The following is a 287,158-nucleotide window of genomic DNA, read 5'->3' on the forward strand; positions in this document are numbered from 1 at the left end:
ACATTGAAGATTATGGCTCATTTATTTTGTAGACTGTCCCTTAACTTGGGTGTGATTGATGTTTCTCTTGAATAGATTTAGGGTATGTACCTTTGGAAAATCATAAAAGTGTTATTTTCTTAAGTGGCACTGATTTCTGTTGGTCCCATTACTGGTGGTAAATTGGATCACTCCCAATGGTGTCTGCAAGGCTTCTCCACCATAAAGTTACTCTTTTCACCTTTGTAACTAATTGTTTTATAGCGAGGAACTTTGAAACCATGTAAAAAATTCCATATCTCATCAAAATTTCAATCATTAATTTATATTTTATATCAACATAGATTTATGTTTTTTTTCTTTTATTGAATTCCTACTTTATTCAATGCGTTATAATCTGTTACTGTCATTGTTTATTTGAATGCTCAAAGCCTTACCCAGCTCTGGCCAGTGAAGTCCTTTCAATCTGGACTATTTCTTTTTGGCATGTCCCTGTTATTTTCTGAGTACCTCCTTAATTTCTTGGAAAGTAGAAGGGCGAGAGAGACAGAGAGAAATATCGATGTGAGAAAGACACATCTATTGGTTGCCTCCTGCACTCACCGGAACCTGCAACCAAGGTACATGCCCTTGACAAGAGTCAAACCCGGGACCCTTCAGTCCATAGGCCAACACTCTATCCATTGAGCCGAACCAGCTAGGCCAAATTTTGGGACCAATTGGCTTTTGGGCCAAATTTTTTTGGGAAGGCTAATCTTTTTTTTTACTTTATAACTTCCCAGACTTCAGTCGTTCAAATCAGATAACCAGCTATACTGTCATGTACTTAATAATTTTCTTTCAAAGCATTTTGTCTCTCAATCATTTGGTTTATCCTAGGCAATAATATCTGAAATCATGGATCTGATGGGTTACTTCTGGTTTTACTGATAGTCATTACACTAAATAAAACATTAAAATGAGAAAAGCCTGTCCATTTACTCCCTAACATTACCTTAGGTACAACAAGTGGACATTGGCCACTCTCTGGGCAACACTTGCTTAGTAGATTCTGTACCTGCAGCCTCCTGCACTTTTTAGTGAAACTCCACTGATACATCTATGTTTCTCCCCAGTTAGGAGCTGTCCTTCCGAATACGGTGAAATCTCTCAGCAAGGCCTGGTGTGCCCAGAATGCCAGCTTAGCTTATGAGACAGCCTTTGTAGCGGTATCAATTAAGCTGCTTGAACGTGTGGTCCAGCTGGCTCCAGAAAGGGCAAGACAGGTGGCAGCCTCCATCACCGATATGATCAATGGGAATAGCGCCGTCCAGGAGTTCATCCGGGGCCAGGGAGGCTGGGTAAATACGTTGGGGCCCCCGGCTTTGCTAGCCATTTGCAACTAACATCCGGGATTCCGGATTATGATTCTTTCTGTAAGTTGGAAACCAAGTAGAAAAATGGCTCTGAAATGCCAGGATTGCTTTTTTTCCATGGAAAAGGGGAGCATTCAGAAGCTCAGCCTGTGGAGGTTGGACTCCAGAGTCATGCTGCCTAAAAAATTGACTGCTAAATATCTAAAGCAGATTTCCACTCCTTACACATCTATAAAGTATACGGATTGAGTTCTAATCTCAGCCTGGCTTCCCTTTGTTGGCTGGTGAGTGAGTGGTGTCTGCGGTGGTGATAAGTACACGAGGTGTCCTAAGCCCAGGCTCGGTCCTCGTTAGACCGTCTGCTCTCAGCACCTCCCTTCCCCGCCAGGGCCCACAGACGGCCCAGCAAGAGCTGCCTTCCCTGGTGGGACCTGCAGACCGCTCCGGAGTTCCTCAGGCAGTTCCTGACGAGCATCCCTCTGACTGTCCGCTATTCCTGTCCTTCTAGGAAAATCTGGAGAGCTGAAGAAGAGGCAGCGCTCTCTCCCGGCCCGAACACCCCTTCCTCTTCGACTGATCAGGTGACTGATTTCTGGCAATTAAAACGGAAACGACCAAATAAAAAACCATTTTTGGACAGAACTGAACTTAGTTGAATCATTTATTTTCTTTCTTTTTAAAAAAAAAAATAATGCAAATTTGCTCTTTTCTTTTTCTTTTAAAAAAAATATATTTTATTGATTTGATTTTATTGATTTTTTTACAGAGAGGAAGAGAGAGGGATAGATAGTTAGAAACATCGATGAGAGAGAAACATCGACCAGCTGCCTCTTGCACACCCCCTACCGCGGATGTACCCACAACCAAGGTACATGCCCTTGACCGGAACCGAACCTGGGACCTTTCAGTCCGCAGGCCGACGCTCTATCCATTGAGCGGATAATTTATTTTCTATTGATAAAGTTGGGAGCAGCTTTGAGAGGTCCACAGAGATTTTGCACTTTCTGATTTGCTGTGAGTTTTAATGAGGTTCTGTTGAAGCAAAGACCTCCAGCACAAAGCAGTGCCTTGCTGGCAGTGGGATGCCAGGGCAGGCATTCGCTGGAGTTATTTTGGGGAGGAGGGAGCACACAGCAAACTCTTCCTTCAGATTGAGCTCTGTCTTCGGTGAGAATCTTCTCTACTGATTTTGCAGCCATGAGAGACTGGGTTTGGGAAATCTTGTTACTTTAAGTGAAGATTTTCTTTTAAATTCACAGTCTCAGTTTCATGTTAATTTGATCCGAGCAGAATTATTTTATGCATTTTTCAAGGCTGGAAGGGAAACGAGAAGGTTGCCCTTCTATTAGAAAGGTCAAAGAAAGATGAAAGAGTTGCTGATTTTTTTCTGCCATAGAACGTGCAGGAAGCGCTGGCCCACATCAGGACAGGAGGGCCACCGGGCCTTAGAGGAAGCTAGCGGCATGCCGCAGTGACTTCAGAGGGGTCACATGCCGCTTGCAGACCTTACCTGGTGTCCAGGTCCCACACGGAGATTCTGCTCCTGTAAGGGGGCGGCGGCGGCGGGGGTCAGAGTCTGAGGTCCTACATTTTAACCAGCTCTCTGGGTGACTTGAAGTACAGTTCGAATTTGAGAACTGTCACTTTAATTATTATTATTATTATTTTAATATATTTTATTGATTTTTTACAGAGAGAAAGGGAGAGGGATAGAGAGCTAGAAACATCGATGAGAGAGAAACATCAACCAGCTGCCTCCTGCACACCCCCTACCAGGGATGTGCCCGCAACCAAGGTACATGCCCTTGGCCGGAATCGAACCTGGGACCTTTCAGTCCACAGACCAATGCTCTATCAACTGAGCCAAACCGGTTTTGGCAAGAGAACTGTCACTTTAGAGCTACAGTTGGCAAATTGAAGCCCACAGGCCCATCCAGCCTGCTGCTTTTTTTTTTTTTTAAATAAAGTTTTATTGGAATGTGGCCACACTCACTTGTTTACATATTATCTATGACTATTTTCCCATGGCTATGGCGGAGTTGAGTAGTTATGGCAGACACCCTATGGCCCCTGAAAGCTTAAAATATTTTCTCTTGGCCATTTACGTTTGCAGACCTCTGCTGTGAAGCTAAATGGACATTTATCATTGGGTAATTTAAACCCTGTTGCATCGTGATAATTCCTGGCAAACACAAGTGCAGCTAGAATAACTTCTCTCCCCCCCCCCCCCCCGAATTTAGTTTGAGCATGTTAGTTCTTACATAGTCTACACTTTCTCCAGACTTTTAGCAAATTAGAGCATTTTGTGACTCCGGAGAGGGTATGCATTCCCATGGCCCCAGCACAAGTGAGAGGAGGTAACTGGAAGCAAAGCATATGGTTTCTATGGTCTAGAGCTCAGAACAGCCCTTAATAAGCTCACAGATGAGCAGGCAGTCCTCAAGTACTTAGACTTCTTCTTCCAAAGCTGTGCAACCAGATTAGTTCAGGAAGAAAAACACTGCTGTATCTATTTTTAAAGAGGTGTTAATGTCTATGGCTAAAGTTTACAGAGTTAACCACATCCCTTCTCTTCAGCCAGCCAGCTATCTGTAGAGAAATAAAGACACAGTCCTGCGAATATATTCTGACTTTTTCAAAGTAGGCCATTTCCTCTATTCTTGGATAAATCACAATAGGTTAGTAAGCCAGAAATAAGATTTCATGTTTCTCTTTAGTAGAAATTAGCTTCCCCTCCTTCCAATTGAAGATACTTGGTGTATTCTTTTGTCCCTTATATTACTATAACCTCAGCATGGTAAGTTTTGTGGTATTTGACCTCTTAAACGAAGTCATTGTTTTCACTTTGACTAATGTCTGTGCACTTGAACCAGTTTGCAGCACGTGAAACTTCAGTGAAATGATATAGAACCAGAACAGACTGGTGGTTGCCAGGGGCAGCAGAGGGGGGTTTGGGGGCTATCGTGAACGGAGTCAAAAGGTACAAACTTCCAGTTACGACATGAAGCAGTTCTGGGGATCTAATGGACAGCATGGTGACTCCATTACATATTTGAAAGTTGCTAAGAGAGTAGATTTTTAAAGTTCTTACAAAAAAAAAAAAAATTGTAACTATGTAAGGTGATGGGTGTGTTAACTAACCTTATTGTGGTGATCATTTCACTATATATACATACATTATCAAATCATTTCATTGTATACCTTAAATTTACATAATTTTCTTCTTTCTGAAATCAATAAAAATGTATATTTTTAAATCAGCCCGGCCGGCATGGCTCCGGGGTTGAGCATCAACCTATGAACCAGGAGGTCAGGGTTCAATTTCTGAACCTGGCACATAGCCAGGTTGCGGGGTCGATCCCCACCGTGTAGAGTATGTAGGAGGTAGCTGATCAATGATTCTCTCTCATCGATGTTATTTCTATCTCTCTCTCCTTCTCCCCTCCTCTCTGAAGCCAATAAAAATATATTAAAAAAGAAAAGAAAGGAATGCATTCAGGTTGTCTGATTTTCACAATTTAATTTCACCATAGGTTGATCATGTGATATTGGGTAAGTAATCTAATTTCTTTGTGCCTTAGTTCCCACATTTAAAATAGAGATGATTTGGTAACTGATTCACAGGATTCTTGTGAGGGGTAAATGAGGGGTCAATTTTTCCAACAGCCGTATCCACAAACTCTCATTCTTTTTTTTCTTTTTTTAAAATATATTTTATTGATTTTTTACAGAGAGGAAGGGAGAGAGATAGAGAACTAGAAACGTTGATGAGAGAGAAACATCGACCAGCTGCCTCTTGCACACCCCCTACCGGGGATGTGACCACAACCAAGGTACATGCCCTTGACCAAATCGAACCTGGGACCTTTCAGTCCGCAGATGGACGCCCTACCACTGAGCCAAACCAGCTTCGGCAAACTCTCATTCTTTATTTCTGTATACCCTTCGTACTCCCATACTCTTCCTGCTTGCCATCCAGCTGGCTCAACACCTCCATCAGTTTTTCCTTCTCCCTCTCCCCAGCTCTACTCATCCAACAGGCCTTTCTCACATATTCCTTCCACTTTGTTCTGATTCTTCCTGTAAGAGTTTATTACCACCTGCCTAGGCTATTGGTAAAGCCTGCTAGTTAAGCTTTCATCAATCCTCATGTCTCAGGTTTGTCCCATTCCAGCCTGTCCTGTACACAGTCTGCCCCCAGACCAACCAAAGCTGTGGTTCCTTTGTCCATGATTTTATCCATTTTTAGATATGCTAGACCGTAATACATTTTGAAATTATACATGCCACTGAGGGAGATTATGAGACTTTCAAAACTTTTCCAGAAGGGAGCATTTATTAAAAAAAATAAAAAAATAAAAAAACCTTAACAAACAACAAGTGCTGGTGAGGATGTGGAGAAAAAGGAACCCTGATACACTGCTGGTGGGAATGCAGCCTGATACTATGGAAGTCAGTGTGGAGTCTCCTCAAAAAATTAAAAATGGAATTGCCAGTTGACCCAGTGATATCACATCTAGAAATATTTCCTAAGAAGCCTGAAACACCAGTCAGAAAGGACGTATGCACCCCTATGTTCCTAGCACCACAATGTAGCTAACATCTGGAAACAGCCCAGGGCCCATCAGTAGACAAATGGACAAAAAGCTGTGTTACATCTGCACCATGGAATTTCATGCAGCCATCAGAAAGAAGGATCTCTTACCCTTTGAGACAGCCTGGAGGGACCTGGAGAATATTATGCTAAGCAAATAAGTCAGTCCAAGAAAGACAAGTATCACATGATCTCACTCATATGTGGAAACTGATGAACAACATAGACCCAGAGAGAGAAACATGGAACAGACTGAGGAATCTCAGAGGGAAGTCGGAGGTGGGTGAGAAGAGATTAACCAAAGAACTTGTATGCATATATATGCATAACCCTGGACACAGACAATAGTGTGGTGAAAGCGTGGGAGAAGGGGGCGTGAGGGGTGAGGGGGCATGGCTAGATGAGGCCAATGGGGTGGGGGGCGGGAAACAGGACAAATGTAATATTCTCAACAATAAAGATTTTTTAAAAACCAAGAAACTTTTTCCCAAAGCATTGCTTTGATTGCCATTCTCTTAAAACCTTTCATCAGATCTTTTGATTAGATTAGATATGTTCGTTATCTTGACTGTGCTGATGGTTTCATGGGTATATATACACAAATCAACATTTAACAAATTGTATACTTTGAAATGTACGGGTTATTGTATGTCAGTAATACCTCAATAAAGTTGTTAAAAAATATCCTTCAGTAGTTTTTCACTACCCACCAAATAAAGCAGGACTTTTCGGCCCGGGTCAAATTTCCTTCGGGCTCTGGCCTCAACTGCCCTTTTAGGCTTCTCACTCTAGAGTCCTCCACATAACCAGTACTCCCCTGAAGCAGTCGCTCACCTTGCTCTCTGCCTCCCACTGTCCTCTGTGTCTTATATTGCTTTCTCTCAGGCTCTGCAGAAATCTTCTAAGACCCAACTCAACTGTCACTTCCGCTGCGAAGGTTACCCGGATCCTGAACAAGAAGTGCTCCTGGCCTTCTCAAAATTTTGTTTGTCCCATGTCCATGGCCTTCCCACGGATGATCTCAAATCACAGTTATTTGTGTACTTATCCTCCCTACTGGAATAAAGGTCCTCGAATGGAAATGATTTGTGGAACACTTCACTTCTGCAGCACCCCTCTTGCCATCCTTTTTTTTTTTTTTTTTTTTTTTTTTTTAATATATTTTATTGATTTTTTACAGAGAGGAAGGGAGAGAAATAGAGAGCTAGAAACGCTGATGAGAGAGAAACATCGACCGGCTGCCTCCTGCACACCCCCTACCGGGGATGTGCCCGCAACCAAGGTACATGCCTTTGACTAGAATCAAACCTGTGACCTTTCAGTCCGCAGACCGACGCTCTACCACTGAGCCAAACCGGTTTCGGCGCTCTTGCCATCCTCTTGCGTGTGTGTGGAACTCCTAATGAATGAATGAACATCAAACGAAAGAGGAGACTTCGCTGGATTCTAGTTTTAATAAGATGCCAACCAAGCCTCACCAAGTATCTCGAAACTCTATTTTTTTTCTTAAAGTAAATTGTTTCTATTGCAACTTACTGGTTGACCTTTGCCTCCTGAGGATTGTATTTGTGAAACCAAAGGCAGAGTGTGTCTCTGAGTCCCTGAGTGGTGTGTGTGGGAAACTCCGAAGTTGCCAGGAGCTGGAATGACACGCTTGGAGAGTCTCAGGAGGCTGCGGAGATGAAAAGCAGATTGGAAGATGGGCAGGGATCTACAGAATATCTGTGTTTTCCGATGATCTTAGGCTCTACAGAACCCCTCTACAGAACCGCTGCTGTGGAACCTAAGACCATCGGAAAACACAGATCTTTACATTATGATTCATTAACAGTAGCAAAATTACCGTTATGAAGCAGCAACGACAATAATGTTATGGTTGGGGGTCACCACCACATGAGGAGCTGGATTGAAGGGTCACGGCATTAAGAAGGTTGAGAACCACCGTCATTGAGAGAGAAGAAGGTTCTCAGACACCCACTGACTAGTTTATCTTGTCCTGATCTCCCCTGACATTCTCTTTGGTTAAAGTTTTGTTGTCATCCAACTCCCGGCCTCTGTGACACTGCTGTTTCCCCTCCGTGGCACCCTCTGCTCTCGTGGGCACAGGAGGCAGTGTCATGGGCACTCCTTTCTGTCATGGGCTTCCTGCTGAGCAGGCGCCAGAGCCACCGGAGGGAGCAGTCGCGTGTTCCTTCCTCACCCTTCGGCGGCTCATTCAGAACCTCGCTTCCCACCGGCGCTCACCCTGGACGGTCCCGACAAGGTGTCCACGCAGCTCTTCCTGCGTGGAATTGTTGTGCTCACTCAGGGCTTGTGCCACCCTGGTTTAAATGTTTCACTGTAAATTCTGGGAAAAAATGCCAAGCTGCTGCATGAATAGTTTCCCCTCCCTGTTCTTGATCTTCCCACAGACACAAATGAGTCAATAGAACGTTTATCCAGAAGCATCGTGCGTCTGTTGCCCTGCAGTACCTGCAAAAGGAAGTGTGTGAAAGTAAGCAGCAGCTTAGATGCGTTCAAGATAAAACACCTTTGTTCTCCTCTCCTTCACTCTGGTGTTTGCTCGCCTGAGTGGTCTGCTCAGGAAATGGCCTTTTAGCTAAGTGGGTTTTTGAGGTTTGGTTATTTCACGGTTTTCTATACTTTTTGGTTGTAGGGCTTGAGGAAAATAGTTTTTATTAGGTACCTTCTTGTTTATTCATAGCAAAGTTCTGGTTTTGATGGAAGGGAAGACATTCTGAGTGAACAGATTCTGAAACTGTTATCTCTTTTTTGACCAAATACAGAAAATCGTTTTCCTTTTTGGATTATGCTTTGCTACTCTGCAAATAAGCAAGTTACTTTGGAATATACTTATTTTTTATCAGTAATTAAGTCCACATCTTTGCTTTCTTAACTCTCTAAGCATGTTTTTTCACTTTTCCTTGCTGTTCACTCTTGTGTACCCACCCCTCGTGTAGTGCTCAGCATTTAGTGGTACTCAGTAAATTTATTGAACAAATTAATGGATTTTTGTGTGTGTTTTTCTAATTTAAAAAATTATGTAGTATTAAAAAGAATTTTTAAAAGCATTTTTAATCCCAACACCTACATAACAGATTTTTTTTTTTTTTTTTTACAACTTTTAGTCTTTATTTAAACATGTGCATAGTTTCATTTACTGTGAACTTTAAGTTTTGGCCTTTTAAAAATTGCCCTTTATTTCCAGGCTGGTGTGGCTCAGTGGTTGAGCATCAGCCCATAAACCAGGAGGGGCACAGTCAGGGCACATGCCCAGATTTTGGGCTTGATCCCCAGTAGGGAGTGTGCAGGAGGCAGCTGATCGATGATTCACTCTCATCATCAATATCTCTCCTTCTCCCTTCCTCTCTGAAATCAATAAAATATATATATATATATTTTTTAAAATTGCTCCATCCTATCTAATGAAGAGGGGATATGTAAATTGACCCTCACTCTGTCACACCATCACAAAGATGGCAGCACCCACAGTGGAGGTGGGGTTTCCATAACATAAGATGGCAGTGCCACAGCGGAAGTGGGATTTCTGTAACACAAGATGGCTGCATCCACAGTGGAGGCCAAATTCCCATAATGAGCCTTAGCGAGCAATCAGCAGGGACCTGAGGCGGGAGCGGAGGACCTGAGGATCTGGCCCCCGCCCAGCAGGGCTTGACTGGAGACCTCAGGCCACATCCCTCACCTGGCAGAGCTTGATGGGGGACCTAAGGCTGTACCCCAGGCCCGGCTCGCCTCAGACTCTGACAGGAGGAAGATTTTTCATATACATTTTACTAATTTTCTTTCATCTCTGCCACTTCTATTATAAAGGGCAAATAGCAATATTAAAATATGTCCTCTAATTAATTCCCTTTTAATGTGCATGAATTTTGTGCACTGAGCCACTAGTATTTTATATGTTTTAAAATAGCCAAACTAAACAATGCATTACTTAGAGCAGCAAGAAAGTCTCTTTTAATGCTAAAGGGGATAATTTGAGAAATACTACCCTAGTCTCAACAAGTACTGTTGAAGAATTATGGTCCATTTTAATTTATTGTGTGGGTTGGGATTAAAACTCTCTATGGGCGTCACATGATCTCTAAGCAGTATTCCTCAGTGACCATTCCTTTCCTTTGGCAAGGCTCAGCAAAGTGGATGGAGCCTAATAGCGTTCAGAATCACCATTTCCTATGGGGACTGTGAATAAGCTGCGAAACAAAAAGCATTGCTAATAACTAGAGGAAGTCCTGACAGCACATCTGTGAATTTCCTTCAGGGTTATTTCAGACTAATTTTTTAAAATATATTTTTATTGATCTCAGAGAGGGAGAGAGAGAAACGTCAATGGTGAGAGAGAATCATTGATCGACTGCCTCCTACACACCTCCTACTGGGGATCAACCCAGACATGTGCCCTTGGCTGGAATCAAACCCAGACCCTTTAATCCACAAGCCAACACTCTATCCACTGAGCCAAATCAGCAGAGCCCAGACTAATTTTGTTAACACATTTGTGGGACTTCTGTCCTCAGACAGGTGATATGCTGCTCTTGGGTTGCTCTCACGCTCAGTGGGATGCTCTTGAGTATAGTAGGTCTGTGCCCATTGAGGGGACGAGCTGCGACGTGGGAAGTTTCTTTAGAGCAGCCTGCCTGCCCGACGGGGTCACGTGCCACACAGAGAGCGTGGCTTCCTCAGGCAACGGCCTTTCTTCCCAAGGCATACGCCGCAGAATATAAATGTCTTTTCCCAGAAATAGTTCTCGGGCTTTTGGTTCTGGAAGCCAAGCTGTTGCGGGCAAGGTGGGTTGACTCGCTCTTTTCCTCTTCCTTCCCAGTTCCCTTCATTACATACGGGGGACGCTGTGACCAACCTCCTGGGCTCCTGGGCTCTCCATGGACCGACACTATCCCCAGAGCTCCACTGAGGCTCAGAGAGCCCTGGTGGCTCATGGGAGTCCTGAGATCCCAGCACTTCCCCAACGGGGGCCGCACTTCCCGGCCCCGGTGAGGCCCGGCCAGCAGGTCAGGAGCAGCTTACTGCGTGGGTTCGAGGGCTACATGGCAGGCCTCAGAGCTCTGAACAGAGACGTTTCTCCGTTAAGCAGGATTTGCCATCGATCACACTGACGAGAAACTTAAAAAACCTCTCAGCTCCAAACAGGGCCCGCCTCCCTCGCTGGGCCCAGCTCATTCAGGACGCGAAGACGCAGGTGTCAGCAGGGCCTCGGTGCTCCGGGGAGCGGGGAGGCAGCACCTCCCGGGGAACAGTGTTCACTCTGCCTTTTCCTCGGAGCGGAGAGAAGGCCCGTGCCACCGAGGCCGACGGGGCGGACCGGCCTCAGGGCTGAGCGTGAGGCTCTGGCGAGCGTCTTGTTTGTGAAAAAACTCGAGTTGCCGCCGGGTTCCCTCCTCGAGGAGGAAGGCGCTAGGGCCCGGGGGTGAGGCGATGGCTTTGTTGTGTGACCACAGAGGCGGGTTACGTACTAATTTCCTCTCCGGCTGGTGATGAAGTCAGTAAACCACAGCCTTCAACACGCTCCGCCGGGGCCGCACAGCGGCTTCCCGCCCGGCCCGGCCATGACTCCCGCCGGCCATGCCCTCCCCTGACCCAGCGGCGCCGGCTCTCCGCCTGCAGCATGGACCAGAGGGAGATCCTGCAGGGCTTCCTGGAGGAGGCCCGGAGCAAGAAAACTCACAAGGAGGAGTTTGCCAGCGAGTTTCTGGTGAGTCCGGGGGGACACCCTCGGGGGAGCCACACGGATCCTGCACTGGCTCGGGGGTCCTGCTCTCCCGGACCCCATGGCTCCGGGGGGTCAGTGGCCATCGGGCCTCGCAGGAGAGGAGGGAGGAAGGCAACCTGAGAGTCCGGCTTCTCTGCTGTTTTGTGTGTCTTTTCATTCTTCTCTCCAAAATACGGCTTTTCGTGTTTTCTTTGCTGGTTCTTGGAGTCTGGCTAGGAATCCCCAGCAGGCATGCCTCAGTCCAGGTGTGTAAACACCATATTAACGGGCCATCTGGCCTCCCCAGGTGTGTCTGTGGTGATGTGTGTTCCCAACGGGTAACGCTCATTAAGGCGAGAGAGACCCAGACGACCTTTCCATGGGACCCTTTTTTCTGGCCTTCCCGTGGGATTTCACAGAGACGCTTCTGGAGCCCCCAAACCACCTGCTGCCACGCTTTCTGATTTCTCAGACAGAAAAAGGATGAGGACATGTGTGCTTGCAATGACAGTGCTTCCTTAACCTTTTTCGTGGAGGGTGGACGGCCAGGATGGAGAGCAGAGACAGGGGAGGGCCGTGGAAGAATGGGCGAGAGGGGGCCCAGGCCCTGGGATTGGGGTCCCTCAGGAGCCCTGCCTCTCGGAGGAGCTTGGTTACTGGTGCCGTGGAGCCGGCAGGCCTCGCTCACCCGTAACCAGCGCCCAGAGGACACGGGGTTCCGGTGGCATTTGGAATGTGCCCAGCCGGGGTTGTGGAGCCCTCAGACCTTAGCTCTCCAGCGGTGCAGGAGCGGGGAAAACAAAACCTGAAATGAAATCGTGATTCTGTCTCCAACCCGAGGAGCAACTGTTTGACATGCCCCCCAAGCCCCTGCTTCCCAGCTTCTCCCTCGGGGAGAGAAATTCATGTCCTCCCTGTCCTCACGGGCTGCTGTGATGATCAAATATCAATAATAACCAAATGCGGCCATTCATCCAGTAATATTTATTGAGAACCTACTATGTCCCAGTTCTAGGCACTGAGGATGCAGCAGTGAACAAAGTAAAAATCTCTGCTTCGCGGAGCGAACATTCTGGCACAGACAGTAGATGTGAAAGTGCTCTGTGAAGTCTCTAGGGATCAGACATTATGATTGAATTGTAACCTATTAGAATAGAAATCCGCTGTCCGCTCTGCTGGGATGATATCCTGCTGGCGTGACATAAGTGTTCTAACTACCACCTGCCAGGCCGGCGGAGTCCCTCTGAGCAGGGAGGGAGGTCAGGGGCCCTGTGCCGGGGCCTGTGTGTCTGCTTCGGCCGGGACCCGCCTGGGCTGCGCTTCCTGAGCCAGGTTCTCCCAGTGCACAGAGGGCAAAAGTGAGCCGAGGGGGCAGTGCCGGCCTCTGCTTTACTTCGGTTGTGTTTTTAACCGATGATGGAGACTAGATCCCTGATCGTTTGCCTTTTCTCAGCTCAGTCCTTGTAAGCCCGTGCCAAACCAGGCAGTTGCTTCACCTCCGGTTTTCTCTGCCTCCAGCTTTGCCCCAACCTTCGATCAATTTTCCGTTCCACCCCCACGTGATCTTGTAATAATACAAATCTGGTCGTCTTCCCCTGCTTAGAAGCCTTTTATAGACAGGTGTGTGTGTTCTTCAGCTGTCTAAAACTGTAATGCCCGTTTAGAAAAGTACATGAAAGGTGTGTATTATAAAGCAGCCACCACGGCAGGTCAAGGACGAGGCCGTTGTCAGCCTCAGGAGACTTCTACTGTGCGTCCCTTTCCCCCAGGGCTCCTGTCCCCTCTCCCCCCACCTGCCCTGCCCTGGGAATAGTCACCACCCCGACTTTTACATTAATCACTTCCTTGCTTTTCTAGCTCCTGATTTAAGGACCTTGTTTGGGGTGATTAAGTGGAACCTCGCTGTTCACTGACTCACGTCCTCCGGTGGAAAAACCAAGTCTTGCTTTCAGCCCCACCTAAAGGTTCAGCTGAGATACCAGGGGAAGAGCTGAGGGTGGGGGTCCGGGAGTGAGAATGAGGCCAGACTGCTTGCTTGGACAAGGAAAATACTGCCATTAAATTGGGGGAGGGAGGGAGAGATATCCCACCTTAAGCCCTGAATGTATTCTTCCAGGATTTGGCGTGTCTGAGGTTTAAGGACTGAGTCTGTGACACAAGGTCCCCCTGGGTCCATGGCTTAGACTTCGTCCCTGCGACCCCTTTTCTGGCTGTCTCTGTCCAGAGCACGGAGCCCTGCTGTGGCCAGAAAAGCCAACACCGTGCTGCCCAGGTCTGGTACCCGGGACCAAGACCAAGTCCAGTAGCTTTTCTGTGGCTGAAACTGCCCCGGCCACTCCTGTGCGGTTCTCACACGGCCATTCAGACACTGCCCGGGAGCCCACGGGGCAAAGCGTGTGCCGGAAGCTGCGTGGCAGGGAGGTGTTCCCGCCTCGGTGGTGGCAATGTTTCCTAGACATTGGAGGAGTCTTAGTGGACAGACATTAAACAACGATTCCTCTATAAAATACTTAGTTATATCTTGTGAGTCCTGGTGGGGTGTCAAGGAAGCATTACATTCATTATCTTATTTACTACACTTACACACACACACACACACACACACACACACACACACACCAAAACCCCCCATGAGCTGATTATAATCTCTGAGTTACGGACATGGAGACTGAGGCTGGGAGAGGTTAAGTAATTGGTCTAAACCAGTGGTTGGCAAACTCAGTAGTCAACAGAGCCAAATAGCAACAGGACAACAATCAAATTTCTTTGGAGAGCTGAAAACTGACTTCTGCACATGGGCCACGAAGTTTCAATCGCACTGAACGTGCGCGCCCACACATGGTATTCTGTGGAAGAGCCACACTCAAGGGCCAAAGAGCCGCATGTGGCTCAAGAGCCGAAGTTTGCTGACCACTGGTCTAAGCTCACTCAGTGTTCAGCCATAGACATGACATTTAACCTGGAGCTGTCCTTCAGAGCCTGTGAAATTAGTATCTTGCTTCAACCGGTAACACTGAGTCCCTAAAAGGGCCTGCCTGTTAGTATAGTTTAGTTTAGTTTAGTATAGTTTCTACCCCAGTGTAACGTAGTTTCTCTATAGCAGACACTGCAGTGTGCCACTGCACTACTGACAATTTATTTTTTTTAAAAGCCCCATTGCCGCTATTCTTATAAAATAATATTATTGTAAGTTAAAAGAAAATAAGTTCACCATAGTATCAACTTTCCAACAAGTACAGTTTTGGGGTTTTTGTTTGTGTAGAAATTCTAGTTCTTATCCTTTTATATGATTGTATTTATGAGTATAAATGCAAATTTCTATTCTTATTTTCGCTTAACATTACACCAATATTACCATGTTGATTAAAATCTGCCTTAATGACCTCTCACACAGCAGGTCATTATGAAAAAATAATGAAAAAATAATCCTAATAATAGCTAATATTTTGTACCTGCTATGGAAACTTTCTAAATGCTTACATAGCAACTCATTTAACCCATTGAGGAAGGCATCGTTACTATTTCCACTGTATAGAGGAGGAACCGGAGGCACAGCAGGGTTAATTGACTCACTCAGGGTCGTAGAGCTGGCATGCGGTTGAACTGAGTTTTGAGTGCAGGCCATCTTGCTTTCCCGTCTGTACTTGTAACAACTTTGGAGTCGGATAAATTTGGTTTGAATTTCGGTTCCGCCTAGAGTCTTCTGTGTGACCTTGAACAAAGTCATAAAAAGTGAGAACAAATAATATTCACTTTGCAGAGCTGCTGAGAAGGTACTGGAATAAATATACAAAACGCCTGACACCTAGCAGGCACCCAAATAATTAAATTACATCTCTACTGTAGGACAGCAAAGCTGTTTCTAACTTTTCGTGGTTATTGACATACCTCAGTAGCTATGTTTGTCCACGTGGGTTTTCCTTCCTTTTGGATTTGAGGCGAGAGCCCCCAACGTGCTGTTACTAGATCGAAGAATATTAGCATCTAATTGGTTAAGTATTGCCAAATGTATTTCCAAAAGAGGTTTTTTAATTTGCAGTATCTGAATGTATCGTCTTCTCTACCACCTTGCTAGTTTTAATTTAATAACTATAAAAAATAATATACATTTTTTTTACTGCTTACCATATATGAGGCAATCTAAGTGGTTTACCACTAATAATCTCAATTGCTATCCGTCCAAGAGGAAAGTATCAGCTTCATTTTACCCATAAAATGGCAAAGCCGGGATTTGAAACCTTGTCTGATACTCTGAAGGGCTGAAAGCCTTCTGACTATGAGCCTGCGCTCTTAGTCCCCCACCCTCGTCCGCACTCTGTTGACTCAAGTTTATCCACTGGTCTTAACTTAAAAACTGCAGCATCTTGCCGAAACTGGTTTTGCTCAATGGATAGAGCGTCAACTAGAGGACTGAAGGGTCCCGGGTTCGATTCCAGTCAAGGGCATGTACCTTGGTTGCGGGCACATCCCCAGGAGGGGGTGTGCAAGAGGCAGCTGATGGATGACTCTCTCTCATTGATGTTTCTGGCTCTCTATCTCTCTCCCTTCCTCTCTGTACAAAAATCAATAAAATATATTAAAAAAAAACAAACACAACAAACTGCAGCATCTAACACGTATACAGAAACTTGCTTCCCACACACATCCACATCCACAACTTAGCAGCCGGAAATAACACGGGCAGCCACATCGGCACCGCTGAGACCAAGGAGTAGAACATCGTCACACCCCAGAAACCCAGGGCTGTCTTTCCAGATCCTCACCGGCCCGCTGCCTCCAGCCTGCAGGCACACGCTGTGCTGAGATTGTTCGTTCTGTGGTGTCGCACAAGACCCATTTTTATCTCACGAAACAATTAGACATGCATCTTACCGGTTTGTGGCCTTTATGTAAATGAAAACATGTTTCTTCTTATGCCTTTCTCCTCTCTCCTGCGTTATATTGATGAAATCCATCCTTGCACATAGCTGGGCCCCTCGGGGCCGGGTCAGTGTCGCCCTCCCTTCCTGCACAGTCCTGTCTGTCGGATTCAGAGGCCCCCGCGCCTCATTCCCTCCGCTCACACTCACGCTTTCTCGGTGCTATGGGCGCTCTGGAGAAATGATGCTGACCTTGACCTGCAGCTGAAAGGCACTGAGGACCTACCTCCAGGAGACAGCCCCGCCCTGGTTCCCGTCGCCCAGCTAGTACAGGGAGATTTACTGACGTTGTTTTGAGCATGAGAGAGATACAGAAAGCAATATTTTGGTAATATTATTTTGGCATAATCATGCCTACTGGATTTCAATGGGGAAGGGCAGAAAAATGGGAGGATGAGTTAAGAAACATCTACTAACAGTTCAACCTTGAAGGGAGTGGGCCTGAATTAAGGTATGTACAGTGGGCATAGGAAGGAAGGTTGATGCAAGATATTGCATGGAAAGAATCAGTTGAACTTGCAGACGAAATTAAAAGTGGGAATTGTGGGAAGGGGTGAACCAAAGTGACTCTCAGCTTCTAGAGTATGGCTACTTGGGATAAAGACAGTGCCACTGGCATTAACGGTGAGAACAACGATGATGAGTTACTCAAGTGGAATTGTCTAGGACATGGGTGGGATGGAAATTTAGTAATCTAATCCCAGTATATAAATTTGAGACATTCAATAGGGGTTGGAAGTATAATTCAATTTTGACCAGTTACATACAAATTTTAAAAACATTGCTATGCCTTCTATAAGAGTATATGATATTTCCGAGCATATGTATATGGTGAGAGAAGAGCGGAGAGTTGAGGACTTAACTTGGGAACTTCAGATAATTCACAATTAAAAAGATGAAAATGGCCGAGACCGGTTTGGCTCAATGGATAGAGCGTCGGCTTGGGGACTGAAGGGTCCCGGGTTCGATTCCGGTCAAGGGCATGTACTTTGGTTGTGGGCATATCCCCAGTAGGGGGTGTGCAAGAGGCAGCTGATCGATGACTCTCTCATCGATGTTTCTGACTCTCTATCTCTCTCCCTTCCTCTCTGTACAAAATCAATAAAATATATATTAAAAAGATGAAAATGGACAGAGAGCCAGTAAGAGTGAGAAATGGGAAGCGGAAGTCATTTAAGAAAGAGGAGAACAAAGTAATGTAGACTAATAAGGTCCGCAGGAGGAGGAAATTTCAAGAGGGAAGTTAAGAGGATGAAAACTGAGTGAGTGCTGAGGGATCTGACCATAGGAAGTAATTCGTGATTTTCATGTGACCAAGTATGAGTGGGCACATAATAACTATTTTCCGTAATTAAATCCAGCAAATGTTCATTAGCTGCCACAGACGTTTCCCCCCTCATCTTTCTCAGACTGAGCAAGGCTTCCCGAAGGTCAACCTCTATTAAATGTGGTTTTGTCACCAAACCAGTTCGGTGCTGGGGGCTGCCCCTGCCCCTGCAGAGGCTGGGACCTCCAGGCTCTTGACTCACAGAGGAAATAATTCAGAGCAAGTCCAAAGGAGAGTAAAAGCAAGTGTTACTCAGGGCAGGAAGAAGAGACGAGGTCTTAGGCTCCTGGAGACAGGCTCAGAGGTCGAGCTGCCTGCTGCCCCTCTGGCTGTCGGTGTCACAGAGACAAGCTAAAGCTCACTTCCACGTGGACGTCAGTTCTTGGGATTTTGTGCATTTCCAAGGGCGGGTCGTTTCTGAACTTCTGACTCAGTCCTCTGGTTGGGGGTGAGGGTGTGTGGGTGTCTCCTAAAGCGGCTCATTGCGGAAGCGGATCATGGCGTCAGTCCTCTTCAGCCCTCCTTCACCGAGTCCGTGTTCGTTATCGGATGGCAGAGTGGCCTTCGGGGTTGTTCTCCGGTCTGTTTTTCTTCCATCTTGGATTGATCAGGTTTTAGCCAGTTCTTGTTACTGGTGACTTCTGCGGCCAGGAGCTTCCTGCCATAAACTATCCCCTTTGATCATGCGTTGGGGTGGGGGCTGTGGGGAGAGGGCTTCCTCGTTCCACTTGTCTGGAGTTTTCCCTGACTCCTTTCCATCCCGCCTGTTCCTTTTGAGTGACAGGGTGTTAAACCTTGGTGCAGGATTGATTTATAAAAGGAGCTAAAGAAGCCAAAACCAGTTTGGCTCAGTGGATAGAGCGTCGGCCTGGGGACTGAAAGGTCCCAGGTTTGATTTCGGTCAAGGGCATGTACCAAGGGCATGTACCGGTAGGGGATGTGCAGGAGGCAGCTGGTCCATGTTTCTCTCTCATCGATGTCTCTAACTCTTTATCCCTCTCCCTTCCTCTCTGTAAAAAAATCAATAAAATATATTTTAAAAATAAAAGTAAAATAAAAAGGAGCTAAAGAAGAACCATCCTTTTCGCTGACCTGAAATTTGGGTCTGTAGTATAATATTGGCCAATGGGAATAATTTTAAGGAGTTACTTCCCTCTCTTACAGACTCTTATTCAGTCATATTATGCTAATTGCTGACTGGCCCAGACCAAATTCTAACAAAATATGGTACTATTTAAAGGTCATCATTTAGGCTTGAAGTTTGGATCATATATATAGATATAGATTGCTTTTGGGACTGAATCTTTGAAATTTAGCTAGGTCTAGAGAGATTTTTTCAGCGTAAGCTCCATTTCTACTCAAAATAGCCCTGTAGTAGCTGTAAAGAAAGTAAATTAAACTTATAATAACTGACCTTTTGGGTGGTGCCTAAAGTTGGTTTTCACAAGATGTCCCTTCGTTAAATACTCACCAGTTTCATCACGAAGGTTCAGCTATTTGTGGCTCAGCTGAAGTAAGTGTGATCATTTCACTTCTCCAAACGTTGCTGAGCTCCAACTGTATGCTCGGGGCTCTGCCACGGATGGAGTCAGCCCTCGCGATGCCAAAAGGGCCGAAATGGAATTTGGCTAGTGGAGAAGGAAAGTGCGGGGACTAGAAAAAATTATCAATATTTCTGCCTTCTAAGTTCTTACAGGCTGGGCTAATAACCAGATTGACAAAGACAGACTAACAGGAGAAAATCAAAGTGTAATACATGTGCATGAGGAATTCACATAGGCATTGGGACTTCCATGAAAATTCCAAAAACGTGAGGCAGCCTTGGGTATATATAAGGCATTTTCGGACAAACGAGAAAGCGGGGGGAACTGGGTATTAGATTTCAGAAGTGAGAACGGGCGACTCAGAAACCCTCTATTTATCACACTCCATTCAAATGAGGCGAAGGGGAACATCCTAAGATCTCCTTCCTGAAGCAGGTTTCTCTGTCTGAATCTCTTGGGCGGGAAAGGGAGGAGCGCCAACGTTTCTTTCTGAGTCTTGTTTCTTAAGAAACAGCTTCGAATTAATATCCCCAAAAGGCGGCCTCAGGGTGGGGAAACTGGTTCCTTCCAAAGCTCTCTGGCGACAGCTCCTCAGCTGTTTGCTCTGGGAAGATTTCATTGTTGGCATTTTATTACAGAAGCTGAAAAGACTCGCCATCAAGTACAAGACAGACAAAACCTATCCCTCAACGGTGGCTGAGAGGCCCAGGAACATAAAGAAGAACAGATACAAGGATATCTTGCCCTGTGAGTTTCATTTCTCCCAATAGGCTTGTACCTTCTCCCGGATTCAATTATCCCCGTCTCTTTTCACCCATTGCTTGGTGTCCTTAGTCCTGGACCATGGCTTTGTCAAGTTAGTTTGTACTATTTATGACCATCAAAGAACATCCATTCATTCATTCACTCACTCATTCACTCACTCATTCCTCAAACCACCATTCACAGTGTTAGACCCTGACTTACACACAGCCCTCTGATTAAGTCTCCTTACTGATCCTCTGGTTTTCTTTTGTGTTACAGATGATCATAGCCGAGTAGAGCTGTCCTTGACAACCTCTGATGAAGATTCCAATTACATCAATGCCAATTTCATTAAGGTACACTCCATATTCTCTAGGCTCCTAAAGAGGGAGGGGGCTGGGGTAGGAAGTATACTAGACAAGGACGAAGGGTGTTAATGGTAGTCACCGCATGTAATTTCTGTTCCCCTCTAGGGAGTTTATGGACCCCAGGCTTACATCGCCACTCAGGGACCTTTGCCCACCACTCTCCTGGATTTCTGGAGGATGATTTGGGAATACGGTGTCTTGGTAAAAGCAGAGTTATTTTTGTTACTATCTTTTCTCACGTTTAGGGACAGAAGGGATGAGGGCATCAGAATATGTTATTGAGGTTTCCTGTGTATTAAAATAGTGCTTTTTTGGGTCACACATTAGAATTTCGGGGCTCCGGTACCTTTTAGTCAAAATCACGATGTCACTCTTCAAGGAATTGAAAGTTCTCATCTTGACAGGCTCATTTGTTAGTGAGAATTTGCTGATTTGACTAGAGAAAAGGGAAGTGAGGACAGAAAGAAGGATGGGTAGGATCAACAGCTTGTCATTGAGCAAGATTTCTTTTTTGGATAAAAAAACAAAAACAAAAAACAAAACAGAAGCCCAGCCGGTGTGGCTCAGTGATTGAGTGCCAATCCATGAACCAAGAAGTCACCAGTTCAATTCCCGGTCAGAGCACAGGCCCAGATTGTGAGCTTGATCCCCAGTAGGGAGCTTGCAGAAGACAGCCGATAGATGATTCTCCCTTATCAATGTTTTTACTTCTCAATCTTTTGCCCTACTCTTCCTCTAAAAAAGCAATAAAAACATTTAAAAAATAACAGAAAAGCATAATGAACACTTCCTGGCCCTGGAACCCAAGCATTTAGCACTCTTTCTAACTATAGCAACAGTCAAATTTCTATCTATTTCCTCCCCCAGATCGTTGTTATGGCCTGCATGGAGATCGAAATGGGAAAGGTGAGTTCTTTCCGGTATCCCTAAAGGTAAAGGAAAGAAGACAAGGAACGGGGAACTGGTAGCAAAGCTTTCCTTGAGCTGCCAAACGAAATTATTCTCAAGGCTTTTTAAAATTTTATTCCGAAGGATCCCTTTTGTCCATTTCCCCAGTAGACTGTATTTTAATAAAACTGAGGTATGCTTTTATTTTTTATTTTTATTATTATTATTTTTTTAAAAAAATATATTTTATTGATTTTTTACAGAGAGGAAGGGAGAGAGATAGAGAGCTAGAAACGTCGATGAGAGAGAAACATCGACCAGTTGCCTCTTGCACACCCCCTACTGGGGATGTGCCCGCAACCAAGGTACATGCCCTTGACCGGAATCGAACCCGAGACCTTTCAGTCCGCAGACCGACGCTCTACCACTGAGCCAAACCGGTTTCGGCAAAACTGAGGTATGCTTTTAAAAGTAGCCATTCATCTTCCTATTTTATTAATCAGACATCTCTAACTGCCAGTCAGAGCTTCTAACCCCACGCTGTCCAGCATGGCATCCACTGGCCACACACTGCTACGGAGCTCTTGAAATATGACCAGTGTGACCGAGGAACACAATTATTTTTATTTTAATGGATTTCATTTTAAAAACTGATACTGAATTCAGTGGTTAGAAAATTTTAAGTATGTTTGGAACAACTTTGGTATGTGAATCTTTCCTAACTATAAATTTTGTGAAATCTAAATGGGAATAAGCTATTTCCAATGACAATTTAGCATATTCACTGAGATGTGCTATGAATATTAAAAATGCACTGGGTTTGGAAGACAGTTTAAAATGTCAAATATTTGCCCAAACCGGTTTGGCTCAGTGGATAGAGCGTCATTGGCCTGCGGACTGAAAGGTCCCAGGTTCGATTCCAGACAAGGGCATGTACCTTGGTTGCGGGCACATCCCCAGTGGGGGGTGTGCAGGAGGCAGCTGATCGATGTTTCTCTCTCATCGATGTTTCTAACACTATATCTCTCTCCCTTCCTCTCTGTAAAAAATCAATAAAATATATTTAAAAAAAATAAAAAATAAAATGTCAAATATTTAATGACTGTTGTATATTGATCTCATGTTGAAAATTTTTTGACACATTGGCTAAGTAAGATTATTATTAAAATTAATGTCACTTTTTTCATTTTTGAATGTGGCAATTTGAAATTTTGGAAAATTTAAAATTACATTATACTTCTATTGAGCAGCATTCTTCTAACCCATTGTTGCCATTATGAGTTGACACAATTCCAGCAAAACCATGGGACCTTGGTGTTTCAGTTCGCTTGTGCAACTCTTAGTAGTAGACATGACTTCTGTTAATCTTGCTGAAATACTGGAAATGTCAGATTCCCATTTCTACTTTTTCAGGCTTCTAAGAAGTCTGTAATTTAAACAGTCTTTAATGTTTGATTCCCCATCCTTGGAGATTCCAGACCACATAGTTGGGTTTGAAGGCCAAGGGGATTGGAAGTTCCTCAGGTGAAAGACACAGAGCTGGATTTGCTTCTGAATGAGGGAGCGGGCGTTGTTGCTCAGAAGAGACTAGAATGTGCAGAGGGAGGTCACTGTATTCTGCTTTGTGCTGCAGAAAAAGTGTGAGCGCTACTGGGCGGAGCCGGGAGACAGGCAGCTGCAGTTCGGCCCTTTCTGCGTCTCCTGTGTAAGTACCGCACCTGTTTCCGTGTGGCCGAGCCAGTGCTCCAAGCTCTGCTCTGCAGAGTGTAGTTTTTGAATCTTAGTCTTTGAAAAACCTACTATTTTAATTTACTTTTTAGGAAGCTGAAAATAGAAAATCTGATTACACGATCAGGACTCTGAAAGTCAAATTCAACAGTGTAAGTACCGGTATAGAAATTCAAAAGCCGACAGAGATTAGGCGAGGGGATGTATATGTGACTCGGGCTGGGCGTAAGACAAAGGGGAGTGATGAAGCCTCTGATATTTTGGGAAAATCTTCATATTAAAATGTAATCTGGTGTAACCTGGGCTCCCCAATCTGTTCCACACCGTGGCCACAAATAATAGTTTTTGTAGGGTGAGTGGAGGCTGCACAGTGAATAGAGCCTGCGAACCAATTTGAGAACTCAGGCCGCCCGGTCTTTCGAAGACAAAGGAATTTAGTATATCAGCATATCTGTGACCCAGTTGAGAACCTCTGGTTGGACTATCTTTGTGTCTACCTCTTTTGATTGGGCCAGATAGGGACAGGCCAATAGTAAGTCACCTGAAATTACTTAATTGTTCTTCGAAGGTATATGGCCACCAGGGTCTATAGAGAAGAAAGCAGCATAAATTACAGAAAATGTTGTGGAGCGAATGCGAGTGAATGACAACTGGAGTCCAGAACAAATTAAAATTTAGGGAGCCTTTATTAGCTGGCCGGCCGGCCAGCCAACCAGCAGGCAACTGCTCTGCCTTTCTCCACGCAGGGAGTCCAGAGAGCAGCAGTGACCCTTTGTGTGGGACCACTTTTAAGCCCATTAACCACATCCTGTTTTTTGCAGAGCAAGAAACCCAAGACAAAACAGTTTTTCCTAAGCAATGTCAGAGTCATGCCATTGACGACCATGTTATTCACAGGGTCATCCTGTTCCTCAGAAAGCTGACAGTGATCCAGGAAAGAAGGCCTACGTGCTGGGAAGGGGCCATGAGACTGTATCTCAAGGCCTGGCCTGGTGTCAGCACTGACAACTCTATCTGGGGCATAGACAACAGCCTCTCTTGGAAGCATGCTCAAAAATTCCCACTTTCCAACAAAAAGATAGATGCTACTTAGTAACTCAGAGTAAATCTTGTGGTGGAATGAGGTAGAATCTTAACCTTGAACTCTTCTTTTATTCTGGCTATTTTTTTTAGGAAACTCGAACTATCTACCAGTTTCATTACAAGAACTGGCCTGACCACGACGTGCCTGCCTCTATAGACCCTATCCTTGAGCTCATCTGGGACGTGCGGTGTCACCAGGAAGATGACAGGGTTCCCATATGCATCCACTGCAGGTCTGATGCTGTTGTGTGAGCCTCCTCCCCAGAGTCACCCACGCGTCCTGGTCTGGCCAGGACTCTTGCTCTAAGTGAAGGGAGGCTGACTTTGTTGGAAGGGAAGGTGGGGTGAGCACATAGGACGTAGGCTCCTGATCCTCGCTTCACTTTGTCCAGTTGACCAAAAAGGAATGAAGCAAAAGAAGAGAAAGGTCACAGCAGAAAAAAGAAAAAAAGAAAAACACACACACAAAAAACTGTAAAAAAGTCAACATGAGAATTAAATGAATACTTTTCTGATAAGTTGCTTGTGAACAGGACAGCCCTAGAGACTCTTGCTGTGAGCAGTTGCCCAGGACCCAGCCTGAAGTTCAGGGTGGCGTGTGGCAATTTGCAAACAGGTTTGGGAAATGGTAGCGTTTAGAAAGTTTTATTGCCTCCAGGTTTCTGACTTCCGCAAATCTGCTGGGGAAATTGTCCAGCTACTGTCAATGACCCTCTGTCTGCAACTACCAATGCTCCGACTGTGATCTTTTATTTCAGTGCCGGCTGTGGCAGAACTGGTGTTCTCTGTGCTATCGATTATACGTGGATGCTGCTAAAAGATGGGGTGAGTTTCTCTCGGCAGGCACCTTCCATTGGTTTACCCTTCTACTTTCAGACTTTGGAATTGTTTGAGTCTTCGAAACTCCTACCTCCACAATTCATCTTCTCTAGGATGCTGACGGGTAGACATGCTTTGTTGGATGCTCAAACTAGTTCCTACGTTGGTGGTTCTCAAAGTGTGGCCCCAGACAAGCAGCGTTCAGATCAGCATCACCCGGGAACTTGTTAGAGGTGCACAGTGGTAGGCCCCGGGTGGGATGGACTGAAGCTAAAGCTCTGGGTTGGGCCCAGTGACTCTCCAGGTGCTTCCTCTGCAATGGTGTGGTTGGAGGCCATTGCCCTGTGTGACAATCCCCTTCCTGTAGCCACACCGCTCCATTTACAATCAAACTTTGTGTCCCAACACACGTTTAATAAGAGATGGGAAGTTTAAGATAAGGGCCTTAGAACTATCTGCCAACTTCTTTTTTTTTTTTTTAAATATATTTTATCGAATTTTTACAGAGAGGAAGGGAGGGGGACAGAGAGCTAGAAACGTCGATGAGAGAGAAACATTGACCAGCTGCCTCTTGCATAGCCCCTATCGGGGATGTGCCCACAACCAATGTACATGCCCTTGACCGGAATCGAACCTGGGACTTTTCAGTCCTCAGACCGACGCTCTACCACTGAGCCAAACCGGTTTCGGCTGCCAACTTCTTTTATTTCATAAAACTCATACGTGCCCATCTACTGAGCCTTCTTCATTTTACCTCTAACTTTAGACATTTGATCACCACACGTGAAATCATTATGAAGACTTTCTTCAGTCTTTTCTAGGGCAAACAGCAGGCTGTCAATCATGATGCAAGTGATAAGAATCTTCATTAGTTTTAAAAATACTTCTATTTTCTGATATCATCCCATGTTTGGAGAGCAGATATCATGGAGGTATCAAGACATGAGTATCATGGATCAAGTATCAAGAAATGGCAATAATTTATTAACAAAGATAGAAACAAAGGAGTAAGATATTTTTTCCTTTTATTTATAGATAATCCCCTCGAACTTCAGTGTTTTCAATTTGATTCGGGAAATGCGAACACAGAGGCCTTCGTTAGTTCAAACTCAGGTATGGACTGCGGTGAATGGATCATAACACGTGTCTGGGTCTTACTCCACCTTTCTGTTTAATAGGAAGGCATCCAAAACCAGCTGACTTCTTAGCCATAACCAGATTTACTACCCTGTTTCCCCGAAAATAAGACAGTGTCTTATATTATTTTTTTTTCCCAAAGTTGCGCTAGGTCTTATTTTCAGGGCATGTCTTATCTTTCCACGTGCTAGGTCTTATTTTCGGGGAAACACAGTATTAAGCACATTAGTCCATTCCCATTTTCTCCAACTCTAAATATCCCAGTATTTTTTTCTGCAGACCCTTGCCCTTGGTCAAATTCCATTCATTCCTTGTATTTTAATTCCCAAAAAATATTGAGAAACCAATATAATATTTTTTACAAAAATATGTTAAAAAAAAAAACACCTAAAAATCTCAACAAGTTGTTTAATTCCTTAGAATGAAATTGTTGGGTCATATAAATTTGAAACTTTGTAGTAGTAATGTATGTCTGAAACCATAGAAAATCAGAGATTTCTACTTCAGTAGGTGGTAACAGAATCTTCAAGCATGCAGTCTGTGCTCATCTTAGGAAATAATGAAAAACGAAAGTAAAATCAACCATCATTCTATCACCTACGTAGCCACTGGCCCTATTTTTCTATAGTCTCTCCTGGTCCTTATTCTATGCATACTTTAAAAAAATAATTACAATCACACTGTATATATGATTATATATGTATCACAAAATTTGAACCCAGCCCACATTGCTCACACTCATTCACTCCATTAGTAATGCTCTTCCCCTTTGCTCCTCTCCATTCCACGTTCAAGTTCTCCCTCCCAGGTGAAACAGTCCCAGCCCGAATCTCTCACTTTCTACAATATTTCATTTCACCCATATTTACTCACCAATAATTTTACCCACATAGCTAAATGGTCTCCATTTTGAAGATACAGTTTATCATTCACCCCATTCATTCATCCATCACACATTTATTGATATTAGGTATCAGACACCCTTGCATAATTTCTTAGAATTACTTCTTACTGCTTAAATAGCAAAATCCTAATATATTTAAGCCAAATTAACTGACACATAGGTTTAGAAGTAAAACGATTGACAGTGCGATTCAGATATTTTCATCTAGAAGCTGTGAATTGAAGGGAAAAATGAAGAGCTATTATAATATAAACATTCTGTTTGGCCCACACAGGTTTTCCACTAATAGCTAGTGGAAAAAATAATTTTTTTCATGTGTTGACCTTAGATGTGTTCTATATTCAATCTGTGAAGGGGAAAGTTTATGTGAAATGAAAGCTTTGACTAGTTTAGGGCTGTCAGAGTTAAGAGAAGGCTGTTCCATGTCAATGTATACAATCAAGTTGTATAATATTAAATTATAATACTGAATCAATCAATAAAACCATACCCATTTCAGAAAAAGGCCAAATCAGACCTATTTCTGAGAGTTAGAAGATAGCGGAAATAATTTTAAATTAGTCTTCAGATTTTGGCTTTATCAATGACTAGTGGAACAAATATCTTACCAGCTGTACCTGCTTTTTCTGACACTACTCTAGCCAGGAAATAGCGCAGTAACCAAACAAGTGTTTCCTGTGTGATTTTTCTCTATTCTTAAGAAATGTAAAGAGTGTACCAATGGTCATGATGACTGATATAGACTGTTCATTGTGCTCCCGCTAAAATTATCTTTAGAAAAAGCTGTGCTTTATTTGGATAAGGTCGTGTAAAGAGTCGGGGGAAAACCCTGAATAGGCCCATTCAGATGAAAAGTAGATACAAAATCAAGTGTTTGAGCAGGTACAGAGGCAAAAAAGGAGTAGTAAAAACCTAATAACATTGTAATAGAAGGGAACTCATTTCTCTGTAATGAAATCATTTTATAACCATAAATTTTCAAACTCTATTCAGCAGTCTTCTTTGATGTCTTTGCTAAGTTTGATCTCCGTGCTCTAAACTGAAGTCAGAAGATCCGGGTTCTAACTCAAGTTCTGGAAATTACTTCTGAATGACCTTGGACAAATAATCTATAAACAGGATGACAGCCTAGCTTGCTTATAGGTCAATTATAAGGGTCAAATTAAATGTTACATATTAGAACCATCTATCTACCTACCAACCATAATCTGTCTACCTTTTTTAGAAAAGGTAAAGGTGGCTTGCACACACACAAAAGTGCATCCAAATTAAATAAAAATGTTAATACATGAGCAAGGAAAACAGAAATAGAGGGGTGAAGATGGAAGGAAAGGTAAGTAAGAAAAGGGGGTTAGAACACAGAAAACTTGCTGCAAGTTCCTTCCTTGTGCATTAATTAGAGGTAGATCAAATATTTAGCTGTTCCTAGCAGCATGAAAGTGCTCTGGTATCTACAACGGGCTATTCAAGCATAAGGCCCTGTCATTGAACTAATGTGAATGGTCTTTTCAGGGTTGCTAGCCCAGGATTTGATTGGTGTTCATATTTCTGAAATCAGGTTCTGTAACTCACCACGGTTTTTTTTGTGTGTTTTTTTGTTTGTTTGTTTGTTTTCCTTTGTTCCGGTTTGTGGCGCTCCCCAGGAACAGTATGAACTGGTCTACAAAGCCGTCATAGAACTATTTAAGAGGCATATGGAGGTCATCAGAGATAGATACTCTGGAACAGAGGTAAACTTCAAACGTGACATTTTGTAAATTAAAAAAAACACACACATTAGATTTGGTGAAGGGCCCTTAGATTAGTTACAGGACTTATCTTATTGCTTTTCATCACGACTAAACGGGAGTGTCCAAAGCGCATGCGCTGCACTGAGAATCTCCCATGGAGAAGACAAATAACTGAAGTATTTTAACTTAGAAAATTAGTCTTTTGGTGAACCTTTTGCATATAATTTTTAGCTAAATTTAGAAACAATAGGTGTGAAAGAGCCAGCTTCCCAGGTCTTAGACAGTTGTGTGTGAGTTAGAAATGAGTGACAGTTACAAAGTGAAACCAGAATTGAGTACTGATGTAATTTTTCAGGTTACGCTAGCCTCCTTTTTATTGCATGCAATTTTATTGCATGATCACAAGTTCTGATCATGTTTTAGAATATCCAATTTACTGACTAAAGGCCCACTCCCAACAACCCAACTGACTGGAGTCACAGCACTGTCACTGGGTTAAATTTGAATATTGCCTCCTTTCTCCAGCCAAAGGACCAGGAAAGGCATGGATGGCCCAGCAAGACATAAACTTTTAGACAATAACCACTCTACTCCAGCCAACACCAAATTTAAAAAAATGGTCTCCAACCCCATCCATGCGGGCAAAGGCTGAGTGCAGAGCCTGCGGTCCCCATCCCCACGAGACTGTAATGAAGGGCTGGGGTGGCGTTTGAAAGGTCAAGCAGAGAGCTAGGCCTCGCATCCGCAGTGGCCTGCGATGTGCTTCCCTGCAGTGCCGCTGCAGACCACACGGGGAGCTGAGCTTCCACCTGGCAGAGGTGCGGCTCCCCATGCCTCCCTACTGAGGGAAGGTCAGGAGAGACCTAATGGACAGACAGCCAGGACTGTCACCATCATCCGGCTAACAATGACATGGGAGCCTCTCCCATGATCTCTCCCCTTGAGTATCAGCAGGTGAAGTGCGGAGGCTGGTGGAGGTGGAATCCGCCTGATAGTAACAAGTCAGCAGCACCCCTCCTCCTGTCAGAATGGAGTGAAAACAAAGGAGCAGCTGAAAGAGAAGGTTAAACTAAGATCCAGATCAGATCTCAAACCAAGTGAACAAAAGATCCATAGATGGTAACACTGAGCTGGCAGAGATGTGAGAATTATCTGACAAAGATTTTTTTTTTCTTATTTTATTTTGACAAAGATTTTAAAGCAGCCTTGATAAAAATGCTTCAGTTAGCAACTACATACATGCTTAAAACAAATGACGAAAAAAAACAACAAAAAAACACAACAAATAAATAGAAAGGCTCAGCAAAGAAATATAAAGACTCGGAAAAAAGAAAAAAGAAAAAAAAAAACACCCAGAAAATATAAAGGAGAAATGAAATTTTAGAACTGAAAAATATAGTAATGAAACAAAATAGATTAGTAGATAGGCTCAATAAAAAATGTAGGGTACAGAAGAAAGAATGAATGAATTGGAAGATAGAACCATAGAAATTGTCCAACCTGGACAACAGAAATAGAATAAAAAAACAAAACACAGAACCTTAGGGAAGTAAGGAACTATAACAAAAAGCTTAGCATTTGTGTCATTGAAATCTAAGAAGCAGAGGAGAAAAAGGCAAAGCTATAAACGTACTGAAAGTTTCATAATAATTAAACCTCTGAATCTGAAGACAAAGATTATAGAAAGCAGCCAGAGGAAAATGATCTTAACTGTAGGAGGAAATAATTAGAATGACAATGGATTTGTCCTCAGTAACCATGGAGGCCAGAAGGAAGTAGCACAATATTTTTCTGGTTCTGAAAGAAAAGAATTCTCAACTCAGAATCCAAACCCAGTGAAAATCTCCTTCAGGAATGAAGGGGAAATCAAGACATTCTCAGGTGAAGAAAGACTAAGACATTTTGTCACCAGTAGATTTACCCTAAAAACATAGCAAAGGAAGTTTCTTAAACAGAAAGGAAATTATGAAAGAAGGAGGAACATGGTGAGCAAAACACACCGGTAAACGTAATAGGTGTTCCTTCTCTTAAGTTTTCTAGATTGTTTGATGATTGAAAACTATAACACTATCTGGTATGGTTTCAAATAAGATCAGTTCGTGATATCAGGGGTATGTTAAATTTTAACATATCCTTTTGAAAGTCACAGTTAAACCCATAACAGGTGGAGTCTTACAATTGCTGATGACTTAAAAAAAAATTTTTTTTTTTTACATTTCAATGTCTCTGAAATCAAGATAGAGTTTTCAATCAGTGGTGTCTTGGGTTCCATGAGCCACAGCAACAAAATTCTTAACGTGATAATTGCTGGGAAGAAAATAAGGGTTGAGAGTGGCGGGGCACGTGTGTGGGAGAGTGACTGCAGGTTGCGCAGTCAGGGACGGTTTCCGCCTTCAGCTGACATGTAAGTGGAAAATAATTACTTAGAAAGAGCCAGCCATGCAAAATCTGGAGCAAGAGTATTTCAGCCACAGAGGACAGAGGGTGTAAAGGCCTTGAATTGGAAACGAGTTCAGTATGCTTCGGGAATGGCGGAAACAAAGGCAGCTATGGGGTAGGTATGGAAACCTAATACGCACCTGTTAACATTCAGGGTTCAGATGGTGAGATTTCTGATGGTGTTCTTAGGATTAGAGCTGTTTCCAGAACATTGTAAAACTCCCCCACTTTAAAAGGCGATTACGTAACTAAATCCTTTCTACTTTCTATAACACCGTCAACCCTTTGTTCTGATCCTTTTGGTCTCAGTGTGCGAACACGCTCTCAGTGTGTGGACATGCTCTGGCTGGGTGCAATATTTTGAAAACTCATCTCACTCTCTTATGAATTGTTGTAAATCTTTGCATTTTTCTGAAAAACAACTTTTTAGCCTTGTGAATATAAACTATCGCACTTTCATTGCTTCACTAAAAAGCAACCTCTTCTTTTTCTTGAAGATGCAAGCGAAGTATCCGGTTCCTGAGCAAAATCCCGATCTGGAAGCAAACGCCTATTCTCCTAATTTACCAAGAAGGTGAGTATGATTTTACACATCCATGTGCTTATCGGTGTGATGCTGGGGAAAAGCTCTGGAGGAAGCCTTCTGGGGTTATGGGTCACCATGATTCCTCTGGGGTTATGGGTCATCATTATTTCCTCTGGGGTTATGGGTCATCATTACTTCCTCTGGGGTTATGGGTCATCATTACTTCCTCTGGGGTTATGGGTCGTCATGATTCCTCTGGGGTTATGGGTCCTCATGATTCCTCTGGGGTTATGGGTCATCATGATTCCTCTGGGGTTATGGGTCCTCATGATTCCTCTGGGGTTATGGGTCATCATGATTCCTCTGGGGTTATGGGTCCTCATGATTCCTCTGGGGTTATGGGTCGTCATGATTCCTCTGGGGTTATGGGTCATCATTACTTCCTCTGGGGTTATGGGTCATCATGATTCCTCTGGGGTTATGGGTCGTCATGATTCCTCTGGGGTTATGGGTCATCATGATTCCTCTGGGGTTATGGGTCATCATTACTTCCTCTGGGGTTATGGGTCACCATGATTCCTCTGGGGTTATGGGTCATCATGATTCCTCTGGGGTTATGGGTCACCATGATTCCTCTGGGGTTATGGGTCATCATTACTTCCTCTGGGGTTATGGGTCGTCATGATTCCTCTGGGGTTATGGGTCATCATGATTCCTCTGGGGTTATGGGTCATCATTACTTCCTCTGGGGTTATGGGTCGTCATGATTCCTCTGGGGTTATGGGTCGTCATGATTCCTCTGGGGTTATGGGTCACCATGATTCCTCTGGGGTTATGGGTCATCATTACTTCCTCTGGGGTTATGGGTCGTCATGATTCCTCTGGGGTTATGGGTCATCATGATTCCTCTGGGGTTACGGGTCATCATGATTCCTCTGGGGTTATGGGTCGTCATGATTCCTCTGGGGTTATGGGTCGTCATGATTCCTCTGGGGTTATGGGTCGTCATGATTCCTCTGGGGTTATGGGTCACCATGATTCCTCTGGGGTTATGGGTCATCATGATTCCTCTGGGGTTATGGGTCACCATGATTCCTCTGGGGTTATGGGTCACCATGATTCCTCTGGGGTTATGGGTCATCATTACTTCCTCTGGGGTTATGGGTCGTCATGATTCCTATGGGGTTATGGGTCATCATGATTCCTCTGGGGTTACGGGTCATCATGATTCCTCTGGGGTTATGGGTCGTCATGATTCCTCTGGGGTTATGGGTCGTCATGATTCCTCTGGGGTTATGGGTCGTCATGATTCCTCTGTTTCGGCAGCATGAGAGAAGCAAAAGCGATGAACCGCCCGAGCCAACAGAGGACTCCGGTGAGAAATGCAGAAGCCTCTTCCTTTGGGCCCAGGACTTGGGAAACCAGCGGACAGGGCAGGTTCGCCCTGCACCCTGCCAACCAGAACCGTTCGCTTGAGTTTCTGGAGCTGAATTACGGCTGTGACAGAAATGCTGGCGCAGCCATGACCTGGGAGACGGGGGCATTGCCAGCGGCGGGGGAGCCCCTGCAGAAGTGCCCGAGCCTGGACCTGAGCTGGGCCCTGCGGGGAGCGGGCCCCGGCTCCGAGCCTGCGGCGGCCGCAGGAAGGCCCTTCGGCGCCAAGGGGCCCATCACGCGGACCAAGTCCACCCCCTTCGAGCTGACCCAGCAGACGGACCCCGGCGAGCTGGGCGTCAAGGAAGACTTTCCCCGTCTGGCCTCCCTGCCCTGCAGCTCCCGCCTGCGGCCGGCCCGGAAGGCCCTGCACGTTTCCTCGGCGGAACTGAACCGCTCGCTGTCCCCGGACCCGGACCCCGGGCCCCGTGGGTGCCAGGCCCCGGGCGCCAGGGCCCTCCCCGCCCGCTCCCACGGGCCTTCGGCAGATGCTCCTCATTCCCCATCGTCTCCCAGAAGCGCCGGCTCGAAGATGTCTCTGGATTTCCCCGAGGAGCAAGCTAGAACCCTGTTACCTTCCACGTCGCTGCCCACAGCCTCTGCAGCCCCGTTTTCTTATTATGACCCGGATGATTCTCCGGCACCGAGCCTGCCAACCCATTTCCCCTCCACGCTGAACCGAGAGATAGCCGACGGTGGTGAGTTATTTTTAAAAGCTTACACGGCACCTTATTTTTTTTAAAAATTATTTATGGTTGGACGTATTATAGCGGTCTCCCTCTATCCCCCATGGGCCCCTTCTAGCCTGCCCCGGCCCCTGCCCTGGGGCTTCACCACTCAGCGTCTGTGTCCGTGGATGATGCATGTGTGCATACAGGTGGTCTGGCTGATCTCTCTCCATCCACCCACCCAAGCCCACCTCCCCTCTGAGATTCAGCAGCCTGCTTAGATGGCATTTTAGATTTCACTTTGTTTCTACAGAAGGTTTGGTTTCTCCTCACCCTCCCCTTTGTCCTTCTCTGCTTCCTTCTCCTTCTCAGAAATAAATGGCAGGAGTGTTTTGATGCTGTGATAAGCTGAAAATAGCAAAAACAAACACGTAACATTCCCTGATCCACCGTCTATGCCAGGGGTGGGAAGCCTCTTTTTCTGCCGAGGGCCATTTGGATATTTATAATATCGTTCGCCAGTCATACAAAACTATCAACTCAAAAATACACTTGGTCAAACGTTTAATTAACTCAGCCCTCATGCCTTGGCAGGGCCAGACCCAATACATTATTTCGCCAGCTTTACGTGGGCCAGACATTCCCCAGCCCTGATAGGAAGCCAACAGGAGTGCTTTTAAATAAGGCCGTTCTCATTCCTGGAAATGCATAGGAAAGGTCTGCAATTTCCCCTTAACACACAGAAGCAACTACCACAGGAATTTAAGAAAAGATTCGATCTATGGCACCACATGGTCACTCAGAGCTTTTACGGCCCGGCCATGTGGCTGTCCTGAGCGGAACAGAGAGCTCAGTGTTACAGTCTCCTGCTGGGGCTGGGGCAAAACGAGGACCTGACTCCCTCCTGCCCTTTTATAACAACTTAGTAGGTGAGAATATGTGTTCCATAGCCTGTGTGGGATTTTTAAAAAAATACATATTTTTATTGATTTCAGGGAGGAAGGGAGAAGGACACAGAGAGAGAAACATCAATGATGAGAGAGAATCATTGATCAGCTGCTTCCTGCACGCCCCACACTGGGAAACGAGAGCCAGGGACCCAGGAGTGTGCCCTGACCAGGAAGCTTTTGGTTCATAGGTCAGTGATCAACCACTGAGCCACACCAGCTGGGCTCCGTGTGGGATTTTAGTCATATGTACACCTTCACTTCCATACTTTATTTTATAACTCTATATTTTTGCATATGATGTACCTTGTTTTACTGGGTGGTTTGATATTAGAAGTAAAGACCCTGTTAGAGATGATTATAAATTTGAAAAAGAAAGCAAAGAGTAAATTTAACTCTCTTAGGTGAATCATCAGGAATTTATTAAAAATGTTTTACCTGAATAGTTAGTAAAAAGAGCTTTTACGCTATACATTATTGTATAGTGTCTTTATAGATGTGTTGACATGTAGCTTTGTTGCAAAAATACCTTTTCTAGATCTATTTCCTGCTTTGATTAGGTTATTTTTATATATTTTGACCTTGTTTTGTAATTTAAAGGAATTTTGTTTTTCTAGGCACCTATAATATGTTAAACTCTCTGAACATCAATGTTAAAAAGACAAATCCTTAGCTTCAGGGATTGTAAGAACATTGCATGTGTGCCCTCTGGTGGCAGTTTCTTATAATAGCATTACATCTTACTAAGAAGGGCCTAGCTGGTCCTCACATCCTGGCACCATGCCCTCAAGTCATCACAAGATGGCCACCACCAGATGGCTGGCAGCGGAGGGCAGTTGGGGGCAAGATCAGGCCAGCGGGGGAGCAGTTGGGCTTCAATCAGGCTGGCAGGGGAGTGATTAGGGGGCGATCAAGCTGACAGGCAGAAGCAGTGCAGGGCAATCAGGCAGGCAGGCAGACGAGCGATTAGGAGCCAGTTATCCCAGATTGTGAGAGGGCTGTCCCAGATTGGAAAGGGTGCAGGCCAAGCTGAGGGACACTGCCCCCCCCCACACACCTCAGTGCATGAATGTTGTGCACCGGGCCTCTAGTTTTTCTATAAAAATTCTGAATATTTCTACAGAAATATAGAAAACCCTGGTACAACATTGTTTTTTTTTAAAGATAAAAAGACATACATATTCTTCATGCTTGTAGAATGAATAAGAGATACTAAAATCTTTATGATTTCACCAAGTCTGTAACTGAATCTCTGGCATATCGAAATGCTTTTACGATGCTGTATTGTATATTCTATGTAAAACGAAAGGAAAGAGTTATGTAATACTATTTTGTTAAGGTAGATGATACTCAGTGACTCAGTCAAAATACTTTTGGGCTTTTAACAAATAATACATTTTTTTATTTTTATTTTTATTTTTAATAAAAATTGTCAATGATCTTTTTTATTTATTTAATATATTTTATTGATTTTTTACAGAGAGGAAGAGAGAGGGATAGAGAGTTAGAAACATCAATGAGAGAGAAACATTGATCAGCTGCCTCCTGCACACCCCCGCACTAGGGATGTGCCCACAACCAAGGTACATACATGCCCTTGACCGGGATCGAACCTGAGACCCTTGAGTCCGAAGGCCGACGCTCTATCCACCAAGCCAAACCAGTTTTGGCAGAATTCATACATTTTGAAGAAGCATAGAGCTTAAGATAATATTTTTTGCTTTTTCCTTGAGTGAACCGATACCAGCTTAAACATTGTGACGGCGCTTGATGGGATTTCCATCAAGTTAAAATGTAAGGATTTTCTTTGGATTTTCCTAATTAGAAATTTTAATTCTACTTCTGACATTTTGGATAGCAACTTCTCCAAGAATAGACGATGAAAGCCCCCCTCCACTTCCCGAGCGGACCCCTGAGTCTTTCATTGTGGTAGAGGAAGCTGGTGAGTACAGTTCAGTAAGTAACACAAAGCTCACGTCCTCTCAGTGCTGTGCGTGCTATTGCTGAGTAACATTTGCTGGCTAAGAGAAGTATAACTCTCCTCAGAACTGGACCATACTTCCTTCCTTCCAGGAGAAGTCCCGCTGCGTGTGCCCCAATCCTTATCTTCCGCTGTGATGTCAGACATTGGAACATCTCCAGAATGCAGTGGAACATCTGAATCCAGCAAACCTGATGACTCGGTGAGACTTAGACAAATCAAGGTCCATAACTTCTTTTCTCTGACTCATTTGGATTCAAAGGACTCTAGTCCTACTCCTAGTATTTTTAACACCTACCAGCCAATAAATAGTAAGTAGATACTACTTATAAAACAGTGTGCTAGAGGACATTGGGGATAAAAAGATGTATAAGATCCAATTATTGCCCTTAAGAAACTCAGTCTAGCAGTGGAGATATAGGGCGTGTATACAAGTAATGTTGTCTATCTATAATAATAAAAGCACATTATGCCAATTAGACCAGACGGCCGAACAACCCTCCGAAAGACTTTCCGACAACCTTCCAGATGAAGCCAGGGCTGCGAGGACCAAGACCCTTGCATGAATTTTGTGCACTGGGCTTCTAGTTTATTATAACAAGGCAAATAAGACCAGGGTCACAGGAAAGAGAAGAGAGGTGAAAATGTGGGATAGCTTTCAGGTCAGAAGCGGAAAATGAAAACACAGAGAAAGTGGAAACATTTGAGCTGATTCTTGAAGGATAGTTAAATCAAAAAAGTAAATGTTTCATATGTAGGTAGCTTGTTTTCAATAGTCATGTGGTTGACTGTACTGTGCTAGCTGTGATAACATATTATAGAGAGTAAATTTTTGAGTGACACATGTCCATATTATTGAATTAAACCTTTTGGAATAATGTTCCCTGCCTCTGGAAGAAAACTCTATGCTTTCAACAATCAGTTACGCATTTGTATATATTCTATGAACCAACTCTCTTACAATTTAAGAGATCAGAAAAGTAATTCACTACAACATTTAAAAATGCCTACAATCACAATGCTGGTAGGCAAATGCTCTGTACCTTTTTAATTATACTTTTAATTTACTAGTAATTGTTATTATTATTGTTAATAATACGCTACATGAAATAGTCTTTCAATTAACAATTCCCAGAGAAAAGAAAATTCGTTCCTTTTCCAATGTCATGAAGTAATTTCAATTTCAACAATTTACCCTCAATTAAATTTTCAGGAAATGTTCTGAGTAGGAAGGAAATAGGTCAAAAGAGAATCAATTTAGGACCAACTGTCGTGACATATAAAAATCGCTGAGTTGATGCCTTTTCATAATTCTGCACGCTTACAAATAACAAAAAATGGGGTCAACATTTCATAACTATCTTTATTTGTGTATGCAACATAACTTCAAAAATGCCATGCATTGCTTTGAGTTTGTAAATTTGTGTACATGTTCTTTGTTCACTTTTCTTTTCTTTTTTTTTTTCTTTTTTAGTGTGTGAAACTCCAGAGTTGCATATCAGGTAAACACATTCCTGTGGCTTTCGATGAGATTTTAGCCCTCAGCATCTGCACTGTGAGAATGGCTCACTGAGTTCAGAGTAATTCACCTCAGGAGATGGCGTGCTTTCCTTAACGGGTTCCCCTGTTTATTGATCTATTTCTGGGTTTCCCAGGCGAGTTTTGCTTTGTCAAGGGCCAGGTGAAGACAGGGTTTTAGGATTCTGCTCCCTACTATATAGCCCCTTAAAAAAACTATTTCAGGTAGAATCTCTTAAAACTGCAGTGGTTCCATTGTATAGGTTTTGCCATTGTTTGTAACGTGATTCTAAAAATTATTTGCGGCCATTTAGATCTTTAACTTGCCATTGCTTCTACAGCACTTTCCTGAGCTTTGCTTGTCTTAGACATTGAGTAACAATATCAACAGCTTCCATGTACTGAGCACTAAGGGGTACTTTACATGCCCTATACCAGATGGTAGTTGCCCTTAACCTATTTCTTCATATTAACATAGTATTCACTTATAGGATTCATACTATCGGTAAATAGATAGTATAACATAGAGGTTTTAAAAATGGGCTTTTGAGTCAGACAGACTTTAATTCCAATCCCCACAGTTCCAATAGCTATCAAAATGTATAACCTTGGCTAAATGATGTACTTTATCGATTCTTCTCATTTATAAAATGTGGGAAATAGAACTCCTTTCTCAGAGGATTTCCACAAGGACTAAGTGTGAGGATGCACATGAAGCTTTTAGCACAGTGGTTGTCAAATAAACTCTCATTAAATGTTACCTATTATACTTTTTATTTGATAATTATTACGTCAGCATCTCCCAGGCAAGCTCCGGGGCCTTTTATTCTGTTAGGAGGACATATGAGAAAGGGTACTGCTAGGAAGACAGATACCATGTAAGTTCATGTATATGCGATTCTAAAGGACAAAATAAATGAACAAAACTGAAACAGACTCATAGATGCAGAGAATAGACAGGTGGCGGCCAGAGGGGAGTGTAAAAATGAAGGGATCAAGAAGTGCAGATAGTCACAGGGATGTAAAGCATTGGCAATATAGCCAATGCAAAAATATTGTAATAAGTACAATATGTATGGTCCCACGTGGGTACTGGAAATATCGGGGAGAACACTTTGTAAAGTGTATGATTGTCTAACCACTATGCTGTAACTTAAAAGTAATATAATATTGAATGTAATAAAAATGATATATTGTGATAACAAAAGATTTGCAAATTTGCAAAAAGGGTTCAATTTGAGCAAATCTGGCAAAATCTTGAAAATTGTTGAACTGAGTTTATGGAGATTAACTGCCCTATTTTTCTACTTTGAAATATATTCAAAATTTTTTCTAAAAGAAAGAGTACTGCTTAATACTCACATTCAAATTAGGTAGACAAAATTAACACTCATTTCAAACTATTACACGGTCATCTGTGTGGCCCTGATTATCGTCACCAGGAATCCAGAAAAAAGGGAGCTATCACCGGAGTGGTTAGGAAAGATTTCACTGAGTGGAAGGAAGCAGTTTAAGAATATGGATAGAGCCGAAACCGGTTTGGCTCAATAGATAGAGCGTCGGCTTGGGGACTGAAGGGTCCCCGGTTCGATTCCGGTCAAGGGCATGTACCTTGGTTGCGGGCATATCCCCAGTAGGGGGTGTGCAAGAGGCAGCTGATCGATGTTTCTCTCTATCCCTCTCTCTTCCTCTCTGTACAAAATCAATAAAATATATATATATATATATATATATATATATATATATATATATATATATATATATATATATAAAAAGAATATGGATAGTGAGAAAGGAGGGAATTCCAGGAGCAGGGGCTGGGTCACAGTGACTCAAAGGCACAGATAAGCCTGCGTGCGGAGAAATGGTGAGCAGGTTAATTTAATTGCAATGGAAGCCCTGCTCTGGGGAATACGGGAAGTAAATTGGGATAGATGAAGCGGGGGGAGGTTTTAAGGAGCTCAGACGCCAGGCAGAGGCGATGTCTAGCGCGGTGAACCTGCGGAGCAGGTGTGTGGCTTCAGGGCGCTCCGTGAGAGGGAGACACTCAGTTCAATCCGGCTCCGGCTCTGGAAAAACATCTCTGTCCGCGAGCTCCGGGGTGATGGGTGGGAGGCCGCAGAGCTGGAAGAACAGGGATCCTGGACTACCCGGTCATGGTCCAGACCGTTTCTTATGTGGTTGCTGTAGGTTAATACTGAAGCATCGGGAAAGTTACACAAAGTCCCAAAGGGGTGTTGAGACTCCCGGGCGGATGCGTCTGCTCACTGCGCCCTGTTCCCGCACAGATGGGCCCGCAGACCGCGGTTCGCCGCCCCCGCCGCTCCCGGAGAGGACGCGGGAGTCCCTCTTCCTGGCCGACGAGGACGGTACGTGCAGCGCGGCCTCCCCCGAAGTTACGGAAACGGGACCGTTAAAAGGCTAACGGTACAGTGGGACCTAAATGAAAACGGTGCAAGGAGCGATGGAGATAAAAATGATACATTTCAGAAGCCCATACTGAATTGTAGAAATAGTGCATAAAAAAAAAAAAAAAAAAAAGCCAGGAATGACGGCATGTGCCTCTATGAGCTCTGCAACAAATTATTATTATTATTATTATTATTATTATTATTATTATTATTATTTTTCTTTTTTAGATATGGAGGCTGAATCCATAGAGGTCAGCTGTCCCAACACCGGGGAAAAGTCAACATCTTCCAAACACACACTGAAGACTGGCAGATGTTTCACGAGGAGCAAGGTAGAAAAGGTGGACGTTTGTGGAACGAACACACCAGAGACTTCTCTTTACTGGAGGTGCCCCTGAGCCCCCACCCCTTCTTTCCCGCCAGCTGCCAGCGTTAAGATGGAAGATTACATTAAATAGCTTCGCTAAAATTGTTGGTCTCCTGACAATTAAAATAAAAGGAAACCAAAAATTAAAAAAAAAAAATACAACTTAGTTTAAAGCCTGCCTAATAAAACCATCAACTGTTTTTATATACCGGAATGAGACAAACTGACTCCAAAGTTCAGGGGGCGCGGCGGGGTGAAAAGAGCAAGAACGGCTGGTAAACTGCAAAAATTTAAACTGAAGTTACAGCCGTGGAAGGAGGGTCGCTTACCAGACATTAAACCATTGCAAAGCCCCAGTTATTAAAATGGCATGATATTGGTGCATGAAAAAACACATACCTACACAGCAGATGGGAAGTCCAGAAATAGATTTAAATATGCATATGAATTTAGTATATGATTAAGGATGGATGTTTTAATAATTGTTGTTGGCTGAATGGGATAAGCACCTGAAAAACACACACAAAAAACTAGGATCCATACCTCACAGCTATACCAGGATATACTTTAGATGGATAAAAGATTTAAGTGTTGAGAGAGAGAGAGAGAGAGGAGAGAATAAAGAGAGAAACAAATGAACAACAACAAAAAACCCACAAAAAAGTACTAAAGAAACTTGGAAAGTTTACTTTACAACCTGGGAGTGGGGATGACTCAAAATTCAGGAGCCATAAGAAGAGAGATTTATAAATTCTATTTTATTTAAATAAAATAGAAAATTTCTTCATGGCAAAAATAAATAAATAAATAAATAAATAAATAAACTTAAAATCAAAAGACCAGGAACAAACTGGAAAAAAAAATATCTGCAACTGGCATCATAGTCAAGGAGTTATTTTTTTTAAACGTATTTTTATTGATTTCAGAAAGGAAGGGAGAGGGAGAGAGAGATGAGAGAGAACCATTGATCGGCTACCTCCTGCACAGCCCCCCCTGGCCTGTGCCCTTGACTGGAATCGAACCTGGGACCCTTTAGTCCACAGGCTGACTACCCACTGAGCCAAACCAGCCAGGGCTATTTTCACCGAGTTCAAAATGGAAAAATGGATTTGTGCACTTGGTTGGCTCTTTGTAAAGGAAATTAATCCTTTTCGCTGACATCTGTATTTCTACTTGATAAAAGTAGTTTGGATTTCACACCAAAATTTTACACTTTCCTTTTCTTCATTTTTGCAGAGTTTGAAAATTTTGCGGAACATGAAAAAGAGTAAGCCTCTTCATACTTCTTTTTTAGAATATGTAGACTACTTTCATGATTATTTAATTCTCCCTTATATAACCACTCTGTGAAAAGTTAACATCATTCCTAAACAGAAGCTTGGTTGGGTCCTAGGCGTCAGATTACCCCCAAACCTTGTACTGTGTGGGCTCCACAGTGATAATCTAATACTGAATGCGGAGTGAAGGGCTGGGGGGGAGGGAGGGAGGGTGTGGAATAAGAGAATGAAATGCTTGTCATTTCTACTCATCCTAAGGTGCTGTCACCCAAGTGTGTTATTTAAAATTCCCAGTGGTCTAACCTCAGATGTATTTTCTTTGAAAAGTCACAGCAAAGCATATTGTGAAACAGATGGGTTGATTTAATAAAGGAAGCAAAGTATTGACTCATTTCTATTTTTACCAACTAGTAGCAATAGTCTGTTGCTTACTACTTTCGATACAATGTAATGAAAACAAGCTCAAAGACTCCTGAAATTGTGGGAGTGTGATTATCTTAGAAATTCTTATGTATAACTATAAAGTATGTAAAACATGGCGATACAGTTGTTATGTATATCTATCTATTTATTGATTTCAGAGAGGAAGAGACAGAAATATCAACAATGAGAGAATCATTGACTGGCTGCCTCCTGCATGTCCCACACTATGGATTAAGCCTGTAACACAGGCATGTGCCCTGACCGGCAATTGAACTGTGACCTCCTGGTTCATAGATCAGTGCTTAACCACTGAGCCACACTGGCCGGGCAATGGTGATATAGTTTTACAAATTTGATCCATTTGGTTAGTCATCAAGGACCAAACTGCTGTTGGTGTTATAGGAAGGGACAAAGAACACTGAGGAAACTTGATGTAAGGTATTATCCAAATGAGAAAGTTGATAGCCAAATCTTACTCTTTTCTCCTGAGTTTTCACTCTATCTTTCCATAAACTTGCGCCTTCTGCTGTCATTGCCACCACACTTAATCTCCGAAATGAACTGATTTCTTACCTATGATGACTAAGTATAATGGAAAAGCATGATGGCTAAAGCCAGTCAAGAGAGAATTTAAGCATTTCAAGAGGAGGAAGTTATAGTATAAAACAGGAGAACTAAACAGCTAAAAGCAATGAGTGACTTGAATAGCCAAAGATTGATTTGATCAGCTTAGCTTATGAAATACACAGGTTTCTTTTTCTAAAAGAACATATCAGTCTGGCCGGTTCGGCTCAGTGGTTGAGTGTCAACTTATGAACCAGGAAGACTTGGTCCAATTCCCAGACAAGGCACATGTCTGGGTTGCAGGCTTGATCCCAGTGAGGGGACTTGACGGAGGCAGCTGATAGATGATTCTCTCTCATCATTGATGTTTCTGTCTCTACCAGTGCCTAGCCCAATGCTTAGCATATAGTAAGTATTCAATAAATATATTTTTAATTGAATCGGACTGAAATTTAGTACGTATGTTAGTGATTCATTCTCAAGAACCTCCAGGAATGTACCTTTCTAGAATCCTGGTATTAGGTATGTGTATATGAACATACACAATCCTAACACTGCATTCTGAAAATGTTGAAAACAAAGCAAAAGAAATTTAATAATTTCTTATCTTTTTTCACTGCTAGACAATGACCCCACAAAATGTGGGACGTTTTCCCTGGATTGTTTTCAAAAGTGGGCAGAAACTGATGCCTCAATAGTAAGGTTCTGGGAAGAGAAATACTACATATTTTAAGCCTACCAAGAAGTAGCTAAATGGCAAAATAGAGAAAATAGTGCTTTGGGGAGATTCTGGGCCTAACTAGAACCATCTGTAATGGGGTCAAGGAGACTGGAAAGTGAAGAAAGATATTCCAGGAGTAGAAGATAGTGTAAGAAAAATCGCAGACTTTGCCATGGATGATCTACTGAGGGGAACAAATGATTTAAAAGTGTACTAGGAGCCCTAGCTGGTTTGGCTCAGTGGATAGAGCGTCAGCCTGAGTACTGAAGGGTCTCAGGTTCGATTCCGGTCAAGGGCACATCCCTGGGTTGCGGGCTTGATCCCCAGTAGGGGGCATGAGGGAGGCAGCCAATCAATGATTCTCTTTCATCATTGATGTTTCTCTCGCGCTCTCTCTCTCTCTCCCTTCCTCTCTGAAATCAATAAAAATATATTTAAAAAAATAAAAGTGTATTATGAATAAGGGTGTGCATGGTGATGGGTGGTGAACACACAATAGAATATACAGATGGTGTAGTATAGAATTCACCCCTGAATCCTATACAACCTTATTAGCCAATGCCATCACAATAGATTCAATAAGAAGGTAAAAAGTTATCTCCAGTTTGTCTTTATTCTTTTCCTCACATTTTTCCTTTTCATTCTAGGTCTCTGTAATTCTTCCTCACCAAACAAGCCTGCAGACTCTGTTCAGTCAAGTAACTCCAGTTCCTTACTAAATTTTGGTATGTGTGTTATTTGCCAGAAGAGTTCATGTTTACCCAAATTATTCTTTTATAGTATAAGATATACAACTTTAAATAGGATTTGAGGTTGCATGTATAGGTCCCTATATTTATATTCTTTTCCATGCAATTTATCTTTTTATTTTTGACCCCAGCTACTGCTTAACATCTTGCATACCCTTATGTATTCTATTACATGAAATTGCCTAGCGTTTGCAGAAAGTAAAGGCAGGTAACCAAATGGTTCAGATGTAAGCAACACATCAGTTAGTATGTGTCAGGCTTGGTGCTGGGTGCCTTAATAAATATCTCACTGATGCTCTCAGCAGTTCTGCAAGGCCTACCCACAATTTGTAAGATGATGATGCAAATGAAAGGCTCAGGAACATCTTTGAGCTTACCATTGTCTGTTCTCCTTTTGTATTTCAAATGTTTCATTGCTCACTTTGAACTCCTAAAGCTGCTAAGTGTAAGAGTACCTTCAAAATATCCTCCATCGAAGAAAAAGGAAGTCATATATTGCTGAATTGATGAAGAATCAACTGTCATTACTCTTCATATATTTTGAAAGGACACAGAAAAAAACCATCATTGGTTGTGCAAAATTTTCGCATCCTCCTTCTTTGGGATAGATGAGGGAGCAGTGTTTGAGGGAGAGATATAAATGACTAGCTACATGCTTAGTTCTCCAGGATTATTACTTTATTTTTTCTAAGCTTTTCAAATATAAGCTCTCAATAAATGGAGGCTTTCTGGGCTGAAGCAGAAATATGAGTGGATTTAATACAATTTATATATATAAAAGCCTAAGCAACTTAAAGACCGAATGACTGGTTGGCCGGTTGCTATGACAAGCACTGACCACCACGGGGGTGGGGGTGGGGTGGGGTGGGGGGGGCAACGCTCAATGCAGGAGCTTCCCCCTGGTGGTCAGTGCACTCCCATAGCCAACCTCCTGAAGCCCCTCCCCCTGCAGGTCAACCTTCTACGGCCCCCGACTGGCCCAATTGCTGGCCAGGCTGAGGGACCCCACCTGTGCATGAATTTGTGCACTGGGCCTCTAGTAATCTTATAAAGCAACTATTGGCGGGGGGGGGGGGGGGGGGGGGGGGGGGGGGGGGGGCGCGTGTGGGTCCCTTAGCCCGGCCTGCGCCTCTCGCAATCTGGGACCCCTCAAAAAATGGTAATCATGTGAGGGGTTAGAGGTGTTAACTAATTTTAATGTGGTAATAATTTCACTATATGCGTTTCAAATCACCATGTTGTACACTTTAAACTTACATATAGAGTGGGGCAAAAGTAGGCTTACAGTTGTGAGTGAGCAAAACACAGAGCTTATTTTTGTATTATTTATTTATTTTGTATTATTATTTATTATTGTATTGTTTTCCATACAAACAGCTGTAAACCTACTTTTGTCCCACCCTGTTTTTATATATAAATAATATCTCAACAAAGCTAAAAAAAAAAAAAAAATACACTGAACTACCAAAGACCATTATACCAGGTTTCTTTATCTAATTACTACCATTATTAAATTTGCAAGTGTTCTACAAGTATAAAATGCTATTAGCATTCTATTATCATTTCAGCATTAACTTAATTACTGTAACACCTTTACAATCCATTACTAAATTGATCAAAGATGCTGCCTAACCTTTAAAAAAATCCACGTGTTTGAATCTATCAGAATGTACTCTAAAATCCATGTATTCATTTCTATATAAAAATCTTTTTTCAATTTTATTTTTAAAATTTGTACTTTTTCAATAACAAGTTTATGTACAATATTATAATAATTTCAGGTGTACAACATAGAGATTAGAAAAGTAATCACCTGGGCAAGTCCCATCTGACACCACACAGAGTAATTAAATTATTGACTATTTTCCCTTAGCCAGGATAAGTCCCATCTGACACCCTACAGAGTAATTACATTATTATGGACTCTATTCTATATCCCCATGACTACTTTTTACTGGCAATTTGTACGTATTAATCCTTTCCCCCTTTCACCCTCAGCTTTGTTTTTGTTCCCAGGTTTTGCAAATCGTTTTTCAAAACCCAAAGGACCAAGGAACCCACCATCAAGTTGGAATGTTTAACAGAACTGTGGACTACAGGCTGAGAAAAATTACCAGAACATCGCTCGTTAAACGAAGCGCTCTGTATGCGCAATGTCAACAGTGTAGATGTGTAATGTGGGAACAGCTCTTAAGAAAAGCAATGCACAAATAGTGTCAAAAGTTTTACATTTAATCTCATTTGCCTTGGGTTGGAAACAGGAGAGAAAGTTTGCCACTTCAGCTTCTGGAGAGAATGCCATAGGAGAAAGAGTGTGGGAATGGATTTTTTCATTTTTGAAAGTTATTTATATTTGACTTTACTTTTTACATAAATATAAACTTGAAAGGATTGGTAAGAATTGGATCTCAATTAAATGTCTACATTGCCAGAATTTACTATAAAAATGTTTTTTTAAAACCTTATCTTGTGAAATACAAAATTGCTGCTTATGATAATGACTGTCCCCTGGGAGTTATTTTTGCCTAAGTGGAGTATAACTTGAACATCTTCCCAAATGTTGTGGGAAACTAGAATAGTAAGAAGTTATATTTAAGAGAATAAAATATGTAAAAAAAATGACTGTAATCTTTTTATTTGTATATATCAACTAACCAGATGTTCAATTACATCCTTGATAAGTTTTAACCGGTTACCCAATCCCCAAATCTAGAATGATTAACAAAATAGCTATCTTTTGGTAGCATTTTCATTTCACAGGTTCTGTGTAAACATGTGCAACTTACAGCCAATCAGAAGCGCGACTAAAGTTTGTGGTGGTTTTTTTTTTTTCCTAAATGAATATGGATCTTACATATTTTAAGAATATCGTCTGATCTTTCCATTCTAATTTTATGTAACAACTACGTAATTATCACAAAGGATTCTCCAGAGTTCTCCGAAATGATTTAACTGCTTAAAACAAACAAACAAAAAAGTCTATGGCTTCCAGAAGCAGGAAATACGTAAAGAGCATCTGTCTGTCCGTATTTTCGGTGGGAAGCCCGGCCAGGGCGTGAGCTGGCTGAGACCCTGCCGCCTGTCCGCTTTGTACACAGCAGGTGCTCAACAAACTCCTTTCTGGATGCATCGCGGGAGCGTTCCGGGCACCGCTGGCATCGAACCACAGTCCTCTGACCCGAGTACTTCACCGGAACCGACTGTCCCCAAGTGACCTTCATCAAGGGCCACAGGCATTGAAAGGATCCCGGGTGAAAGCTGAGCGACTCTGACCTTGTCCGTGAACTTGTGCGCGGAGCCTCGGTGAGCGGCGGCGATCCGGGGAGCGCGCTCCGACAGGCGCACGGATGTAGGCAACCTTATGCTTACGATGTGGAAAAAACCTTTAAAAAAACATTTAAAACGTTTTCTTCCGTCCAGAATGCCCCCCTCTCTGCAGGAATGTCTCCCGGCGCCGCGGGGCGGTGGTGCGCGCGGGCGGGCGGCGCTCCGGCTCCCGCGGCCCCGGCCCCGGCCCCGCCACGCCAGGCGCGGGAACCATGGCAACGCCGGCGGGCGGGGTCCAAAGGTTCCCGAGCGGCAGCCCCGTTAGACTGGAAAAAGCAAAGCCGCCCTCACTTTATACCTACGACGTCCCCCCTTTCCTCTCCACCGCCTCGCCTGCCCCAGGAGAAAAGGCCGGAGGCTCCTTCGCCTCACAAAGGTCAGGCGAGGAACCTGCGATCTCAAAGTAACTATGGAGACCGCCTCGTCCGCGCCACACGACGGAGGAGGACGGGAAGACGACGATGGGAACGCGCCGCCAGTGGACTCGGGCAGCCGTGGACATTGTTTGGGCCGTTAGGGCGGTTGGCGGCCACTCTCCGCCCAGCGCCGGTTGCGTCGCAGCCCGGAGCGTGCCTCGGCGCACGCTCTCCTTCCGCTCGCCGCCCCCGCAGCCGGGGAGGCGGCTAGGGGCTGGGGGACTACCGCTCCCAGGAGGCCCCGCGCGGCGCGGCGCGGCGCGGCGCGGCGCGGGGGGCCGTACAATAGCGGAGAGGAGAGGAGAGGAGGCGGCTAGGGGCGCGCGGACTACCGCTCCCAGGAGGCTCCGCGCGGCGCGGGGGGCCGTACACTAGCGCTCGGGCGGAGAGGCCTGTGGAGAGAGGCGCGGCGGCCGCGGCGGCGGCGGCGGCGAGCGGCCGTTTCCGGCATGTTCAGCTCCGGCCCGGGCTCCGCCGAGCAGCGGAGGGCGGCGGAGGGACTCCAATGCCCAGCGGGCCGTGCGCGGGATGCGCTTGCGCGCTACGCGGACGGGGGGGCGGTCGGGCCATTTAAATGTGTGTTTGTGGGTGAAATGGCTGCGCAGGTCGGAGCGGTGCGCGTCGTACGGGCGGTGGCGGCGCCGGAGGAGCCGGACAAAGACGGCAAGGAGAAGCCCCACGCCGGGGCCTCGCCGCGGGGAGTGAAGCGGCAGCGCCGGGCGAGCAGCGGGGGGTCCCAGGAGAAGCGGGGGCGGCCGAGCCAGGACCCCGCTCTGGCCGCCTCTCACCGGCGGCGTCGTAGCCGCCAACATCCCGGGCCGCTGCCGCTGCCGCCGCCTCTGCCGCCGCCGCCGCCGCCGAATGCAGCCGCCGCGGCGCCGCCGTCCCTCCCGGGCCCCGTGGAGCCCCTGCTGCTGCCGCCGCCGCCGCCGCCCTCGCTGGCGCCCGCCGGGCCCGCCGTGGCCGCCGCGCTGCCGGCCCCCGGCACGTCGGCCCTGTTCACCTTCTCGCCGCTGACGGTGAGCGCGGCCGGGCCCCGGCACAAGGGCCACCGGGAGCGGCACCGGCACCACCACCGCCGCGGCGCGGACGGCGAGCCCGGCGCCTGCGGGCCGGCCGAGCTCAAGCACAAGGACAAGCAGGAGAACGGCGAGCGGGCCGCCGGGCTGCCGCTCCTCAAGGCCCCCAAGCGAGGTGAGCCCGGCTCCGGGTGCCCCTCTCTGCTCGTCCCTCCCTCCTCCCTCCCTCCCTCCCTCCGGGCGCAGCCATCCCGCCCCTCCGGCCGCCCCGCTCCCCGGCCCCCGGGCGGACCCCGGGCTCCGCACCCCGGGCCCCGCCTGACCTACTTGAGGCTTCGGGTTTCCAGGCCGAGCTGTCAGTGACCGGCCGCCCCCTCCCCGGTCCCCGCCCGCCCGGAGCCCGGACCGGCGTTTGTTTTCAAATCGCCAGGGTTTCCGCGCGATGCGGTCCTCGGCGTGGGATTTGTAGGTGGCGCATTAAAACACACACACAAAAACCCTGCCCTTCCAAAGTAAAAACCCTTTCTTCCCGGTCCCCTCGGTGGCTGCTTTAATGCCCACCCTCCCCTCCGCTCCACAGCCTTCCCTGGGGGGGTGTGTGGGGCTGGAAGGAGTTTGAATTCGTAGGGGCGGATCGCCCCAGATCCTGCAGGGTGAAATGGCCAACGCAGTTTACCTTCGTGCTGTTGTGTGTGTTTTTTTACAATCTGGAGGTAAAAATCAATTTTGATTTTCATGGTGGGTCTTAGTTCTCAGAAAAGGGCTGGGGAAGGCTGTCTCTCTCCTTCTTCGATCCTAGGAAGTAGGACCCAACCAGGCCCCTTACAAGTGGGCTGTGTAGTAGGAAGGAATGCATTAGAGGCGAGAATTCCGGTTGCATTTTTATTTTGTCTGGCACAACCCATTGATAATTCACTTCATTCCAATTACCCCGATGCAAAGTCAAGAATATTTGACACAGAGAATGTGGGGCTCCCTAATGAAGTGTGGGTCCGACAGGCGCAATCGGTGTCTTCCCATCTCCAAGGACCTGTAGCATTTGTTTATATTCCCGTAGAAGGAGGGGGGCTGTGTGGATTTTGATTATGACCTGAGTTTGTACTTTGTGTATGATTTTATGTCATTTGTCAGTTGCATCTTTAGAAGATTTGAAGATCCTGCGTGTTTCTCAGGCCTGGGCCTGTTAGGCTGTTGACATGTAATGAACCATCTTCGAATCTTAAGTCTTGTTGGATTCCTTCACAAACTTGGTCTTAGGCTAAAACTTAGGACTAAGACCCATCATTATTTATTTTGAATGCTCCTTCCAAAGAGCACAATTCATTGCAAATACTTGCCCGATGGTATTTGTTGAATTCAGTTAAATCTCTCTTCCTTTGGTGGTACTCCAGTCTCAATCTCAGGATTAGGATTTACGTCAGGCTGACCCGAGGGCCAGTTCCACCATCAATGTGCAATGATCTTGTTCTCTTTAGTTTTTACCTTTATTTCTCCTCTCATTTCATGGGTGTGTTTATGTTTTAACCATACAGAGCTAGAGGTAATTTTAGAGCTCACCCAACGCAGATTTATCTGGTAAAAGAGGAAAAAGCTGAGGCCCAAAGTAGTACCAAGAACAAATGTTTAAAAATTTTCAAACAAATCATTGAGCTACTAGGCCAGTGGTCGGCAAACTCATGAGTCCACAGAGCCAAATATCAACAGTAGAACGATGGACATTCCTTTGGAGAGCCACACTTTTAAACTTCTTCTAACGCCACTTCTTCCACATAGACTCGCCCAGGCCGTTGTGGTGCTTTGTGGAAGAGCCACACTCAAGGGGCCAGAGAGCCGCATGTGGCTCTCGAGCCGCGTTTGCCGGCCAGGGTGCTAGGCGTAGAACCCAGATGTCCTGAATCCCAGTACCAGCTTCTCTCCCCGCGGGAGGCTGCTCTCTCTGCCGTCCCTTCCCGCCTCTGCTTAGGAGAGGGCAGCAGCCAGGCCCAGGAAGAATTCCCGATGGCACCCTTATGGGGGCCAGTGGTCATTCCATGTAAACAATTCACAGCTGCTGCTCTGGAGATTGCTCAGGCCTCCTGTTCTCTAAAAAACAAAAGCAAACCTTTAACCCAGTGCTGTCCAACCAACAACTTCTCCGATGATGGCAATAGTCTGTGTCTGTGCTAACATGGCAGCCGTCAGTCATCTGTGGCCCTTGGAGCACGTCTTTTTTTTAATGCCTTTTTATTGATTTCAGAGAGGAAGGGGGGGGGGGAGAAACATCAATGATGCAGTCATTGATCAGCTGCCTCCTGCAGCCCCCTATTGGGGATGGAGCTCAACCTGTGGGAATCAAACCTTGACCTCCTGGTTCTTAGGTCAACTCTCAACCACTGAGCCACACTGGCCAGGCTGAGGCAAGTCTAAAAGACTTGTAATGTGGCTAGTGTGACTGAGGAACTGAATTTTAAATTTCGTTTAATTCTAATTAATTTATAATTAAGTAGTTCCTTTTGTACAGTGTAGCTTGAAGCAGTTGTAGTTTGCCAATACATAAAGAAGACAAGTGGGTTAAGATCAAGTCATTTAAACTTTTTTAAAATTTGAGATATAATTGCCCTGGTCGGGTGGCTCAGTCAGTTGGAGTATTATCCTGTATACAAAAGGTGGCAGGTTCCATTCCCTGTCAGAGCACACATGTAGGTTGCAGTTGGGAGAGAGTATGGGAGGCAACCTATCGATGTCTCTTAAACTGATGTCTCGCCGAGACCGGTTTGGCTCAATGGATAGAGCATCGGCTTGGGGACTGAAGGGACCCGGGTTCGATTCTGGTCAAGGGCATGTACTTTGGTTGCGGGCACATCCCCAGTAGGGCGTGTGCAAGAGGCAGCTGATCGATGACTCTCTCTCATCGATGTTTCTAACTCTCTATCTCTCTCCCTTCCTCTTTGTACAAAATCAATAAAATATATTAAAAACAAACAAACAAACAAAAAAAAACTGATGTCTCTCTCTCTCTCTCTTCCTCCCCTTCCTTCCACTCCCTTCCTCTCCTCCCTCACTAAAATCAATTTTAAAAAATCCCCGGGTGAAGATTAAAAAATAAATTGAGATATAACATTATAGTAGTTTCAGGTGAACACATAATATTTGATATTTGTATATATTGTGAAATGATCAGAATAAGTCTAGTTTAAATATTTTACATTTGAATGAGAATGTTATGGTGGGGAAAAGCTTCCTGGCTAAATACATTGTGGAAAAAACAAATATAGTTTCTGGATACATGACATGCACTGGCATTTTATATGTGTATATTTTCATACATACATATGAAAATAAGGAGAAACATTGATCCGTTGCCTCCCGCATGTGCCCCAACCTAGGCTGGAACCTGCATCTTGGGCATTGCCCGGACCAGGAATAGAACTGGCAACCTTTGGGTGCACAGGATGACAATCAACTGAGCTACACTCTTAGAACCCTACGTAAAGTGACCTTGTGTAATCCAGGCTCTGCCCTAGCGGGGTAGCTCCGAGGGTTAGAGCTTCCTCTGGTATGCCGAGGTTGCAGGTTCAGTCCCCGGTCAGGAACGTATACAAGGAGCAACCAGTCAATGCATAAATAAGTGGAACAACAAATCCTCTCTCTCTCCCCCTCCCTCCCTCCCTCCTTTTCTCTCTCTCCCTATTCTCTTTTCTTTCTTCTATTCTCCCCCACTTCCTCTCTCTAATAAATCAATAAGTAACCCAGGCTTTGCACGCACTTTGAAACCTTTTTTATTTTTGCTGAGCATCTTGTCACGGAGGCCTGCAGGAGGCATGCCTCTGAGCCCATCTCAGTTTAAATCTCGGTTCTGCCACTTACTGTGTGACCATGGCAGACTCCTTTAACCGCCATCAGCTTCACTTTTCCTGCCGTAGAGTAAGGCTGTGGTATTGCTTTTAGAAGGTTGTTATGTGGTTTAAATGGGGAAGCACTTAAACAGTGTCTGGCTGATATTAGAGGCACTGTTAAAACTGTCTTTTTTTTTTTTATCTTGCTTCATCCTTGAAGCAATTCTAAGATTAATAAGGAGAGTGGCTAGACCTTTGTTATTTAAAAAGCTATGACTTGGGGTTCGATTCCGGTCAAGGGTACGTACGTTGGTTGCAGACACATCCCCAGATGTTTCTCTCTCATCATGTTTCTAGCTCTCTATCCCTCTCTCTCCCTCTCTTTAAAAACTCAATAAAAATATATATATATTTTAAAAAGCTATGACTTCCTTTCTCTTATCCTCAGATAATTAGGAACTACTTTAATTGTTTTATTTTGAGGTAATTCAATAGTCACAGCATATTGCAAAAATAGTACAGACCAGTTCTTTTCTTCAATGGTTACATCTTACATAACTATTGCATATTATCAATACCAGGAAATTGACATTGTGTGTGTGTGTGTGTGTGTGTACTTCTGTGACATTTTATCACCTGTAGATTAATTCCACTACCACTGCAATCAAGATTCACAGCTATTCCAACACCATTAACACCCCCTCATGCTATCCATGTCTAGTCTTAGGCACTTCCTATGTCTCCTCACCTCCCCCGAACCCTAAAAACTATTAATCTATTCTTTGGCAACCATTTATTTAACTTTATAATTTCATGATTTTAAAAAATATATATATATTTTTTTATCGATCTCAGAGAGGGAGGGAGAGGGAGAGGAGTATCAATGATGAGGGAGAATCACTGACCTGCTGCCTCCTGCACACCCCACACTGAGATTAAGCCCACAACCCAGGCATGGGCCCTTGACTGGAATCAAACCCAGACCCTTCAGTCCTCAGGCTGATGCTCTATCCACTGAGCCAAACCGGTTAGGGCTATAATTTCATGATTTTGAGAATATTATATAATTGGAATAATAAAGTATGTCATTTTCTGAGATTTTTTTTCATTCAGCGTGGTGTTTTTGAGTTCCATTCAAATTACCGCATTTATTAGTAACTCACTCCTTTTCATTGCTGAGTAGTATTCTGTGGTTTGGATATACCACTGTTGAACTACTTAACCTCTTTAAAGACATTTGGTTTTCATTTTAGCTCTTATGAATAGAACTTCTTTGAACATTGATATTCAGGTTTATGTATGGATGTAATTTTCATTTCTCTGGGAATGCAATTGCTAGGTATTACGGTAAGAGTGTGTTTAGTTGTTTCTTTTTTTTTTTTCTGGGACAGACAGGACATTTTTTTAAATTATTATTTTATTATTATTATTATTTTTTAAGTTTCTCCTTAGTTGTTTTTTTAAAGACATTGCCAATCTATTTTCTAGACAGTCTGTTCCCTTTCACAGTCCCACCTGCAGTGCAAGAGAGATCCGCTTCCTCCACGTCCTTGCCAGTGTGTGTTATTGTCAGATTTTTACATTATCTGTTCTGATAGATGTATGGCTAGTGATATTTAACATAGTTGTGTCATTGTTTGCCGTCCATATATCCTCATTATTAAAATGTCTGTTTTTTGCCCGTTTTCTAATTGACTTGAGAATCCTTTATATATTACAGTTAATATATTCTTAATTTTTTTTTAAATATTTTAAATGTTTTTGGGGAGAACCGTGACATATGAAAGTCACATGAAGCTGATTCAGTGTCCAGAGTAGAGGTTCAGCGGAGCTCCACTCCACCGTTCAGATGGACGGTCCGCGGCACAGTGGGCACTGCAGCCGCGAGGAGAGCTGTGGGACAGATCCGAGGGCCTCAGAGCTTTTATCGGAAAAGTTTGCAGACCCCCAGGCCACTCGTCCCTGCACACCAGCCCGCAGTGCTCAGGCCCAGCTCCCGCGTAGTTCACCATGAATGCCGGGTGCTAGGCATTGGGAGTTAGCTGCTCATAAGTAGTTGAAGCAAAAGTTTAATCTGTAAGTACTAAGGTAAACTTGCTTTCTCTGTAAAATGGTACAGAAAATGATTTTTGAAGAGGTAAAGTGACATGCTTGAAATTTTCTAGTTAGAAAGTGGTAAACTGAATCTAGAAGATATTACATGTTAAGAGAGAGAAATCTTTTTTTAAATTTTATTCTTGTAAGGAACAGGCTTGAGTCTTGAGTTACCTGGGTCTTTTGAAATCTTAATTATTTTCCTCTCCCTTTTAACTGCATTCAAAGCATAGAACTGACTTCCTCCACAAAACCCGTCAAAGGAAGTGACGCTTCTTTCTAATTATTCTCGGTTAAATTTGTTATTGTAGTGACCTTTTTTAACAAAGGAAAGGGTGAGTGATTCCTGTAGCTCTCTTCTCCAATGCCATTAAGTGACAGGGTTGCTTTCATGTATTTCCAGTGAGTCAGCCTGCCTTTCTCACCGTTTTCATCTCTGCCCAGCTGTCCTAACCGCTCTCAGGGAGTGTCTCGAGGGCAGACTCCTAATTGAAATTTTCTATGATGTCAAAGAGCCGTTGGCAGGGATTTAAATCCAGAAACAGTTGATTGTCTTGGTGATGAGAGTGGGGAATTACTCGGGATTATAGAGAGAACGGAAGTAAACAGGTAATCTCATTTATCAGAGCAAAACTTCTGGCCTGTCCTTTTCCTTACTCAGAGAGAGGCAGAGAAGCCTGGAAGGCCATGGACATGTTTGTATTTTTGTATAACATAACATAACATAACATAACATAACATAACATAACATACATAATGCTATCGTTATGATCATGCAGAATTGTGTAGTGGGCACCCAGTAATATATTAGTTGAAGTAACGTTCTCTTTATTAGAGGTTCCTCCAAGCACCTCAAGTCCGTTCATTGTGATGAGGTTATTTTATTTTTTTATTTACTTTTTTTTTATGTGATGAGGTTATTTCAGTTGATCATCGATGGGAGTGCTGCAGAGAGGAGGAGGTGGAGGAGTCAGAGAGAGAACAGGATGGAATGTGTCAGAAGAGTTGGAGTTTTGGAGTCAGACAAGCAAGAGCTTGAATCTTGGTTGTCACATACTGACATGGTAACCTAATATAAATAACATATAATGTTTCAGGCTGTTTTCTTTTTATTTAAGTGTAGTTGGTCTGATTACATTCTTTCCTGGACCACAAACACTCTCCCAGAAAGGGAAAGATTTTTAGACATTGATTTTTTTTAAAAATTGAGATATAATTGACATATGACATTATGTAAGTTTAAGATGTACAACATATTTGTTTGATATAATTTATATTGCAGAGACACTGACTTTTAAATAACATTTTTAATTCATGGCAAGGCAACCTCGATATTCCCATCAAGCAGTGATGGCTAATTTAGTATAATAACCTTTAACAACTTCGTATGTGTGTGCCATTCTCAATTAGTCACCACCATAATAACTTAAAATTAATATTGTTTATTCATGGAAATTCATTAGCTAGTGTGATACAAGTTGTCTCAAATTTCTCTATAATCAAAGGTCAGCTTTCTCTATCTCAGCCTTAGCTTTAGATAAAAATCAAAATTTGAAAAACAGGATTAGTGAATTGATTGATTGAACGTCACATTTTAAACTTTTATGTTGAAATATGAGATTAAAACCAATTTAGGGCTTTTTTGTTTCCTTATGTGGTGGTTGTTTTGAGAAGGACCATGCTGAATTAATTGAATGGTTCTCATATAATGAGTTTTGGAATAAAACCCACAGAGACTGCCATGTTAGGAATGCCGTTGGTAATTTGATAGTAATATAGAAGACGTGTTACAATCAAGGCACCTCTTTGGTGTTAACTTCACTGTTGGATCTAGGTCACAATTCACCTTCTGCATACCAATACATCCTCTGAAGCTTAAAATACCAGGATCTGTTCAGAGATTTTTTTTTTTCTGTGAAATTGCTAAACATTTACAATGGGTAATTAGATAATTTTTAAAAATTGGTTTAACCTTTATATTTAATGGTATTAACATTTAATTGTTTGGGAGAATTGCCTAAATTACTGATTGGATATATAGGGAAAGTATTTATATTTATTTGGTAGGAAATATAAAAACCGTTACTAGGTGTTTTAATTGTTTTAATTAACTCTCAAAGACTTAGTTGTGTGTAGAATAAAAGATTACTTTTTCTGCCCAGGACATTGTAGCTCAGTGGTCAGAATGTCTGCCTGGGCACTGAGGGTTCGATTCCCCAGTCACGGGCACGCATCGATTGTAGGTTCATCCAGGGCCCCAGATGGGGCGTATGCGGGGAGGAAACCAATCAACGTGCCTCTCCCACTTTGATCTTTTCCTTTCTCTCTTCCTCCTTTCCTTCCTTCCACTCTCTCAAAAAATCAGTGGAAAAAATACCCTCAGGTGAGGATAAATGACCCTCCTTTGCTCTCCCCCAAAAAAGGAGTGCTTTTTCTCTGGCCAGTAAGACAGACATGCCTATTTTGCTAAATGATCTCAGTTTATGATAATTACAAGTGATGTTTGCAATTGGTTTTCTTTTTGTTGTTTAAATGCAAGTATTAAATAAAATGAAAATCATTTGGTATCTATCACATTAAAGTCTTTGATTTGCACTTAAACATTTTTTTTGAAGATTTTATAACCTGTGTATCTGGTTATTAGAATGATTTTGTACAGACTCCCGCAACTATCATATATTTACATATTTTATACCAAGGAAATCTTTTACTGTAAAATTTATTGAGCTTGTTCTTCCCACATATAGTGATAGGATTAGTGGGAGTAACTATCTCAACACTGTCAGAAATACTGTAGTTGGCTGGATAAATTCTATATAGGACATACCACACTGTGCTTGAAGGTTGGTCAGGACAATACCTGATATTTCATCCTAAAGAATTCTTTTTTTTCTTTTTTAATATATTTTATTGATTTTGTACAGAGGAAGGGAGAGGGATAGAGAGTTAGAAACATCGATTAGAGAGAGTCATAAATCAGCTGCCTCTTGCACACCCCCTACTGGGGATATGCCCGCAACCAAGGTACATGCCCTTGACTGGAATCGAACCCCGGACCCTTCAGTCCCCAAGCCGACCCTCTATCCATTGATCCAAACTGGTTTTGGAAAAAAAATACATTTTTTAATTATGAAAATAATACATGTTTTTGTAGAAAGTTGGAAAATAAATGTAAGTAAAAGAGAAGAAAGCTAGACTTTTATAATCCTACAGCCTAGATAACTACCATTAACACCTCTCCAGTTATTTTTCTGTGTTGTATGTATACAAAATACCTAGAGGTAAGTCAGACTTTTTCCTCTCTTTGGGTACTTGGCTTCTCCCTGGAATATTTTTCTCTCAAAAACATGCTTATCACCTCTTATTACTTAGGACTTAGTCTAAATGTTACCTCCCAAGGAGGGCTTCCCCAGCATCTAGCACAGCGGTTCTCAGCCTCCCTAATGCCGCAGCCCTTTAACCCAGCTCCTCCGGTGGTGGTGACCCCCAGCCATAAAGTTATTGTCGCTGCTGCTTCATCACTGTACTTGTGCTACCGTTATGAATCATAATGTAAATATCTGTTTTCCGATGGTCTTAGGGGACCCTGCTAGCGGTGGCTGGGTAGTATTTTATCGTATGTAAGTACCAGAGTTTAATCAGCATCTTATTATTAGATAATTAGGGATTTCCTAAATAACCTATAATAATCAAAGTATAATGTGCTAATTAGACTGGACATCCTTCCAGACGAAGCCGGGCTGTGCGGGGAGGCTGGTCCCGGGTCCCAGAGGGCAGCCGGCGCGGGCAGCGGGGGAGGAGGCCTGCTCTTGCACAGATTTCATGCACCGGCCTCTAGTGCTCTCTGATGTCTTTATGTGTCCAGTCATTTTCTTAGGTGATTTTTGCTTGGGAGTGGGATTTCTGGGTCTGAGAATTAGAAATATTTTCAAGGCTTTGGCACATAATAATTTTGGAGAGTGCCAAATTGCCCTTCATCAAAGTTGTACTAGTTGATACTTCCAGCAACCGCACATGAGAGTGCAAAAAATAAAAAAAAGTCTTTGCCAATTTTGTAGGCAAAATGGTGTCTTACAGCTCAATTTGTCTTTGTTTGATTCACCTATATGTATCATAGTAATGTGTAGACTGATAGCAAAATATGATGAGCTCCAATGTAGATTTTCCAGTAGTTACCATACTGCATAGCATTTGTGAAATCAGTAACTTCTCTATTTCCTTTTGTTTTTTGATTGCAGGTCATATTATATGCTGACCTTTGCATTATCTACTCTTTAGCATAATCTTCAAACCAGAATATTATTGTATTTTAAGATTTTTGTCTCATTTTATAAACATGTATGCATAATAATGACAAATTATTACATAGAAACTGAGAATAGGTTACTTAATTTGCTATAAAGTACCTTAAGAAGTTTGTATGTTGACACTAGACCTAGCAACTGACTTCTTTTTAATTATTGTGGCCAGAAACACCGGATGAAAACGGGAAAACCCAGAGAGCGGATGATTTTGTGTTGAAGAAAATAAAGAAGAAAAAGAAAAAGAAACACCGAGAAGACATGCGAGGAAGACGCCTTAAAATGTACAACAAGGAGGTCCAAACTGTGTGCGCCGGCCTGACGCGCATCAGCAAGGAGGCCCTTGCCCAGGGCCAGGCCAGCAGCACCCCGGGCGTGAGCACGGAGGCCTGCGGGTACCTGAAGGACGAGCAGCTGTGCCGGCTGAACGTGGGCATGCAGGAGTACCGGGTGCCCCAGGGCGTGCAGACTCCCTTCGCCACCCACCAGGAGCATTCGATCCGGAGAAGTTTCTTAAACACAGGTACTAAGTTCAGCAACTTTATCCACGAGGAGCACCAGTCCAACGGCGGTGCCCTCATCCTGCACGCTTACATGGACGAACTCTCATTTTTGTCTCCCGTGGAGATGGAGAGGTTTTCTGAGGAGTTTCTTGCTTTGACATTCAGTGAAAATGAGAAAAACGCTGCTTACTATGCTTTAGCGATAGTGCATGGGGCGGCTGCTTATCTCCCGGACTTCTTGGACTATTTTGCTTTTAATTTCCCCAACACTCCAGTGAAAATGGAAATTCTGGGCAAGAAAGATATCGAAACCACCACCATTTCCAATTTCCACACTCAGGTAAGGCCACCTCATTGTTCAATTACTTAGTAAGTACAGTTACCGTACCCGCTAACCCTCCCTTTGTTGTTAGCTCATACCAGCACACTTTGAATAAAAAAAACTCATGGTGGTAACTGGTTCAAATCGTTTATTTCTCATTGAGAAATCTTGATTACTGAAGTTCTTTGGGGTGTGGCATATGACTTGCTTGGTCTAAGAAATGCTTTACACATGATTACACGTCTTTGTGGAAAACCAGCTTGAGAACAAATCCATTCTCTCTCGGATTAGGTAGTGTTAGCATAGCTGGTGTGACTTAGAACCGGTAGGCTCAGGGTAACTCAGTAAACTTAATCTTTTGGGCCATAATGAAACATCTGAGGGCATTGACCTGCTTATTTGCCAGGTTCTTGCTTTTCTTTCAGTAACTTGTTGGCAGTCTGTTCCAGAAGCAGCTCCTCCATGTGACGGGGAAGTGGCCCTGGGAGACGGCCGTAGCCGTTCCTTCTGCCTGGCCCCGCGGTGGGGGCAGCTGGGCTGAAGTCAGCAGGGAAACTGTCCTTCTAACCAGTGCTTTTAAACGAAATGCTTTTTTCAATGAAGTTATGTTAGGGCACAAACTGAAGTTGATAATACGTTCTAGATTTTTTCTTGCTTGCTTTTCTCATAAGGATTGTGAACATGGATGGTCAGCTATAAGTTTGTGTTACAGATACAAATTCTACAGAAGTTTCACAGAGAACATTACTCTCTTAGAGAGCTATAATAATATAACCTGTTTTTTTCAGGTTATCTGATCATTGGCTGCCATTCTTTCCTTAGGAGTTTTTTTATGTAGGTAGACTCTTGCATCATAAGACTCTCGGCTGTCTGCATTACAGTGGTTTCAAGCCACTTGGATGTGAAATCTCCTCTAGTTGAATCTTGTAATGATTCTGACCATCCTTGCCTCTAAGGAGGGGAGTATCCAGTTTAGATCTCTGAGCTTCAGAATTTCTCTAATTGGAGTTCTCTCTGCAGTAGAGAGAGCAGGAGCAGCCAATGTGGAGAGGCCGCAAGATGGGGCTGCCACGATGTTGGAACGCCATGTGCAGTAAAGGGCTTCGCCTGGGAATTTGGCCTTGTTACCACCATCAGGTACCGCAGCGCTGACTTTGTAGTAGATTTTGTTTTTCTTTTTCCTTTTTTTTTTTTTTTAAAGGAGGATAGCCCCTTGAAAATTAAGGAATCCTATTTTTATCAATATTGCAGAAGGGACTGAAAATAGTTCTCCTAATGTAGTCCAGAGTCCCCATAAGTCCCTATTTACAAAGATCTTGCTGAGCGCAGAATCAATATGCTCTTGCACTTTTTTTGTTTAGAAAGCTGCAGCAAATTTTCTCTTCTGATTGATAGACCAGCAAGCATATCCGAGAAGCCGGAAACTTGGAGGGGGTGGGAGTCTTGGTTTTGTGATGATGACTTTCTAACTTTAATATTAGTTAGTCTTAGTGGATCAAGATGCTTAGAGCTGATAATCTCTAAAATATTCCCTGCTGATTTTTGTCTTCCAATTGATTTTTTCCAATGGAGCTGAAATTCCAATGACTGTACCAACAACTTACCTTGAGATTTACTTTCATATTTACAAAATAACCACTTTCTAAGAACATATCAGATTATTTAAAAATTTGATGTCACTAATTACTTTAACCACATAAGAATATTGAGGACTATTGAGTAAGTGTCATGCTCTGGTGATCCTTGGTGAGGGAACTTCATTTTATTTATGAATATTGAGTCATTGAGGAGAAGGATGAGGTGGTGTGGAAGTTGGTGTAATAGATTTACGGTAGTGGAATCATTGGCAGATGTTGGGATGGAAGCTAGCACAGTAATTGAGATTTATTTAGCACTTTGTGATTTATAGCAATGCTTTCACATTCATATCTGAATATTTTAAACACAACCCATGTGGTAGGTAAACAGTTTTACCTCTGTTTTCCATCAGAGAAACTGAGGGTTAGGGGTGTTTATTGTTATCCAAGGTTATGTAGCTAGTAAGTAGAAGTCAGGGAGCAGACTGCAGACTTAGGCCCCTTGAACAATATGTGCGTCATTTACCATTCTCCTTCCTTCAGCCACTGGAGAAGAGACTAGTGCTTTCATTTGTCTAACACTAGTCTGTGAAATGAAATATCTGTTTCACATAGTGTTCAGAGGCCATTCTAATATTTTTTAACAAATACCTTTAGATTGTTGGGAATTAAGTGAATACCTTAGGTATTTTGGACTTCTATGTTTTGTGAAGTTTTATCAAGTTCTGTTGAGCCAAAAATAAAGTGAAGTAAATTGTTTATTACCTTAGAGATACAATTACTAGAGATTATAATTTAAATATGTAGCCATAATAATTATTCATGAGTATATTTCAAGACACTTTGCTCAGCAAGTATTTATTGAGAACCTATCATGTACTGCACATTCTGTTCTTAAAAGGACTAACTGATGAGCTCAGTTTAGTGGAGAAGATGAATAAGCCAGCGGTTATAACGCAGTCTGACAAGTGAGAGCAGACACAGAGCTATGCACTGGGAAAACAGGTGTGAGAGAGGAGCTCAGTGTGTGGTGTTACCTAACTCAGGCTCGAGGTGATTAGAAAAGGCATTTTAAAGCACTTAATAGTGCTTGAGTGGAGCCTTGAAAGATTAGTACTTAGCTTAATAAGCGCATTAAAAGAATACTTCCTATGCAGACACTTAGATATTAAAGAATGTAGCACTTTCAGGAAGCTGCGAATAGTTTAATGTAGCAAGAATACATGCTGACTTAAGGGGTGGTGAGAGTTGAGACCAGAGAGATAGACAAAACCAAGATTGTGAAGAGCTTTACATGTGCTTAAAAAATTAGTATTATTTTCTTAGGGTAATGGTGAATCATTGGTGAATTCTAAGAGGGGCACGCTATCAAGTTATGTGTGCAAAGATTACACAGTAGGGTGGAGAATGAGACTGAAAGCAAGAAGATTGGTTAGGTTCCTGTGGTATCAGACAAATGACTCATGTCCAAACTGATATTGACACCAGAGAGGAAGAAATGAAATTTGAGCACTCATTAGAAGAAGGGATTTTTTGCACTTGGTGAGGGGGAAGTATAGAGTCTTAAGATGTGATTTTGACAATGGGCTGAAGGTGGTGCTGGCACAAAGTCAGTACAGGGTTGAAAGCTGTTTTGGGGTGGAAGGTATTGATGAGTTCTGTTTGAGGTGTTTTGTGTTGGAGGTACCTGTAAAGACTATGGTTAGACATGTCTACGAGATAGTTAAATATATGGATCTATGATTGGGAGACATGTCTAGGCTGGAGATGCAGAAGTTAAATCCATTAGCCTATAGGTGATCAGGGACAGCATTAGAATGGAAGAGATAAAGTGCAGAATGGAATCTTGTGATGCACCCACATGTGGTACGGGAAGAGATAAAGACAAAGAGGTAGAAGGAAGTTCAGATGACAAGTTTTCTAGCTTTTATGAATGATGGAGTGATTAAGTATCATATCCATACAAGGAATGAAGTAAGATAAGGTTGGGAAAATGTTAGGTTGCTCAATTGGGAATTAAATTGGAAACATTATCAAGACCAGCGCTTTGCAAGCCATAGCCATCTTAATATTTTAAGTTATGCTTTTTTTAAAGAAGCTTGCTATTTAAACTGTGCTTAATATATGAATTTGGCATCAACAGAGAGCTTGCTGGAAATGCAGACTTTCATTTAACCAGGTCTTCTGAATCAAAACCTACATTTTAACAAGATAACCCAGGTAGTTGACACACACACTAGAGTTTGAGAAACACTACTGTAAAACTCACCTCCACTAGCCAGGAAGTAAAATATAATTTGTTTGGGACTGAGAGGACTGGGCACCATTATCTTTGAGGGTGTGACAGTCAATTAGCATATTCCCTCCTTATTGGCTGTGGGCACCACCATCTTTAAGGGGGGAAAGTCAATTAGCATATTCTCTCTTTATTGGCTGTGGGCGACACCATCTTTGCAACAGTGAGAGGATCAATTAGCATATTCCCTCTTTATTAGATAGGATTATCATTATTTTACTTTAGATATTATGTCATGCAATTATCGTCATTAGAAAAACATTTTTAATGGTTTTAGACCTTGAGGTGTTCTGCAATAAGTATGCAATATTTGGCTCCCCTCCTTATAAAAACCCTATGGCCTCTGATAAACTGATTAGCATTTCGGATATTCTAGTCATCTCTTGGACTAACAGGATTTTAGAGTAGGTGGGGATCACTTCCAGGCCTTTGTTTTTTAGGTGAGGAGGATCCCATTTTGTCTGTGACCTTCCCCAAGGTTAAAAGAGGCCATTTTTCCAAGCAAGCTCCCGGATGCTACTGATGTTGCTGGTCCCCAAACCAGCAGGGCTGTAGGTCTTAAATTTTCTCATAAATCACCAACAAGTAACAAGAACACTGAAAATATAATGAAGTTAGAAGGGGAGCTGTTTTAGACATCACCGTTTGAGACTATTGGAGCCGTGTACAGTGAAGAAAGTTTGTGTATGAATATGCTAGGGGGAGGGGGTTAGTTTAAAAAGCGTTATCTGCTGTAATGGCATTATTTTCTCTTTACCTGGCAAATGTGTATTTTTAAGTTCTGCTTAAAAAAAAGTATTTCTGTAAAATTTATATAATATTGAAGTCTTATTGAGAGTCATAGCTCTTTAACTTTATTTAGAAATTCTTATAAAATGTTGCTTTTATTACTATAACGTCGTAATGTTTACTGTTCCTGAGAAAATGAACAAATGTTACTCATTTATTATGTGTTGTGGCAGGGCCCAAAATGAGCTTATAGGTGCCATGTTTGATTAACTGACATTGTATTGAATTGGGGGTACTAACTAAGAATAGAAGAGTGCTTTGTAGCTTGATGGTAACTGAGAAGCTCTTAAGGAACTATACATCAGTGCGTTATATAAGAGGAAAAAGTATTTAAGAAGTTTTATAAAGTAAAACAGCATAAAAATGGTATGTTTGGTTTTTCCTGGCATTCTAAGTATAGCTCATACTCCTTTGGCTCATACCACGTTTTCACTAATGTTTTAAATCGGGATACCTTTTAGTCACCGGCCACAAAGTTAGGAAGATTGCTGGGCAGCCTTTTCCTCCGTTTTTTAAACAATCAGCTTGAATAGGTTTCTTCATGAAACATGAATTCTGTTGAATAATTATTCTCCCCAACCTCTACACACAGGGTTTTCCACAGAGTGTATTTCTAGTTTAGTGTTAAGTTTTGTTTTTAATAATTTACTTTTTAGAGCAATTTTAGGTTCATAGCAAAATTGAGACGAAGGCACAGGCCTTTACCAAATACTATGTAGCTATTATAAGTATATTAAATTTTTTTAATGCATGCAAAGCTCGTTACTATTTTCTTCGAGCTATTTTCTTCCCTGGTATCTCAGTCCTCCCCTCCCCATTTCGCCTTCAGTTTGACTCAAGGCTAACTTTTCCCTGCTTGGCGTTATGTTCCATGTTCCCATGGCAACTTTAGTCTTTCTCTGTTCTTTGGTCTCTACTTGCCTTCTTCCAATCTCTAACTTGTTTCTTCCTTGATGGTGTCCAGTGCATACACTTTGGGAGGTGGTAGAACTCGGCTTGTTCTTTGCTTTTGAGTGCTGTTTTCAGGCCAAAACTTCTCAAACTTGCCAAATCCTAAGAATAATCTGGGGTTGTTAGTTTCACATACATATTAGAATCTCAGGTTCTTCTCTTGGAAATTCTGATACTCTTAATTGTTTTATTTTGGGACTGCTCTAGAGCAGGAGATAGTAATTCAGATGTTATTATGCAGCGCCTCCTTCAGTGCAGAGTATACCGGACACAAGTTGCAGGCTAACCCACTATACATCACAGACAGTGGCCAGGACAAAATAAGTTTCTTAAATAATAAGTCCAGAGGTGTTCCATGAGGCCACCCAGGATTCTGCTTTCTTCCTGCCATTCCCTTTGGTGTTGCCATATGCATGGTCGAACCTGGCCCTCCAGAGAGAGGAAGTGGAGAGCAGGTTGCTTACTTATTAAGACATGTTCTGGAAATTGCATATGTAACTTAGCTAACATTTCATTGGCCAGAACCTAGTCACAGGCCAAGGAGCCTTGCTCAGCTGTGTGCCCAGGAAGTCCTGTTACTGAAACCCAGAATGGTAGGTAAGAACGGTGGATCAGAAACTAGGGGGTAATTCATAATTTCCTTGTTTGGCATCAGGGCCACATAGGTGGTACCTGTTGACTTTCTGGCAATAAATGCCATCCATCTTCTAAGCTTTGCTGTTAATTATTTAAGTGTAGCACAAACATTAGCATTTAAACATTAATACTCATGTGACACACTCTAATCAGCTTTACTACTACCACTACTTATTTTTTAAAACCAGAGTTTAATAGCTGATTACTTCATTTCTAGTCTCAGCAAATATAAATATAACAATTTCCCCATTTCACGTTTACTTTCTCTTTTTAAATAGGAAAGGATACTTTATGTCACATATTATCTTAGGTATTTGCATTTTAAGCTGTCTTCAAGTTCAGTGCAGTTGAATTAAATGATATTTAAATTAGGAAAACGTGGAGTACTGTGATCTAAAAATATTAATGTAGATTAAAAATGTGTTGAGTTGCATAATCTCAAAGCTAGCAAACCGAGTAAATGGAAAATTGCTGTAGGCAGGGTGCCTCAGGGTTGGTGTTAGGTTACATGGACTTTAAGTTGTAATAGTCTTTAGAGCTTTCTCTCAGAAGATGCTGTCATCATGTATAGTTTGAAAGTCTTTTTAGGTAGAGAAACTTCTGGTAATTGGGAATGGGGGAGACTGATATTTCCAGAACTGGTATTGAAAATTCACTCCGCTTCAATCATTTTAGGGTGCTGGCTGAGACAGGTCAGACCAGTGCTTAGAAAAGGTGTTTTCCTCCCCTCCCTTCCTTATTCCTACATCCCATGAGCATTCTCTCTCCCAGGCTGCCGCCTCTGGCTTTTCATAGCATGATGATCATACCAACGAACAGAAGGTAACTCTGCAAATATCCGCAAGGTAATTGTGGCCTGGGCTGTTGCTGTGTGAAGATCACCCAAGGTGATCTTGGGGGAAAGATTTATAAGGAATTAAAAAAATAAACCTTTGCTATTTGAGAACAAGATCTAAGACCTTTTTTCTGTGTGTAAGGGTATGCATCCTCTGCCAGGGGTTTGACTGGCAGAGTACTGGCAGTGATGTTAAATTGTCTATGAAAAAAAAATAGTGGGTTGATTCTGAAAATGCTGCTAAATAACTAATAGTAAAGAATTGTATAAGAAATAGTAGATGGTCATTTATGCTTTCTATTAAGGCGAAATAGGTGACATTTAAAGAGGATATTCCAAGTAGGGCAGATTCAAGAGAAAAATCATTGCAGGTAGAAAGAACTTTGCGTAAGCTGGATTGAGAAAAAAGACGAGAAGGTGGAGGACCTTCTGTGGAAGTGATGGAAGATCGGGCTGTTCCGTCAGCCTGCTCTTGGGCCTGTGTGAGCGCTCTCCAGGTAGACAGTACAGAATGATTACAGAGGGTTAATCTGACCGTGGCCTGCCCTGCCACTTCCATTGTCTGTTTACTGGTTTCCCTAAATAAAGGCCACTTTGAAGTGTTTACAGAGTTTCAAATTATTATTCTCAGAGAAGTTTAAGTACATCGTGATGTCTTCAATACTTCCGTGAGATGTGTGTGGGTGCTTTTCTGGAACTGTTGACTTTGTCCAAGGTACTGACCTTTGAGTTCTTAGTGTGTAGAAGACATAGCAACATTGGAAACAGTGTCCTGTTCTAGCTCTTCACACAGATTATAGAGACCTTCAGTTCTTCTTCCCCTTTGGTTTGTCCCAGGCCAACAGGACGTACTGCCGTGGCACATACCGAGCAGGTCCCATGCGGCAGATAAGTCTTGTTGGAGCAGTCGATGAAGAAGTTGGTGATTATTTCCCAGAGTTCCTTGATATGTTAGAAGAGTCACCATTTCTGAAAGTGAGTGTTGATTCATATCATTAAAGTTCGAATCATTATGTAAGTGGATACTTTTCATTTAAAAGTATTAAGCTAATCTTGTCTGTTAAAATAAAATTTTACCCAGTATTTTGAATAGAAATGTTTACAAAATGATTGCTATAAAATATTTAACTTCAGTATTCTTTTGTATATAGAAATTACTATCTAACACATTTATTTCTTCATATAAATACACAAAGTAAAGCTTCTTAGAGTTTTCTTTTAGGTGGGGGGTTACCTGAAGACTATTAAAAAACGTTTTATGTGACTAATGCATTGATTCTAGATGACTTTGCCCTGGGGTACGCTGTCCAGCCTCCGGCTCCAGTGTCGGTCCCAGAGCGACGATGGGCCCATCATGTGGGTGAGGCCAGGGGAGCAGATGATCCCCACAGCAGACATGCCAAAGTCACCCTTCAAACGACGACGGTAAGCAAAAGCACTTTTTTTAATTGATAGCTTATAAAAATGATTGAGACTTGAGCACAGTTTGAACATCATCTGTCTAGATTATTGGAAGAGCTAGCTTAAGTAAATCTCATGCTCAGTCCCTTCATCTGGTCCACTCATTGCACAGTCATCAGACTGAGGCATCCTCTGTTTGCTTGTTTGTTTTTTGTTTGTTCCTTTGTTAATCCTCACCCTACTATTTGGGATGTAAATTTTCCTCCATGACTTCTACTAACATTCTTAACTGTTGATCTGATTGGACAAGTATGCGCCATTTTAATTTGCTTTTCTTTGAGTGGTTTGTACGTATTTTGTGATTTCCTTTTACTTTCCTTTACCCATATTTCTATTGGGGTGTATTCACTTGTAAGTTTTCCCTATACATTATGACTATTAACTTTTTTATGTTGTAAGTTTCTCTTTTAGTTTCAGATTTCTTTTATGTTTCAGCCCCTCCTCCCCTAGGAAATTTTTGTTTAGTATATATTGTCAAGTCTATATCTTTTCCTCCGAGGTTTCTCTCATAATGGCAAGCTTGCAAGGCCTGCTCTCATTCAGTGTTATAAAATATTCACCTAGGATGTGAGAGTTACAGGTATTTTGAGAGTCAAAAATGACTCAGAGTAAAGCAACATGTAGCCTTGAACTTTGAATTTTATTTCCTGTTACTAGACAACTAAATTTTATGTATTCAAACAGTACATTTGAGCCCAAGACATAGTTTCTATGCTATTATGGCATACCAAGAGAGAAAAGTAATCACATTAAACATTACAGTAGAGTGTGCTTGTTAAATGCTAATGATAAAAGTCATTGAAGCCTCTCAGCCCGCCTCTTATTTGAAATTTGGTATCTTAGTCGACCTTTTTTGCCTAATTACTATTAATACTTTGTCCTTCCCTTTCCTTCACAACCAAATCAACTGCAGATCAATGAATGAGATAAAAAATCTCCAGTACCTACCTCGGACCAGCGAACCCCGCGAGGTCCTCTTTGAAGACAGGACGAGAGCCCATGCCGATCACGTGGGCCAGGGGTTTGACTGGCAGAGCACCGCCGCTGTTGGTGTCCTGAAAGCTGTGCAGTTCGGCGAATGGTAAGGCCACGGAACTCCGCTGCAAAGCTGGTTTGTGTTGTCTAAGAAATGCAGACTCAGTTTAAAAGGCTGGGACCATTTTTTTTAATCGAGGTGAAACACATATAAAATTAAAGGTAAAATCTGCACCATTTCTAAGCGTACAGTTCAGTAGTGGTAGGTATATGGACATCGTTGGGAAAGAGAGCTCCAGAACTCTTCCATCTGGCAGAACTGAAACTCTATACCCACCAGCAATAGCTCCCTTTCCCCTCTCCCAGCTCCTGCTAACCATCGTTCTACTTCCTGTCTCTGTGGATGTGACTACTTTAAACGTCTCACATCAGTGGGAGCATACAGTAGCTGTCTTTTGTGACTAGTTTCTTTAGTATAATATCCTCAGAGATCATCCATATTGAACCAGGTGTCAATTTCCTTCCTTTTAAAGGATGAATAATATCCCATTATATGTATAGGCCACATGTTCACCATTCATCCATAGGTAGATACTTGGGTTGCCTCTTCTGTTTGGCTGCTCTGAACAAATATCCTTTGTCTCTGCTCTCAGTCTTTTGCGTATACCTAGAGGTGGAATTGCTGCATCATGTGATAATTCTATTTTTAATTTTTGTAGAAACCAACATACTGTGTTCATAATGGTTGCCCCCTTTTACAATTATTTGGGGCACAGTTTTAACAAAGCTTAGAAAATAGAATTCAACTCCAATTTAAAAACTTTTTTTACTTTGTTCATATTTATGTCAGGGCCTTGAATAATATTATAGAGTTTTATCTGAGTTTTATCTTTAAAATTAAAGATTATTCAGATTCCCCCTCCCCCCTTTAATACTTTGAAAACTGGAAGGTGTGATATTTGTGTAGTTGATGATGTTACAGGGTGGCATTGAGATGGTGGGTCACGTGGTAAAAGGATTACAAATGCAACCAGGTTAGACTAAAACTCCGCTTCTAGTCACTGTTGTTTTAGTTTAATAATAACTAATCTAATTTTCCTGTTTTAAAAATAGCCTTTTTAGTGTTTTAGTGTTTTTGTTCAAGTTGATTAAAGGGGCACATGTATATTTGTCCTGGGGAGCTGTCTGTCTATTTCTGTGCTGATGGCAGTCTTTCCCGGAACAGCAGCCCTGAAATCTGTCCTTGTTTCCATTGTGAGATGGTTGTTCCTAAAACCTCACTGTGTTGATCTTAGGAGTGACCAGCCTCGCATAACCAAAGATGTGATTTGTTTCCATGCTGAGGATTTCACTGATGTTGTACAGAGACTGCAGTTAGACCTTCACGAACCTCCAGTTTCCCAGGTAACAACTCCTGCCTTTTCATTACCCTTTGAGGGAGCTGTCGGAGAGAAGTGTCTTCACCCATTTTATTTTGCATTCTCTCTCACAGTGAGATCCATGGGGAGTGACTTTTATTACTGCTTAAGGCTGTGTGTGGAGGGTGCCAAAAACCATTGAAACAGCTTCCCAAACAGAAGGTTTGAGAATCACTGTAACTTGGGATGCCAGTTCTGGCCCTTCGCAGGCTCAGCTGCCAACCCCATGGCACCGGGGCCTCACTGCAGAAGGGAGAAGGACTGAAGGCGCGAATAAATGTCGCCCTACTGTGTGGCAGAGCACTGATTTTCAGCTGCACTTTGAAATACGAATTTAAATGCTTCCCTAGGCCCATGCTGCCTTTGACCTGCCCTTTGTTGCTAGAGAGGCAGTAACATATGAGGAAGAATGTTGGTCAGGCGTTATAAGAAATGTAAAAAAGCTGTGTATTGCTTAGCTTTCATTTGGCCCCTCTTTTTCCTGTGCTAATAATATTTTATTCGACTGAATTATTATGCACTTTTCCCCTCTCTTCAGTGTGTGCAGTGGGTGGATGAAGCCAAACTAAACCAAATGAGGCGGGAAGGCATTCGCTACGCCAGGATTCAGCTGTGCGACAATGACATCTACTTCATCCCCAGAAATGTCATCCATCAGTTCAAAACGGTGTCGGCGGTGTGCAGCCTGGCCTGGCACATTCGGCTTAAGCAGTACCACCCCGCCGTGGAAGCCACGCAGAACACAGAGAGCGGTGCCGGCATGGACCGCGATGTGACTGGAAAGCGAGAATTCGAAGTTGACTCCCAGTGCGTGAGGATAAAAACTGAACCCGAAGACACGTGTGCAGAGATGCAGCTTTTCACAACCGCTTCGTCTTCTGTCCCCCCGGCATCAGAACTGAGCCTGCAGCCAGCCCAGATGGCGCAGCCCGTCCCGGTGTTCAAGGCGGAGAGTAGACTGGACTCCGAGCAGCCACACAAGCTACAGGAACATCCAAGCACTCCTGTGTGATATGTACATATTCAAACACATTTTTTAACTTTTTTAAATTTTGATGTGAAGTTATAGTTTTATAACTGGCTTAAGTTAAGTTTTATTGGAGAAATCTTGCCTATAATTCTATAAAAAGAGAAATGACATTCCACAAATGTCAAGCATATCTTTTTTACACAGATTATGCAAAGTTAAGAGTTGTATCTTATCCCGTTAGTACAGTACGTAATAGTGGGTCTGCTGCTACTTTCCGTTTCAAGGTGTGAGGTAATAATTCAATCTCTTCTTCAAATCAAAAGAACTCTCTGGAATAACAGATTCTTTTTTGGTAAATTATTCACTTCCCTTAATTTTGTCTTGTCTCTTGCCATGGTTCTGTTTTTATGGTAGAAGATCAGATTTGTGGTTTAGTACTCCGTCTTTATGGCACAAATTCAATTTCTACAGTAGAACCGGCACAGGTTGCAGGAAAGAGTTCTTGCATCTTGTTCAGAAGCAAGTGAGTTACTCAGTTCCAACCATACAGAACAGGCGTAGTTCTGAGGGAAATTCGGTGGCTCTCTGGTTTACCAGGAGAGAAAGCACAGCACTTTCTGATCCAAACGGTCTTCTTTGTGTCTGTTATTTAAAGCCCAGTGGATATTTCAATTAAAAATATCTAAAGATGTAGAGTCCTTGGTCATTCGTTACCCATGGCTCACATACACGGTAACTGTGGAAAATACTTCGGGTCAAAGAGCTAACGTGGACTTGATACTCTACTGTTCTGCTTCTTGGCATCCTCACATTTTGTGTGGATCCTTTTGCTTCCTAAACTGATCATGAGTATCAAATGGAGGGAATGAGAGCAGTCTTCCTGATGAGGCTGCCATATTCTGTGCAGGAAAATTAGGAAAAACTCTTTCTGTCTCCGGCACCAACCTCTTCATGATAAAGACCTACTGTTGAGACACTTCAATTCGGTTTTAACAGTGAATACCAGAGCTTATTTGCTATGACTGTGTGTCCACTTTCCAATAAAGAATATGGCACCAGACTTCATCCTAGAGTTCCGGGTAGCCCAGTGCTTAGTGCCTGAGTGTTTAAATTTTCATTTTTTACACAGGCACAGTTCGTATAGCTGGGGTAGTCTTTCTGTTGTTTTAGAATGTTAATGTGATGCACATTTTACTTTCTCGTAATTAACAATACTATAGGCCTTCTGTTAATCAAAGGAAGAGTACTCCCCACACCGAAGACCAGATTCTTACATCTACCTGGTTATAGTGCAATTTGGAGATTTTTTTTCCTGGAGGGTGAGATTTGGAATATTTACATTAACATAGGCAAAAAAGATGCTGCTTTATTGTGTCTGTCACCACGAAAACATAGCTGCATCTTTTGAAATATCAAATATGAATTTTCTCTAAAATATTCTGAAATAGGTTAAATCTTATATAAATATTACTTTGTGCAATATTGTTGTGTAGTTAAATGCATATTAGCAGAGTATAGAGGTCACTGTGTAAACAGATAGAAAAGTAACCATCAGCAAATACTGCAGTGATTAGTTAGAATCTGTATTATTCCTTATATATATGTATATGTATGTATTCTCTGTTAAAAAGGATAAAGACAAATAGAGAAACATTTCAATGTAAACCATTTATGAATTGGAAGTGATGTTGGTTTTCGTTATCTCTGTAAATAAGGTAATTAGAATGGTATGAAAAGTAATGTGATTATTGCAGGGGTGTTTTTAAATCTTGGGTATAAATTCTAGTTTATCAAGACTAGTTTTTAAGGGACCTGCCTTCAAGGGTGTTTTTTTGTTACTCGGGGGTGGGGTTAATCACAAAGTATGTGGGTTTGGGTTCTTTCTTGCTTTTGTTTTTCTGTCCAGAAGAATTTCCTAGAGCTTTACGAGGCTGTGCAAAATAAAATTCTTCTCAGGCAACGTCGGTTTTTTAAAATAATCATGAAGAACAAGGTTGCTAAAGCAGAAACTTTTTATTTTCCTTCCTTGTCTTCCAAGATCTGACTTCCCCATCTCCCACTTGCCATCCAGCAGATGCCACCTGTCATCTAAGCTGGTCATTGCTAATAAACAAGGAGTCTGTCTCCTGACAGCCAGCACTGTGTTTAATCACTCAGGAACCAGCGGATCTGCAAAGACCTCCAATCAAAAGCAAATCCCCACTTCCTTTAACACATTCTACCCTCGCCTCCAATATAAACACATGAAAGGAGTATACAAGTGTTTAAAATCATGTACTAATAAACTCATTGTATGTTAGAATTGTAATAGGATGGAGAGAGAAACATTTAGCTAGTGATGTATCTGGAAACTGAATGTCCTATGTGAGTGAGTATTAGATTTTAATAGCATGCTTTCAAGACTGAGCAATATAAAAGCCCAAGTTTTGAGTTTCTTACTGCTTTCAAAGCTGTATACTACTTTAGTGATACCAATGATTGCAACTTTTCTAAATCATTAAATTATTTGGTTTGGTGGAGTGAGGCATGGAGCAAACTGGCGTCTTCTGATTTGTAAAGTATTGATGGCAGTGACGTTGTAACTGAGATTTAAGCTGATCTTCCTTTTTGGTATCTTATCCGTTGTGCCAGCGCTTTGAGATTACTTGCAGAATGTGGCTATACGTTTTAGTATTTTGTGGACCAGTGGCCGCCAGCCTTTCAGACCTCACAGACCACCAGTGGCCCGCAGACCACTGCTGTGGAGCACGTGTTTTTCAATGTGCTCATGGGAAGGACCCAGCGTGTGAGTATTGCTAACGTCTTACCTAGAACGATCGTATGGTATTCATGAATAAGGATAAAAGTCTTCCCCCTGCCCCAGGAGTCATTCTATAATTATACCAACATATGGTAGGAGTAGGATTAGGATTCAAAGAAGTATTCCAAAGTCATAAAGCAATAATACTGAAAACCTACATGAGTTTCCCCTTCAACATTTTATCTCTTTAAGAAGGAATTCCTAGGCTTGCTTGTGCGTTTATTAATTTGCTTATTCAGCACTTAACGGTTTGTTTCATTGGTATTCGTTATTTTTAAAGACTTTTGAGAGGTGCCCTTTCCCCTCAGAGAGGGTTGGAATATCAGATGATTAATATTACAAGCTCTTGTGGTAGGAAAAAAGAGCTTACGTAATGCGATTCTTTAACCGTTAGGAAAAGATGTCTCTAAGAGGCATAAAGTTCACACGTGCTTACTGCCTTCCCCTCTATACATATTGTCTCGAATGAAAGCTAATTTAGGAACAAGACTCCAAAATTCAAGAAAACCCTTAGTGAATATATTCTTGATCATTAATATTAGCCCATAATATATTTTCATCTGTATTTGCCATTAAAAATTGGTGTTTACGCCTTCAGGATAATTGACTTTGTGTCTTTCTAATCTGTTTTGTCATTGCTACAGGTTTTTTAAAAAAGAACCTTTCGCTAGTACTTCTGCTAAGTTTTATTTAAAACGACAGGCTGTAGCTGTGCTTAGTGGTCATGCAGGGAGTAGAGGAAGGGTACCGGAGGGGTTCTGCTTTAGCACATGAGGAATCATCCCCGTGCTAAAGCTCGTTGCTTTAAAAGCAAGTATCTCCGTAAATATTATGGCCTTCCATTCTCTTCATACATTTTTTAGGATCCACTTGTGCATGTAACTGAGACCACTGTCTCTCAATATAGCACTTTTCAATTCTCACTAAAGAAATACTTATGTACTACTTCTATCACATGTTGTAAATTTTCATGTAATGGTGTTTTTTTGTGACTAAACTCCATTTTGATTGGCAGCTAAGACTTTTTTCTTCTTCTTTTCCTGTGGCTTTAATTTATCTAAGGTCTTTGCATATAGATGAAATGTATAATTTGCCTGGCGGACTATTTGCGTTGTGTGGCCTTAGTTTGTTTATTGACATTAACAAGTGTTTTAAAATGGTTTTTAATGAATAGTCTTAAATCGAAATTTGTGTGAATAATCTTTTAGCACAGTGCTTTTTTTGTAGCTGTCTAAGTGTGTTAACTTGTTAAGCTATTTCTTTGTAAAATAGGACAATGGAATGCATAGAGGTTTTTGTTTCCCCCCCCCCCCTGTAAAGTATTTTTTTAATAAACAAAGTCTGATTTGTCCTTTACTGGTGTTTCATGATGAAATGAATAGCATGTGTGAATTCTACCTGGAACCTGTTTTTAAAGTATTTAATCCCCTTCGTCCATGTCCTCTATTCCTTCCTGATAATTTAGAAAAGGTCACAGGTATCTGGGGAAAATCCCATCCATACTGAGATACAACTAGTTTTGTGGAAGAAAAACTATGCTTGACATTGAGGCAGTTATGTCTCCTGCTGCTTAGTTTATCTCTACTCATGAGGACAGTCTTAAGTCTTTATTCTGCTGAGGTCATTATTCTTGAAAGTGCATGCATGCAGGGTTAAAGTGGTTTATATAGTTTTCAGGTGTCATTGATGTATTAAGTGACAACACAGTGGGGTTTTTCCTCACGTGTTTTTATTTGTGTGACTTTTTTAGTTGAGGGACCTATCAGCACGGACAGCTCTGGTCAGGAAAGGACGAGAAAGGGAACTGGTGTGCGCTGAATAACTGGTGGGCCAGACAGTATGGGGTGTCTCACTCTGATCCTCAGTCTCCATCACACAGGTAGAAGCAGGCTTGCCGGGTGACACACTGTGGAGGATTCGGTGGTGGAGCAGCTCAAAGGCAGGTCCGGGCTCAGTGCCCGGCCTCAGGAAGCACATACTCAGGAAGGATGATCTACCTCCTGACCCTCCCCACGTGGCCCACCTGCCAGCTCCTCCCAAACCTGACCTGCCTGATGCGGTTCTTCACAGGCCCCCCAACGCCTTTCTCCAGGGCTAAACCAAGCAGGAGAGTTTGCTGCTAACGTCATTCATGTCTTCAATATGTAGATACACGCACACAAAGACTTCCGCTTGTCATCTATCCAGTTTTCTTTTCTAAGCTGGCCATTTGTCACTGGAACCCAGCGGAGTGTAATGTTTACTCCAGCCCAGAGGGAAAAGCTGTCGAGAAGCAAAAGCAGAAAGGAACCCCCTGCCCACGCGCGGCTTAAAGCCTGTGACGCGGTTCCGCGGCCCCGCGGGGGGCACCTCTCCCTGCTCCACCTCCTCGTCCGTGCGATGGGGACAGGCTGCGGCGCCGGCGTCCCGCTTTTAACCGTTTGTCCGCGGCGTCTGGTCCCCTGGAAGACGCCCCTTTGCTGGCGCCCGGAAACGCCGGTGGCAGCCAGGACCGCGCTCCCGGGCTTTGCGGGCGGCTCCAGGCAGCCGCTGGGCTCAGCGCCCCGGGCCCCGGCCGCAGCGGCGCCCTCCCCAGGCCGGGCCAGGCCTTCCCGACGCCCCACGCCCGCAGCCCCGGGGAAGCGGCTCAAACCCTAAGGCCCGCCTCTCCCCGCAGGCCGCCGGCCCCGGGCCCGACCCGCCGGCGGCTGGGCTCCCGCCCTCCTCCCCCTCCCACCCCCCCCCCCGGACCCCCCTCCGCCCTCACCCCCTGCCTCTTCCGGAAAGCGCCGGTGCCCAGCCTCGCCCGCACCCGCGCCCGCCCCCTCCCCGGACCCCGCGCCCCGGCGCCGATCGCGGCAGGTGCGGGCCGCGCGGGCAGCGGGGCTCGGGAGGAGGGCGCTGGGTCCCGGAGCACCGCCGGCTGCAGGGCCGCCCGAGCCGGGCCGGGGCGGGGCCTCCTCCGCTCGGACCCGGAAAGCGGAAGCCGCCGCCGCACCGGCCGGAGCCACGGCCCCGCCCGCCGCTGAGTCACCGCCGCTCCCGGCGCCGGCCCGGCCCGGCCCCCGTCCTCCCCCGGGGCTCGGCCGCTCCGGGACCCTCCGGCGGGAGGACGCGGGCGGTGCTCCCGGAGCCGCGGGCGGAGCTCCCGGAGCCGCGGGCGGAGCTCCCGGAGGCTGTGCTCCCGGAGCCGCGGGCGGAGCTCCCGGAGGCTGTGCTCCCGGAGCCGCGGGCGGTGCTCCCGGAGCCGCGGACGGAGCTCCCGGAGCCGCGGGCGGAGCTCCGGGAGGCTGTGCTCCCGGAGGCTGTGCTCCCGGAGCCGCGGGCGGTGCGCCCGGCGCGGGCGGAAGCGGCCTCCGGTCTCCATGGTAACGGCCCGGCGTCGCCGCCTCCGGGGGAAGATGCGGCCCGCGGGGCCCGCCGCGCCCCCCGCCGCCTGGCCCGGCCCGGCCCACTGAGGACGGTCCCGCCGCCCGGCCCCTGCGGGCACCGGTGAGGGGCCCCGGGGAGGGGGCACCGGGCACCGGGGAGCGGGCACCGGGGAGGGGGCACCGGACACCGGGGAGCGGGCACCGGGGAGGGGCACCGGACACCGGGGAGCGGGCACCGGGCACCGGGGAGGGGGCACCGGGGGGGTGGGCACCGGGGAGGGGGCACGGGCACCGGGGAGGGGGCACCGGGGAGGAGGCACGGGGGGGGGCGGGCACCGGACACCGGGGAGCGGGCACCGGGCACCGGGGAGGGGGCACCGGGGAGGGGGCACGGGCACCGGGGGCTGCGGTTTGTTTAAACGTTTCCTGCAGGCAGCCCGGGGCCGAGGCTCCCAGAGGCGGAGCGAGCAGTGAGCACCCGCCCGGGATGGGGATGGGGATGGGGATGGGGATGGGGATGATGGGGATGGGGATGATGGAGATGGGGACGGGGATAATAGGGATGGGGATGATGGGGATGATGGGGATGATGGGGATGGGGATGATGGGGATGATGGGGATGAGGATGGGGATGATGGAGATGGGGATGGGGATGATGGGGATGAGGATGGGGATGATGGAGATGGGGATGGGGATGATGGGGATGAGGATGGGGATAATAGGGATGGGGAGGGGGATGGGGAGGGGGAGGGGAAAGGGAATGGGGGATGGGGACGGGGTCCCGCTCCGCTGGCCTCACCGCTTCCTCCGTCTCAGGGCCGCCCGTCCCAGCGGAGCCCATGGCCTCCAGCGAGCGGGATGCCATCTCCTGGTACCAGAGGAAGGTACGGCCGGGTGTGCTTCCTGCCCCCCAACCCGCCGTCCTCCCCCCCCCTCTCCGCCCCGTCCTCCCCGCATCCGCCCCGTCCTCCCCGCATCCGCCCCGTCCTCCCCGCATCCCCCTCCGCAGGCCGGGACCAGACAGCTATTGGCTCCGGGTCTCCCAACCGGTTCCCAGTCACCCCGCTCCGGGCTCATCCATCACTCCCAGAGACGAAACTGTTATCCGCACGCCATCAGCAATATTTTTAAAACATTAATCCTCGCCTGAGGATGCTTTTCCCCATTGTGTACAGAGAATGTGTTTATTGATTTCAAGGAGAGGATAGGAGAGAGAGAGATTGAAGCATCAGTGATGAGAGAGAATCACTGATCGGCTGCCTCCTGCACGCCCCCTGCTGGGCATCCAGCATGCAACCCAGGCCTGTGCCCCAGCCCCGCGGTCAAACTGGGACCTCCTGGTTCAGGGTGGACTCTCAACCACTGAGCCACACCAGCCAGGCTCCATTGTTGTTGTTCTTTTGTTTTTGTTTTTAAGAGAGAGAATATAAGGGAATGCGGAGATAGAAATAAACACCCGAGAGAGAGAGAGAGAGAGAGAGAGAGAGAGAGAGAGAGAGAGAGAGAGAGAGAGATCCAGAGATGAACTGGTTGCCTCCACATGTGCCTCCTGAACTGAGGTAGGTGCCCCTGATTGGAAATGAACCGGAGACCCTTCAGCCCACGCTGTAATCACTGGCCCACACCGGCAAGCGTGGTTACTGCCAACTAGTTATTTTTCTTTCTTTCTTTCTTTTTGATTAAGGTATCCCGTATGTGTCCCCCTCACTCATACCCTCACCCCCCGATGCACTGCCAGCTGTCTCACTGAGCTGTCTGTCCCTTTCATTCCGCTCTAGTTTTCCTGAAGACACGGGGCCATTCTCCAGGTGTCACACATAATAAATAATTTACTAAAAGCCGGAGCAGCGCCGGCGTTCCCCGCCTCTCATGTTGGCACGTAACAGTGTATGACTGTGAGGCTTGCCTCGTTTAAAGAGCCTGCTCTCCCGTTTCAGATTGGAGCGTACGACCAGCAGATATGGGAAAAGTCCATCGAGCAGACTCAGATTAAGGTACGGCGGTCTCTGGGGCCCTGGCTTTGCTTTCCTGTGCGAGTTGTGCTTCCTTTAACAGTCTGCCCTGGGCCATCGGTGTGGCCCTCTCTCCCCTCTGAAGTCTGTTCGGCAAGCGGGATGGGAACGACAGTTGGTTTTTGGCCTCAGTCTGGGGGCGAAGAGGGGGGAAGGGAAGGAAGCGGTTGGTCTGTGATGAGTCAGAAAACAAATGTCCATGTGAAATGGGGCGATGGCTCTCACTCCGCCCGCTGTGCTTTGGGCCCGTATCGGCCGGCTATGGACGGATGTTCAGCGTTTTCCAGAGAAGCTGAGAATGTGTTTTTTATATGAAATATCCGGACTTTCTAGAACCGTGGTCGGCAAACTGCGGCTCACGAGCCACTGTGGCTCTCCGGCCCCTTGCGGGTCTGTGTTGAAGAAGTGGCGTTAGAAGAAGTTTAAGTTTAAAAAATGTGGCTCTCCAGAGAAATGTCAACCATTGTGAAACTGTTGACATTTGGCTCTGTGGACTGATGAGTTTGCCGACCACTGTTCTAGAACATGCCCCCTCCCTCGTCTCCCCTCCCCTCTTTTTCCCTTCCCTCCCGCTCCTCTTTCACGTTCTCTTCCCCTTCGAGCCAAACAAGATCCACCTGTGGCCAGAATCGCTTTCCGATTACTGGCTTTGAGGAAACTTTTCTCCGGTGCTGTAGGCACTGAGCAGATTCCCGGGGTTGTTTCATGCTTCCTAAGCCACCAGAACTGCCGTGGGGCTCAGAGTGGCAGCTCATTAATTCATAACAGGGGCGGGGGCAGGACGCACGCTACCAGCCAAAGCCAGGCTGTGGGGTCCGCGGGGCTGGCGCTGGGGGGAGGGTACAGATGGGGGCATGGCTGTCTCTGGTGATGGACGGACGTTTAACCAGCGCTCCGAGGTGCCTTCTTGTGAAGGCCCATCAGCCAGAAGGTTGTTTGAACCACATGGTGCGTGGCCAACTCCACAATGTTGTCCCGTCCTCGACTGTTTTACATTAATGGGAGACGGGGTGAGGATAAGGTGACCAGATTTTAACATTGCTAAAGCGGGACACCATTGACGGTGTGTGTGTGTGTGTGTGTATGTGTGTATTCTTGATTAAAAATTTGGTCTATATGGAGCAACAAATTTTCATAGAATGCAAAAATAGTATTGTATTATATTTTTTTAAAAATTTTGACATAACTACAATTTACAAATATAATTTAAAAAATTATATATAGTATTTTATTCTTTGGCATATTTCTCATTTGAGTGAATTTTTTTTTTTAGTAGATTGCTGTCGTTGTTTAAAAGGCCATGAAATTTTTCACAAGAATTGGTTAAATTATATTTCACACACAAAATGGCCTTCAAAGTCTCAACACTTAATTGTGATTTTTCTGATGTCCACACTCTACCATTTAGAAAAAACGCATTCAGTCGCAGCGTTAGTTCCTGGTAAGGACAGCGCGTACTCCACAATTCTAACAACTGATCAGCAATTTGAACTTTGATAGGCAGTTCTCGACGATTATTTGTTATTATTAAAGTTTAACAGTATAAAATTAACAAAAATAATATGAAACTCATATCCCCCGCGGCCGCCGAAAGCGGTACATTCCCTTCCCGTCCTCCCGCCGCTCCCCAGCGTGTCCTGCGTTCTTTCCGAACATCGGGACTTTTTTAAACGCCGCGGGATGCGGGACAAATTGTTAAAGCGGGACGTCTGGCCGCCTTAAAGCAGATGTACGTGGTGATAGGTGGGTCCCCAATGTCCCTCAAGAAGATGGCATGTGGTCATGTGACTCGCGGCCCTTCCTGTGGGAGGAGACTCCCCCGCAGAGGTGAGGCCGGGAGAGGGATGGGAGCCCGTCCCTCCTCTGGTCTCTCCTGGTCACCGAGGAGCCGGAGGGCTCGGGCTGTGGCTCCGTCCTCACACCGATCCACATTTCCCACCACCAGAACTTCTGGATTCTACTTCTGATCGCTTTTGAGATCAGACCTCCCGCAGTCCATGCCTCTGACGGCCTGGTCCGGCCGCCTCCGCCGGGCCCCGCGGCCTCGGGGCGCTCCCCGCTCCCCGGTGCGGGCGTCTGAGCAGCGGGACCAGCAGCCGCGGGCCGGGACCCGGAGCCACGGCCTGGCCGCCCGCCGGCCGGTCCAGGTAAAACTCGGCGGCTCTGCTCTGGTGCCCGGAGTGGCCTTTCCAGCCTCAGTTCCCTCCGCCTCCGCTTCCCCTCGCCCTGTCCTCACTGAAGGGGCTTGTGTGATCCTGTTAATGCTTCCACACACAGCTGACTGTTTTCCCGTCTTAAAAACTGTTCTCTGCCTTCCCAGTGTCCCTTCCATAGACTCCATTCTCAGCCTGATGGCAATCTTCCCTTCTTGACATTCCTTTCGCTTGCGTCACGCTCCGTCGTCTTCCTTAGGCTCCTCCTGATTCCCCCGCTGGCCGCACACGCCCGTGTCCATCCTGGCGAATTCCTGTCCGTCCTCCGGGTCTCAGGCTGATCCTTCCCTTTGCAGACCCTCCTCGGACTTTTTATTTATTTATTAATTTTTTTAAATTGTTGTCATTCTTATGTTCACTGTTTTGTTTTTTTAAAATATATTTTATTGATTTTTTTACAGAGAGGAAGGCAGAGAGATAGAGAGCTAGAAACATCAATGAGAGAGAGAGAGACATCGATCAGCCGCCTCCTGCACACCCTTTACTGGGGATGTGCCCGCAACCAAGGTACATGCCTTTGACCGGAATCGAACCTGGGACCCTTCAGTCCCCAGGCCGACGCTCTATCCACTGAGCCACACCGGTTTCGGCCCCTCCTCGGACTTTTAAACCCGAGTTAGAACGTGCTCTGGAGTCTGGCCTGCCGTGTCACGGCTCCTGCTCATCGTGTGCCCTCCGTCCGCGGTGACTTCCTCTCTGTGCTGCTCTCGAGCAGTTTGGTCCTTTGATGGGAAGTTCAGACACAGAGGTCGAGATGTGTGGCAGGCTTTACTGAGCTTTTATTCCCCGTTAAAGAGAGTCCATTAGGGCAGTCACTCCCCCCTCCCCCTATGCTTTTGTCCCTCTGCTTAAAAGCAGGAACTACGTCGGTCAAATGTTGCAGTTGTGTTGGGGGTATTAACTTATAAATGAAAGGCTAGCTCTAGCTGGTTTGGCTCAGTGGATAGAGCGTCTGCTTGTGGACTGAAAGGTCCTGGGTTTGATTCTGGTCCAGGGCACATGCTGGGGTTGTGGGCTTGGATATTTGTTGATTGAATGAATGAATGAATGTGTTTCTGTTGCTAAGGGAGCGTTCCATAGTTTGGTATTTATCGCTGGTTAATGCTAATGTTCATTGTATGACAGAGGTGGAAAGCCCAGAAAGGACCATTTCCTTTAAGGAGCCTGAGGACTAAGCATCTCCAGTGAGAGGGAGTCGATACAGAGAAAAAGAACACACATTTACCTTTTGCATTTAAAAGGGCTTCTTTTCTTTACTCCTGCTTCTGTTCCGTCCTAGGGCTTCAAAAACAAACCAAAAAAGATGGGTCACATAAAGGCAGACCTGATCGACGTGGACTTAATCCGAGGTGAGTTCTGAATTGGGCTGGTTTCTCGCGTGTATTATTCTCTCACTGGAGCCCGATGCACAAAGATTCGTGCAAGAATGGCCTTCCTTCCCTGGCTGCCCGCTCCGCCTTCACTCCTGACCGCAGTGCCTTTCTGCCTTTGCCTGGCCCAGAGCCACGTCCTGCCTTCCCATGATGCCCAGAGGCCCTGAGCGGCTGGGGCAGCGTGTTACGCCCGTGTCATCGCCATGGTGACGACGCAGGCCTCCCGCCCTGCCCCCGGCCACTTGGCGCCTGTGGATGCCAATTAATCCGACATCTTTGGGTTAATTTGCATACTCACTCCTGATTGGCTGGTGGGTGTCGCGCAGGTACGGTCAGTTTGCATCTTTCTCTTTTATTAGTGTAGATACGGTGCTAAAGGTTACTTTTATTTATTTATTTATTTTTTAAAATATATTTTATTGATTTTGTACAGAGAGAAAGGGAGAGAGATAGAGAGTTAGAAACATCGATGAGAGAGAGTCATCGATCAGCTGCCTCTTGCACACCCCCTACTGGGGATGTGCCCGCAACCAAGGTATATGCCCTTGACCGGAATCGAACCCGGGTCCCTTCAGTCCCCAAGCCGACGCTCTATCCATTGAGCCAAACCGGTCTCGGCTAAAGGTTACTTTTAGCTATCGTCTCTATGTGATAATGCACTTGAATTTCCCAAAGTAATCTTCTTACCTCACCATTCGGGCATTAGCGTTGCCCCCACTTTAAGTTCTGTGTGGCCACACAAATTACACGGTTTTCCACACGAGTCAAGAGGGAGCGGTGAGCTGATAAGACAAACATGCAGCCTGTATAGCATTCGGGTGAGGCTGACTCATTTTGAGCTTGTGTCCTCATGACTGAGGCAGGAGGCCGTTATATCTGAGGCATGAGTTATTACGCCAGGGGGTTCTTTTTGCCAGGCTCCGTGCTGATTTTCTCAGGTGCTCGTGTTTGCTCGCACCCGTTCATGACAGAGCGTTACAAGTGGGCGTCCCTGCACAGCGTATGCAGACGTCTGATGTCTTGTTTTATTTCACATCTAAAGGCTCGACGTTTGCCAAAGCCAAGCCGGAGATCCCGTGGACGTCGCTGACGCGCAAGGGGCTGGTGCGCGTGGTGTTCTTCCCGCTGTTCAGCAGTTGGTGGATCCAGGTGACGTCCCCGAAGATCTTCCTGTGGCTGCTGCTGCTCTACCTCATGCAAGGTGACGGGGCTGGCTAGGCCGGGCCTTTCCTTCCGCCGCCTTCGCTGTCCGACGGCACTGGCCTCCCGCGCTCACACTGACCCTTGCACCCGGTGGCTGGGAGTGGAGAGAAATGCAGGGACCCAGGGACATACTGCGCCCGGGTGCATCTTAAAATTATTTGCTCAGCCGAGACCGGTGTGGCTCAGTGGATAGAGCGTCGGCCTGCGGACTGAAAGGTCCCGGGTTCGATTCCGGTCAAGGGCATGTACCTTGGTTGCGGGCACATCCCCAGTAGGGGGTGTGCAGGAGGCAGCTGATCGATGTTTCTCTCTCATCGATGCTTCTAGCTCTCTATCCCTCTCCCTTCCTCTCTGTAAAAAAAAAAAAAAAAAAATCAATAAAATATATTAAAAAAAAATTATTTGCTCAGACAGAGCCGACACCATAGTCTAACCCTCCTCTCTCCGCACCCGCTTCACAGCCAGGCCTCTCAGCCTCTCCTCTGCCCGGCGCTGACCGCTGGGTCCCCCCGGGGGCATCCCCAATGCTCTCCTCACCCCTCGGTGTTCTCAGGCCCCATTGCTCTGACCGTGGCGGGTGCGCCGACGGTCTCACATGCGTGTCTTCAGGTCCCTCTGCTGAACGGCAGACGCGGAGACGTAGTCGGCGCCTGGAACGCAGTCACAGGGGAACTGTTGTCTGTGTTGTAAGACCCCTGACGCTGTCCATGTTGAACCTCTCCGCAGTGCTCGCACTTGTGCTGTATGTGATGATGCCCATCGTGAACGTGAGCGAGGTCCTCGGACCGCTGTGCCTTATGCTGCTCCTGGGCACCGTGCACTGCCAGATCGTGTCCACGCAGATGGCGCGGCCGGCGGGGAGCGACGGGAGCCGGAGGCGGAGGTGAGCGGCGCCTGCACTGTGCCGGCTGTGTTCTGGGAGAGGCACCGTGGGTGCCGAAAACCTTGGATCAAAGCAATAAAACTTCTTCCCCTTTGCATATTATTTTTTGGCTAAAAAGGAAAAGAATGCTTTGCTTTTCGCCTTTCCCCCTGTTGCTTACAAAGCATTGTCATGAATTTTTAATCGCAGGCAGGGCTTTGTCATCCAGTACAGCTGCTTAAAAGGAAATAAATTCCTATACTATTTCTATATTATTCCGTATTAAAATATATCAGATAATGACTTTGAAAAAGCATTCTTCTGCAGAATTCAGTCTTAACCAAAATCTGGTGGAAATTCACTATGAACAAGGAACTTAATGCAATTGGGTTACTGCTACCAAACATATTTCACCTTGTCTTATTGTCTCAATACGCACAATAAGAGTGCTCTAAACCTCTGATGAAGATTGATTGTGCTTTTCTCCACGCTGACTGCATGTCGTGATTGGCTGGGGGCTCTGTGCGGCTCTGAGATCGAAAGGTCTCTGAGGCACATGCGCTGTTATTTTCCTCAGAGTACCTGCAGGTTTTTGTTCCCCTAAGCAGGTACCAAATAAGATTATTTCCACTTAGTGTAATGAATTTCAACCTATTTATTATTTTTTAGTATTATCTTCTTCTTCTGTTTTTGAGTATTATTTTTGAAGTATTTTCCCCCCCAAAAGAAGACTCCTCGAGAATTCAGGTCGGTTGCGGGGGGAGCGGACGCTGTGCTGTTTCTCGGGGTATCTATAGGACGCGTCCTCTAACTCCGAGGAGAGCAGTGCTAAGTGACCAGTGTGTTATTCTGGGCTCTCGGGCCAGACGTGCCACATGGGTAGTCTCCAGCATCCGAGTCCACAGGCATCGTGCCTTCTAGGGGTGCCCGGGAGGGCTGTGTCCCACAGGTGAGAGCTGTTCTGCAGTGTTTTGCTTTTTTAATATATATTTTATTGGTTTTCTACAGAGAGGAAGGGAGAGGCACAGAGAGCTAGAAACATCGATAAGAGAGAAACATCCATCAGCTGCCTCCTGTGCACCCCCCACTGGGGATGTGCCCACAACCAAGGCACATGCCCTTGATGGAATCGAACCCGGGATCCTTCAGTCCGAGGGCCGACACTCCATCCACTGAGCCACACCGGTCAGGGCTCCTGCAGTGTCTGCATAGCAGTCCTGCTTCTCTAAAGATCGGGCAGGATGATAGCACAGGCCTTTGTCTGGGGCCTCTCTGACGCCCGAAATATCGCTGCTAACCGATTCTCATTATAGAAACTCGTTCTCCTTCATTTCAGGGGGCAGCGTGAGCATCGTTTTTCTGGAGGGGCTGTTCGGGCAGAAACAGAGAAGGTCTTGACTAATCTGAGGTGTTGGAATGTTTGTGTGTTTTTTTATAGAAAATTACGAAAAACTGTGAATGGTGAGGGGAGCCGAGAAAATGGAAATCCCTCCTCTGACCAAGCCAGGGGGGTGGAGCCCGTGGCGCCCGGACCGCCCGCCCGCGGCCTTTGGGGGACTCTCTTCGGCAGCAGGTGAGACGCCCTCACGCTGGGACGCCCACGTGGCGCCGGCTCCACACGCGTGTCTGGTGGCGCGGGCTCCGAGGGCCCCCTGTGGGCACATGACCGTCCGTGTGGTTTCCGAGGCTCTGGCATGACTTCACCGCCTCTCCCCTCCCCTGCAAGCCGGTGACCCGCCATACACGTTCCCTCCTGCTGGGCCTCTGCTGACGGCCACACCGCACGGTCACGGACACACAGCCGTGCCCAACGGGCACCTGTCTTAAGCCAAGCGCAGCATCCGCAGGAGAGAAGGATCTGGAAAAGAGGAGGTGGTTCCCGCGTCTGAGCTGCCGCCGCCTGGGGGCGGGGGGGCTGCGGACGGAGGGGAGGGGTCCAGCATCCTCCCTCCGGAGCCCGCGGCTGGTCCTCACGCGTAGGGCTCAGAGCGAGGCTGGCTGGCTGCACAGCTGGGAGGGGGTGTGATTACTGTCTTTCTCCCCGTCGTCCCCGAGCCAGAAGTCCAAACATGAGGACGTCGGAATTTTCTAGCTTTTCAGAGTCAAGTCCCGAATTTACCGGGTTGCATGGACGATGCTCATTGCAGGATGCTCGTCAGTTATCTTTTTTCTCTTTTGAAAAAGCAGGACTAAGACAGTGAAACTGATATGTAACAAGGAGACGGAGACCAGCAGGGACCCCGGCTACCTGCATCCCATCATCAAGAAGCGGCCGGCGCGGCCGGACGCCAGGACGTGGGCGGCGGTGGAGAAAGCCCGGCTCTCGGACGGCGAGAGGGGCCGCAGGGTAAGGCCGGGGAGTGGGCCCCACATGGGAGAGGCTTCCGCTCCGGCCCCGCGGGAGGGCGGTCCGCCCATGGGCTTGTCCACTGCGCTTCGCAGCGAGCGACCGCAGAGGCCCGGGCGTGAGCCAGGCCTCCCGGCTCTGGGGGCTCTGGGCCGGGGCTGTGCCTGCACCTGCCGGGCCGGCGGGCGGGGCGGGCGGTGCCATCGCGGCTGCGGGTGGGGGCGGTCGGCGTCCAGAGGGGCAGGGCCTGTGGGGTGGGAACCCGGGCCCTAGGCTCAGGGCGAGGCGTTCTGCTCCGTGTCCGAGACGGACTGCGCTCTCTCTGGAAGACGTGTCCTCCCTCGGGGGGCGGTGACGTCTTTGAGCGGTTCCCGCAGCCGGCACCGCTCCAGGCTCTGCGCGCCACTTCCCGGCAGGTCTGGCACGGCGGATCCGAGCCCCGGGAACATGAGCCGGCCTGAGCTGGCCGGGCCGGGGTCAGGCTCCTCCCCGCCCCAGCCTCCTGACTTGGGCCGTTCAGTGTCAAGTTCAGTTCCAAGTTGAGTGTCAAGTTCAGCACTGTTCTGGGCGCGGCCCAGCGCTGCGGGGCTGCTGGGTGGCAGTGCCTGGCACCGGGCGTGTGCCCGCGGGCCGAGCTGGGAATGCTGTCCGCAGGGGGCCGGCCGGCGTGGGGGCTGCTGGGTGGCGGTGCCTGGCACCGGGCGTGTGCCCGCGGGCCGAGCTGGGACGCTGTCCGCAGGGGGCCGGCCGGGGTGGGGGCTGCTGGGTGGCGGTGCCTGGCACCGGGTCCTGGCTTTGCCGGGCGTGTGCCCGCGGGCCGAGCTGGGACGCTGTCCGCAGGGGGCTGGCCGGGGTGGGGGCTGCTGGGTGGCGGTGCCTGGCACCGGGTCCTGGCTCTGCCGGGCGTGTGCCCGCGGGCCGAGCTGGGACGCTGTCCGCAGGGGGCCGGCCGGCGTGGGGGCTGCTGGGTGGCAGCGATGACTGGCACCGGGTCCTGGCTCTGCCGGGCGTGTGCCCGCGGGCCGAGCTGGGAACGCTGTCCGCAGGGGGCCGGCCGGCGTGGGGGCTGCTGGGTGGCAGTGCCTGGCACCGGGCGTGTGCCCGCGGGCCGAGCTGGGACGCTGTCCGCAGGGGGCCGGCCGGGGTGGGGGCTGCTGGGTGGCAGTGCCTGGCACCGGGCGTGTGCCCGCGGGCCGAGCTGGGACGCTGTCCGCAGGGGGCCGGCCGGCGTGGGGGCTGCTGGGTGGCGGTGCCTGGCACCGGGCGTGTGCCCGCGGGCCGAGCTGGGACGCTGTCCGCAGGGGGCCGGCCTGCGCGCGGGGAGCGTGGGGCGCGGGTCGGAGGAGCCGTCCAGCGAGGAGGACGCGGAGGCGCGGACGCAGATGATGCTGCTGCGGCGCAGCGTGGAGGGCGCCTCCAGCGACAACGGCTGCGAGCGGGACCGGCGGGCGCTGCTCCCGCGGCGCCTCAGCTCGCAGGTACGCCCGTCCGCACGGGGGCGGGAGCCCGGCCAGCGCACGGCCGCGCGGCCTGACTCCCCTCCTTCCCGCCGGCCCGGCAGGTGACGAAGACCACCACCAAGTGGTGCCACTTCATGCGGGACTCCGACAGCCTGGTGGAGTCCGAGCTCGAGTCCACCGCCTTCAGCCAGGTGACGGCCGCGGCCGGGCGTGTCCGCGGGCGGCTGTCCCAGAGCCGCGTCTGTGCCTCCTGCCCTCCCGCCCCCACCCGTCCGCCCACAGCTTCTCACCCGCCCCCACCCGTCCGCCCACCAGCTTCTCACCCGCCCCCACCCGTCCACCCACAGCTTCTCACCCGCCCCCACCCGTCCACCCACCAGCTTCTCACCCGCCCCCACCCGTCCGCCCACAGCTTCTCACCCGCCCCACCCGTCCACCCCACAGCTTCTCACCCGCCCCCACCCGTCCACCCACCAGCTTCTCACCCGCCCCACCCGTCCACCCCACAGCTTCTCACCCGCCCCCACCCGTCCGCCCACCAGCTTCTCACCCGCCCCCACCCGTCCGCCCACCAGCTTCTCACCCGCCCCCAGCCGTCCGCCCACAGCTTCTCACCCGCCCCCAGCCGTCCGCCCACAGCTTCTCACCCGCCCCCACTCGCCCACCCACCAGCTTCTCACCCGCCCCCACCCCGTCCACCCACCAGCTTCTCACCCGCCCCCACCCGTCCGCCCACAGCTTCTCACCCACCCCCACCCGTCCCCCCACCAGCTTCTCACCCAGAGAGAGTGAACTCTTCACTCTGAACGGATCTTCTTGTTTATGTTCTCACTGTTTTGTTTCCAGAGGAGATTGATGGGGCTAGGCTAGTGAGTGAGATTATGCAGGTTTCAGTGTGCGTGTCTGACATGTGATGTGTGTACGCGCGGTGGGCTCACCACCCCCGTCACATCGTCTTCCGTCGCCGTGTATTTGGCCCCTTTACCCTGGAATGACCACCCCGTTTTGATCTGATCTTATACTATCACTGGAGGCCCAGTGCACGAAATTTGTGCAACGGGGAGGGGTCTCCCTCAGCCCAGCCTGCACTCTCTCTAATCTGGGACCCTTCTAGGGATATCTGACTGCAGTCGGACATCCCTCTTACAATCAAGGACTGCTGGCTCCCAACTGCTCACCTGCCTGCCTTCTTGATGGTCCCTAACCCCATCTGCCTGCCAGCCTGATCACCCCCTAACCACTCCCCTGCCAGCCTGATAGATGTCTAACGGCTCCCCTGCCAGCCTATTTGCCCCCAACTTCCCTCCTCTGCCGGCCTGGTCACCCCTAACTGCCCTCCCCTGCTAGCCTGATTGCCCACACCTGCCCTCCCTTGCAGGCCTGGTTCCTCCCAACTGCCCTCCCCTGCTGGCCATCTTGTGTCCACATGGGGGCAGCCTCCTGGGTGTTGTTGTGAGGGTCAGTCTGCACGTTACTCTTACCAGCTAGGGCAGGTGAAGCTCAGGGAGTGAGAAGCTTGCTCAGTCTGCACCTGCCAAGGGGAGTGTGAATCGGATGAGGACGGGCTGTTGGGAAAGGCCCCCGAGGGGTGGGAGCGGGCCGGGGGCCGCCTCGCGAAGGCTGGGGCGTGCAGTGCGTGTGTCCCCGCGACCTCAGACCCCTGACGGCTCGAACGTGAGAGGCCTCGCTCTGCTTTCCCCCAGGGCTCCCGGGCGGGCGGGAGCCGCGGCTCCTGCAGCCTCCGCGGGTCGCGCAGGGACTCGGAGAGCACCCGCCACGACTCGGAGACGGAGGACATGCTGTGGGACGACCTGCTGCACGGCCCCGAGTGCCGGTCGTCCGCCACCAGCGACAGCGAGGGCCCGGCGGCCGGCCCGCAGGCGGGGCCCAGGCGCGGCCCCCGGGAGGACGTGTTCCAGCAGGTGCTCCCGCCGCGGGCGTCTGACGGGCCGCCCGGGCGGCGCGGGGCTCTCCTCGTCCCCAATCAATCGATCAATCGGAGAGACGGCCGTTTCCCCCGCAGAACCACCTGTTCTGGCTCCAGAACTCCAGCCCCGCCTCGGACCGCGTCAGCGCCATCGTCTGGGAGGGGAACGAGTGCAAGAAGGCGGACATGTCGGTGCTGGAGATCAGCGGCATCATCATGAGCAGGGTGAGCGCGCCCGCCCGGCGCCCGGCAGCCGCTCCGCAGAGCTGTCCGGCCATGGACCCAGATGCGTGTGTTTCTGAGACACAGATGCGTGTGTGTTTTTTTGTAATATATATTTTTTTGATTTTTTAGAGAAAAAGGGGAGGGATAGAGAGTTAGAAACATGGATGAGAGAGAAATATCGATCAGCTGCCTCCTGCACACCCCCCAACGGGGATGTGCCCGCAACCACGGTCCACGCCCCTTGACGGGAATCGAACCCGGGACCTCTCAGTCCGCAGGCCGGCGCTCTATCCACTGAGCCACACCGGTTCCGGCGGGACGCGTGTGTCTTTGATTCCGGAGTCCGCCTCCAGGCGGCAGCGTCTGGCTCAGGCACATTCTGCCCCCTCCTCTCTGCGCCTGGCTCCCTCAGGCCCAAAGCCAGAGTCGGGCCGGCTGGCGCTCGCCGTCCGCTTCCCTTAGCCGCCAGGCTCGGCGCTGCCCCGGCTCCCGGCGGGGCTCCCGGCTCTGACGCGGCCCCCCCCCCAGGTGAACGCGCACCCGCAGGGCCTGGGCTACCAGATGCTGGGCGCCGCGGTGACGGCCGGCCTGGCCCTCTCCCCCTTCCTGCACCGCCTGGGCCGCGCCAAGAGCCTGGAGCAGCTGGCGGCCGTGTCGGCCGAGGAGGCGCTGACGCTGTTCTGCGGGGCCCCGCCCGTGCCCCCCGCGCTCCTGCTGGCCCTCATCAGCTTCGTGGAGCGGCTGTGCCTCACCTGGATGTTCTTCTTCATGATGTGCGTGGCCGAGCGGACCTACAAGCAGGTGGGTGCGCGGGCCCTCCGCGTCCACCCGTCCGTCCGTCCGCCCGCCCGCCCGCCCGCCCGCCCGTCCCCCGTGTGTCTTCCCACAGGCTAGCGCCGGGCTCTGACCCGCGAGTGTCCCGTCCGGTGCTGGTGCTTCACTGGCTCCTGCGTCTGTCACCCTGCTGAGCCCGGGTGTGCGTGTGAGTGTGAGTGTGTGTGTGTGTGAGTGTGTGTGTGTGAGTGTGAGTGTGTGTGAGTGTGAGTGTGTGTGTGTGTGTGTGAGAGTGTGTGTGTGTGAGTGTGAGTGTGTGTGTGAGAGTGTGTGTGTGTGTGTGTGAGTGTGAGTGTGAGTGTGTGTGTGAGTGTGTGTGTGTGAGTGTGCGTGTGAGTGTGTGTGTGTGTGAGTGTGAGAGTGTGTGTGAGTGTGTGTGTGTGCGCGTGTGTGAGTGTGTGTGTGTGTGTGCGTGTGTGTGAGTGTGAGTGTGTGTGTGAGTGTGTGTGTGTGTCTGTGTGTGTGTGTCTGTGTGTGTGTCTCTGTGTGTGTGTGTGTGTCTGTGTGTGTGTGAGTGTGTGAGTGTGTGTCTGTGTGTCTCTCTGTGTGTGTGTATCTCCGTGTGTGTGTGTGTCTGTGTGTGTGTGTCTGTGTGTGTGTGTGTATCTCCGTGTGTGTGTGTGTGTGTCTGTGTGTGTGTGTCTCTGTGTGTGTGTCTGTGTTTGTGTGAGTGTGTGTGTCTGTGTGTGTCTCTCTGTGTGTGTGTGTCTCCGTGTGTGTGTGTGTGTCTGTGTGTGTGTGTGTGTCTGTGTGTGTGTGTGTGTGTCTCTGTGTGTGTGTGTCTCCGTGTGTGTGTGTGTGTGTCTGTGTGTCTCTGTGTGTGTGTGTGGGGGGGGGTACATGGCTTCGCCCGGGAGCAGGTCCTGCAGACTGCCCAGCGCTGCGTCCCCCTGTGCCTTGGCTGGCGTCACCCGGGCACACGGAGCCGTCCTCACAGCAGAGGGTTCTGGGGGGAGGGCCGAGTGGGAGTGAGATGATTTGATGGAGTCGGGGTTGAGGACTTGTTGTATCGATGGCAGAAGCCACACACAGGGTTTGAGTGGCCTGTGGTGGGAGGCGGCCGCACTCGGCAGACACTCGGTGGAGCGGGCTCGGAGGGGGTCGGAGGCCTCGGGAGAAAGGCTCCCACGCCCTGACCGCCCCTGCGCCCCCAGAGATTCCTGTTTGCGAAGCTCTTCAGCCACATCACGTCCGCCCGGAAAGCTCGCAAATACGAAATCCCTCACTTCCGGCTGAAGAAGGTGGAGAACATCAAGATCTGGCTGTCGCTGCGCTCCTTCCTGAAGGCAAGCCTCCCCCGGGGGCGGCGGGGCCGGGGGATGGAGGCCGGGCGGGCGGACGGGCGGGCGGACGGGCGGGCGGACGGGCGGGCGGACGGGCAGACGGACAGGCGGGCGGACATGCGGGCGGACAGCCGGGCGGCCGGGCGGACATGCGGGCGGACAGCCGGGCGGCCGGGCTGGGACAGGTGGGCGGGCGGACGGGCGGGCGGACATGCGGGCGGACAGGCGGGCGGGCGGACATGCGGGCAGACAGCCGGGCGGCCGGGCCGGGACAGGTGGGCGGGCGGACGGGCGGGCGGACAGGTGGGCGGACGGGCGGGCGGACGGACGGGCAGATGGACAGGTGGGCGGGCGGACGGGCGGGCGGACAGGCGGGCGGACAGCCGGGCGGCCGGGCCGGGACAGCGCGGGCTGCAGCGGGGCGGGTGTGAGGGGCCGGGCTGGGAGATCTCACCGGGTTGGGGCTGGCGGGGGCCCTCAGGCCGGGCAGGTCAGCGAGGGGCGGGAAGGAAAGGGAAGTGTGAGCCCCGGGGCGGAGGGGCCGTCCCAGCGACGCTGTCCGCTCACGCCCTGCGAGGGAGCAGCCGGTCCGTCTCAGCCACAGCGGGAGGCGCTGCAGCCCGGGGTCAGGGCGCCTCACAAACGCCCGTTCTGACGCTGATGCCGAGAGGCCAAGGAGAGGGGAAGCGAGACAAGACGCACCGGACGGACGCAGCGAAGTTCGCGCTGCAGCCGCTGGTGACCCAGCATCGGCCCTCCCCCCGCAGAGGCGCGGCCCGCAGCGCTCGGTGGACGTGGTGGTGTCCTCCGTCTTCCTCCTCACGCTGTCCATCGCCTTCATTTGCTGTGCCCAGGTGAGCTCCCCGCGCTCTGGGCGCTTCCCTCGTTAGAGAGAGAGAGAGTGTGTGTGTGTGTGTGTACATATACACATATACATACACATACACATACACATATACATATACATACACATATACATACACATATACATATACATACACATACACATATACATACACACATATACATATACATACACACACACACACACACACACACACACACACTTAAATATATGTATATTAACATGTTTTAGTCGGCTGGTTTCCAGAGAGAGAAACATGGATTTGCTGTCCCGCTCCTTTCTGTCTTTGGTTGACTCCTGTTCGCGCCCCGGCCGGCATCAGCCCGCAGTCCCTGGTGTGGGCACGATGCTCTGACCAGCTGCCGGGGCCTCAGTGCATAGGCTTCTCACGTGTCTCAGTTTCCTTTGCTCTCATGAATACTTGTTAATTTTCCTAACTGTTGTCATGAGAGTAAGGGTAATTTTGAAGTCCTTTAAGACTCCAAGTTCACTCTAATTTTAGTTGGTAATTTTTTTTTTTTTGTTTAGTTGGTAATTTTTTTAAAAAATATATATTTTATTGATTTTTTTTTACAGAGAGGAAGGGAGAGAGAGAGCCAGAAACATCGATGAGAGAGAATCATCGATCAGCTGCCTCTTGCACACCCCCTACCGGGGATGTGCCCGCAACCAAGGTACATGCCCCCGACCGGAATCGAACCTGGGACCCTTCAGTCCGCAGACCAACGCTCTACCGCTGAGCCAAACCGGTTTCGGCTAGTTGGTAATTTTTGAGTGGTGATAAAGTTACTGCACCATGATGGTGGCAGAGTCAACAAGCATCTTAGAGGGCAGTGGGATTTGCTAAGAGGAGGGGAGTGGGGAAAGGGAGGAGAGGAGGGGGGAGGGAAAAGAGGGAAGGGAGAGAGGAGGGGAGGAGAGGAAAAAGAAAAGTGAGGGGGGAGGGCTCTGGGAGAGGGCCTCTGCATGGTGACTGTCTGATTTTCAGTGCAGTTGGTCTCGGAGCCTTCCTGCTCTGTATACTTCACAGGCGAATTCAGGGCTTTGGAAAACGGTTACCACATCATTGCGAGCGGGCACACTGGTGGTTCAAGAGGCTGGGGACGTGCTGGTTTTATTTTACTCGTTATGTTTCCCCCTTTGTTACCCCCGGACCCTTGTGTCTTTCCTGCAAAGGAAAAAGGCTAGTAAACGTAGAGGAAAACATACTGACTAATTACATAGATAATATCTAAGGAGTTAAACCTCTTCTGAGTGTTAAAATATCGCTATCTGGTACACATTTCTAAACAGCTGGATAAAGGAGTAAGTGTACATTTTGAGACAAATGGAAAACTTTATTATTATTTTTTTTTTGGTCCTTTGTGCAGGTTCTCCAAGGACACAAGACGTTCCTGAGCGAGGCGTACAACTGGGAGTTCCTGATCTGGGAGACGGCTCTGCTGCTGTTCCTGCTGCGCCTGGCCTCGCTGGGCTCCGAGACCAACAAGAAGTACAGCAACGTGTCAATACTGCTCACCGAGCAGGTGTGCTGCCCTGGCGGTGGCCCAGTGGTTAGAGACGGCACAGTGAGATTCGAGCAGAGATCCGGGGTGGCATTCAGGGTCTGTTACTGTCTAGCCACATGACCTCTTCACTGTGCGATTGTCTCCTTACACAATGAGGACAGTAGCTTCCCCACCTGCTCCAGGAATTGTTACAAGAATTAAGACCTAACGGATTGAAAATACTCTGTATACTATGAAGGTTTTTTTTACTGGTGGGACTGGAGCATACTGTTAATCTCATATTCTGCACCAAGTGTTAGATTTTAGGAGGATTTGTCATTTAAGTATCCTTTGTAATAAAAGGTAATATGCAGATAGACCGAATGGTGGAACAACCGGTCGTTATGACGCACACTGACCACCAGGGGGCAGGCACTCAATGCAGGAGCTGCCCCCGGGAGGTCAGTGCGCTCCCACAGGGGGAGCACTGCTCAGCCAGAAGCCGGGCTCACGGCTGGCGAGGGCAGCGGTGGTGGCAGGGAGAGGCCCCATCTCCATCACCACAGCGCTAAAGGCTAAGCCACCAGTCAGACACCCTCCGAGGGGTCCTGGCCTGCGAGAGGGCGCAGGCCGGGCTGAGGGGACCTCCCCCCCGGGCCGAGTGCACGAATTTCGTGTGTTGGGCCTCTAGTGTTTAATAAGCTTCTTGAATTTCTTCTGCATCAGCCATGCGATACATTCAGTGTTTGGAAAATACTTGCTCTTTAGTATGTGAGTAGCTACTGAGATTGAGAAACGCTTCTTATAAACACAGAGTAGTACTCACCATGTAAAATAATCGTATGCTTATCCATAAGTTTTAAGTGAAAGCGTTTGGTACCGTTAGTTCTTCGTTTTTACTTATTTTTTTGCCTTAGGATAGGATTATAATGGAGAATTCTTTCTATAAAGAAAAAAGTAGTGAAAGTTTTCATTGTTTTGATTTTTAAGTTGCTTTAGTACTTTTTTCTTCACCAGTTTCTCTTTGACAAACATGTCTGACTAGGGATGGGGGCTGGGACCCGTGACACATGTAGAAATAGCTGCTGGAATTTCAGAACGTATTTTACTTGGAAATAGGACCCTTAAAATCTGCCAGGTGCAATGCAGTATCTGGATCTTTTTCTATGACATTTACCATAATCTCTGTTCCTTCCCTTAGATTAATTTGTATCTTAAGATGGAGAAAAAGCCAGCCAAGAAGGAACAGCTTTGTCTGGTAAACAACGTGTTAAAGCTGTCCACCAAGCTGCTGAAGGTACGTAGGGCCCTGCCACACTCTCTCGCCGTTTAGATCGAGGCTCGCTTTACTTCGCAGAGACCCGGGGAGCGGCCGAGGCCAGGCCGGTGCCAGCTCGGCAGTTCCCGCCCCTGGCTGCGCAGGAAAGCGTGCCCATCAGAGTTCCACGATGGACGTCGTCACATCTCTTAAATGACGCTTAAAAAAACCAATCGCGTGCTGCCGGAATCCACCCGACAGCGTAGCTGAGGGAGAGGGGAGCCCCGGACACTGTTTTCCTCTCCCTCCGTCTGTCCGCCCCTCTGGCCCGCACCTCCTGCTCCAGCTCCCGGAGGCCAAGGAGAGGCGCCTGAGCAGCCGCCCCGCCTGAGCCCTCACACCGGCTGGCGACCCGGCCGCGGGGAAGCCACGGGCTCACTGGTTCTGTGTTTCCGCAGGAGCTGGACACGCCCTTTCGGCTCTACGGCCTGACCATGAACCCCTTAATCTTCAACATCACCCGCGTCGTCATCCTGTCCGCCGTCTCCGGCGTTATAAGCGACCTCCTGGGATTTAACATCCGGGTGAGTAGGACTGCCGTCTGTGGCCTCCGCCTTGTCTCAGAAACTGTAATAACTATCTTTGTTCTTCACTGTGTGTGTGTGTGTGTGTGTGTGTGTGTCTGGCAGAGAAATATCTTCTTTTCTTTTTTAATCCTCACCCAAGGATATTTTTCCTTTGATTTTTAGGGGGCGTGGACGGGAGGGTGGAGAGAAACATGGATGTGAGAGAGATACATCGATTGGTTGCCTACAACATGTGCCCTGACCCCGGCCGGGGATCAGGTTGTGCTCTTGACGGGGAACTGAGCCGTGACCCTTTGGTCCGGGAGCCGATGCTCTAACCATTGAGCAAACTGCCTGGGGCAAAATAAAGAAACTTCAAGAGTAAAGAAACGGACATTTGGATTGGTGGCCCACAGGCTGCTCAGCTTGGGTTTCCTCCTTTTACAAAAGCACAGAGTCCTGTGCTCTGGAATCGCACACAATATCGAGCTGGAATCTCACGTCGGATTCACAGCCGGGGCTGAGCCAGGGTCTGCGCTGGCCGAGGGCCCTGGACGGTCAGAATGAGTGAAACCCAGAGCCAGGAACCGTGGGTGCCGTTCTCCGTCCTGGACACGTTTCGTGTTTTTTCCCTGCGGTGGCCTGCGGTTGCGGCTGCCAGTTTTATTCTTCTTTTTAAAAAATATATTTTATTGATTTTTTACAGAGAGGAAGGGAGAGGGATAGACAGAAACATTGATGAGAGAGAAACGTCCATCAGCTGCCTCCTGCACACCCCCCACTGGGGATGTGCCCGCAACCAACGCACATGCCCTTGACCGGAATCGAACCTGGGACCCTTCAGTCCGCAGACCAATGCTCTATCGTATCCACTGAGCAACACTGGTTCTGGCACCAGTTTCCTCCTTGTCAAAGGGTTCTTGGCTCTTAGTCTGTAAGTGTTCTCCTAACCCCCACCTGTTTGTCCTGCTTACTGGTGGCCTTCCTTCCTCAGCTGTGGAAAATCAAATCCTAAGCTGGCCAGGCGCCGGCCTCGCTCCCCGTGCTGGCGACAGGGCCCATCGGGAAGGAGATGCCGGAGGAACCTGCGATGCCCCCACTCGCCTGCCCGAGGCCCTGCCGGGCCGGCCTCCGGGGGCTGGAGGAGCGGGGCCTTGCCAGCAGGGCTCCGGCAGCGGACGGAAGGAGGGGGACTGTGCGGGGACAGAGGACTCTCTGAGGCAGCACGTGTCCTGCAGGTTTCCTGCCGGGACGGTCATGTTTACTGGAGACGGGCTCTGGGTTACTGCTGGGGACCCGGAGTGGGACCCAAACACACTTTATTGGAAATGTGCACATTCAGGACTTCCTATAACGTGCACAGAAGCAGAGACTCCATTTCTCCAGCAGAGATCCAGCTATTTTAGGTTGAACTCAAATAAAAGGACTTTATTGGAAAAGGTCAGTTTCTAGGCTTCTTTTTGTTGTCATTGAAGGAAAAGCTAAACTATGGGTACGTTTTTAATTCGTTTATAAATCTGGGGTTAATTTGGTAGCGGTGTCATCCTTGGTGAGCGAGCCATGCGTGTGACATGCCACGGAGAGACTTACGTGTGTGCGTCCTCATGCACGCCCAGCACACGTGGTTTCCGTGTCCATCTGAGCCGACGCCTGCCCCAGGAGAAGGGAGCAGTGATCATGGTTTTTCTGCTGTGCGGTTCCCAGCACCCAGCCCGGTTCAGGGTCCTGCGTGTTCTCAGCCAATCGGAGCCTCTGGCGACTTAGATTCTCGGCGGTACCCCATGGGCACACAGGCCATGTGCACATGGTGGAAACTCTGGCCGCCTACATGTGGTTCTTAGTCATTGAGTTACCTGTTTTTTGTTTTAAAAAATATATATTTTATTGATTTTTTTACAGAGAGGGATAGAGTTAGAAAACATGGATGAGAGAGAAACATCCATCAGCTGCCTCCTGCACACCTCCTCCTGGGGATATGCCTGCAACCAAGGTACAAGCCCTTGACCGGAATCAAACCCAGGACCCTTCAGTCCACAGGCTGACGCTCTATCCACTGAGCCACACCGGTTAGGGCTCTGGGTCTGTTTCTGATCATCAGTTTATTTGGTTCATTAGATTCCATATCTGAGTGAGATCATGTGATACTTATCTTTCTCTGGCTTATTCCACTCAGTATAATGCTCTCCAGGTCCATCTATGCTGTTGCAAATGGTGAGTTATTTCCTTTCTATTACTGTATAGCATTGCATTGTGAAAATGTACCATGGTTGTTTTTTTATCCAATCATCTGCTGATGGGCACGCAGGCGATTTCCAAGTCTTCGCTACGGAGAATTGTGCCGCTGTGAACCTGGAATCCAGCAGGCTGCTGGGTGGTGTGCTGTCTTTGTTGTCCAGCAGGTGGCGGTATGGCACACCTTTATTTCCTTACCTGCGCTGTCCGGGCTGGTAGGTTCACAGAGGAATGGCCGCACTGGGCTACGGAAGGCTGTGTGTACCCTGGGGAGGCGGCTGTCCCCTCCGGGCCTCACTCACCTTGGCTGTGGGGCATGAGCACTGTGGTGGGGGATGTTTTTCTCACCTCGGTAAATGGAACAAAGTTTTCCTAGTTGTTCAAGCCGAAGGCTCTGGGTTTATTCCCGGCTCCTCTCCTCCTCCTCCTCCTCCTCCTCCTCCTCCTCCTCCTCCTCCTCCACGTCTAACCCACCGCCTCGCCCGTCAGGTCTACCCTCAGGCTGCAGGTGAGGCCTCCACTTCCCCCTGGGCCAGCCTGCCGGCCTCCCAGCCGGTTCTCCACAGCAACAGGAGTGGACGTAAGAACACGGGAACTCCAAAGCCTTCTCCTTCCTGGCTCCCCCGTGCGGCCGCCTAGCCACGCACTGTCACGCCTGCTCCCTTCCCAGGTCTCCTCCTCTTTCCCCTCCCCCCGCTCCTCCCCGCACCCCGTGACGGCTCCAGTGTGCTTTTCTAGGCCAGTGGCCTGCAAACTGCGGCTCTCGAGCCACCTGCGGCTCTTTGGCCCCTTGAGGGTGGCTCTTCCACAAAACACCACGGCCTGGGCGAGTCTATGTTGAAGAAGTGGCGTTAGGAGAAGTTTAAGTTTAAAAAATGTGGCTCTCAAAAGAAACGTCAATCGTTGTCCTGTTGATAGGTGGCTCTGTTGCCTAATGAGTTTGCCGACCGCAGTCCTAGGCCCTCCCCCGGATGCCTTCCGGCTGTGGGATCCTTCGCAGGGCCTGCTCTGGTGGCGCTAGTGAGGGCTCCTTTCCTGCTGCTCACAGGCTGACCGCCTGGTTTAGGTTCTGCCTCCCTGTTCAGCCTTCCACTCCAGGCAGGCGCTGTTTTTTCGAACACAGAACGGTGAGTACCCGCCCCCATCCCAGGTGCTCGATAAATGAAAACCAGACCCCGAGAAGCTGGCCTTCACGCAGTTGTTCCCCCTGCTGGGATGGGAGCGGGTCCCTCAGGTCGTGCTGACCCTCCGCGCCCCGTGTGGCTGCGGGGAAATAACTTTTCCCAGAACAACAGACGATAAAATTAAGTGAACCTCCTGTGGTTACGATGTGCAGCGATTCCTAGGATCGCGGGCTTTTGCTGTGATCCCCCACAGGGAGTGATGTCGCCTCCTCTTGACAGTTATGTCACGGAGAAATGAAGCCAAAATGTAAAGACAGAACCAGAATGGGCTATCACACCTTCAACTGGAATAGTAGGTTTGCCGGCCACGGATCTAAACGGATCACTTTGAAAAGCTGAATAACCAGATACTTGCCTAACGGGGTCTGGTTTTCTTGCCTTTCAGAGACACGCAGGAACGTTCTCGATCCCAGCTTCTCTCACACGGTGTAAGCGGATGGATTGCTCTCAGTCTTGGTTCATTGCATTTAGAGGTGAGTGGGCTTAAGCACTGTACAGTTAACCTCCCTTCCAGTTAGTGAAATGCGTTCTTGACATTTTTTAGATCTACACACTCACAATGGGCCGAATGGGTCTCACTTTCAAAGACAAAGCATGACTTGGGATTACAGAGAACTCATTTGAGGACTCAGACCACTCATTAGTTCTTGATTTTTTTAATATCTATATAAAAAATAACGAGCGATTTACAGGTCTCTCTCTCTAATCAGAACCTCCGGTGTATATATAAAGGGACTGTACAATATATAAACATTTACAACCAGCACATCCGTATCTCGCTTAGCATTCCGAGGCCACGTTGCTAAGTCAGGGTATGATCAATACAGCGACAGGTTACTTGGGAGAAAAGAGCCACATCAGACTGACGACATGTGACATCCGAGTCACGTCACAGTTGACAGTAAAAATAGGATTTTTCTCACTAATTGTGGGCTGGAGGGAAAATAGTTTCTGTGGCGCTAACTCTGCGCTGTCCGGCCAGGACAGGAGGCGGGACAGGAGGCGGGACCCGTCCCGGGAGAGAGTTTCACAGTCGGACGCCGAGAGGGAGGGGCCGGACACAACAAGGAGAGGAACCCAGTGACAGACGGTGTTCAGACACCCCGGCAGGGCTGGATTCTGAGGAGTTCCTCTAGTGCTAGCTGCTACTGAATGCTGCTTCAGGGCGGGAAAGCACGCTGCTGGTGCTTAGACACTGCCGCCACCGCCCACCCCCACCCTTCACTGGACCGAGGGTCCCACAGGCCGAGCGAGGTCTGGGCTCCCGTCTGGCCTTTATGGAGCCAGTGAGCGGGGATGCGGGAGGCCGGCCCGCCTGTCCCCTGTCCTCGCCTGCGAGGGGCCGGGGCCTGGCAGCTTCCGGGAGACCGCCTGCGGGACCGAGTCCCTCACCCAGTCTGAGTCTTGTTGTGACTCTGCAAACAGGGACTGACCACCCCTGACTCAGCGGGTACAACCCAAAGAGCCTGAAATGGAAACCTGGTCACCGGGAGCACAGGGCATCCCTGCAGGAGGGCCGGGTCCTGGGGCCGGGTGTGTGTGTGTGTGTGTGTGTGTGTGTGTGTGTGTATGGGTGTGTGTGTGTGAGTGTGTGTGCGTGTGTGTGTGTGTAGGCGTGTGTATGTGTGAGTGTGTGTGTGTGTGTGTGTGTGAGAGTGTGTGAGTGTGTGTGTGTAGGCGTGTGTATGTGTGAGTGTGTGTGTGTGTGTGAGTGCGGGATGATGCCCCTGGCTCGGGGCTTCCTCCTCGGGGACACGCTGTCGGAGGTGACACCTTCCCGGGGGAGTTAAGACAGAATCCGTGCGGCTCGGGACCTGCCTGCCTGTTTTCTCCCAGCAGGACGGTGGGCTGTGTTTGTGAACGGGGCCCGTCTGCGGCCAGGAGCAGTGCCCTCTCCTGCAGGGACACGGATGTTCTCTGTAAACATGCAACATGCTATGGAGAACGTGACTCCCAGCCAGACCCACGTCACGGCCGAGGCAATACTGAGCGAGGAGGCGGCGGCGGAGGAGGAGGAGGAGGAGGAGGAGGGGGAAGAGGAGGAGGAGGAGGAGGCGGCGGAGGCGGAGGAGGAGGGAGGAGGAGGAGGAGGAGGGAGGAGGAGGAGGAGGGAGGAGGAGGAGGAGGGGGGAGGAGGAGGAGGGGGGGAGGAGGAGGAGGGAGGAGGAGGAGGAGGGAGGGAGGAGGAGGAGGGAGGAGGAGGAGGAGGAGGAGGAGGAGGGGGGGGAGGAGGAGGAGGAGGGGGGAGGAGGAGGAGGGAGGAGGAGGAGGAGGGAGGAGGAGGGGGGGGGAGGAGGAGGGGGGGGGAGGAGGAGGAGGGAGGAGGAGGAGGAGGGAGGAGGAGGAGGGGGAGGGGGAGGAGGAGGGAGGAGGAGGAGGAGGGAGGAGGAGGAGGGGGAGGGGGAGGAGGAGGGAGGAGGAGGAGGAGGAGGAGGAGGAGGAGGAGAAGAAGGCGGCGGAGGAGGAGGAGGAGGAGGAGGAGGAGGCGGCGGCGGAGGCGGGGGGAGGCGGCCGAGGACTTGGCACAGACCTGCCGTGCGCTGTGACCACACTAACGGTCACGCACGCCGTCTGTGCCGCCGCACGAGGCAGCCGCCCGGGGCCCTTCACCGCCCGGGCAGCTGGAGAAGCCAGTGTGCGCGGGTGCGAGCGTGTCTGACAGGAGGACTTTGGGGGGACGCTCACAGCCGCCCCGCCGCGCCCGAGGCTCTGCCGGCCCCCGGCACCTTCCAGGGCCCCGGCGTGATGGGCGCCCGCCGGCCGGGGGAGCCCCGGGCGCCGTCCGCCTCCTTCCCGCCGGCGTCCTCGGCGCCCGGCCCCGGCGCCCTCTCCGCCGCCTCCCCCGGGGGCCCGCGGCCCTTTCCGCTCTCCGCGCCGGCCCCGGCGGACGGCAGCGGCTGCTCCTCCGGGGAGCGCGGCCGGCCCTTCCCGGGCTGGCTCTGCCTCGGGCCGCTGTCCCGGGCCGCGGCCCCCTCCGTCCGGGGCGGCTTCCGGGGGCTGGCGGAGCGCTCCCGGGGCCGCCTCGGCTCGCCTGGGGGAGGCCCGGGGCCCGTGTCCGCACGGCCCTCCGCGGGGCGGCCGGCGGGCTTCCGGGGGCTGGCGGAGCGGCCCCGGCGGGGGGCGCCGGCCTCCACCTGCAGGAGGTGCCTCCTGTCCCCGTGGCCGTGGCCGTGGCCGTGGCCGTGGCCGGCGGGCGGCTCCCTCCTGCTGGCGCCTTTTTGGGGGAGGGACTGATGGGACGCGCTCTTCCTTCCAGGCGCCGGGCCCGGGGCCTCGCCCGCCGTCTCCCGCGGCGGGGCTCTCACCGAGGACGCCCCCGTGGCCGTGGCCGTGGCCGTGGCCGTGGCCGGCTCTCCGGCCGCCGAGCGCGAGGGCAGGCCCGCCGGCGGCTGCTCGTCGTAGATGACGCGGGGAGATGGAGGGTGCGCGGCGTCCCGGTCGCCTGGGGAGGAGGGGGCACAGTTAGAGGTCGGACTTGTGAGCGAGGAGCAGCGAGCGTGGGCTCTGACAGCCATTCGGCGTGGACGAGCATACGACACACAGTCTACGTGGCTCCATAAGGCAGGCGAGCGGACAGCTGTGTTTGCACATCCCGGGCGGGGCGTCTACACAGACAGCAAACAGCGGCAGCCACTCGCCCAGCTACTGATGTGGGAAAGCCCCATGAAAACCTAAAAACCAGGACCCCCCTCGGACCCGGTGACGTGGCCTAACCGAGCTCTGACCGGTGGACGCGGCCTGAGGATTCGGACGCTCACACGGGAGCCGCCCTGTGGCCCTGGGCTCCGGTGAACATTTTCTCATTAAGCTGCCAGACTAACGCCAAAGGGAGACTGGAAAGCGCAGCAGGAGAATGAGATGTATTTCACAGCATCGTTTTTAAATGAAAAGGAAAGAAAAGACGGAAGTGATGGACAAGACATGCAGATTTACCAAGTCTGTTAAGGAAAGACCAAGAAAAGCCCTGAAAGCCTTAGTGCTGCTCAGGCTTCACGAAGGAGCACAGACCGGAGGGAGCCAGACCTGGGGAGGAAGAGAGAGCGCCTGGGACGGTGCACACAGCGGGTGCCGCCGAGGGCCCGGGCGCGGGGCTGCGGGCAGCGGGGAGGTGGCGCGGTCGGAGGGAGGATGGCGGCGAGAGGGGCTGCAGGTTTCCAGGCCAGTGCCTGCCCCGGGGGCTCGCTGCCATCTCAGGGCGCCTGGGGCCGAGGACCAGAGGGCTGGCACTGCGGAATGCCTGCCCCTAAAGAGACTTCGGACGCCTCTCCTGACATTAAGCCTCTCGCCTCCACAGCCTCGCTCTGCACGGGCACTTTCTGTGTTTCCGGGGAAGCTAGCTTCCCTGTGCTCCGTTCCAGCCCAGACCTGCTGGAGCCACCTGCTTGGTGATACTGTTTGTCACTAAGGAAAACCGTGCCATGTCGCCAGCTGCCGGTGGTTCTGGCTTCGCTGGGACTTAGCTGTGAACTGTCCCCTCCGCGGACATGCTCCTCCTGCTGACCCTCCCCTCCACCCCCCCAGCTCTGCAGCCGCAGGCGCCACTCACCGTGGTCAGGGATCAGGCCCGTGCCCGGCCTCAGGAGCAGGTGGACCTTGTTCCCGCCGGCCTGGATGAGCTCGATGGCGCGCGTGTGCGTGATGCCCTGGGTGGGCTCCCCGTTGATCTCCACGATCTGGTCCCCGACCTGCAGGGAGCGACACGGGAGCTGCGCACGCCGGCCCGGCACCCCCTCCGCCGACCGGGGAGACCCCCGCCCGCGCACAGCGCCGCCGCCCGCCATGAGGAGGGGCCGGGGGCAGCAGCAGGAGGAAAGCCTAGCTTTTCACGACCAGGAAGCAGGGGCTGGGCATCTTGAGATCAAGAACCCAATGAAATATTCATCGATTTAAACGGAAACTCACCTTGGAGAATACATTCATACGAAGACAGATTTAAACCCAATGACTGACCCCTATGGCATCGCTGTGGTGTGGAACCATTTCCCTAACACAGCGGCTGCCAGCCTTTCAGACCGCGGGCTGGCGACCGCTGCCCTAACAGACGAGGGGCTGGAACAAGATGCTCGGCCCCTCTGCTGCTTCTGAGAAACGCCTGTTCTTAGAAAAACACGGACAGGGCTAACTTTCGCAAAGGGCCTGGTCAGAGATGACGATGGTGGGGATTTTACTCCAGACCCGAAACTACACTTCAAGGCGAAAAGTAACTAAAGGTCGTTGGCTTCGAAACGAGGGAAAATGAGCGGAAGCAATTCCAACGATCTGCCTGAGCTCACTGAACACCCAGACTGCCCGCCGTCCGCGCAGGCCGGAGGGACCTGTGCACCCCTCGCACACAGCCTCAGACTGCCCTGTGAGACGGGCACGAGGTCAGTGCCACCTCCTGGGGCGCTGGGAGGACTTACAGGGACAGGACATGATTACAGACCAAGCACAAATGTGTGCTAGTGTGAAGTTATCTGTTTTCGGGCTTTCCCAAAAAGTCCCAAGGGCACCAGTGTGAATTAGAGTTTACTTTAAATTTTTACTTTGTGCTATCTACAGTTATCTATGGAGTGTTTTGTTGTCTACTTACGAAAAAAAAAAAAATGAAATCGAGGATATCAGAAACCAGATCAATAGGCTTCATACCTACAGTGGCAAAGAAATCTTTAAGAGCAAGATAATTGATTTTTCAAAAGCCCAGATTTTCCAGAGGAGAAACGCTTTCATGAGGAAACAGATGACACATGAGCACTAGATGTGTAATCCTGCCGGTCGCCAAGGAGAGAGAATTGGAGCCCAGTGTGTGATGCGTGCTCTGGGTACATCTCTGAAGTTATACCGTATTTTTCGGACCATAAGACGCACTTTTTTCCCCCAGAAGTGGGGGGAAAAGTCCCTGCGTCTTATGTTCCAAATATAGCCTACACATATACTTTAAAAAAAAGTTTTTTTACTTGCCCGGCTCTGTGTGGTCTCTGTGTGCTTGCCCGGCTCTAAAATGGTTCTAAATGCTGCTGTTTACAGGGTTGATTACATGTGTTTATGACTGTGATGTTGGGTTTTAATGCATATAAAATATTTTAGGACACTATTTGTTTCAGAATCTTTTTTTCTTCATTTCCCTTCTCTAAAAACTGGTGCGTCTTATGGTCCGGAGCATCTTATGGTCCGAAAAATACGGTAATTAAGTTAGGACTGAAGTTATAATTAAGTTCAAGCACGTTCTTTGGCTTAAATTCACTGTCCAAACCTGCGTAGTTCTTATGTTGTAGCCAACAAGTCAATTATAATAAATCTGTAACTGAACAGACTGGCCACCAGGTGTCCCTGTGGTTTAGCGGGAAGCTGAGCTGGGGGAGAGGAGGCAGCAGCTCAGCCTCAGGGGCCCAGCGAGGGGCCAGCGCAGAACGCGGCAGGGAGAGGGAGAGGCAGACATGGTGTGCAGCCTGGTGACTTTAAAGCTTCCTAGTGGGACGAGAGCACACTTGGCAAATAGAACAAATTCACGTTCAGGTTTGCATTACTGAAAATAAAACGGGTGGGAGAAGAAGAAGGGATAAAGAAAAACGTGGCTCTCTCAAAAAACACTGTTTTTAAGGCAACCTCACAGCTTTTAAAATGTCCACTAAAAGTATCACAAACTCACATCTGACAGTCGTTCACAGGATCATCTCAGAACACGCCAGGAGCTGACAGGCCCCCCACAGGCACCAGCAGACAGACCTGGCCCCTCTGAGGCCGCCATGCACCGTCTGCCGGGACCTCGCCTGGGAGACCCCCTCCGGCCGGGAGGCTCGCTCTGACACGGAGGCCGTGTGGCCTGGGGGGTGGCGGGTCCTGAGACTGACTTGGTCCCACGTTAAACATGGACATTATCCCTCAACTCCTACTCTTCTCAGCTTTGCCTGGAACCTGCTCTCCTCCTCGCTACGGGTCTAAGGACCAGCTGAGACTCAGACACTCTCCTCAGCTCTCCGTCTTCACAGGTTCCCATGCTACTGTGTGCCGACGGCTTTGTACGGCCAGGCCCTGCCCACCAGCAATGAGTCCCAGGAACCAATCTTAAACCGTAACGACGATTCTTAAATAGTGACGATCCTTTAATAGTAATGACGATTAGCTGCATTACCCGTCCATCCTATTCCTCCAGCAGATTCCCACGGAGCACCCACGGGGAGCACCCACGGGGACCACCCACGGGGAGCACTCACGGGGAGCACCCATGGGGAGCACCCACGGGGAGCACCCCGGGCACGAGGACGGGAGCACAACAGGAAGGGAAGCACGGGGAGGAGAAGGGGCGCCGGGGTCAGGGCGCCGGCAGGCACACGCCTCTCGGGGTCCAGGGACCCCCAGCAGCTGCCCCCCGGAGCCAGAGCGGAGGTCGGGGGCCACTCACGTGGATCCTGCCGTCCTTGAGGGCGGGCCCGTCCTCGGCCAGGCGCAGGATGAAGAGCCCCATGTTGTACTCCTTCCCCCCACGGAGGCTGAACCCGAAGCCGCGGGGGCCGCGCGCCAGCTCCACCGGGAGGCAGCCCGGGCCCTGCGGGGGGAGGGGGACAGGCTCAGGGCCCTGCGGGGGGAGGGGGACAGGCTCAGGGCGCTGTGGGGGGAGGGGGACAGGCTCAGGGCCCTGCGGGGGAAGAGGGGGACAGGCTCAGGGCGCTGTGGGGGGAGGGGGACAGGCTCAGGGCCCTGCGGGGGAAGAGGGGGACAGGCTCAGGGCGCTGTGGGGGGAGGGGGACAGGCTCAGGGCCCTGCCGGGGGAGGAGGGGGACAGGCTCAGGGCGCTGCTCACGGCGGGGGAGGGGGGGACGGGTCCAGCTCCCCTGGGAGGCAGCCTGGGCCCTGCGGGGGGAGGGGGACAGGCTCAGGGCGCTGCGGGGGGAGGGGGACAGGCTCAGGGCCCTGCGGGGGGAGGAGGGGGACAGGCTCAGGGCCCTGCGGGGGGAGGGGGACAGGGTCAGGGCCCTGCGGGGGGAGGGGGACAGGCTCAGGGCGCTGCGGGGGGAGGGGGACAGGCTCAGGGCCTTGCGGGGGGAGGAGGGGGACAGGCTCAGGGCCCTGCGGGGGGAGGAGGGGGACAGGCTCAGGGCCGCTGCTCACGGCGGGGGACGGGGCTGCCCTTGGCACCATGCACCGCGATGGCGCTCCGCGGCTGGTACACATGCAGCCGGGATCTGGGGGCTGCGTGTCTCCCCTGCCAGCCGGTCAGTCAGAGAACAGAACTTTGGGACACGCTCCCTTTAAGTCCATTTTAACTAATTTTCCTGAAGGAAGAGAAAGCCCACAGCTCCTCTGATGAGCTCAACCAGGGTTCAGATATCTCCGCCCGCTGGGCAGACCTTCCTGTCCCTCTCCCCTCTCCTGGAAGCACACGGAAGGCCAGCCTCACAGCAGGTCCGCAGAGTGACTGACTGGAACGAATTTATCTCATTTGCGCCCTAGCAGGTGTGGCCCAGTGGATAGAGTGCTGGCCTGCGGGCTGAAGAGTCCTGGGTTCGATTCCAGTCAAGGGCACATACTGTACCGAGGTTGTGGTCTCAGTCCCCAGCGTGGGGTGAGCAGGGGGCACCGACCAATGATTTCCTCTCATCACTGATGCTTCTTTCTCTCCCTCTCCCTTCTTCTCTGAAGTCAATAAAAAATATTAAAAATCTGATTTGCAATAAAAAACACACCCAGGGTGCACCGGGGCGTCTCACCTGGCTGTGCCGGCTGCCCACTGCGGCCGCCGGGTCCGGCTGCGGGAGGTGCTTGTCCGCCCAGGAGGGCCTGTAGGCGGCGTCCTTCCCGGTGTCACTGCGGGGAGAAGCCGGGCGCTGAGCTGAGCTCACCCAAAGCAGCTTCTCCCCTTCCCCAGAGCAGGCCCGGCCGCCCCCACAACGCCCCGCCGGGGGCCGGGCTCCAGCCGGACAGGGTGCTGGGCTCCAACCAACCAACCCAACCGCCCGCGGGGCCCTGGGCCGCCAGCTGCCGTCCACACGGCCGGGGCTCCGGGCCCCCGGGCAGCAGCCCCGGCCGGAGAGCGACCTCGCCCCAGCCAGACGGCTCTGCCGGTGCCAGCGCCGAGGGGCTGCACGCACTACCGTGTTTCCCCGAAAATAAGACAGCGCATGGAAAGATGAGACATGCCCTGAAAATAAGACCTAGCGCAACTTTGGGAGAAGAAATTAATATAAGACACTGTCTTATTTTCGGGGAAACGGTAGTAGCCGAGTGCTTAGGGCCGACGTTTCCAGCGAAGAGGAAATAAACAGGCAGGAGCACTGCTCTGCTCAGGTTGCCTAGGAGACAGCATCTCTGTGGGGCCGGGCTTCCCCCCCAAACCAGGGCCTCCGTCCCCACGTGTGGGTGTGGGGTGTGGGAGCGGTGGGGAGTCGGGCTGTGCCGGGGAGGGGGGCCAGGAAGGACCTAAAGGTGGAAGGTGCAGGTTCTCATGCTGACCTGGGCGCTGGCTCCTCCTCACCGCGGGACGGGGGGCGGGGGGCGGGGGCGGGGAACAGGGGGGGGGGGGAGGGCCAGGTGGGGGTGCTGAGGAGAGCAGCCTCACCTGTCGCCGGGCACCTGGTTGGCCTGGGCGGGGCCCAGGGGCCGGTGCTGCAGGGCCGGGCTCTGCCTGGCCGAGTTGGTTCCTGACGGCGGGCCATGGTGCTCTGTTCAGAGGAGGAAAAGCGGAGCTAAGCACGTGTACCCCGAAACATGGAGGGTTTAGAGGCTGTGATCTGAGTGCGTGACAGTGCACAGCGCCCTCTCCCGCCGCCGAGGCTGCAAGCCGCTGAGCAGCCGTCAGAGGACCGTGGCCGCCTGCCTGTCTGCTGGGTCACGTCCATGTCTGAGGGCAGGAGTCACTTCTTACCCACACCCCCCCCCCCCCATGGGGACCGTCCGCCCAGCAGGAGGTCCTGCTGGCGAGGACGGCTCCGGGAGCCGCCTCGTACCCGTTCCCCTGTGGGCTCCGGGCTCACCCCCCTCACACACTGAGGGGGACAGAGGCCCGCCCGCCCCACGCGCCTCCAGCCGCGTCCCTCACCGGAGCAGTGGTCTCGCCTGGCCCTGAAGCCCAGCACAGTCGCCCTAGAGGTGGCGAATGCTTAGAAACAGCAGGCAGGCCTTTCTGAGAGCGCAGAGGGAGGCGAGGAAAGGCCATGTTCCTGCATCGGGCAGCAGCGCCAGCCCCGCTGCCTGGAGGCAGCGTGGCTCCGAGCACAGCTCTGAGCAGACACAGCCACGGCCGCGCAGGCACCGGCACCGTCGGACCGGCTCTAGAGCGGAAACCCATGCTCTATCCCGCCCGGACGTCACACACAGGAGGTGCGAAGTGCCCGGGAGAGGGGCACAGCGGTGACTGGGGCCCTGACGCTGAGCAAGGCTGATCGGCTGCCCATCGCCCGGACTCACAGGGCGTGGAGGGCCCGGGGCCGGACAGGAGGTGGAAGCGTGCGGGGTGAGGCTGCAGGAAGAGAACGGACGGACCGGGGTGCAGGGTTGTAGGGGGAATGGACACGAAGACGCACTCAGATCACAGCCTCTAAACACGCAGGCCGGAGCCCGCCCTCTGCTGCTGCAGGCTCCTCCTCGGGGGCTTCATGCGGCCGGGAAATGAGCCGAGCACCATGCAGTTCGTCAACAGCAGCCGGTGCCACTCAAAATGGCTCCTAAGCAGGAATCCCTGACCAAAGGCAGCTTCAGAGCAAAGCGAGACACTGAGTGCGTTTCACGCCCCATTTGCCGGCCATTCCCGCCCACCCCCCTCCGCCCTCACAGGGCGCTGGGCCTGGCGCCCAGGCTCTGTGCCCGAGCTCCTCAGAGGGTTCCTCTCAGCAGACGCAAGACTTTCATTTAAAAGGACACACAGTCGGAGAAGCCTCCCGCTCTCCCCGCTGCCGGCTGCTTACTTCCCGGCACGCAAACGGCCGCCCTCACCAGCCGGGGCTGCTGGTGTCTTTATGGTAAACTCTTTAGCCCGTTAAATGGGAAAGGCTGCCCGGCCGGCGTGGCTCAGTGGCTGAGCGTCAACCTGTGAACCAGAAGTTCACGGTTCAGTTCCCGGACAGGGCACAGGCCTGGGTTGCGGGCTCGATCCCCGGTGTAGGGCGTGAAGGAGGCAGCCGATCCATGATTCTCACCGTGGATGTTTCCATCACTCGCTCCCTCTCCCTTCCCCTCTGAAATACCTATCTACATATACAAGCCAGATAGGCAGCGTCCCCTCAGGAGTTTGAACGACTGGGAATTAGATGGCTCGCTATGATGTGCACTGACCACCAGGGAGCAGCATGGAACAAAGGAAGGCCAGCAGCCGGCAGCAAAATGGAAAAGGCGAACCATGAGACTCCAGCTGCCCTTCAGAGCTCCCTACCTTCCTCGGCGATGACGGTCAGGGTGACAGTGACGCCGGCATCTTTGATGAGCTGGACGATGCTGTCGTGGGACAGGTCCACGATGGACTGCCCGTTCACCGCCGAGATGTGGTCTCCCACCTTCAGCTTCCCACAGCGGTCCGCGGGGCTTCCCTCTATGACGCGGCCGATTTTATGAGGAATAACTGTAAGAAAAACAATTACTTAAAATAGCTGTGAGGGTTAGATTTACCACAACAGCAAAACTTAGCACAACAGCAAAGAAAATGCTTGAAAAAAACACACAAAAACACAGCAAAAGAAAAGCATCACATGCGAGCCTCCCGTCCAACTGCAGCTATTTCTGTATCTATAACCTTCCCCTTCTCGCCCTTATACATTCTCTTTTTTTTTTTTTTTAAATATCTTTTTATTGCTTTCTGAGAGGGAGAGAGAGAATCATCGATCGGCTGCCTCCAGCGTGCCCCCCACTAGGGGGTTGAGCCCAAAATCTGGGCATGTGTCCTGACCAGGAATTGAACCGTGACCTCCTGGTTCACAGGTTGATGCTCAACCACTGAGCCATGCTGGCCAGGCCACACGCATTCGCCTCACGTAGCTGCAGCCGCAGCATCCCAGCCTCTCTGCTGTCTTCCGTTCTCCATGACCTTCCCCCAGTCTTTACACTGGCGTCCACAGCCCTGCCGAGACGCCCACCTCGCTGGCACTGGTGGGAACACTCGCCAACCTGCCGGCCCTGGTCTGCCGCTGGCCGGTCAGGCCGCACCACAGTCTCTCGTGGGGCATCGCTCCCCCGAGGGAGGGAGCTTGTAAATGAACGCAGTTCAGCCTCCCGGGGAGGACTCGGCAGGTCCGGGTTAGGAGCCCGAATGTGTGGAGTGACTGGCCCGCCAACGAGGTGCCGGGCCGCGCCCCGATCTCCCAGTCACCGGTGTGGAACCGCAGACACAACTGGTGTGAGAGGTGCCACTGGGAACTTCCCAAAAATAACCCACACTGAGCTGAGGACCGATCAGACCAGCCCAGGCCCGTGAAGAAGGGCCTCTGCGGACAGGCAGGCCCTGTGCTCTGATGCGAGCCCTCCTCTCACCAACCCTCTGCCCGGCAGGGCCCGGCGCTGGCTCCATGTCTGCGTGAGGCTCCTCGGCCCCCCACCCCCCCGTCCCCCGTCCCCGGGAGATGCGGGGGTTCTAGGAGGCGTCCGCCGAGTCCGTTAACGAGATGCGAGCGGAATGAGCAGTTCTGGTTTTGGACCCGACGGAAAGTCCCAAGGACTCGATGTGAGATGCGGTGCCAACCTCAGCCTGATTCACTATTCAAGCTGATAATTAATGAGCTGCAAACACTCATTTCCTGCCGCACATTAGCTGCTGCTTCAATCTTACATTCTAATGGAGCTTTCTTCCCCATCTCATTACTCAAGTATTAATAAACTTCTCAAAGTTTCTCTTAAAAAAAGATCAAGAGACAGTGACAAACAATTTCACAAATAATGCTGAGGACGGCGGCGGCAGCAGGCCTGGGCTGCGGCCTCTGGGCCGTAGCTCCTTTCCTCCCTGGACACAGGTGAGACCAGAAGCACCACCACCGCCCCCCGCACAGAGGAACCTGGAGCTCTGACGGGAAGGATGTGCCCAGACCAGAAGCCTCCAGCAGGGCCGAACCCACGGCCGCCGGCCGCAGAGCCCAACACGGATGCCACTCTCGTACAGAGACGGACGGCACCGACACCGCCAAAACTGCAAGAAACAACTCAAGTACAAAACAGCCCTGGCTGGTGTGGCTCAGTGGGTAGAGCATCAGCCTGTGGACTGAAGGGTCCCAGGTTCGGCTCCCGGTCAGGGCACAGGCCCGGTTGCAGTCTTGGTCCCCAGTGGGACATGCAGGAGGCAGCCGATCAGTGATTCTCATCGTTGATGTTTCTGTCTCTCCCTCCCTCTCCCTTCCTGTCTGAAATCAATAAAAATATTTTTAAAAAAAGTTAAACATTTTAAGTGTAAACAAATATAATACACACAAATAAGAATATATCTAATATGTAATATATTCAAGTGTAATATATGTTTTAAATAGAATCACTGTGAAAGTGTTAAGCATTTTAAGGAATGCAACTCATTTTACTGAATTCCTCCGTGTTGCTTGGCTTTATGGTGAAGATGGACGCCGCCCTGGTTTTTGTAGTTGGAGAAGAGGAATAGCTTTGATGGAGAGAGGCCGTGGCTGACCTGGAGGCTGGGTTACTTCGCGCTCTGAGGGTCAGAATACGACGATCTGAGATGGTCACTTGTGTTTGGAAATCCTGATTTCCAACGACAGAACACGAGAGGCCCCTAAAAGCCGCTTTCTTCCAGTTTCCTGAATCAGGCCACATAACCATCCTCCCACCACCACAGACAGTTCCAGTTCCAAGCGTTGCCATAGCAACTGCTTATGGAAAATGGAAAGGAGTAGCAGTGAGCAGTGGCTGACACGGGAGCCATAACTCATCGTGTCACCGGCTCCCTCCTCCGCACGCGGGCATTCACTTCCGCGAGGCTCCTGTACATTCCCGGGCTCCCGGAAGTGTCTGCTTTTGTCCCTGAGATCTCAGTGACCATCTCGTCTAAGAGGATCTCACGGCCCAAGAAATAAACGCACAAAGGCAAGAGGCATGTGTCATGCGGTCAGAGATGCTTTTTATCCGACTTAGGAAAATGAAGTTACCAGACAAACATGCTACGTAAAGAATCATTTGCCGGTTCTCTTACTCATTTGGATTTTCTAATTATATTTAGAGATAATTATTTCTTAGAAACACTAAAATGAGACAATTTTTTTTTTTTTTTTTTTTTTTTTTTTTTTAATTTGGTGAATCCTAACAGCCCTGAACATACTGGAGATAGTTCCTCTCTGGTAAGGCAGTGAATACACCCGTCCCTCCCAGAGGAGAATATTCCCATGTGCCAGTTCAGGATATCTAGGTTACTTTCCAAAGGTTCTGACTACATGTTTGCCTTTCAATGAAGCATACACAAGCAGGTCCCTTTAGAGGCAAAATACGGCAATTCCCGTTAAATAACACAAAGGGACAGTTGAAGACATATCTGGGCCAAGGTTTTTCTGTTAATCTGTTTTGCTTCCTCTCAGCTGCTTCTAGCACTGGATTCACTGCTGCATACATGATTTCTCCTAATTAAAACACCACCTGCGCCCCATATTAAAAGCCTAGGCACTGTCCTTTGACCAGGAGTCAGGTCCCGTCCCTGACATACTGCCACAGAATTCTTCTTGATGCAAACCAAGCCTCAGACCCTTCGTTCCTGCAAGCTGAGATGACACACAAAGTAGGAGGTCTGGCCCAGATCACCTCATCCTATATAATAAAAGGCTAATATGCAAATCGACCGAATGGCCAAATGACTGGTTGCTATAATGTGTACTGGCCACCAGGGGGCAGATGCTCAATGCAGGAGCTCAGCCAGCAGCCAGGCTCACGGCTGGCAAGTGCAGTGGCGGTAGCAGGAGCCTTTCCTGCCTCTGTGACAGCGCTAAGGATGTCTGACTGCTGCCTTAGGCCTACTCCTCACAAGGAGTGGGCGGGGAGTGGGCCTAAGCTGTCAGTTGGACATCCCCTGAGGGATCCTGGACTGAGACTCCCCCATCCAACCCCCGAGTGCATGAATTTCATGCACTGGGCCTCTAGTTGGAGAATAAAGAGAATTCTCATCACTCTTAAAGGGTGAACATCATCCCTGGCCAGTTTGCTGAGCCCCCGGGGGAGACTCAGGAAGCCGGACCCAGCGGCCGGTCGGTCAGGACAGCAGGCCCAGCAGCCCTCACCTCCGGGAGGCGGCTTGGTTTTGGAGGTGAGGATGACGAAGCCAAACCCTTCGTTCTCCTTCCGCTGCAGGACGACCTCGTAGGCCTCGGGGGGCGTGGGCCGGGCGAGGGCGTCCGCTCGGTTCAGGCGCGGGGACCCGTTCTGTGCCGAGAGGAGGGCTTGGGGGCTGTCGTCCTCCGGCTGCTTCTCTGCAACAGACACCATCGACACACATGGTCATTGTGAGAACGATAGCGTGTTTGTGCTAAGCTCGTCACAACACATTCAGTTCCTAATGACAGGACAGGAAAGCTGCCGCCAAGCTCCGGGCGTAATCTGCGGGCAGATGTGGGCAGCAGCTGTCTGTGGACTGAAATGCCCTGGATGTAAACAGCTGGGAAAATGCACAGCGGGACGTCACCGGAGAGGGATTTTCAAAGCTTCCATCAAATTTGATAGGAATACAGTCCTTGAAATGGTTAGATTTCCCGGGGTCTCCAGCAAATGGCCAGTTAACCTAGCAGTTACACCAGGTTGTTGTTTTTTTAAATAGGCAAATTTTGTGCCATAAATAGATACAAGCCATCATAACAACCACAACACACCACCACTGACAATACACAAGCACAGTATCTGTTTTGGCTCAAAATTGACACCATCCTGAGATAGCTTTTGAAGCTCAACCAAGTGCCACCAGCATCCAATCGTTAATGAAGAAAATCAAGGGTTTCGGGGCGTAATTCATGGTTAGAATGAGCGAGCTAAATGCCTCTGGTGGTACCACGTGGGCCTGCAACTTCCTCAGGGCGCTGCCTCAAGTGAGCCAGCATCCGCGTGGCCAGGCCTCCCCCCGCACCCACTGTGTTCTGTTCTGAGCCCTGGGCCACTCGGAGGCGACAGTGCGCCAGCATCCGTGTGCACCCCTCAACACCCCATCTTCCCGGGGTGGGCTTGCTTGGGACGCGGCCATCAAAACACAGGGCCTGGCTTCTGTGTTAGAGTAATGCAAATGCCTTAATCAATAGGAAAAAAAGGGGGGAATGCAAAGACCATCGAGTCAGCAGACACTGGACGTCCTCGCTGTGCCAGGCCGGCACTCCTAACTCAGTGGTCGGCAAATCGCAGCTCGAGAGCCACATGCGGCTCTTTGGCCTCTTGAGTGTGGCTCTTCCACAAAACACCACGGCCTGGGCGAGTCTATGTTGAAGAAGTGGTGTTAGGAGAAGTTTAAGTTTAAAAAATGTGGCTCTCCAAAGAAATGTCCATCGTTGTGCTGTTGCTATTTGGCTCTGTGGACTAAAAAGTTTGCCAACCACTGTCCTAACTGAAGGGGTACGTGCCCCCGCCTTCGGGGGGCTTACCGTCCGCGCGACGGGGTTGTCCTTTTAAAACTGTAAGTGGCCAGAATTGGCCTCTCAAAATTCCTATCTAACATACACAAAGCTGCTGATGAGAAAAATGGAAGAGAAATTTGTATCTGGGCGCACAGTCCAGACGGCGGGCTGTCATTAAACACCCGGGTCGATCCGGCCAGTTCTGTCCCAGCCTCTCTGGAAATAGCTGTAAACCCAGATCCTGACCGTATCTACATTACAGCGTGGTAAAGATTCAACGACAGAATCCACATGCCTGGGACACAGGAAGCTCTCAATAAACGTTCAATTACATTCTCCCTCAAGGGGAGGCGTCTGTCCTCTGAGCATGCAGGATTTCACTGGGACCCAAAGTCTTTGGATATTCAGTGAGTGGGATGCCTCAGTATGATCAGATAACTCTGTATTTGTTTTAAGAGGGCAGATTGAACCTGGTGAAATCACCAATATATTGATCTAATTTTATTATGGACACCCCCCCTCCCCATTTTTCTTTTTTGACAGTGTGATTATGATTTCTGAATCCTTCTGACCTTCCATGACCTTCCACAACGAGGCCCTGGGTCCCACCCAGTGGGTAGTCTCACACACATGTCACATGCCCCCTCCCGCCCCCCGGGGGGAAGTGGGCCGAGTCTCCGCTCCCTGTGACCATCGGCCGGCGGGCCCGTACCTCCGTAGAAGATCTTCCTCCGGACGGTCAGGAGCACGTGGCCGTTGCGAGCCGCCGTGGTCATGAGGTCCAGGACCTGCTTGTGGGACTTGCCCTTCACGGGGATGCCGTCGATGCACATGAGCTCGTCGGCGGCGCGCAGCCGGCCGTCCTTCTCGGCGGCGCCCAGCGGGATGATGGCCCCGATGTAGATCTGGCGAGACAGCGGGGCGGGGGTCTGGCTGTGCAGTCTGCCAGGGCCGGCCACGATCCCCAACCGCCTGGTGAAGGCTCCCGACCCAGTGCCAGGCCCAGCACCATGCAAACCCACAGGTGGCTGCGGCTCTATTTTGGAGGCGGTACCGCGGACAGCGGCCGGTCCCCGCAGCGGCCCTTTAAGTAACGGCACCACAGGGCCCCGGCTGGACCCTCCCCCCGGGCTGGGCACAAAGAAGGCAGAACGCACCGAGCTGGCAATAACGTTAACCGGTGCCACCATCGCCGCCATCACAACAACAAAACCAAGTCACTGCGCTCAAAAAGCCCCGTTCTGTGGGGTCGCTACAACAGACAGCAGTCTGTCGCCGTCAGGAAAATCTCTCGCACTGTCACAGCCGCTGGATAATTCCTACGCTGCTGCCATCCCCTGCGGCTGTCGGCCCAGGTTCAGTACGTCCGACAGAAGCATTTCTGGCTCCTGGGTCTCGAGCCAGTGGCTATTTTTAGGGGACAGAGTGGCTAAGGCGCAGCTGCCTCCAGGTGAGCAGGCCTAGGGCACCGCGCTGGCTGCAGTCCCAGAGGTCGGGGCCAGGACAGAGCTGCTGAAACCCGACATCGGAGAGAAAGGTTTCTTCCAGGTGGTTTGAGATAAAATTTTAAAATGTCTAAATGACCACTACGAGTACCAACACAACAGGAAGCAATTAAACAAAAAATGTTCCTCTCTCTTAAAAAAAAAAAAAAAATTATATATATATATATATATATATATATATATATATATATATATATTTTATTTTAGAGAGAGAGGGAGAGAAAGGAACATCAATGATGAGAGAAACATTGATTAGCTGCCTCCTGCACGCCCCCTACTGGGGATCAAGTCAGCAGCCTAGGCCTGCGCCCTGACCAGGAATCTAACTGGTACCTCTTGGCTCATGAGTCGGTGCTCAACCACTCAGCCACACCAGCCGGGCTCAAACAAAACCATATCATCAGAAATAATCAAGGTTCCTATGCCTGGCCTACACAGGGGAAACTATTAACTGTATTCGACAATACTCACCAGGATACATTTATAAGACAGAAATCAAATGTCCTATTCAGAAACAGAAGAAAGCCTGTCACTTGAAAAGATTATTGTTACTCACCTAACTTGCCAGCATCATCATGATTCAGTCTTTCTTGATATTAGACAAAAAACCCACTTCAAAAACTTTAAATTCTAAAGAAGCACATTACTTCTTTGTCATTCAAACTAAGGGCAGAACTTTAAAAAATGCTATCCACCACGTTTGTTCTTTCATTTTACCGGAGAATCGTGTATGAATAAAATTCTGGATTTTAAATGCTCTGCAAAACATAACCCTCATGCTTTCTGGACAGAAACATTAATTATTTTATATCTTTCTGGTTTCGTAGGTAACAAATGAAATGGCAAATTTCTGAGCATAAAAGTGTCAACCCATTAATAATGAGGTGAGCAATACGGATGAGGTGACACGATATTCATGGCTCAGGCCCAGTTTGCGGAACGCTCAGAAGACAGAGCGACTGTGGTAAAGAGGACTTTGAGTTACAGGTTTCTTAGAAAAGGGAAATGCCTTACGGTCTCTTTAATGAAGGCAAAAGGGAAGCACCAGGCACACGGAGAGATTAATTCCTGTCCAGCTGAGGGCCGGAAGATCCAGTTTCCACCGCCAGCGGTAGCTGCACAAGCTAAGGAGGGACCGACCACGAACTAATGGAAATGCTATTCTCATGTTAACGAAACTGACAGAAGACAAAATATTTAAAAATAAAACAAAACAGAAAACGGCAAAAAAAAAAAAAAATTAAATAAATAAAAATAAAAAACCCCGATTCTACAAAACTGCCACTGAACAGCGTTCCGGGCAGCCGTCCGGGGCACTCACAGCTTGGTCAGGGCCGTCTCCGCCCAGCACCCGGAAGCCGAACCCCGACTCCTGTTTCCGGAGAAACACATCCAGGTCTTTGGTGTTTGGCGCTAAGGAAAACCAGAAGATATTAAACACATAAATAAGTACTTTGGTTTATTTTAAAAGGATTAAAATGAAGTTAAGTTCAGTATTTTGGAGGGTAGTTTTATAGAGTTCAATAAACTGCAAAAATTTACCCAAGAGTAAAACACCACACACAAAAAAAATAATAATTCAATTGTAAATCTTTGCTCTGAGTTCCAAACAAAACTTTGTATCAAGTTTTACCCTTACACCTGGCGGTGTGGCTCAGTGGTTGAGCAGTGACCTATGAACCAGGAGGTTACGGTTTAATTCCCAGTCAGGACACATGTCCGGGTTGTGGGCTCGATCCCCAGTGGGGGGCATGGAGGAGGCAGCTGATCAATGATTCTTATTGTTGATATTTCTTTCTGTCTCTCCCTCTCCCTTACTCTCTGAAATCAATTAAAGCACACACACACACACACACACACACACACATATAAAGATTTACCCTCATGTTCATGTGCTCAGTGCTACACTACCATTAACTCCTCATGCCTTCAAATCAGCATTACAATATTCAATTCAAAATTACCCTAATTCAAGTTTGATATTTGATTGTGTAAATTGCCTAAATTAACACGTGGGCAAATCCTGGAAAGAGAGAGTCGGTAAAATGTCTTAGTTCTGCTCCTAACCTGATGCTTTGTTTCAGAAAAGCATTCCGCGTGGAGTGCTTGACTTAGCCTAATTTTGCAAAATGGAATATAATTTTAAAAGTAAGTGACGGCTAACGCCTATCATTGGCCCCATTTTCTCACTGGGGAAATGGAGGGCCCAGCCTCACAGGGAGGGAAATGGCAGAGGTTTGGACTCAGCTGTTTCCGTGGTCTGACTCTGAACCCCAAAGGGGGCAATCACCAGAGATTAAGTCCGGAGCAGCTGCTGCGTGGCTGCCATCTCATCTGTGCGAACGCATGGTGCCACGGAGGAGAGGGAAGCATCTGCACTTCCCTTCAGATGCAGGGCCCACGTGACCTGTTTACCCATCTCTGTGTTCCCGTTGCTTTGATGCTGGGTACACAGTAGGCACTGAATATGTGCTTTTGAAAAGAAGGAAAAAAAAGCAACGAAGAGAACGAATGAATGTTGACTGGGACTGGAAGAAGCCCTGAGCCATATTAGGATGGAATGAAGAAAGGACTTTTCAGGTGGTCTTAATAGAGGGTAGGCCCCAGTTTATAAAACAAATAATAATGAAATTGATTTAGTCGCCGGCTCCCCTGAGACACGCCACCAGCACTCACGTCTGTCCTCGTACAAGGTCTTGGACTTCAGGTAGACCTCCGAGGGGTCCAGCTTGGGGGAGCCGGCCCGCACGATGCAGGGCGGGAAGGGCAGAGGCTGCGGGGTGGGCTCGTTCACAGCCTCCAAGCTGCCCGCGTGCTCCTTTCTGTCCGCCCTCTGGAAGGGAAGGGGCTTCGCTTAGCGTTTAAACAGCCAGAGGGTGGAGGAGCCCATAACACGGGTGTCTGAGCCGGTGTGCCAGCTGAGGGTGGTGTGGAGGGGCAGGTCGAAGCCCGGCCTTCTGTGGCCCCCCGGGCGTTCCCTCTCGGGGCCGAGGGTTAAACCAGTGGTCGGCAAACTCACTAGTCAACAGAGCCAAATACCAACAGGACAACGATTGACATTTCTTTGGAGAGCCACATTTTAAAAACTTAAACTTCTTCAAAACAGACTCGCCCAGGCCGTGGCATTTTGTGGAAGAGCCACACTCAAGAGGCCAAAGAGCCACGGTTTGCAGCCCCCACGAGCCTGGGCGAGGCAGCACGTCTTCCCTCCAGGCTCAGGGCGGGGATGTGAGCATCCATGGCCCTCCGGGAGCTCCTCTCCGCCAGAGAGGGGCCCCGAGCAGCCTCTTCAGTGGCCACGCCGTCCTGCTGGACGTGTCCCTCCTCACACACACTCAGCCGGAGAGCACGCTCTCCTCCGCGGCCTTCTGACCCCCGCTTCCCCGAGTGCCTGACAGCCGGGCGGGGGCCCCACTTCTCTGTAGCAGGCACCCCGCGGGGGGGTGTCCTGGCAGAGGGGGGCAGCGTGCTGGGAAGGAGCGATTGAGGGCCGCTGTGTACTCACCGTTTTGGCAGTTTTCGTTGGTGAAGGAGGACCTTGAAAAAAACAAAAAACAAAAAACACAAGCTGCGTTTTAAAAACAGGAAAACATGTGTGACGAACCATTTGCGATGGCCTGGCTCTGTCCTGTCCTTACAGCCACACATCAGATGTCTAAACGCATAGAGAGGAGAGGGGATCCATCATGGACAGGAGGGAAACCATCAGGAACTCAAGAATCTGCTGCAAAGGATGCTGCTCACGGAAGCAGTCAGAGAGAACCTTCCGGAGCATGCCCCCGGGGGGCCAGCCGGAAGGACGGTAGCAGATAAGCACGTGTGGGCGGTGACCATGGCCGGCCGGCCGCACTCACCTCCTCGCAGGATGAGCAGCGGCACGTCGGCACCCACGGGGAACTGCTTCAGCACCTCCACCACCTGCAGGTGCGTGAGGCCGTGCACGTCCTGGCGGTAGATCTCCTTGATGACGTCGCCCTTCTGGAGGCCGGGGCACCACTGGCTGTCCAGGATCATCTTCACCTTCTGGCCGGCGGGGCTGTCCGCGATGGCGAACCCGAAGCCCTTGGGGCCCTTGACCAGCGGGACGGTCACGAGCTCGGGCTGGGAGGCGTCCGAGGAGGCCACGGACGCCCGCTGCTCGCCCGCGTCCGAGGGCCCGTTGAGACGGTCGCTGGCCGGGACCGGCCCCGGCTTCCCATTCTGGTCGGGAGCCGCCGCCCCCGGCTTCACGTCCTGGGCGTTCTCACCCTTGGCCAGCAACTGCCCGTTGAGAACGGGAGGGGCGGCCACCATGTCCGCGGCAGGGTCTTCGGGGTCGTCGGGGAGCGGGTACCCGCGGCACAGGGTGAGGCTCACGTACTGGTTGACGGGCACCAGCTGGAACATCTGGACCACGTCCGCGTGGGTGTGACCCAGGACGCTGCTGCCGTTGATGTCCACAATGACATCGCCTGGTGGAAGAGGATAATTTGGGAGATCCCGGACCCTGATTGGAAATAAGCCACCATCCATCACGAAAGGCAGTGTGATGGCGGCGGGAGCTGTCCACGTGCGGCCTGCATGGGGTGTGAACTAACAGAGGAGTAGAAAAGTCTAGTCAACAGTTTGAGAGGCAACCTCAGTGGGTCACTCAGCCCTTCTGGGAAAATGTGTTTGAGTCTCCCGCACGGTCTGTAACTAGTCCTGAATGTGCCCTTTGCCACAGACACGGTCAGCCTTAGAGAACTTTCTAGAAGTTAGGAAAGCTATTTCACACAAACTCATGCAGCTCTGCAGCAATGGCAATATCTGTGTCTATCGTCCTTCACGTGGCGGCTCAGCGTTATTCCCGACCAGTGAGGCCAAGGAAGCGAGCAGACCAGGCAGCCTGGGAGAGAACTCAGGACATAACCGTTTGTGGGCGTCACCATCCACATCGCAACGGATCCTTTTTCAGAACAGGTCTAGGTCAGTGTCAGGTAGCTCCAAAATGCCCCACACAGTGGAAGAAAACCAAAGCTTCACATACCATGTTTCCCCGAAAATAAGACATCCTCTGAAAATAAGACCTAGCGCAACTTTGGGAGAAAAAATTAACATAAGACACTCTTATTTTCGGGGAAACAGGGTAGTTCTCTGAGATGGCTCATACATCGTTAGCTTAGTCCAGCCAAGCGGTGATTAACCAGGGCTTCCTCATCCATTTGGCTACAGGAATTTAAAAGTGCTCGGTCTGGGGTGCTGCCCGGAGGCGGATGGCGATGGTGGAAACATCCAGAACACAAACATGCGTGTTTATTAACGTGCCCACCTGGAGCGATCTTCCCGTCCTGCGCGGCCGGGCCGTCTTTCAGCACGTTCTTCACCTGCAGGAACTCGTCCGGCCGGTCGCCGCCGATGATGGTGAAGCCGAAGCCCATGGCGCTCTTCCTCAGCGACGCCCGCACCAGGACGCCTTTCAGCTGGGCCGGGTCCCGCGTGAAGTGGGATTTCTCCGTGTCTGCGCCGAAAGGAGATATGGGTTTGAGGATAAAAAAAAAATCACTACCATGACCGTGAAGGCACCATTCAAGGTTGTCTGTATAATTTAAATATAACGAACCACGGAGAAGGAAAAATTGGAGGGACTTTTCATGTCGCAGAACAGTTAGAATGTAAATTCATAAACTGAATCACTGGAAAGTAAAACTTAGCATGTGTCCTTACTCTTTTCTGAGGTTCTTCCATGTTATTGGAAAGGTAAAAGCACCTACTTTTCCTCCTCCTTGTTTGTGCTTACTTCCTCTCCCCCCAAAGACTCCCTTAGCTGGAGCCAAAATGGGAGGGACAGCCCAGTTCTAAGCTCCTGAAGTCAGGGACCGCACTGCATCCACTCCCCTTGATAAGCTCCGCTGTGATCCCTTGAGGGCAAGACCTGTCTTACCCCTAATCACTCTCCTCCCCTGCCCGTCCCCAATCGTTTTTGAATACCTTACGCCTAGCAAAACACTGGGCATATGGTAGGTGCTTACCATATGGTTAAACTAAAAATATTTGGCTAAATCAAACACAAAACTTCAGGGAGGGGGACTGCTTCTGAGGAGCAGCTATGAGAAAGAATGTTTCTCTCATGGACAATGGAGGTGGGGAGAATCACACTCCATCACATAGTATGACCACAAGACCATTGATAGGGCTACCGAGGACAGAGGGAGAGAGGGAGGAGATGGGGAGGGGTGAATACAAGGAGAGAAATCTCTGGGCAGCGTTTTCAAAAATACCCATGGGCGAGGCTCCTCAAATCCTCAGGACCTATGGTTTAAAAACGTTCCCCCAATGATCCTAATATCAATATTATCAACACCATCCCATTTGAGAGGCAGATAATAGGGTGAATTTCTTTAGTATTTGTTCCTGTTAATGAAGAATCCTGAATGGGTACTGATACCAGACCTAAGCAATTAGCTTAGGGCTGTGGTCGGCAAACTGCAGCTCCGTGAGCCACATGCGGCTCTTTAGCCCCTTGAGGGTGACTCTTCCACAAAATACTACGGCCTGGACGAGTCTATTTTGAAGAAGTGGCGTTAGAAGAAGTTTAAGTTAAATAATTTGGCTCTCAAAAGAAATTTCCATCGTTGTACTGCTGACATTTGGCTCTGTTGACTAATGAGTTTGCAGACCACTGGCTTAGGAGACACAATGAGTGAGAGATCTGACACTGCCCTGGCCTTAAACTTTACGAAACAATTTGATCTTCAGATCAGAGCCTCAAACCCACAGCAAAGGGCTCATTCAGTCCTTTCTCCCAACCATCTCGCACTTCCTACGTAAGCAGCATGAGAACACTCTCCGGAGCCTCAAAACCTCTGCCGCTTCCTTAAGATCAGTCCTGTTCTCCCAGCAACAAGAATTGGACGTTCTCTGCTGAATCCGAGAGCCCCACCAGTGACAGCTCAGGCGCCTTCCGGTCGCTCGGTGTGTGACTTCCCCGGCTGGGAACGGCCTCTACCTGGCTTGGAGGGCCCCAGCTCCGCCTGCCCGGTCTGCTTCTTCCTCTTGGCTTCCTCCACGGGGTTCTCAAACTGCGTTTTCTGGTTCAGGTGGCTGCGATGGAGGGGAAAACGCGTTCAGGTGAAGATGGAGAGTCACATTATGGTAAACAGACTGCCAGACCGTCTGCCACCACGGCGTCAGGTCCATGGGTCCCTGTAGGCCCGGACACACGGAGCGGACAGGCCACGGCGGGAGGGCGTCTGTAAGGAAGGGAAGCGGAGAAGGGCCCGGCAGTCCAGGCTGCGGAGGCCGCCATTCGGCCTCTTCATCAGCGCACCCGAACGGCCAACGGCAGTTTCACACCGCACCAGTGTGAGCAGAGCTGTTTGGTAATGGGTTACTCAATTTTCCTAATAGCAGGAGGGTTTTAAGTTTCCCTCTCTCTCTCTCTCTCTCTCTCTCTCTCTCTCTCTCTCTCTCTCTCTCTCTCTCTCTCAATGGAGGAGTCTGGAGCGGTGCCGCTAACTACTCATCACTGGCAGTTTTCCTCCGGACTCAGCATCGGCGAGTGTGGCTCAGGCCAGCTTCCCTCCGGACTCAGCATCGGCGAGTGCGGCTCAGGCCCTCCCCTCGCACCCCCTCCCGGTAAAGAGCATGGAGTCTGCACTGCGGACGCCCCAACGCCGCCTTGTAACGGAGGAGGCACGTTTGGGAGAACAGGAACCGAGGGAACAGACTTACTCAACGTAGTACGTCCCGTACTGAGGGTCCTCTATCTTTTCCCAGCCGTAAGGAAGTTCTGTAAGAAAAAAAGGGAAGAAAAAAGAACTGGGTGAAATGCCAGGTTCAAAACCGATGGGGAAGGATCTGCCGAGGGAGTTTACATTTCTGGGAGACGGAACGCTGAGGGCTCACTTTCCAAGAGCAAACAGTTCGAGTCTGAGTGGCTCCAGGACCCTCGGTGACGCCTGAAACCATGGAGAGTACCCACCCTCTGCTTACTATCTGATGCAGAAAAGTGAAAAGGCGACATAAAACGCATCAGCTCTGCCGTGTTCTTATTGTTAGCCTGGGCTTAGAATTTGTATGACCTTCATTCGGTACTATCTTTTGCAAAAAATTTTTAAAGTCACATTTCCATTTTGTCTGGATTAAAAACCATGAAACACGGTCTCTAAACCCACTAAACTGACACTGTCAACTGCAAAAGTCCACGGTGCCCTCGACGAGACAGGAAGGCACTTGGGGTGGGGTATGTGAAAATCACATATGATCACATGTAGGATTGCCAATCTGTATCTAAAGTGGTAGAGAGACTTAATTTCCTTCCCCCGCCCCCCTCAGAGAAACATTATGCAAAATAAGTTCTAACACCTTCTTCCTGTACACCAAGAGGCAGTTTAACACCAACATTCTGGTGGCCGAGGACATCAGGGATGTACTGGAGAAGTAACTGAAGAAAGCTAAGTCTAAGGATAATGCGAGTGTGTGGCGATCAGAGGAATGAGAGAAAAGAAAAAGCGTGGGGTAGATGGACAGACAGCTATGTGAAAAAGCAAATACAGCAAGAGGTTCGTTGTAGCATCTCAGCGGTGGACACGTATGTATTCACTGTAAAGTTCTATCAATTTGTCTGTATGCTGGGAAGTTTTCATACTAATTTGTATACTGGCAAAATACACTGAGTGGCCAGATTATTATGATCTCTGAACGCATAATAATCTGGCCACTGTGTGTGTGTGTGTACTAGAGGCCTGGTGCATGAATTTGTGCATGGGTAGGATCCAGCCAGCCTGGCCAGGGGGAGGGGACATGGGGCATGGGCGGTTGGCTGGCCTGCCTGCTGGTTGAACTCCTGGTCGAGGGTACAATTTGCACATTTGCCTTTTATTATATAGGATAGACACTGAGTGTATATATACTCAGTGTATAGAAAAGGAAAGAGCCACAGGGATCGGAAACTGTATAAAGGGAACAGAGCAAGAGAAGAAGCAAATACAGCCGCAAGGATTTGGGCGCAGGTGACCATGCGGATGGTGTGGATGACCGAAGGAGGGACGGGTGACTTCGGGAGAAGAATGTTTAGTTTTAATACAGTTATTTGAAGTGCTTAGTAGGACAATACAAAAGAAAGTCAATAGGAAATACAAAAATAGCGTTTAGAACCGAGGACAATACGGGAGACGTAGATAAGCTACAGTTAAAGCTACGGAAGTAAATACGCTCTGCAGGGAAAACAGGAAGCGGCAGAGAACTGAACTGAACAATCAGTGGGCAGGAAGCAGGGGGAGGCCAGCAGGGGAGACATGGCCGAGAAGACCAATGCCACATTCACAGTCTGCACACAGTCGGGTCTATAGGCTCGTACCTGCCAGTGTACCTCTGGAGTGCTGATTTCACCATAAAAACTTACTGCTGAGAACCTTCTACACAAAGGGGGTGGGGGTTAATCATAAATATGATTTAAAAATCATTTCTTAATGTAGTAACAGGTGCCGGCGAGGTTGTGGAGAAAAAGCAACCCCCGTTCACTGCTGGTGGGCATGTCAACCGGGAAAACCACGATGGAAAACAGGATGGGGCTGCCTCAACCAATGAAGCGCACAGTTACCATGTGGCCCAGCAGCCCCTCTCCTGAGTATCTCCTTGAAAACTCGGAAAAGATTGATTTGAAAAGATAGAGGTGCCCCTATGTTCACTGCCGCCTTCCTCAGCGTGGCCAAGATCTGGAAACCACCAAAGTGCCCTCCGACAGGGGATTAAAGAAGATGCACACATACACAATGGAATGGAGCTTTGTATTTATAAATATCTTAGAATCAGCTTTTCAATTTCTTCAAAACAGGTCTTATTCTTCCACAGTCTATAGTAGAAAGGCATAGCAAACGATTTTGGTTGGGGCAAATTCTATACTTACTTGTAAGACTATGCCACTAAATACAGTCGATAATACACAAGGCAGAATCACTATCCAATAACAATAATAATTACCCAATGATTCTCAGAGGAATCATTTTAGCACTGAGCAGTAAACACTGTGTGTGGGGTGGGGCTTACATAAGACGTTCCTTGAGCTCCTAGCGCCACTCTAAATGGCCAGGGACTGGCCACAGGCACTATCCACCCTAGTGATACTCAATTAAATATATGTTTGAAGGCTCAACAGGCATGAGGAGGCCACCCTGGGGCTGAGCATGCACCTAACTTAGTAAAATATTTATTTAGAATTTTTAGAAGCTGGAATCTACCTCCGTCTTCACAGTCCTCGGGGGCCTTGGCCTTCTTACAGAGGCGAGGGTCCAGCCAGGTGGTCGTTTTGGTATTGTGGCTGTGGAATAAAGACCTCAGTTAGACACAGCAAAATACACAGATGGAGAAAAACATATCAGAAGCCAAGATTAAAAGGAACTAAAAGGTGGATGTTGTTAGAACAGTCATCTCCTGCAGGCTCTGTTTGCCTGCCGCTGACTCAGTAATCCGACTGCTCTCCGTCTGCGGCTTCAAAGCTGCCCCGAAGGGGAGGTGATGCCAGAGGCACTGATGTGAGGAGGGAGATGCCGAGGAGGGGATAAGCAGCAAGGACAGAAGAACAGGCGCCGTCTAAGCCACGGCCCCTGCTGGGCAGTGTCCGGCAAGAAAGGCCGCGTGAGAACCTGGTGCGCTGGCTGCCCAAGTCCCTTCCTCCTGCTCTTCAAAGCCCACGGCATTTCTCGAGTCTGTGATGTGCGGGCCCTGCCGGGGGCTGGGCATGTGGAGATACATGATCAGACGGAGCCTGGGGACTCACAGGGCTAGTTAACGTAACACAATGGAGAGCGAAACGAAAGGGAAAGCTCCATAGTGTTTGTTTCTGCAACACGGCAAGTAACAAGGATGGGGACAGTGAGGCCGGTGTGGCTCAGTGGTTGAGCACTGACCTGTGAACCAGGAGGTCAGGGTTCGATTCCCGGTCAGGGCACGGGCAGGGTGCCCAGTAGGGAGTGTGCAGGGGGCAGCTGATGGATGATTCTCTCTCCTCATTGATGTTTCTCTCTCTCTCCCTCTCTCTCTCCTCTCACTTCCTCTCTGAAAAAAAAAAAAAAATTAAATGAAGGGTATAATTAAACTCATCTCTACAAAACTAAGTTTTTATCATTATGGACCATATATTTAATAGAAAAAAAAGGTGGAACAAAAAGATCACCCGCCCCCTCCTTAAGAAGTAGTAGGCCTTCAGAGAGCAGTGTCCGCCCGGTTTCACTGCTGGTCACTGGGGTTACTCAGGCCGGGCCCCGTGCAGCAGGCTCTAAAGCTAAAACAAAAGAACCTCACTGCTGGGCAGACGCTGCTACAGGTTAAGTGTCTGCAATATGAGGACAGGAAAGAAAAAAAAAAACACCAAAGAAAACTGTATAGGAAGGCAACAAAATATAAATGACAGTGATTATCAAATAGTGTGGGAATGGCAATGAGAACAAGTTATCTTCTCTGGGCGTCTACATCCTGAGATCAGCTCGCTCATCTCGACACTGGCCGCTCCTAGGAAATGGAGCCAGTGGTTTCCGGAAATTAATCAGCCCTCCCAGGCCTTTTCTAGCCCCTGCGCTGCATACAGGGCAGGCGAGGCAGCCCCTCCCGGCCAGCGCCAGCCTGACTCTGGACTGTGGAAGAGACTCTGCTGTACGCCGAGTATGGACATTCTAAGTGGGGAAACTGGGATTCTTTCTGGAGAGTCTGTTACCCTTCCTGTCAGAGAGAATTTCCCCCAGAGACAACTGGCCAAAGCCATTTCAGTAAAATGAAAAGGATCAGGGCTCCACGGAGGCCTAGCAGCACACATATTGTTAAAAACAAATAACGGACATACCTCACACAACCAATAACTTTCAGAAAAACTTAACTTTGGTTTCAGTGATCCACAATGTGTGCTGCTAGGTTAGCAGGAGTGGGCACCCCCCCGGCATTTTGCCCACTGCTTCTCAGGGAAAGACATGCCCCTTGGGATAGCTAAAGACTGCAGGCCAGGACCACTTACTGACGGAGGCATGACTGAGCAGCAGCAGCCGCCACACAGACCGAGCTGCAGCGAGCAAGAGAGCTTAATCTCGAGCAAATAATACTCGGCTCTAGTGTGGATATTAACTCCTTAGGAGACGATGGTTTGCCAATATTTTCTATTTCTTTGGCTGCTATTTCACTCTGTTGATTGCTTCCACTGAACGCAGAGGCTTTTAAGTCTGATGTGGTCCCTTTTCTCTGTTTTATAGTCTCACCGTTGCCCGTGCTTTTGGTGTCAGACCCGAGAAGTCCTTGCCAAGTTCAGTGTCACAAAGCTTTTCTTCGAGAGGTTTAATAGTATCAGATCTTACATTTTAAAAATGTTCACCTACAAAGACATTTGGTGTATAAATTCCCCAGTCCCATAATTTACACACGGGCCCCTGTGTGCAGGGTGAGGTGCTGTCAGATTTGATGTCTCATAATCTGCTTCTAAAGATATTCTAGCGCCTTTTTGTGCCTCCACATCTTACTCAGGGGGGTAGTTCCCACGTCAGCATGAAAGTCTGAAGTCTAAATTACCCTCGAAAAACTCCTCCAATTGGCCACAGAGAGGAGTATGCCTGATTTTTTCTGTAATCCTGGTCATTAATGTTTATATAAATGTATAATGAAATCAATAACTTACCACACTTGGTAAAAAGAACACTGTGCACACTAAATCTATGTCTTTTAAACACTAGAATCTCACTTGGTACAGCAAGATGCTTATTATGTCTTAAGAATGTGGAATTGGGGACCGATTGAGGAAACACACTCACATCTCTCAGCCCTGATTCATGTCTGTGTGTGTTCTTCTGAGGGTAGTATCCAGCCCTCAGTATTTTAATTAGCATATTCTGTAACTTCACTACTTCGATATTCTACTTCTGGGTAAACTCGTTTAAAGATGAGAATTACAGCTGCATGAGACTATAAAAAACTTTAAATGAAGCCTCTAATAAATTATTTATATAATATCAGGTGTAAGCAATAGAAAACTTTAGGTTGACTAAACACATGTGGTACTCTATATCTCTGTAAATACAAGCATATTAATAGTGCTTTTTCATAAAATAGTTTTTTGTGGGGATTTATATTATACCAGTTCTTCTGAGGACCAGTAATTTCCCCCCTCCTCCTATACTATTTGACTCTATTGCCTAAAAACATCAAACATCTAGGACTGAAAATATTTAGCTCAGATAAGAAATATGTCTCCCTCATACGATAATTCCTGAAATGTGAGTTAAGTGGGACAATATACAAAAAAGTTAAACACCACCACCACCACCACCACCACCACCAGTGAAGCAGACCCGGCCTGTGTGGGTCAGTTGGTTGAGCATCATCCCATGTACCTGGTCACCTGTCCCATTCCTGGTCAGACACAGGCCCATGTTGTGGGCTCCATCCCCAGTAGGGAGTGTGCAGGAAGCAGCAGATCAATGTTTCTCTCTCTCTCTCTCTCTCTCTCCAATGAAAACATCTTTTTTATTAAAAAAAAAAGAAAGCCACATTGGGGCGGTGGGGGCTTGCCCAGGATGGGAATGGTTGGAAGGGATGTCAACTGGAGGTAAAACTTAAGACAATAATAATAAAAAAAGCAAACCAAACCTTCTTTACTCCTTACATTTTTCATTATTAGTGATAAATCTGTCTTTTATCCTCTTGTTTTTATAAACCAGCGGTCAAACACACTATTCCTTTATCTAAGTCAAATAAAAACAAAATACCATCTGGGGAAAAGGTCAGATTAAGAATCTACTATAACATGGAGGGAAAGTCTTTTTAAAGAGAGAACAGCGGCATGAGGCCTTGAGAGGGGAGGGTAAGCTCTTTCTCAGACAGCCTCCCGGTGGGGCAGGGAGAGGAGGCGCAGACAGCGACTTACTCGATGAAGTAGATCATCCCCGTGTCCGTGTAGGCCATCTCCCAGTTTTTGGGCAGCGGCTCCATGTTCTCATCCCTCATCAGGTAATTCCTGAAGTCCATGGAACTGTTGGTTTGGTGGTAGCTCGGGACGGTCTTCATCCAATCGGATGGCTCAGAGTGCCTCTCTCTGTTTTCTAGTCAGAAGAGAACAGGATGAAGAGCAGGTGAGTCACACTGTCTCCAGACAGCACTCTGCAGTTCTAACAAGATGCCAAATATCTATCACACATCTCCTTGTTTTCTGTGTCCACATTCTGCTGTGACTTTTGAAAAAACAAACAGAAACATACTTTTCTTTTTTCTCATTTGCTAAGTGACATTAGCCCCATACAGCACCTTGGGGGCTGGTCTGGGAAAGACACAAAAAACAACTCTGGAGTCAAGTCAGTTCCTACTGAACACAGATCAGTCAACGGGACACTATCAACAGCCCAGCAGCCTTTGTACAATCCTTTTACGTGTCAGGAGCTATTTTAAGCACTTCCATATATTAACTCATAATCCCCAGTCAGGCCTGAGAGTATGTCTTACTATTCCCATTTTATGGATGAGGAAACCGAGGCACAGCGAGGTTAGTTAATGCAAGTTACACAACTAATTGAGCAAAGCCAGGATTCCAACCCCAGTGGCCTATGCTCTGAGCTGCATCACCGAGCTGCCTTGTACAAGTCTTACGCAGGCCTTTCACAATGACACACGGTAGACCTCCTGTTGTTAAACAGAATTCTCTGTTGTTGACAGTGAAATCCTTTTCTTGTGCCAGAGTCCGTAAGGCAGGTAAAAACACTAAACTTGGGTTACTGTAGGGAGTGCACACTTCATGAACTTGAAACTCGTTTCTAGAACTTACAAGATAACCCAGCTGTAATAAGCCCGGACTGCAGTCAACACCTTAGCATCAGAGGCTCTTAGAGGCGGCCTTAGGCCTCAGTACACAGCCTTCCTTGTCCTTATGGGATTTTCACTCCACCCATCCTTCACCTAACCAAGCGCTATCATCCTTTAACCTACTGCTACCACCTCTCCCTGCTTCTCACCCCCACCCACCCCTAGCCATGTCCTCCTGGCCCTGGCCCCGCCTACCCAAGAACATGTACATCCCCACATGGGACAAGTTCACAGTCTCTAATGCCAGTCTTAAACATTAAAAATGTGAACAAACTTAGTTCTGTGGGTGAGCAAAGCTGACATCAACATCAGAAGGCTCTATGATAGGATGAGTTTCCTTACCAACCCCTAAAAAATGAGACGTGAATTCACCTACCCATTTTCAGACCTGTTTCCACCCAAATGTACTGGGGTAATGCATTAAACATCAAATGTATGAAGTGGCATACTTATGTGGGATGCCAGGACTATACAACAGGACTCACATTCTGGAGGGGAACGCAAACAATGAACGCACTGAAACAACAAACACAGCACAGGCAGCAAATGTGAGCCACTGATAAAGAAGACCTCAGGATGCTTTGGGGAAATGATCAAACTGGGTAACCGTGAAATACACCTTCCAGTGCCTACTCCATGCCGGCACTGTCTATGGTGTAAGGCACATGTGTCAAACACAAGGCCCGCGGGCCAAATCCGTCCCGCCAGGCCTTGCAATGTGGCCCGCACCGTGCTGTCATCACTGCACTCCGCTGCGTTTCCATCACAATGACAGTTTATGACTGTTCAGTAAACCATTCGGCCCGCGATTTAGGCTGGATTTTAGATTTTGGCCCCTTCTCTGATTGAGTTCGACACCCCTAGTGTAAGGCATACAGCAATGAACAAAACAAGCAACAACTCCATGCCTCACGCCGCTTTTTCTGTCACGTTGTGAATGGGAGTGTGATAAGGAAGAGTGTGAAAGGGGTCTGACGCGGTTCTGTGGTTTCCTACTCACACTCTCAATGAGAAGTGTCAGAGTCTCCTAAGCAATCGCCACATTTGGGGAGGAATTCAAGAGAGTAAGATCCTCCACCAGTAAGCTCCTGTTGCCTTTGTTGTTAGTGAAAAACAGGGGAGTCAAGTTCGGAAATTTCCTTGGAGTGATTCTGGATGTGAAGTCAAAGCACTGCTTGCAAACCTCTCGGATAATGTTGACTAGCACATCCCAAAACGCTGTGCTTCCTTTTGGTTGAAGGCTGCATCCTCAAACACGTACTTTTGTTCACAACCTGCAGGGCAGGACGTAGGCCAACAAGATTCCCTCACTCCAGCTTCAGAAGTGAGTCCTGCATCTTTTAAGCAGCGGGGCAGTGCTGTCTTACATGTCCGCTACTGACAGCTTATCACTGACTTATCGCAATGGCCACTGGGAGCAGCTTAACCAAAAGTATGAGAAGCCCATCACTCCCTCTGCCTGGGCTTTGCGGAAGCCCTTCCTGCTTCCAGGGCCGTGTCCCGGGAAAGCCGACCAGAGGGTCACTAGGAAACTGCTCATCCATGTACCAACCTGCAAGGCCAGTGCCGTTAACGGCTTCCTTGTCCTCGTCCTCCTCCTCCTCGGGGAGAGAGCTGTCCATCCGCTCCATCTTGCTGACGGAGGTGGTCCGCTTCCTTTGGGACTCGGTGTCAAACTCATTATCGAAGAGGACCTGGTCCACAGGGTCTGGCTGGAAAGGGCTGGGTTCCGCCGGAGGCTTGGGGGTCCCGTAGAAGTTTCCTAAGGGAACACAGCGACAGCAGCTGGAGACGCTAACGCTAAACAATAGGGCCCGGCGTAGGTCTCTGCCCTGTTATCTTACACGGAACTGTCTGCGCAGCCAACCACCCCGGGCCAGAAGGAGGCCAAGACACTGCCTGGAAGAGGAGGAGGTAGAAAGAGCAAAAATAACTAATGTCCGAAGTGCCCTTCACCATAGAGAGCCAGGGAGCGGACTTTGGGGCTATGGCTTATTTATCCCAACAGGGCTGGTTTGCGTGGGCCCTACCGTGGATTCAGATGCATTAACGCCCTCGTGTAGGACTCACTGGCATGGGAGCGGGGGGAAAGGAGAAGGAAACGAACTCAGATCACTTTGCTCTGATGTGCACCATGGCGAACTGTTCTGGTGAGAGGAGAAACTACGTGGGCAAAGGACGAGGCTACGAGCGAACCAGTCTGTGTGGAAACGTGGGCTGTTGATGCAAAAGTAATTTTCGAAAGTTTTCCTGAGATTCTAATTATATCATTTTATCTGACAATTTGTTGAGCAAACAGAGACATTATTAGCATATTTCAATATTGGCTTACTCTCGGGGAAGCAAGAGCTGCTTTAATATGTTAAGTCTTCGGGATCAGTCATTTTTGCAGTAAAAAATAAATGTTCCAGAATAGAATGAGAACAATGGAATCGCTCCTCCATCTGTCATGCCGCTCTCATTAGGCAGCCGCGCATAATGGGAAAATGCTCAATGGATCTACCTACGCGAACAGTTTGTGGCTCCTGCTGGTTCTGACCTTGCATCAATCACTATGCTAATGTTATGGGAAGATAAACCTGATTGTGGAGTAAAATATTCATGACCTTCTTTTATTTTATTTCTTAAATCACTTTTTTTTTTTTTCCTAATCAAATTCCTTGGCTCCTTAAGGAGGCAATTAAGATGCTCATTCCCTTAAGGTAAATTACTGGGGCTATCACGAATCACTTTTCCCGGGTGAAGAAAGCATGGGTTGTTGATCGGCACACTGGGGCAAGTCTACAAACAACACGGTTCACCTTAGGTGGGGCGTGCTTCGCAGGGGAAGCACGAAGGTGAATTCTTTGGAAATGTCACTTGAGGCGGGATTGCTATTCAAACGCTCAAGACAAAGCAGTGGTGCGGAACTATAAAGCCTTGCAATAACGGATCGCCTGCCTGACCTCACTCCTCCCTTACTTTCAAATCCATGTTGGAGATGGAGTCACTCCGTCACGGGGATGACACAAAGGAAACCTGGCATCAACACAAATCTCTGTCGCTGAAGGAGAGGAGGAACTGGCGGGAAAGCCAGCTCACACCCCCCTGGGGCGAAGGGCAGCGGATGCTCCACACGGAGCTGTGGGGGGGGGAGATGCGCTGGGAGCCCCTGCGTTGCGTCCAGCAATCCCACTCCCACGGGGCGTGCACGCACCACGTCACGGAAAAGCCCACTTTTTCCATGGATGGAGTTTTCCTAGAAACACATTGTAGTGTGTGTCCTTGGTAATTATTATTATTATTATTATTTTAGCTCTAGGAAGTTTAATTTTTTTTTCTAAGGTAAAAAATGAGAAAAATTCAGGATATTGTTGATTGTGATCCATAGACATTGCTAAGATTTTAGGACTCGATCATAAATTCTGGCAGTTCCCTTATTTTAAAAAAAAATTATTGGTATTAATAATAAGCATGCGTAGAGGTAAATTCAATCTATTTTTCTGGAGTCATTGTTAAATATGAAGATTGCAGATTACAGCAAGGTATACAGTTACAAATTTTGTGAACCCTGACTGTAGTTTTTAACGGAATTTTTTTTTCATCCTTTGAAGCTATATTGAGGCATTTCCGTTTTCTCTCTTTTCTGAAGGTGTTTTCATTTTTATAAAGGAAGCATGAGCTATTTCAAACATATATAAAACACGGACAATAGTACTACAGTAGTATTCAAAACCTCCTTATTTATTTACACATCCTCGGGTATGAGTTTGCCGGATTCTCTCGGATCTCTCCCTTCCCCCTTGGGGGACATACATGTCTGGTCACATACACGATTAAAGCCCCAACTTCCTGTCTCTGTCCTTCCCACTCTCTGCGAGTCATCCTGAAGTTAACATGTCATTTCCCTGCATGTGTGTGCACGAGGACATACATATAAGCACACGTAATGTATACATATTATGGTTCATAAAAGATTCACAAGCATCCTATGGCATTTCATGTCTTTTTTCTAGGGTATACTGCATACATGCTTTTGCAACTTTCTCGTTATACAATGATATTCCTAACTTATTCCTGGTGACACAGATCCTCGTTCACTTTAACTACTGTGGGACAGTCCATTTTTATGAACAAATTAAAAGGCATTTGGTTGATTCCCCTATTAGAAGAGAGTTGTTTCCATCCTCTCACAAACAGGGTTACAGGGACCATCCTGGAATTGTCTACACAGGCACGCAGACGGGGTTTCCCACGGGCATCGGAGGGGAACGGCTGCGCCAATCACGCGCGTCCCTGAGGTGACCCTGTGGCCGCGGAGCTCTCCGAAGGGAGGGCGGCATTTCACTCTCGGCGGCTGCGCGCGGGAGCTCCCATCCCCTCAATGATCAGACTGTGAAACTGTTGTCAACATGATGGGTGTGAAATGGTGTGTGATGGTTATTTCAATTTGCATTTCCTTTAATTGAGCACAACTGGCCACTTTGGCATAGTTCTAACATGCTCTTACACTCAACAGAAGAAAATCTCTTTGTGATCTAAGGGCAGAGAAGGACTTCTTAAGCAAAACTTCGAAAGTACAAATCATAAGGTAAAGAAGTGATGAATCTAGTAAACGGAAATTAAGGATTTCTGTTTAATGAAGCAACATGGGACAAGGTTATTAGGTGGAAGAATAGGAAAAAATATCTGTATCCAATAGGGGCCTAATATCTAAATAATATGTAAAATTTAAGGAATGTCTGCCACTGGAATGTGATTGAGATCCCATTAAAAAAAAAAAAAATAGACACGTCCTAGCTGGTTTGGCTCAGTGGATAGTGTGTCAGCCTGCGGACTGAAGAGTCCCGGGTTCGATTCCGATCAAGGGCACAGGCCAGGGTTGCAGGCTCGATCCCCGGGAGGGGGCGTGCAGGAGGCAGCCAGTCAATGATTCTCTTTCATCATTGATGTTTCTATCTCTCCCCTCTCCCTTCTTCTCTGAAATCAATAAAAATATATTTTTAAAATATAGACGAACAAATGAATAGACAATTTGCAGAAGTCCAAAAAACTAATGAGCATATGAAAACATGCTCAAACTCTGTGACTTCCAGAGAAACTGGAAAGTTTGAAGTTGATCTTAAGTCTGTACTTCCTGGAATCAAGTGGGTAGAGGAGAGAGAGGTGAACAGAAAACCAAATACTCTGTTTTGGTTGTTTTTCTCCCCCTTCTATATTCTCTTTTCTCCAAGCGATCCAACGTATAAACAGATTTTTTAAAGTCTACAGTATTTGAATTCTCAATCACAAATAGAAAGCAATCTACCAGCACTTGCTGAGCTCACATGATGAATGTGAATTACTATGAAATACACAAACTAGCTCATTTGAATAATTTTTGTATATTACTCATAATTGACTCCGTAATGTGATAAAGTGCTTTTTGTTTATTGTTTAATCCCATTTTAACTAGCAAATTTACAATTACCCTAATTAAAAGAAAATTTCCCCCAAACCGACAGATAAAACTTGTTTGTAACATGGTATTTTACTGATCAAATTCCCTCTGAAATAACTGCAGTCATTCAGCTAGTTGCCTGGGCTGCTGTTGTCATATGTGGGGACATACCATCATACGTTCCGCTTTCTAACAACGCTCCACTCTCTTCCAGCGCTTTGAACTGCTCCACAGAAATGAAGTTATAGTCCACCCCCGGCACTTCCCCATCTCTGGGGGCCCTGGTGGTGCCTACGGAAAAAAACAACAAGAAAAAAATAGGTTGGAAGTGCTTTTAAACTTACAAAATGTTGCAAATAACAGAATATACAGCCTATAGAGGACGCATGGAGAAACAGACCATTGAATATATTACACCTGGTAGAATAAGAATCAGAAAATCTGAGGCGAGTTAAGATTCCCAAGTGAACGCAGGACAATAAATAACGTAGGATGAGTCAATAAACTTAAATAAAAAACCTCCAGGAAGCCATAAGATTCAAAACTCCAACATTTTAGTGTCAGAGGAAGCTTAACTTTCTAAGACATAACAGTTAATTCTCCTTTTAAACCGCAGTTATCACCGCTTCACATACAATAACCCACCAATGACAGACCTCATTTTTAGATAGCTGACTTAGGTATTTCTTTCTTCCTTAAAGAAACGAGCATTCTACTTACTAGAGGCATAAAGGACAATTAAAAGAAAAGAAATTAAGGTCTTTTAATGAACTCTATTTTAAAAACTTAGACAAATATTCATTATGAAAATATTTTAGGTGAATAAAAAGGCTTAAGGCTTAATAAAGGTAGGTGTTTACACATTGCTTCTTAGCCATTATTCTCTTCAGGTAGTTTTTTAAAAAGTAAGCAGTAAGTAAGCTGTTCAATGAGATTCAGCAACAGGGCACTGAATTTTATCGGCTAAGGAATTCATGCTAAAGTACAGCTATCTTGAACAATAAGGGGGTTAGGAGTACCAACACCCTAACACAGGTGAAAAATTCATATAACTTGTGACTCCCCCAAAACTCAACTACTGTCATCCTTTGGTATCAATGGGGATTGCAGAAAATAGGGTCAGAGTTGATCTCTCAAAACCGATGGCAACATTCTAGCACCCCCCAAATCGATAACAATCCTGATTAAAAATATTAATACAGTTTAAGAGCCATCTTACATCCTCAATTATAAATGCCAGAATCAATAAAACACTTTGTTTTTAAATATATATATTTTTATTGATTTCAGAGAGGGAGGGAGAGGGGATAGAAACATCAATGATGAGAGAGAAATCATTGATCGGCTGCCTCCTGCCCGCCCCTTACCGGGAATCAAACCCACAGCCCAGACATGTGACCTGACTGGAAATTGAATTGTGACCTCCTGGGTCATAGATCGATGCTCAACCACTGAGCCACACCAGCTGGGCCTTAGTGTGTTGTTGTTGTTGTTTTTTTTTAAAAAGAAAAGCTAGCTTGACAGAAAGGGGTACAAGGGAGGGTTAGGCTACTGAATGGTGAAGAGAAGCAATTTTAAGAGAAAGCACACGTTCTAATTGAGAAAAGAGGCCACGCTGAGATGAACGAGCATCCTGCACAGCCCACGCGCCACTCAGCTGTGTTTGTATATTCTGTGTTTATTTGCTCCTTGATGACGCAAAACATGAACTTGTTCAGGAAAACGGAATACAAACCAGTCTGACCTCAATTAAATTGACATCATTCTCCTACCGACTCACCAATCACATAGGCACTCATTCGCATCACAGAAACAAGCGTGGCGGCAGAACAGGCAGTATCTTTCCCCACTCTGTGCTTTCTCACCTTTGAAAAAATAACCTTTTGAGGACTGATGTTTTGTCCATGTTAACGTAGTCAAACTTATCAATCCTTCCCTCTGGAGCTAATGCTTTTGGTGCCTTGAAGAAATCTTTCCCAAGACCCTTGGGAGAGGCCATGTTCTTTTTACAAAGCACCACAGCTTTGCCTGTCATGCCCGATCCTTCAATGCACTGAGATCACTTAATTAGGGACCTGGGAGAGGCAGTGAGTGGTCTACTTTCCTTTTTCACCAAATGGCTACTCAGCAGGATTTACTGAAACGACCGTTACTTCCCCTCTGCTCCACCATGGGGCTTCTGGCACAGACACTGACCCAGAAATGTCTGGCAGGACTGGGCACCCATCAGTGGGCTCTCGGGCGCATCCCACCTATCTCCTGACCACTCCCGCACCAGTATCACCATGGTGTGATTACGTTTTCATGGGAAACCTGGAGATGTAGAACAGGGCTACGGATTTTGGTTTTTAAGAAAAGGGGAGAGGGAGAAACACCCACTTGTTTTTGTTGTTTCACTATCCATGAGTTCTCTGGCTGCTCCGAATGTGTCCTGACCACAGACTGAGCCCACAATCATGGCATATTGGGACGATGCTCTAACCAACTGAGCTACCTGGCTAGGGCCAATCTTGTGTGTGTTTTTTTTCTATTCATAGCATCTTCCATCTAAATTCTGGAACCAAATACACAAGCTAAAATTGTTGGAATTTTTATGGAGTTAGATTGAATCTATTTATCAATTTGAGGAGAACTGATATCTTCGCCATATTGGGTCTTTAATCTACAAGCAAGAAATGTCTGCCAGCTGCCAAACCAGTTTTGCTCAGTGGACAGAGCGTCGGCCTGCAGACTGAAAGGTCCCAGGTTCGATTCCGGTCAAGGGCATGTACCTTGGTTGTGGGCACATCTCTAGTAGGGGGTGTGCAGGAGGCAGCTGATCGATGTTTCTCTCATCGATGTTTCTAACTCTCTATTCTTTTCCTTCCTCTCTGTAAAAAAATCAATAAAACATATTTAAAAAAAAAAAAAAAAAAAGCAAGCAAGCTCAGATGAATGGCCAGTGACTGATGCCTGATTTAAAGATACTCTTGGCTATGCGCTTCCAATCTGGTGAATATCAACGAGAGTCAGAGCCATTTCTTTTACGTCTTGAATATTTATGACCCAGCGAAGAGGAGATGAGCAGATAATGTAACCGCTGCTTTGTGTGCTTTACAATTTCACTGTAGGAGTGAAAAACTCAAATAGTAAATATGTGTCGTGGGTCCTTTCAAATTTCAGAATTATTTTTCTTTTGTGTTAACGGTCCCCCTTTTTAAGTTGACCTATTTGCAAATGTCACCATCAGGCAACTTAAAGGCGTTCCTAACGATCGTGTTATACGAGTTCATGATGATAATGAAGCAGCGGATGTGGCGTCCCGGTCTCTCTGAGCACCTGGAGCCCCCGGGAGACGCCACCCGCCCCACGGCGCCCGCCTGGAGCGTCACTGCTGCGATGGCGGTCACCTGCCGCAGTCGTTCCGGGTCCCAAGGTACTTGGTTCAGCTGCCACTTCTACCGCAATCAGCCCAAATTACCCTGTGATTAAACCGTGACGCCGCCTCTCGTCCTGAATGACAAGTACCCTGCTTCCCAGGGGCAGGCGGCTGGCACTGCGCTGAGCCGAGAACCCAGCCAAACCAAGCCTAACATCCCCCGTGGGCCTGGCTCTGGGGCCTCGGCCAGTGTGGGCTCTGCATCAGCCAGGGTCCGAGCAGCAGAGAGAATCAGCAGCACCTTCCCAGGCGGCTCCATGAGCTGCACACACACCGGTGACTTCCTCACTTCCTGGCGCGTCCGTGGGCACCCAGCTGGCTCCAGCATTTCTCAGCTTGGGGTTCATTTTATATACTTCCTGGTACGAGATGTTCCAAGCTCACCTTGCATCTCCCTTGCCCCACACCTGCAATAAGAATTTTCTCTGCCAAGATCTGGTACTGCTTAGTAAAGAGTCATGTTCAGAGGCCCGATGGGGCTGTGGGCACCTCCCTTAGCAAGTGGAAAGGTCCCGTGAGGATCTGAGAGGCTGCAGCTGTGTGGACGGTGCGGCTTAAAACTACATAAACTGCAGCTCCTTTCTAGGGCAAAACCTCACGCTGAGGAGACAGTGCAAAGCCAGGACAGAGGTCGATGACAAAGAAGATCCAGGGGAAAGTGGCAGAGGGCAGCGGGGGGACAAGCACTCACTTTATTAGCTTGTTCTAACAAGGATGACAGAGCTCCAGAGCTGGGAACCTAAACATGCCACCCTGAGACGTCCTGTGTAGGCAAAGCCCCAAGCTCCTTACAAGGGAATGACAATCAGATCATTTCAGAACAATGCTTCACAGCAAAAGACGGTCAGACAATGGACTAATATCATTAAGATAGACCAGGAAAGAAACAATGAGCCAACATTGAGTATCTGTCCAAACAAACTTGAAAGTATTAAAACCACAAGCAGACAGCTACGGTGGCCCAGTGGGCCCTTCCTAGCAAGTCTAGTGGAGAACAAGCTTTAGACATCACCGAAGAAACAGCAACAGGCCTGGCGGGTGTGGCTCAGTTGGTTGAGCATTGTCCTGCTGTCCTGTGCACCGAAAGGTTGCCGGCTCGATTCCCAGTCATGGCACATACCAGGGTTGTGGGCTCCATCCCCAGAAGGGGGTGTGCAAGAGGCAGCCCATGGATGTTTCCCTCTCACATCGATGTCTCTCTCACGTGGATGTTTCTCTCTCGGAGGCTCAGGAGGGATTACGTGAAGCAGCTAGGAAGATGCTAGAATCAGGATTTTGAACTCCGTCTTACCTAGCTCTTTGCTACTACATCATGCTATTTTTTTTTTCATGTTTAAATAATTTATTTAATGTTTGCTACTTGTGTGTTCATTTTAATACATAACACACATACCTGTCAGACATGAAAAATAGTGGTCTATTTAAGACGCTTTAATGATTGACAATATTTTTTTGAAATGTACTTTATGAATATAAATATTTCCAAAGCAAAGAGAGAAAATAATTGAATAAGTAGACACAATGAAATTCTGAGCAGAAGTAGGACTAATTTTTGTTCTTCAATAAATGAATACAACCACTGTAAAAATTGTTTTTGTTTTTAAGTCCAAGCAAGAAGGAGTGAGGTCTGAGGCAGCGCAGAGGGACAGATGCTTAAGAGGCATAATTGGAAAAGCCTGATAATGGGCTGGGCATTGTGTGAGATTAATAACAAGGAAAAGAAATGGAGAGCTTCAGGGCCATTACAAAAGCTGGCATCCACAGGAGTCAGACAGTGAAAAGGAACAGAGCTGACTGTCCTTTTATGCCTTCGCATTGTTTACTGCTTTTTATTCTTCACCAGACCAGCACTCACTAAAGCTAACGCTTAAGCACACATGATTTCTTGTTATGTGTTTTATCGAAAAACCCCAAACACCGTTACAACCACAATGAGGCCCTATGAAAACCATCGAGACCGGAGGAGAAACGCCAACGCCAATGCCAACATGCAAAACGGGCTGCCGAAAGGAAGGGGCGGGCTTTAAAATTAGCAAGGCCCCAGCAGCCAATACAAAAATGTCTCCGTGTACACGGCATTGGGAGCACAGACGTCTTTTTACTGCTCAGGCTGTAGAAATGGATTTATATGAATGCAATCTAGTTAGCAACATGTTCAGAGATGGTCTTCCATTCTTAAAACCTAGCGACTTTCCAAAAAGTCCCAACATAGATGCTTTGGGTTTTTCTACTCGGACAAACAAAACCCCTGAAAGTTCTCCCCAAAACTGTTTCTCCTTCTCCGACTTTGGTTGCATTTGAGGGCCCCCACCTTAGTCTTCACAATTTCATAGGAGATGCTCTCCTCGAATTATTTCTAGATGTTTGGCCAGTTACAAAAAGATCTGTTTCTCTTATTCTGTTTTCTGCTTACATGGAATGGTCCTCAAGTAGAGGTTATCTCTGATCACTTGCTGCAGCTTGTGGTCAATGGATCCTTTCTGGAACTGAAGACTCAGATAATGTCGCAAATCTTTGTTAATCACTTTGCCTACAAAAGAAAACAACAGAAGACAAAACACAGAACGGTTAGCTCTCCAGTTAAATATTGACTAAATACCCTTACGCAATAAACAGAAAAGCCTATATAATAAAGAGGTAATATGCAAATTGACCTTTGTGCCATCACCCAAGATTGCCGCCCCCATGTGGTAAAAAATGGCCACCACAAGATGACTGGCAGGGGAGGGTAGTTGTGGGTGATCAGGGCCAGCAGGAGAGGGCAGCTGGGGGCGACTGGGCCAGAAGGAGAGGGCAGCTGGGGGCGACTGGGCTGGAAAGGGAACAGTTAGGCATCAATCAGGCTGGCAGGGGAGTGGTTAGGGGGTGATCAGGCTTGGCAGGCAGGCGAGTAGTTAGGAGCCAGCAGTCCCTGACTGTGAGAGGGATGTCTGACTGCTGGTTTAGGCTTGATCCCTGTGTCAAGCAGTTGGACGACCCCCAAGGGATCCCAGATTGGAGAGGGTACAGGCTGGGCCGATGTACACTCCCCACCCCCCACCCCAGTGCACAAATTTTGTGCACTGAGCCTCTAGTGAACAATAAAAAGAAATAAGCATATTTTACTAAAGCCAAGATAACCAACACCAGATTATTAAAAGCACAATAATTAAAACATATACATCATTTTACAAGGTCAGGGAGGAGATGACACAGGTCAGAGAAGATAACAAGCTAAGTTCACTCAGTCCCATGGCTTTAAATACCACCTTTATGCTGATAACTTCCAAATGCTTATCACCTCTCCATTCAAATAAGTTCCTGCCACCCTCACCATCTTCCTGACCTTTGAAGAGGCCAAATGGTGCTGCCTCAGTGCCTTCTCTCACTAAATGTAACAGGCATTTTCTTTCCACTTACGTGACTCGGCGATACAATGTGAATAAAATAAGAGGGGAAGATCCTTTTCTTATTTGTGGGGGAAACGGGAGAGAAAAAGAGGAATATTATGGGGGTCTCCAAGAAGTAGTAAGTAGGAAGATGGAGGACTGAAGACATCTGATAGCAATGCATTTTTAGTGAGGGCTGAACTCAAAATGAAACCCAAAGCAATCCCCATCATTCCGTGGAAAGACCTCAGATAATTAGGAGAGAGCAATGTGAAGACAAAATAGATGATCTTACTGAATAATAAAGGACTGCTTACTTAAAATGTACTCTTCGTTTTATTTTTAAAATATATTTGTATTGATTGCAGTGAGGAAGGGAGAGGGAGAGAGAGATAGAAACATCAATAATGAGAGAGAATTGTTGATGGGCTGCCTCCTGCATGCCCCCATTGGGGAATTGAGCACATAGTCTGGGCGTGTGTCCTGATAGGGAATCGAACTGTGACCTCTTGGTTCATAGGTTGACCTTCAACCACTGAGCCACATTGGCTGGGCTAATCTTTGTTTTATTTGAACAGCATAGTTATGACAAGATTAAATAAATCAAAAGGTTACTACAGCTCAGTTCATTCTTTTCACCCATATGAGAGGTTGCTAATATAAGCAGGAAATCAGAGTCCTTCTGAAGTTAGAGATAATATTCAGATCCTTAACTGAATACATACTGTCCCTGTTTTGCCAAAAATAGATGCTAAGGAAGCCGGGAATTTTTATGATTAAAGAAAACCTGAAAGCCCTCGTCGGTTTGGCTCAGTGGATAGAGCATTGGCCTGTGGACTAAAGGGTCCTGGGATTGATTCTGGTCAAGGGCACATGCCTAGGGTTGCAGGCTTGATCCAGGAGGCAGCCAACCAATGATTCTCCCTCATCATTGATGTTTCTATCTCTCTCTCCATCTCTCTTCTTCTCTGAAATCAATAACAATAAGAAAAAAGAAAAGAAAAGAAGAGAAAAGAAAAGAAAAGAAAAGAAAAGAAAAGAAAAGAAAAGAAAAGAAAGAAAAAGAAAGGAAGCCTGAAAGATATCCACAGGGAGAACTGGGAGGAATGCCTAAGCCCACAGATTGCTACTGCCAGGCATTCTGGGGTCCCCTACACTGAAGTCCAATTCAGGTGGGAGCATATTATTTCATTTGTTATTTATATTATAGTGCTTGTTTGTTGCTGGGTAGAAGCAACCCCTAATTCATAATCAATACTGCACGGTCTCATTGCTTACTGAACAAAAACATATTCAATAATGGGTTCATCAAGTCAATTATAAAGGTTAACCAATTATATGGGTTGGCGTTCTTTAAGATTAATAATTAATAATAAACTACACCGGCTACAGCAATCAACATAGACTTCTTTGCCTCCGGAAACCAAAAGAAACCAAAAGAAGGGGACAGAATGTTATTATTGCCTCTTTGATACGATTCTAGGTAAAAATTTTAGGTGGAAATAACTTGTACAGGCAGATGACTGCAAGGACGCGAGGGCCAGCCAGCAGTCACCGCAGAGGAGTCTATGTTATCAAATGTACACGAAGTTCTGCCTTTTGTTTAGGGAGCATGTCACAGGAACTTGATATGTCAAGGGCATGAAACACATGTACTCGGGGTGAATGTAGCTGTTGTTAAACAAATAAGAAAGAAGGTCCCTCCCAGTAGCATTCCCGCCCAGGCAGCCTTTGCTCGAGGCGCTGAGCTCGTTCATTGACTTTAAGTGACTTATGAGTCAGGGTGATTTATGAACGTTATAAACAGATCTATGTACCTTAAAGTACAGCTCGGGTGGGGAGAGGCCTAAACTGAAATTTCAATCATATGAATAAATCCAGGTAAGCGAGTTTCGATACACAAATCTTTAGTCCAAAGAGTAGAAAGCCACACGTTCCGAATGTATGCTAGTTCACATCGGCTCCGGGTCTCTCTGAGGCATGGCTGAGTGGGGTCACCGATTACTGTCTAGATACACCCTGTGGCAGGCCGGCGTGGGTGTGGCCACAGAAGAAGCTGTCAATCACCCTAAACGCCAACATGCGTTGTCTTTCCATAAGGACAGTCTAGCAAGTGGTTGGCAAAGTCTCCTTAAGTCAAGATAGGACATGTCTTTAGCATTTTTCTAATCCAGTCATTACAAAATCCAATAAAAAAAAATAGAAAAATGAGGCCTGTTTGGCATGTCTTATTCTTATAAATTCACATTGATTCCTGGTGACCATCCCATTCTTTCCGAAGCACTTACAACACTGTATTTTTTTAAATAACCTCTTCAAATTTTGAGTACAGAGAAAGACAAAAAACATATGATTTCACTTATCCGTTGGATCTAAAGAACAAAATGACCAAAACTGAAACAGACTCATAGACTCAGAGAGCTAGCTGGTGGCTACCAGAGGGGCGGGGGGGTTGGAGGCCCGGATGAAAAAGGTGAAGGGATTAAAAGGTACAAATTGGCAGTTACAGAATACTCAAAGATATGTGTAGTACAGCACAGGGAATAGGTTGACAATATTGGAATAACTATATGTGGTGCCATAACTACAAATAATAACTATATGTAAATATAGCAAGGGGAAGGAACACCTTGTAAGGTATTTGATTGACTACCCACTGTGCTATACACCTAACACTAATGCAAAAACAATGTTGAAAGTCAATGGTAGTTGAAAAACAAACAAAGTTAGGGAAGTGGACTTGAGTTTTGACCACGTACTTCATGTCCTTTTGGAAACTGGGAATTTGCTTCTCTTCGTTCTCCTGGTACTTCCCACATTCTCCGTAGTTTCAAAGAATATTGACAATAACCCCGCGATCATATCTGAGATTCCCTTCAACGCCTGTGAGACCATTCAGTTGGGTCCTAAAAACTTAGATGCATTTAAAGTGAAGGATAACTCTTGCTCTCTCCTAATCTTCAAAAAAAATGAAATTTCTCCTCTTTGGGGTTATTTTCCTTTTTTACTGCTGGAAAAGTAGTTCTGCTAGTTCGAGATTATGGAAGCCAGTAAGAATGATACTGATCTAACCAATGCTGACTGCTTATTGCTAATTTCATCGATGCTATCCGAAATCGGCCTGCAATCAGCTGACATGAAGACCTGACGGTAAGCCCACTTTTCCTTCTTGCTGCTCTCACTCCAAACAACCTTGGAAGCTCTTGGTGCTCTCCGAAGTATCACAGCTCCTTGCAAGCTTCCTTTAGAAAAGAAAACCCTTCAATGATTATTTCTTAGTCTACTTAGCGCTGGAGAAATGTGATTAAGTCTCCTTCTACCTGCCAATCAGATGCATCTTTTTAAAAAAAATCTGAGCTGCTGAGAGCATTCTGTGCGCCCTTAAGGATTTCTTCACTTAATTTTCTTCCAGAAATCTCATCTTGGAAGCACACCTGTGGAATCTGTGAAATAAATCCTTTTTCCTCAAAGGCAAAGTATGGATAAAACCATGCCTCAGGTCTCTTCCTCACCCCGCCTGGAAGATGGCTTAGTGTTTTCCCCCAAATAAACTGTCCATTTAACTAGCTCCACACAGCCACGGTTACTAACTAGCCCTTTCCCGGGAGAGCAGTGTTTTATTCCTCCCTCCACCCCCTGAGCACCTCAGCAGTAAGAGAACGTTCCAGAAACAGTGAAAGTGATATGCGTAAACTGAACTCCAAACTGGCTCCTTGGCTTAAGGCAGGGGAGCCCCATCCATCCACCCATCCACCCCCATCTTTTGAGTTTCTTCTCAAGCATCCTATATAATAAAAGGCTAGTATGCAAATCAACTGAACGGCAGAACAACCAGTTGCTATGATGTACACTGACCACCAGGGGCGAGCTGCCCCCTGGTGGTCAGTGCGCTCCCACAGGGGAAGCCCGGCTCAGCCAAAAGCCGGGCTCACAGCTGGTGAGCACAGTGGCAGTGGGGGGAGCCTCTCCCATCTCTGAGGCCGTGCTAAGGATGTTCAACTGCTGGATATCCCCCAGGGGCCCCTTCCTTATTATTATTATTATTATTATTTCAATGAATTTACAATCAAAAGACTTGGGAGTACAGCACTCTTTGGTTTTAAATATATCCATTGCTAAAAGCCTGAGACTGTTAGTTTATTGCACGCAGAATTCAATATTAAATGCAGCACTGGAATTATTTCATTATATTCAAATTAAGAGAAAATAAAACCCACGATCATGCTGTACGCTTTACAAAAACGCTTCATGGTTTTCATTTGGGTAAGTAAAACAAGTGCTAGCCTTTCCGTGTAGGATACATTTGCAAGTAACAATGATTTCTCTAAAAAAAGCTCCGGTGTATGGTCAGGGATCTGAGTTACAGAGAAAAAGAGGAGGTGCTCCAGAGGAAAATGCTGCTGTGTGTGTGGATGTTCTACTTCTGAGCAACCCCACCTCCCCCACTCCCACCCCTCCAGGCTCCACCCCCGCTCTCTCCCTGTGGTTTCAGCTTTGTGTCTGGCCCTGACACCCCGCCGTGCTCTGTGCATGGAAATGCTGTCAGAGAAAAAGGCCGGCCTGGACCACCTCCCATGCCAGCCGGCCTCCCTCACTGCATCTCAGCCTGTGTACACACAGGAGCTGTGCTTTTTGTGCAGCTCTGTGTTGTCTAAACTACCTAGCACAGTGGTTGGCAAACCGCGGCTCGCGAGTCACATGCGGCTCTTTGGCCCCCAGAGTATGGCTCTTCCACAAAATCCCATGTGCGGGTGTGCATATACAGTGCGATTGAAACTTTGTGGCCCATGCATAGAAATCTGTTTTCGGCTCTCCAAAGAAATTTCAATCGTCGTCCCATTGATATCTGGCTCTGCTGACTAATGAGTTTGCCAACCACTGGCCTAGCACACGGCTGAATAAATACTTCTCTTAAAACACACCAGGTTGGCATTTTAAATAATGGGACTGCTATAATGGAGGAAGCTTTAACAGAATTCATCTTTAAAAAAAATACTTGCACTTTAATCCTCAAAGACACAAGCAGTCTTTCAATCAGCAGACCATTACAAGTAATGTTGTGACTATAACAATGTGGACAAATGCTTATGACATATGTTAAATGGAAAAAGGTCACAGAGTATGAGGGTGGCCCTAACTTACAGCATGTCTGAGGCTATGCAACTGAAAATGTGTAAGGAACTTGTGCAAAGCAAACTCCTTCTTAAATACTCAATAATACCTAAAATATTATTGCAGGGTACAATGGAGTGATTTTTAAAAACTTTTTTTTTCCCCTTTAAAAGCCTTTCTCTTCACGGTTTTTATGTTTTCAGATTTTCTACATTGAAAAATCTATTACTATAATGAGAAAAGAACTTTTATTTTGATTCAAAAAATATATTTGTATTGATTTCAGAGAGGAAGGGAGAGGGACAGAGAGACAGAAATATCAATGATGAGAGAGAATCATGGATAGGCTGCTTCCTGCATGCCCTCCACTGGGGATCAGGCCCACAACCCAGTTATGTGCCCTGACTGGGAATCTACCTGTGTCTGGTGGGGAAAGCCAGTTGGTCAAGGCTGGGAGGGCGGGGAGGCTGGGATGGGGGACAGTACACTCTGGGCAGAGCGGACAGGGCTTTACCTGTGACATTAACAGGTCAGAACACTACTCTGGAGTGAAGAAGTCACTAAACATTGGACACAACACAGCCCAGACCTGTGTTTTATTCGGGTGGAGCATCCTGGTGACAGTGTGGAGTCTGGACGCGGGAGAGCAGGCGGAGGGCGTTCAGACCGGCAGAGAATGGGTTTAGCCGCAAACCAATTACCGCTGGCGGGAGCAGCGGCAGGAGAGTCAGGCGGCAGAAAATCGGGTCGGCGAGGGCGACTCCGGGAACGTGCGCAGAGCAGGAGACATTAATCGAGACGCGAAGTGAAGGGGCACAGATTTGTAGAGCGCTCCAATTCCAACTTCAAATTATAGGAGTCCCCAGAGGAGAAGAGAATGAACTAAACAATCAATAAACAAGGAGTGGGGCTGCAGAGAACGGAAAGCGTTGGAGAGAAATGGGGCTGGAGACTGAAAGGCTCAGCATGTGTCAGGAGAAGGAAAACAGCATCACCAGGACCCACATCTAAATTCTTCTTCTTCTTTTGAGTCTCTAAGCTTCCCAAAAGAAAAAAATTATTCAGGGTCAAAATGAAGAGAGATTAAGATAACGCTACGGTGAGAGACGTGTGCTGGCTGTACTCCGTTTGCATGGCAATGAAGTCTTTCAGATTTTTGGTGGTAGTGGTGGGTTAAAAAATTTCTTTTTCATCTATCTACCTTTTCTTCAGAGAACACAGGAATAATCTAGAACTCTGCTACCGAAGCTAAAAGAAAACCTTATCATTATAGCTGCTGTAGGCAAATACTACACTATACTATGTCACTGAGGTGATAAGGAATAAACCGGTGACACGTGAGAAAGAAATGTGAGACAGAGGCAAGGAAACAAGACCAACAGGAAGTGGACACAAGCCACAGGCTATCTTGTTTTTAGTGGGGAAAGTCCAAAGTTACTGCTTCAGAGAGAACGAGAAACGGACGAAAAAAACCTTGGGTGAGGTTGTAAGTGGGTCCCAATCCTCAACAACCATTGGGTGATGTTGTATGTGGGTCACGCCCCTCAACTACCATTGGGTGAGATTAGAGGTAGGACCGGCCCCTCAACAACCATTGGGTGAGGTTGGAAGTGGGACCCGCCCCTCAAAAATCCTGTGTTACCTTTTCTCCTGGTAGGAGGTTTCAATGAGCTAATCAGACACACAAATATTTTCAGACGGCCGGAATCAGCCTCGAACAATGAGTAATAGTACGACCCCATGTTTTAAAAACAGTTATTTAAAGAACAGAGTGCGGAAACTGTGATCAAGGTCATTAGCCATACAACAATTAAACATAAGGAAGTGGACACTGACATAGGGAGAAAGGAACCGATTTTGAAGAATGTCAGGAGAGAGAACAAAACATGCTCCTCATACTTTTCTAGAAGAAACCAAAAGGGCAATGTTTATTTGAATGCCTGGTTACAGCTGGTGGATCAAATAGGCTGCCTCTCACCGGGGATCGAACCCACGATTGAACCTACCTGGTAGGTGCCCTGACCAGGAGTGGAAACTGGCAACCTTTTGGTGCAAGGGATGATGCCCAACCAACTGAGCCACACCAGCCAGGGCAGAAAAAAATATATTTTTTTAAATCATATATCTCTTCAGGACAAAATAGACACTACTGAGAGTGTCTATTACATCCTATGGAGAACTTCCATTTTACGTCACAGCATTAAGAGCTCGTGGTTTTAGTCCCATAAGCTCTCTTTGAAATGACCCACAGAAAATTCTTTACCTAAGAATGCCAACTCACAGATGTGGATGGAATGATAGAATTAGTAACCCCCGATGAAATACTTGATTTGGCCAGGGTGATTTTCCGAAAGGGCCAATCTGAGTACATCACACCTCTGCTTTCCACATAACCTTCCAATGGCTTCCAGCTGAACTCAGAATAGCATTCAAGTCTGTCCATTAGGGTTACAAGGCCTGCAACCTTCCTCAGCCGTCTGCAGCCTCGACTCCTTTGCAGCTAGCTCCCTCTCCATACTCCATGCCCACTCCATACTCACCTTTTCCCTGGGCGTTGTTATGTAATTTTTTTTTTTTTTTTAAATCTCCAGGACCCTCTTTCTCCAACGCCTGGCCTGGCTGTTTCTTACACACTCTTTACACCTGCACTCTTGTCTGTACATGGATGTCAGCTCTCAGACGCCTCCTGATCCTCCAGTCCCAAGTTAGCTGCCGGTCTTGGTGAATTCCTTGGGACCCTGTAATCCCCTTATCAAATATACACACCTCACCACTTTAACTGCCTAATTACTTGTCTGTTTCACTCCCTGGATTACCAGCTTTAGAAGAATAGGAATAACCGCAGCAAGAACTCAAGAGAGACTGAAGAAGTAATAGAACGCAACAGAACAACCGAAGGCCTTTGTTAAAGAGCACAGCCTTCTGAGTCCAATACTATTTTTTCTTTATAAACCGTATCTTCTACAATATTTTACTCCAAACACTTATTTTACTTCTAAGGACCTTCCGCATTACTCAAATGATCGACACTCTTCATTCATCTTCTCCAAACTTTGAACTGGTGGAGGTAAGTGAAGACGATAGCGAGAAAATACAGTTTTTAACAAAGTCTGCTGACTTTTAATCTCCACACGCAGTGTTCAAAAGGACATTTTACAACGCAATTATCCTAGACTCTTCAAAGTGTCAATGTCATGAAAAAGAAAGAAAAAGGGAAGAAGCTGAAAAGCAGGAAGATCGGACTAAATTAACAGATTGAAGAGTCAGGACAAGTAAAATAAATGTGACTCCTGTTTGGTTCTTAGACTTTTAAAAAGATAGAAAGAAATAAAACAAACAAACAAAAAGCACCCACAAATAATGTTACTCCAAAGGACATTTTTGGAACAACTGGGAAAATCTGAACATAGCCTGAATAGCAAATACTTTTGCTTTCATCCTTATAGTCATTGAGTGTGAAAATAAAGATAGTGTGGCTATGCGGGAACATCTCCTTATTCTCAGGATCTATCATGAAGTCATGAATATGTAATATGTGCAACTTATTTCCAAGTAGTTGACTTAAAAAAAATCACACATACACACACACACACACACACACACACAAACACTCACTCACACACACACACACACACACACACACACACACAGAGACCCGTGCTTGCAACAAGTGAAGCAAATTTAGCCTAAGTTAAAATTTGTCTAAACAAAAAGTATATCAATGCTTATTGACTCTCTCTTTGCATTTTGGTAGGTTTGAATTAAAAAAAAAAAAGTTGGGGACAAATAGCTAATATTTGCTGAGTGATTATTCCAGGCTGGACCTGTTCTAGGATATTTCTGTATTAACTCAACCCTCACAGTACCCCTGTGAGTCACAGGACAGGAAGAAATGTATTTTAAAACCTCTTAGGAAATACAATCTCATCAGCAAAATCACGTCCCTATGTTAATTTGTCAACATTTACTTGTTGGTTCAGTTCTACATCCCCAGCATCTAAAACAAAGACAGGTACACAGTAGGCACTCAAATGTTTGCTAAACTTCTACATGCTTATGAATCTTTTTTACACAGAAGAACTGGGAAATATAGAGTCTCACGGTACTCATTCCTATTGTGATCACTTTGTGCCATGTCACTTTTCATTTCTATTTAACAAAACAACATCAGATCCAAGAGTTAATATGCCTGAAGCATTCAAGTCTGAGCTGACCGTGTCTATATTTCAAACCGTAGAAATCAGCTCTCGTATCATGAAACGAGCATGAATTGATCACCTTCTGAAGCTATAGTGATTATGACAGGCGGATCTGTCACTCAAGTGACATCGCACGTGCGCAGAAAAGAATGTCAATCCGCAGACCTGAGACAGAGCCAAGGGAGGCCTGCTGGCAAGACTGGCCCGCGGCCGCCTCCGGGACCTGGACTGCAGGAGGGCTCCCGCCATCCCTATCCGAACGGCCCCGGGGCCTACACCGTCTGTGAAAACAATGCGGTCTGTGCTGAGCATCTGATTCCCCCTGGGAGCCTGGGACGCTGGCCCCTGCAGGCAGAGGGTGCCCTCAGGACCAGCCGCGTCAGCACCGGGCCCTGGGCTCTGACAGCTTCCCTGGTGGATGCCTCACGCCTGCCCTCCTAGCTCAGCGCCCGAGGAAGTGAGGGCCTGGCTCCCGCCCACTGGGTGCCCTGTGCCTTTTCCAGTCACCGGAATAAGCCTGAGCCCGAGGAGGACCATGTGCGGGGCCTGGGGCCTCCGAGGCGGCCGGCACCTGTCGGCGGACGTGGAGACCATCTGGAGACACAGATGTGCCGCACCGAGTTCATTACCGGGGATGAGGGACATCGCAGACACGGAGCGCATTTCCATGCCAACTCATAACAAAAGGAACGTTGGTAAAAGCCGCTAGGACTTTCACTGTGGACTGTGTGTTAGAACACTTCTATCCGGTGGTTAATCTGTCTAGGCGTCCCTCATGGGATAAGGAAGAAAAAGAGATAATTAATGATGAGAAATTCAATTATACTATAAGCTACGGATCACGTCTCAAACCTCCAAAGCAATGGAATTATTCTTAAGAAATTTCTGTTCCATTCCACCATCAAAAAGCTCCCAGCAACCCCCACAGACCCCCCTCTGGGACAGGTGTCTGGAGCCCAGAGGTTACGTCCTAAAGGCAAGTTCCCGAGGCATTTGCTTCTGTTTCGCAGACAGGGTGAGGGTGACGGCAGAAAGTGCCAGGGTCCCCCTTCACATCTCAAATGACGAGTAGCTCCTGATAATGGGGAAACGCACTGTTATTCATTCCTCAGAAGAAATAAAATTCGGGGACGGTACATATTCAAAAACTGATTAGCTGCTCTCTCCATCGTGTATTTCCATTTATAAATAAGCACTGAGAAGAACCCTAACATTCATATTTTAGAAAAGGCATATTTTGTGCAAAATATTAAATAACATTCTAAGTAAACATCATCACGTTTTAAGTTAAAATGGTTAGACTCTCTCTCCAGGCGATCCACAACCCTCATCGTTACCTATCTCAGGAAAATACATCTGGCCCAACAAGCTTCATAGCCATTTCACTCTGAAATACTCCCGCAAGCTACAGAGAGCCGGGGTGCTCTGCCGAAACTTTCAGTCCCTGTCTGCTCAGGGGCAGTTGAGAGATGGGAACGGGGATGGGGGTAGGCGACTTGCTATTATGATGGGCGAAATGCCTCCGTCTCTAACCCAACAGCCACGTCCAACAAACAGACGACGATGCTTCCGGGGTGCTTCAGGCAGACACCTTAGAGCACATGTGTCAAACACAAGGCCCGAGGGCCAAATCCGTCCCGCCAGGCCTTGCAATGTGGCCTGCACCGCGCTGTCATCACTGCACTCCGCTGCGTTTCCATCACAATGACAGTTTATGACTGTTCAGTAAACCATTCGGCCCGCGATTTAGGCTGGATTTTAGATTTTGGCCCCTTCTCTGATTGAGTTCGACACCCCTACCTTAGAGCAAACACGAGGCAAGGTTTCTTTCTCATGTTCACTGCCCCGCTTTCCCATGTAAAGCCGCTGCTCGTGTTAATAAGGAAGTCTGGGTGCTGGTTTATGAAGCCGTCCGCCAAGAGCCACCAAACAGAGGAAGCCAGCTGGGTTGAACGAGAGCCCAAAGTGTAAACTTCATTCACCACTTGGTCGGATTGAATTAAACCACCACCGGGTCTCTGCGCTTGGCGTTGGCTGTGCCAGAACCTAGCGAGGTGGAGCCGGAGACACAGAAGGGGAAGCGGTGGACGTAAGAGGTCCCTCGGATGCGACAGCAGAGTCCTTGCGGGCGAGGAGGAGCACTGAAGGGTCAGGAGGAAGGAGGTTAGAAGGATCCACATTCTGTCTCAGAGATCCGGCATTCTCCGCAGACAAACCTGACTGGAGTCCTGCTCCGTTGCAGACTCACTAGCCGGGTACGTGGGTTTCGTATCTCTGGCCCCTCACTTCCCCTGTCTGTCCATCCAGATAATGCCGGCTCTAGGGGGTTGTTTTAAGGAGTAAGTGAGTTAGTGAGGGAATCATGAAAAAGGTTTTAGTTAAAATTCTGACTGCCACAGAGGATGCATCCAAAAATACCAGCTCACTTTTGGAGGTCACAGACAAACAAGACCGACTTGCGTTACGTTGTGCAACTTCACTGCTTTTAAAAAAAATATTATTAAATTTACTGATTCTAGAGACAAAAAAAAAAAAAAAAAAAAAAAAATGAAGAGGAAGAGACAGAGAAGCATCCATTTGTTCCACTTATGTATGCATTCACTGGTCAATTCGTGTATGTGCCCTGACCGGGGATCGAACCTGCAACCTTGGCGTGTGAGGTACAAGACTCTAGCCAACTGAGCTACGAGGCCAGGGTTTTAACTGCTTTTCGGTGTAACACAGTTCTTAACTATGAATAATTTTAGACAAACAGCTAAGAGACTAAAATTTATTTCCTAGTCTTCACTTCCTCATTCCTTTTAGTCCAATCTGTACACATCAGGCCACGCTCCCTCCACCGGACAGGTTAGACTCCATTCCAGCCAACGTCCCGTCACACAACGGAACAGTCTCACAGTCACTCACATCAGCCAGGTATCACAAGAGGAGAAACATCAGTGGGAGTGCGTTGCAATGAGATCATAGTATTATTTGGCCCTTTTTTATTGAAGAAACGGTTTTCTCCCCCTGCTTTTATCGTGTCACCGTGACCTTCTCCCGAAGAGACGCTTGGATACAGAGGCTAAAGCCACCATCTGAAAAAGCCCTACTGTACCCACATCACATTTCCTGGTAAAGATGCATAATGTGCCTGAAAACACCAGGCAGGGCTGGCAATTAGGACACGGACCAAACACTGGATTTATTTACGACAGGAAAGCACATCTTTCTGACTCTTCAGAGTTTACATGGGGCCGTTGTTCTTGCCAGGGGCCGTGTCCCGGAGGGAGGTCCTCTGTTTGAATCTTGTCTCTGTGGTTTTTAGGAAGTTACAGGGGCACGAAGGCTTTGCCTCCCCGTCAAGGAGACCACTCCGGAGAGGACAGAATGAAAAGAACCGCCTGTAGAGATCTCAACCATAATGACCCGAGGCAGCCTTTTACTCCTCTTCCTCACAAACGTAACAAACAGTGTTTTGAGACGGAATAAGCAGCACAGAGAGCGTGCTGCGGATGGATGGCTTTGCAGAAAGAGCTTCTTGCCCTAATTTTCAAATCGAACACGCAAACATGTTTAGATAGTTAAGTGTTTGCTGCGGTAATGGAGTTAATTATGCTCTCTTCAAGGCCTGCAATTTACAATTAAAACCAAATAACGAGGGATCTTAACATTTCATTTCTAATCTATAATTCTCCGAACAGGAGATTAATGTGCTTAAACCTCTGCCAAGTACGACTTTAATTTAAATCTAACACTTGGCATATAGGAAAATGTTTATTTCTTTATGCTGTTCCCTTAGGCATCACAAATACATGTGAATCATTCTTTTTTCTTTCTTTAAAAAATATATATATTTTATTGATTTTTTTACAGAGAGGGATAGGGAGCTAGAAACGATGAGAGAGAAACATCAATTCAGCTGCCTCCTGCACACCCCCTACTGGGGATGTGCCCGCAACCAAGGTACATGCCCTTGACCAGAATCGAACCTGGGACCCTTCAGCCTGCAGGCCGACGCTCCATCCACTGAGCCAAACCGGTTTCGGCATGTGAATCATTCTTTACCCTAAGAATGATTGTTTTATTGATTTTAAATGTGGAAAAAATTTTTGGCGTTAAATATTTTTTAATTAAAATTACTGTCTTTCCTCCCCTAAAGTACTCAAGGACCTCCAAATTTAAAGGGAAATTAATAAGATTAAAGAGGAATTTTTAATTTTTTTTAATTTACCTCCCATCAACACAAGGTCAGGAAGGGGTTTCGGAGAGTGTAATGAAGATAATAATTTGCAATGATGTTACTGTAATTTTAAAAGTCAGCTCCAATTTGCTGCCCTCCTGGGAGCAATGCTCCTAAAAGGTGACTTTTTCCTCAATTAATTCAACTTCCATTGGGTCAAAACCACTTAAGTTATAGCTCAATATCAGCTTCATTAGACATCCTTCCTTATTAGTTTTCATAAATTTATTAATGAGACACTTAGTGCTACCCAGTAAGAAATCTTTCGGATTTCTGGTTCAGTCCTTTCATTGTACTGTGCAAAAAAACAAACAAAACACAAAAAACTGAGGGGTGCATGTATGTGCATATGCACACACACCCTCCCCCCCTCCGCACCCACCCTCCCAAACACACACGATGAAGGACAGGCCCAAGGATGCATAGGAGGTTAACACATTGACTTTTTTTTTTTTTACAGATTTATTTTCACTCTACTTTGTGTTACTACCTAATACAACGACCAATTCTCCTACTGAATGTTAAAGGCGTAAAACGAAAAGAAAACACTGAGAATGAAACAACAACGCACAAAACTACCCTAATTTGACTTCAAATAAGAGACCTTCGTATGTTAGCAAAAGGAAGACAGTGAGTGGGAAAGGCAGTGCCGCACTGGCTGTTGACATCATCTAAATGCCCAGCCGTGCGTTCATGGGAACACGTATGAGCGCCGTCCGCGCCAGGTAGGCCCGCGCTGGACGCGGAAGACTGGCTCTCATGTCCATGGCAACGGATGAAGCTGTGCTCCCTCGGAGCTCAGCAACGCGTGCCCAGCAGGCTGTATGCTGGAGCGTGGCTTCCCTTATCCTTCCATTTGACTTGGTTTGACTTTAATCAACATATTTTGGTCTTCCCTTTGTGGGTGTGTGTGTGCGGGTAAATATTAATATAAACGTTTGCCTGATGAATGCCATCATTCCGTGTAGCAATATGCCACATTTTTATGCGGTGATAGCTCCATTTTGATGCAGACAGGAGAATACAAACACACAACCTGTAATTACCTTGTGGAGGCAGAAAAGACACCTGCCATTTCATGAATCAAAAAATCTTCTAACTCATCACCTGGTGACATAAAAATCAGAAGTATCACGGCTACCACATGTGCACGGTAAATGCTAGAGCTCCGTCAGACCTATGCTTAAATTTGAAGCAGGTCTGCTGCTGTCTGCATCAGGGGAGACAACAGGCCAGATGATATAAAGCAAAACTGATTTCCCCCCTCCAAATGGGCACATTTGGTCCAGCTGCTTCAGCTGACAAGCTTCCAAGTAATCAACGTTTGGTGCTCTGCACTGACCACTCTGCTATTCAAGCAGAAAACAGAACGTGCAAAAAAACAAGCCCAAATGGAGATGTAATTTACGAGTTGGAGCAGGGTACTGGCATAAAAACAGACATATAGATCAATGGAACAGAACAGAGAGCCCAGAAATAAACTCACGTCTATATGGTCAATTAATATTTGACAAAGGAGGCAGGGACAATGGGGGAGAAAAGACAGTCCCTTCAATAAATGGTGCTGGAGAAATTGGACAAAGGCATGCAAAGGAAAGGAAACTAGACTGCCTTTTTACACCATAAACTAGAATGAATTCTAAACGGGTTAAAGACTTAAATGCAAGATTAGAAAACATAAAGCTTCTAGAAGGAAACACTGGCAGTAAAATCTCAGACATTTCCCTTAGTAATATTTTTTCCTGATATATCTCCTCGGGCCAAGGAAACAAAAGAAAAAAAAATAATAAACTAATGGGATGACATCAAACTAAAAGTGTTTGCACAGCAAAGGACACCGTCAACGAAATCAAAAGACAACTCTACTGAACGGAGTACGTGTTTGCTAGTGAAGTATCTGATAAAGGACTAATATCCAAAATTTAGAAAGAACTCATACAGCTCAATACCACAAAAACAAAAACCCAATTTCCCGTAGGGTGGATGGGTTGGGGAGGACCCCAAGGTAGGTGATGACCAGGGGAGGACAGGCTGAGGCCGGCATGCTGAGGGACTCAGGGTGTTCCCCCCACCACTCAGCAGGTAGGAGGCACTGGAGCGGCCCTGCGATGTACCCAGCCTCGGCCTCCAGGCCAGAGAGTCTGGTGACGCTGCGAGAGAGACACCGTCCAAGAGGGCATCGCGGTCCAAGTGTGTTTCTGGTCCGCGTGAAAGCGGAAGTTCTCGGCGGAAAGGGTGGATTCAAGCGTAAGACGGAGAGGACCACACACATATTCACACACGTGACATGTCCCGGGGTGGAGAATACGGCCCCGGGTGTCCAAGGAAACAGGTGAGTCCAGGCCTCGGTGCAGTTTGTTGTCCTCCTCTGTTGATCTTCCTAGCTTATTGTTCTTCTGTATCATGTTTAGAAACAGCTTATCAAGCCCTCATTGAGTTTCTGTTACCCAAGAAGCAGTTACAATCCCAGCGATCTGCAGGAGAGTGTGGTTTACGGATACTCGGTTTAAAAATAAAGCTGGATACTCGCACGTTTTATCTCCTGAGCAAAAATAGGACTCTACACAGTGATACGGAAACAGTGATACAGAAAATACTATTGGGAGGCGACCTGGAGGAGTTATTTTCAGAGTGGCAGGCTCATTCTCACGCCACAGAGGCTGGTAACCACGGCCCCATATACATGACAGTGATGACACACTGAAACTTTATCCTGACTCAGCTGAGAGCGTTCCTAACGAGAAGGCAAAAACAACCGTGAACTTGCTCATGTCAAGGTTGACAAATAGTGGGATTAGTAAATAATAGGTTTTGGGTTTTGTTTTGTTTTTAATGCCTGTGTGAATATAGGTTTGTGTGGTTTTTTTTGAAAAATTTTCTAGATCTCAAAATAGTAATTTGAGAACAAAAAATAAAATAAAACACTTATCAAAGAGTTAAGGTAACGGTGCAAACATCACAGCGAAGTCCTCACAGGGACCCTCCTGTCATGTCAGGGCTGCCAGAGTGCAGAAGGAATTGTTGGTAAATAATACCGTAATTTACTCATTTTGTGTCATTTCCTCCCACTCAGTTTTAGGAGGGGGAAAAAAAAAATCAAGAAAAAATACTCCCTCCACATCATTCATGCACCATTGTTCTCCTGCTCTGAAACAGCAACCGCAGCATCCAACAGAGGCTCCTGGATGTTTTTGTTTTTCTTAAAAACATCAATCGTTTTCACAGTGGGGAGGAGTGATGTGGGAACACAGATCGATACCGCCTCCGGTTTCCTCCGGCTCCAGCCCCGCATCAGGGAACCCCCGCTGCACGGACAGAATGTGACATGGGCCCCCTGGGAGGAACGAGGGGGACACTCAGAGGCTGGCCTGCGGCACCGGGGGAGGAGAGCCGGCCAGGGCTCACTCCCCCGCCTCCCCAGTGGTCCTCCAGCCCTGCCAGCGGCCACAGCTTGGCTGCCAGGAGCTGCGAGAACTGCTCCCAGCAGCTGGGGCCGACAAGGCGGAGCTGCGATGGCTCCCCAGTATTTATTCTGCCATGGCCTTGGCCGTGAGGAAGACGGCGGGAGCGGAGCGCTGCAGAGGGCCACCTGGGAAGGCACGTGGGCACTGGCGACAGGCTTGGCTACACACCTCACCAAAAAGGCAGACGTGTCCTCAGCGTGGACGCTCTCACCTTTCCCCAGGTGGGGAAGTGGGTTTTGATATGTAAGTCCCGTCTGGCACATGGGACCGGGGGAATGGAGATGGGAATGAGGAAATAATACGACCCGGGCCACCCAAGCTCCTTAATCTTAAGTTTTCGGTGAAGCTTCCTGGTGTTTGGGGTGTAAAGTAAACACGCTGCTTGGGCTCTGGGTCACTCTCTCCGGCAGAAGAGGGCAGCGGGCCACCCAGTCCCAGCTTTTTCCTTCTGTCTCTGTGTCTTGTCTCTTCCTTTTATCTCTCAATCCCCAGCCCCTCTACTGGGAGAACCGGATCATCTCTCTTTCTGTGCTGGACATGGAAAAGAGAGACCCGCCTGGAGCACGGGGGGGTGGGTGTGTGTGTGTGTGTGTGTGTGTGTGTGTGTGTGTGTGCAGCGATGCCTGGGCCAGCCCTGTGGCCAGTGAGGAGCCATGAGGAGAGGGCTCCCCCCGAAGACCTCCGTCCTCCCATCACTGCAGGCTCCGTCTCTTCCCCCTTCACCGCACGTCCCACGTCTACAGGCCACGTTTCCCTTCTCTCTTTAAAATCTGCACTTTTTCATAAATCAGCAGGGTCCGAGGAGACTTGCTTGGGAATTTAAATTCTAATGAACCTGGCGGCGACAGCGACTACCACGGGGGTTTGCTCTGCCTTCCTGTTCGCTTCCTCCCAGGACCTGCCTGCACGGCCATGAGAAGGAGACACGCCCGGCCCGGCCCGGCCTGGCCTGGCCCATGGCTCCTTTGGGGGGGCGGGGGGGGACTGGTGGCTCCCGAAGGGCCAGGCTTCTTACGAAGCGTGGCAGGGAGACACGGCCACAGCGCTTCCTTTCTACGGGGTGGCTACCCTGGGGAGGTCAGCAGGACGTCCTCCTCTTACAGGGGAAACCTGCCCTTTAGGACATAAATGTGGCCCCATATTCCAAAGAGAAAGCCAGTGGCTCAGTTAACGATTCCCAAACGCCTGCTGGGCGCTAAGCATTGTGGGTGCCGGGGGAATAAAAGCAAGCAGCGCGGGGACTGTATTTTGACACAGAAACGCAGGCTTTATCTGCTGAGATTTTTATGTAACTTCTGCAGATGAGACATCACCTGAGACACTGGTTGTTCTTGCTTGTTTTCTTTGTTTTGTTTTGTTTGAAAGCTAACTTTGAAGACATTGGGGTAGTCTGAGGAAAAGTAGTCAACAGGATGTTGAAGAATAACAGAAAAAGGCAAATTTTACAGTTGGCATGATTACAAGGCATCTTCCAGCTCCTCAGACTTCACAGGTCTCAACACCATGTAAAACAGAAGGATAAAAAGACTCGTGAAATGAGAAAACATAGGTAGGGTTGGCGACCGCATGAGCTAGGATGTGGCTTGATGAAAAGGCTCAGGTGCTGAGTTCATCTGATGCCACTCCAGTGCGCATGTGCTGTAGGGGTGTCGAACTCAATCAGAGAAGGGGCCAAAATCTAAAATCCAGCCTAAATCGCGGGCCGAATGGTTTACTGAACAGTCATAAACTGACAATGTTAACCAGAAATGTGAATTTAAAATGAGTGGAACAATCTTTTCCTTAACAGTGCTGTTAACCAACTCACATGCTATCAAGGATTTGGCCCGCGGGCCTTGTGTTTGACACGTGTGTGCTAGAGGCTTCCTCACGGGTAAAACAGGAACAGTAAGAGCAGTAAGAGCAGCTAGCTCTCAGGGGGTGTTTGGGAATGGAAGCATTTCATATACGAAAAACACTGCCGAATACTCAACAGGAAGCAGGTTGACAAGAGAAAATAAAATGTAACACCCCACATCCGCATACGGGTCAGAGACCTAGCACTCAGGAGAGGCTCAGCGAGAGAAAGGGGACTGAGGTCGGCAAGACATCCCATCAGGGATGAGGTGAGGGGCCGTGGGGTCTTCAAAAGGTCATTAAAGCGATAAGAAGAGATGATGATAACACTTTTAGGAAATAGAAGTCCGCTCTCCCCTGTGGACAGCTCAGAAGAAGTTATCTCTGACCATCTCTTAAGGCTAACCCTCTGATTCAAATTCTTCTGGGCAGTTAAGGGTCGGGGGAGGGCAAAAGTTTCTCTCCAGCCTGAAGCTACAATTGCCTTTAGCTCGAAGTCATCTGCGTGCCCCCTGAGCACACGTCCTGGGGTGGGCTTTCCTGGACCCCTCACACTGAAATCAGCACTGGCATGTGACAGGTTATAAATGGGTTTTGTTCCCTCAACACTCACTCCCGTTCAAACACAACAACATCAAGGGTCAAAGCAAATCTGAAAGAGCAGGAAAAGCAAAACATTGGAGTGACCTGGAATCATTATTAAAAAAAAAAAGACTATAAAATTTGGAGAGAACTTGTGGCTGCTTTGAGATTCATAAAAAAAGACAAGTTTTAATAATTGCCCCATTTAATTTATCTGCTTTGCTTTTTTAATACCCTAGCTAAAGGGTGTTCTTTTAAAAATATAAATATATTTTATTGATCTTTTTCACAGAGAGGAAGGGAGAGAGAGTGAGTTAGATATAGCTGGAAGTCTTTTTTTTCCCTTGTCCAGCTTCTAGAATTCCTGTTTAATTAAGAACATTCTCTAGAGGATGGTTTCTACTTAAATATAAAAGTCTCTTCCTCCCTTTCCACCAAAAAAAAAATTATATATATATATATATATATATATATATATATATATATGTATATATATATATATATATATATATATATATATATATATATATATATATATATATATATGGGAAACCTTCTTTAAATTGTACTTGGCTAAGAACCAACCCGCATTTTTTTTTATACCTGGCTCTTTTGACTCTCATATTTTGACTACACTGCAAAATATTGACATTCTAATTTTTAAAGTAATAGACTTTTCATAGAAATTTGAATATTAAAAAAAAGATGCTAGCTCTCACCTTCAACTTTTTATCCATCATAGGGACCAACGTCACTGTCAAAGAATAACGGAACCTCCCCTAGCTCATTTCCAGTGACGAGATACTTATTCCTTCTCTAGACCTTACCATCCCGTTCCCCAGAGTTTCTATTCATTTCATGCTGAGTCACGTATACTTTCATATTCTTGCTGAAATAGCCAAACTAAGTAAATATATAAAGAATAGTCATCAGACTTAGTAATGAAATTATAATGTCCTTAGTACCAAAAGATTATTCATTTCCTTCCTCATTCCCCTCCAATGACTATCTACTCTATGCCAAGTAACAAAAATACAAAGACAAGGAAAACACAGCTTCTGACCTTAAACCCATGGTAAAGAAATGAGTATGTAATGTATATGTGGATATATTTTAATATACAAATACACTGTATACAGACAGAAAATTACTATTCAGTGAAAATGCTATTCAAGATTAATTTTAAGGGATTCTAGTGCATAGAAATTAGTAACTGGGATCACTGAAAATTATAGAAGTTAATCAAGTTGAAGATTGAAAAAGATAGTTACAGTATTAGAAAATTAAAATTTAGCACTGTTTTCTTTAATCTACAATAGTTCAATCAATTAAGCTCTAGTCACATTGTTTTACTTAGGTAATATAATATTCGGGTCAGGCAATATATAATGCATTATATAAGAGAGCTAAAAAGTCTCAGGCAATAGATTGCTTATCTTGAACAGTAATCTGACCTAGATAAACATGAATTTTTTAAAAAGTGTGTCCAGCCAGCACATTTACTTGCTTATTAAGTAAGGGTCAACTTTTCTTTGGTAATCAGTACTATTCTTAGACTAAGCAAAAATGTAGAAAACTATAAACACTAAACTTTTAAACATCTTGAAAATATTTAAAAAAATGGAAATTGGGTCAAAGTGATTTTATTTATTTTTATTTTTTTAAATATATTTTATTGATTTTTTTACAGAGAGGAAGGGAGAGAGCTAGAAACGTTGATGAGAGAGAAACATCGACCAGCTGCCTCTTGCACACCCCCCACTGGGGATGTGCCCGCAACCAAGGTACATGCCCTTGACCGGAATCAAACCCGGGACCTTTCAGTCTGCAGACCGACGCTCTACCACTGAGCCAAACCGGTTTCGGCAAGGTCAAAGTGATTTTAAAAATAAGGAAACATTTCCCCAGTAAAATGCAATCATGATAACAGTAAGAAAGTAACAGACTAATAAACAAAACATAATATACAAGAAACAACTTATCAATGCTTATTCACTCAAGGCAGAGGTTTGCTCCTTCTGTGAAATTCTAAGATTTTGCAGACCCTTACTTGGGTTGGAGAGTAATTTCCTTACTGGTTTATTTATAGTGCTGACAGTCACACTTAACAAACACATGTAAAGATTTCTTAGTCAGTGAGCTACTTACTATTTATCCATCCACTCACTCAAAACTCAAACTCAAAACCATGCAACATTTTCTGGGGCAAAGGCACAGAATATTTCCATTTATACCGATGACAAACCTTACCCTTGGAAAAGACAAAACTCAGCAAAGTTTAAACTGAAGTAATAATGAATCTATCTATATAAAAGGCTAGGTGACTATCCCACCGGCCGGTACATATGATGCGCACTGACCACCAGGGGGAAGATGCTCAACGCAAGAGCTGCAGTGACTTGGCAGTGGCAGTTTGCAGGTGACGCACCCCAAAACCAGAGAGGAGGGACCCGATTCCTCTCGGGGCCACATGATTCCACCTTGGGCCTGGGTTATGTTGTTGCTGGGGCACTGTGGGCCTCGAATCTGGTTTACTGCCGAGCTGTGGTAATTAACTTCCTTTCAATGTGCACGAATCCATGCACCGGGCCGCTAAAGTATATTATCTATCTGAAAAGGTTTATTTATTGCTCAATATTAAAGTTGCAATATTTTAAAATCTCAAAAAGCATTAGAGAGCAAAATAGCAACAAATTAAAGCACAATTCCCTCATCAAACTATGAGGCTAAAATAAGTATTAGGTAAAAGAAAACAAATAAATTTAAAAGTTGACAAGTAACCTTAACTGCTGAGAGCCTCTAAACCACCAGTCAGCTGGAATAGTAAGGAAAACCTAGGAGTGTTACTGTATAGCACAACCATTTGTCAAAGACAAAGACCTCTATGAATCACAACAGGCCTAATGATGTCAGCTGTTTTGATTTATCGAATCATAATACGGCTCTGCTTTAATATGACAGTTAGCGGAGCCCTCTGTTGCATTGCTATATTTCCTGTGATGCATGGTTAAGATAATTTATTACAAGTGTTTGCTTATTACTTCTGTCTCTTCTGTTAGTCTGTAAGCTCCTGGAGATAACAGACTTCATATCCCTAATGACAAGCACACACGTTAGCCCTAAATGGTTCTTCAGTTTATCTGCTTGTTAAAATTAATGATGTTGCATACACAGGATGATCTTAATCAGGGTTAGTTCCTACTCAGCATATCTTGCCTTCACAGACTTACAAAGTGAGGAGTTCTAATATGCATCATAAGACAGCATTAAAAGAAAGATAGGGTGATGGGGCCCAGTGGCTGAGATTCCACCTAGGAACCAGGAGGTCCTCGTTGGGCTCCCGGTCAGGGCACAGGCCTGGGTTGCAGGCTTAATCCCCAGTGTGGAACATGCAGGAGGCAGCCGATCAATGATTCCCTCTCATCATTGATGTTTCTATCTCCCTCTTCCTCTTTGAAATCATTAAAAAAATAATAATGAAAATAAAAAAAGAAAGGTACAGTATCTTCAAAAGCTAAATCAAAACAGAACCCCATTCTTCGGAAATGTACAAGCTAAATAACCTTCTTGAATTCTAAAGCAGCATGAGGAGCTTGCTCTATTAACTACTGAATTTTTATGAGAGCCTGGCAAATGGGTTTTAAAGAGATTTAGACTTTTATGATTTCTTAGAACATGCATTTAGTATTGTTTCCAATCACTTAGCAGTTACACAGGCTCCAACTGATTTGCATCTTGAAGTGGAGCATCTGCCTGCAGACAGATACTCTAAGAGGTACTTGATAAGAATTAATGCCTAAGAAAATCTAGAAAAATTAAAGTACTAACAAAAAAACTATGAAGATGCTTTCCAATATAAATGTCTCTATTGTTTTTGTTTATTTGTTATTGTTTTCATTTTAATGTTCGGCCTTATTTTGAGAATATTCTTAAAACTAGCACAGCAGATCTGGAGTCCATCATTCTTTAAAATAACAAAAACAAGTATACAAACAAAACCTTGCTAGTTTAAACCGTTATTATGAAAAGCCCATGCATTTGTTTTAAGTATATTAAAGTACTCTATCAGCTCTCACTCAAGAGCCGTGGGCTGAGCCATCAAAATTCACAATGAACTCAAACAGAGTTGTTTGTGGACATGCTACTTGTGACAGGCATAAAATGTGAACAGTACTTATGAGTCCTTCCCCTGGGAATTGCTCTAACACTGGAAAATTATTTGAGTTGCTGCCAAGTTTTATATTTTAAGGAAAGATACCCGGATACATCATTTATTATGTATGAACTATTACTAGTTTAGAGATTGGGATTTTTACAAGCATTTCCATTTCATTAAAATAATCAAACGCGATCACCAATGAGACCAACTAAGCTCATGACCTCCTAGTATAATCTTCCCAAAATATTCAATCCAAAACGAATGATGAGAAAACAGACGAATCCAAAGTGAGGAACATTCTGCAAAACTGGCCTAGAACCTGAAGATGTCAATGCTAAGGAAGACCTTTTTCACTCCACCCCCAAGCTATTCTGATTTAAAGGAAATCAAAGATAATGACAACTGAACGCAATATGGGATCTCTGACCAGGTGGGCCAGCAATAAAGAATTTTATTGGGACCCTTGGGAAATTTTAAATTTGGACTCTCTGTTACATAAAGTGTTATATCCATATTAAATTTTAAAGTGTGATAATTATATTATGTAGTAGAAATCCTTATTCTTGGTAAATACACAATCAAGTATTTGGGGGGGTGGTATCATGAAATATTTAGGGAAGAAGATACACGTCTGCAATTTATTCTCAAATGGTCAGGGAGAAAAAGTGAGTCACATGCAGAGATAAAGCAAATGTGGCTAAATGTATTCAACTGATAAATTCAGATAGAGAGTACACGATTACTGGTAGTTCTCATCTTTAAAATTTTCAAAAATGTTCATAATAAAATGTTGGAGGGGAAATAATCAAATAAACACTCTAGAACTGAAAAAGAGAATAACTGAAAATTAGACCTTCATGGATTGGGTTCACAAGCGGGCTTGACAGAACGAGAAATTTGTTAAAGTGTTCAACAGTGTGGGTAGTGGCCACTCTACTGGACACTGCTGGGCTGGAGAGAAGGCAGGTAAAGGGACAACATCAGGAGAAGAGGCCCAGGACCTCCAGAGGGTTCATCAAACACTGAGAATAGCTCATTGTTACAAAAGACAGGAAACTGCGGGCCCGTGGACAGGGACCCGATCCCAAAGAGTTTCCCAGCCCGGCTGGAACACTGGAGGGCCTACTGCAGAGTCCTTGGAGGAGACCTGTTCTCCCTCAGCTGGTGGCCCCAGTGAGGAAGACAGAAGACAACGTTAAAGCGAGAGGAAGGAGGGGAAAATCAAGGAAGCTCTGTCTTCAGTCCAAGAGGCCAAGTAAGCTTTAAAATACAAATTTATGGGCAGAAAGATGTAAAATAATAGTTAGGCAAATGTTATCTCAAATAAGGCTAAGTGACTGACTGTGTTATCACTAGTACCAAAGAACTTTTAAACAGTCGACTCTAAGAATTGGACAGTGTGAGAGGCTAGCTTTGGAAATTAGTCTGAAGGGACTTCTGACAATGATGCTAAATACTTTCTGCATCCAACAACTCATCTAACAGAAGCCAACCATGAACGTCTCAGGAGCCAAAAGACATCTGTATTCTTTAACTGCCATCGAGTTCCTGGAATATCATGTAGCATTCTTCCAGGAAGTCTTACGGTCTAAGCAGGCTGACATATAACCCAGAGGATTAAGATTTTAACACAAAGTAACTAAAATGAAGACTAAAGATGAAAAGTTATAAAATAGTTCTTTTCTCTTAACTCATAAAATTATGAAGTTGGCACATAACTAGATATTCCAAACAATTAAATTTGTTAAAAAACATCATATTCTAAATCCAAAGTAAATGAATAAGAAAATTTCTGAAGTGATCAGAGTCAAGTTCAATGGAAATATAACCCTTATACCCTCTGGAGAAACATTATTTTTTAAGGAAACAAAATAGTATCCAAAATAGTATTTTAACTACAAGTCACAACTCTTCCAAACTGGTCCACTCAATAGATATTTCAGTAAATCAGTTCTTACAGTAAAGGTTTTCAAGACATTTTCCTCAATTTTAATTATTTATATCTCAAAACATTAAAAAAACATAAGGTATCTTTCAGAATCTTGTTCTTCATAATCCTAAGTAATATTCATACAAGAAGACAATAACTAAATTCAAATTTTAGACTACTCTAAATTAAATGCTTATCTCAATTCATATTATCATTCAGAGAGCAATTATTAGCTTGTACAGAGAGCAATTATTAGCTTGTACAATCACCAAAAGATAAGGAAATCTAGCTAGCAGGTATGTATTGCTTAAAGTATTAAATGTATCCCAGAGAACTGAGATTTGGTAAACAAAGATTTTGATTTTTCTCTATTGGTTTGTGTCATAAAAGTAGACATGCAGGCCAGTAGTCAGTGTTTTTTGTCTCTAATAGACAAAATGCAACTAAAAAAAATAAATAAAAATAAAAATCCTGGCAGAACTTTTTTGTCATCAAGAGAGAGAAAGAAAAGGAGAAATTGACCAGAGGCTGCTATGCAACTTTCTAGAGTAGGGGTGTCGAACTCAATCAGAGAAGGGGCCAAAATCTAAAATCCAGCCTAAATCGCGGGCCGAATGGTTTACTGAACAGTCATAAACTGTCATTGTGATGGAAAGGCAGCGGAGTGCAGTGATGACAGCGCGGTGCGGGCCACATTGCAAGGCCTGGCGGGATGGATTTGGCCCGCGGGCCTTGTGTTTGACACATGTGGTCTAGAGTATTAATATGAGGACATTAATATATACACTGAGTGGCCAGATTATTATGATCTAGAGGCCTGGTGCATGATTTCGTGCATGTGTGGGTGGGGTCCAGCCAGCCTGGCCAAGGTGAGGGGAACATGGGTGGTTGGCCAGCCTGCCTGCTGGCTGAACTCCTGGTCGAGGGGATAATTTGCATATTAGCCTTTTATTATATAGGAGGTTATATACTGAGTGGCCAGATTATTATGCGTTCAGAGATCATCATAATCTGACCACTCAGTGTAGCCTTAATATGTTAACAAGGTACAATATCTCCCTGGCTCGCACCTCTACGTACTCCAGCACTTGTCTGTCTTGAACACTGATCACACGCATCCTGCTCTGGAAAAGTCTCTAAAGGCTTTCCATCATCGCACCGCTCAGAATTAAACTCCTTCCTACGGCCTGCAAAGCTCTCTGTGACCAGGCCCCTGGCGACCTCTCCCCCTCTCCTGTCTATTCCTCTTCCACTCGGGCCTCCTCTCTGTCCTTGACCGTGCTGTCCCCTTGCAGTTCTTCCTACTCGAGTGCTCTCACAGGGGCTCCTTTCATGGCTGCCTCCTCCTCGTCCTTCAGGTCTCAGTCCAGGCGTCACCTCTTCTGGGGAGCTCTCTCTGGCTCCGGCTGAACAGCCCTGGCCGCACCCCATGCCTTCACCATCAATCAATGCCCACTTCACCTTCTCCTCCTTCTTCGATATTCTCTTACTGACGATTTAAGTGATCTTATTTTTGTACCTGTTTATTATCTAACCACCCCCCTCCGCAATCCCTTGAAGGGTAGAAACTCTTGATCATTGCGACATTCCCACACCAAGAACAGGCCCTAACTGGGTAGTCAATACATAGCAGCCATTTAGACAACACAGAGGAATCCATGAACAGTGCCATGTAGTCCTTGCTGAGGACGAGAAGCCAAGGTCAGAGGTCAGCACATGACCTTCACTTCCACACTTATCAGCATCCTTACTGGGTAAGGATCAGAAATGTCTGTTCCATCCATTATAGTCACACGGTTTCCGACTCAAATAGACCATCAGCATTAGCATGCTCACTCTGTGTGGGTCAAGTAGGTATTTCCACAAAACTATCAGCGCGATGAAAACATTCAAGGCATGTCTTCTCCTGAACTCTTGCTGGAAAAGCAAAGCAAAACAGTAATCCCATGAGGCATATTCACCAAAAGTGATGCATTAATCAGAACCCATGAAGGATACCAGCATTTTATGCTTTCCCAAATTAATATAATTTTGATACAAGTACAGGCATATAAAACTAGTCACCACTCTTAAAAGCAAGCACAGGTAAAACTTGTAATGTCTGTAAACCACCCAGCAAACACTAGCTTGAAACTTAAACCATAAAAAGAACTGTTTTTGTGTTTTGTTTTCTTTTTAGATAATGAAAACAAGAGCTTTCAGTAAAAGCACTTTCTTTTATAAGCATATTTTTAAGGTAGGGCCTAAAGGAATCAGAGCATCTTTTTTTATTAATGCCCTTTTAAAATTTTAAATCCATCTATACACAGAACAAAGCCATTGCTATCTATAAAATTCAGCGTTATCAAATTCTACTTTCTCTCCTGACTTACATTGATAATTTGAAACCAATTTCTGGGGCACAACCCCCATTAAATTCCTCAATTAGAGGACAAAAGGAAAGTATGTCCTGATTCCTACTCCGATTACAGTCTGGTCATCCGTAGTCATTTGAAACTGTCTTTAGCCCCCCCAAACAGGCTGCTGGGGTGAACTCTGGTCCCCCAAACTGGCACCCCTTTCCCAGTGTTAACCTCTTCTTTGCCAAACTCTGGGCTCCGGAGCAATGGAGATTTTTAAAAAGAAGGACTGAAGGATATAAAAGCACTACCACTCCACACAGAGAGAGAAACAGAAGGAGGATTTCTCAGCAACCTAATGCCACAGGGTTCCGGTTAAAAGGGCCACTCAGTCTACCTGCCTCCTTCACAAATAAAAAAGCAGAAGGCGTGTTAGGTGCCATGAGTGGGACCCACTCCTGTGGGAACCTATGGCTGAGCGATGGTCACAGGGTCCTGTTCCATCAGCCTGCTCAGCTCCTGGGACTCAGGCCTATGGCTTCTTTCATAGAGTCCATCCACCTTATATTTCATCTTCCACTCTTCCTGCTGCCTTCTATTTCCCCAGCATCATTGTCTCTCCCAAAGAGACCTGCTGTGTGTGTGTATATGTGTGTGTGTGTGTGTGTGTGTGTGTACAGAGCTCCTAAAACCCCTGGAACTTCCTGGATGAGAAGGTAATTTTTGTTATTCACATAACCTTTCAAACACATCTGAGTGTAGGATAATGAGATGAGTGTCCTGAGCCCTCAATGGCTCCAGGGTAGGGGCTGGCAACTATGTGACTAGAAGATTGGCACTTAAAAAAAAACAAAAATATATATATATATATATATATATATATATATATATATATACACACACACACACACACACACACATAATTGATTTAAGAGAGGAAGGGAGAGGGAGAGAGAGAGATAGAAACATCAATGATGAGAGAGAATCATAGATCAGCTGCCTCCTGCACGCCCATGACTGGGGATCGAGCCTGCAACCTGGGCATGTGCCCTTGACTGGAATCAAACCCGGGGCCCTTCAGTCCCCAGGCCGATGCTCTATCCACTGAGCCAAACCAGCTAGGGTGAAGGTTGGTGCTTTCAACTCTACATAGACCTCTAAGGCCTGAAGATCGAGTCTATGACCAATGGGTGTAATTAATCATGCTTACATAATGAAACTTTCACACACACACACACACACACACACACACACACACACACACACCACAAAACCACACCGAAACACCAAATGGCAGGTTTGGAGAGCTTCCAGGCTGGTGCAGACATCCATGTGCCAGGAGAGAGGTGCACCGAACCCTTCCAGATCCCGCCACATGCACCTCTTCATCTGGCTGCCCACGTGTGTCTTTATGTCTTTTATAATAAACTAATGAACAGAAAGTAAATTGTTTTCCTGAGTCCTGCTGCCTTGTTCAGAACTGGGCAACAACAACGGGAAAGGCTCACTCACGCTGGCATTGGCGAGCCTTGCTTTATTCTACGCTATGATGTCTCCAGCACTCCATCAGAGAGCATGACACTGGCTATTGGTTTGGATAGCAGGTTTTTTTTGTTTTTTTTTTTTTAACTAAAGTAGTCTTCATCCTATTAAAAAATAAAACTGAATATTGAGTTTTATCAAACTTTTCTGGCATCAGTTAAGATCATCATATAGTTTTTCAGACTTGACTTCACATCCACTCACTTTTTTTTTAATTCAGTGAATAAATTCCATCTGGTTATATAACATATTATTCTTTTAATATCCTGTTGAAACTGATTTGCTTGAAATTTCATATTGCCTTTTCCCATGACTGCACCGTGGCTATCATACTTTTTGTTACTTTGTCAAATTTGATACTGGGTCAAAATGAACTGCACAGCGTTCCGTACATATACAAGTATACTGGGAGTTTAATATAGAAAATTAATTATCTCAGAAAGTTTGGAAGAATCTGTTCAAAATAAAACCATTTGGTTTGGGTTCTCTTTTTGTTTGCGAGAATGGCTTGTAATTCTCATAGTTAAAGAAGAAACAGGAAAAGCTGTACGACTGTGCAGAGGTTGGTGCATTCGGCAAGTCTTTATGGAACATCCCTCTGTCCGCTAGGCACTGGTGTGCAGACCATCACGCCGTCCTCAGAGAGCCCGGCCTTGTTGGGGGAAAAGACACACAAGTCATCAGAAATGACCGTTAACAGTGTTAAGCAGGAAGAACGAGGGTAGAAAATGATGAGGACATGTGCACAGGGACCCACACCTGGTCTGTGGAGAACAAGGAGCCATTCCCCCACGGATGTGAGGTTTTTGAGTGGAAACCCTAAAGATAAATGGAGATTAACCTTCAAAACAAGGGTAACAGCATTCTAGGCAAACTAATTAGGATGAGCAAAGACCCTCATGTGAAAAAGGATGGTTAGACGAATGGGAAGATCAGGTGGTGGGAGCATGGGGCCAACGGGGAGGGGCCCCCGGCAGGAGAGGCAGGCGCAGGTCAGAGCGCCGGATGGCAGGCAAGTTCAATGTTGGCCTCTCTGTCCGGAGGACAATGGGAAGCTATGAAAGGAAATTTCAAACAGATGCATGGCCTATCAGATTCTTCTCCCTCTCCAGCAGATTTTCATCATCTCTATTTGCTAGGATTCTTTAGATTTCATCAAGATTTCCAAATATATTACCACAAAACTCTGCACAGCGGTCTCATAAGTTTTAAGACCTCTTTCCAACTTATCATACTCTTCATTTGTTTTTAAAAGCATTTCCCTCTTTCTTTTTTCCTTAATTAGATTGGCTAGATGTTTCTGAATTTTATTGGGATTTTTCATAAAGTCCATTCTGCGTGGAGGATGGGGACTGAGGAGATGCTGGTAAGAGGGTCTATGTTTCAATTATGCAGGATGAATGAGTCTGGGGACTAATGCACAGCATGGTGACTACAGTTAAAACTATACTGTAAACATGAAGCGTGCTAAGAGAATAAATCTTAAATGTTCTACACACACACACACACACAAAATGATAACCTGTGCGGTGACAGATATGCTAATTAGCTTGATTATGGTAATCATTTCATAATGTAAACATGCGTCAAAACCTCACATTGCATATCAGAAATAAATGTAATTTTTTACGTACTGAATATATGTAATTCAGTTTGACTTGTCAATTTTACCTCATTCAAGAAGGAAGAAAATGGCTAATGTCCACCGAGACCGGTTTGGCTCAATGGATAGAGCGTCGGCTTGGGAACTGAAGGGTCCTGGGTTCGATTCCGGTAAAGGGCATGTACCTTAGTTGTGGGCATATCCCCAGTAGGGGGTGTGCAGGAGGCAGCTGATCGATGACTTTCTCTCATCGATGTTTCTAACTCTCTATCTCTCTCCCTTCCTCTCTGAACAAAGTCAATAAAATATATTTTAAAAAAAAAAAAGAAAGAAAATGGCTAATGTCCATACTCCTATTTACCCACTATCTTTCTGTTCTCTCTTATCAACTTCCGTGTCGTTTTATCATTTCCTTTTTTAGCTTATTTTTTATTTCTACTTTGACCCAGAGTTTATTAGCCTTTCATGAAAAAGAGGCAGAGCCCAGAACTATGACGACTGTTCCAGACCACACGCCGATTCTCCCTCCGCCTCCCTCGTTCTCCTGCTGACTCATCTCTGCACCGGATCGCCAGTCCTGAGCCTCTCCGGTCACCTCTCAGGGCACGTCTTCAACCACACCCTCCATATCCCCTTTCTCATCGATGATAAGGATGGTGGCAGCGTCTACCATTAGCTGAGCATCTGCTACCTACGGCGTCGGAGCTCGGAGCAGGCCTCCCCGGACGTGCCACTGTGGCATGCGGGTTATTTTGAGCTGGAGGCAACCGGGACTCCGCGGGCCGGAGAGATTCCCTCTCTCCCTTAAAGAATTTAAATGAGGGGTCTTGGCCATAATGAGAGTTATCACTAGAAATAACTCTTTATGACCCATCTGTGGGGCAGGGCAAACTACTAATTACTGAGCATCTGCTCTTCCTGCAATGGCCTTCCTCTCCCCGCCCCCCCCTCCCCCCGAGGCACCTGACTCAGAAAGCCGTGTATTCCTCTTTGTAAGCTTCCGCCCCTGCCCGCCTCACGCACGTGGGGTCTCTGACTCCCTCATGTATGTGGGGCTCCCGTGCGTATGTATGTGGATAAGTTCAGTTATTTTCCCCTGTGAACCTGTTAACAGACTTTGACTTTGTTAACAGACCAGCCGAAAGAACCGAGGAAGGTCGAGTTTCTGCATCAGGCTGTTCAGAGAACTTGACGTGAATTCTTTAATCCTCATAGAAATCCTGCAGGAGAGACACTAATCCCTGTTTCATAATGAGGCAGCCGAGAGGAGAGGAGGGTTAGGTAACCCGCCCAGGTCACGTGGCTGCCGAGTGAAACAAAAGTGTGTGGGCTGGACATACTTGTCAGTCAGGCCCCGGGCCTAAACCCTGTTACCCCGGGTCAAAGGCAATCCCTCCTTATCGTCAGGAACCGAATGGGGGCGAGGACTGGGCTGAGCCCCCCACCAGGCAGAAGACCGACAGGAATCCACAGCAAGCAGAACGCTCCTCCCCAATAACCATCCACAGCCAACTTGGCTTATCCTGTTGTTATTAATCCATAATTCTGTTTGGACTTTGCTCTGTGTAAATGGTTTGCACAATTTCTGTTCTTACTTACTCACTGCGACACGGCTGTCCTAATAGAAGATTGGTTTGGGTGATTCTCCAGAGAGAGAGTAAGCCACAAGGAGTCCATCATTTTCTATGCGTCGTGTCTGTCTTCCCTACTGGCCGTGCCATGGACACGGGGCTGTGGGCTAACACTTCCCACGGGTGAAGCCGTGGAGAACACAGCGGTCAAGGGCACGAGCGCCTCTCCTGCTGGCGTGTGTATATTTAGCTCCTTAACAACTCGCCTCGCCAAAGACTACCGTTAAAAGTCTTAGCCATAAGGGCCTATCACGGCCAAGTCCCTGAAGAAGAAGACAGGCAGCAGCTAAATCAAACACAATGAAAGCTCCCCCACGCGGGCTCGGCCTTCACTGTGCTGATGGGCTAGCTCTCCGTTTCCTCTTCAGAAACACGCCCCGTTACCCAAAGCACGTGAAAGGCCTGGATCCACAGCCTACCCCGCCAGCAGCCTGCTGTCACAGTCTGTTTTCCCGAGTCAGAATATCTGCCTGTGTTCACGCTTTTAGAGCAGTTTGTGATTGCAAAATGAAGGATTGTGAAATGCGAGTTCAAAAAAGGTGTTTCTATGAAAACAAGGAATGTTTTGGGAAAACAGAAAACTCTTTGGAGAGTTAAATTAGAAAATTTGGAAAGAGAAATTGTCATTTAAAAAATGTAAACAAAACAAAAAACAAACATGTAAAAATCAAGAAGGTTCCATGCTCGGTTTGCTTTGCCAATGGCTCCGTTCTTGGCCTATTTTATGGAAATTGGGGTTGAGAACAGGAGAGAAGCATGATGGGCCATTAGGCAAGAGAGACGGCAGCAGTCCCCAGTCGGGGGACCCAAATCAATGAAAAGGACTGGACTTCACATCCTAAGATATTAATGTATGGGGATGGGAAAGTAGGTTTACAGCTGTGAGTATGCAGAACAGCTTATTGTTGTATTATTTATTATTATTAACCTATTTTCCCCAACTCCCGTATAATATGTGCTTTTAATTAAAAACAAGCTGTTTATAGAACATATATGTCAACCTCTGTCATTCTCTTCCGGAACTAGGATTTTTCAATTAGTCAACTGTTGGCTCCAATCCTATCCCACACATAGAGGCAAGCACCAGGCAAGGCCATGCTGGGTTGCCTTCCCACAAGGAAACTGTAACTTACCCCTAGACTGATGCTTACATACTTATCATGTATAACATAACATGCAGTGCATGGGCAGGGTCCTTAGGCCAAGCTACCCACTGGGGCCTTCTGGCTACCCCATGGGCATTACTTCATTCTGCACCACCCACTGGGTGGTCAGTGCTCGTCATAGAGACAATCTAACTCTCGAACTCACAAGGGGACACTTTGCATATCAGCCTTTTATATCCATAGAAGATCTTTTAATATATTTTATTGATTTTGTACAGAGAGGAAGGGAGAGAGATAGTTAGAAACATCGATGAGAGAGTCACCAATCAGCTGCCTCTTGCACACCCCCTATTGGGGATGTGCCCGCAACCAAGGTACATGCCCTTGACCGGAATCGAACCTGGGACCCTTCAGTCCCCAAGCCGACGCTCTATCCATTGAGCCAAACCGGTTTCGGCAATAGAAGATCTTTTATAACAGAACATCCAGTAGCCTACTTCCGAGGCCCGGACTGTTGCATGCAAGGCCGAGTGTATCTGTCTGCCTGCCATCTACTGATGGCGCTTTCACCTGTGCGACCATGAATAATCAAAGTGAGAATTCCTGCCGTATCACTCATGTCCTTAAATACAATGTCTTCACCAAATCTTTCTAATCTTGCATTTTCTTTTGTCCTGTTGTTCTCGTTTCTCCCTCATCTTACCTCAGCCTCCTCGCTGTTTGGTCCAGGCCATTTTGCTCAACACGCAGACCACCCTAGGGCTTGTTTAATCCTATTCAGAGAAAAGAAATATACACACCAACCACCGTGTTTGTGCCTCTCCTGTTGTTGCTATAAAAATATTACAAAAGCAGTTGCTTCTGAGAGACTGCCCCGATTCTTCGGGCTCTGGAAAGGGCTGTAGCGAAGTCTTTGAAATTAAAAAGAGAAAACGTCTCTGTTGTCAGCACAAACTACTGTGTTGCATTTCCACCACAGCTTTCCTTAACGGTATACACGAAGGGGTCAGCTCGTTAAAAAGTCACATTTTCGGGAACCATGGAGTTTCCGCGTGTGCACGCGCACAGAAACACGCCCCGGGATGCACGCCCCGGCCCCTGGCTAACAGGGATGCCCTGACGGCACCGTCACAGAGAGATCTCTCCGGAAGGCCATGCGTCCTCGGAACAGATTGCCGAATACAGCTCTGCAGAGAGGCAGGCGTTTGTTTCAAAAGCCCGAAGTGAATGAATGCCAAACGACTTCACTGCATCTCCATCCACACGCAGGATGCCCTGCAGCTGCGTACCCTGCCTGCCCAAAACAACTGCACTCCAGGCCTCGGAACTGAACTAACTGCCCTCCCTGCTGACTGTGCTCCCCTCTCCTCCCCTCCGGAAAAGGGAAGTTGGGGGCAGCAAGCAGCATTTGTCTTTGCAGCAAAAAAGAAGAATCAACAGTTTCCACCTGGACAGCTCAGGAAGGAAAAGTACTGATCTTCCCCACTTCAGGAGCAAAGAACACCCTTCCAGAGCAGAAGGAGGCCGTCGTTTCCACGTGCCTGTAACTGGGTGCTCCTATGAAATGGGATTCCCCAGCATCCCTGTTGAGAGCCAAGGAAGTAATCATGAAAAACCGTTATCCACCCATCCTCATTCTGCTTAACCAGTTGGGGGACTGGCAATGGGAGGCAGGTGGGCAGAGAGAAAAAAACTAATGTGCAGACACACTGCCATGGCAAGGAAGACAATTACTTCTGCTCAATGGCGATTTTCTCTCTATAAAATGTATGAAAATAGAGAAGAAAATGCTAGAGAAAAGAAGCCATCCACAACCCCATCGTACCAAGAAAACTATTAACGTCTGGGATCATTTTCTTCCGTTCATGCTACTTTCCCCAGGAGAATAGATTTGCACTGTCCAAATTCACCTCAGAAAAACAAACCAAAAAGGATACCTCCCAAACTGGGGCCTGTTTCTTTAAGAGGGACAAAAATCCCCCAAAATCTCAAGGTGAACATGGCTCCTGTGGTGATCTTCACGAAGGCCCTTTCAAGAACACTTGGCATCCAAAAGCAAGCCTTCTGAAGCATCATCGACGAAGAGCGACGTAACTGCATATGTGCAGATTTGTTCCAAAGATACTTAATACTGTGTACACTTTTAAAGACTGAAAAATCGACTGTGCTTTGACTGTTTTTTAGAAAAATGTCAAGTACCAAAAATAATTCCAGAACATGAAAACTACCTGAAGAGACCCAAAGCCAGACATGGGGAAAACAGTCATCTGTCGACCCTCAAAGCCATTTAAGGTTAAAGCCCCAAATAACACATGATCCTTAGAGAAAGTTGATCAGCTTATTCTATTGGTTGACATATTTCTAATAACAAAACTTAATAAAAACAGTCTCCCCTGATGCAAATGCTAGGGCAATTTTACTTAATTTTTCTTTCTTTTTTAAAAAAATCTTTTATTGATAGTTTACAGAGAGGAAGGGAGAAGGATAGAGAGTTAGAAACATCGATGAGAGAGAAACATCAATCAGCTGCCTCCTGCACACTCCCCTCTGGGGATGTGCCCGCAACCAAGGTACATGCCCTTGACCGGAATAGAACCTGGGACCCCTGAGTCCACAGGCCGACGCTCTATCCACTGAGCCAAACCAGTTAGGGCATCTTTTTTTTTTTTAATTAGCAAATTGAATGTTGATAGTAATATAAATATATATTTGCATATAATTTACCCAAAATTTCCAGGATGTTCTGAACCCCAAATGTTACCACAATGAAAAAACATAGATCCAGCCATTAAATCTTCTAAGAATTATCTTGTGGGATTTTTTTCTTAACGTTATATAACTTAAGGACTAAAGCCACACACACAGACACCAAATATAATACCACACTTACAAGGGGTTTATTTCCTGCCCCAACGTAAGACTGAACAAGGGACCTCATAACACACACATCACCTGCGGGGCCACTGTGAAGTCACCATCATCAATCATGACCGGCCCTTTTTTATCCAGTTTGGGTTAAGCACCTCTGTCATCACTGACATCCCACCATCTAGGCGTCTTCAAACTATGGCCCACGGGCCACATGCGGCCCGCAGAGGAATCTGATCCGTATATCACTCTCCTGCCATCTGACACTACGAAATGCTCTTTTGCTTTGAAGCAACTCATGTAACAATGAAAACATGCAGTTAGGTCATACTATGACAAATGGTCACATGGAAGGAAATGAGGGTCGCCGATATGAAAAAATACCGCTGTTATTCTGAGCAGGCAAGTCCTAGCTGCCCCAGGGCACTGATGTTAGTTTTCAGGAAGGACAGACGAATAGATTACAGGAGAATATGGAACTACCACCCTGTGTGGGTTATTTATCAAGTAAAATGCCTTTTTCTACCCGTTATGTAAAAGAATGCCTGACTGTTCTGCTCTTATAGCTGCAGGGACGCTGGTGATGAAGGGATGTTGTAGCATAACAGGCTGAGATCTCCCCGTGACTTCAACTCCCAGTAGAACTTGGGGAAAGAAAGGAACTTTAAAAAAAAAAAAAAAAGTGTTTTTACTGATTTTAGGGAGAGAGGGAGAGAGAGAGGGAGAGAGATAAACATCGATGTGAGAGAGAAACATCGATTGGCTGTATGGCAAGCCTGCAACCCGGGCACATGCCCTAACCGGGAATGCAACTGGCAACCTCCCGTACACAGGGCGGTACCCAACTGAGCCCCATCAGCCAGGGGCAAGAAAGGGTCCTTCCTAGAGTCATGTGACCCAATGCACAAAGGGAGTTCAAAAAAAGGGAGGTTCATTCTACTGTTAAGACCTAATCCTTCTTCTTAGATCTACCCTCAAGAAATATTTGAGAAAATTCATCAAATTGGCTATATACGCTCACAGAGAAAAATGAACAAAAACTCCAGGAAGACTCACAGCACAGGAAATCAAACGATCAAGGAACTCAAGCCTTCTCGGTGCACGACTGCCTTGAAAGACGCTTCTTGGCAGCCCCACGGAGAAAACTGTGAAAAGCATCGTGTCTCACCCTTCGCAAGTATCTGTCTACTGGAGTTATAGCGAATGCTACCCAAACGGGCGCAAAACATAGCCCTGTTACAGCCTGCTTTCATTTCTTCGTTTTTACTCATTTAAACCTCCACTCTCCATTTAGTGTTCCGACTGAAATGCAGCGTTTGCACGTTTTTAAAAGGAAAGGCTTAAGATGCTTTTTAAATTCCACTGTTTAACCATTTAAAACCAGTGTGAATCTACTGACTAGAGAATTGTTCTTTCATAATTAACAGAAATAATATAAGAGAAAGCAGTGTTTTCTGAGCGTAAGTGCTCTGCCTTAGATATATAAAAATAGTTCTCAAATTTATTTAGGTGATGGAGCACATCAAACATTTATGAAACATATATACATGTAATTAAAAAAAAGAATTAAATATATCACGTTGTGTATCTGGAGCTACCATAAGTAATTAATAGTAGGTATCAATTATTCAGTAGCAGTTTTAGAAGAAAAATTTAAAAATAGTTACTTCACAACAAAGATTTTTTTTTTTTAAAGATCAATTGCTTTTCTATAAAATGGAAAATAATTACTACCTTCCTCTAATTTAATACCATGTTACAAGGAAACTCAATTATCTTAGAGGTCATTTCTCATCCACTAGAATGTCTAATCAAAAAGACAGATACCAAGTGTTGGTGAGAAACTGGACTCCTCATTCACTGCTGCTGGGAATGCAAGATGGTGCAGCCACTGTGGAAAATGGTCCAGCAGCTTTTCAAATGGTTCAACGTAGAGTTACCATGTCACCCAGCAACTTGGACGCTATGTAAACACCCAAGAGAGCAGAAAACAGCCATGTAACGACTTGTATACAAATGCTCACAACAGCATTATGTACTATGAGGGGCCCGGTGCACGGTTCATACACTGGTGGGATCCCTCGGCCCGGCCTGCCAGGATCAGGCCTAAACTGGCTCTCTGACATACCCTGAGGGGTCCCGGATTACGAGAGAGCACAGGCTAGGCCAAGGGACCACACCAGTGCTCATGCACCAGGCCTCTAGTATGCATGTAAGATCTTTGGTTAATCTCTTCCCACCCGTCCTCCTCCCTTCCTTCTTCCCTCTGCGATTCATCAGCTGTTCTATGTTTACATGCCTGTGCATTGAGCATCTGTCCCTAGTGGTTATTGCATGTCATAGCTACCAGTCAGTTGATCGGTCAGCCGGTTGTTTAAGCTTTTAGATAGATAGATAGATAGATAGATAGATAGATAGATAGATAGATACATAGATAGATAGATAGATAGATGATAGATAGATAGATAGATAGGTAGATAGATAGATAGGTAGATAGATAGATAGGCAAAAAGTGAAAAACAGCTCTGGCCAGTGTGGCTCAGTTGCTTAGAGCACAGGGCACATAGCTAGGTTGCAGGTTTGATCCCCAGTTGGAGTAAGTACAGGAGGCAATCGATTGATGGATCTCTCTCACACTGATCACATCAATGTCTCTCTCTCTCTCCTCTCTTTCTCTCTCCCTCAGTCTCTTTCTCTCCCTCTCTCCCTCTCTCTGTCTCTAACAAACGAAGAACTAATACATGCTACAACCAGATGAACACTGAAAACAAGCTAAGTGAAAGAAGCCCAGACACAAAATGCCACTTATTGTATAAATTCATATGAACTGTCCAGAATAGGCAAATCCATAGAAGACAGAAATTATTTTAATAGCTGCTAGTAGCTGGGCAGAGAGAAGAAAGGGAGATGACTGCTAATGGGCATGGATTTACTTTGGGGTGATAACAATGCACAGGAATTACAGACTGGCGATAATTACACAGCTCTGAACATACCAAAATGACACACTATGGAATGGTACACTTTACTGTATGTGAATTATAGCTTGCATTAAAAAAAAAAAAAGAATAAATGAACACACGGAAAGTGCAGTGAGTGAAACTTAATGAGATATTAAATGAAGCCTGTTTTAAATATTTCATCAATCATGAAAACTTATGCTTTGATACGTCTAAGAAACTTGTTTTAATGATATAAGCATTTTAATTAAAAATAACATTTCAAAGGATAATAACTTTTACTCTATTTCGATGTATCCATTAAAACTTTATATTAAAAAAAAGACATAAAAATTGCAAATCAAAACAAAATCAAGTATAAGATTACACCCTTCCCATGATTCCCTAGGGTGGCTCATGGATCACGGGTACATCTTGAGCATCCTAAGTGATCCCAATGACAGACTCATTTACACAAGGTGGAGATGATAACATTTTGACACAGCGCCAAATTTCTAACAAGGAGTCAACAACTACTATTTTTCACTTTGCACCACAATAAATGCCCCAAACCTAGTGTTTATGCTCTTGCTATGTCTCAATTCTATTAATTCCCTTCTGGGGGGGAGAGGAGTCAATTTTCCAGGAACTCAGAACAACGGCATAGAATAGCTTAAAATCTTATTAATTCAAATTAATATTACCGGAGGACTGTATGAATTATCACTGCATTAAAGTAACAATGTGTAAATTATTAACATGCTAAAATAATCGTATTGCTCCTACCACACAATAATTCATTTTGATTCTAGCAAAACAGAGTGGGTTGCCAAGCCAAGAACCTGCCCACGTCTACCTCATTAGGTCAACAACTATTCACTCAGCAGTGATGTCCACAGCAATGGGAGGACTACAGAGATATTAAGGAATTTATTATATAATACGAGATGGAAGGGAGCAGGTAATAGAAACGGAGGACAGACTATAAATGTTGGGGATCTTCCCCTTGAACCTGCAAGTAATGAGGAAACCATGACATGACCTGAACCATCTACCGTGTTCCACCCAATCAGACATCGGGGGAGACCGGGTGGAGGCTAACACGACAGTCTCCATGAGGATGATGAAGAACCTAAGTTAAGGTCATGGCCGGGGAAGGACAGAGGAGGAGGCAGAATGGACAGGAACTGGGTGGGGCGGGCAGAGGAAGCAAAGACGTGCACAGGCTCTGAAGACACGCCCAGGGGTGAGCAGGCGTGTCAAACTCCCGGCCCGACATGCTTGGGTGAGAGGGTTACTCTGACTCGTTCCAGATGTGCATGCTGGACGATGATGTCATCGCTCTAGGTTCCCATGTCCCCGTAAGATGGAGATGGTAACAGAGCCCGGGTAGGCGGTCAGGAGGGCTCAATGAGAAAGGACTGTGTAAAAGCACTTAGCACCATGCCTGTCACAGGGATGACAAGGTCACAGCGGCCCAGCTGTCAGTGACGGGAAGCACAGGGACACCTGCACGTGGAGACGAAGGTGGAGATTTGTGAGCTCCTACCTCGCCTGGGGTCCCACCAGAGAGCGATGACCGGTACAACAGGATTCGTGCCAGTAAATGGAATGAACCGGAGTTCTAGAGGTTTCCAGCCGTGACAGGGCTTGAATAGCATGCGATGGGATTTGGACTGGGTAACAAATTGGTTCCGTCCAAAATACAGAGTGCAGAGCTCAAGTGTTATTTCATGCCCTTTGCTTTCTAGACTTGGAAACTAAGGCCCACAGGAGGAAGCAGCATCTCAAAAGCCACCCTCTCCCCAATGACGGACACGGCGTGAGCTCATTAGTAAGTTACCCGCTGTCAGTGTTCTTCATTTGCGCACAGAACCGTGTCCAGCCCTCTCCGCCCCCTGAAGATACCAGACAACTTGAAAGGGCTGACATAAACATTGAGAGGATTTCATATAATCTAGTAGTTATAATAAAGGTTTTGTAATAATCAGTAATCAGTGCCAATTAATAATCAGTAAATATGATTAAAACCATTCTTTAAAAATAAAAATAAATGAACTACAAAAGTTCATGGAACCCCAAGTGTTTTTCAGGCACTGCTTTTTTTTTTTTTTTTTTTTTTTTACTGATCATGGGGTAGACCTTAAATATGAAAAATTTATCTTTCCTGATCATTTTTAATTTATGCTTTTAGTCAACTAAATATATGTCCTGAAGTATGTTCATACAGAAATTCATTGGACCCTGTTTTCTTCATGTTGAGAAGGGACTGTAAGTGCAGGAACAACCGTTGTTACGAGAAGCTTCCTTTCTGTGCTCCCCGGGAGCCGCCCTGGCTCACAGAGACACTGTCTGAGGTAACGGAGACTCCAGAAGGCCCGTTAGCAAGGCTCAAAGGGACAAAAACGACTGCTACACTTTTCCTCTCCCTCTCTCCTTTCTTTCCTTCTCTAACTCACTCCGTTCCCTGCAGGCAGCCCTCCCTCAGGCCCACTTCCCACCCAGGCTCCACAGGGGGCTGCGCTCCACAAGGCAGGCAGCCCCGCATTCTGCACATGAAACATTTCCAACTCTAATCAGAAGCAAAGGTACAGGGGCAAAAATAAGACCCACCGACGAGCCGAAATTTTTGTAGACATCATAACCAGAACAATATTATAGACCAGTGGTCGGCAAACCTTGGCTCACGAGCCACATGCGGCTCTTTGGCCCCTTGAGGGTGGCTCTTCCACAAAACACCACGGCCTGGGCGAGTCTATTCTGAAGAAGTGGCATTAGAAGAAGTTTAAGTTTAAAAAATTTGTCTCTCAAAAAGAAATTTTAATCATTGTACTGTTGATATTTGGCTCTATTGACAAGTGAGTGTGCCCACCACTGTTAGAGACTAGAGGCGCGATGCACGAAATTCACGCAAGAGTAGGCGGGCACCAGCTTCCCTCTGGCACCTGGGACTGGGGCTTCCCTCCGGCCGCCTGCAGGCACCCAGGACCCATGCTTCCCTTGCAGTCCCGGTTTTGTCCAGAAGGTTGTCTGTGAGGACGTCTGGTCTAATTAGCATATTATGCTTTTATTATTATAGATTATGTGAGATGGCAAGGCCCTCAGAATCCCAGGTCTTAGTTAAAAAATAAATTATATATAAAGAAACCTGACTGCTCTAATGAAAGAATCTTTTCTGACCCAAAGTATTATAAGAACTTGCATCTTTAATTCTTGAATAAAACTACGTTTTTCAATTGAAGGCAGGTTATTAATACAGACGTAATGCACACCAAAGCTTATCTTTCGTGCAGCTTAATATAATCACATCCACACATTAAGAAATGCTTAATTATGCTTTTCTTTCATTTTCAGATAAGTTACATTAGCCTTGATTTCTTTGAAGTTTTAAGACAGTTCATTATTTCTCTAAGAAAATCCCATTTTGTGGTTTACAGGCTCTGTACGAACAGAGGAAGTAAAGTCCTGAACCAAAAGAAACGAATTGTGAAGAGCTAACATAGCACACAGAAATAATCCATGGGTATAAAATTTTCAATTTTTGGTCCTACAAGAGAAAATGCAATGGAAGATTATTTTAAGTACGGGAGAGGGGATTTCAGCCTAAGTAGGCCATGCTCAAGATTTTACCATCAACCAAAGAGGAAAGACTTTTAGGATGAGAAACCCTGCCCCTTCCCATGAAGACCAGGACAATATGGGTCAATAACTCTATACTTTGTAGGTAGGTGGTCACACCTCTAAAAATAGGCAAAGGAGCATTTCAGTGGAAAACTTAAAAATAATGAACATATTTGACCTGAAAGAATTCAAAGGACTGAACAAAACTGAAATAAAACAACAACAAAAAAATCTGTCTCATAACAAACAGAAGTGCTGGTATAAAGTTATTTGATTTATATATACCAAGTAGAATTCATTTTACTGAAATGACATCTCTTACTAAAACAAAGTGCCAAGACATGTGACGGCAATATTTAAGAATAAAGACTCTAATGGGTTAAGCCATTTTTTTGGGGGGGCGGGGAAGTGACCTTAGTCTGACTTACCCACAAAAAATTCAACTCTTCAGTAACAGATGGTAGACTAGACACTGCCAAGGTTTTAAGCTTAGAAAATGCTTTTAATTTTCCCCCCCCTCTCCCCATGCTGTGCTTACAGCTTTACATATGTCTCTGACTGCCAAAGGATTGTTAACTAATCGGCATGAGATTCATTTTGTTAGTACACAGCTGGGTGCTTTAGTCATACAACATCTGCTTCTAACATGTCTTCTGTCTTTCCTTCATGTACCTCCAGACAGTTTCTAAGAACGGTCACAGTAAAGCTTCTATGCAGCCTGTCAATCAATATCTGGGAGCTGAACTTAGTCATCACCGTTGTGTTTATTATTATAGCACTAAATTATCAGGGACTTCGGATGAACTGAAAACCGGCCAGTGGATCCAAGTTCCAGAAAATCTGGCATTAACATCGATTTGTAACACAATATTGTGGAACCCAAGAATGAAACTTGGTAAGAGTCATGCAATAATCAGATGTCGGTCTTCACATATACATCGCTAAGCTCTCTGGGCGAAGACCGAATAGAAAAGGAACTGAAGGTTTAAAATATGGATATTAAAATTTTCTTACATGCGTATTACTTTGAGAATTAGAAAAATTTAAAACTTTCTTTTGGAGTGTAACTGGTCACTAAATGTCAACGCATGGGAGTGGAGCCTCTTAAATAATGAGATTTTGAATTCCTTCAAAAGAGCATGCGTTCGGAGGGAATCCCTTCTGCAGAGTGAATCCTGAAATTTTAGGCTATTTCCTAATAGCTGTGGACTTGGAGAAAATAAATCAAATGTTAATCCTCTCAAATGTCATGAACTGTACCAGCAAATTCAGAGTGTTCTACTTAACTTACTTAAAGAGTAGAGAATGAAATGAAAATAAATCCCCTCGAAATAAAAAATCAGCTGGAGAGGCCGATCTGACCATGCGCGCTCTCTGATAAAATTAAAGACCCAGGAAGAGCTGGAATCACAGGCTCTTCCCCAAAGTGCAATGGCCACCCGTGCCCTGTCTCCACCGGCTCTGCATGGGAGAAAACACACGACCATTAGTACGGAAAGTGATGAGTAGCCTCACTAAAAAACCAAGAACTGCAAATGAAAACCATAAATATGCCGTTGTAATGGCCACGAGGGTCGGAAGAAATGGAAAATTCCAACAATGCCAATCCTGGAAGAAGATGTGGACTGGATTGGTGCGGCAGGAATTCTTCCTAGTCATGGCTACATTCCTTCCCTGTAATAAATATCACAAGTCTCTTCTCCCCGTTTCTGACTTGTCGCTTTCTTTCTGGTATCTCAGGATAAACACAAGTTCTCAATGCTGAGATAGCCACGTTTATTGTTGTTGTTCTTTTATGATAAACATAAAATCCTTCCCCACACAGGTCAGAAGGACATGCCTCTACGTTGAAAACTTTAGAATTCTGCCCTGCACCTTTAAGTGGAAGGGGCAGTAAAGAACGATGGTGAAGAACCCAGACGTGGGAGCCAGACCACCTGGCTTCGCATATGGCTCTGCTACTGCGACTCTGGACAAATTACTTGCTTTCTCTGTGCTTGCCTCAGTTTCCTCATGTAAAAATGGAGATAATAATAGCAGCTACCATCTGTACTAATAAAAGCCTTGGGGGTGACCAGGCCAGCAGGGAAGGGTAGTTGGGGGCAATCAATCAGGCCAGCAGAGGAGCAGTTAGGGGGCAATCAGGCAGGCAGGCGAGCGGTTAGAAGCCAGAGGCCCTGGGTTGGGAGAGGGATGTCTGATTGCAGGTTTAGGCCCGATCCCACAGGCCTACACCTGCAGTCAGACCTCCCCTGAGGGGTCCTGGGCTGAGGGACACGTCCCCGGTGCATGCATTTCATGCACCAGGCCTCTAGTTAAATATAAATGCGATGATCAAAGGAAGTCGACTTACGCAAAGTGCCGGAACAAAGGTCAAGCACATCACCAGTGCTGCGTGAGTCTCGCTGTTTTATTCAGTCTTTAATCTGCCGGAGCTTGATGGGGAACGGGGTGCAGGGGAGAGGATCCATTTCTTCCCATTTAGCTGACCAACGATCCCAGCAATGTGCTTTCCCTTTCCCCACTAACGCGCAGTCTTCCTCCGACATGTGTTAGGTTCCCATGAAGCTCTGTTTCTTGCCTCTATTCCGCCTCATTAGTCTACTTCTCCGTCTCCGTGCTGCCACCGCACCGTCAAATCACACATTATTGATGGTGATTATACTGGACAGCGTAGACTTCCACCCCCAACCTGCTCTTCCAGTCGTCGGAGGCTTTTATGGCCTGAAGCAGGAGCTGGCAAGCTGAGGCCTAATAGGTCCGACCCAGCCAGGCACCTGTGTTTGTAAATAAAACTGTGCTGGATCATAGCCACGAGCATGTGTCTGCATATGCTCTACGGCTGCTTGCACGGCAGCAGAGCTGAGTAGCTGCAGGAAGGACCATATGACCCACTGAGCAGAAAACACTTGCTCTTTGGCTCTTTGTCAGAAATTTTCGAACCCCTGGCCTAAAGCACGATCTATTTTCACAAATGTCCAGTGCTCAGGGTGGGGTAAGGGGAGGGGGAGGTGAAAAGTTCATTTTCCAATGGTTGGGAACAGAGTTCTAGATACATTCACCAAGTGAAATCCGTTAGGAAGGGCCCATCTCCTGGACCTTGACTCATTTTTGTCTGGTGAATCTAGGAATTACTGCGAGAGATGCATGAAAATCTCCCACGAAAATGATGGCCTCGTCAACATCTTCTTTATAGTTGGGAGTGAGGCTGTTAGGGTCATAGCAGCGGAGGAGTGTTAGAGCTTCCTTGTATTAGCATCAATACTTGGTCATTACTTAGTGACCTTCTCAGACGCTAATCTTTTGCCGTAAGAGATATTGGGTCTGAAATATGCTTCCCACGTAGGAAATGTTTGTTTGTATTTGCCCGTGTTGGCCCTTGTTTACTTTTTTTCTGTCCTTTCCCTTTTGTTGTTCTCTTGCAGGAAGGACAGAGCTGGAATTTGTTTGCCTTTGCAGTCTGACCTGTGTCTTCTAACTCAAGAGTACAGTCCATTAATACTAAATTTGGTTATTGATATCTGGATTTATTTTTACCATTTCATTTTGTGTATTGCCCTATCTTTTCCTCTTATTTGCCCTTTGGTTAAATTGCCTAGGTTGTTTTTTTTTTTCCTTTTTCATTTTGTTTTTTTTTTCTTTTATCATTTCATATCTTTTTCTTTCCTCATTTAGAAGATTTCCACTCTTTTGATTTAATTTTTAACATTCATATTTACTGAAATCCTGGTTTGTGTGTGTGGTTTTGTTGTTGTTGTTGTTGTTGTTGTTTTTTGTTGTGTTTTTTTTACCTCTTTTCACATAACGCAAGGCTCTTAAGCAGGTTTTAAACCTAACTATTCCCTTCCCACCTATATCACACTGTAGTCCATCATTTTACCTCACCCTGATATTATCAAGCTGTCCTAAACTCCAGAAATTAGATGTTTGTGTTTTTATATAATTAATGTAAGTGTATCCCCATATTTATAATTCTATATTATTATTCTCTTTCTTACATCCCAAACCCTCCTTCTGAGATCAGAAGTAAACCATTTAAAGTTATTTGGAGGGAGAGGGAGAGTCTTAGGTAAGCAGGTCAACCCTTTCTGTTTATCTGAAAATAAGTGCCTTCTGCCCTCACGTTTGAAAGACTCTCCGACTAGAAAAATTCAGCCCTCCACTGGCCCTCATTTTCATTCAGCACTTTGATGACTCCACTGTCTTCGGTTTTAAGATCTTTGTCTTTGTTCTGACTTCACTCGAGTCCATGCTCCCAGGTCTGCATTTCTTTGTATTTCTTGGGCTTTCAAAATGTGTTGATTGGAATCTTTTATTTTATTTTTTTTCCTGGGAAAAAATCCAGCCATTAAGCACTTCAAATGTCTTCTCTTCACCATCCTCCTTAACATCTTCTGAGACACATTCCGTATGTCTTTTATCTTTTTTATCACAGTTCCCACCCCCTGCCTGCGCTGCCTTCTCTGTGCCAGCTCCAGATCTACCTGCTGGCAATTTCTCTCTTCTGCTGTCTCATCTGCCATTTTGATCTTTTCATTGATTTTTGAAAAGATGTGTTTCGTTATTTTGCATTTCTACAATCCGCTGAAAAAACTGCCTGGTCAGTGATAGCCACTTGCTCCTCGCTCACGTTTCCATGTCTGCTTTGGTCCCTTTGGCGTTAAGATGCTCATTTCAGGAACTGCTTCTGCATCCCAGGAGCGGGGTCTTCGGTGTGCCGCTCCTGCCGGTTCTTACTGCAGATGGCTTGCCAGGACAGTCCTTTCTGACTGCGTGCTCCTGTGTTATGAAACTCTAGCAGCTTCTTGCTGCTTGCTTTAAGATGTTTCCTTCCAGGCAATCTGCAGGATGGCTCTGCCCGGGTCCATGTTAAGTTATAGTTCGGGATGTAGGCTCAGATCATGAAAACAATATTTATTTAAATCCCAAGTGTACACATGAGGGCGAGGGAGTGGCCATAAATTCTCAGGGGAGACTTTTATTTTATTTTTAAAGAGCTATGCCCTGACCAGTTTGGCTCAGTGGACAGAGCATTGGTCTGCGGACTGAAGGGTCCCAGATTCCATTCCGGTCAAGGGCATGTACATTGGTTGGGGGCACATCCCTAGTAGGGGGTGTGCAGGAGGCAGCTGATGGATGTTTCTCTCTCATCGATGTTTCTCTCTCACTGATATTTCTAACTCTCTATCATCTCTTCCTCTCTGAAATCAATAAAAATATATTTTAAAAATAAATAATAAAAGAAGAGCTAAGGCCAGAGAGAACATTTCTTTTGCCAACTTCTGCAGGGTGAGTACTTTCTACAAATCCCTGTACACTGGCTTATCTTGGGAAGCCCTTGTCTTACTCCCCAGCTTCTCTGAGCTCTGGCTGTAGGTCAGCCAGGTCTGTATATATCCCAGGGTCTCCAGTGCCTTCCAAGCCCTCTCACTTCCCCATGTCCCGCTCCTTCCCTTATGCAGACTTATCCATTCAGTAAAAATGACTTCCTGTTATAACAGAGAGTCCGGCAGTCACGTGGTCAGAAGAAGAAACCCAATGAGTGCTCTTTTGACTGCTCACCCTAACACCACAGCCACATTGAGTATTCAAACATTTCCTAGCTTAAAGGAACTGTGCGGAGGCTACTGTAGGAACGTCTATTCCACTAGGAAAATGCCTTCAGAGTAGGAACTTAATAAGTCAGTTCACTGGAGTGGTGATGGTGATGAAATCAAAGATTCCAATGTGGCATTGTTTCTGTCAGAACAATTAGGCAGATAACGGTCCTGTGTGGATACCATTTGGGAGCTATTTAAAAAACATGAGATGATTTACTTTAATAATGTTCTATTCAAATCAGAGCAATTCACTTTCTCGTCATACATCATGCATCAGGAGTTTTACCAAATTATGTACTAACTCAATTGTAATTATATCCCCAAATACCTCTTTTCATGTTTTAAAGAAATGTCACCGAGCCAAAATTCCATGTATTACTTTGTATTCTATTACTCAGCTACTTTCACCAAAAGTCTCGGTGGCAGGGGTCCTCAAACTTTTTAAAGTGGGGGCCAGATCACGGTCCCTCAGAGAGCTGGAGGGCCGGACTATATGAACTACTAATTCCTACTGTAACACCTCGGCTGCGCTCACTGCCCAAAAAACCTGGTGGCCGGATCAGACTCCTCTGCGGGCCGCATGTGGCCCGCGGGCCGTAGTTTGAAGACGCCTGGTTTACGGTATCAGAGGGCCTCGCTTGTGGACCACAAGTACCAGGACTCCACATCGGATCAGAGCTCTGCTAAGCACAGCGCCTCCATTTTAATATTCAAATATTTCAGTGCCTACTATGTGTCAGGCCCTGTACTAAGTACTACAAGAGCATAGAGAAGTATATAATTTCCAAAACCATCAAGTACTCCAACCCCTTCGCTGGTCCTGTACATGTTATAAAAAGAAAGCTACCACATGATCCAGGAATTCCACTTCTGGGCATTTATCCTAAGAAAGCAAAAAGATATAATCATCCCCATTTTCATTCTGGTGTTATTTGCAATAGCCAAGATATGGAACCAGCTTAAGTGTCCATCAATGAATGAATGGATAGAGAAAATGTGGCGTATATACAATGGAATACTATTCAGCCACAAAAAGAGAAGGAAATCTTACCATCTGCAACTACAATACATGGACAGACTCCAGAGGCATTGCGCTAAGTAAAGTAAGTCAGAGAAGGACAAATACTGTATCATTTTACTTGTATGTGGAATCTAAAAAAAAAAATAAATAAATAACAAAAACACCAAGCTTCTATATATAAGGAACAGACTGGTGGATTCGTGGCAGGCGTGGGAGAAATAAATGAAGGTCAAAAGATACCAGTTTCCCATTATAATATAAATAGGTCATGAAGATGCAATGTATGGTAACTATAGTTCACAGTATTGTTACTCAAATAATATTTGAAAGCTGCTAAGAGAGTAGATCTTAAAAGTTCCCAGCATAAGAAAAAAATTTTGTAACTATGTAAGGTGACAAATATTAACTAGGCTTCTTATATTGTGGTGATCACTTCACAAGTATATGAATATTGCATCGTTACCTTGTACACCTGAAACTAGTATAATGTGATACATTGATTACAACTCACGTTCTAGAATTATAATGTTAAAAAATTAGAAATTATACAAAGGAACTAAATGGAAACTCCAGAATGGAAAAATACATCAACAAGAATAAAAATAATCTCTGGATGGACTCACTGGTGCGAGTGGAAATGACAAAGGGTAGAATCAGTAAACTTGAGGGGGGGAGGGGAATGATAGAACTTAACCAATCTGAGCAACAGAGATAACAGACTGAACACATACAAACACAGCCTCAGGAACCTGTGACATTCCAATGAAAGAACCAACATTTGTATCAGAAAGAAAAGAGAAAAGGAAATAAGACTGAGAGAGTACTCCGAGAAATAATGGCTAAAAATGCCCCCAAACTGGCAAAACACACCAATATACACATTCGAGAAGCTGAGCAAACATCCAACAGGATAAATCCAAGGAAATCCATGGCAAGACACATCATAATTAAACTTCTGCAAACTAAAAACACAGGAAAAATCTAGAAAGCAGCCAGAGAAAAACTATATAGGAACACAAGCTTGTTCCTCATCTAAACCACGGAGGTCAGAAGGAAGTAACATCGTTTTTCAAGTACCGAAAGAACAGAATTGTCAACCATAAATTCTATATCCAGAGGAACTATCCTTCAGGAGTGAAGGTGGGTGGAGAGAAATTATCAAAGTAGAGCCCAGGTGGCTCAGTGGATGACCTATGAACCAGGAGGTCATGGTTCAATTCCTGGTCAGGGTATGGCCCTGGGTTGCAGGCTCAATCCCCAATGTGCGGTGTGCAGGAGGCAACCAATCAATGATTCTCTTTCATTGATGTTTCTATCTCTCTCCATCTTCCTTTCTCTCTGAAACCAATAAAAAAAAATTTTTTTAATTCACATCCATCAACTGAATTAAAAAAAAATGTATATTCTATTTGAAAAACTGCAGGAGGAAATATCCTAACTTCTTTCCATGTAACTTTTTAGGAATGCCATCTATGCTATTTTTTCTAAGTCTGATTTTTTTCCCCCCTGAAAGAATTGGAGTTATTAAAGTAAATGAAAACATGTTTAACCTATTAGAATTTTTACCAATAAAATTCGCAGTGAGTTTCCCAATCCACAGCCCTTGTTTTCAGTTTCTCTTTTCAGACCTTGTGTTTGCTGCAGTGTTGACCATAAAGCAGCAAAACAACCAATGGAGTGAACGTTGAATTCCTTAAGGCGGGGGCCCTGTCTCGTAGCCAAATGCTAACAGCACTGGGCTGTGCGAACAGAGTCCTTCGATGTCGGCGCTAGCAAGGGTCCACGGCTGGTGTCCGTCAGCCCCGGCTCAGATCCCATCGGCAGCGATTCCAGGAAGAGGCCTCTCGTCCTCGGGTTAGCACGCCAGGGTCTGGGACAGGCTGCTGCTCTCTGAGGCTGCCCATCCATCCCCACAGCTCTGCTAGAAGGTTCTCTCACCGTGTCTCTCTGTCATTGCCACCCACAGGCTCTAATTCCATCCCTCGGGACCACACAGCAGAAGCCTCAGCCTTCTTCCACCTCCCACGTGTCCAAGAGGAGAAGGTAGTCCCCAAGTCTCCCGTGGTCACGGTGGTAGGTCGAATACTGCTCCCCACCCCCACCAAGATGTCTCCATTCTTATCTTCAGAACCTAGGAGAATGTGACCTGGCGTGGCAAATGGGACCTGGCAGATGTGATTGAGATCTCCAGAGGGAGAGATTAGCCGGGATTATCCTGGTTGGCTCATTGTAATCACTAGAGTCCTCTTAAGAGGGAAGGAGGGGCGTCAGAGAGAGAGGAGATGTGGCCATGGAAGTAGAGGCTGGAGGGATGCACTTGGGAGATGAAGGAGGGACCATGAGCCTAGGAACGCAGGCAGTCGATAGAACAAGCATGTCAAACTCACAGCCCAGCTAATAAAATGGTGTGTAAGAAACGTTTTAATAAAAGTTTTGTAACCTAATTTTTACAATATCCTGTTATACTTAATTATTCATAATGAACTACAATGTTCACTAATGACTGATGACTAGTCATGTTGCATTCATTTCCCTTATGCACCAGTGCACCATTTCTCTCTACTAATACCAGCAGTGAATATTTGAGCAGCCAATGGTCATGCCATTAGTCTTTGGTGTGCGCAACAGGAAATATTTTGCTTTCGGGGAACAAGAAAAATATTGAATAGGCTTATTTGTGTTGTGCTTATTAATTTGTGTAGTTATTCAGTGTCTGGTAAGTTAATGTTAAAAATATATATTATTTTTTATAAAAATGTTCCATTATTTTATGTTAACGATGACTCATTTATTTCAGCCCTTTGTATTCAGCATGTCTCTACTGAAATAAACCTACCTTTCTATGAAAATGGAAGCTTTTGTTTTATTGCGGCCTAAATACACTTAAACCTTGTTTATTTGGCCCCTGTTAACCTTTGAGTTTGACGTGCTTGCTCTAGAAGCTGAAAAAGGCAAGAAATCAGGTCCTTCCCCAGAGCCCCGAAGAGAAGCACACAGCCTTGCACACCTGTTTAGACATCGGGCTTCCAGAACTGTGAGTAAGTGGGTTCTCTTATGCCACCAAATGTGTGGTCATTTGTTACAGCAGCAACAGGAAACTAATACACTCATTCTCTTTCCAAGCTGAAAGCCGGCTTCAACCACTCTTCCAACCACAGTTTCAAATCTCATCCTCGGAGTATTTCCAATCTGCCTTTCGTCTAAAATCCCACGTGTTTCCCTCCTCCTGCCCTGCCCCTCCTCGCTGGCCCAAAGCGTTAGATTTTCTCTCCGGCAATGATGTTTGAAGCCCACTCCCCTCAGTCCTCTTGCCCTTACCAAGCACATTCTCAGTAAATATTAAGTTGCAATGAAACAACTGTTCCGAACTCCCAATAGTTCTGATCTTCTAAAAGGTTAAGAGGCCTCCTTTCTCTTCTCCCAAACTGAGTTGTAAAAATATAATTTAACCTTTAGAATTCTCAAGTTCCCTCCTCCCCCGTCTGGAAGGATGTAAGAGAACAGAATGTAGATTAGATAGATGACTTCTCGATTGAGACTCGGTCACATGACTCCTTGATTCATAGGATGACTGAGGAAGTTGGAGATAAAAAGCTCCCTACATTATGGATACAACTAATGTGCCCTAAACTCTATATTTATTTTTAATCAACGTGCAAATGGTAGGATTTATTACAAAAGTCAATTAAACAAAAGTACAGCATTAGTTCAGCCAATTTTTTTCATAGTAGTGAAATGGTTATATAATAGCTTTATCTGACAACATTCATTTGTATCAACAAATGATATAGGAAAAAAAAGTACAAATGTACTGTAATAAACACAGTGCTTCTAGTATAATTCACTTCACAGTCTTAAAGGTTTTCCAACAGTTTATGGATGCTAAAATTTAGTGCATTGATCATATTTCAGAATTACATTAGGTATGAAACGATTCCCTGTCATACTTTCTCACTGTGCATTAAGGCAGCATTCGGCAAACTGCGGCTTGCGAGCCACATGCGGCTCTTTGGCGCCTTGAGTGTGGCTCTTCCACAAAATACCACATGCGGGCAGGCATGTACAGTGTGATTGAAACTTTGTGGCCCATGCGCAAAAAGTCTTGTTTTCAGCTCTCAAAAGAAATTTCAATCTTTGTACTGCTGGTATTTGGCTCTGCTGACTAATGAGTTTGACGACCATTGCATTAGGGCAAATAAGACTCCACTTACTCAAATATGTATTTGCTGAAGACCATTGAGCCCAACATTAAAAAGTGGGAAATTCAAGTGTGTACAAGGCATGGTCCCCAACTTCAACTTATTTTTACTCTTGTTCAAGCAGCTGGCATATTTATAAATAAAAGGAGGGGGAAAGGAGTAGCACAGGCAATATAACAAATGAGCAGCCCAGACAGTAATGTGCCGGAAAGAGTTCCAAAGAGGGAATCTAGACGGGAAGGGAGGTAGGGGGCTGGGTGACGGGATTGAGAAGAACAAATTGTCACAGGGAATGGAAAGCACAGAACAAGAAGTACAGTTGACAATACTGTAATAACCATGGGCGGTACCAGGTGGGGACTGGAAATACTGGGGATTGCCTTGTAATGAGATGACTGTCTAGCCACTATGCTGTACCCCTACCACCAACACAAAATAATACTGACTATAAATGGTAATTTTAAAGTAAAATGTAAAACACACACACATAAATAGAGGGCTCTATAGGCTTAGAATGGTCAGAGAAGTTGGCTTGAGTCGAGCTCAGAAAGAAATGGGGGAAAGATCTTACTAGGCCAGTGAAATAGCTATTATACGTAAAGGCAAGAAGGCCCAAGACATGTCCAACAAACAGGAAGCAGACAAATTAGACTTTTTTTTTTTTAAGAGGATTTTATGTAGGAAGTGGAAAAAGTTGGCAGGAGAGAAGGGTTGGGTACAAGTCACGGAGCCTAACGAATCACCCATCACGGAGCACCGAAACTTTCGGTGACACACACGAGACACCGAAACTTCTCCCATGCCGTGTAAATAAAGGCCCTGAATGGCAGACAAGTAAGTTCATGTTTTCTCTGGTAAACAGAGGGGCCTGCCGAGGGCTCCGGAGGAGAGAATGACTCCCATAAACCAGGACTGGCAGCAGTCTACACAAAAAAGAGAAACGCAAAAAACTGAAATTAAACGACCCCCGAATGGTGGTGGGAAAAGCCCAGATAAGAAACTGGATACGAAAATGAAAATGAATGGATGGGCATACACAAAGTATTGTATTATAAAGGACTGGCAAAGCTTGGTAATTGGCTTTCTCTTTTTCGTGACAAAGAGTCTAAAATTATCCTATGGTATGTAAGTCTGGGTGCGATGCAGACTCGTTTAGAAACCATTCACTGAACACCTCCTGTGCCATCACTGAGCGGGGTGTTGGGGATAAAATAACGAGCGTGACAATGAACTACCTCAGTGAGGCTTTGAGAAGAACAGGACACAGAGAAGCCAAGACCAGTGCTAACAGCGTGATCTCTGCTGTGGAGGAGAAAAGTAACGCTCACGGGAAAGCTCACAGCCTCAGACCGAGGTCAGGACGGGCAGGTGATTTTAGAAAGGAAATCAAATGGGGAAAGGAAATCAAAAGTAGAAAAATAATGCCCTGGCCTCTGTTGCTCAGTGGTTAGAGTGTCAGCACAAGCAAGGAAGGATTGCAGATTCTATGCCTGGCCCTTTGGGGTGCATGCAGGAGGCAACCAAGTGATGTGTCTCTCTTGCATGGATCTCTCTCTCTCTCTCTCTCTCTCTCTCTCTCTCTCTCTCTCTCTCTTTCTGTATGTCTCTGTCTCCCCTCCTCTCCTTTCCTCCCACTCTCTCTAAAAATCAATAGAAAAATATCCTCTGGTGAGGATTAACAACAACAAAAAGTAGTAAAGTGTAAGTATACATATTCATTAAGTCCCTTTCTTAAAGTACTCAGTTAAAATATAAGGGATTCAAATTAAGCTTTCGGAGACCAATAAATGTGAACCCTAATTTAAGAACTCTACAAATTTACTTCTGTGATAATCTGATTGGTTGAAACTCAAAATGTTTATATTACAAAATAAAATTGCATTCTCAGGAATTAACTAATCTATAAAGGGGCACTAGATAATTTTATGGGAGATGGAAATATTCTTAATTTTGATTGTGATAACGATTATATGACTATACATTCATCAAAACCAACAGGAGTATACACCTGAAAAGGGTGAGTTTTACTACATGTAAAATATCTTAATAAAGCTGACATTAAAAAAAAAATCACAGACTTAACTGCTAAATTCAATGGCCATTGTTCAAAGGTGATTCAATTATTACAAACAAAGTACATGCCAATATCACCTTTGCTATTTACAGTACTCCATACATGTTTTTGAATGGAACTCTGCATTTCACCCTCAATTCAAGAGACACAAGTCTAAATGCTCAGGTTCAGAATCCAACCCAAGGTCTCAGTTCATAGCCTATCATCATTTTAACAAATTTAAAAATCTAAATCCTATTCCTCTTTTAACCCAGGTCTCCCTCACACTCTCGCTCCTTCTGCACCTCAGGATCCGTTACCTTCGATACCTGGTACCCTCCTACCCTCCTGATCCACCCTCTCAGGACCAGTTCTGCCTCCTGGGAACTATGGCTCCCTTTATCAGGGTTTCCATTTGTCAAGTTCACGTCTTTAAACACTTGGGCAAATCATTTGGAAGCTGAGCCAGGTTTGGCTTTGGTGTTTGATTTGCTTGCTGACTTGAAATGTAAGACACTCACATTTTTCAAAAATGGAAATATTAACAGCTTGGTGGTGTAGCCAAGATTCCTTCTGCTTTTACACAAGGACCATCTGGCTCTTGGAAGGAGGGTGGGAACGGGGATGTGAGGAGGTATTATAAGTTCCAAAGACACACGTTGGAGGTGTTTATGGTGACGGTTTGTGGTGACCAAGGCAGTGACCCCGGCAAAATTTTAGGGGCAGAAGACAGAACACAACCCGTCACCAATAGATACCAGGCATCCCAAATGGCCATTTAACAACCTTGTGTGTATCATGGTCATTTACTAGCATGGCAGATATGGCAGCTTAGCAAATAATCCAAAATAATGGGCGACTTTCAGAACCCCTTTTTGGCTACAAGAATTCCTTTTTGGCTAAAAGGTCTGACGGAAGGAAGGAAGGAAGGAAGGAAGGAAGGAAGGAAGGAAGGAAGGAAGGAAGGAAGGAAGGAAGGAAGGAAGGAAGGAAGGAAGGAAACTGAAGATGTTGAGACCAGATCTAGTATAATGGAAAAGTATTATTAGCCCCAGAAGGAAGGAAGGAAGGAAGGAAGGAAGGAAGGAAGGAAGGAAGGAAGGAAGGAAGGAAGGAAGGAAGGAAGGAAACTGAAGATGTTGAGACCAGATCTAGTATAATGGAAAAGTATTATTAGCCCCAGAACCAGAAAGATAGAATGTAACAGTTACCAAGATTCACCAAAATGTTCACAGTTTTTTATGAAGTATCTCGTCTAGGAAGATCATAGCCAAAATAATTTAAAATAGAGAAAGAAAAAAGGTAGTAATTATTGTGATTGCCTCTGGGTAAATGATGAGTAATTTTTTTGTCCTGATTCTCTACTCCACATGTGTCAAACACAAGGCCCGAGGGCCAAATCCGTCCCGCCAGGCCTTGCAATGTGGCCTGCACCTCGCTGTCATCACTGCACTCCGCTGCGTTTCCATCACAATGACAGTTTATGACTGTTCAGTAAACCATTCGGCCCGCGATTTAGGCTGGATTTTAGATTTTGGCCCCTTCTCTGATTGAGTTCGACACCCCTACTCTACTCTGTGGAACTTTGGGATACAGAATGGCAGCAAACACCGGACTCATAACCAAAGCCCAGCTCCAGACCTCTTTGTAATAGAAGGAGAGGCTTGCCAACCCCACAACAGGCGGGTCACTCGGGGGAAATGAAGCCGACTTACATTTCAGTCCAACTCGCAAAGAATCTCCGAAGACAGGGCACTCCCTCAACTAATTCATTTTGGACAGCCAACACTGGCCCCAAAAGCAATCTGGTGAGAAGACAGATGGGGGGAGGGAGGATGTGACGGTCAGGGAGCGGGTGAGGAACCCAGATCCCGCCCTTGTACTGAGCAGAGTCAGCTCAGTCAGGCAGGATCAGTTTAAAGGGGTGACTGCAGGAAAAGTTCTTACAACTCTGCTTGAAATTCTGTTCTTTTGCGTCATATATTATAGGAGGTAAAGGGGGAAATATCCCTGAGTTGTTTAGCAGCGGCAATTCGTCAAGTCGGTTTGGTATAACTTAGTTCGATAGGCTAACGATATAGCTTTCCTGACACCTATGCATGGGAAATGCCAAGGAATGGGGGTGTCAATCAAGGAGGGGGGCGGGACTGCACAGGCAGGGGACAGTGTCCAGACACAGGAAAATAACAGCAAGACGTGAAAATGAGGATGGGAGGGGGGGGTGGTAAAAGGGAGGAGATACCAAGTGCTAATTCCACTTCCTCGTCTGACCTATGTCTAGACCTCAGCCAGATCTCTTCCCAATTTTAAGTCTCCTCCCCAACTGGTACTGACTACCACCAAACCAGCCCGGCTTCCAGGGCCAAGTGTGAACGCTTCAGGGATATTTCATAAGAATAAATCAAAGGTGTTAAAGAAAAAACTCCCATATGATAATCTTACACTTTATAAAACTACGTGCGGATTCGGTGTATGGGGACGATGCCACCTCTCTGCCTTACTAAACTGTGTTCCCAAAGGTTAAGTTTAAAAAGAAAAAGAAAAGAAAAAGACTCACAACTTGCTTAATGCAAATGGGTGAAGTCACTTTGTGTGTGTGTTGTGTCTGTCAAAAGGGCAGGTTTTAAAAAGTCAGCTCCTGGGCGAAACATATTCCCCGTGAGTTCAAATGGTCATTCCTGTGGGCTGCTTCTCCTTCGTTTTCTTTCTAATTCTTACTGGCGAGGAACTACGTCCCACTCATTTCTCTTGTTCTGGGTCAGACCCCGGGGAGTCAACTGCATTCCCCTTGAACCTTTCCTCCAAGGTCAAGGCCTTCAGTCGAAAGGATAGACCTTCCCTCCAGTCTAGAGAGCGTTGTATTGATTAATGTAAATGTGAACATTTTTCTCAGCGTTGGTGATAGAGCAATTCTATCACCACGGTGGAGTCTGAATTACTGGACTGAGAGCTATAAAATTAATAATGTATAGTAGCAAAGTCCAGAACTATTGAAGTTGCAAAGTACAGAAATAAAAATGGCAATCGAGTAATGCTAGAAAAATCCCGGAAGGAAATAAGTTTAGGACTCTATTGGTTCATTGCCTTGAAATCCTAATGATCAGGAGTCAATAAATGGTGGAGAAGTCTATTGTACAAGAAAGCATAAATGTAACATTCACATAATGAGTTTCATTTCTTAAAGACAAGCGTGTCTGATCTTCTTGTGCCCCTCACCTCTTTCACTTCCAAGCCCGCCACAGACTCACACGTTCACCTGGCTAGCCAACTCCATCAGGTAGCAATGAAAATGACATCGTCCCACTCCTTAGGAAATCAGGTTCAAAGCCAAGGAAACAACTCCGGCCCAAGTCCGCAGGCATTTATTTCATTTCCCCCTGATGCTGAGGTTGTTTTGTGGTGTGTGTGTGTGTGTGTGTGTGTGTGTGTGTTTACCTCGGTCGAATAAGCTCCTCTCTCTCTCTCTTTTGAACTTCAGCTTTTATTACATTTTTTAAAACAAACATACAGCAAGAGATGGAGAGTGATCTCAGGAACTGGAACAAAAGTCAAAGGCTACATTCCTTGAAAGGAAGGAAATGAATCACTGCCCTCTGTGCCGCGGCCTGGCGCAGACTCAGTGCATAGTAGGCATGCAGGGAACATTGGCTAATTAATTGCAAGGGGCCTTGCCAGCAAGAGGATTAGCGCTTGGACGAGTCCCAGGCTGCATTCCTGGACCAAACATCTGAACACGTCCTCGGTTCTACACTGTCGGGCTGTGAGTTCCAATGAGTCCTAAGTGCTGAGCTAACGTTGTAATCCAGTCCAATGCAACAGCAGCTCTGCACCCTCTGCGTTTTGCCTCCAAAGTGTGAGTCCAAAAGATGTTTAGCACATAAACCAGTTGGCAGCAACACTTGTGCCATTTCCAAAATTCACTCTGCTTCTTATTTGTGTTAAAAAAAAAAAATCAAGTTCGAGTCTCAGACAAATGATCACCTGTACGCTAATCCCAGACCCACTGATAATTAGTCCCGTGACCTTGAGCCTGCCACTTTTCTCCCTGCCTCAGTTTTCTCATCTGTAAAACGGGAGGAAATGGGCATGTGAAAGCCCTCCTTGGAGAAATGTATTCAATTTACTTTGAAATGCTTAACACATTGGGGGAGATGGATGGGTGAATAGAGAGGGAGTACTATGTAATAAAGCAAGTCGAGTAAAGAGTGAAGAAAATCAGCTAGATGCTAAATATGCCTCCCCCACAGAAAGCAAGCCTGAGCAGTCCTCCCGGGCTGCCATCTCTCCTGTTCCTAGAAATAGTACCCTCACCAAGTTCCTTGGAGCAAAAAAAACTAGGATTTACCCTGAATTCCTCTCCTTCCCTCATTGGTAATCTATCAGCACGTCTGCTAGATCCTCTTTCAAGTCACATCTCAAATCCGTCCACTTCACCTTGCTGCCACGACTCTGTACCTGCCCGATCCATCATCTTTCACCACCCTCTCCCCCTACTGCCCCCTCTCCCCCCAATCACAATGGCTTTGGGAAATGGATACCAGACAATCACCCTCCAAGCTTGCAATCCCCAGGGGCACAGAGAACAAAGGAAACCCAGGCCCCCTGACCCAGGCTCACAGACCCCCACGAGCCCCGTCTGCTTAGATCTCATCCCTGTCCCTCTCCATCCTCCGTGACGAGGTGCAGCCAAGCCGCCTTTCTGGTCCTGTCACACACAGCGACCTACGGTAAGGCCTCTGTGCTTGCCGTTCCCTTTGGCTGGGGGGTTAAAAACCCTGGGCCTGTCCAGCTGCTGTGGCTCAGTGGTTGAGCATCAACCTATGAACCAGAGATCATGGTTGAATTCCTGGTGAAGGACACATGCTTAGTAGGGGGCGTGCATAAGGCAGCCGATCAATGATTCTCTCTCATCATTGATGTATCCATCTCTCTCTCTCTCCCTCTAGCTTCCTCTCTGATATCAATAAAAATATATTTTTAAGAACAGCTTCTGGGAAAGAAAGGGGGGTGACCATATGGTCTGTGAGGACCCCACTGCAGGCATCTCAGTAAACTTAGAACAGCTCAGGGAGGTGGCAGCACTGCTCACATAAGCACAAGAGGAATTCATCTAGTCAGGGCCCAGAAATTAGAAAATGACCACAGAAGAGCCGTGAGCTTTTAACAACATCTGTACAGCTGCTTCTTCAACCACCACCAGTGCCAGCGATGGAGAAAAATAGCACCTCAGAAGGTGAAAAGTTTGCAAACTCGGGTGATGGGAAAAATGATCCATATTTCCACTCAGTATGCTTGTAACGGTATTTCTATATAGTTATTTATCGTAAGAGGTTACTGGATACAGTTAAAATGCTGATGAGATTCTCATGTGCATGATAACGCTTGGACAGTGGATTCGTATGCTACAATTAGACAGCGTTTATTCTTTCATTCAGTAAGAAATTATCCCAAGAGATTATCTGGTGGCCCTTCCAAAAGACCCATTTCCAATCGCTGTTCTTTCCAATGACTCTTTACAAGATCGTGTGTGTGTGTGTGTGTGTGTGTGTGTGTGTGTGTGTGTGTGTTTTGCTACGTGTAGTCTGACGGGAACCTCTGGAACAAGGCTATCAAATGAACAGTAAAACAGTATCCATCTGGGGACCAACCAAGCTTCTGGGAGACTTCCAAGTCCAGAAATAGAAAAACAATCCCATCCACAGGCGTGTTCCAGAGGTAAACAGGACAACGTCACAGACAGCAGGACCCTGTGCTCGGTTCTCACTGACCCCGGCCCCCGCCAGCCCACGCGGGGAAGCCCGCAGCCGCCCCGGCCGGCCGGCGGGGCCTGCAGGGTCGGTTTTCCGGGAAAGCAGAGCCGCGTGGGAGAGGCGATGGGGGCGCCCGGAGGAAACAAAGCGGGGAGGTGGGCAGAGGGCGAGCCGGGATCAAAGGCAGCGGAGGGGCCGGGGGAGCTGCCGCACAGACAGTGCAGGTCTGCGGCCTGCCCCTCCGCGGCCCCTGCGAGGCACAGGCGGGAGCCGCGGGAGCCAGAGCTGCCAGCTCCCCCGGGCCTGGCCCCGAGGCTGGGGCGCTGACACAGGAACAAGCCGCTCTGGGGGCCAGCAGCTGCCACCGTCTGGGCGGTGTTTACAGAGGAAAGACTGAGATAGGTGTACGTTTATGCAAATAAAAATACAGATCCGTGTTCGTAATAATCATCCCTCAGTAGAGATTTCAATCTTATTCTACCGTGGCATGTGTTGGGGGAGGGCTGCGGCTGTCCCCTCTGGAATTCCCTGTCTCACTTCTTTCTCTCTCACTACCCCCATGTCTAGCCCGGAACACCTGAGCCCAAGCTTGTAACCTGCCGCCTCCTCCCCATGAAAAAAGGCCCATCAGCATGGTCAGCACAGTGACACTCCGGAGTGATGGAAAGGTAGGTAACACAGAGGAACTCACAATTCCACCGAATTCCAGGAGCGGGGAGGACAGCAGGGCTGCTCTCCACCCCCTTTCCCCCCGCAGGGCCTGGAGCTGGAGGAAGATTCTAGAATGATGCTGGGCCTGGGGAGGAGGCTCTGCAGCCCCTCCCCCAGGGGCTCCGCTGTCATCCCGCTCAGCCGGACGTCCCACCTGAGTTTGCCCCGCTCACTCACACTTCACCTCCCTGGTTTTGGTGTGTGCGCGGTTCAGCGTGGCCCCTGCAACCTTCACTCTGGCTCCCGGGCCCCACAATCGGGGGTGCGTTTGGCAAATGCTACCAACTCCCCCCACAGCTGTGAGGACAGAGCCAAGGAAGCTGGGGAGACCAGGGCAGGAGCCAGCCGCTGCTCAGTGTTCCTGCCATACAGGGGCCCGTACATGCCAAGACACGCAAGAGCACGGGTGGCCATAAAATACGGCGGAATTAGGAAAGGATGCAAAGGCGAACTCGGACAAACAGTAGAATGGTGGTTGACTGTCAGGGGCAGGGGGGGGGGGGGGGGGGCGCAGATGAGGTGGGGGGGGCCGGTTGGTAAAAGGGTACAGACTTTCGGTTATAAGATGAGTAAGGCCTGTGGATGGAACTGCAAAACATGGGTCTACAGCTGTAAAAAAAAAAAAAAAAAAAAAAAAAAAGCTTTCTCTGGTGCAGAGCCACCTGACTCTGAACCTTGGCAATATCCTCAGGTTGTAACCATGTCAAGCACAGGAGAGCTGCACTTCTCCCGTCAGTTCAATGCCGGAGAGAGTCCTTGGTGTCAGATGAGGTCACCGGAACCAGACACTCAGCTCCACGCCCTCTCCGCGCTGAGCACGCCCTTTCGTGTGCACACCACCACGTTCCTTAATCGGACCCCTGCTCCGACAGGCGATGGCCAAAACCACGTTGCCATGGCAATGCCCTGTGCTCCTTTCTTTCATCATAATTTTTTAAATGTCTGTGTTGGACAACTAACTCGCCAAATTCCTGACAACTTACCCGTCTCGGGAAGGAGTACAGCCAACCTGAGAACATCACTGCAAAGCCTCTCATCGCGAGCTCCGAGTCCTAATTGGACATTCCTCCCGTTCTGTCTTAGCTCCAGTCCCCGGGAAAGAGTCCGACTGGCGCCACTCATCTTTTTAAGCCCCAGAAACTGCAAGTCGCTGGCCAGCCTAGGAAGTAAGTGTCTGCTTCGGTTGAGATGCCTGCAGGCTGCAGGGGAGGCCGAGATCAAGTGACATCAAACACAGGCGTCTCAGCAGCAGAGACGGCAGGTAGGACAGACACGCGCCAACCTAGTACAAAAGGTCACTACCGGTGTTAACAGTCCATCGGCCATGCTCCCTGCAAAAGGAGCAGCTCACAGAAATCAAGAAAGGGCTACCTAGCGTTTAAAATCCTGCATTTAATGAGATGGGTGTCTGGGAGGTTCAGCGGGCACTCAGCATCCTCCTCCTTCCGGCAGGCCTTCCAGAAAGGCAGACGCGGGGAAACTGAAAGCTGTTTTCTGCGCAGGCTCCTTTACCGCTAGCATTCAGGCTGCAAACCTGACGCCTCCGTTAGGGGGCGGGACTCAAAACCAGAGCCCCACGGGCCTGTCGAGTGAGCTGCTTTCAACTGAGCAAAGAAGGTCATGGCCATGGCCATGGCCCTGCCCCATGTCCAGCACCGAGGATGCTGAGGACAGTGGCGGCAATGGCAGGTTCAACATTCCGTTCAGGGGCCTCAAGAGGAAGCTGTCACAGCCGGGGCCAGACGCGACATTCCAAACGTCAACGGCTACGATGGCGACGGCAGCGACCGCCGCCATCGTCACGGCGGCCATCGCAGCCACAGTGGCATCTGCCTGCCGTGATCGCAGGGACGCCCTCCTCACTGCCACGTCCCCGGCCACGGCAGAGGTGGCAGCCCCCGTGGCGCGGCTGCAGGTGCTGTGTCCCGGAAGTCCTTCTCAGAGGCCTGGCCTGGAGCCCAGCCCTCCTCCCTCCGTCGCCCCCCTTTCTCCTCCAGCACTGAACCCCGGCCGATGCCGCGCAGGCTGCTGGGAGCAAGGCCTGTTACGTGTCTGCAGGCGGCTTGTTCTTTCCCAGACGCGCAGCAGGGCGCCACGCCCACCGTTCCACCCACAGCGTCACTTCTGTCTCCCACGGTTTGGTTTCGTATTTTTAATATATTTTATTGATTTTTTTTTTTACAGAGAGGAAAGGAGAAGGATAGAGAGCTAGAAACACCGATGAGAGAGAAACATCAATTCAGCTGCCTCCTGCACCCCCCCCCCGCTGGGGAGGTGCCCGCAACCAAGGCACGTGCCCTTGACCGGAATCGAACCCGGGACCTTTCAGTCCGTTCTATCCACTGGGCCAGACCGGTCCGGGCTCCACAGTTGCCTCCTCATCCCCTTTCTTCAGCGTGCCTCTCACAGGCGCGCCCCTTCTCCTCTGCGCCGCCGGCTCTCAGGGCCCTGAGACGTGGACGGTCCTGTAGGGGCACAGCCCTCCCTTCAGTCACTCAACCATCATCACAGCCAGACCAGCTCAGGGACCCGGAGCCAAAGTGCCCTCGATGGTCCCTCTGCCATGTCCCTGAGCAGGCCCCAGCCCTAAAGCTCGGCCCCCACCCTCCCTCTTCGTCATCTTCCCCTTCGTCATCTCCCCTCCCCCCCCCCCCCCCCCCCCGTCAGGGGGGATGGAGACGGGGGCGGGGGCGGGGCTAGGACAGCAACGGCAACCTCCACGTGGCAGCATCCCCTCACGAGGACCCCACGGAGACCGTTTCCGATGGGAAGGTTCGTTTCCAAAGCTGATCCCACTCACGAGAGCATTCGGCTCCTGGGCCGGCGCCCCCTTTCCCGAGTCTTCGCATCCTAACCTTGAGCTGCAGCGTTCCGGGAGGCTGAGGTCGCCCTGGGAGCCCGTGGCATGTAAGGATGCCCGCGCTTGTCCCGTGCCCCAGCTCCTGGGTCACCCTCCCCCCTGCCTCCAGGCACGCCATGCGCTGGTGGCCTCGCCAACCGAGTCAGCACGCCCCACGTAATCCCCAAAGCACGCAGATTTCACACAGAGACAGGCATGTTGAGCACGTCCTTTTCTCCCTCCCCCCACACTCCCCCCCCTCCCCCCCCCTCCCCGCCCCCCCAACTACTTCCTACAAAAATTCCTAGGCCCGAAACCAAACAATGGGAGGAACCTGCACTCCGGTCCAGCTCCGCCAGTTTCCTGCTGGGAGTCCCTGGCGGTCACCTCGTGACCACGCCCCCAGGTACCCATCTGTGACCAGGGGTGCTGGGCGGACGGCGATGGCTCCTCCCCGGGGGCCGGCCGATGGCTTCAAGCCCGGATGGAACACACAACAGCACACACACTCGAAGAACGAGAGCTCCACACCAGCTCCGCCGCCTCTTCCAAAGAGCCGCCGCCCCTCCCGTGCGGTCCTCGGGGCCTGGGACCGGAGATCCACTCCGACACGGGGACGTACTCCGGCCCGGCCCGGCCCCACAGGGTTGGCTTCAGCGAATGTGCTCCGACAGGGTCCGCACACTCAGAAAAGTCCTCATTCCAACGCATCAGAGCCTCCTGCCCCCAGGTGAGCAGGCCAGCCAGCAGCGTCCTGGGAGGGAAGCACAGAGCAAGCGGACAGGAAGCAGGAGAGCAGGATGACACCTCCAGGATCGAGGATACAGTCCCTCAAGGATGTGTCTCCTGAGGGGGCCTCGGCTTCTACCCACGCCGGGGGAAACACCGCCTTCCGAAGGCAGCGTGAAGGGATGCTCACACTGATGCTCGCCAATTCCCGGGAATAACTGATTTATTATGCAGTTTAGCTGTACCGAGGACACTGCCCGGCCATGCATTTTGTTCAGAGACAGAACCAAGCGCGGGAGCTTTCATTTAAGCACCTGCCCAGCGTTTCGCCGGGTTGGACACCCACCCGACGATTGAGAAGGGTGGGGGTTTTCACCTTCACAGAGAGAGAGGGAGTCGGGCAGGTTTGTCAGACACGGTGGAATAATGCTCACTGGCAAGCCAGGGAGGGCTGAGGCAGCTCCCGGTCCCGCCTGGGAGTCTGTGTGACCTTCTGTGCCATCTCCCCCAGCACGCCTCCGCTCTGTCACGCGTGAAAGGGAGGCGAGGAGGCCGCCCGTGGCGAACGGCACGGTACCCGTTTCTCTATAGGCAGCACGCAGGTCCTTGTAAGCCAAAGGAGGGGGTGCAGGACACCCCGGTACACGGCTGTTGCTTTGGTGGCGGCTGGTATGAGCATGACAAGGCCCCACGTTGGAATAGGACGAGAGCAAGGTTGTCAACTGACAGTTGCCACCAAAGAGGGTTTGAGGTGTCATTTTACTCATCAACAGCAGGATGTGAGAGTGAGCGTTAGTTAGCAAATCTAACCCCATTCAAAGGGAATTCAATTTTTCCGGCAAAAATCGAATACCGGCATCAGTGAACAGTATCCTTAGCTAAAGTGGGTAATGTTTTGACAGCGCGTTCTGTCGACAGACAGTGAGCTGGGTGAAAGCACAGTTCTGCGAGCAGAGGAAAGGAGGTTCGCATCATTGTAATGAATTTCACGGCGTAATTAGGCAGTCGGATCCTAGCAGGTGATTTCCCACAGAAACCCCAAGGGAACGTAACCCCATGTCAGCGTACCCAGGCCCTCCTGTGATTCTCACTGACACCTCACACCCGTCCCATGGATGGTCATTTTTATGTGTAACACGTGCGTTTACCAATAACCTACCAGCATTTCACACTCTCTGAGGGCCCAACTACCAGGCTCAACTGCAAAGCTGCTACTGCGCAAGCCATTCCCAAGCGGAAGACTGACATTACGATTGTTTTTATGGCTTCAAAGTTGAAGACGTTAAGTAGAATATAAAAATCCCTACATATAAAAGCCAAGCAACCGGAACGATGGAGCAACCAGAAAGACTGGTTCGCTATGACACACATAGCAGTGGCCAACCGGCCCAATTGGGCCCGCCCCCCTCCTGTGAGCACCCCCCCCAACCTTCTGTGGCCCCTCCCCTAGGCCAGTCCCACCCCCAATCGGACTCCCCATCCCTCCCTGTCACGGGCCGGCCGGATAGGTCCCCATCAGGGTGGGCAGCCAGCCCCACCCGCGCACGAATTCATGCACTGGGCCTCTGATGGTGTGAGAAGATATTCAGGGTACCCACCCCTCCCTTTCAGCCCTCCACCTCCACTCCAAGTACTTCTGTACCCCCGTGCAGGGCGGGCAGGGAAAAAAACTTAACGAAGGTGGCCAGACGTCACCCTGCAATGCTCGCCAAACAACTGCTTTGATGACTGCACAGATACATTACACCCTTAAGCAGTGTTTCTAAGTGAAGAGTCAGTGAAGTGCTTCCTTTATGTGTGACTTCTATGAGATCATGGGCAAAAGGGTATCATTAGGGAGCCAGCCCTTAGAAATAATACAATAATGATACAGTTTTTAAAAGGCCATTGTTTTAAAAGCAAAACAGCTCGAGAAGCGGCGACTTCAGAATTCCACTTTCAAAACGGTACACCTCAGGGCTGGGCAAAAGTAGGTTTACAGTTGTTCACATGGAAAAAGACATGGAGGTCGTTGTTATTACAACAGCTTCATTAAGGCAAAAGACCGTCACAATGCAACTGTACACCTACTGTTGCCTGCCCTTGTATTATAGGTTAAAAAACTGCGTTAACTGGGCTAATGATCATTTTCTCAATGCCAAGGATAATGAGATGGTCCTTCCAAGTAGCCCATCTACCTACGGAGAAGCGGCATTGATTTCGAGAACCATATTCAACACCAAAAAAAATTCAAAGAAAAACTACAAGCAGTCCTTTCAAATTGTGCGCATTGTCTTATGAACATCCCAATTTTTTTTTTTTTATTTTTTTTAAGAAACAGCATTTAGAGAAGAGCCACTTTTTAGAGTTTTTTATTGAATAAAAAACGATAATGTTGCTCTAGTTGGTTTGGCTCAGTGAACAGTAGACTGAAGGACCCCAGGTTCGATTACTGTCAAGAGCATATACCTCGGTTGCAGGCTTAATCCCTGGCCCTGGTCGGGGCAGGTGTGTGAGGCAGCTAAACGATGCTCTCTCACATCGATGTTTCTCTCTCTGTGTCTCTCTCTCCCTCCCTTCACTCTCTTTTTAAAAAAATCAATGGGAAAATATCCTCGGGTGAGGATTTAAGAATAACTGTTAACAACAACAAAGATAACATTTTAGGAAAATTGGTGTCTCGATTTTGGTCTCTAGCCAATATCAGGTTTGTAAAAAATAAAATAAAATAAATGATAGTTTTATGAAAACTGTGTACAGCTGTTGGTCTCAAAATAAGAGAGATTAAATGTTTTAAAACAGGCCAATTCCTCCAGCACTGTCTCCCAGCATCCCATCTTTTAAGGACCTACCCCGCCCCTCTCTCCCGGGGTTCCAGTCCGGTTATTAATCATTGTGCTTCCTATGCCAGCTGCAGAGGCGGACATGGGGCCAGGCCTGGCCAATCATGAAACCCCACTGCCCTCTCCACAACTGGTCCCAGAGATGGGCACTGGGCCAGGGACCCTGCATGAGGTTTGTCACTGGATTCCAGAAAGAAAGAAAAAAAATGAGAAGCATGACTTGGATTCAAAGTCACCTTCCCTGCTACCCTGAGACCAAACCGAGGAAGAAGCCAACCCAGAGGAAGAGAGAGTCCAGTGAACGGAGGGTGTGACTTGAGCTGTTCATGCCCCGTGCCCGCGCTGTCATGTATGTAAGCCAATAAATGCCTTCGTGGCCTACATTTCTTTCTACAGCGTTTCTGTCATTTGCTACAGAATCCTTGCAAGTACATAAACTGGATTGTGAGTGAGGAACTGTTTTCCTTTCCTGCTGAGATGCAAGCTACATATCACCAGATGCCTGTAGTAAACCGGATAGCCACATCCAAAGAGCAATGTATTGCCTGGACTACTCCATTAAAGTGGATTTTTAAAGTCATTTTATTAGAGGGGAAAAGCCAATTTCGTTTAATTCTATTTGAGTAAGTTAAAAACAAAGCATTTATGAACAAAGACTTCTTTTTTGCCTTCCTTTTGGAGTATTGTCTTTTAGTAAAACTACTTCTGTTAAATGTCCTCATGTGGAGTAAAATCCCCTATTTCCCAGGCACATGAAATTCCCATAGAGCAACGAGATACGGGGCAGCCTCTCACAAGCTTCCTCGAGCAAGAAAAATATTGTGTCTAAGAGTCTCTGCCAAACACACACACACACACACACACACACATACACACCAGCACAGAGCCCGAGAGGCCTGCGCGTTTTAATTCATAGATCAGGCACTGTACATATTGTAAACCCAAGACAAGAAGGGAATTCTCTTCATAGAGCAGGTCATAATTAAGCCCTGGCCATGTAGCTCAGTGGGTTACTCACCATTAGAGCATAGTCCTGCTATGCCCAGATTGTGGGCTCAAATCCACTCCCCCTCTCCCCCTTTTCCCCCCACCCCTAATGATATAGCTTTTTTATGTTCTCTTTATAAAGCAAAACATAACAAGAATCAACCAATGAATATATAAGTAAATGGAACAACAAATCAATGTTTCTCTCTCTTCCTCCCTCTTTCCCTCCCTCTCCCTCTCCCTCCTTTGCTATATGTCTAAAATCAATTTAAAATTTTAAAAGAACATATAGTGATTTACTAAATCAGAAGCAAAATTTCTTCACATTTCCCATTCTTTAATAGGTTTAGAAGCCCTAACCTCCATATAAATTATAGCAGACTCTAAAATATTATCTGTAGTGTAAAGTGTTCATGACACAAAGTATCCTATGATCTGTGCCCACTGTCTGTCTTTTCCCCCCTGCAAGTATTTCCATATGTCACAAGTCATAAAATTATGGTCCCCAAAATGTAGTCCATGCCCCTGGCCATACTGGTATGACTGAAAGGGGGGTGGGGGGAGCCCCTGGGAACCACTGTGACAGCTGCCTAGGGAGCACATGGCTGGCTAGGGGAGTGGAGATACTTACGCGCTCCCCTTTCCACTGCGAGTCAGTCAGCTGTGACCATCACAAAAGAGAAGGCAGGGTCAACGTGGGAACACACTTTCGGCTCGACTAGCAAATTGTGTTTTCCCATAAAGCCGGCTGGGTTTCCGAAGCCGCCCGAGAAAGCCTGTTAGCCTGCGGGGGCAGTGCTAATGGCGGCATTTCATCCACATTATGGGCTAAATGAAAATACTCCGAGCACTACACGTTGAGGAAGGTTGAAGGTGGAAACCGCCTTAAGCACCTTACCAATATTATTTACAGAAGAAAAAGCATTGCCAGCTCCAGCTTAAAAAGAAAAAGAAAAAAAGCTGAAAGGAGACACTTACAGAACTACTTACACATGTTAAATTATGAATATGGTCGATTAAAATGGCTTTCCCGCTCCTTTCCAATTATTCTATAATGTGGATTTTGTGCTTTTGTACAAAATGAAATTATATACACACAGCACTACTGCCATGGCCCATACTACAAACGCTTCCATGATGCAGGTTCTTCGCAGGCGTTTTTTCTCTCCTTCACTTCCTACTTACCACTGAGCTGCTCTTAATTCCTCTCCACCAAAATGTCCCCATCTTTCAAAGCCAGGCTGAGTCCAAAATCATCCACAATTTCCTCCCCAACCAGCCTAGTCAGAAAAGAAGGGCAGGTGGCAAGGACCATAGTAAAACGTAAAAGGAACTTCCAAAAATATACTATGCATGCTCAGATGCGAATGATTTCTTAGAATTAACAGGTGGTTTTAAAATAAACAAACAAACAAACTCAACAACAGATCTCTTTAAAGTAAGCAAACGATTTCATCCGGTTTTCAACAAAAATGGTACAATATAAACCCAATGTATACAATGCAGGTTATATCATGACAAACATTGTAAATAAAACACAATATATCTTAAGGGTAATTTAAATTTAAGGGCTTTTATAAAAAAGATAATCTTGTTTATTTATATTTGATGTAATGACTTGAGAACACCAAATCCTAAGATGCAACTACACACCGTTTTCAGAACAGAATAGCAGGCAACCAATTCCTTAGTCTAGCGTCCACCAAAATTCATAGGAAACTTTTTTTTCTAACTGATTTCAGAGAGAAGGACAGAGAGATAGGGAGAGAGAAACATGAACGACGAGAGGGAATCGTGGACCAGCTGTTTCCTGCATGCCCCTTCCTGGGGACCGAGCCCATAACCCGGGCACGTGCCCTGATGGGATTCCAACCATGACCTCCATGGGTCTAAGCTCAACCACTGAACCACAAGGGCAGGGCATACGAAGCTTGCCTAAAGTTTTATTTAAGAACTGGGACAAAGTGAAAAAAGATAAAATGGCCCCAGGTACTCCCTACCAGGGAATCATTAAGCTCTGACTAAATTGTGAGCTTCTTGAAGACAGACTATTTCTGACCCATATTTATATTTTATTTTTTTATATCGCCAGTGCTACCTCCCATGGTGGACACACCACTAAATGAGGAGGGAATGAATGTGTTCCAGTAATGATATAGCTTTTTCATGTTCTCTTTATAAAGCAAAATAAGCATTTTTTTAAAAAACATTCCGAATAATGCTTGCCCGGGGAGAAGAGAGCGATGGAGATGCCTCTAACTCCCAGGCCCTCACAGCACAGCCTCCGCTCCTGAGAATCCTCTCCTTAGCAACAGTGTTAAGTGAGGATATTCACGCTCTCCGCCGAGACATCCTACTGCAAGGACATTACTTCCCAGAATGTCAACCAGAAACAAAAGCGATCAATTAAGGAAAGGAGACACCGTTCCAGTCTTTGATACCAAACATTTATCCTTTCTCAAACCACTGGGAATTGACTTGGAAACTGGAAGTTTGAAATTGGCAGGTGATACGGAAACGGTTCATAAACATGGAATTCTACAACACTCTCTTCTCCCTCTCCCCCACAAGCACTGAGTGCCCACAGGACTTCCACAGCCCCGGGGGTTACACAGGAAAGCCACGCTATGAACGGATTCCCCTGAGATGACGCATGACTGCGGAAGCCAGATACCTGAACACAGGTAGATTTGGTTTACCATCAGTTCACATAAAGTAGAGGCCAGGGGGAGGGGTGGGGGAGTCACTGAAATTTGTCTATTGTAAGAAGAGGGGGTGGGGTTTTTGTTGTTGTTTTGTTTGTTTAGTTTTAGTTAATTCTCACCGGAGGATATTTTTTCCATTGATTTTTTTGAGAGAGAGTGGAAGGAAAGGAGGAGAGAGAGAGAGAGAGAGAGGGAGAGAGAGAGACATCAATTGGCAAGACACACACAGATTGGTTGCCTCCTGCCCACCAACCAGGGCTGTGATGGAGCCTGCGATGGAGGTACGCGCCCTCGATCAACATCAAATCCTTGAGTCCAAGGGCCAGGATTTATATTTGATTGCCCTCTTTTTGTAATGACTTGAGAACTTGTTTATATTTGATTGTCCTCTTTTTGTAATGACTTGAGAACACCAAATCCTAAGATGCAACTTAGGATTTGACCAATGAACCACACCAGGGAGGGCAAGGAGTTTCACAAGTTCCTCTCAGGGTCTTAGAGGAAAAACAGTTTATACAGGGTGTCGCCAAAAACAAACAAACAAACAAACAAAAAACGTAGCCAGTATGCACACGTGAACTGCCGGAAGCACAACTCAGAAAATGAAATACGTGTATTTTAATAAACACCGCCTTTATGATTATTCACAGTGTGTGTATACATTTTGGGGGAACACCCTATATTTTCCAAGGAACGCTGAGTGGTGTGTCAAGAAAATCAGTGTTAGCATTAAACGGAAAAGAGTGAAAACAACCTGAAGAGTGAAAGAGCCAAACGTGAGGCATCTGCTCTGCCGCAGGGGAGGAAGCCCAGAACTCAGGAGCCGCGCGTGTCCAGTGAATGGAGCCCAGAACTTGACCCTTGGGTTAGGAGACTAGCTTTAGATGCCCAAAATCTGGGACAGCGGGAAAGTTTCAAAGTTCAAGTTTACGCAGTTTGATGCTAGTTTTCCTCACAAGGGTGGCTCACCCAATCTCTAGTTTCTTTTCCTTAAAAAGGGGGGAAGGAGAAAAGTTTGGATTGCCAATCTGGAAGGCTAGCAATGAACTCTAATTTCTCTCACCCTTCTCTTCTTCAACCAGGACAACCATTACACAAAACTCACCGCAAGTCCCAAATGACCCACTCGGCAAAAGCAACGAAAACGCCCAAAAGTGAAAGGGGTAGAAATGGCTTAAAGGTAAACTTCGAAGTAAAATCAAAGAAACGAATCTCGGCCACAGGGCTGTATCAGGAAACGATTCCGTCAGAAGTTGAAAGTTCAGCTTCCTTTACTACGAGGACAGCACACAAAGTTCGAGTGATAACTTTTTGCGGGAAAATAAACCGCAGGGTTGTAGTTAAGAAACAGGTGGCTGAGGGGTTCACCAACGGGGGGACTAAGGATTCTCCTGGGAGCTGGAAAGTCCTGATGCTGGGCAGTTATAATAATACTGAAGAATCCAGCCAGAACTCCCCAGCTCTCACAGGAGAAGCCTCAAATTAGGAACCGTATTTTAAAGAGGGACTTTCAAAGCTCCTTAAAGAGTAGAACAAAGGAAAGTAAAAATCAAAGCCCCAAATCAAAGCTAGACAGTCACTGCCGGGAAGAACCTCCACTGAGTCACTGGGTGATGGTGAGGCTTCCTCTGGGCTCCTCTTAGCATCTCCTAGAACCTCGATGAACAGGAGCAGGCGGGAGGAATCAGTGCTCAGCAGCCTAACCCACAGCCCAGCTCACCCCCCTCCTCCCCACAGCCCAGCTCAACCCCCAACCACAGCCCAGCTCAGCCCCCCCCCCCCCCACCGCCCAGCTCATCCCCTCACAGCCCAGCTCACCCCCCACGGCCCAGCTCACCCCCCCACGGCCCAGCTCACCCCCCCACGGCCCAGCTCACCCCCCACGGCCAGCTCACCCCTCTACAGCCCAGCTCACTCCCCACCGCCCAGCTCACCCTCATGGCCCAGCTCATCCCCTCACAACCCAGCTCACCCCCCCACCGCCCAGCTCACCCCCCCACAGCCCAGCTCACCCCCCCACGGCCCAGCTCACACCCCACGGCCAGCTCACCCCTCTACAGCCCAGCTCACCCCCCCACCGCCCAGCTCACCCCCACCACGGCCCAGCTCACCCTCATGGCCCAGCTCACCCCACCCCCCACCGCCCAGCTCATCCCCTCCACCGCCCAGCTCACCCCCCACGGCCCAGCTCACTCCCCATGGCCCCCCCCTGGCCCAGCTCACCCCCCACAGCCCAGCTCACCCCCCACGGCCCAGCTCACCCCCCCACGGCCCAGCTCATCCCCCACGGCCCGGCTCACCCCCGACAGCCCAGCTCACCCTGCCATTGCCCAGCTCACCCCCCACGGACCAGCTCATCCTCATGGCCCAGCTCATCCCCCCCATGGCCCAGCTCACTCCCCCGCACGGCCCAGCTCACTCCCCCCACCGCCCAGCTCATCCCCTCCATGGCCCAGCTCACCCCCAATGGCCCAGCTCATGCGTCTACCATGGACTCTGTCCGAAGACAATACGAGATCATGCCCGCTGTTACTACACCTTACAGCAGGGTTACATGTACTCTGGCTTTGTGCTAGTTTCCAAAGGACATGCTATGAACATAGTTTAACGGAGAGTTACTAGCAGATGAGAGGCAGAGTGCTAAGTACACTGTCAATACTGATTAAAGTGAAAAATCCATTTCCCTCCAAAGTCGGATGAAAGGAAGAAAAACAAACAGGGCCCAGGCCAGATCCCTTCCTCAATGTGTTTCCCTGCTTTTCTCATTCACACCCAACAGTACGGAACCTCTGTCTTCTCTGGAGGTAACCTTTATTCGGTCTTTAACCACAGAGTTCTGTGAATAACTTCTTCGAGTCCTTAACTTCTGATATTTAAAGCCGTGCGCTTAACCGGCAAAAATCTTTCTATTTTACATTAAATGTTTAAGCAAAGTCGTTTAAGAAAGCCATTTAACATAATGCTTACTATGAGGCTGTTAAGAAATTAACAATACTATTTTTAAGAGGTTAAAAATTTGTCATTACAACTTGCCTAGAAACAAGACTATTAATCTTAGATGACACACTGTGGTACCCTTTAGAAACTCCTGACCAGGAATCGAACCCACAACCTTGGCACATCAGAAGGATGCTCTAACCAACCGAGCTACCCCGCCAGGCCAAGAGTAAAATGTCATATTGCTCTATCAATGTCAATGACATTCTGGGACATAGGATGTTTACTCCCCACAGATAATATTACTAAATACTCTCTAAGTTCGAATTCTTTTCTTAAATCTGGTATAAAGGTTGAGAAAAATGTATAATATGCAGACCAGACTAGTTTTAATGAAAGATCCGCTCCCCAGGCTATAAACTCCTTCCTTCACCAATCAACTCTGACAGCGTTTTTGAAAATAAGTTATACTCTCACCTGTGCCCCAACAAATCAGAGCCCAACACAGAGCCATGATGCCCACGGTCTCAGTTGTCCCTGACCCACTGGCACCTGAACCAGTCAGTGCTGGGCATATAGGATCGTCACATTCCAGACAGAACCTGACTATCCCCCAAGCCTTCCCTCTGCCCTCCACATAGGGCCTGGAAGGCTGGGTCAGGAATATACGGGAAAAGGTGTGTTTAAATCTCCCAAAGTTTTAAAGATGAACAGCAATAAAAATAAATAAATAAATAAATAAATAAATAAATAAATAAAGCTCACGCAAACGGATCCGCTTCAAATGAATACGCCGGAACAGACCGTGTGAAAAAGATCCCCGTGTAAGGTGGCAGGCACATGTGAGTGCGTCTGTGTATACATACACTCACGATATATGCACATATGTATCATGCACCATGAACCAGCCATTGCAGTCAAGCTCAAGGACTATTAAAGAAGCATTTCCCCAGCTTGCTGAGAAGGGGGTGTGGGGGCGGACACAGGGAAAATCACGTATTACATTTTTCTCCAGAATTTTCTGGCATTTTTGCGGAAAGGGATGGACTGCTTTTTCTAGTCACAATCAGGCAGCCCGTTCTGTTCCGATGCACGGTGCATGCAGCCGGACACATTCAGCAGAAACAGCCCGATGTTCAACAACGTTGTGGTCCTGATCCTCTCTCCTGCGAGCAGCTCAGAGAGCAGAGCCACCTCCTAGGGATGCTGAGCCGGACCGCTCGGGTCCATGGCAAATGCTAAGGGCTGGCGTCGGCGCTCGGATTGCACGGCTCCCGGCTCAGCCCGGCGGGGAAACTGACAAGACATGCCATGCAACGCAACGCTGTTTTGCAGCCGTTTTTTACCAGCCTAGAGACGCCAGGACAACTGGGGGGCCCTTTTTGCCCACCCCCTTCCATAAAATCCTGTAAAAAAAAACACCAACAGGGACACAAGATTTCACTCTGCCAGGCGCCTTAGGTCTTCCTGCTTGGAAGCCCGGGCTGGTCCACAGCAGATCGCTGCAGGCACACGCCGTGCTCGGGGGCACATCCTGCGCCGTTCGCCATGGGTGCCCGCACCCCGGGGCCGCCGGGGCGGGCAGAGCCGGGCGGTAACCTTGGCGCCAACTCCCTCCGCCGCCAGGACCCCTCTCCCTGCTCCAGAGACAACGCTACCGCCGCCGGGAGGACCTTTCCACAAGGGAGAACGGAGAAGCGCTGGTGTCCACGCGAGTCCAAAACTCTGCGGGGGGCGGCGGAGCTGCTGGGTGACAGCGCCCGCAGCAGCCCCGGCTGCAGCCCGGGATCCCGCCGCCCCTGCCCGGCGCCCGGAGGGCTGCGATCGATCGCGGGGACCTCGGGCGGCGGCGGGGGGGAGCCCCGCTCCCAGGCTGCACCCCCCCCCCCCGGCCCGCCCCTCCGCCGGGCACAGCGGACACTCACCCGGCTTCACGGTCTTGAGGCGGATGGGCTCGCGGAAGTGGCGGATGACGGCCAGGGTGTCCCGGTGGGTGAGCCCGCTGACGGGCGTGCCGTTCACCTCCAGCAGCACGTCCCCGGGCGCGGGCGGCCGGCCGGAGAGCACGCAGCAGGTGCCGGGCTCGGCGCGCGGCCGGCCGGGCGCGCCCAGGTGCGGGAACTCGCCGCGCTCCGCGCCGCCGCGCACCTCCACGCCCAGCTCGCCGGGCGGCCCGGCCCAGGACACCACGCACTCCTGCACCTTGCTCAGCCAGTGCTTCTTCTTCTTCAGCGTCTTCGACATCCCGGCCCCGCCGCACCATGGGGGCCCCCGGCCGGCGGCGGGCCCCCCGGCGGACACGGCCCCGGGCCCGGCCGCCCGCGCGCGCGCCCTCAGACGGCGGCGGGAGGAGGGGGCGCCCCCCGGCGGCTCCGGGGGGTGCCGGGCGGGGTCCCCGGCGCCCGCTGGTCTCCGCCGGCCCCGGGTCCGGTTCCGCGCCCGGCGGCGGCGGCGGCGGCGGCGGGAAAGGCGGGGGCTGAGGGGCGGCGGGCGGGAGGTCAGCGGGGAGGCGCCGGGGCAGCAGCCATCCGTCGGGGACGCGCACGATCCCCCCGAGACCGGTGCCTGGATCGCCGCTGCGGAGCCGGAGCGCGGAGACCGACGCCCGGCCGGGCTGCCAGGGAACTGCCGCTTTCAAACCCGCCGCAAGCGCCTCGCCGCCGGCCCTGCCCCCGCCGCCCGCCGCCCGGCCTCCCTCCCGCCCGCCCGCCCCGCCCCGCCCCGCCCGGCGCCCGGCGCGCTGCCGTCACCGGCCCGGCGCTCGGATTGGCTCCCGGCGGGCAGGGGGGCGGGCCCTCGCCGAGAGTGAGGCCCGCCGATTGGGTGGCTGGGGGAGGGGGCGGGGCTGGGATGACTGAAGTTGAGAGAGGGTGGGAAAAGAAGTTTGCAGAGGGGGGAGAGGGGGCGAAGGGAGGGGCAGGGGAGTGGAACCGGCTCCAGATTGCAGGGCCCGGAGGCCCTCGGGCAGCAGCTGGAGCCGGAGGAAACTCGGATCGGAGGAGAGATCCCAGTCCCCAGGGTGGAGGCGTGGCCGGCGAGCCGGGCGGAGCCGGGGCGGAGCCGGCAGGAGGGGCCCTGAGCCCCGCGGCTGCACTTTGGACCGGAGACTCCCGGCTGAGTCCAGGGCCAGAGGTGGCCGGGCCTCCAGAGGCGGCCTGTGGCAGCCGATCGCTTACACGGAGGCAGTGTTTCTTGCTAGTTCATTCATTCAGGGAAGGTTATGGGAAGTCCACTGAGGAGGCAGGGACCCTGGAGTCCCTTTGATAAAAGGGAGAGTCCGGGCACACTGCTTGCTGTGTGCCCTCGGGCAGTTAGAGCACCTCTCTTCCTTAGCTGAAAAATGGAGATCATTCTACCCCTCCACGTTGTTGGGGAAATAGCATGCGGTGCATGTAAAATATCTGCATGGTGCCTGGGAGGGGCTGGGATGCCTCTTAACCATTTGATGATGATGATGATGATGATGACGATGATAAGGATTACTTTATGGCAGAAATTGTGCCAGGCACTGGGGTTCAAAGGTAAGGAAAACCTGCTCTCAAGGTCACAGTCTAGTAGGAGGGACTGACAAGCAGCTGGGGCAGAGTGGAGCTAGAAGGTGGAGTAAAGACTAGCTAGTGACTGGCAGACCGGGGTGAGAGTCCTGGCATGCTACTGCCTCGCTGTTTGACCTTGGCCAGATCTCAGTTTCCAGCCTGCACATCTGCCAAGGAGGTGGACGGAGAACCAAAATGGACTAAAGGCGTCTTAAGGCCCTCCCAGCACTAAGTTTCCAGAAACTCTTCTGGAGCTTTCGTCTCTTCCCTGGTCTGACTCACACTCCGCTCTGGCTTTGAAAAACCCTGTCCTCCCCAGCCCCAATGCCATCTCTTCCAGGCAGGCTTTGCAGATTCCCCCCCCCCCCCCCCCTGCCATCAGGTGGAAAGGGTTTTCTCTGAACTATGATAGTCTGTATCCCCTTCGAACGTGACATGTAGGTAGCCTCCTGCCCCCCTTTAGAGGCTGGGGGAAGCCCTTCATTCATTGCACAGAATCTGCCCCCATCCGGGGCAGGCCGGGTCAAGCAAGCTGCCACGGCTGCAGTGATTGTGTTCACACCATTGTATAATATCAGTCAGGGCCTAGCAGGGAACAAATGGCACCTGACACAGATGTGGGCAGAGCAGGAAACCATGAGGGAATGCGGAACCTGGGGCCACACGCTCCCAGGTCTGTGGGAACAAGGGGAAAGGAACAGTCAGGAAAACTCCGCACAGAAAGGGCAGCCTTGACAGACGCCCGTGACCTTTTGTCCAGCAATGGAATTGCCCAAGGAGGAAGCTGGGAGATTTACACCACACTCATCTCCCTCCACCGGGTTCCGGCTGGTACAGCCTCATGGCCAAATCCGACCGGAAGCCAGAGGGCAGGACGGCCTTTTGATGCCGTTCACATCAGTCAGACACACACAGAAGAGAAAACTGCATCTGGAGATTTAAAAAAAGGAGGGGGGGGGGGGGGGGTTTAGCACTGTTACGTGGACTGCTCCGATTTACCCGGATCTGAGACAACGCTGGAGTATGTCTTTCTGAACTACTGCCTACACTGACGGATTCCGGGATGAAATCTGGATTATCTCCCCATCATCTATTTTTGCAGCAACTCTGAGAAAACACCTTTTCCTGCCCAGATCGTATCCTTGAGGATATCTGTGGCCACAAGGAATAGAATAGTCAACTAACAGAAGCTTAGAGTATGACGTTATTTACTACATCTTTAATATGCTAGGCAGATATCTATACTAATAAAAGCATAATATGCTAATTAGACCGGACACTCTTCCGGATGACCCTCCGGATGAAGCGGGGACTGTGAGGGAAGCCAGGGCCGGCAGCCGGGGGAGGGAAGGCCTACTCTTGCACGTATATCATGCACCGGGCCTCTAGTAAGCTATAAGCATTGCTAATCACCTTTGGAATTCTGTACGTATTAAACACACCCGTCTTTGTAAGCTTGGGCTCCGTTTTTTTAAATACGCTAGAAATCAGCTGTCCACCCCAGCGAATCGATTCTGGTAGGATACTGTTCCGGAAATAACTACGTAATTAAAGGAATCACATTACAAGCGCCTATCTCGGATACGGTGCCTAACCTAATAACATAACCTAATAGCTATGGCTGATGGTCTCCAGGGTTTCTCGGGGCTCCCTCTGGCCACCTAATCTATGGAGATACACAGATACATTTCCATATGCATACCCACGAGCTGGGTCCCAAGGCGGCTGCAAGGCTCCAAGGAACGTATCACAGAAATGACGGAAAACGGAAAGAGGGGAAGCGAGCATCTCCTCGGCTCATTTTCTACCCATAAATCAAGGAAACCTCTCCACCCAGGCCCCCAGCAAGACTGCCCCTCCAGCTCATTTGCCAGAACCGCCCAAATGCCCTTTCCTAAACCAAAGATGCAAAGGGTAGTAACTCTCATCCAGTTCCACCCTGAGCAGCAGGGGACCCCGCATCTCCTCCAGCACACCGCTCGCTACACACGACATGAAGAACACCAGGCGGGCTCGTAGCAGACGTGGAGGGGGAGGCTGGCTTTTATTTTTTTATTTATCTTTATTCTTTCAAATATATTTTATTGATTTTTTTTTTTTTTACAGAGAGGAAGGGAGAGAGATAGAGAGCCAGAAACATCGATGAGAGAGAGACATCGACCAGTTGCCTCCTGCACACCCCCTACTAGGGATGTGCCCGCAACCAAGGTACATGCCCTTCACCGGAATCGAACCTGGGATCCTTGAGTCCACAGGCTGACACTCTATCTACTGAGCCAAACCGGTTTCAGCGAGGTTGGCTTTTAGGTAAACCATCATCCACAGTGTCCTTCACAAATGCAAGGACTCAGCGTGGACTGGCTCTCCTCTGGGGAGGGGAGGGAGGCACAGGGTGGGAAGCTTGGTTTGTTTTATAATATTGTGCCCAGTGTTCCTAATGAGAGTTCAATAAATGCAAGTATAGATTTCCAATTCTTCTGAAACGACCCATGCTCAGTCACTCCGCTGGAAAACCAGCGTGGGGGCCTGGGATGATGATGCAGCTTGCGCACCCAGCAAGTTCGAGACCATCGCTCACATCGGAGTCTATACAAATAATGCCCTGTCATGGTGCATGGCTCTGTTACATTTCATTGACGTGTTGGATTCTCACGAGTTTCTTTTCATGGAAACCTGAACCTCTTGTAACTGCACATCAAACCTGCATCAATTCGATGAAGTCATTCTCAAGTATTAAGGTGGCAGGGGATGGGGGAGAAGCGGAGTGGACAGATAAAACAAATATTTGCCTCCCATGCAGAACACATCTCCAGTTTTTATTCCCACCGATTATTATAAAATCCCCTTGGATTAAAAAAAAAATCTTTCATTGGCTTAGAAAATATTCGGATTTGCCTGGACCATGGTGGAAATGATAGATGTAAAAATCGTCTAACATTAACAGCCTAACCAAATTCAGTATTAATGATCTCGGGTATCCTTACACTTTATTAGCATTTTTATTTGGCCTAGGTCTACAGGCTAATTCGTATGCTAATGCTAAGATAGTCTCAATTACCAAAGCAATAGCATGGAACATTTTATTTCAGTTAAACGAATTCGTTGTCTAAAATCTGGTTTACTTAGTTTCATGCATAAACGTGCTTTTTTTTCCCCCCCAGAAGTGCCCTTACCTGCAAATGATCAAGTGGCTCCAATCATCACAGAACAATAGAAACATTCAATATCAACTACAGCATCAACATTAGAGAAGAGGGCCAGCAGTCAGATGCCAGGTCTGGCTAACAAAGCAGGGCAAAGGGAATCCTGAATGGAACAGATCATACCAGAATACCCATCTTCTCATCTTTCAGCCCGAATGCAGCCTCCTACTCAAGACCAGCCTGATTCCCTCCTGCTGGGGGCCATCTCTTCCTTCTTCAGAACCAGCAGCATCCTGTCACCTGTGCGTTTTCCTTGTCAGTGAACCCCAAGAATCTTGAGAACATCGGTGCCTTCCCTCACCGCCCCCTCAATGCACCCACCACCACCCCACCGCCCACGCATCCCCCCTGTCCTGGGCTGGGCACTTTGTCTTTCGTATCGTTTGCACACATTTGTTCATTCATTCATTCATTCATTCAGATGAGAGAGAGAGAGAGAGAGAGAGAGAGAGAGAGAGAGAGAGAGAGAGAAAGAGAGAGAGAGAGAGAGCGAGAGAGAGAGAGCGTGCGAAAGAGAGAGAGAGAGAGGCCTAGTTAACAGCAGGCATTGTTTTAGGTGCTGGTTTACAGCAAGAACAGACTTACAAGGTCCCACCTTTCAGGCGGGAAAAGGAAGTATAGGGGAGAAAAAGATTTTCCCTCCACTCCACTATCAGGATCCCGGGCTGGGTCTGAAAACTAACTGACACATGAACAGGAGTAACACATACTAACTTATTTAACATATTTTCACTATGACACCAGAGCCGCTAGAAGGAAACGGAGACCTGAAGACATGGTTAAACCGAGTGTTTTCATGCTATTGATCAAGAGTTGGGAGTCGGGGAAAGAGATGAAGGCAGAGTCTGCGCTGAGTGTGAAACCTGGGGGATGCTGCCAGGCCTGTTTGCAGGATTATTCTCGATCTTCTTTCATGTTAGGGACATAGATGCTCCTTTTCCTTTGGGTGTAAGCAGGCACCTATCCCATGAGCAGGCGTCTTACGACCTGCTTCAGAGCAGAAGGGCATGGAGAAGGTCAGCAAGGCCTTCCGACACCTGCCATTTGCCCAAACGCCTTCAGCTTAAAATACTCAACATGCCAAGGTGCCCTCCTGGGGTATCGTGTCCCGAACCCCATCAACGATTATCACAAAAACAGGCACATGATCTAGAACATTTCCAGTCGCAATAGTGTCATAATGGAAAGAGAAGATGAGACAGCGCGAAGTGATGGGGAGGCAGGAGAGGCCTCCTGAGGTAGGGTCATAGACAAGGTCTGGCTAAGAAGGGGACGGTTTTGCTGAGACCTGATGTGAACACCGGAGGCCTGAGGCAGCCCTGTGACTGTGTCCGAGGAAGAGGAGGGTGCTCGTGGCTGGAGTGTGGCTGGGCAGGAGGGGGTGGTAGGAAGAAAGTCAGGGAGCTGGGCTGCAGGCCAGCTCACACCCAGCCTTTGTCGGGCCAAAGGAAAGGAATCCGAGTTTTAGCCGGTGCACAATGAGAGGTTTAAGGAGAGGAGTGGCGGAATCTGCTGTACATTCTAAGACTGATGGCTCTGATTGACAGGAGGAGAAGGAAGGGGGTGACAGCCGAAGCAGTGATCCCAGATGGAGACCAGGCAGAGGGAGGGCACCCCTGCCACGAGGGGCCAGGGACTGACGATGGTGGCACGGACTAGAGCAGAGAAAACTCGAAGATGAAACTTTGTCAAAGACACCCTGGAAATCAGAAATTATAGCTTTAATTTCCTAGGCTGATCACGGTTAAAGAAATACGTTACAATCGCATTTAATAAGGTGCTTTTGTGGAATGTAATTGCTTTGTTGAAATGTCCCTTCACAGTGAGATATGAAGGAAGAAGTTAGAAAAATAAAAAGTGGGGGAAATTCTTAATTAAGTTTAAATTTATACAGCTCTTCCTTTTGTTGTGTTTCGGAGATGAGCATCCAGAGAGACAGAATGTTAATTTCAAGGGTTTTGTTTAACCTCTTTAGGGAAGTCCCATCCAACCAAAACATCCAATGGCTTTACAGCTGGCGAAATAACACGGATCGCTCTTTTCACCTGCGGGTGATGTTGTTATAAGAAGTGAGATTTGCTTCTTGACTTATAAAGGAACTCACAGGCTTTGTTTTAAAAGAGCTCTACTGCCACGTAAAATCTTTCTGGTCCTTTGCTGGTTGGAAAACGTCAGGCCCTGGAGTCTGAGTTGCTCATTGAAGACAGAAAGCAAATGACCAGTGACTTTAGCAGATTCCAGCACAAAGCATGAGGTGAAGGTCCTGTTCTTCAATAGAAGGAAAATTCTGACCAACTTGGCGAAGCGTAGAGAAGTCTTTCTGAACCACACCTTCAAATTTCACAGTAAAAAGGATTGGAAACACACCCTAGAGGCTTAAAATAAACACACCCCATTCAAACACGGTACCTTGGCCTGTCTTATGCTTATCAAGAGTATCCAAATGAAGTCTGTGTTTTTCTTCATTCAAAAAACGTAGAGTGATCTTGTTGGATTTGGAGGTCTGGGAGGGAAGGAGCTGAATTTCAGTTCGGAAGCAGAGTGACCCTCTAGTTGATATGGGTTCTGATGAGGTGTTTCTGTGCTTAGCAGCTACCGTTCATCTTGGCATGTTTGAGAACACTCATCTACACCAATAAAAGAGAAAGATGCAAATTGACCATACTTTTGCGACACCCATCAGCCAATCAGGAGTATGCAAATTAACCCAATGAAGATGGTGGGTTAATTTGCATACACAGGCACCTAGCGGCTGGGGGCAGAACGACGCAGGCATTTCACACTGTACCAGCCGCTCTGGGCCTCTGGGCAGTGTGGGAAGGTGGAAAGGCGGCTCCCGCCAGAGCAAAGGCGATGCTGGCAGCCAGGGGAAGGAAGGCCATTCTGCACAGATCTTCGTGCATCGGGTCTCTCGTTTAATATAACAACTGTCTGCTAAGAGAGTCCATCTTAAAAGTTCTCATCACCAAGAAAAAAATGGGAACCGTGTTGATGTTAATCAGGTTTTCATAAGTTGCTTGAAGAAAAGCAACCTATGAATAATATTATGTTCAAGGAAGAGGAGGAGGCCGTGGAGTGGACAGGAGAGGGGCTGGGGGAAGGGGAAGGAGGAAGAGGAAGACATGGAAGAGAAACAAAAACTAATCAAGACCTCCACTCCTGGGTGCCCCACGTGGCCTCGCCCAGCGTCTCACACAGAGCAGGCTGAGTGCATAGAGCTCCCAACGCAGCTCTACCAGCCCCGGACCTCACCCAAGTCCCGATTTGATATTTTCCACTCTGACTAACCTTTCAAAACCAGACTCCTTGGGCAGGAGACACTCAGGTCCGAGAATTTTCTGGTCCTGGCAGGTAGCCTGTGCTGATGAGAAATTAAACTTCACTCAATGCTTCCTTTCTTTACATGAGATGAAGGGTAGATCAGCTCTGGCGAGAAGCACTCTCACACCAAGGCAGCCCAACGGAAGCTGGAGGTGGACAAGCTAGAGGTCAAGGGCACTTCAAGACTTCTGCACGGGCATCTAATGGTTTTAGATCAAAAATGAAAAGCTGTGCTTTCTGCGTAATGACGTTGTCATGAAAAGCTGGGTATGTTGTCACGAAAAGCTGAGAAAGAAGTTACGAGGACAAGACGCCCTTGGCAGAAACATCCATGTTAGTTTGGGGAGAGACCTGGGGTTCGGCTCATTTCTTGGGGTGGTTTTCGGAGAATGCACTAGTCCACGTTTATCGTGATCTAAGCGTTCATTTAGACCCCAAGAACGTGATGTAATAGTTTTATAGAATGTTAATAAAGCCATAGCCAAAGTATAAGCAGGCAGTAGAACTTGGGAAATTCTTAGGAATTCAGTTTTGAATGTATTCATGTCAAACTGGCTGATTTGGCAAAAACAAACAAACAAACAAACAAATGGACAATGGTCAGGTATCATGAGTAAGAGTTCTTCTAATTATAAAAATGTCTACCCCCCAAAATTGACAGAATTGAAGTTCAGAAACAATGAAGGCATCCTTTCTAGAACCTCATAACCTATCATGGCAGCGGAAGTACCGGGTGCTGAATGCGGGGAGGCGGAACAAGAGACATGCTTCTTCAGGGAGCCGGATGCCCGGCTCTGGGAGAGTGTGAAGCCTAGACCCCCCCCCCCCCCAACCTCATGCTCCCCATTTTAACCTGCACAGCAAGTGTGATGTCACTCCACCCCTCCCTCTCGGGGCAAAAACAAATACTGCAGAAGCACTGTGAGCTGTGGAAGCAGATTCCCCCCCCCCCTTTTTTTTTTCCTCCCTCCCTCTCTCTCTCTTCATTTTCAAGTGACTGCTTACATCCAGGCTGATAGGCATTCTCTCGATTCCCTTTGTGAATCTCAGCAAAATGCTTATGTAAGAGCATGGCCCTTCTCACAACAATTAGACTCCATCCTGGGACAAGTCACTAGTCATATCGAGAGCCCTAAACTAAGAAACCCCAAGATGCATTATTTTAAAAGGTCTTGAGTGTTCATTCGGATGATAAAGGGTGACATTGATACAGAAGCCAATCCAGATGGAGTCGCAGGCCGGCCAGTGTGGCTGGAGCGCAGAGGTCTAAGGAGCCAAGGTGGCGGGAAGGATTCTGGGAAGAATGCCGGAAGGCCTTGAATGTCAAGGAGACCGGACTATATTTAGTGAGCTCACGTGGGAAGCCCTAGCAGATCAGAAAGCAGGGGAATGACACAAGTGCTGCTTTTAGGTCACGGAGGACATGAGACATTGAAGAAGAAATTCATGGGGTTTTTTTTGTTTTTTTGTTTTTGTTTTTTTATTGCCTATACAGTGAAGAATGCCAGGAAAGCATTACAAGATATTCATAGTAGTTCAGTAATCATCTCTGATAGAATTACTAATGCTTCTTATCTTTTAAAAATATTTTTATTGATTTCAGAGAAGAGAGAGAGGAAAATAGATGGAAATATCAATGATGAGAGAGAATCATTGATCGGCTGCTGCCTGCACAGCCCCTCCTGGGGATCAAGCCCAGAATTGGGCCTGTGCCCTGACCGGGAATCAAACCGTGACCTCTTGGTTCATAGGCCAATGCTCAACCACTGAGCCACCCTGGCTGGGCACCAATGCTTTTTTGTCTTATTCATCTGTGTTGTCTGATGTGATTGGGAATGCATATGTGTTGCTTTGCATTCGAGGCCTAAATTATGTAAATTATTTTATAACGAACAGAATTTAAATGAATAGGAGAAAGAATTGTAAAATGAACCCCCCACACACACCTGCCACCCAGATTAAACAACGACCACGATGTTTCCATATGGGCTCTATCGCCCCCTCTTTTTCATTCCTTTCCCTTCCTTTCCCAGCATCTTGCCCTCGCTGGTTCCTGTGTCTTTCCGACCCGACCCGTTAGTCCCTGACAGCTCCCTGCTTCCCAGTGCAGCATGTGGTCCCCCCTCTGTTTCACCCCCCGCCGTGGGGCCTGGGGCCCGCCAATCCTTCAAGGCCCCCGTTTCCTTTCAGCGGGTTCTAAGTTGTTTTAAGAAACAAAGCTACCAGCTATTCGTGTCCCTCACCCACACCCTCTCCCCCCCCCCCTTTTTTTTTTTTAACAGAAGTGGGTGTGGCCACGCTGAGAGCCGTGGGGAATATAGGAAAAGCAGCACTAACTCTGTGAGGCTGGGCCACACTCTGAGGTGGATCTGCTTTGGGAGCAAAACCGACGTGTCAGCATTAAAAACCTGCCCTGGTTGGGAACCCTTCTCCTGAGTCACCTCCTGCAGTTAAGGAAGTGGCCTCATTGTGATCTTTGCAGTGGAACCTGCATGCCGGCTAGAACTCGGCGTCCCAGACACTAGCTAGTCCCTCCTGTCATCGCCATGAGCCTCAGCAGCAGGCCGGGTAGTACCCGATGCCTCTGCCTTCGCTGAGGGGAGTTTTCCTTCTCAGGTCCTGTTGTTCCATTCGAGAGGGGGGAGAAAAACCCTTTTGAACCCGTTAACCGCCACGTGTCCACAATGGAAACCGTCCCCACACACCACGGTATTTTTAATCTGATTTTAAAAGTCAATTCGCCACAAATATTATAGATACATTACAATTTGGGTGTTCTTGAATGTTTTCAGCTGAAAATTTTCATGAAAAATGCTCTTTTAAAAATATATATATATTTTATTGATTTTTTTTTTTTTTTTTACAGAGAGGAAGGGAGAGGGACAGAGAGTTAGAAACATCGATCAGCTGCCTCGTGCACGCCCCCCCCCCCCCCCACTGGGGATGTGCCTGCAACCAAGGTACATGCCCCTGACCAGAATCAAACCTGGAACCCTTCAGTCCGCAGACTGATGCTCTAGCCACTGAGCCAAACCAGCTAGGGCTAATTCTGATCTTCAAACTCTGCGATCACCCACCTCCTTTAGGGGTGGTGAAACGTGATTGGCAATTCAGAGAAGTATTTATTCTTTCTAGTAAAAATAAAAATAAAAATAAATGAATCTTCCCATCTCTGTTTCTCTGACTAGAAAAATCAGTATTTATGAGTTCCTACGAACTCCTTTCGCAGTCTAGCATGTAGGGGAGAGCGGTATTGGACGTCTCGTTGTTTACACCCTTAAAAATGATGTAGCTTCCCCGTTTTGCCAGCTCAGCCTTCTCAGTCCCCTGTGAGCTGCAGCGCGGATAGAATATCGTTTGCAGTGTGATTTTTGCAAACATAAAAGGAAATGACTGCGTGGCTCATAGACACCACTTACATCCCATTGTAGGCAAGAGAGCAGGAAGCGAACGCATAGTAGTTACAGATGTAAATGGTGCGCCTGTTGTTCCATAAAAACACTTGTTCCATTTACTCCGAGTCTGTGCAATTCGGCTCAGTTACTGTGAAGCAGAAAATATTATCAATTAGAGCCTCGGGTGAGCGAGTCCTGAATCATAGGACTCGGTGCCCTGGTGTGTTACGGCACCCAAGGCTACACCCTGCTCCCGCCCCAGCACACACATCCCTGCAGGACTGGGTGTGCTGACAGTCTGGATACACTGAAACGCAACAGAGAGCAACGCGGAAAAGGCTCCGGGTTAAGAAACCAAAGTTTCTCTCAAGGTGAGATCTGAAAACCCACAAGAGGAACCAGAGACAGATAGATGACCACAGCGCTTCCCCTATTGGCCAGGAAGACTAGTCGCTAAATCGGCAAAAGCCCTCCCGCCAGACGCAGCACGTCTAACATGGAACTTGTTTTCTTCTCCTTCCATCCAACTCCAGCTCTCGGTCCATGGCAAGGTCCCGGGCAAAGGCTGGAAACGGAGATCCTTTGAGCAGAGGCCCAGGTCCCTCCCACCTGCCTCGCAAGCCGTCAGCCATGTTCGCTTCTCACGTCCGTGGCTGCCCTGTCATCCAGGCCTCCGAGGAGTCCCCCTCGGGCCCTGAGAACAGCTCTCCGGCGGGTCCCTCCCGCACGCCATCTTCCCCTCCCATCCGCCATCGCCCTTTGTGAGTTCATCCACCTAAAGACCACTTCGCCTTCTTCCAGAGCAGCGGTTCCCAACCTTCCTAACGCCACGGCCCTTTCACACAGCTCCTCACGGGGTGGTGGTCCCCAGCCATAAGATTATATCCGTTGCTGCTTCGTAACTGTCATTTTGCTACTGTTAATGTATCATAATGTGAATATCTGTGGCTTCCGATGGTCTTAGGCTCAAGAGAAGCAGTTCTCAGCCTTGATAGATAGATCCCTGTGCTCTCCAGGCAGGCTGTCCTCCACTACACCCCCACCTCATCCCTCTGGACTAGCCCTTTGGGGTTCCCCCACCCCCAAACCTTCGTAACTGATCCCTCAGTAAAGAAACCCTCCTGGAACCAGCCCGATTGGAATCTGTTTCCTATCGACACCTGAAGTGACACCCCACTGCTGACCTGGCCATTAGGATTCTGGTCTGGAACTTGGGAGGGAGATTAGGGTTGGAGATGATATAGATGCTCACAGCCAGCGCCATCGGGAAGGATGAGTGGGATGGCTGACGGACGGGGCCTCGATGAGGAAAAGCGCATCAGAGGCTGACCCCGGTGACCTCCGTCTGCTCCGGGCAGCGAGCGATCGCGCACAGTGCCGTCAGGTGTGAACGTAATAACAATTCTCTTTATTCTGACCCTGATGCTCCGACATCCTCCCCGAAAGAGGTGAAAATGTAGTCATCCCGCCGAGGCCAGTCGGACAGGGGGGACGTGGCTTGGAAACAGACTCGGAGCTCACGATGCACCTCTCTCTGCAGAGGAATGCCACCTTTCAAACGGCTCCCTTTGGCTTTTAACAGGAAGTACAGGCACATGATTCAAAAATCTAATGGAAAACGTAAAACGCCCTACAGCGAGTTTCTTTCCCATTTCTGTCCCCATTCCCCTTGTTTCTGGCCCCAGTTTCTCCAGCACCATTTTTTATTAATTGCTTGTACACAGGGTGGTGTGAAGGTATACAAAACACAGTTTATTCTTGTTACTAATTATTGTATTATTTTCCCAAGTGAGCAACTGTAAACCTATTTTTACCCCACCCTGTATCCTTCCCATATTTTGTTTAATGTAAATACAAGCTGATATGACTCTATGCTCTTATTTTCCCCCCTCTCTTAACCAAAAGATATTACACTAAACGTGCTATACCTTCTTGTTGTTTTCCCTCAACAGGGAATCTTAGAGAATGTTCCCTCTTCCTCTAGAGTGCTTACGTGTTGTGGGGGGAGGGGGCATATTGTTTTGTTTTTGTTAATTCTCACCAGAGGATGTTTTTCACATTAATTTTTAAAGAGAGTAGAATGGAGGGAGGGGAAGGAAGAGAGAGACAGAGAGAGAGAGAGAGAAACATCCATGTGAAAGAGACACATGGATTGGTTGCCTTCCACACATGTCCCAGCGGGGGCTGGGCATAGAGCCTGCAGCCCAAGGAGGTACCTTTGACCAGGAATCCAACCGAGACCCTCTGGTGCCGGCGGGCGCTCCAACCACAGCAGGGCCTTGGGGTTTAAGAATTCCGTAGAATTCCCTGGAGCGGGGGCTCCACTGCTTATTCACCCCGATGTAGAGGAGCTTCCGGGAGTGCTGCCTCCAACCTCGGCTCCTGACTGCAGAGTCAATGCCTTTCTTCTCTCTGCAAACACTATTACCTCCCTCCCCCGCCCACCCCCACCCTAACCCCCCACCCCGGTTCCTTTAAGGCCCCTCTCCGCCCCGGAGAGAAGATGAGGGCTTCCCAAGCAGCTTCCTCACAGTCCTGGCACCATAATAAACCCCGCCTCCAGCTGCGTCTTCCCTCCGTGGCAGTCCAGGAGGCTCTGCCCTGCCCTGTTAATGCAGATCCTCTTACCGAGGTTCAGCTCCATTCCCAATGCTCTTCTCAGGACCCTTCCCTACAGCCAACCCTCCTTTCCCTCCTGTGGCTTAAGCTTCTCCCTCTCAACCGGATCATATACAACTACAGCAGCCTCCCTAGACTCTCTTCTCTCTCCTCTCCTTCTCCCTCTCAATCGTTTAAAACTGCAGCAACCCCCCCAGCCTCTCTTCTCTCTCCAGCTGCTGCCCTCCCTCCCTCCCTCTTCTCCACGGTCACAGCTCCAATGTTCCTGCTCGCTACTCACTCCCCATCTATTTCTGTCCAATGCCACCCCAGCACCCCCTCCAGGCCTCTCACACTGACCTGCCCATGGCGCTCAGGCCATTGAACAAATGTACCCTTCAGCTGAAACCGGTTTGGCTCAGTAGGTGTATGGACTGAAAGGTCCCGAGTTCGATTCCAGTCAAGGGCATGTACCTTGGTTGTGGGCACATCCCCAGTAGGGGTGGTGCAGGAGGCAGCTGGTCAATGATTCTCTCTCATCGATGTTTTTAACTCTCTATCCCTCTCTTCCTCTCTGTAAAAAATCAATAAAATATATATATTCTTAAATGTACCCTTCAGTCTTACTTGACTTCTCTGGTCTTCTCCCTCTCAGAAATACTCCTTTGATGACACTCGCTCTCCTGCATGTCCCTACACCTCTGCCACTTCTTTCCCGTAGGCTGGGAAGGAATCTTAGTCCAAGGTGTTTGAGAAATGGGGCCGAGGTAGGGTAGGGTGAGCGAGGCATTTGCAATTAGGTGCAAAATTGAAGGGGGTGCGGAGTAACCCAGTAAACAACATAAATCATACTTTAACACCATATCTTTACGAATTCCATTAAGTCCAAAAAATCCACATTGAACAAAATATCAAAAAAAAAATTTTTAATGAAGACCAGGGCTGTGCCTATTCAGCTCAGAGCCTAAGGCAAAAGAAAAAAAAAAAAAGTATACTTCTAGACACATGTCTTTATGGATTTTGTAATGCTTAATTTGTTCCCTGAACATTGACCCAGTTGGGGAAAATATTGGAAAAATTGAAAAGTAGATGTAATTAATGCATCACTTTAAGTTTAATATATCTTGTTTACGCCAAAACTAGATGATGATTTTGCTTCAAGTTAATTAATTAAGACTGTCACTTGATCAAGACAAATTTTAGAACTTGGCGGTTCTTCATTGAAAATGAGGTAAACAGAGATGCTTCTGTGAGAGCCACTTCCTCAGACTCTATAGCGGCGCATAATGCAGCTGTCAGCAAACATCACATTTTGTTCTATTTTGTTAAACCAAAGTTCAGATTTTTTTGTTTTTTTCCTACTGTCCCACCAGCCTGGTGAGAAATGTAGCGTGGGTGGTTCTTAGCAGTTTCCCATCACAGAACTGGGCGAAGACCTGGAAGCCATCACTCCCTCCCGCCTGGGGTCAGCCCTCCCCTCATTGGCCATCCATCCTCATTAGCTCTGCAACACGCCTGCCCAGGCCCACTTGCGGCCTGCAGGGCCCGAGTTTTGCGCCATCTGAGGCAGAGGTGGGGAATGTCCGGCCCCCGGGCCGTGTAAGGGCCAAGGAATCATTGGGTCTGGCCCTGCCGAGGCATTGGGGTGAGTTAATGAAATTCTGACCAAACAGACTAATTTTCACGTTGATGAATTCCGCATGGCCCTCAGAGGATGTCCTAAATCTCCAAAAGGCCCTTTAAGGCAGAAAGAAGGTTCCCCATCCCTGATCCGAGGTCTCGGAAAGGCGCGGGGGTCTTGGCCATCGCTGGCACCTTGAGCCGAGTGTGGGGTCTTGACCATTCCAGACCCTCTGGGCCTGTCTCCCTGTGCCCCAGGCCTTTGCTCTGTCTTCCTGAAATTTTACCAAAAAACAAAACAAAACAAAAAACGGCAAGCGGCTCTCATTGCATAATCCTTCTACGTTAGGCCCTGCCAAGATGCCCAAGGCCATGAATAATAAAAGCGAGCTGTTAGCTTAGAATGGGAGGAAAGGGGGAAATAAAGAGAGAAAACGAAAATCCATATTTCCACAGTCTCGCCTGCCACCCAGCGTAGGAGAGCCACGGGGCTGGGCCTGCTCCGCATTCTGCCCCGGGGGCCTTGTCCCTCAAAGGACTGCCGTCTCCAACGCTAAGCCGGTGACACCCTGGGTAGTTTCTCTGGCCCAGAGCTGGACACCCAGCCCCAGAGTGATGGGTCCCATTGCTCTCCAGCTCCGTGTGGACGGTTCTCAGCAACATCGAAGTGAGCATGCCCAGTCCCTTCCCAGGGCAGCCCCACTGCCAGTCATCACTCCAGACGCCTCTACTCCCGGTTGGTCCCCGAGTCCCATCCACTGCCTCTCCTGCATGGCTCTCAGATTCCTCATGGCTCCGTGCCCACCGCCTCCACCGCCCACCGCCTCCACCGCCTCCACCGCCTCCACCGCCTCCACCGCCCACCGCCTCCACCGCCCACCGCCTCCACTGCCCACCGCCTCCACTCCTGTAAAAGTAACCTTCTCCAGCTGCCCCAGTTCTTCTGAATCAGAAAATCCAGGCATGGAGCCCAACCCTCTGCCCTTGACCCGCCTGTCCAGGTGATTTGATTGGACCCATGGTTGGCAAACTCCTTCGTCCACAGAGCCAAACATCAACAGCACAACGATTGGAATTGCTTCTGAGAGCCACATTTTTTAAACTTCAACTTCGTCTAACGCCACTTTTTCAACATAGACTCGCCCGGGCTGTGTTATTTTGTGGAAGAGCCACCCTCAAGGGGCCAATGAGCCGCATGTGGCTCTCGAGCCGCAGTTTGCCGACCACGGGCCCAGACTATTGTAAAAACCTAAGGGGTCTTCCCTGCTCTCCGCCTGAGCCTCCTCCAGCCTCCTCCCCAAGTTGCCTTTTCTGAAACACAAGTCTGAAGGTGGTACCTTCTGGCTCAACCTCTGCAGAGGCTTTCCATTGCTCCTGGAGACATGCCCACATGTGGGACAATCCTGTTAGGTCTGTCTCCTCTGTCTCCTCCCCCTCCTCCTCCTCCTCCTTCCCCTTCCTCACCCCGTAGCTTCCTGGTCCCACCACCCCCTGCCCAGCATTGCTCTGGCACTGCCAGCCAGCTGTCCCCCCTCAGCCCAGCTCTCCTTTCCGTCTCTGCGTCCTCAGCCGCATGATGCTGTGATGGATGCTGTGATGGATGCTGCCTCTCCTCTGCCGGGGGGCCCCGGGGCCTCCCGGAGCCCCAAACACTCCGGCCGGTGCTAGTGAGGGGTTGCTTTCTTTCTCTGGGAGCGGGGCCCTTCTGAAGTTTCCAAGTGTATTTGTGAGAAAGGTTTCTCTCTCCATAACACGGCAGGCGCCGTGTAAGAGCTTTTCACACTCAGTGTCCACTCGGCTCATCCCGGCTATGTTTATCCGGGAGGGAAATGCTGTTTATCCGGATTTCCTAGGTATTGACGGAGTCCAACTCGCTCCCGGGCTCCCCGCCTCTGAGCAGTGGAGCTGGGACTCAGATCCAATTGTGTCTGCACTGGACCTTGGGTTTGTGCGGCAACAACTACTTCCCAGTGAGAAGTGCCGAGTGTGAGATGGGCCAGAGCCTCTGGACAAGAGGCAGGTGTCCAACCGAGAGGGATGCCTGCCTGTGAGAGCCACCCGCTGCAGCGTGCATGCCCCGCTTGGTTGACTCCCCTCCAGTGGGTGGAGCTGGGGGCTCCTCACGCCCATTTCACAGATGGGGAAGCTGAGGCGGAGGAAGGGGAAGGCCTACCTGGACTCCAGACGCAGCTCCGGGCGCCTCTCCCGCCAGTGGCCTCGCCTCCCAGTGAGATCCCACCGGGAAGCTCGCCTACCGCGTCCACGACCCACCCCTGGGCCGGCCACGGCAGCACCTGGCCTGTGGGCGTCTCGGCTCCCGGGTTTGCCCGTTGGGGTTTCGGTGCGGGAGGGCCCGTTAGCCTGCCGTTTTTAATCAGAGAGCACCCGGGCCGTTCTGCTCCAGGTGATTCCATTCCGGTGCCTCCAAAGGTTAGCAGGACCCAGACCACCTGGAGGCGGGTCGAGGGCAGGCGCTGGGCTCCTAGTTCAGAAGAACTGGGGCGGCCGGGAAGGTGGGTTTCCAGCACGTTCCCCGGGGACGCAGGGGTCCGCTTTTCAAACCCACTCACGGTCCTGGGACAAGACTCCGAGACAGCGCTTCATTGGTTATGTCATCTAAGCCTCTCCCTTCCACCACTCGGGAAGCGATTTCCAAAACCCAGCTGCCCCCCCCCCCCATCACCTCCCCTCGGAGAAGCGCAGAGAAAAGCAGAGTCGGGAGCGCGGGAGGGGGATGGATTTGGGGTGAAATCGTTCCGCAGCTGGAGACGAGAAAGAATCTCCTGCTTTCAAAACAACGTGACCTTTAAACAGAACTCCAGACTTTTAGATGCCTCTCAGTAGGACTGATCCCTGATTCAAAATAGGGCAGTAGTCAGGGACTTTTTTTTTTACATGTCCCGCTTAAGATTTAAAAGGCAAGGAATTTCATTTCTGATCAACTGTGTGTGTGGTGTGTGTGTGTGTGTGTGCATATATATGAGTGTGTATATGTATGTGTATGTGTGTGTATGGGTATGTATGTGTGTATGTGTGTGTGAGTGAGTGCGTGTATGTGTATGTGTGTGTATGTGTGTGAGAGAGTGTGTGTGTATATGTGTGAGGGTGTGTGTGTGTGTGTGTGTGAGTGTGTGTATGTGTGTATGTGTATGCGTGTATATGTGTGAGGGTGTGTATGTGTGTATGTGTGTGTGTGTGTATATATATGTGTGTGTATCTGTGTGTATGTATCTGTGCGTGTATCTGTGTGTGTGTGTATATATGCGTGTGCATCTCTCTGTGTGTGTGTGGTGTATGTGTGTATATGTGTGTGTATCTGTGTGTGTGTATCTGTGTGTGTGTATCTGTGTGTGTGTATCTGTGTGTGTGTGTGTGTGTGGTGTATGTGTGTATATGTGTGTGTGTATCTGTGTGTGTGTATCTGTGTGTGTGTGTGTGGTGTATGTGTGTATATGTGTGTGTGTATCTGTGTGTGTATCTGTGTGTGTATCTGTGTGTGTATCTGTGTGTGTGTGTATCTGTGTGTGTGTGTATCTGTGTGTGTAATCTGTGTGTGTGTGTGTGTGGTGTATGTGTGTATATGTGTGTGTGTATCTGTGTGTGTGTGTATCTGTGTGTGTGTGTGTGTGTGTGTGTGTGTGTGGTGTAAGGGGGTTGGGGAAAGAGAGCGCCTTGCTTGATTTCATGGCCCACGCTTAGCAAAGTGCACAGAGTCAGCAGAAAGCGTGAAGGATGGCGGCCCGGTGATGGAAGGCCCATCCGCCTGACACGCGTTGGGCTCGGACGGCGGTCTCCGCACATGTGATTTATGAAGAGTTCTCTGTGAAGGCATCTGGGGAGCGAGGCCTGATGAAATGGTCCGGCTTCGGGACCTTCAGAAATAGCCCAGCCTTTCCTGCATTTGAATGAAAGGAAAGATGTACGCCTCTCCGAGGCGTCCAGGAGGAGAGCTGTCAATATCCCACCTGAACGACCTTTAGGAAGATCAATGTCCGCCTCCTCGGACCCCCGTGGCCGGTTCCCACGCCCTGGGCTCACCCCCCGCCAGCCTGCACCCCGTCACCACGCAGCTCAGACACCGATTCACCTTTCCAACCCTCGCTCATGCTTTATCGACTGAAAAAAACCAGCTCCACTCCATTTATCTCCCCTTCTCTTTTAACTACTTTCAGCTTCAGTAGAAATGCTTCTTTCCTGCAGCTATCCATGGGAAGTGCATATTTTAAAATCAGCAAATCAAATGTCTTGGTGGGTAAGGAATTACGTTTCTGCAGACTCTTGATGATTAAGGCTCCCGAGAATGCCAATGGGTATAGCAGATTTTTTTTTTCTCTATTAAAATAGACCTGGCCGAAACCAGTTTGGCTCAGTGGATAGAGCGTCGGCCTGTGGACAGAAAGGTCCCGGGTTCGATTCCGGTCAAGGGCAAGTACCTTGGTTGCCGGCACATCCCCAGTAGGGGTGTGCAAAGAGACAGCTGATCAATGTTTCTCTCTCATCGATGTTTCTAGCTCTCTATCCCTCTCTCTTCCTCTCTGTAAAAAATCAATAAAAAAATATTTTTAAAAGAATAGAGCTGATTCCAGGAAAATTTGAGGTGGATGGCAGCCCCCACTAAGGGTGAAACTGGACTGAGATTCTTCCACACCCAGGCCGAGGTGTGGGGCAGAGTCAACCAGCACCTGGTGTCTGAATGCAGGCTGTGAGTTCAAATCCCTTGGTGGGATTCTTTAAAAAACAAACAAACAAACAAAACTCACAATACCAGTGTCATACTAAGATAACCACCAGCCAAACCCAAACCAAGTTAACCTGTGCAAGTTACACGTGAGCACAATGGGATTCTACCAGTGCCTATTCTGAGGGTTATCAGCAGAAGACACTTGGAATAAATATGCTTTGGACATAAATATTCAATAAATTCGTGGTGCTTGTGTTGTTACCATTAGTATTGAAAAGTTCCCTTAATGTTGACACAGAAGAGGGGAAGCCATTGGGGGTGAACGATGGTTTTGGTAGCTGAAAAACGTCCATGCCTAATTCAGGGGAAAACAGGACAATTATTACTTTACTTGATTCCACATCAAATGTCCGGAGAGAGCTGCCCGGTGGCTGAGGTGAATGTCATGAAATATGACAAAAGGGCCCGCCGATACCCCTTTTAAAACACTCTGGATCTCACTTAGCAGCAGCAGCCGCTACATTACTACCTTGAGACGGCTGCTGAGAAGGAAGCACAATTATATAATCACATAATGAATGCATATTCATTTATTTATGCTGCCGCTTCTCCCAGAAAGGAATGGGGCTGCTTTAATGAGCGACTCGCAGGAGAGACATAAAGATAAGGAAATCTTCTCATGTTGGCAGGCTCACTTTCCACGTGCACGGAATCCGCTGTGGGAAAAGGTATAAATAAGGGAAAATAGAAAACGCTCCTTCTACATTTTTATTGCTGGCACCACATTTCCTATCTTGAGGAATCAACGTTTCATTTGAATTTTCCCCCATCCCTCATGCCCCGTATGCGATCAGTAGCCGGGACCTACTTGCTTTGCCTCTGCAGTATTTCTTAGGTCTGTATCTTTACCTGATTCTATTGCCGATAGTCTAGCTCACATGAGCTTTTTAAAAAATATATATATTTTATTGATTTTTTACAGAGAGGAAGGGAGAGGGATAGAGCTAGAAACATCGATGAGAAAAAAACATCCATCACTGCCTTCTGCACACCTCCTACTGGGGATGTGCCCTCAACCAAGGTACATGCCCTTGACCAGAATCAGACCTGGGACCTTTCAGTCCGCAGGCCGATGTTTTATCCACTGAGCCAAACCGGCTTCAGCCACATGATCTTTTTAATACTAAAAGTTCCCTATTCATCTCTTGGCCCCTGTCTCCCCCCTCTCCATCCTCCTTCCCTTCCTATCTATCACTGTAAGTCGCCCAACACAACACCACAGAACTAACTTTTCTAATAGCACATCTCTGGTTTGTCCTTATCCTGCTCAAAAGCTGTCTGTGGCTCCTCATGGCGTTACATTTTATGTGTGCCTCTTCATTGTCACGCACTGTTTTCTATCTGATATCCTGAGAAATGTTGTATACATTTGAGCTTCTCTCCTGGAAAGACAGCTCCTTGTCTGCTTCCCCCACAGCGTCTAGCATATTGTCTTAAGATATTAATGGATGCTGAAAAACATGAGTAATGAAAACCTCAGGAGAAAATGTGATCGTGTTGATGTGCCTTTTTCACTACCGCAGCCCCCTCTTTACGATGACATAATTTGCCCGGGACAAAGATAGACATAAGTCAGCAAATCAGCGAAATGTAACTCACTCAAGACCGCACTTATAGATTGGCAAGATGGTCTCGTAATTCCTTCCAATTGAGAAGGACACATTTTCATCTTGTTGTCTGCTGTGTTCGTGGTGCCAGCTAACAGAATGCTCAAAGGTTAAGGAAAGCCAGCAGAATGAGAAAACACACACACACACACACACACACACACACACACACCAGTAATTCAAAATAAAAACATTTGAGAAGGGAGCATAACACAGGAGATGATCATGAAAATGATGAACTCCAGTGCCCTCCCATGTAAGGTAGCTTGCAAGCTGCTCAGGAGGTCGGATGCCTTGGAGAAAATGTATAAGTGCCTGGCCACTGAATGAGGGTAATTCATTTGTGCGTCTGTGATTCTGCAGACAAACAGCATCTTGGCAGCATGCACTTGAATGTTGTGCGACCCCAGAGTGCAATTATGGGAAGATGGATTTCCAGCGTGTGTACAATTTGCATTGTAGCATGTTCAGCCTTGGAAGAAAAGGCACCAGGAGACTTCATCAGATGTTCCAAAGGAGCTCAGAAAAAAATAAGCAGTCGTTTTGATAACAACGTGGGGAAGGCAAGGATAGGCATCGCCTAGTATCTATAATCATCACCAGGATTAAGGTGTGTGTCTTTCCGCACGGTGGTAATACCCATAGCTACTTCTAGGGATTACGATTGTTGCTGTATAAATCTCCAAAATATTTCTCTTCACGGGATCCCGAAAGTGTATTGCACTGAATTTGAATGAAAGACAGGAGCTTTGTTGTACATTCAGATTTTTCAGATAAGGTATTTTAAAAGCAAACCACCCTCCCCTCCTCCGCCCCTGACTCCCCGGGAGTGTGGGCAAGACTTAATGACTTGCTTCCGAGGAATAGAGAACGGGAAGCAGACACGGTTACTTTACAACGGAAAATGCAGCCAACACCGCCTTCACCGAGGGACGGAGGGTAACATCTCCAGTGACGTCATGTTCACCCTCATGTGTGTGATGAGAAGAACACCTCACCTGGGTGGGATTCTTTTCTTTTTTCTTTTTTGTTCTTTTTTAAAGTATTTTATTGATTTTTCACAGAGAGGAAGGGAGAGGGATAGAGAGGTAGAAACATCGATGAGAGAAAAACATCCGTCAGCTGCCTCCTGCACTCCCTATTGGGGATGTGCCCACAGCCAAGGTACATGCCCTTGACCGGAATCGAACCTGGAACCCTTCAGTCCGCAGGCCGATGCTCTGTCTACTGAGCCAAACCAATTCGGTGGTGGGATTCTTTCAAAACAAACACACACACACACACACACAAAAAAAAACCCACAATACCAGTGTCATCATAAGAAAACCACCAGCCAAACTCAAACCAAGAGACACTCTACAAATTCCCTGGCCAGCACTCCTCAGAGCTGTCAAGGCCATGACCAACAAGGAAAGGATGAGGAACTGTCACAGCGAGAGACAAACGGAATTCTGGGCTGGATCCTGAATGGGAGAGAGTTCATTCGATGAAACAGGTTCAGGCTGGTTGCCGAGTTGTAACAAGAATATCATGGAATTGGAAGGAGGTCCTGGAGGAAGGGGAACCCTTTGCCCCCTTACTACAAATCTAATATTTTTGCAAAATAAAAGCTCATTGAAACAATTGTCGTTTTCCTGCCTCTGGCCTGCAGCGGACATCGCCATGGTGAGCCTTCGGTCTGACCAGTGAGGTGGACAAGGAAATAAATGTATGGGGCCCACAGGGCGGGGAGGATGGGGGAGGAGGAGACAGGAGGAGAGAGGAGAGGGACATTAGTAATACTTTCAACAATAAAGACAAATTTAAAAAAATAAAAACAGGCCACGAGGAAGTCAAGAAAATCAAAAGCTTTGGCAACAACAAATGATTCAAAAGAAATGTTTACGTATCATACTTTTCACAGACGGCCACCGAGGAGCCGAGGTCAGAGAAACCCACGGCATTAGAACGGGAGCTCTCTCTGTTTCCGCTCTTCTCCGGGGGCTCTGCCTCAGTATCAGGCGGAGCGTCCTAAGCGGCCACCCCCTCGGGGGGGGACACCCACAGGGTGCCGGATGGCGGGAAAGGAGCTGCAGCGGCAGGCACCCTCTGAGTGTCTCTTTCTAAAGCAGAATGTGGCCGCTGGCTTCTTCTGAAGGTGAACAAAGGGAGATGCCACTTAAAAATGGATGCGATCCTCCCCCCAAAGAGCAGTGAGCCAGGCCCTCGTGTTCCTGGCCCGTCTTTGTTTTCTCGGTGGCCGACTGTCCCTGCCGAATGGCCAGCCGTGCGGACCGCGGCTAGCTGCTCTTAGATATTTGTGATAGATCCCCCTTCCTCCAACTGATGGACAGACATAAACCCCACCTGCAGCCGGACATTCCCAAGCACTGAACCACCCATCAGCACCTGCCAAACACCCTAAGCCCCCGATTCCTGAGTCCCTAGGCCCCTAATCATAGGCCTTCCATGAAGCCACCCATCAGCGTGTGCTGAGAGCCCTAAGCCCCGACCCCATCCTCCCCTTAAAGGTGCTTGTACCCCGGCCCTCGCCCTCTTCCTTTCTCTCTGGAAGCAGCCGGCAGGGGTGCTCTGCTCTCCAATAAAGCCTGTGTCCCAGCATTCCTCTCTGTTTCATCTTTCAATTTGCATGCATTTCATCGCTTTTCTGCCTTTGGGGAGGTTAGTTGGATGCTCCTTGTGACATTTCTTCTGGATGGATTTCAGGAATTCTTTAAGGGAGTTTTGCTCCCTGTTCCCGGTTTACCCTTTACCGCCGCCCTGAATAGATTTTCACCCCCGTCCTAGGTGTGCAAACACCGAGAGCCTCAGTCGGCTTCTTTTTTGCTCCCAAAGGAAACATATCAAGAACGACTGTATTTGTGCATCTAAGATGGGCGCCTTTGTCTCCAGCTCGTGATTGAAAGATTCATCCGTCCGTCCGCCCCTGAAATCCCAACACCCCGTGTCCTCCCGGGGTTTGCCTCTGGTGAATTGTGGCATCTCAGGCCTCACGTTCCCGGAAGCCCGGCACAGGTGTTGCGGGATGTGCAGCGTGGAGGGAGAATGAGGACAGAGGCTCCTTGGGATTGAAAGAGCGATGACCGTGAGGAAGGAGTGCGGGCCGGGCCGGCAGGACGCCAGGATCCCGGGGAGCCTGGCCCCGGGGAGGGTGCACAGAGGACCGGCTGTGTGGTCCCCCCAGGCTTCCCCTGCCTGTCATGTGGGGCCCTTGGCATAGTGGGGTCTCGGTGGCAGGGGACAGGAGCAGGTGCAAAGGCTCCCCATCCCCCCTTCACTGCCCCTCCCTCTCCGCTCCCCTGTCCCTGAACTCCAGGGCAGGCTGCCGCAGAGGGCTGACCTCACACTTGAACTTGTTGCCGCTGCTGGCTCTGCGCCACTAAGAATGGGGACTTCTTTATTAAATTATATATATATAATTTATTTCAGAGAGGGAGAGAGAGATAGAGACATCAATGATGAGAATCATCGATCTGCTGCTTCCTGCACACCCCCTCTTGGGGATCAAGCCCACAACCCAGGCACCTGCCCTGACTGGAATCGAACCCAGGGCCCTTCAGTCTGCAGGGCGATGCTCTATCCCCTGAGCCAAACCGGCTAGGACAAGAATGGAGACTTCTTACTCAGCAATATTTACATCAGTGCTTGCCACACAAAGCGAGTCCCTTTCCCGCTGATTAAAACATACAGAACACCATTCTCCCAGCCCTCCCTCACCCCGATGCGCGGCACTGCCGAATCCAGGGTGTGCACCGCGGACGGTTGGGTGATGTCCCGGGCCCTGCATTATTCACGGGGTCCGGGGAGTTGTGAGCAAACTTACTGAGTTTCTTTCCTGTTGGCTCGACACGGGTTCTCACAGGTGACCTGACTCCACAGCCAGTATCTCTTACCGCCCGGTGTCCGCTGTCCGCTGACCTGTTTTTCCGGGGGGCACTTCTGTCCTGCCTTCTCATGTGGTGGGGTGTTGATTGCTTCTATTTCTGGCCTCGTTGGCAGGAGAAGCAGACCAGCCTCGAAAGCCTACCCCAGCCTTGGAGAGTCCAAAGGAGTCACCTGCCGGGTAGGGGAAGAAGCCCAGGGAGGTGGGTCCCAAACCGGACAAAACTGTGAGTCCACCATCCGAGCCTGCTCACCAGCTCCATCCAGGAAGGAACTCTGTGGACACAACAGGCCAGCTGGGACCTTCGGGTGGGGCAGTCACAAATTTCTCTGCAAACTGGATCTCACTATTCCCCCAGGTCCAGCACATCCCTCTCGCCATCTTCTCTACGTTGGTGTTTATGCCTCAACACGGGGAACACACCCCTCGCCACTGTTACTCTCCCCACTCAACCCCCATCCTTAGTCTGTATGATCGCAGTCCATGGTCCCTTCCTGGGCTCCTTCTCTCTCACCCCAACACCCTTTTCCGTTTTCTGTTTTGTTTTTTATTTCAACTGACACTGTTTTTGTGGAAAATGTGCTCTTCAGTCGGGGCCTCTTTGGCAATGCTGCCTGCTCACCGCTCCTTTCTCCAGCTCCCGTGGACCCCCTGAACTGCGGGGAGGAGATCTGCACACGCTTCCCCATTTCCTCTCTGGACCACGGTCCCTCCCCCCGGGGCCTCCACATGTCCATCAGGGACCCCACGATGCTCCACAGCAACTCCTTCCCCATGTCCGCCCCTGGAGGTTCGCGCTGCGTCTCAAATCCTCTCCCACTGCAACCACCAACACTCAGAAACCCTTTCTCTGCCCTAATTATTTTACAACATTCCAACGGGTCATCTGTGAATAGATTTCAGAGAGGAAGGGAGGGAGTTAGAAACCTCCACGATGAGAGAGAATCACGGATCGGCTGCCTCCTGCACGCCCCACACTGCGGATCGAGCCCACCACTGGGCATTGCCCGGGCTGGGAATCAAACCGTGATCTTTTGGTTCATTGGTCGAGGCTCAACCACTGAGCCACACCGGCCCGGCAGTCATGCTATTTTGACAACACATTTTGGCCGCTGGCATTAGAATTTGTGTTTTTCCCCAAACAGTTCTGCTGCCCCTTGGTGATTGAAGGTGGGGGGCTCTTTGTTCTTGTTTTGTTTTTGGCAAACAGGAAATGGCCTGTGCTCTAAGTCTGACTCCCGTTCAGGATGAACGCACGTTGATCTGATTATGTGTCCTATTTCCCTATCACATTTCAGAAAGCAAGTTCAAATTCGGGGGTCACTCGCTGTCATCACTCTTGTATCTTCTGTTTAGATAAAGCAAGGTTAAGTGTAACTTCGAGAATGAAGAATTTAAAAATACGTATTTTTAAAATTGATTCCAGAGAGGAAGGGAAAGGGAGAGGGACATAGAAATGTCAATGATGGGAGAGAATCACTGCCAATGGCTGCCTCCTGCACGCCCCACACAGGGGTTCAAGCCCGCAACCCAGACATGTGCCCTGATTGGGAATCAAACTGCAACTCCCTGATTCATAGTTCGCTGCTCAATCATTGAGCCACACCAGCCGAGAAAGAATAAAGAATTTTTAACTGCCTGCATGTTCTGTCTTTGCTTAGCATTTCCCAAACCAGAAACGGATCCAGTTTGCAATCAATATAATGCATATGGGAGGGGAAAGACAAATTTAACTTCCATGCATCATTAAAAAAAATCCATTAAAATGGACTCTACCGTAGGTCTTCATAGCTTTCAGAAGAATATGCAATGTATTTCAGAGGGTGCACACTATTCTTTAAAAAATACTCCTTTCTTTACAATTCCAATCTCCTTTCTCACCATTTTCTCCTCTCACTTCTACTCTAGACACGCTAGATTTCTTATAGGTCTTCCCCAAAGACATGATTTTCCTCACCTCAGAAGCTCTGCATCTACTGATCTTTGCTTCCTCAACCTTACCTACCCGATCCCTAAGAGGTCCTTCAGGACCAAACTCAGCGTCATGTCCGGGCTCCCTAACTCCCACCCCCAACAATGTCATCACAAATAAGCTACCATCCCCACCCGGAGGTCACGTCCTACTGATTTACAACTGCCCCTGAGCTTGTCTGTTTTCCAATCAGCCTGTAAGCCCCGAAGTCAGGAACTGTGTCTTGTCCACTGTCCCAGTGCCATAACCTTGGATGGTTTGGGGAACATAATAAGTTTTACTTTTTAAAAAATATTTTTTTTTCATTGATTTTTTACAGAGAGGAAGAGAGAGGGATACAGAGTTAGAAACATCAATGAAAGAGAGTCATCGATCAGCTGCCTCTTGCACACCCTCTACTGGGGATGTGCCCGCAACCAAGGTACATGCCCTTGACCGGAATCAAACCTGTGGCATTTCAGTCCGCAGGCCGATGCTCTATCCATTGAGCCAAACCGGTTTAGGCAAGTTTTACTTTTTTTTTTTTTTAACTGGATGAAAGAATGAATTGTTATCTAAGATGAGGCAGTCGGGTTTGCATCTGTTAGGTGTAGCTATCAATCCCTATGAGAATTCCCTGAAGGATTGGGAAGATGAATAGTGGTAGTTTAGTAGAATCCAAATTTATTTAAATATTGGGCAACTGGCAGATGTCTTTTTCTCATATGCATACTTTTACATCTGGATATTTTATCCGTACAGGTAGAATTCTCCTGGGAAATAATGCAGGCATTCCAAGTGAATACACCTTCAAAGGGGAAGGATCAGCCTAAATTAATTTGAGAAGCTAAATATAACCAAGTGGAAAAGATATAATGCTTACTGTTATTAAGAGGAAGAGCAGGCGCCATATTTTTTTCTGTAATCAGTGGCAAATTTACATTTGGTAACTCCGGTGGTTGCTTAATCAAAAATTATTATCTTCCTTGATTAGGAGTATTTTTTGGGGGGGGGAAAGGAATTGCTAATTAGTTTGCTATCACTCTGTTGAAGGTGTTTGCAATTAAATTGAGGAGGTACAGAAAGCTGCAAATGATAAAAATGCTGAAGTGTAGTTTCCAAATATTGAAGGTGTTCCTCTTTTAATCTCCGTGAAGCTTTAAATGTCTTTTAAAAATAAGTGAACCCTACTACCTAAAAAGCCATTTTTACCAAGAAAAAAAAAAAATACCCAAAGTCACTTCATCGTAGCACTGAAAATGAATTTTAGAGTATGTAAAGTATACCTCAATAAAGCTGCTAATCAGAATAATTCTGAAAAGCTATCTTAGAAATAAAAATGAGCTAGAGGTCACCTTGTCTAACATTCTCATTTTACAGAGGAAGTCAGTGAGGTCGAGATGGGATCAGTGATGTATGTTAAGGTCATGGAGGCAGTTATTATCCTAGTAGGCCCTTGAACCCAAGCATTTGGAGGTTAGCATGTTCACAAGGTCACTTTCTTGGATGCACATTCCTTGACTGCCCAAACTAGGAGGGGTCACTTCTTCTTTTTTAAAATATATTTTATTGATTTTTATTTTTATTTTTTTACAGAGAGGAAGGGAGAGGGATAGAGAGTTAGAAACATCGATGAGAGAAAATCATCAATCAGCTGCCTCCTGCACACTCCCCACCGGGGATGTGCCCGAAACCAAGGTACATGCCCTTGACTGGAATCGAACCTGGGACCCTTCAATCCGCAGGCCAACACTCTACTCACTGAGCCAAACCGGTTTCGGCTCTAATTTTTGTTCAACATTTCATCCCTCATACCTAGCACAGAGTGTAGAAACAATGTGGACTCCCAATAAATTGAATGAATGAATGAATGAATGAATGAATGAATAGATGGACCTTCAACCCAATACCCATTGTAGAGTAATACCCCCAGTGGACTCACTCTAAGACTGTTGACACCCTCCTCCCACACACACACACACACACACACACACACACACACACACACACACACAGAGGCCTGCAGGGATGTCCATCACCCACGGTAGAAAAGTGAAGCTGAATAGCTTATTGGATTTCATCATGAGAACAGATACGGCAGACTGGGAAGAGCAGCCATCACAGAAGATTCGCTTGGCTCCCACTGACTGTCGGGAAGGAGGAAGAGAGACCCTCCCCTAAAAACAAACAAACAAACAAACAAACAAAAAAAAGCCGGTGAAAAGCCACGGACCACGGACAGCTAATGGGAGGGCTTCCCAGACTTTGCAAGTGGCCAGCTGGTTACTCTTCCATCTTCCTGGGCACGTCTAAGGGGTGATCGTGTGCGGGAAGGCGGGGAAGGGAGGAAAGAATCTGGGGTTGGGCAAGAGTCACATCCTCTTAAACGGTTCCTTCATTGCCCCAACACATGTAAGTAGCATGAAGATAATCTAAAAAAAAATTTTTTTTTAATTAAAAGATAGAAAAGAAAAAAGCTGACCATAGGACCTCCTGTGACAAATACAAGATCAGGAGGGATCCCGGCTCCTGGCTAGACAACCTTGCGGTCACTGCCGTGGCAACGCCACGCTGCAAGGTCACACTTCCTGTCCCCAAGGAGTGCGAGGAGCTGGGAAGACAGACACGTAAACCGCACAGAGCACGGGTGCCGAGGCCTCAGGGGCAAGCAGCACACGCTAACCTGCTGTCTCTGGCATAAAACATACATACATTTGTACACGGATACGTGGCAACTCTTCAAACTCAAGGAGAAGATGAAGAACCAGATCCTCCCGACAGCAGAAACTTCAGGAGCTCCAACACCCGGAGGTCAGGAAGAACAGAGAGCCTCTCCAAGGCTCCAGGGCTGGAACAAATCAGCTCCCTCCTCTCCCAGCATCTTGTCCATCGTTCTCACTCTGTGCACATTCCAGAAGCGTGTGATCGGTCCAGGCGAGTCCCATGCCCACCTCTTGGCCAGGGAGCGCCAAGCAGCTTCACTCACGGTCTCACCAAGACGGCACGTGGCAGGGGCGGAGAGCGCCCCAGAGGAAAAAATGAATTGTTATTTCCAGAAAAGGGGGAGACCAGCTCCAGACATGCCCCAGAGAGTGATAAACAGAGGGCCCATCAAGCCGAGACATTATGAGATCGGAGCGAGTAACATTGAAACAGACTTTCTCGGAGAGGCTGCGGCAAAATCCTTCCCATCACATCCAGAAACAAGTATAATAAAACTAGACCTCTCAGCTTCTCAAAATTCAACGTTTGTCTCTTCAATGAATTCTAAGTCTCGGGGTCGCTAGAAGGAACAGGAATTCTTCGATACATCAATATCTGATAATAACAATCACAGGCAGGCTTACTTTGCTTCCTAGACTGTAATTGCACTCTTTCATTTAAACCTGTCAAGAACTGAATAAATCCCTACAAGACAGAAACCAGTTTCTCTCTTACCAAAGTGGAGGTGTGGTGCCCTGGCTGGTTTGGCTCAGTGGTTAGAGTGTTGGCCTGCAGACTGAAGGGACCTGGGTTCGATTCTGATCAAGGGCACATGTCCGATGGTGGGTTCCATACCCAGTGGGGGGTCGTGCAAGAGGCAACCAATCAGTGATTCTCTCTCATCATTGATGTTTCTGTCTCTCTCCCTTCCTCTCTGAAATCAATAAAAATATATTTAAAAACAAAACAAAACAAAGGGAAGGTGTGGGGTCAGGAGACTGGCTCAGAATGCCCCCGGGGATAGTGCCCCTGCATCAACACTCAGGCTGGGCTGACTCCAAAGCCCGTGTTCTAACAAATATGCACTAAAAACTCCCCCCCTTTTACTATCAGAATCAACGATATGTTCTTGTGTTCGTTTTGGTGTTATTCTCCAGTTCAAAGTCGTTTGTTGGCTTATCTCTACATGAATGGTAATAGTGTTAAGGCTATAAAAAATCTAAAATAAAAATTCCAAAACTTTGTTAACCTTAAGGCCCTTATCTTACACCATCTATAAATATTAAATCAAAATGGATAAAGACTTAAAGTAAGAGCTAAAACTATAATACTTCTAGAGGAAAATATGAGGGGGAAGCTTTACGACACTGGATTTAGCAATGATTTCTCAGAGATAACACCAAAAAATATAGGTAAAAGGAAAAAAAAGAGACAAATGGAACTAAATAAAACTTTAAAACTTTTTCACATTAAAGGAAACCATCAACAGAGTAAAAAGGCAATGGGAGAGAATATTTGTAAACCATATAGCTGACAAGGGATTAATATCCGGAATGTATAAAGAACTACGCTCAACAAGAGAGCAAATAACCTGATTAAAAATGGGCAAAGGCCTCGAATAGACATCTCCCCAAAGAAGATATACCAATGGCCAGCAAACATATGAAAAGGTGCCAACATCATTAGTCATCAGAAATGCCAGGCAAAACCATAGTAAGGTACCACCTCACATCTCTTAGGATGACCATTATGAAAAAAAAAAAAAAAAGGAAAAAATAAGTGTGGGCAAGGATGTGGAGAATTTGGAATGCTTGTTGGACTGTTGGTGGAAATGTGAAATAGTGTAGCAACTCTGGAAAACAATATAGAATTTCCTAAAATAGTTAAACATAGAATTGCCATGTTATATAGCAACTTCACTTCCAGGTATATATCCAAAAGTAGTAAAAACAGGAATTTGAAGAGATACTTGCACATCCATGTTCCCTGAAGAATTATTCATAATCATTCGTGTGAGGTGGAAGCAACCCAAGCATCCATTGATATGGGAACATATATGTACAGTGGAATATTATCCAGCTGTTAAAAAGGAAATCCTGTCACATGCTACAACACGGATGAATCTTGAGGACATGATGCTACATGAAATAAGTCAGTTACAAAGAGACAAATACCGTATGTACTTGTCTAAAGTGGTCAAGTTCAGAGAAACAGAAAGCGTAAAGTGGTTGCCAGGTGCTGGCAAGAGAGTGGGAAATTGTTATTCAATGGGCATAGAGTTTCAATTTTACAAGGTGAAAAATTTCTAGGGGTTTGTTGCACACCAATATCCGTATAGTTACCACACCTGCACTGGTTAAAATGGTAAATGTTGTTACGTGTTCTTTACTGCAATATTTAAAAAAGCACTGTTGGCTCTGGTTAAGCTTGTGGTCACATGAATTCCCTAGTTCTTAATACACAAGTTACCACCAAGTTCACTCTGTCATCCTGTACCTAGGAAATTGTTTTTTTGTTGGTTTTTTTTTTAATTAAATGGAAGATTTGACATCTTTGCTTTAAGATTTCATCATGCAGGCTTTAACTCATCATTCCACGCCTAAGAAGGCTTAGCATCTCAATGGCATTGACTTTGTATTATCCGGAGTGTTTGTTTAGTATGTCTCATCTGTCTCTAGTCAAGTCACTGAAAACAGGACTGAACGGCCAAGGTTAAGTCCACAAATGACCTCTCTTCAAGCCCTTAATCTGTACTGTTGCTTTTAATATACCTGTCCAATGAACCCAGGTATTTGTTCATCAAACTTTTATTGGCTGTCTCCCTGAAGCCAGGCACTGTGCTTGGGGCTGGTGGGACACATACGAACGGCACACACACACACACACACACACACACACTCACACACACACACACACACACACACACACACACATTCACACACACACACACACTCACACCCTACTAAGAGTAGAGTTCATAGTTCTGTGCTTTATTAACAAACACATCATCAAACACTGTCCATGACCCTTCTATTAAATCCTTAAAATAGTAATTGGACAACAAAGGTGAAGTCTACCTTCCCCTCAGATCTGGGCTGGTCAACTTTGCTCTAGGACTGCTACTAAAAGTTCCTTTTAATCCATTTAATTTCCCTCCACATTTTTATGGCTGGCTTGCCCTAAACTATTTTCTTCAATTCTAGCCAATTGTTAAACAATTTCTATGTTGAACTTAAACATCCGGTTAAAAAAAAATAAAGATTGTGTTTGGTTTTAATTTGTACGGTTCATTAAGCCCGTGGTTTCCATTATAGTAATATTTAGAGGATTAATTATCTCTCAGTAATCACAGAGTCTGAAGCAGTTTAAATGTCATTCCCGGCACAGGTTAGAAGCACATTTCCTTATTAAATTATGAATGTTTCCCTTTATACTGGCCATTGAGTAACTGAAAAAAGAACAGGACACCATTTCAAAGATGGAAAAACCAGCTGGGTGGCTCCGCTGGTTAGAGCATCATCCCCATACACTGTATGGCATACAGCAAGGTTACGGGTTCGATCTCTGGTCAGGGCACATCCAAGAACAATCAATGAATGCATAAATAGGTGGAACAACAAATCAATGTTTCTCTCTCTCTCTCTCTCTCTCTCTCTCTCTCTCTCTCAAAATCAATAAACTTAAAAAATTTAAAGAAAGAACAGATGTGATGGCAGTAGCTTTGCATCAATCAGAATAGTCAGAACTGGGTTCTTTTTCTTAAAAATAAAGAAACCTCTGGATGTTGAAGGCACAGTTTCAAATGCGATTTTCAAATAATTCATTTTATTAACATTTTTTCAAAAAGGCTCCATTCTCAAGCTTAAAGAACATTTTAGAATGGGAATTAGCAACTTTAGTTCCAAAAATGATTCCTTTTTAGTTGGGCAATGACAATACATTATTAGGTTCAACCATGAACTGCAATTTTTGTAAGTTTTCAAAAATGATTAAAAATTGGCGATTTCATATGGTTCAGTCTAATGAACTTAACCCAGCATATAATAGTTCTTTAAAAATAGAATTTGAAACTCCATGAGATTTGGGGAAAAAGAGAAAAATCCATAACTTCACCACAACAACATAAATTCTATAATCATTTCTGCACATTCCTGCTCATTATTTTCTCTTGGGCATATTCTTACACGCTTGTAGTCATAGCACTTATAAATGTTTGCATCTATAAAATGACTAAAACCTTGCATCATTTATATTTTTAATTTGTGAGATAATCTTTATATTTATATAATTGTTGATAATTGCATCAGCCACTCATTGAATATTTTATAATTTACTTCCTCATTCCCATTTTGTTAAGCCCGTAGATTGCTTCAGTTTTTGATATTACAAATAGTGTTAGGATGAGAATCTTCCAAATTGCTATACAAAAGCTGCTTTATAGTTACATAATCCATTAAAAAATGTATGTCTGCATTTTTCCACTGCGTGTTTTTAATCAAGCAAATTATGATGAATATGCTCAGTACATCAGGAAATGGAAAGCAGTTCCATAAGTTTTTCTCTCTGATTCACCACTACCACTCAAGCTGATTCCTTTTAGAGTCATTAATTTATAAGGACAACACAATAATAATTTTCCGAGGCTCCCATCCGACTACCGAACTTTCCACTGAGCCTGTAATTAAAATGTCAGGATGCATTCCTGTCCTTGAAAACCACTTTGTGCTTCTGACGATTGAGTCAAAGTGCTGGCTTATGGATCTTAATTCTCACATCTACATCGGGGCAACATCAATCCTTAGACCAGAAGCAGAGGAAGAGTTTAGAATTTAAAATCTGTTCTTATTAGCTGACTTAGATAATACCGTTAGATGTTCTTGCTCCTTAACTTTTTTTTTTTAAACTTAAAAATAAGAACTTGAATTGTTGCACAACCTGGATTTTAACTTTTCCATTGGGCTGATGACGTCATAGTTATTAAATTTTAAGGAGTGCTATTTTTGTGTATTTTAAGGAGAATGTGTTCAATTCCTTCCTGAGTTAGGCTCAGACAGCAGCTTGGTCTGGCCCGGATGTCACATCCTCGTGTGTGAGAGCAGGAAAGACAGCCAGCATGCAGTGTACACCTGAGATGTTCGCCAGTGTCACCCATTAGCCACCGTAGGGTGGTCCGTCCTGGCACACGGACCGTGGTCAGCCAGGTAACTGGAGTCCCAGGAGCCATGATTCCTTTGGAGGACTATCCCTCCTTGTTCTAACCTGGAAGGGCTGTGACAAGTGTTAGGAAGTGGGCAATATTTATTTCATATTCTGATTACTTAATCCAGAAATACATGTCATTGTTCACTCATTTCCTTTGATTACCATTAAAAAAAAATTGAGGAGAGAGAGAGAGAGAGAGAGAGAGAGAGAGAGAGAGAGAAAGAGAAACATTGACTTGTTGTTCCACTTACGAATTAATTCATTGGTTGATTCTTGTAGGTGTCCTGGCTGGGGATCGGACCTGCTACCTTGGCCTATGGGGATGGATGATGCTCTAACCAATGAGCTCCCTGGCCAGGGTCTCCTTTAACCGTGATGCTAACACTCGATCGTTGGCGATACCCAGCACAGTTAACCAGGACTCAACATCGAGAATGAAAAGGAAGCGTTTTTACCCAGACTGCTCCGGCCTGCTTCCTGTCCACCACCGAACGTTCTACCAGGAGAGACCACACAGTTCGACCAGTCCCTGAGCGCCTTCTGCAGGGAGGGAGGCTGCGTGTCACGGAACGCTGCCCGGGATCTTTCCTCCTCCCCTCGTACAGCGAAGGCCTGCATCCCTCCCAGGCACATCCTCCGGCGGGAAAGGGTTTTGTTAGCCGTTATGCAACCTGATGAAAAAGCACCGTCCTCTCCCAATTGGGTCTCCTGTATATTGAAGACATTAGTCATCGCTATGTGCTCTCTTCCCCTTCCATTTCAAGCACACACACACACACACACACACACACACTTTCATAATTTTCCTTCCGGTCACATTCTAAGTGGTGTATTGAGATATTGGAGGAGACATGCCATATGTAAACAAAACAAAACAAAAAAAAAGTTAGATCATATTTCAAAAAGCAATCTGCATTAGGAGGAGAGAGGGTGTCGCTTTCTTGCATTTCAAGCTCAGGGCTTGCACGTGTCATTTAACAAAATGCAGTAGGAGGCAGCCCTCAGTCACACGCCCGGCGTGTAATTATCGAGGCCTCGTCGCGGGGGCCACACTGCAATCATCTCTGCGGGGCTCCGGGGGGGGTGGGGGGGGGCCGGCCCCCAAGCCCATCGCAGCCCCTCCGGGGAGGGAAGGCGGCACGAAGAGTGCGAGGACAGAGGCGGGGAGGACGGCAGGGACCCGCAGTGCCTCAGGTCCGCGTGGGGCGACCGTCTGAGGAGGCTGCAGAGAGGCAGGGAGACCTGAGGTGAATCTTCAGGGAAGAGTAGGATTTAGGCCGAAACCGGTTTGGCTCAGTGGACAGAGTGTCGGCCTGTGGACTGAAGGGTCCCAGGTTCGATTCCAGACAAGGGCATGTGCTTTGGTTGCGTCCCCAGTGGGGGGTGTGCAGGAGGCAGCTGGTCAATGATTCTCTCTCATCGATGTTTCTAACTCTCTATCCCTCTCTCTTCCTCTCTGTAAAAAAATCAATAAAATATATAAAAATTAAAAAATTAAAAAAAGAGTAGGATTTAGGAAGGTGAGGAGAGCCAGGATTTGGGCAGAAGAGAAGAACATCTAAGAAGAGGTGGGATTGGGTGACAGAGTCCAGTGGACACTAACTCACAGCCTGGCGGGCGTGGAGGGCCGTAGTGTGACTCTCTCTGACCCGCCTTTAGGGGCGGAGAGAGACGGGAAAGGTGCTGACCCCTCTGACTGCCCAGCGTGCCAGGTCCTTCACGTGTCTGGCTGAATCCTTCCAACAACCCTAGTGCATGGCCGTCCTCCGGCTGGCCCCACGCTGGGAGCAAAGGCAGAGACTGTGGGCGCTGCCGGGGGCGGCGATGTCCTGGCCGCTGGGGGCTGATGGTCAGGGTCACTCTTCATGCTTCACCTTCGGTGTTAGCAGGACAGTCACCTGGCTCCCTGCAGGCTGAGCTGTAGCTGGCCGGCTCCCAGCTTGTTTACTGCAGGGGCGGGCAGTGGGCCCGGGCTGGTTGTGGGTCAGAGCGCTATTTTTAGGTATTTCTTTTGTCCAGTCCATCTCTCACCAGACGCCCCTTAACAACTGGGCTTTGTCAGTGTGGTTACAACAGATTCGCTATTTCAAGTGTTTCCTCGCATGTTTTCTCTCTCTCCCCTCCCCCCACCCCCCCACCCTTCCCACACTAGGTAGCCATCACTGTTCACACTGAAGGCACCAGATCGTGTACTGCTTACGTAGGAGGCCTGACCGAGGTGGCCTTATTGGCCGATTCGTTTTGAGAGTTTTCATGTGAGACAGAAACGACTCACTTCGAGCCAAGCCTTTTTTTAAAAAATATATATATATATATTTCATTGATTTTTTACAGAGAGGAAGGGAGAGAGACAGAGAGCTAGAAATGTCGATGAGAGAGAAATATCAACCAGCTGCCTCTTGCTCACCCCCCACCGGGGATGTACCCGCAACCAACGTACATGCCCTTGACCGGAATCGAACCTGGGACCCTTCAGTCCACAGGCCGACACTCTACCGCTGAGCCAAACCGGTGTTGGCGAGCCAAGCCTTTAACAATTCCTTTGTGTTGCTTCGGTGAAAATAATATAATAGGTGCCCCTCCATTCTCCCTCGGATCCCAAAAGCTGTCGCCTCTGAATGTCCCTGGAAGGATCCCTGCCCTTTGAGCAGGAAGTGGGGTCGGGCCAGCGTACGCTGGGATAAAGGGCGTTTGGCCATCAATTCTTAACAAACGCCTGGCCGTACTGTCCCTCGCTTGGGAGGGGGGAAACCCTGAACACTTACCAAGAAGAGAGTGTCTGACAGGGTTCTTGCTGTGCCCCGATTCCACCGGACAGATGTCAGCAAGGTCCGTGGATTCTTTCTCATTCTTTCTCATCTCTCTGGGGAGACGGGTGAGGAGAGGAGGGGTGATGTCAATAAACATCGAGAAGACAACATCAGTGGCACCTGGTGACTCACAACCAGCATCTTTGAATAATAACCATTGACAGGTTTGACGACTGATCCTGGCAAAATGCTGTAGGCAGTTTTCAGAAACGGTAAGTGAGTCCGGAACTTAGAAATGAAACGGGTAGATTAACTTAATGTCAGAACAGGTAGCCGGTGGTCAAATCAGACCAAATGTGGCTCACTTCTCTCTGTGTAAAATAGGGGTGTTTTCCACTATAAATAATAGACACTTGTTACGGGACACTTGGAAAATATAGAAAACGAGGGTAGGAAAAAGTTCTGCCACCCACTGATAACATTTAGGTGGTTAGTATTTTTTTTTAGGAATAGCTGTTAATATGGTTGTAATCATTCCGTACATTGTGTCTGATAGTGGTTGTTTTTTCCCCTCTTAGCATCATACCTCAAACATGTTTGTTGTGTAATAAAATCTATAAATATCTCTTTAACTAGATGCTGACTTCTTAAAGATGCACTTTAACGGAGTATTGAATATTTAAGTTATTTCCAATTTGGGGACTTTTAAAATAATAATTTGATTGATAGTTTTATGTATAAAGCCCTTTGGATAGGAGGGACAGATTTCCTCAAGTTATATATCTAAAAAATGTTACAGGATATAAATGTTACAAGAAAATAAGGTTAAAAGATATAAATATTTTAAGGCTTTTGTTACATACACTGAGTGGCCAGAGTGTTATGATCTCTGAATGCATAATCATCTGGCCACTCAGTGTATATCCTATATAATAAAAAGCTAATATGCAGATTGTTCCCTTGACCAGGAGTTTGACCAGCAGGCAGGCCGGGCAACTGCCCAAGTGACCTCCCCCTGGCCAGGCTGGCCGGACCCCACCCATGACTGAATTCATGCACTGGGCTTCTAATACATATATTCTGAGTGGCCAGATTATGTGTTCAGAGATCATAATAATCTGGCCACTCAGTGTATAAGCAAACACTGCCCAAAAGAACTGTAACAATTTACACCTCTAGTAATGCAGGGATGTCCACTTTACAACATGTTTTCCTAAGTAGAGTATTATCATTAAAAAAGAATAACAGCCAGTCGGCGTGGCTCAATGGTTGAGCGTTGACCTATGAACCAGAAGGTCAGGGCTGGATTCCCGTCAGGGCACACGCCCAGGTTGCTGGCTCAGTCCCCAGTGTGGGGCGTGCAGGAGGCAGCCAATCAATGATTCTTCCTCATCATTGATGTTTCTCTCTCTCTCTCTCCCTTTCCTTTCGTCTCTGAAATAAAAATATATATATATATTTTTAAAAAAGAATAAGCAAAACCAAAACACTATGCCAACTTGATTAGCAAAAACAACTCTCCATTTTCTTTGTTTTTAGAATTATGAGTAGTACATGCATATAGGAAAAAGTCAAATAGCATACCAGGGGCATAAGATAAAAAGCAATAATCTCGCTCTTCCTGCCAATCTCAGCTTCCCCAGCTCCCCGGAGCAGCCGCTGTGAAAGTTTCTGGATTTTTAAAATCAAAGTCTTTGCAAACGAGTACGAGGTCCTATTTATACCAGACTTTTCTGCGTCTTGAAAGCCTTCCCAGGGCAATGCACACAGCCCTCCTCTATGAATGTGTAATAACGTATTGAACCGGCGCCCTATTGATTGACATTTAGGTTCTTTCCGATGTTCTGCTGTTGCCAATGACACTGCAGTGAACATCTTTGGAGTAAGATCTGGGGGAACGCGGGTAGGATAAACTCCTAGAGGTGGCACTGCATTACATTTGAGATCTAAACGAGGTCTGAGGCTGCTTACAGTCTCACCAACAATATGCAAATGTTTATTTCCTGGCCTTCAGTGATAAACCTTGCGTTTTTGTCAATCTGATAGATTAAGGGATGTCACCTCAGCGTGCATTCATTCATAAATATGCATTGAGCTCCTGCTGGGTGCCAGGCTCTGCCCTAGGTGCTGGCGACACACAGGAGCCCAAAGAAAGGATTCCCGCCCCAACGGCTCCAACCGTCTAGACCAGCGGTCGGCAGACTCCTCAGTCCACAGAGCCAAATGTCAACGGGACAAACGACTGGCATTTCTTTGGAGAGCCACATGTTTTAAACTTAAACTTCTTCTAATGGCACTTCTTCAACACAGACTCGCCCGGGCCGTGGTATTTTGTGGAAGAGCCACACTCCAGGGGCCAAAGAGCCGCAGGTGGCTCGCGAGCCGCAGTTTGCCGACCACGGCGCTGGAACAATAAACAATAACCCTCACACATGGATAGGTCACGTCGTGAGTCCAGGGAAGAGCTTCGCGCACCAGGATCTCTGCCTGCGCTGCCTCGGAGGCGGGCGGCCGTGGCTGCCTGGTCCCCGGGCCACTCGCCTGGGTTTGGGGGGCTCAGCGCTCCTTCGCCCCGCTGGGCTCTGCTGGGAAGGTGGGGGGCAGACTCTCTGACGGGTGGAGGCAGATCTGTAACCGCTCTCCTGCCCTAAGGAGGGTGGGAAAGTGAATGTACGGACACACCAGAGTCTGTGATGGGCAGAGGGCTCTTTCTCACAAGGCGGGGGGCTCCTCCAGCACAAGTCGGGGTTCAGAGGCTGAGCAGCCGGAAGGGTCTGCAGACGTCCGCACGCCAGGGTTGATTCCCTCTCACACGAGCCCAGCCAGAGTCAGGGAACAGAGGTCCCCCAAAGGCAAACTGGGCCTGGGAGGGGGGGATCCCTAGCGGGGCCAGGGGCACATCTGTGTCCTCTGAGGGTGAGGGCAGGCAAGAGCCAACGTCAATGCTTAGAAGCAAGGCCAGCTGCTGGCCTCGGGGAGTAATGCAGAGTGCCACAGATGGGAGAGCCACGTCTCCCCGGGCCCTGGGCCATGCAGGGGGATGGAGCACTTGCCTTCGTGGGTAAATGTGGGTCACATGTATTTTTAGAAACTGCAGAGGGCAAAGCTACCTTCACCACGGATTTGACAAATATTTTAGCGAGTACCTGCTACGTACCAGTCACTGGTGTAAGCATCAGGGATATAATAATGAACAAGGCACATAAATTCACACGAAGGTAAGCCTGGCTTGCAGTGAAGGGGCAAATATAAAAGGACTCTCACACACATTTATGTTAGATGCTGTGGCCAGGTGCACGGAATTCATGCACAGGAGGAAAGGGGAGGTTGTCCCTCAGTCCGGCCTGCACACTCTCCAATCTGCGGCCCCTCAGGGGATGTCCTACTGCCAGTTTAGGCCCGGTCCCACAGGACAGCCCTCTTGTAATCCAGGACCACTGGCTCCTGACTGCTCACCTGCCTGCCTGCCTGATCGCCCCTAACCACTCTGCCTGCCGGCCTGTTCTCCCCCAACTACTCCCCACTGCTGGCTTGCTAGCCCCTAACTGGACCCCCCTGCCAGCCTGATCACCCCCAACTGACTCCCCTGCTGGCCTGATCACCCCCAACTGCCCTCCCCTCCTGGCCTGATCGCTGCCCACACTTGGCCCTGCCTTGGCCCTGCCACCATGGCTTTGTCTGAAAGGACACCCGGAAGGTCTCCTGGTCTAATCAGCATATTACCCCTTTATTCGTTGTTAGATGTTAGAGAGTGCTAGGTGTGCTGAAATAAAATAAACCAGGGATTAAAAAATAAAGCATAAACATGACCAAGAAGGCAGTGGGAGAAGGCTTCTCTGATGAGGGTGACATTTGAGCAGAGACCTGAATGAAGGAGGGAGCAAGCCCTGCAGGTGGGAGAAGAGATTCCAGGCAGAAACTACGTGCAAAGGCCCTGGGGTGGCCATGCACGTGCATATTTGAGAGCATCAAGAGGCTGGTGTGGCCACAGGTCAGTGAGGACGAGGACTTTGGAGACACAATCACGAACCAGGTATTAAGGGCCTTATAGGCCAAGGGAAGGCTTCTTGACTTAGTCTAAAGGTGTGGGCACCCATCAAAGGTCCTTCAGCTGAAGAATGACGTCATTTGGCCTATACTTTATAAGGCTTTTTTTTTTTAAAGTGGCTGCTGGGCACAGAGAATAAATTGTAGAAAGCGCGAAAGGCAAACTCAGGAGTAGTCAGGAGGCTGCTGCCATGGTCCAGGTCAGAGATGGCGGAGGGGGTTTCAGAGAGACACAGCATATCGCTTTGTAAGAGGAAAACCTCCAGGTGTCAGAGCTGCCCAAATACAGAATGGGCTGGGGGCTGCAAAAGAGGTTTCTGCATTGGCCGACGTTCGGTCTAGAACAGGCGTCAACCATCTACGGCTCACAGGCCAAATCTGGCCCACCCCCTGTTTTTGTCAGTGAAGTTTAACGGAACACAATCAAACGCATTCTTGTCCACAGTTGTTTTTGCACTAAAATAGCGAGTTGACTAGTTGCAACGAAGATCATGCAGCCCACAAAACCGAGAAGAACTTATTGTCTAACTATTTACAGAAAAGCATTGCTGGCCCCTGGTCCAGAGGGCTCTCGGGTGCTCCCTCCCTCCTGGAGCTTCTAGAATGCCGTATGCAATGTTCCCTTGACGCTCACATGTTGTCTTGGTCCCACCCAGTTCATCATTTCCTCATGGGCGTGACACTTGTTTCCTGCCTCTCAGATTCCTTCCTGTTACCTAAGTCTAAACACTCTGCAGCTTCCTTAAGCTATCCTCCTGTTTAGAAGGTCAAGACTAGAGGCCATCCTCACTTTGTGAAGGAAAAAATAAATTGTTCTGAGATCCCAAGGGTAATAGGAGGAATACCTCTCCTCAGAGAGAAAGGCTGTGCCGTTGTTGGCAGTATCCGTGAGGTAGCTTAGGAGCTGCTTACTACAGGGACCTCGGCCATGTTCACCAGCGCCATGGGGGAGGGAGGCCGGGACGTTTGGAGTCTGAAGATGATCGGACTCCCAGGAGCAGACCTCAGCCGAGAGTAACGGGAACAGGTACCTCACCAGCCAGGAGAGGCTGCCCCAGCTCCCTGGCCTCCGAAGACACAAACAGGCCCTACGTTTGGGGACGTGAGGACATTCCACGCCTGCTCCGCCAATGACATCGCTCTTCATGAGCGAGAGGAATGTTTGCACAAGATACGAACTAATCTTATTTACGAGACAAACCAACCAACCAATAAACACACAGCAAAAGCATCAAGAGCTGCGTCACCACCGTGCCAACCCGGCATCTGAAATGCCAGCAGTCCTGGTTTCCGGTTTTCGGGCGTGAGGAAGAGGGAACAGTTGGAAGAGCAGGCTTTCTGGAAAGGAACGCTCTGAAGACAGGGGAAGGGTTCTTACTCTCCGAGGCCTTGAAGATGAGGAGCGAGGACAGGGCGAGGACAGGGCAGCATGTTCCATTGATTCTTAGTGACACTCCCCCTGAGCCAAGGCCGAGTTCCCAGGAAGCAGGTTTTCCCTCCCCCCTGGGCCTCCGCTAGCAAAAACATCAGATGCACTTCTGTTCTTCAAATCATTTTCAATTCTACATGTATTCCTTTTAAAAATAGTTTTTCATTGATTTCAGAGAGGAAGGGAGAGGGAGAGATAGAAACAGCAAAGATGAGAGAGAATCATTGATCAGCTGCCTCCTGCACTCTCCCAACGGGGGATGGAGCCTGCAGCCCAGGCATCTTCATCTATCTTACACACACACACACACACACACACACACACACACACACACACACTTAACCTAGAGATTATTATTCGGACAAAAAAGAATCCTGTTATTTTGTGTTTCTTTATGTAGTTATATTAATGACTCTACATATAGAAATCCTAGCCCTAGTCAATTTGGCTCAGTGGATGGAGCATCGGCCTGTAGACTGAAGGGCCCCAGGTTTGATTCCCATCAAGGGCATGTACCTTGGTGGCGGGCACATCCCCAGTGGGGGGCATGCAGGAGGCAGCTGATCCATGTTTCTCTCTCGTCTATGTTTCTAACTCCCTATCCCTCTTCCTTCCTCTCTGTAAAAATATCAATAAAATATATAAAAATTATATAACAATAAGAAATCCTAAAACAATGTTCACTGTTTGCCTCAGCGACAGCCCCTTCACAGGGCTGTCAGAAACACTGCAAAATTATTCATTTCCTCTGCGTCCGAAGAGGCATGTTATAGTGACCTAATCAATTCCAAATAGTTTTGTGGAATATTAATAGGGCTGTTGCATAAAAGCCTTTAGCTGGAGCTCCGCTTTAAAAATTCTTCCTAGGGCAGCTTTCTGCAAATACATCTAGGCTAATAGCTACTTGGAATGTGGCGGTTCATTTATGTACACACGCCCGTGCTTACTCAGTGCTTGCGGGTTGCTTAAGGCAGATTAATCTGGCTAACCTTTACAAACGCAGAGGGAGAGATGATACAAATGCCATTTTATACTTTTTCACGCAGGAGGGCCCGAGCGCTGGGACAGGCCCCGGGACGCCTCCGAGCTGTTCTGTCCATCTGTAGAGTGGAAATAGTTACCTATCTACAGCTACCGATCGATCGATAGATTGACAAGAGCACCTTGTTCTGAGATCATCGTTGTGAATGGGCCGATTATGAAGGAGCAGAGGAGAGAGGATGGTGATCATAAGGAAATACCTCTCCCATATGAGATCCCAGACCTCCTCAGGATGATTCTATGTCTGGGGACGGATAGGATCATCATCCAGGAAGGGTCTTGGTACGAAACAGGAGGAGTCAATTATTACAAACACCAGGGTGTCATCAGGAATATGGGAGGCCCCGCAGCCAGTCACAGCCATTTTCTCACAGTAACTTGCCGTCTCCTGACCCCCCCCCCCCGCCCCCCAAGTGTGACCCTTTTAAAACCCAGGGTCTGGTGGCCACATCTCTAATTGCCAAATGGGAATATCGAGTTGGACCTGGGATTGTTATCCTGTGACCAAGGACATGAGATATTTTGTGAGACAGATTGAGGGCATTGAGTGGACAGGAATTTCTGGGACTTTTTTCATAGGAGAGAATCCGGATCTTTGAAATCTAGAAAGTCCCTGATAATTAGAGAAGTGTGGGTGTGATATGAACGACAGATTGCCCACAAATGCTTAATTTTAGGAAGTAGAGTTCAAATGTGAATGCAGAAAATCATCTGCTCCATGGTTGGTACCAATTTTAATGAGGCCAGTGTGGTTTCTACCTATAAATTAAAACGAGAGAAAGAAAGCAGAGCCCCATTGGTGTGGCTCACAGGGGTTGAACACTGGACCGATGAGCCGGGAGGTCCTGGTTCGATTCCCCGTCAGGACACATGCCCAGGTTTCCGACTCGATCCCCATTAGGGGTCAAGCAGGAGGCGGTCGATGGATGATTCTTTCCCATCATTGATGTTTCTATCTCTATCGCCCTCTCTCCTCCTCTCTCAGAAATCAATAAAAACATTAAAAAGAAGAAGAAGAAGAAGAAGAAGAAGAAGAAGAAGAAGAAGAAGAAGAAGAAGGTAGAAAAGCAAGCACCCCTTTATGATCAAGTGGTTCTCTCAGAATTTCCCACCAAGCAATCCTTCTGAGTCCTGTGACCCAAAGAAGGCATGGATTCCCCCGCTGGTTTGTTGGCATTTAATTTCAATAATTTTTTTAAAAAAAAGAGGTCTGGGGTGAAAAAGAGGAAAGATTGGGAGGACATAGGACAGAAATTATGAAAAAGGCAAAAGTCTGCCCGGCCAACTACCCAGGTCTGCTATTACAGGACATTCCCTATGAGTGGTTACTGTTATTCTTAGTTTCTGTATCATAAACGTCGCAAATCTGGGTTCCCAATAGCATTCGGGTCCGTCAGCTCTCACAGGAGTGAAGGAAGGAGGGGAAAAGAGAGGCGAGAACCATCTTCCAGCCAAACCCTGGAGGAAGAGCGCCGTCCTGTTTGTCTGCAGACTCTCAGCTTCCCGGTAACTGGAGCCAAGAGGAAAACACGGCGAGTTACGTAACTTCTTTTTTCTCTAATAGAGGCAAACAAGCTGGCGGTTGAGGGGGGACAGGTCTGTTTTGACACCAAGCTCTGAAAAGAACTTGTCACAGAGGTTTTGTGTACATGACCTTGAACCAGGAGACTGCACACGTGCATGAGAGCTGAGCTGCCAGAGAGATGCTCTCCTAGGCAGGAGAGGAAAGGGGGACCTCTCCCTCACGCTCCCCCTCTCCCAGCCCCCCCCCTCACTCCCCCTCCCACACACCCCGCCCTGGTCCATGCCCTTGAAGGGCACCGGGCTCCTGCTCCGGAGGGAGGTGTGAAGGGCACCCTCAACCTTTGACGTTGGCGCCCCTACACTCCCCCAGCCCCACAGCAGCCCGCACACTGCAGTGGGATGTGTAGTAGCTGTTTCACTTTGCCGCTTCCTCAACCTCTCTCTCCTCTTCCAAGGGGCGAGAATAAAAGGTGGCACGTCCCCTCGGCACCCAGCAAGGATGCTGATATGATTTCAGGGACCTTCCGCCTGAGGGACGTGACGTCCTGGGCAGGAGGACTCATCTGCTTCCTCTCAGCACCCTGGGAACATACAGGTAAGCTTAGAGCACTAGTTACGTATACAATTTTACCTGTATGTTCCCCAAAATTCTAGTTTGGCACTTCTTAGTTGGGATTCGGGAATCTGTAGTTTAACAGCTCCACCAGGTGATTCTCGTCTTGAGAGAAGTTTGGGAGACACTGGTGTGGACTAATGAGTTTGCTGACCACTGCCTTAGGAGGAAGTGATAATGGTAGAAGCTCTGGGTTTTTATTTTTATTTTTATTTTTTAATATATTTTATTGATTTTGTACAGAGAGGAAGGGAGAGAGATAGAGAGTTAGAAACATCGATGAGAGAGAGTCATCAATCAGCTGCCTCTTGCACACCCCCTACTGGGGATGTGCCCGCAACCAAGGTACATGCCCTTGACCGGAATCGAACCCGGGACCCTTCAGTCCCCAAGCCGATGCTCTATCCATTGAGCCAAACCAGTCCCGGCAGCTCTGGGTTTTTAAAAACTACTTTTTAGTCCCTGAAAAATGATGACCCACATTTTTTATATCTGAGATGGCCCTCTCGGCGGAGCACTTACCCCCAGGAGCTGAAGAGGTTTTGGAGCGGACACGCCCACAGCGGCAGGAAAAATAAAAGAAGAACAGAACAATAATTAGATGCCAAGTGTCATTTGTAACGCCATCGCCACCACAGCTCCTCGCATGGCTGTAACTTCCTGGACTTTCCCGGGCGCTCACACCCGGTCCTATGTGCTCTGCGGGCCGGCGGTGACACGCCATCCATCGGAAACCAGAGGAGCGTGGCTGGGGCGCACACGGGTGCGCCGAGAACAGCCCAGATTTCCAAACTGGTCTTCCCCAACTGTTATAAAGGGAATTAAAAAGGCGTCTGGGTCTGTCCGTGGTGGTTGAATTCCTGGCATTGTTGAATTCACCTGTGTTGTTTTTGTTTGTTTGTTTGTTAAATATATTTTATTGATTTTTTTATAGAGAGAAAGGGCGTGGGATAGAGTTAGAAACATCAATCAGCTGCCTCTTGCACACCCCCTACTGAGGATGTGCCCGCAACCAAGGTACATGCCCCTGACCGGAATCGAACCTGGGACCTTTCAGTCCGCAGACCGACGCTCTATTTACTGAGCCACACCGGTTTCAGCTCACCTGCGTTGTTTTAACTGCCAGTTTAATTGTCCATTGTTTGTTCAGGCAGCTAGGTGGTTCATTTGATTTCTTGGTCTTGGAACAAAATCGTTGGTCATTTAAAATGCCCGATGGGGTCTAAATATAAGGATCCCTCTTTTTCCCCTCCACATATGTGTTTCTGAGAATGATCATACATGGGAATGGAACCTGGCCAGGGCTGCCTCTTTGTTCCTTTTCCATTGAGATGTAATTCATACACCGTACGATTTACCCCTTCAACGTGTATCGTTCGGTGGTTTTGAGTATATTCACAGGCTGTGCAATCATCACCGTTACATAATCCCAGAACATGTCAGTCACTCAGCCAGTGCCCATGGCCTCCCCCAGATCCCCCCACCCCGTGTCCCCCCACCCAAGGCAGCCACCACCACCTCCGTCTCTCTGCCTCGTCTGCACATTCAGCACAGACGGAGCCTTTGTGTCTGGCTGCTTTCACTGAGCACAAGGCTCTCAAGGCTCCCCCACTGAATGGAGACATCCTCACTTCACTCCCCCGCCCCTGTCCCGGCCGCCGCCCTATTGTGCCACCTGCCCCTGCCCTATTGTGCCACCTGCCCCCCCCCCTATTGTGCCACCTGCCCCTGCCGCGGGGGCGGAGCGCCGGTGAGGCCGTCTGAGCCAGGCCCGCTTTCTGGCCGCTGGATACTGCGCTATAATACCGCGTCTGAGCGCTCACGGGGAGGTGTCTTCTGTTCTCAGGAGCATACAGCTAGGAGGGGGATTGCTTGGTAACGGAGTGATACGGCGACTCCCTGTTTTCGTTATTTTTATAACGGCCGAGTTATTTTCCACAGCGGCTGCCCCTCGGTACCCTCCCTCCGGCAGCGTCTGAGGGTCCCAATGAGTCTCTTTGGAAACCTTTTCTCAAAATCCTCCCCCATCTCTTCCTCCACAATGTCTACGAAAATGGCCCACTGGTCACATGGCCACTCCTACTTCCCCCGTCTGGGAGGTGGGCATTCTGGACTGTGAGCCTCTATTGCACAGAAGGACGAGGCGGCTGGCTTCCTTGTCAGCTGAAGAAGTGAGCCTGGACGAATTCCTTTTCTTTCTATTACTTTTTAAAATATATTTTTATTGATTTCAGAGAGGAAGGAAGAGGGAGAGAGAGAGAGAAACATCAATGATGAGAATCATTGGTCAGCTGCCTCCTGCACACCCCCTACGGGGGATCAAGCCCACAACCCAGCCACGTGCCCTTGGCTGGAATTGAACCTGGGACCCTTGAGTCCCCAGGCTGATGCTCTATCCACTGAGCCAACCCGGCCAGGGCCCTGGACGTCTTCTCTGATCAGAAATCCCCTCTCCAAAATCTCGGCGTGAACGCGGCCAGCAATGAGACCCTCCTCTCTTAAGGGAGCCCCCAGCCACGTTGGAATGGGTCTCACTGTCAGCTCTTCCCGTGCGCTGGGCATCCCATCCCACCGTTTCCTTTGCCTTCAGGAGTAATGAAACAGAGGGGATCGGACTGGAAATGATACAGAGTCGTTAGTCATGTAGATGCGATGCTCCAGCCCTGACGGCCTCGCTCACAGGAGTGGTCGGTGATTGTCTGTCTCCGTCCCTCCCACCTGCCCCCCCCCCCCCCCCGCTCCCTGCTTCCTCCTGGGACGGGAGGATGAGGAGGATGCGGCCTGCTGTTCAATCAGGTGACGCGTTTGCAGGGCTTCGAGGATGCTGCTGTCTCACTGACTCCGGCCCACCCCTGCGGCCCCGGAGCCCGGATGGGAGCATTAATCACCTCTCTCTGCTGCGGACCAGCGGGAGGGCAGGCGGTGACAGGGAACCCCTCGGCGGCCTCGCCACGGAGGACCGGCCTGCCGGGTGCCTAATGAGATGCTGATAACCAGCACTTCCTCCGTGCTCCGCTGCCTCGTGACTCAGGGCTATAAACGTGTGTGATTGATGGCGGGTGTTTTGGACAGCACCGGTCTCGGAAGGCTCGTGGATCACGCTGGTCCCAAAGGGAGGTAAGGAAATAAAGCCATGGAAAGCTGATTATCTGTGATGCGGCTCAAAGGGGCGATGGGATTCCTCATTAGCTGGCGGAGGTGAAAGGTGTTTGGCGGCAGCACCGTGGATCTCCTAGGAGGACGCATTTCTAATGAACGGGAGTTAACGGAGTTAACGTCAGGCCTCGCTCCGAAGGACTCCCTCCCTCCTGAAGGTTTCAGTGAGACGGCAAGATCAAAGGTGTCAACGTGATGTTTCCTGCCAAGCACATACATCTTTCGTTGTTCATCCTCACCGAGGATGTGTTTCCGTTGTTTTTTAGGAAGAGTGGACGGGAGAGGGAGCGACAGAGAGAAACATCGAAGTGAGACGGGCCCGGTGAGCCTGCTCCCAAGGTGCACGCGCTTGAGCGGAATCGAACCTGGGACTCTTCAGTCCACGGGCTGACGCGTTATCCATGGAGCCAAAGCAGCCAGGGCCCTGCCAAGCGCTTCCTTGTTGTATGTGCCAACCAGGGGCCAGCGCCTGCGGATCGTCCCCCCAAAGCCAGGATTCACCCCACTGGGAACCCAGGTGCGAGACATCGGCATCACCACCCCCACCTGCATCCAGAGACCCACCCGCCGGCAAAACCTCCTGCTCCCGTTTCCTGGGTCCTCCTGGCTCAGAGGACCAGAACCCGTGCAGTGGACACGTGTGTGCGGTGCGTGGCCGTGCTGGGAGGGCAGCTGCGGTGTGGGTCCCTCACTCCATCCAGCCACACGTCACCTCACCTCGCTGCGGTGAACAGAGACCAGCCACACGTCACCTCACCAGAGACCCTGGCTGCGGCGAACAGAGACCAGATCCTGTGATGATGCGCCGATGAGACATCGCAGAGGTGACGGCTTACAATGCTCTTGGCGTCCCAGGCCTGTGTGTCTCCCTGGCGCGCACCCTGCCTGGACTATAGCAGCTTGGAGTTCTCTTCTCACCACGGTCGCCATCTGTGCGTCTGTGTGTGTGTGTGTGTGTGTGTGTGTGTGTGTGTGTACGCACGACACCCAAAATCTAGCACCGGGAGTCCCATTGCGGCTACAAAACTGTTCCTTCCCCCGCTCTTGACGAGCCCTGCCTCCCGAAGAGGGGCTGGGAGTCCTCCAGAGCCAGGAGCCCCCCACCCCCACCCCCCGCCTCCTGCGACCCCCTCGGTGCCTTCAGCATCGGCGCTCGGGGGAAGGCGCCCAGATTTCTCTCTATAAATAACCGGCTGGCAGAGCTGTGGTGACAGTTTCTATAAGGGAGCTCATGCTTAAATAATATGGTAGCAGCTTTGGACCGTGAATTTTCAAAAACGTTTTATTGAAATGTAGACTGATTAACAGGCAACAGTCTCCGTCTAATTATTTTAATTATAGGCTCTTAATGACAAGAAGCTGTAGAACTAAAAACACGTCGAGATCGCATTTGAAATGACGTGGGAGCCCCATCTTCCCCCCAAGCAGGTAGGGGTGCCCTAGGGTTACCCCGAAACGGTGCGTGTGGACACAGGGTGAGGAGGTGAGAAATGATGAGGTTTCTAATGAGGACGCTGAGATTGGGAGACTGAGGAGGAAGAAATGGCGACGGGTTCCGGGAGTTAATAAATCATACTCTCTTTCCTCCTGAGCTCAGAACCCACTGAGAGATGGACACATGGGTCAGAGAGAGATGGCCCATTGGAGAACGTGGCTTTAAATCTGCCTTCTCAAACTCTCTGACACCTGCTATTCTCTCTCTCTCTCTCTCTCTCTCTCTCTCTCTCTCTCTCCCCTCCCCCCCTCGCCAAGGCCTTGGACCACCCCTGCCAAGAGCAAGTCTGGATCTAAAGAGTGGGTACCATCCCTTTTGGTCTAGGACTGAGAAGGAAGGAGGCGTGCAAAAGGAAAACAGCAACATGGAGTTGGCATTGTCAAGAGAGAAATGAAACATGGAGCCAGGACGCCTCTGAGTAGCTGAGCTAACACGCCCCTCCCTGTCCACAGGAAACTGAACTTTGGATCTGGGCTGAACCACAGCGGCTCCGTCCTGATACAGTTCCTGGAAGCCAGCTCTGCATTACTGAACTTTCTATTAGAAAAATGAAATTTTCACTTAGCAGCGGACATAACGCAATTAATCACGCGGAGCACACAGTGCCCGTCCGCGGGCCAGCCCTCATCAGAGCGCTTTCAAAGCATCTTGTGTCATCGCTTGGAAGCTCCCATTTTTTCTGACTTGATGAGCTCTGTTCCTTTCTTCCCCCGCTTGGACGGAGGCTGGAATTTCTACCGAGGTCCGTATTTCCGAATTGCAATTCCTAAAGGACCCCGAATAAAGCATTGTGTGCCTTACAGTTCTTGGTCAAACTTGACCAAGGGTGGAGGGGAAGGCCAGGAGCGATATCTAGGTCAAGGGCCGTGACCTTTTTTCTGGAAAGAACCAGGGAGTCAACACGCCACACTCTGCAGGACACGGGGTCTCTGCCTCAACCACTCAATCCTGCCGCCCCCAGGACAGCAGCTCAATACGTAACGGACATGGCCGTGTCCCAACACAGGTTCACTTGTGGAGTCTGACGTTTGGATTTTCATATACCACAGAATAGTCTCCTTTTGATTTATTTTCTCTGGAGATTGGGCAAACATTCTCAAGGACACGGGGTCCCTCCTTTCTCCTGTGCCTCTTCACCGTGAGGGAGGACGGGAAAGGGAGAGAGAGAAATAGAAACATCAATAATGAGAGAGAATCATGGATCGGCTGCCTCCTGCACGCCCCCTATTGGGGATCGAGCCTGCAACCCGGGCGTGTGCCCTTGACCAGGAATTAAACTGTGACTTCCTGGTTCATAGGAAGGAAGCAACCACTGAGCAAAATTCCCATCGTATAAATGGGAGCCATTATAGCGTATACAGTTCACGGGCATCCAGTACATTGATAGTGCTGCACAACCACCCCCTGGATCAAGTCCCAAACTCCCAGCACATCTGCCTCGTGTTCGGGGGATGCGAATCTGCCACACGGGGCAGGTCATTGCTTGAGGCCAAAGATTGTGTCTGTTTCATCTGCAGATTCTCGGGTAATCTTATAAACAGTCCGTGCCTTTCAAATCCCGGTGGAATGGAATTCCAGATACCTTCCTCCCTGGTTCTGCTTCTGGGAAGCACTTCAAAGGCTGGATTCGACTTCAAAACCAAAGCCTCTTCCCTCCTCGACCTTCGTTGCGTCATCGAGTCAGAGCAAGCAGCTTTGTCCTGAAACAGGCTCTCTGTCCTCTTCTTTTTGGAGACATTCTTTCCATCCCTTTTTCTCATCACCCGCGCGGATGTGCGCTTACATCAGCCTAGGCTATGGTTCCATGTAAAACGTGCCTCTGAGTTTATATTCTGTTTCGAAGCAAACGACCACAAATCTGAATATGGAAGCTCAGTAAGTAATTGATTTTTCCAGGATGTCTCCCACTTTTGAAGAACAGCGAACATTAGGCACATCGATGTGAACTGAGATCTTGGAAATCGAGGCAGAGAATGAGGAAAAAAAATAGTGCATTATGCTTTTAAAAGCATCATTTGTTTGTCAAGAGGTTTACTTTGAAAAGAAAAGTCCAGCAGGTGTGGCTCAATGAGCATTGACCCTGAACCAAGAGGTCATGGTTTGATTCCCAGTCAGGGCACATACCCAGGTTGCAGGCTCAATCCCCATAGGGGGCATGAAGGAAGCAGTCAATGGATGATGTTTCTCATCTATGTTTCTATTTCTCTATCCCTCTCCCTTCCTCTCCCACTCTAAAAAAAAAAGAAAAAAAAAGAAAAGAAAAGAAAGAAAGAAAGAAAGAAAGATCCTCACCTATGTATATTGTGCTTCCTAAAAACTACCAAGTAAGCCTTCCAGTTGTTACGGAATGTTTTAGTTTCTAGAAATAGATATAAATCAGACTCAGTCACCATCAGAAAGCCCTGAGTTTTCGGTGTGCTGGTTCTATACAATGTACAGGCCATGCAAACCATGCCCCCCTGAATACCACCAAATACATGTGTTTTTCTTCCATATCAGCCAAGCACAGCCTTCCCTCCCGCGACATCAGCCCTCTGCCAAGCAGGTGTAGTAACACCTGTCGGACACGTACTGCTGCTTTCTCGCTGCTCTTTGCCAAAAAAAAGGGGGGAGGGGGGGAGTATCTATGGCTAGGCAACAGCACACACACAATCTGTGGGGCCTCGTTTTTTAAAATCCTAATTGAACATCTGGGTGATGCTCCAGATGTGTTGGAGGAAAGCTGGAAGGATGGAAGGACGGTTCCTGAAGGTGGGGGTGGAGGTGGAGGAGGTGGTGGAGGAAGGGCCGCAGGAACAGAGCACAGAAGGACAGAGACTCAACTGACTTGATATTGCTGAAACTTTCCTCAATGTTTATGGGAGAACTTGACTTGATTCCAGAACAGCGTTTCTCATCCCTCATTACGTTCTCATCATCGTCTGTACCTATTGGTGCTGTTGGACTGATTCCATTAATAAGACGTGTTGGAGGGCAATCGCTCTACATCTCTGAGCTGCAATTACTCCGTGCGGCGGGACGGCGCTGGCACAAAGAGAGGATTATTGATGCCCTCCTGGCCGCATACGCCAGGCTCAGCAGCTATTCTGCTGAGAAACAAGGCGTTTCTCCTAAGCACCAGGGGAAGCGAGGACGAGGTGTGACGCCTCCCCAGCAGCAGGGCAGCGACCGGAAAGCGCTCGCTGCGGGAGCCATTTCCCTGGGACGGTCCCGGGGCTCCGTGAGGAAGCGGCCAAGCCCGTTAGCCACAGCGCTGGTTCTGGAAGGACCGTGGGAGCCATCGCCCTCCCGCAGCCCCTCCCCGATTCCGTCGATGGCTTTGAAGTCCAGGGGAAGGAAGCTGTTTGAGGAGGAATGGCACGCCATGGGACTTTGTGTGTGGACTGTGGGGCCTGAGAGAGACATGTGTGTGCCATACCCCAGAGGAGACCAGCAGAGATCCGCGGGCGCCCAGCCCTACTTGCTGACCCCCTGAACAATGAACAAATAACGTGGCTGTTGCTTTAAGGCCCTAAGTGCCGGCGTGGTTGGTTAGAGCAGTAGATCGTTGATAGAAATGCTGAAAGTTATAAACGCCCGGGCAGACACTTTTGCCCTCTGTGTTTCTAGCAAAGGCAGGAGGGAAGAACCCTTTGCTGCAGGGCTAGACAATGGGATTCACTCGTGGCAAATCCGGAAAGCCTACTTATTCCTTCCAGTTGGGTTTGAATAAAATGAGAATCAAAGTGTCAATTCCAAAGGGCGTGGCCACAGAGCCTTCACCTGAACCGAGGGAGGCTGAGGCCCGAGAGGGCCGGCTGTCAGCGAGGACACGCTGGCTTCAGCTGAAAGGCCTGAATCGGCGAGGTGGATGAGGCCGTTCCTCAAGTCTCTGTCTGTTGGGCTCCTCTCTCCCTCCCTCTCTCTCTCTCTCTCTCTCTCTCTCTCTCTCTCTCTCTCTCTCTCTCTCTATATATATATATATATATATATATATATATATATATATTCTTATTGATTCCAGAGAGGGAAGAAGAAAGAAAGATAGAAGCATCAATGATGACAGAGAATCACCGATCGGCTGCCTCCTGCACCCCCACCATCCCTCCCTGGGGATCAAGCCTGCAACCTGGACCTGTGCCCTGACCGGGAATCAAACCATGACTTCCTGGTTCATAGGTCAACACTCAACCACGGAGCCACGCCGGTTGGGCTCTCTCTCTTTTTCTTTTCTCCCTCTCTCCATCCTTTCCCCCTGCTCATCCCGTTTCCTGGGATCAATTGAGAATGTTATTCATGCGGGATTGGAATAGGATGATACGGATGGAATGGGTTACAATTTTTCAGTATGCATTTCGTATTTCTTAGGTAGGAAAAAACCCACATGTACTAACATCCGGTGCCTCGTTTTAAATATTCCTGTGAGGTGTGTTTCTTAGCCGTGAAATCCATCGTTTTCAGTGTCTCCCATGGATGTCTCGCAGGCCGTGTGCAGTGTTCATGTGGTCATACATCAATGTCACCCCTGGGAATGACAGTCTGAGACTCCCCGTTCATCTGTCAGATACATCTGTCAGAGAAGGCAGTGTCGGTGCCAACCAGGCCTGCCCGGGGCCCCTCGGTGTGTCTGGTGCCATCTCACGTTGCCAGAAGCACCCGTCTGTACCACATGGTTTGCCTTTGAAAATAAGGCCCTGGCCTTCCCTGGGCATGTAACCCACTCACGCTGGCTTCATGCCTACTGGAGGATCCTCATTTCTCTCCTCCACCAGCATTGTGCCAGGCACGGAGGGAGTCACTGGATGTATGTACCTGCTGCTCCACTTCTTGAGGGCTTTTGAGGAACCGTGACCTCTACCTTAAACCACCCCTTTCAGAACCACCCTGACCATGTGCCTCTAACTTAAACCACCTCCCTAGAATCGCAGTACCTGCCCCACCCAAACGGCAGGAATGACAAGAGCAGCAACAGCCAATGACTTACTTCTGACCTCTGCACCCCCACCCCCACCCCCTCTTGTTCTCGCCTCTCACAGTGACAGCTCATTCTCTCCCTCACTCACCACATCAGTGGTCTCCTGAGTCCGTGACCACACCTCCCGTCAACAGGCCACTGCTCTCCTGCCTTTATCCTGCCCCCTGTCCTGGCCTGTGCTCGGGCCCTCAGACCCTCGGCGCTTCTCCCTGGGCTGTTTCCAACTGCGATGTATTCACATGCTGCTGCCAGTTAATCTTCCAAAACACAAACCTCACCATGTCCCTGGCTCGCTCACACCTGCACCCACCCCCACCCCCCGCATGCTCCTACCAGTCTTGTAGGATCCGTTCTCACCTTCTTTGCATGACAAGGTCCTGCCTCCCCAGCCTACTCCCCCAGGGTTCTTTCCCACATATTCTGTTTCTCCCTTCACCTGGCCTCACTCATCCCATGTGTGCCTCTGGGCCTCTGAACGAGATGTTCTCTGTTCTCGGCTCCTCAAAAGCCCCCTCAGCTAATGGAGCTCCCATTTTCTACTCATTCCTTAGGACTTAGCTCCGGGGTCACTTGGAGGCCTCCCCCTTTTCCTCCAGGTAGTTGTCAGCGCTCTTCTGTGAATCCCAGAATCCTCTCGGCATAGCTTTACTCTAGGCCCGTGGTCGGCAAACTGCGGCTCTCGAGCCACATGCGGCTCGTTGGCCCCTTGAGTGTGGCTCTTCCACAAAATACCACGGCCTGGGCGAGTCTATGTTGAAGAAGTGGCGTTAGAAGAAGTTGAAGTTTAAAAAATGTGGCTCTCCAAAGAAATGTCAATCGTTGTCCTGTTGATATTTGGCTCTGTTGGCTAATGAGTGTGCCGACCACTGCCCTAGACCATTTCCTACCCAGTCATGATGGTTTGTTTACTTATCGATCTCCACTATGAGCCTGTGGGCTCCTTAATGTATCTGGCTCCTCTCTGGGTTCCCAGCATGCCCTGCAGCACTTAGCTACTGTAAGCTACTCACTCGGTGCTGTGTGGGAGGTAGAGAAACACAAAGCATGTTTTCTATCCACCCTCTCCCATCAGAAAGGCACAATAAGATATACACATTACTGGTGAAAAATTAACTAGCAGTGTGCGCTCATACACAGAGGCCAAGAAGGGGGATAGTCTTACAGGTTTGGGAGAAGAGAAATAGCGTGGCTAAAAATGATAACTTGGACAAATAGGGAAGTCAACGGAAAGGCTGTGATTTGAAGGAGGAAAGCGAATGTCATTTGAGACTGGTTGTATTGAAGAGAACTGCAGCATATCCAGAGAGAAACGTCCAGCTGGCGATTGGAGGTGAAAGATATGACCGTGTGATGGTCAAGCCCGTAAATCTAACAAGTCTGGCCTGGAGTCCTGGGAAATTTTAGGTCTCGGTTTCCTCATCTCTAAGATAAACATAATGATAGTCCTTCTCTCACAGGGTGTTTGGGAGGGTCCATGAGAGGATGTACATGAAAGCACTCCTCACACGGCTTCTGGCACATGGTAAGAGCGCCATAGACATGAGCTGTTATTGTTAATAGTGAAAATCTATGTAAGTATTTCAGAGTGCAGAGAAAGATTTGAATTTCTCCCCAGTGCCTATGTAAGGGGAGTCTTATTACCGTGATTATTATCCCGTTTGAGAGGGAAGGAACCAGAACTCAGCAAGGTTAACTGGCCACCTAACTAGTAGGTAGCAGGGCCCGAACTCAAGTGCAGGTTTTCTATACCAGATCCTCTGCTAGTCTATGGAGCCTGCAAACTCTGGCTTAGATTGGGGACATGGGGGACCGAGGGGGGAGGGAATAGGGGAGGGGTCAGTCACATAACCTCCAAGTACCAACACATTTCAGGACTGGGTTTGGATGTCAAGTTCTTACTGCCACCGTGATGATCCTACTTAAAATATACCAACCATATCAAGTCCAGAGAAGAACATCCAATTCTTAGAGGAGGGGGTCCTTTAAGGTTATTTTTTTAAATATATTTTTATTGATTTCAAATAGGGAGGGAGAGATGGAGAGAGATAGAAACACCAATGATGAGAGAGAATCATGGATCAGCTGCCTCCTGCACATCCCTCCTCGGGGATCCAGCCCGCATCCAGGCATGTACCCTCCTGACCGGGAATCGAACCGTGACCTCCTGGTTTACAGGTCAACCCTCAACCACTCAGCCACGCCTGCCGGGCTAAGGTTATTCAGTCTCTGCCAAGTGTTTGTTCCATGCGGGTCCTTCAGTGCCCCCCTCACCCGCCAGCCCTCCCAGGCTCCGGCATAAACGCGGAGACGGCTCCTCTCCACTAATTGAGAACACAGACCACTAATCACAGCCCGCTGCCCGTCAGCCAGAGCCTCGCCCGGCGGGAACAGCTGCCCACAAACCGCCCCTTTCAAGTGAGTTCCCCGACATGAAGAAGGTGGGAAATGCTCTAACTGGTCTGGCTCAGTGGATAGAGCATCGGCCTGCAGACTCAAGGGTCCCAGGTTCGATTCCGGTCAGGGGCATGTACCTTGGTTGCGGGCACCTACCTACTAGGGGCCGTGCAGGAGGCAGCTGATCGATGATTCTAACTCTCTCTCTCTCTGAAAAAAATCAATAAAACATGTTTTTTAGAAAAAGGGTGGGAAATGGTGCTGAAGAGGACAGTGACAGTGAGGTCCTCCTGGCGGTAGTGCAGACGGTTCCCACTGGCCCCTTCCACCTCTGGGCCACCGCTTCGCCCTCTGCCCGGACACACGGGAAAGAGCCATCTTGGGGGACATCACCGGTGACGCCGGCTCCCCTCGGATTCCTGAACCGACGCTTCTTCCGAGAATAGACTCCGAGGGGGAGATAGATGCCAGAGAGCGGAGTGGAATCTAAGTGGGCATCTTGCTCGCCTTTTCCAATAAGCTCCTTTGATTTAAGAAGTGAGTAACGTCCTGGCGTGAGGCCACACGGAATGGAGAGTCCAGCGCCGGAGAAAGGACGGCGCCTCTGAGAGAGCTCAGCTATCAGAGGAATGCGAGGAGCGAGGTGGCCACACGGCATTCTTCCGCCCAGGCGTCAGGGAGGAGGCCGGCTGGTCTCGGGAGAGGTGGAGGCAGGAGAGATGGAGGCTGGTCTCAGGAGAGACGGAGACAGGGAATGTCAAGCTGGAATCCTCCCTTGGAATGCCAGTCCCATCACTCACGGCCCAGGGCGTTTTCACTCCGTCTCCACGGCTCCCTCCCCCCTCTATAAAAAGGAGTTAATCAGGGTGTTGCTGGGGTTAATTAGCTAATACGGGTGGAGTGCTTTGAAGAGGAACGGAAGATGATTACATATCCGCGGGTAAGTCCTCTTTTAAGAACCGTGGGTTGAAGTCAAGGCTTCACACATCACAAAGGCCCCAAAATCGTGTGGGGCAGATGGGGGTGCTTTCGTTCTGGGGGGTGACCTTCCCTGACCTTTCCTTGCTCGGGTACTGAACCCCCAGGCTGGGGGGCGGTGAGGGACCTCTTCTAGGGCTTCTCAGAATGATGTTGGAGGTCAGAGAGGAACTGGTTTGTCTGTGCAGGAACTGGTTTGTTTGCCACGCTGGGCACCTGCGCAGCATGGTCCATAAAGGAATTGGTGGTAGCGTGCAGGCATCCTGGGTGCCAGGCTCCCTGTCGGAGCTACAGGGATGAGCAGGGATGAGCAGAAGGGGAGGACAGCAGGGACGCTGTACATGCCACACACCTCGGAGGCCCTGCCTGTCTCCAGGACGCGTCACCGTGGGTGGACTGAGTCCTCTCCGCGCCTGAGCCGGGGCTGCCACCGAGAAGAGGGCGTGCCCGCCATGCATCCCCGGGGAGATGGGGTCTGGGCTGAGGCCTCAGGGATGTGCTGGGGCTTGAGCCATCAAGGTGGGTGGGAGAGGTCTTTCGACTCCTCTGCAGGTGTTTGACAGGATGCTCTTCATTTCAGATCTGTTCCAGCACTCGATGTATTATGTTCTCACTGGCACCTGACCCTGCTGTCATCTCGGGAGCAGCCAGAACAAGGCTCAGGGCGCTTACGGAGGTCTCTCAGGGCTCATCAGTGGATGCTTTGAGCTCCGACTCACGCGCAGGACGCCGGGCAGTTAGCAGTGTGAAGGCCATTAAGTACGGAGAGTGGTTCCTCCACAGATCCACTTGGCACGGCACCCCGGGGTTCCTGTCGCCGAGGGGAGGTGTGACGGAGGGGAAGCCGAGGTGAGGAAAGAGGGGGTGGCAGCAAATAAGACGCAGGAACAAGGGTGACAACAGCCTCTTTAGCTCTTGACCTGAGGAGCCCATACCCTGGATCTCATGACGACACCCACTGAGCAAGAAAACCGCGCGCGCACACACACACACACACACACACACACACACACACAACTAACCTGAGCAATTACCCAGCACTCAGAGAAGCATTGCCCTCCGCGCTGTGCCTCACTGACATCCATTATTGATCAGCGCCATCTTACTAAATGGAGAATCGATAGATGCAAACACAAAGACCTGCGGAAACAGCAGGCCGAGCGGAGGGAGCGATCCTCCTGGAACTGCCCAGAGGCCTGGGCGCGGGCGCAGAGAGAGCACGTTCCTGGCTCCCCACGAGCCCCGCCCGGGACAGAGAGGGCCGCCGCCCTCGCAAGGCGGTTTGCAGCCTCCGTCTCATTCGAGTCCTCGCCGCTGGAGCTTTAATCTGATCGGAGAAGCCGTGCAGGACTTGGGTTTTGGTCTCAGACGTCTGCCTCTAATTGCTTTTCGTACCCAGTGGTTCCAAAAGCCGGGACAGCATGATTCGGAGGGATAAAAACAGCAGAACGTAGGTTTGAATACAGAGCACGGCCAGCCGAGCTTGGCGGCAGAGAGAGGAGGGCCCGGGGTACAAATGAGAGGAAGGAAGGTGGCCTGGCCGAGCCAGCTCTGCTGTGTGTGCTTCCCAGGCCTTGCTCTGTATCCTCCCCCCTGGCTGATCTCAGATCCAGGTGCTGGCTAATTTGGTGCCTGGGGGAGAGGGGAGCAGCTTTCTGTCCGTCTTCTCCTTGTGTCTTGGCATGGCTGAAGGGAGCTCTCCAGAGTCTCTGCTATAAGGGCACTGACCTCATGATCTCCCAAAGATCCCGCCTCCTTTCCCATCCCATTGGGGGGCAGGGTTTCAACAAATACATTTTTAAGGGGACACAACCATTCCATCGACAGCACCTTCCTTATGGAGCTTACAGTCTGGCAAGGAAGACAGTGAAGTAATTCATTGATATTGATCGAGATGTCCCGGTATGGAAAAGCATGAGGAGGGTCCGGTCTGAGTGCTGAGGAAGGCTTCCCGGAGGCAGTGATGATGAAGCTGAGAACCAAAGGCGTCGGCTAGATGAGCGAGGGGCACCCTGGGAGGTGGGAGGCCGCATGCTCTTTCTCTCCCAAAGCTCCCAGTAGAGCGGAAGCCCGAAGCACGAGTGAGTAGTTCTGGTTCTCTCTAGACAGAGTGCTGTCCTGCAGATGTGGTGGGCGGGGTGGGTCTGTGAATGGACTCCCGCAGGGTGAGCTTGCTGGAGCCTGACCCCAACCCCTGGCTGCAGAGTGGGAGCGAGGAAACGAACAAGGCGGTCCAGGGGCCAAGGTGACTCCGTCGAACAAAAACAAGACAGAGATTTATTCCCCTTGGCGTGTCGGCTGACGTCCTGTCGATGCTCAGTAAATGGAAAATAATATGATCACCCTTTTCACTATTTCCTCACTTGGGTAAGTACTTGGGCGTTTAATCTCTTTTTGAAGGATGAAAATGAGGACTTGGCAAAGATGCCACATATTTTAGATCTGAAGCATTTAAAAATCCTCCTCCTTTAGCTCAAC

General features: G+C 47.8%; 5 protein-coding genes and 1 non-coding gene across 12 annotated transcripts in view; 4 read left to right on the plus strand and 2 right to left on the minus strand.

Annotated features, from left to right (window-relative positions):
• BCL2L15 (BCL2 like 15) overlaps nucleotides 1–1,976 on the plus strand; it is a 5,436-nt gene extending 3,460 nt beyond the window's left edge. Inside the window, exons 3-4 of the mRNA XM_036452881.2 lie at nucleotides 1,095–1,319; nucleotides 1,843–1,976. Coding sequence (XP_036308774.1) covers nucleotides 1,095–1,319; nucleotides 1,843–1,860 — 243 coding nt within the window. The 3' untranslated portion in view covers nucleotides 1,861–1,976. The remainder of the gene's footprint in view (nucleotides 1–1,094; nucleotides 1,320–1,842) is intronic.
• Nucleotides 1,977–11,288: 9,312 nt separating this feature from the next.
• PTPN22 (protein tyrosine phosphatase non-receptor type 22) lies at nucleotides 11,289–47,827 on the plus strand. 3 transcript variants are annotated; one of them, XM_036452861.2, is made up of 21 exons: nucleotides 11,289–11,656; nucleotides 20,082–20,190; nucleotides 20,467–20,543; nucleotides 20,661–20,756; nucleotides 21,423–21,461; nucleotides 23,077–23,148; nucleotides 23,264–23,323; nucleotides 24,345–24,487; nucleotides 25,013–25,079; nucleotides 26,109–26,186; nucleotides 28,758–28,844; nucleotides 31,781–31,857; nucleotides 33,142–33,941; nucleotides 36,717–36,809; nucleotides 36,938–37,062; nucleotides 38,314–38,341; nucleotides 40,646–40,726; nucleotides 40,997–41,100; nucleotides 42,372–42,402; nucleotides 44,768–44,845; nucleotides 46,886–47,827. In XM_036452861.2, exons 1-21 carry the CDS (start codon nucleotides 11,570–11,572, stop codon nucleotides 46,948–46,950), a joined length of 2,397 nt encoding a protein of 798 aa, XP_036308754.1. In that variant the 5' UTR covers nucleotides 11,289–11,569; the 3' UTR covers nucleotides 46,951–47,827. The 3 variants fall into 3 exon arrangements, with proteins under 3 accessions (XP_036308754.1, XP_036308755.1, XP_036308756.1); XM_036452862.2 differs by lacking the exon at nucleotides 38,314–38,341 and having other exon boundaries at nucleotides 36,938–37,006; XM_036452863.2 differs by lacking the exon at nucleotides 23,077–23,148.
• A 1,183-nt stretch (nucleotides 47,828–49,010) lies between these two features.
• RSBN1 (round spermatid basic protein 1) lies at nucleotides 49,011–76,730 on the plus strand. 2 transcript variants are annotated; one of them, XM_036452859.2, is made up of 8 exons: nucleotides 49,011–49,806; nucleotides 60,011–60,684; nucleotides 68,588–68,725; nucleotides 69,033–69,175; nucleotides 70,125–70,292; nucleotides 71,482–71,590; nucleotides 72,143–72,619; nucleotides 74,613–76,730. In XM_036452859.2, the coding sequence occupies exons 1-7, from the start codon at nucleotides 49,062–49,064 to the stop codon at nucleotides 72,614–72,616; spliced, it is 2,451 nt and encodes an 816-aa protein (XP_036308752.1). In that variant the 5' UTR covers nucleotides 49,011–49,061; the 3' UTR covers nucleotides 72,617–72,619; nucleotides 74,613–76,730. The 2 variants fall into 2 exon arrangements, with proteins under 2 accessions (XP_036308752.1, XP_036308750.1); XM_036452857.2 differs by having other exon boundaries at nucleotides 72,143–76,730.
• Nucleotides 76,731–78,683: 1,953 nt separating this feature from the next.
• On the plus strand, nucleotides 78,684–100,075 carry PHTF1 (putative homeodomain transcription factor 1). Of its 3 annotated transcripts, none has more exons than XM_045586861.1 (19): nucleotides 78,684–78,845; nucleotides 79,541–79,608; nucleotides 80,662–80,718; nucleotides 84,229–84,298; nucleotides 85,365–85,523; nucleotides 86,252–86,408; nucleotides 87,826–87,960; nucleotides 88,572–88,734; nucleotides 90,036–90,212; nucleotides 90,296–90,385; nucleotides 91,898–92,116; nucleotides 92,218–92,346; nucleotides 92,875–93,147; nucleotides 94,335–94,466; nucleotides 95,231–95,317; nucleotides 96,699–96,854; nucleotides 98,017–98,112; nucleotides 98,532–98,657; nucleotides 99,634–100,075. In XM_045586861.1, the coding sequence occupies exons 2-19, from the start codon at nucleotides 79,564–79,566 to the stop codon at nucleotides 99,652–99,654; spliced, it is 2,292 nt and encodes a 763-aa protein (XP_045442817.1). In that variant the 5' UTR covers nucleotides 78,684–78,845; nucleotides 79,541–79,563; the 3' UTR covers nucleotides 99,655–100,075. The 3 variants fall into 3 exon arrangements, with proteins under 3 accessions (XP_045442817.1, XP_036308773.1, XP_045442818.1); XM_036452880.2 differs by having other exon boundaries at nucleotides 88,575–88,734; XM_045586862.1 differs by lacking the exons at nucleotides 78,684–78,845; nucleotides 79,541–79,608; nucleotides 80,662–80,718; nucleotides 84,229–84,298 and having other exon boundaries at nucleotides 85,369–85,471.
• Nucleotides 100,076–104,508: 4,433 nt separating this feature from the next.
• On the minus strand, nucleotides 104,509–224,853 carry MAGI3 (membrane associated guanylate kinase, WW and PDZ domain containing 3). 2 transcript variants are annotated; one of them, XM_045586853.1, is made up of 22 exons: nucleotides 224,465–224,852; nucleotides 146,079–146,195; nucleotides 140,419–140,538; nucleotides 136,381–136,590; nucleotides 133,900–134,074; nucleotides 130,238–130,317; nucleotides 127,731–127,788; nucleotides 127,006–127,100; nucleotides 125,329–125,517; nucleotides 123,893–124,489; nucleotides 123,544–123,575; nucleotides 122,715–122,871; nucleotides 121,360–121,451; nucleotides 119,246–119,438; nucleotides 117,220–117,408; nucleotides 113,400–113,585; nucleotides 111,591–111,693; nucleotides 110,743–110,839; nucleotides 109,437–109,580; nucleotides 106,602–106,740; nucleotides 105,989–106,078; nucleotides 105,378–105,497 (listed from the first exon to the last, which is right to left on the minus strand). In XM_045586853.1, exons 1-21 carry the CDS (start codon nucleotides 224,781–224,783, stop codon nucleotides 106,029–106,031), a joined length of 3,342 nt encoding a protein of 1,113 aa, XP_045442809.1. In that variant the 5' UTR covers nucleotides 224,784–224,852; the 3' UTR covers nucleotides 105,378–105,497; nucleotides 105,989–106,028. The 2 variants fall into 2 exon arrangements, with proteins under 2 accessions (XP_045442808.1, XP_045442809.1); XM_045586852.1 differs by lacking the exon at nucleotides 105,989–106,078 and having other exon boundaries at nucleotides 104,509–105,497; nucleotides 224,465–224,853.
• LOC118727522 lies at nucleotides 154,263–154,392 on the minus strand. Its single transcript, XR_004990601.1, has one exon. It is a non-coding gene; the product is annotated as a small nucleolar RNA SNORA25 (small nucleolar RNA).
• Nucleotides 224,854–287,158: the final 62,305 nt, after the last annotated feature.

This window comes from Pipistrellus kuhlii, unplaced genomic scaffold (assembly GCF_014108245.1).
Source record: "Pipistrellus kuhlii isolate mPipKuh1 unplaced genomic scaffold, mPipKuh1.p scaffold_m20_p_24, whole genome shotgun sequence".
Classification (NCBI taxonomy): Eukaryota; Metazoa; Chordata; class Mammalia; order Chiroptera; family Vespertilionidae; genus Pipistrellus; species Pipistrellus kuhlii.

Excerpts from the sequence above, each read along its gene's own strand:
- MAGI3 (XM_045586852.1), bottom strand. The coding sequence starts at position 224,783 with ATGTCGAAGACGCTGAAGAAGAAGAAGCACTGGCTGAGCAAGGTGCAG. Across the intron at positions 121,452-122,714 it reads GACCTTGTACGAGGACAGAC|CGCCAAACACCAAAGACCTG; the intron begins GTGAGTGCTGGT and ends GGTTTTCCTTAG. Across the intron at positions 119,439-121,359 it reads GAGACGGCCCTGACCAAGCT|ATCTACATCGGGGCCATCAT; the intron begins GTGAGTGCCCCG and ends CTGTCTCGCCAG.
- PTPN22 (XM_036452861.2), top strand. The coding sequence starts at position 11,570 with ATGGACCAGAGGGAGATCCTGCAGGGCTTCCTGGAGGAGGCCCGGAGC. Across the intron at positions 23,324-24,344 it reads TGAAAGTCAAATTCAACAGT|GAAACTCGAACTATCTACCA; the intron begins GTAAGTACCGGT and ends TATTTTTTTTAG. Across the intron at positions 36,810-36,937 it reads AGAGGAAGCTGGTGAGTACA|TCCCGCTGCGTGTGCCCCAA; the intron begins GTTCAGTAAGTA and ends TTCCAGGAGAAG.
- PHTF1 (XM_045586861.1), top strand. The coding sequence starts at position 79,564 with ATGGCCTCCAGCGAGCGGGATGCCATCTCCTGGTACCAGAGGAAG. Across the intron at positions 88,735-90,035 it reads ACGGCGAGAGGGGCCGCAGG|GGGGCCGGCCTGCGCGCGGG; the intron begins GTAAGGCCGGGG and ends CGCTGTCCGCAG. Across the intron at positions 93,148-94,334 it reads CCGAGCGGACCTACAAGCAG|AGATTCCTGTTTGCGAAGCT; the intron begins GTGGGTGCGCGG and ends CTGCGCCCCCAG.
- RSBN1 (XM_036452857.2), top strand. The coding sequence starts at position 49,062 with ATGTTCAGCTCCGGCCCGGGCTCCGCCGAGCAGCGGAGGGCGGCGGAG. Across the intron at positions 60,685-68,587 it reads TTTCCAATTTCCACACTCAG|GCCAACAGGACGTACTGCCG; the intron begins GTAAGGCCACCT and ends GGTTTGTCCCAG. Across the intron at positions 70,293-71,481 it reads GCTGTGCAGTTCGGCGAATG|GAGTGACCAGCCTCGCATAA; the intron begins GTAAGGCCACGG and ends TGTTGATCTTAG.